This window comes from Mesocricetus auratus, unplaced genomic scaffold (genome assembly GCF_017639785.1).
Source record: "Mesocricetus auratus isolate SY011 unplaced genomic scaffold, BCM_Maur_2.0 Super-Scaffold_100007, whole genome shotgun sequence".
In the NCBI taxonomy this organism is placed as follows: domain Eukaryota; kingdom Metazoa; phylum Chordata; class Mammalia; order Rodentia; family Cricetidae; genus Mesocricetus; species Mesocricetus auratus.
The window spans coordinates 12,777,156-13,063,827 of NW_024429191.1; the positions used below are offsets into that span (position 1 = coordinate 12,777,156).

At 45.6% G+C, this 286,672-nt stretch overlaps 4 protein-coding genes and 1 long non-coding RNA gene across 15 annotated transcripts in view; 4 read left to right on the top strand and 1 right to left on the bottom strand.

Annotated features, from left to right (window-relative positions):
- The first annotated feature begins 19,223 nt into the window (after window positions 1-19,223).
- Ubtd2 (ubiquitin domain containing 2) lies at window positions 19,224-67,430 on the top strand. 6 transcript variants are annotated; one of them, XM_040748423.1, is made up of 4 exons: window positions 19,235-19,411; window positions 20,879-21,153; window positions 52,385-52,621; window positions 64,767-67,430. In XM_040748423.1, exons 2-4 carry the CDS (start codon window positions 21,030-21,032, stop codon window positions 65,162-65,164), a joined length of 759 nt encoding a protein of 252 aa, XP_040604357.1. In that variant the 5' UTR covers window positions 19,235-19,411; window positions 20,879-21,029; the 3' UTR covers window positions 65,165-67,430. The 6 variants fall into 6 exon arrangements, with proteins under 6 accessions (XP_005087054.1, XP_040604357.1, XP_040604359.1 ...); XM_040748425.1 differs by lacking the exon at window positions 20,879-21,153 and adding an exon at window positions 39,848-39,893 and having other exon boundaries at window positions 19,244-19,411; XM_040748424.1 differs by lacking the exon at window positions 19,235-19,411 and adding an exon at window positions 19,716-19,732.
- A 5,422-nt stretch (window positions 67,431-72,852) lies between these two features.
- On the bottom strand, window positions 72,853-79,646 carry Efcab9 (EF-hand calcium binding domain 9). The gene is made up of 4 exons (XM_040748427.1): window positions 79,458-79,646; window positions 74,884-75,032; window positions 73,580-73,756; window positions 72,853-73,086 (listed from the first exon to the last, which is right to left on the bottom strand). Exons 1-4 carry the CDS (start codon window positions 79,591-79,593, stop codon window positions 72,898-72,900), a joined length of 651 nt encoding a protein of 216 aa, XP_040604361.1. The 5' UTR covers window positions 79,594-79,646; the 3' UTR covers window positions 72,853-72,897.
- A 4,086-nt stretch (window positions 79,647-83,732) lies between these two features.
- Stk10 (serine/threonine kinase 10) lies at window positions 83,733-177,018 on the top strand. The gene is made up of 19 exons (XM_040748428.1): window positions 83,733-83,980; window positions 105,420-105,584; window positions 126,554-126,602; window positions 129,353-129,502; window positions 142,240-142,312; window positions 143,405-143,599; window positions 144,057-144,138; window positions 151,451-151,597; window positions 152,973-153,518; window positions 155,073-155,203; window positions 157,385-157,508; window positions 157,790-157,969; window positions 164,919-165,011; window positions 166,750-166,879; window positions 167,678-167,802; window positions 168,727-168,915; window positions 169,366-169,491; window positions 171,105-171,218; window positions 174,619-177,018. Exons 1-19 carry the CDS (start codon window positions 83,825-83,827, stop codon window positions 174,754-174,756), a joined length of 2,913 nt encoding a protein of 970 aa, XP_040604362.1. The 5' UTR covers window positions 83,733-83,824; the 3' UTR covers window positions 174,757-177,018.
- Window positions 177,019-180,098: 3,080 nt separating this feature from the next.
- On the top strand, window positions 180,099-180,689 carry LOC121141118. The gene is made up of 2 exons (XR_005878026.1): window positions 180,099-180,251; window positions 180,393-180,689. It is a non-coding gene; the product is annotated as an uncharacterized LOC121141118 (long non-coding RNA).
- A 15,113-nt stretch (window positions 180,690-195,802) lies between these two features.
- Window positions 195,803-286,672, top strand: part of Fbxw11 (F-box and WD repeat domain containing 11) — a 100,353-nt gene continuing 9,483 nt past the window's right edge. Inside the window, exons 1-9 of one of the 6 annotated variants that reach the window (XM_013114791.3) lie at window positions 195,803-196,236; window positions 229,692-229,793; window positions 259,175-259,237; window positions 262,923-263,148; window positions 271,710-271,896; window positions 273,289-273,379; window positions 280,363-280,500; window positions 282,999-283,117; window positions 284,659-284,908. In XM_013114791.3, the coding sequence (XP_012970245.1) occupies window positions 196,192-196,236; window positions 229,692-229,793; window positions 259,175-259,237; window positions 262,923-263,148; window positions 271,710-271,896; window positions 273,289-273,379; window positions 280,363-280,500; window positions 282,999-283,117; window positions 284,659-284,908 (1,221 nt within the window). In that variant the 5' untranslated portion in view covers window positions 195,803-196,191. Of the gene's footprint in view, window positions 196,237-207,407; window positions 207,552-229,691; window positions 229,794-259,174; window positions 259,238-262,922; window positions 263,149-271,709; window positions 271,897-273,288; window positions 273,380-280,362; window positions 280,501-282,998; window positions 283,118-284,658; window positions 284,909-286,672 lie in introns of all 6 variants that reach the window. The other 5 variants (XM_013114794.3, XM_005071960.4, XM_013114793.3 and 2 more) reach the window with 5 other exon arrangements.

The following is a 286,672-nucleotide window of genomic DNA, read 5'->3' on the forward strand; positions in this document are numbered from 1 at the left end:
TATGTCCTTGAGGAGGATATTGGTTGTCCTGTTCTATCCCTCTCCGCCTCATTTCTTTGAGATAGGGTCTTTCTTAGTTTAATTTCCTGTTGCTGCAGTAAAACACCCTGACAAAGCAGCTTAGGGGAAAGGGCATTATTTGACTCACAATTCAGGTACAGCCCATCACTGCAGGGAGGTCAAGATAGCAGGAACTTGAAGCAGCTGGTCATCCACAGTGCATCCATAGTCAAGAACGGTGAATTAATCAATGCATAGTACTCAGCCCCTTCTCCACACTCACACAGCTCGGGATCCCCAACATTCTAATTTCATTCTTAGAGTGATAAAAAACACTCTAACAGAAACTTGAGGTGGAAAGGGTTTATTTGGCTCAGACATCTAAGTCACACTAGCCATCACTGAGGAAAGTCAGGGCAAGAACCATGGAGGAACACTGCTTGCTGGCTGTCTTAGCTATGGTTTCAGTTGCTGTGAAGAGACACCATTGCCACAGCAACTCTTTTAAAGGAAAACGTTTATCTGAGATGGCAGCTTACAGTTTCAGAGGTTTAGTCCGTTATATCAGGGTGGAGAGTATGGCATTAGGAGGATGGCTTATGCAGGGAGACATGGTGCTGGAGAATTCTATATCTTGATCCAAAGGCAACAGGAAGTGAACTGAGACGTTGGGGAGTATCTTGAGCATGTATGAGACCTCAAAGCCTGACTCCACACTGACACATTTCCTCCAACAAGACTATATACTCCAACAAGGCCACGCCTCCTAATAGTGCCAATTCTTTTGGGGGGCCGTTTTCTTTCAAACCACCCTACTGACCGGCTGTCTGGTTCACTCATAGGTTTATGCTTAGGAAGCTTTCTTAGACAACTCAGGACCACCTGCCTAGGGATAGTGCCTCCCACAATGGACTGGGCCCTCTTGGGTCAACTAATAATCAAGACATTTCCCCACAGGCCAATCTGATCTAGGCAATTCCTCAGAGGCTTTCCTTTCAGGTGATTATAGGCTGTATCAAGTCGACAAAGCTAAGTAAATAGAACACCCAAGCCCACAGAATGGTATGGGTGGTTCTTCCCACATGAATTAATGTAGTTAAGATAATCTCTCATGGACATTCTCAGAGGCCCTTCTCCCAGGTGGCACTAGACTGTGTTGAGTCAACAATTTAAACTGTCACAGGGTTTCTCACTGAACTTGGAGTGAGGCTGGTGGCCAGCAAATCCCAGTGATCAGCATGTTTCCACCACCATCAGCCCTACCCCCGACACACACCCAGCTTTTTAAGTGGGTGCTCGGGACTTGAACTCAGAACCTCATGCTTGTACAGCAATTGTTCTTACCCACTAAGCCATCTCCCCACCTGCCTCCTAGTAAGAGGAAATGGTGTTGAATTTCCCAGCTGGGGCATCGTGTCAGTGCTGAAGAAGTTTCTGACTTTATAGTATTTGAGGTTTCAGACTTTAGGGCAAGAATGTCAAGCTGCTCTATCTGTGCATGTGTGCACACGCATGATGAGTGAGCTGTTGTTTGTGTGTAGCAGACACTTGTGAGTTTTCCCTTCAGTCATTTAGATAGAACCAGTTTTACTCACCAAATGACATGGGCATGTTACCTAGATCTAGCCAATCAGTATAGCCTCATCTAACCACAGAACTCAAGCCATGCTGGTAGGACTTGATCCTAGGACTTTTGCTACAGAGTTTGATGGGAGGAATTTTTATTTTCTCTTTTTTAAATGGAGTCTCACTATGTATGTAGCCCAGGCTGGACTCAAATTGATCGTCATATCTCCCCACACCCCAACAGCACGTACATGCCTCAACTTCTCACTTGTTATCATGGTGGTTAAGAGGTTTTTGCTTCAAGGTTTATTAAGCTGGCAGGATTTAGTCTACATGCTGTCACATTATCATTATCATTTCAAGGACAGAGCTTGCCTGAGAAAAGCTGAACCCAAGCGTAGCATCTGAGCGACGCTGTATAAAACTCTGGTCCAGCTGCCCTGAAGGTCAATCGATGCATCCATGAGAGATTGCTTTTTCTTTAGTCAGTTTGAGTTGAGTTTCAGTCACCAGTCACCAAAGAACCACGATAAACACAGAGATTTCAATTATCTTCAATCTTTTGGGTTTTGGACCAGACCCATTTGGAGATTACAAGTTGTACCAATTCAGTCCAACAATTGAGCAATAAGGGTGCAGAGGGAGTGCGTGGAGGGAACAGGGACCATGAGATGAAAAGGACAGTATCTGCTCTCGGGTTCTCTTCTAGAAGGGAATATACACAAAGCACCTCTGCTTTGTAGTCATGCCATAAGGCTCATGGGTAGTCTGGACACGGTGGAAGAGCACAAGGCTGGAGATGTAGCTCAGAGGAGGAGTGCTTGCCTTGCGCACACAAGGCCTGCCAGTCTCAACACTGCCAAAAACCACAAACAACAAAAATCAACCCCAATAAACAACAGGTGCAGTGGCTTGCGTTTATAGTTCCAGCACATGGGAGGCAGAGGCAAGAGTTCAAGACCTGCCTCACTGCATAGCATGAATTTGAAGGTGGTGTAGGCTATATGAGACCCCATCTCAACAAAACAAAAACAAACAAGCAAACAAACCAAGAAAGCCAGAAGGTAGGAAGAACACATCTGCCATGGTGCTATCTAGATGTATGTTAGTGAGTGCAAGGATTTGCTTTTAGTAGTGTTCCCTGGCCTGGGTTCTGAAAGCCATTCTCAGGATTCCTACTTTAATCAGACTGTAATCACACTCAGCTAGTGTATGCCAGTGTTGCCTGTGCAGAATGAGATGGCTTTCCTGCCAGCTCAGTGTGTGTGCAGGCCTGCCATGCGGATACCTTAGCAGCCCTCCTCCAGGAGCAGGGCACACGGTGGGTGCAGGCAGAACCTGTCCCTTGTGTACCTATGGAGACCATGGCTTTGGCTCTGCCCTATCATCAGAGGGTATGTGATTCCAGATGGGCAAGCTCTGAGGTTCCAGAGGGTGTATGTAGTCCATGCTGACAGAGAAGGGCTGGCAGCACATGGCTCAGGATAGCGTGAGTGTGAGGAAGCTGCTTACTACATGGCATGGACCAGGAAACAGGGAAATTGGCTAGAGGTGGGAGGCAACATAAGGTCTGCCTCAGCAATTCTTTCCCTCCAGCAAGACCTTACCCTGAAAGTCTCATAGCCTTCTAAAACAGGGGCACTCTCCTGATCAAGGAAAATCAGTTTTATGGAGATATTTCTATTCAATTAACTTACATTTAAAGTTTACAGCTCTGGGCATAGAGGATATAGTTCCATTTGGCATGTGCCTTAGCTAGCATGTATGAGACTCCAAATTCCATATCCAGTTGCAACAACAACAACAAAACTTAACAAGGAAAGTGTACGATCTGAAGTTGTTGGTAGCTTTTCTGTGTTATGTAGAGTGATGACTGATCCTGGTTGTCAACTTGACACACCTAGGAAGAAGGAACCGCAACTGAAAAGTTGCCTCCATCAGATGGGCATGTAGGCAGGCCTGTGAGTCTTTTTCTTTTTCTTTTTATCATTTTTGTTTTGCTTTTTTGAGACAGGGTTTCTCAGTAGCTATGGAGCCAGTCCTGGAACTAACTCTGTAGACCAGGCTGGCCTCAAACTCACAGAGATCCACTTGTCTCTGCCTCCGAGTCCTGAGATTAAAGGAGTGAGCCACCACTGCCCATTGAGGCATTTTCTTTCTTTCTTTCTTTCTTTCTTTCTTTCTTTCTTTCTTTCTTTTCTTTTTTTTTTTTTTTTTTTTTTTTTTGGTTTTTCGAGACAGGGTTTCTCTGTGGCTTTGGAGGCTGTCCTGGAACTCACTTTGTAGACCAGGCTGGCCTCGAAACTCACAGAGATCCGCCTGCCTCTGCCTCCTGAGTGCTGGGATTAAAGGTGTGCACCACCAACGCCCCAGTGAGGCATTTTCCTGATGGCTGATTGACATGAGGGGGCCCAGCCCACTGTGGGTGGTAACATCCCCTGGCAAGTGGGCCTGAGCAAACATATACAAAAGGGCAACCCCATCAGTATAAGAACTGTAGCTTGCGTGCCGGGCGTTGGTGGCGCACGCCTTTAATCCCAGCACTCGGGCGGCAGAGGCAGGCGGATCTCTGTGAGTTCGAGGCCAGGCTGGACCGACAGCCTCCAAAACAGAGAAACCCTGTCTCGTAAAACCAAAAAAAAAAAAAAAAAAAAAAAACTGTAGCTTGCTGGGCAGTGGTGGCGCACGCCTTTAATCCCAGCACTCGGGCGGCAGAGGCAGGCGGATCTCTGTGAGTTCAAGGCCAGGCTTGACCGACAGCCTCCAAAACAATACAGAGAAACCCTGTCTCGTAAAACCAAAAAAAAAAGAAAGAAAGAAAAAAAAAAAAAGAACTGTAGCTTGAGCATGAGCCTGAAAGCAAGTCAACAAGCAGTGTTTCTCCAGGGTCTCTGCTTCAGTTCCTGCTTCAATTTCCCTCAATGATGGGCTGTAATCTCTCAGCCAAATAAGCCTCTACCTCCCCCAAACTGTGGGTATTATTACAGCCACAAAAGGCAATAGATATATTTTCTTTCTTTCTTTCTTTCTTTCTTTCTTTCTTTCTTTCTTTCTTTCTTCTTTCAAGACAGTTTCTCTGTATAATCCCAGCTGTCCTGGAACTCACTCTATAGATCAGGGTAGCCTCAAACTCAAGAGATCTGCCTGCCTCTGCCACCAAATGCTGGGGTTTAAGGCATGTGTCACACCACTATCATTTTACATTGTTTTAACATTCAACAAACAAACAAACAACTCACATCCATTAGCAGCAGCCATAGGCACACACTGATCTGCTTTTTATTTGTTTAGACTTGAATGCTTTTGAAAAGTGCTCATCACTGGAGTGAGTCACGTGGGAAGTAGTCTTAGATGTGTATAATGGTGATCTGTAAAACCAGTAAACTGAATGAAGCAGGAGGGTCACAAGTCCAAGACTAGTCTGAACTACAAAGCAAGACCCTGTCTCAAAAAAGTCAAAAGGTAAATAAATAAACAAAACACCGGGTGACCTTTTGCGACTTGCTTCTTTCCCACAACATGGTATTTCAAGGCTCGTTCAAGTTGTGGTATTACTGGCAAGACCATGGTTGGTTATCTCTCCTCATCATTCAAAGGGCATTCCAGTGATTTCCACCTTTTGGTTACCCTGAGTATAGCTGCTATGCATATTCATGTGTAAGTTTTTATGTGAACTCATCCCTTTCAGTTGTCTTGGATATAATCACAGGAATGGAACTGCCACTTCACATGGCAACTATAAATTTAACTTTGAGGAACTGCCAAACTCTTTTGCAAAGAAGTCGTTCCATTTTTATTAATGCCAAGGATGTTTGGGGATTTCAATTTCGCCAGATCCTTACTGACAGTTGTGTTGTCCATTTATCTCTTTAATTTTAGCCATCATAATGTGTTTAAAATGGTATCTCATTGTGGTTTTGATAAGCTTTTTCTTTAAAAAAAAGATTTATTATATATAGTGTTCTATATGACTACAGGCCAGAAGAAGGCACCAAATGTCATTACAGATGGTTTTGAGTCACCATGTGGGTACTGGGAATTGAACTCAGGACCTCTGGAAGAGCAGCCAGTGCTCTTAACCTCTGAGCCATCTCTCCAGCCCTAGCTTTTCCTTTTTAAAAGAAGATGTAGGCCCCAATCTCCGGTGACCCCCAGCTTCAGGTGAGCGTGGGTCTTCCTGGGGCCACTTCCCATCCCCTGCCCATCACCCATCCCCTCAATCTTCTGAGGGCCTACTCTTGGCATCCAGAGCACCCAGCCATACAGGAAAGGCATCAGTTCTTCCAGACCCTAACCTCCGGTGACACCAGCTTCAGCTTCTGCATCCCCAGCTTCAGCTTCAGGAAAGAAGGAGACCAGTGGAGACAGAAAGACCCCACCAACACCCACTGGAAGAAGAGATGTGAAGAAGGCAGAATAAGAGCTCACTCAGCAATAACATGACTCCACCAGAATCTAGAGACCCAATGCCAGCAAGACCTGAAAAGCACTACATAGATGAAGCAGAAGAGACAGACCTTAAAAATTATTTTATGAAGATGATAGAGGCCCTCAAAGAGGAAATGAGGAAATCCCTTAAAGAAATAGAAGAAAAAACAAACAAAAAATCCATGGAATAAACAAATCTCTCAAAGAATCTAAAGAGTACCAAGAAAAAACAACAAAGCAAATGAAGGAAACAACTCAAAGAGTTGAAGGATTGAAAGCTGAAATAGAAACAATAAAGAAAACACAGAATGAGGGAATGCTGGAAATAGAAAAGCTGGGTAAACGATCAGGAACTACAAATGCAGGTATCACCAATAGAATACAAGAGACAGAAGAGAGAATCTCAGGTGTTGAAAACTCATTAGAAGATATACAGTCATCAACCAAAGAAAATCTCAAAACTAACAAATCCCTAACACAAAATATCCAGGAAATATGGGACACCGTGAAGAAGCCAAACCTGAGAATAATGGGTATAGAAGAAGGTGAAGAAATACAGCTCAAAGGTACAGAAAACATATTCAACAAAATCATAGACGAAAACTTCCCTAACCTAAAGAAGGATATGCCTATGAAAATACAAGAATCTTACAGAACACCAAATAGGCTAGACCAGAAAAATAAGTCACCTTACCACATAATAATCAAAACATCAAACCTACAGAATAAAGAGAAAATTTTAAGAGCAGCTAAAGAAAAAGGCCAAGTAACATATAAAGGCAGACCTATCCGAATTACACCTGACTTCTCAATGAAACTATGAAAGCTAGAAGATCCTGGACAGATGTCCTACAAACGCTAAGGGAACAAAGATGCCAGCCCAAACTACTATAGCCAGCAAAGCTTTCAATTACCATAGATGGAGAAAACAAAATATTCCATGACAAAGCCAGATTTAAACAATACGTATCCATGAATCCAGCTCTGCAGAAAGTGCTGGAAGGAAAACCTAGACCGAACCTACACTCACAAAGACACAGGCAATAGATAATCCCACCTTACCAAACACCAAAAGAAAAAGGGAGGAGAACCTACAATAACTCCACTACCAATAAATCAGGCACAAACAAGAATCATCAATCAATGATCATTAATATCCCTCAATGTTAATGGTCTCAACTTGCCTATAAAAAGACACAGAGTAGCAGAATGGATACGAAGACAGAACCCATCCTTCTGCTGCATACAAGAAACACATCTCAACATCAAAGACAGACGGTATCTCAGGGTAAAGGGTTGGGAAAGATTTTCCAATCGAACAGACCCAAGAAACAAAAGGGTGTAGCAATCCTAATATCTAACAAACTAGACTTCAAGTTAAAATCAATCAAAAGAGATGAAGAAGGACATTTCATATTCATCAAAGGAAAAGTTCATCAAGATGAAGTCTCAATTTTGAACATCTATGCCCCAAATACAAAGGCACCCACATCCCACATTCATGAAAGAAACATTACTAAAGCTCAAATTGCACATAAAATCTCACACACTAGTAGTAGGAGACTTCAACACTCCACTCTCACCACTAGACAGGACCTCCAGACAGAAACTTAACAAAGAAACAAAAGAACTAATAGAAGTTATGACCCAACTGGGTTTAACAGACATCTATAGAACATTCCACCCAAACACAAAGGGATATACCTTCTTCTTGCCACCACATGGAACCTTCTCTAAAATTGACCACATAATAGGAAACATAGCAAACCTCCACAGATACAAAAAATTGGAATAACCCCCTGTATCTTATCAGACCACCATGCATTAAAATTAGAATTGAACAATAACACAAATCGCAGAAACTCTACAAACTCATGGAAACTGAACAATGCACAATTGCACCATCTCTGGGTAAAGGAAGAAATAAAAGAAGAAATTAAAGACTTCCTGGAATTCAATGAGAATAAAGACACAACATACCCAAACTTATGGGACACTCTGAAAGTAGTGCTGAGAGGAAAGTTCATAGCATTAAGTGCCCACATGAAGAAACTGGAGAACAGTCACACTAGAGAATTAATAGCACAACTGAATGCTCTAGAACAAAAAGAAGCAATATCACCCAGGAGGAGCAGACGCCAGGAAATAATCAAATTGAGGGCTGAAATCAATCAAGTAGAAACCAGGAAAACATTGAGAAGAATCAATGAAACAAAGAGTTGGTTCTTTGAGAAAATCAACAAAATAAACAAACCTCTGTCCAAACTAACCAAAAGACAGAGAGAGAGAGAGCATGTTAATTAACAAAATTAGAAATGAAAAGGGGGACATAACAACGGACACTGAGGAAATCCAGAGAATCATCAGGGCATACTTTGAAAATCTGTACTGCACAAAATTCGAAAATTTAAAGGAAATGGACAATTTCCTGGATAGATATCACTTGCCAAAACTAAATCAAGAACAGATAAACAATCTAAATAGACCTATAACCCTTAATGAAATAGAAGCAGTCATCAAAAGTCTCCCAACCAAAAAAAGCCCAGGCCCAGATGGCTTCAGTGCAGAATTCTACCAGAAATTCAAAGAAGAGCTAATTCCAATACTCCTCAAAGTATTCCACACAATAAAAGTGGGAGGCTCACTGCCAAACTCTTTTTTACAAGGCTACAATTACCTTGGTATCCAAGCCACACAAAGACACAACTAAGATAGAGAACGATAGGCCAATTACCCTCATGAACATCAATGCAAAAATACTCAATAAAATACTAGCAAATCGGACTCAAGAATACATCCCGAAAAATCATCCACCATGATCAAGTAGGCTTCATTCCAGGAATGCAGGGATGGTTCAACATTAGAAAATCTATCAATGTAATCCACTATATAAACAAACTGCGAAAGAAAAACCACATGATCATCTCACCAGATGTTGAAAAAGCCTTTGACAAAATCCAGCACCCCTTCATGATAAAGGTCCTAGAGAGATCAGGGATAACAGGAACATACCTGAACATAATAAAAGCAATATACACTAAACCAACAGCTAACATCAAACTAAATGGAGAGAAACTCAACACAGTTCCTATAAAATCAGGAACAATACAAGGCTGTCCACTCTCTCCATAGCTCTTCAATATTGTACTTGAAGTTCTAGCTAGAGCAATAAGACAAAAAAAAAGAGATCAAGGGGATACAAATAAGAAAAGAAGAAGCCAAGCTTTCACTATTCGCAGATGATATGATAGTTTACATAAGTGACCCGAAAAACTCTGCAAGGGAACTCCTAGAGCTTATAAACACCTTCAGCAAAGTGGCAGGATACAAGGTTAACTCAAAAAAATCAGTGGCCCTATTATATACAGATGATAAAGGGGCTGAGAAAGAAATCAGAGAAACATCACCCTTTACAATAGCCATAAACAGCATCAAATATCTGGGGATACTGTTAACCAAAGAAGCGAAAGACCTGTATATCAAGAACTTTGAGTCTCTAAAGAAAGAAGTCAAAGAGAATACCAGAAAATGGAAAGATCTCCCATACTCTTGGATTGGTAGGATCAACATAATAAAAATGGCACAATTCTTCACAGATCTTGAAAGAACAATAATCAACTTTATATGGAAAAATAAAAGGCCCAGGATAGCCAAAACAGCCCTATACAATAAAGGAACTTCAGGAGGTATCACCATACCTGACTTCAATCTCTATTATAGAGCTATAGTCCTGAAAACAGCTTGGTATTGGCACAAAAATAGACAGGTAGACCAATGGAACCGAATTGAAAACCCTGATTTTAACCCACACACCTATGAACACTTGTTTTTTGACAAAGAAGCTAAAATTATACAATGGAAAAAAGAAAGCATCTTCAACAAATGGTGCTGGCATAACTGGGTATTGGCATGCAGAAGACTGCAAACAGATCCATGTCTATCGCCTTGAACAAAACATAAGTCCAAATGGATCAAAGACCTCAACATAAATCCAACCACACTGAAACTCTTAGAAGAGAAAGTGGGAGATACTCTCCAACGAGTTGGTACAGGAGACCACTTCCTGAACATAACACCAGTAGCACAGACACTGAGATCGACAATTAACAAATGGGACCTCCTGAAACTAAGAAGCTTCTGTAAGGCAAAGGACACAGTCAACAAGACAAAAAGGCAGTCCACAGAATGGGAAAAGATACTCACTAACCCCACATTTGACAGAGGGCTGATATCCAAAATTTGCAAAGAACTCAAGAAGCAAGTCTCCAAAACATCAAATGATCCAATTAAAACGTGGGGTACAGAACTAAATAGAGAATTCTCAATAGAGGAGGATAAAATGGCCAAGAGACACTTAAGAAAGTGCTCAACATCCTTAGACATCCGGGAAATGCAAATCAAAACAACTCTGAGATACCATCTTACTCCTCTCAGAATGGCTAAAATCAAAAACACCAAAGACAATTTATGCTGGAGAGGATGTGAAGAGAGGGGGAACACTCCTCCACTGCTGGTGGGAGTGCCGACTCGTACACCCACTTTGGAAATCAGTATGGAGATTCCTCAGGAAAATGGGAATCAACCTACCACAAGACCCAGCAATTCCACTCTTAGGCATATATCCAAAAGCTGCAAATTCATACAATAAGGACATCTGCTCCACTATGTTCATAGCAGCATTATTTGTAATAGCCAGAACCTGGAAGCAACGTAGATGCCCCTCAACTGAAGAGTGGATAGAGAAAATGTGGTACATTTACACAATGGAGTACTACTCAGCAGAAAAAAAATGGAATCTTGAAATTCGCAGGTAAATGGATGGCACTAGAAGAAACCATCCTGAGTGAGGTAACATAGTCACAAAAAGACAAACATGGTATGTACTCACTCATATATGGATTTTAGACATGGATCAGGATAGTGCCAGTCTGCACTTCTACTGACAGAATCTGGGAAACAGGAAAGAACCTAAGAGAGATCTATGCATGGCACCCCAGAGAAGAGGAATGAGGCAAGATCTTCTGAACAGATTGGGAACACGGTGAGGGGTTGGGGGGAGTGGGAGCTAGGAAGAAGAGAGGGAGAGAAGAGGAAAAGAGAGTAGGTTATGGGGGAACAGGAAGGTTGAGTGGGGGGGTAGAATAGGGAGTCATAGGTTAGAAGACAGATCTGGCACCAGTGAGACCTCTATTGATCTAAAGGGATGACACCAACTGGCAAGCCAAGCAATAGTGAAGAGACCACCTTAAATGCCCATTCCTGATAATGAACTTGATGTCTATAACCATCCTGGAGCCTTCAACCAGTGACTGATGGAAGCAGAGGCAAACACCCACAGTTAAACACTGAACTGAACCCATGGAACCCAGTGACAGAGAGAGAGGAGCAATGAGCAAATTGGCAAAGAATGGGCTGGCAAAACCAGCAGAGACAGCTGATCTGAACAAGGGGGAGCTCTTGGACCCCAGACCGACAGCTGGGAGGCCAGCATGGGACTGATCCAGACCCCCTGAGTGTGAGAGTCAGTGAGGAGGCCTGGGCAACCTATGGGGCCCTGGGCAGTAGATCAGTGTTTATCCCTGACATACAATGGACTTCGTGTGTCCGTAACACAAGAGGGATGCTCTCTCAGCCTGGACTCTTAGGGGAGTGCCTGAACCCTGCCCTGAGTGAAATGACAGACTCTAGATATCCCCTGTGTGGAAGGAAGTGGGGATAGGGTGGGAGGCTGGGGGGAATGATGAGGGGTGCGGGAGGAGGAGAGAGAAAGGGAACTGGGATTGATATGTGAAGCAAGCTATTTAAAATTAAAGTAATAAAAAAAAAAGATGTATTTTCCTCGGGAGGCAGAGGCAGGCTGATCTCTGTGAGTTCGAGGCCAGCCTGGTCTACCAAGCAAGTTCCAGGACAGCCTCCAAAACAATACAGAGAATCCCTGTCTCAAAAAAAAAAAAGATGTATTTTTATTCTGTATATTTTACCTGTATGTCTGTGTACCACATGCATGACTGTGGCATCAGAGGCCAGAAGTGAATATCTGATCTCCACTGGAGTTACAGATGTTTGCGAGCTACTATGTAGGTGCTGGGAATCAAACCAGGATCCCCAGGAAGAGCAGCCACTCTTTTTTTTTTTTTTAAAGGCATGGTATGGTTTCTCTGTGTAACCCTGGATGTCCTGGAACTAACTCTATACACCAGGCTAGCTTTGAACTCAGAAAGCAGGCAGCAGGCTGGCCTTGAGCTCGGAGAACCCACTGCCTCCCAGTGCCAGGATTAAAGGCATGCGCCGCCACTGTCCAGCTTTTTCCTTAATCTCCACATTAATTTTCGAGACAAGCTTGTGTGGTGGCCTATTGTCCCTTTTTGATGGTGCCAATGCATCTGTTTTGTGTTGTTGTTGTTTGTTGTCAATCTTTTCTGCTTCCCCTCCCTTCTTTGCACTATGGGTCCCCTTGCTGTTTATGTGGCATCTAAGAAACCATCACCCAGCCCTGGGTCATAGGGAGTGACCCCTCTGATTTCATCTAAGACTCCTATGGTTTTAGCTTTTCTTTTTACATCTTTGATTCGTTTTGGATTAGTTTTTATCTATGATGTGATACGGGAATTCAACTTCATTCTTTCGAACAAGGAAATCCAATTATCCTTCTGTTGTTTGTTGAAAAGGCTATTCATCCCCCACTGGATTGTCTTGGCTCCTTTGTGGCTGCTCGATTGACCACAAACAACAGGGCTTTCTTCTTGGCATTCAGTACTTAGTGTAGTTTTAATTAACTTGTATTTCTTTCATTTTGAGTTGCATGTTTAAAGCTTATTTTAGTTTTGTTGTGCATGTGAGTTGTCTGATTGTTGCTTTTGCCAAACTTTTAGCAGGATGTCTTTGGATCTTTTTTTCTTCTGAGTTTTTTGAAGGTTTTCAAGTATTAGAAAAATCTATCCTTTGTTGGTGACTCAAAGTCCAAGTAGTTTCTCCCTGTGGGTCACGTATCTTTTGATTTGGCTTGTGATGTGTTTTAGTCATGTGAGAAATTTTTGTTTTTTGTAGTCAAGTGAATCAATTGTTTTTGCTATACCTGGTTTTGAGGTACATTTTAATAACATTTCCCTGCACCAAGTTGCAAAATAATTCAGCCATCATTTCATATAGTCCTTGCCAGACATTTAGTTTTATATTTTGTTTTGTGACTAAAACTGTAATCCAATTGGAACTTATCCTTGTTTATGAGGTTATGAGTGAATCTAATTTTAGAATTTTTTTCAAATGGTTTTCCACTTATCCCAATATTATTAAAAATTTCACCTTTGGCCTGGCGGTGGTACCACACAACTTTAATCCCAGCACTCAAGAGGCAGAGGCAAGCAGATCTCTGAGTTTGAGGCCAGCCTGGTCTACAGAGCGAGTTCCAGGACAGCCAGGGCTACAGAGAGAAACCCCATCTTGAAAAGACAAAGTAGTTGGTCTCCTTTCTTTATGGCTTTCTCACACATCCCTCACCTTCCTCCCTCTCCCTGTGTGTGTGTATGCGTGTGTCACACAGTTTTCTTAGTTTTTATGCTTAGCTTAACTTTCTAAAAATTTTTTACTTTATTTTATGTATGTGGATGTTTTGCCTACATGTATGTTTGTGCACTGTGGGCATACTTGGTGCCCACAAAGGCCAGAAGAAGGTGTTGGATCCCCTGGAACTGAAGTTACAGTTGTGAGCCACCATGTGGGTGCTGGGAATCATATTCAGTCTCCTGGAAGAGCAGCCAGTAGTCTTCAAAGCCAAGCCATCTCTCCAGTTCCCTGGCTTAACTTCTCTTGTTAAATGACATTGATTTATATCTCCAGAACAATGCTAAATAGGAATAGAGTTGAGTATGTCCTTGCTTTACTCCTCAACTGTAATGTTTTCTGTTAAGTAAGACACTGATTTGGGGACTATAATTTATGTTAAGGAATCGTCTTTCCATTTGTTACCTTAAAGAGGTTTTCTTGGTTTGGTTTTTGTTTGTTTGTTTGTTTGTTTGTTTGTTTGTTTGTTTTGTGCTGGGCATTGGTGGCGCACGCCTTTAATCCCAACACTTGGAAGGCAGAGGCAGAAGGATCTCTCTGAGTTTGAGGCCAGCCTGGTCTACAAGAGCTAGTTTCAGGACAGCCTCTAAAGTTGCAGAGAAACCCTGTCTCAAAAAACCAAAAAAAAAAAAAAAAAGTTGAATCGTCCAGTAGATTGTCTATTTTATGACATTCAAAGAACCACAATTTTATTTGATCTGCTGGGATTTTTTTCAGTTCTCTACTTTTTACCTTTCCTCTTTGTCTTTTTTGTTTGTTCTTTCTTTTGTTTTCTTTATAGCTTGAGAATTCAATTAAAATTCAACTCATTTTTAGATTGCTGCATGTTTAGGGGACCATACATTTTTCCTTGGGAGTACAAATGTTCTTGGGCTAGCTCATGGATTCCAACATGCAGCAATCCTGTGGTTTCCGAAATTCTCAATACACAGGGATTGCGAGATATAGTTTAAAATTTTTCTGGTTGAAAAATATACGTTATCAAATTATTTCATCTCAGGTCTGAATTCATGCTTATCTGCTCTGTGGAAATGGATGTGTTTAGCTTTGACAGTAGAGGGCACTAAAGAGACACTGCAGGAGGCTGTCCCCTTTGCTCAATTTCTAAAACCCTGCTTTAGAAGCATGGGTAGCATCTCAGTGGCCAAGTTCCTGGATGTGGGCAGCCTCTCCAGAGTCTGCCTCGTGGTTGAGAGAGCTTCCTTGGTAAGCAGTCAATGCAGCTTCTCCAGTCCTGGCTCTTCAGTGATGACAGCTTCTCCCTGGCTCCTCAGTGCTCAGAAGCAATATCATGGATCAGCCAGCTGCATGGGGTCATCTCATCACCAAGAGATTCATTCCCGTGAGGCCTTGCCTATCAACAGCTGCTCCATAGTTACAAGGTAGATCTCCATCCAATCCCAAGGGATGGATTTCCAGCAATTTCCACCAATGTAACACAGCAGGAACTTCTCTGCTACTCACCAAACCATGTTCTAAGGTCTGGCTCTCCTCACAGGGGCCTCCTTGTCATGCTGGCTTAGACCTACAGAGTGACTGCTTATTCTCTGCCATTCCTGTTATTTGGGGGGCCCTTTTGTCTTCCATAAAGCCAACCATTGAGGAAGAGGCAGGAGAGGGTGTAGGAGCTAGCCAGAACAAGTGGAGATTCAGCATGTGTTCAACAAATAGAAGAAAGGAGTTTGACCATGGCTTGAGTGTGTGTGGGAAAGGACAGGGATGGAGAAAGGGCCTGCAACTTGTAGATTTAGGGCTTATGGAAATGAATGAGTGAATGAATGGAGAAGAGAAAAATGTCTCAAGAAAACAGTTTGGTATAGAGGGCAAGGACTAAAGTTTGTTCTGGACAAAAAAGTTTATCTGTGAACTAAACTTCAATAGGAGATGCTTGGTGTGTGAGTTAAAAACAGTGGTTCCTGGAATCTACTCCAGACCAACTGAATCAGAACCCCTGGGAAAAAGGATTGTCACAAGCTGCCCATGAAACTGACTCCATTCCAAGGCTTGCCACAGTGGGACCTCATCATCTCTTCCCTTCTTCCCTCCCCCACCCTGTGCTGGTTCTCCCTGGAAATGGCTGGGTAAAGATGGCAATGGGGACATAGCAATCTTAAACATACCACAACACAGATGCCCGAAATAAACAAAGCAATGATGATTAGAATAATCGTGAGTTCTGCCACATTGCAATATCCATGACCAAAATGCAAACTCAATTGTATTTCTATACGTTTGCTACCACGGATGATCTGTACAAGATGACAACAGATCCATTTACAGCAGCATGGCAAAGGAAATTTGGAAATAAATTTAACAAAAATTCAATAGTTGACACTGAAAACTACAGCTATGGAAAGGAATTTAAGACACAAGGAAGTGGAAAATATCCACATTCCAAACTGAAGGCTTAACTCCGTCAAAATGGCAGTACTCGGGCACTCGCCATCTACAGACAGACTCAGCACATTTCTCATCAAAATCCCAGCTGCTGTTTTTCCAGAAATGGGCAAGCTGATCCTAAAATTCATACAGAAATCCAAGGCATCTAGAATAAGCAAACCAATCTTGGAAAAGAACAACAAGGCATGTGCGGTGACAAATATAAGTAGTTGCAGCTCCTCTGGAGGCTGGTGGGAGGGGCATGATTTGAGCCTGGGAATTTGAGGTTAGCCTGAGAAACATAATGAGACTGAGAGACCCCCATCTACAAAAACAAAACAAAAAATAAAAAACCAAAGAAAAGGAAAACAATGAAAAGGAACAAAGTCAAAAGTACAGTAAAGCTACTGTAGTCAACTTCATTGTACTTGAATAATTATGGCATTAAGTTCATTGTACTTGAATAATTATGGCATAAAGATCAATGACTTCAAACTGAGAGTTCAGGGCTAGTTGTGGGCAAAATGGTAAGACAGTGTCTCAAAGCAGCAACAATACAGAGTCCAGAAATAAACTTTAACACATATGGCCATGGACTTATTTTTTACTATTTTATTACTTTAAAAATTGTAGGGGGAGTGAGTATGTGTTGCATATATAGTTATTAGTGTGGGTGTATGCCTGTATGCATTGTTTGTGTGTCCATGTGAAGGACAGAGGTTGACACTGGCCATCTTCCTGCGGTTGCTCTTCATTTTTGTGTTTTTGAGATTGGGCTGGAAGGTGGAGAGATCAAGGAAGGCACACTATCAGCCTCTGGCCCTTATAGGCACTCACACATGTACCCACACAAACAAAACCCAAGCTGGACAATCCTTAAGGAATGACAACCAGTTTTTTTCTAGTCTCCACAGGCATTCACATATACATGTGCACATACACACACAGTTGGGCATGATTGTCCATGCCATTTAATCCTAGCACTCAAGAGACAGAGGTAGGTACATCTCTGTGTGAGGTCAGCCAAGGCTACACAGTGAGACCTGTCTCAAAAACAAGAGTATATGTGCCAGTTATTTATGTACAGAGAATCGTGTACTCATAGAGATATAAATGTATATACATGTTTCTTAGGTGTTAGATGGATCGAACCAGGCAATGAATTCAGATAGGTGTTATTAGATATGAAGTAAATGGAAGAGTTAATAAAGCGCCCCTCCAGAGCCTGGAACATTGTTATTGGCCCAGTTTTATAGACAAGAAATCTGGGCTCTACAGAAAATTAAAGTCATACAGGGAGTACAAGATGGAAGCCAGATTCCAACCCAGGAAGTTAATAGCAGAGCTGGGCCATGTTACAGCTACATGACTCTGCTCCTGGGAACATGTGTCTGAGATGCAGGCAGGATGGCAACCAAGCATTGCTAAGACTCTTTCCACAAGATTGCTCTCTCTTGCTGGCACCAGCGCACCGCTCAGCAGAAAGCCCTGAGCATTTGGGTGCCTACCATCTGTTTAATAGGCATCGTAGAAGACTTGGTTGCTGTAATTTCTGGAGTGAAATTCAGGACAAAGCCATCTCTTTGTAAATACTCAGGCAGCCTCTCTCCTTCAGGGAAGAGATAAAGTGACAAGTGTCTGGCAATTCTAGCATTCAGCAGGGAATGATCAGATAGATGGTTTTGTGACACAGACCCTGATGGAAAAGAAATCTTTGAAAATCCATAGCAACGTTTAACTATATACAGTTCTGTGTGTGTGTGTGTGTGTGTGTGTGTGTGTGTGTGCGCGCGCGCGCGCGCGCGCGCACGCGCACTCAGGACTACAATGAGGGTAAAGTTAATTCTTCAGCGTTAAGTCCAAAATAGTGGATCTCTATTTCTGAGACATTTCTGTGCTTTCATATAAATTCAGTTTTGTTTTTTAACCTCCATTTTTGCCTACCTATCAAATGAATACCAGGCCCAAAATCTTATTTTGGATTGTTTCTGTGAGCTAGTTTCCCAGATGTGGAAAAAACCCCAATCAAACGGTACGAACATTTTTAAAGCTGTTGATTGGCATTGCCAAACCTTTGCAAAAAAAGATTGAGCCAATTTACACTCCCATCAGCAGTGAACGAGAATATATTTAAATGCAAATCCTAAGAAGCAGAGTGTCTCTTTCTTAGGTATTTCACTTTAAAACATTTTTTTTAATGCTAAGCAAAAGCTGACCCAGGGTTTTATAAAAGGAAAGTCTGGCATAAAAGTGGAACATAGTTAAAACAGCTTAGGGGGAAAAAGAAAAAGCTTTCAAAGACCCAAGCAGGCCGATAAAAATGTCAAGGCGCCATAGCAAGAAACACAACTCCAAAGGGACCATTAACAGTTTGGCTTAGGTTGGGATGGTAACCGCCAAGAAACTTGGGCGTGGTCGATGTAGCAAATTCTAGTTTATAAAAAGCAAAATATTAATACTTCACTTTATTTTAAAGACGACTTAAGATGTCTAGCGCCAGGATCTAGAGAAGTAGTATTGTCTGTAAAATGAAGCTTGTGGAAACGACACACATCCGTGCCCCTTCGCTCTGCGCACGGGACAGCAGGCCTGCGCAAATCTGAGAACACCGCTATCAATCTGGCACAGTGATGGCAGAGGCTGCGGACGCAGAGGCAAGAGAAGCCCACACTCGGTGGCCAGCCCGCTGCCTCCACAAATTCAATGACTTGCTGTCAGGCCGACCCCTCTAATCAGGCCCCGCCGGTCCACAACCCAAGCGCCGCAAGACTCCTCTTTGGTAGCCTCTCCCATCCGCCGCACCAGAAGGAGCCCCACCTCCGCGTGGGCCACTTTGTCCTCACTTGGGTTCCTCCCCTTCTTTTCGGCCCTCCTCCGCGCGCCCCCTACCCTCCGGGCCTCGGGCACTCGGCTACACTCGGCTCTGCTCGGAACTCCCCGCCCCCGAGGCGCCTACAGCCAATCAGCGCTCTGCCCCGCCCCTCGCGGCCGTTCTAGGCGGGCCGGCTGAGCGCAGGCCGAGCTGGGCTGAGGGCGGCGCCGCGGGCGGGGGCGATGGGGCCTGGCTGCCGGGAGGCGGTGGCGGCGGTGGCGGGGCTCGCCTAGACGCGAGGGCGCGGGGAGGCGAGAAGCGAGTGGGTGCTGCGGCCCACCCGGGATGGGCCAAGCCCGGTCTGGCGGGGCCGAGCGGGAGCCGAAGGCGGCACGCGGGCCGGGCCTGCGGGCCGGGCGGCCCGGGGGCTGAGGTAGAGGTGGGCGCGGAGGAAGGGGCCGGGCGAGGCGGTGGGAGGAGCGGCGAGGGGGCGGAGGCTGGGCGGCGAGAAAGCGGCGCCTGGCCCGAGGCGGCGGCGCCGGAGCAGGCTGAGGCAGCGGTCGGGACGAGCGCCCTGAGGTGGCGGCCGCGGCCCCATGGGCGGGTGCGTGGGCGCCCAGCACGACTCCTCGGGCAGCCTCAACGAGAACTCGGACGGCACTGGAGGTAGGTGGCGCCAGGGGGCGGCCGCGGCACCCCATTGTTCGCGGCTGCGGCCACCTGTCCCGACCCCGCGCCCCTTTGTCGTTCGTGCTCCGCGTCGGCTCCGCCACGCGCTCCGGGCCCCACGCGGGGCCGCAGGCCTAGGCCTGACTAGAGGGACTCCAACCCGGAGAAATACTCGGCGGCAGGATGGCGGCTCTTCGGGCCGGGGAGGGGCGGCCGCCCCGAGTGCCCCCGACGGGCCCCACCGCACCCCTGGTCCTTTCCGCGTCTGCAGAGTTGGCTGGGCTCAGCTTTCCCGGGTTTCGGGTGACAGCTGTCCCGGTTGGTTCCAGTTTCTGGAGCTAGGCTGGGGAAGTCTCAAGTGGCCATGGGCAGTGTTTTAAGGAGGAGGGGGGAGACGATCGGCCCGAGGAAAACGTGGCTTGTTGCTGCTGCCAGGGGCGTTAGCCCAGTGTGCAGTCGGGACGCACTAGTCAAATTCCAATGTCTCTTACGTAAAAGGAAAACGTGCAGGATAAAAGTATCCAGTATAAGATTAGTGCTTTGACTAAAAGTTTTCCAACGCGGATCGCACTTCTCGGGTATAGTAATCATGATGAGAAGTCTCTTGATTCCATTCTTAGTAGCTGTAGAGGGTTAGAACAGTAAGATTGGTTCCACTTTTAAGTGACGTTAAAAGTGCCGAGCCCTTTCATTACTTAGAATGTGTGGAAGTTCGAACGTTGAAGAAAAGAGCCACCGGGGAATGGCAACGAGAACTTGATTTGATACAGATCTGATATTGGGTGCCTTCAAATCGGGTGTTTATGTTTAAGTTGTTGAGTTGCTTGGGAATAGGCGAGGTCACACTTTTCGCACCTTGAGACCAGGTGCCTGTCCCGTCGCTTAAACTCTGCCTTTGATCTGTACACCCATCTTTGTATTGGAGATTTCCTGGTTTACATGATGCTTAGACATGCCACTTCACTAAGATCTATCGGTATTCCCTGTCACTAAACGTTGGACAAATACTTTGAGAATTAAGTGGAAGTGATCTTGGAAAACCTAGTCCATGGAAATGCTCCTTTGTAGTGCATTTCATGTCACAGTCTATTTACTTGGTGAGATCCTCGGTGACAACAAAGCCAAAGTATAGAAAGGGAGTGATTAAAAACACTGGGTTAAGGGCAGATTGGTGGTCAGATGGTACTAGTTAAGTATGCTAGTACTTAACTAGCATTCAGTTTAATTAACTTATACTTATGTTAAAATTACCATACACATTCCTCTTTTCTGTACTCAGATTGAACCAGCTTAACCCATTTGGCAGTGCAATTTAGGATCGACTCACATTACTAGCATGGGCTTTTAGAAGCATGAAATCCTAGCTTTAGATAATTACTACCAGTGGCATCCAATTAGATAGCTATAGTATCAGTTACTTTCAGGACTTAAGTTTTCTGGACCATTAACTGCTGTTTTTTACAGAAGAGTCTTTAAAAAGAGGAGTACCTCCTTTTTTCTTCGGGGGAGAAGGCTTGGGATAGCTCTGATGTAGCTGGAAGAAGAAAGAGTCTGTGGGGGACAAAAGAATTCTTCTGGAATTTAATTTTGGAAGCCTTTGTTCTCCATTACTGTCATGAGAGGTGAGAGCTCATTGTGGAGCCGGCATCTTGGGAGGCTGGAGGCTCTTAAGGAAGTTCCAGGCCTGTCCGGGCTACAGAGCAAAACCTCGTCTCCAAAAACAACAAAAAGTTATTGTGGTATGTGTTTCAGGTTTACATGTTAACAGTTCTTTTTTGTTGTTTGTTGGAAAGGGAATGCCTTTCTGAAGGGTATTGGCAAAGATCCTTAGCTTTTCAAACATTAATAGTTTTAATCTGGTTATACTGAATTTTAACATTTTCATCAGCCTGAAGTATATAATGCAGCCTTCAATATGTTTCATGACAGTTTATATTCACAGTGCTATGTGAGCATTACCATTGTAGAACAACTCTAGCCTTTCCAAAAGTCGGCCAGGTTCGTAATAAATATGATTTAAAATACTTGGATATTGTACTTTCCCTTTCCTTCTGTATCCAGTTTTGTTTGTTTGTTTGTTTGTTTTTTTACGAGACAGGGTTTCTCTGTATTGTTTTGGAGGCTATCGGTCCAGCCCGGCCTCGAACTCACAGAGATCCGCCTGCCTCTGCCTCCCGAGTGCTGGGATTAAAGGCGTGCGCTGCCAACGCCCGGCTCCAGTTTTTTTTTATATTAATTTATTTTTTTGGTTTTTTGAGACTGGGTTTCTCTGTATAGCTCTGACTGTCCTGGAACTCTCTATGTAGACCAGGCCGGTCTTGAACTGGAGATCTGCCTGCCTCTGCTTCCCAAGTGCTGGGATTATAGGTGTGTGCCATCACCGCCCAGCTGAATCCAAATGTTTTTACTATGAGCATATCAAAAAATCCTTGTTAGTTAGATTACTTCTGTGAAGGAATTTGGAGAATTCTTACAAAACATAAAACTAAGGGAGGTGGCTTAATTTTCATTCTAAGATTTGCATTATTGTTTGAGTATTGATATTTATAGTTATTTCTGTGGTTTACCTTGTTAGAATTCATGTTTGAGTTTTAGGTTACTTAGACCTTTTTTTAATGGTTTATTTTAAATAAAATAGTTCTATTATAGATTCAAGATTATCCAATAGTATTTTCTCTCAACTTTTCATTCTCATTGAGCCTGCCGTTGTAGCCTTTTGTTTTGTTTTGTTTGTTTGTTTGTTTGTTTGACGAGACAGGGTTTCTCTGTATTGTTTTGGAGGCTGTCGGTCCAGCCCGGCCTCGAATTTACAGAGATCCGCCTGCCTCTGCCTCCCGAGTGCTGGGATTAAAGGCATGCGCCGCCAACGCCCTGCCAGCCTTTTTTTTTTTTTAATAGCATATTCTCTATGGTTCTCTGCTTTTTTTATGGTGACATTGGGAAGCTGGACTTGATACTTAGGAACCTTAGACACAAAGGTGTGTGTGTGCATGTTGCACACACATATGATGGACATCAAGACAACTTTTGGTTCTCTCCTTCCACCATGTTGGTCCCAGGGATAGAACTCAGGAGTCTTTATTCTAGCCCCGTTGTGATTTTTTTAAATAAATATTTATGGAGACCATCAATACAATTAATTGAAGACAGCAAGTGTGCTTATTTTCTTAGTTCATCTCTTTAGTGAGCTCTTCAGTGACACCCAAGAGAACCTGTCCTGGTGTCTGCAGGTTCCTTGGTTCATAAGAAGCCAACCTGTGTTGCTTTAATCATTACTTCAGAATGTCTCAGCAGCATCATGGGATTCTTTCAGATACCCATTTACAGCAGCCTTACAGACACCTACTCAGTAAGTAACAAAGACTTTGGATTAATAAAATCTACCATTTATCTGGTAATTATTATGTAACAAGTCCTGTGCTAAGAAATTAATAGATGCATTGAGTCCACAGTTCTTTGAGTTGGATGTCAGTCAACTCTATATTATAGGTGAAGATTGAAGCCCAACGAAAATAGTGTCCTTGACATCATATAGCTTTTAATGGCAGTGAGAACATTTTATCCGTGGCTAAAATTAAAGAGCCTCCCTTTCTCTTTTCTTATTTTATTTAAGAAATTTTCATATACCAGATAAGAAATGTTACTTGCTTTTACTTGTTTGTTGTTTTGGCTTTTCAAGACAAGGTCTTTTTGTGTAGACCAGACTGGCTTCAAACTCACAGAGGACCTCCTGCCTCTGCTTCCTGATCACTGGGATTAAAGGCGTGCACCAACACACCTGGCTAGCCATTTTGAGTGCAGTTTGCCATGTTATATAACTGTTATCACTATCCACATCCAAAGTTTTTTTTCAGGTAGTATCTTTTCAATCTCTGATAACCATTAATATTGTAAATAATGTACACTATTTTTATGGGTTTACCTCTTTGGGATATTTCATATAAATGGAATCTCATAATAGTCTTTCCTTTGTGACTTATTTCATTTAGCATATTTCCTGGGCTCAACTTGTGGCAGGTGCCAGTATGTAATCTCTTTTATTATTAGATAATATTCTATTGTATGTATGTACACATTTTATTTACCTAGCCATCTATTGGTTTGTATTTGAGTTGTTTCTACATTTTGTTGCAAATAATGCATTTGTAAACTTCAGTTGCATAGATATCTATTTTCATTTCCTTTTTAAAGATACCTAGAAGTGGAATTGTTGGTGGATTATGGAAATTCTATTTATCTTTCTGAGGGCCTGCCAGACTTTTTCATGAAGGCCGTACTGTTTTTCATTCCTACCTAAAATCTTTTTGCAATTTCTCTCCCTTTTCACTAGCACTTGTTATTTTCCATTTAAAAAAAAAAAAACACAACTCTCAAGTTTGTGAAGTGCAATGACCTTGAAGTTTGGTTTGTATTCCCTGATTAGTTCTGTTATTTAGTATCTTTTTATGTACTTGATGGCCATTTATATACTTTTGGACAAAATGTCTAAGTCCTTTGCCTCTGTGATGCTGGGCTCTTTATGTCAGATACATCTGTGCAAATATTTTTCCCATTCTGTGGATAAATCTTCATTTTCTGGATAGTGTTCTTTTTGTGCAAATATCTGTAACTTTAACAAAGCCTGATTTATTTTCTTTCATTGCTGATGCTTCTACTTTGAGTTTTAAATATATTTACATATCTGTCCCATGATTATAAATAAATACATAGATCTGTAAGCAGTCATTCGTTAGTCTATCAATCTTCTCAGTTAGGAGAAGAAAACCCTCAGGCTTACTCCTCTTGATCTGGGAAAGACTATTAGCAGTGTGGTCCTTTCTGTAACTCACTTCAGCTTTTTTCTCAGTGCACTGGAGCCTTGCTCATGCTAAGTAATCTCTATCACTGAGCTACATCTCCAGCACTGGCTGTTTGAAACAGAATTTTTTTTTATGTAGCCCAGGTTGGCCTTGAACTAAGGAGCCTCCTGCTATAACCTGATTGTATGGATGAGAAGAGTATGCCACCCTCTCCTGGCTCTACTTCATCTTCCTTAAAAAAAAAATGCACGCACACACAAGCATGCATGTGTATGTGGTTCTGGCAAAGGCCAAAAGGGCTAAATCCCTGGAACTGGAGTTAACAGGCAGATATCAGCCACCACATAGCTTAAGTACTGAGCCATCTCTCCAGCTCCACTTCAGCTTCTTGATCAATAGATGAGATGGTGGTTGTATTTCTGGGGTCAGCAAAAGCATTGGTCCAAAAGGAAATCGTGATCTTTTTCTTGAATATTTCAAAAGCCCTTTTTAGGAAAGTATAATATATATACACATATGAAACAATTGCAATGCAATATAGATATATTATAGCTGTCTAACCACAAGTGCTGAGGGAATAGCAGGAAAACCAAGTGATCTCATCAGCAAGGGGCTGGGAAGAGAAGCTGTTTCAGTGGTCAGAAGCTGGGTGTGGTAGCACACACCTGTAATTCCAGCACTTGGGGAGTGGGAAAAAAAATGATGGTGAGACTGAACTGGTTGTGTGTAGGATGCTACCCTGGGTTTCTGGATTGGGCTCACTGTCATCCTACTGCTGTGCAGTTACCATTAAGTATTAACTGAACCACTTACTGAGATCACAGCATGGAAGTCTATTGGGAAGAATTTATGTTCTAATACTTAGTTGCTAAAAAAGTTTGGTCTCTGGACCAATAGCATTGACATTCCCTGGGAGCATGTTAGACATGCTCACATTCCAGGCTACTAGAGGCTGAGGCAAGGTTACAAGTTTGAGGCCACCTTGGACAATTTAACAAAGTCAGGTTCAGGTGTTATTTTTGTTTTTTAATTTATTTTTTTTCACCTTGAAAGGGATTAAATGGAAGGCCTAGCAAGTGTCCTACCACTGAGCCACCCCAGCCCAACTGGTTCCCACATCTAGTTTTAAATTTAGGAACCTCTTTTTTTGTTTGTTTTGTTTTTCAAGACAGGGTTTTTCTGTATTGTTTTGGAGGCTGTCCTGGAACTCCCTCTGTAGACACAGTCTGGCCTCGAACTCACAGAGATCTGTCTGTCTCTGCCTCCTGAGTGCTGGGATTAAAGGTGTGTGCCACTAATGACCGGCCAAGAATGATTATTGAGTACTAATTACTAGTAAAAAACTTTTGCATTAATGAATTAGCTATCTCTTGGTTTTAGGTAACATGGATTCTTGCTGAAGAAACAGTTGGGTTGATTTAGGTTAAAGAATACAGTCAAATTAGTTAGACATGATCAGTTTAGTGATTCTTTTTTTTCTTTTCTTATCACAGACCATCTGGTGGGTCTTAATTTGGTGGGTACTATACCTGATCTTCGTGCTATCCCCTCACTATCCTTGCCATGTTTCTTCTTATTGGGTAGTACTAGGCTACCACCAAGTCCTTATGATTGACTGGTAGTTCAGGGACAGTAGGTTGAGAATTTCTAATGCAGTTGTACTTAAAGATGCATGTGTGTTGGCCAGGAGTAGTCAGCATGTGTTCTCCTTGCATTAACTACTTGACAAGAATTATGTTATTCATTCACTCATTTATTTATTGCTGTGGGGGGTGAGGTATGTGGAGGTCAGAGGACAACTTTTGTAGGGTCAGCTTTCTCCTGTCTTTGTGGTTCTGTAAAATGAACTCATGTCTTAGACTTGTGTGGTCAGATGGTAAATAGCCCGTCTCACTGAGCTAATCTTTTTTTTTTTTTTTTTTTTTTTTTTTTTTGCAAGACAGGGTTTCTCTGTATTGTTTTGGAGGCTGTCGGTCCAGCCTGGCCTCGAACTCACAGAGATCTGCCTGCCTCTGCCTCCCGAGTGCTGGGATTAAAGGCATGCACCACTACCACCCAGCTTGAGCTAATCTTGCTAGCCCCAAAGTTTAGTTTTTTTTAAATATATTGACATTGAGCAGAGAGAGGTTAAATATTGCTGAATATGCATTGGATGTTGTAATACAAAATACCGTATTTTTTTTGTGTGTACAACAAAATTTTACCATAGCTCCCATATCAGTTACTTTTACATTGCTGTGACAAAGCTTGAGGGAGGAAGAATTCATTTTTGATGATTGGCTGCTCCATTACTTTGGGCCTGAGGTGAGAGTAAACATCTTCACTAATGAGATGGTGTAAAGGAAACTGTTTGCCTCATGACAGACAGGAAGCAGAGAGGGGAGGGGAAGAGGTGACCTGCTGCCTCCTCCCTCTTAGCTCCATCTCCTGAAGTTCCACCATCTCCCAAAATAGCACCACCAGCTGGGACCAAGCATTTACCATAAGCCTATAGGGGGCGTTTCATATTCAAGCCATAACAGCTGCTTGGAGAAATGGAATTTCTGTAGACATGTAAGAAGATATTGAAGTATTTAACTGCATGAACTTAACATGAGTGTGGAATCTTATTGATAATACTTCCTCAAGACTTGGCCCTGGGATATTTTTGTTGTGGTGTTGGAGATTCATGACAGGGTCTTGTGCATATGAAGTAAGCTGAAGTATAACTCTAGCCTATGATGGAACCATGATGGAATGATTTGGGTCTTTTCTGATTGAGTGCTTACCATCCCAGGAAAATGGTTAGATGACCATGTGTTTATTGTAAACTGAACTTGAGATCTACCCAGGCATACTGCACTGATTGACTCACATAGCATCCATGTTTATGGGTTATGTCTAGTTTATTTAGTTGTGAGTATACCTTTCACCTAGGATAGATATTTTATTTCCTAGGAGAGTTTTGAAGCTTCTTTCAGAATCTCCTTATTTCAGAAAGGGTCATTGTACACTGCCCAGGCTGGCATCTAACTCTACAGGCATGTGCCACCATTCCTTGCTTTTCCTGAAAGTTTTAAATTAAAATAGCATTTTTTTTCTGTGTACATGGAGCTATGTGTGTAACCATCTCTGTGATAATCAAGTAGCTTATGGTTACTGGAGGAGGCATACATTTAAATAATTAAGGTTTTTAAAGTCTCCACAGCAATAAAAACAGTGTCAGGAAAGTTCAAAGAATAGCAGAGATCAGGCTCAGAAGGCTTCAAAACAGAGGTGGTATAAGAGGTTGTTTTTTAATGCCAGGCTTGGTGGCACATATCTTTGATCCTAGCATTCAAGAGGCAGAGGCTAGTGGATCTCTGAGAATTTGAGGCCAACCAGGACTACATAGTTAAGACCCTGTCTTTAAAAATGGAAGAAAGAAAAAGGAAAGATGGTTTTTAAAGGGGTTTCCATGAAGCAATGGCAGAATGTTGGAGAAGACTAATCTAAGGAAAGAATAAGGGGTTTTAGAAGTATTCAAAGCTTGTGAGGGGGAGAGGAAAAATAGAGTTCTTATTTTTTGAAACAAGGTCTGCTGCTGAATTTGGAGCTAGCTGGTTTGCCTAGGCTAGCTGGCCAGCAAGCCTGAGGGATCCCCTGTCTCCACCTGCCCAAGGCTGGGTTTATATACATGTGCTGCTGCCTTTGGTTTCCTTTACTACCTTTTTCTGAGTCTAACTCAGGACGTCATGCTTGACCATCATGTGTTTTACTCACTGAAACATGTCTCCGGTCAGATTTTTATAAAAGACTGTATCTAGTTCAACAAATACTTGGTGCCTGCAACCTAAATTAAACAAATTATTAATTGTATTTCTTTTTGAGTGGGGGTATAGGAGTCTTGTTGCCCAGTCTGGTTGTGACTTGATGTATCATTGAGGATAACCTTGAACTTCTAATCCTCCTGTCTCTTATTTCCCTACTGTTGGTGTACCCCTATATTCAGTCTCATACAGTACTAGGGATCAAACCCAGGGCTATGAGCATGCTAGGCAAGTACTCTACCAACTGAGTACATCTGTTTTCTAAGATCTAGTCCATAATTATATTCTCCAGTTTCTCTCCAAATACTTTTATATAACTTATGTCACATTTAACATATTAGTGGTAACTTTCATACCAGGCTCAGCATTTAATTTCCTTTTACTCTAGTTTTATAGTCAGTAAATTCTTCATTCACAAAAAGGTAAAAAATGATTTCGTCTCAAAGTTTAAATCACCCACACTATGAGATGTGTTCAACAGTTGAAGTGTATATGACAAATCATACAGCATCTTCTTTTCCCTGAGCTCTGTTTGTTTTCTTACAGTGTTGGTGCGAGCATAGACTGAGCAGATGCATCTGAACTTTTGGAGGCATTTGATGGAACCTACATGCTAAGTGCTATGTTAATGTACTCACTTGTACCTCGTTATCAAAGGGCACCACAATCAGCAGGATGTTTGCAGAGTTCCCTACATTTCACATATGCATAGAGGCAAGAGAAGCTCCAGGCTAACATCTGCACAGTATGAGTCTGCTGCAGAAGCTACCCCACCTCATGATGGCTTTATGTTTGAAATTTGACTTTGTGGTGCTTTGTACTGCAGCACTGGAGAGACAGAGGCAGGTAGATCTCTGAGTTCCAGGACAGCCAGGTCTACATAGAAGGACCCTGTCTCAAAAAGGGGGGTGGAAGGATAGTAGCAATAGAAAGTCTTTCAGGTCATGTTGAGGAGACTCCAGGGAGGCTTTTGCTGCTGCTGTTCCCTTGAGTTCTTTGGAGCCAGTTTTAAAAATCAATATGACAGATCTTAGGAAAATTTTTCACATAATTTCCATTTTTCTTTACTATGAGGTTGGTATAATATGTGGATGTTTTATTGTATATTCAGAGGGTTTTTTGTTTTTTTTTGTTTTCCGAGACAGGGTTTCTCTGTGAAGCTTTGGAGGCTGTCCTGGAACTCACTCTGTAGACCAGGCTGGTCTTGAACTCACAGAGATCCGCCTGCCTCTGCCTCCCGAGTGCTGGGATTAAAGGCCTGTGCCACCAATGCCTGGCTCAGAGTTTCTTAAATTACTGAATATAGTGGTGAGTTAAGAGGTTTATTTAACTTAAAGAAACTTGCTACCAGATTTATTTGAATTCTAAGAAGACTGATGATGAACAAACAAAGGAAAGATTAACCCATCATTAGCCATGGGTGTCTGTACCATTATACACAGTCTTCTTACAGATTCTGGAAGCTTCTTTACTCCTTTCCACCCCTGCCCTCAGTTTACTTTCCCCAGTACTTTTGTCAATAAATAAGGAACAAGCCTTCAGACAGTCTTTCTCTTCCAGATTAACTTTGGCTTCCTAATGTATTTTATAAAGTGGAGTTGCTTCATTATTTATGGTGTGAACTGGAATGCAACTTGACACTGGGAGGCTTGCTCTCTCTACCTCTTCCCTGTCTTCATCTTCTAGATGTAACTACTTTAGTTCTTTGCCTCTCTCTAATTGAGGCAAGCCTGTGTTAATGTTTACCCTCAGGAAGTTCAGACAACTTGTACTTCATGGAAAGTCCCTGATGGATTAGAGGCCTATGACTGATTTGTCTGTACTAGAAAGGAGGAACCAGAGCTAGAAATGTAGCTCAGACATAGAGTGCTTATTTAGCATGCTCAATACCCTGGGTTCAATATCTAGCACTAAGGACAGAATCAGATGAGATTCCAGAGGTTTTATGTCTACTAAGTTTGTTAAAGCCCAACCATGACTTCTGAAGAGTGGATAAGACTTCAGTGAAACGAAGAGATGTTAGCAGTGTGTCAGTGAGATTTCTACCTTCCAGTGAGGTATGGCCTTTTCCTCTCAAGACAGTTGTAGTTTTACTTGGATGTGGTGCTGCTTTTTTTTTTCATTTATTATTTTCTTTTTCTTTTTCTCCTCTTCCTCCTCCTCCTTCTCCTTCTTTTTTATTAAAGCAGGGCTCACTGTGTAGCCCTTGTCTTGGAACTCAGACCAGGCCCAAATTCATAGAGATCTACCTGCCTCTGCCTCAAGAGTACTGGGACTAACGAGATGCATACCACCACACCTGGTTTGGTGCTCTGATTTTGTTTGTTTTGGAGAGGGGTTGAGACAGGGTCTTACTTTACTGGTCTAGAACTCAGAGAGATCTGCCTGCCTATGCCACCAACCATACCCAGCACATTGTCCTTATTACATTTATTACACTAGTCAATTGTAATAGTAGCATTCAGAAGGCAGAGGCAGAAAAATTAAAAATGTAAGGCTTACATGGTTTATATAGTTAATTTTAGGTCAGTTATGTCAATATAGGAAGACTGCCCCCAAACAGCAAAAAGCATGCCTATGTGATGTAATTTAAAATTTTTAAAAATATGTTTTTTGTGTAAGGGGGTGTGTGTTTGTGTTTGCATAATTGAACTCAGGTCATCAGGCTTGGCAACAAGCACCTTTACACACTGAACCATCTTGCTGTTCTCTCCCAATATATTTCAGCTGATTTTTTAAAGTACTCATTTCAGGGATGTAGTTCAGTTAATAGAGTGCTTACCTAACATGCACAGAGTCTGAGATTGATCCTCAGCAATGTACAAACCTGGGTTTGGTGGTGCTGCCTGTAATCTCAGTACTCAGGAGGTGAAGACAAGAGGAAACAATCATCCTGAACTACAAGTTGAATTTGAGCAGCCTGAGCTACATGAGACTTTGTCTTAAAAAATTATTTTCCCCAAGAATCCTAGAGTCTCTGTAAGATAGCACTTTGCCCTATTGATCGTTGCCCTCAAGTTTGTGTAGGTTCTAGTATAGCGGTACTGAATATATAGGTAATGTAGCAGGTGGGCAGTTGTGACTTAATTATTATTTGGAAAATGAAAAGCTTTCTACTTAGCTTTATTTCATTTCAGTTTTGAAATTATTTTCCTAATTGGTTCCTTAGTTACTTAGATACTCTCCTCACAGTAATTAAGTCTGGGATAAGTTTGCTCATTTGACAAAGGAAGCACAGTGATCTAATTTGCTTGTTAAGGTCTCCCTGCTTATTTTATATTCTGTTCTATATTATTCTGTCATCCTTAACAAACCTAGTGATTATTTGACTTGCTTTAGCTATGAACAGAAAGGTAGTCTTGTAGCCCACATAGTTCAGTGGAGAAGTGGACTCTTGGTTTTTACGAGACAGGGTTTCTCTGTATTGTTTTCGAGACTCTCGGTCCAGCTCAGCCTCGAACTCACAGAGATCTGCCTGTCTCTGTCTCCCAAGTGCTGGGATTAAAGGCGTGTGCCACCACTGCCTGGCGAGAAGTGGACTCTTGTTAGCTGTTTTTCAGCGAACTTTGTGCTTAGTTAAATGGAGTAGAAGTCCAGGCTTCATATGTATCCTGTGCTGAGTATTGTGTAAACAACAGTATAAAAGCACTTGATCAGTAGTTCTGAGGCTAGGGATATACTTCAGGTGGTGGAGTGTTCAGTTACCTTGCACAAAACTCTGGGTTTGATTCCTGGGACCCAAGGATTGCATAAAATTGGGTGAGGTTGCACACACTGATAATCCCAGCACTGAGGAGATAGGCAGGAGGCCCAGAAGTTCAAAGTCATCCTCAGTTATATCAGGAGTTGGAGGCCAGCCCAGGAGACATGAGACTGTATCTTTAAAGATAATATAATTAACAAATATGTGAAATGTACATTTTGATTTCTCACATGCATTCTGTTGATTTTTTTTTTTTTGCAAGGACCCTTTGACTCTAAGAAAGATTTAATTTCTTTTTTTGGTGGGGATGGGAGATTCAAGGTTTTCTCAGTAGCTATGATGTCAATCATGGAACTCTCTCTGTGGACCAGGCTGGCCTCAAACTCACGGAGATCCGCCTGCCTGTGCCTCCCGAGTGCTGGGATTAAAGGTGGTGTCAGCCACCACTGCCCGGCTGAAAGATTGATTTCTATTGCCATCTTGTAAGGGAGGAAACTAAAGCACAGAGACGTTTGGATCTGAACAAAGAATAAAAACATGATTAGCCCAAATTGTCATATAAAAATACTGTAAGCTGCCTGATCCATCCGCTGGAGCCCCATGTAGCCCAGCTATAAATTCTGCTTTCTCTTGTCTAAGTCGGTGTTCTCTTCATAGATGCTGGGGGCTGGGAGCTGTCTTTGTTTTTTACAACAGAAGTATGTGCGCCTTTTCCTTTGTCACAGTTTATAGTTGAGTTGAAGTTAATAGGATATAAACTTTAATGATTCTTCTGCTTACTCTCAGTAATGGGCAATTGTTTTTAATCTTAAAAAAAAAACAACTATCTCTTCATTAGGTAGAAACTTTGAACTGGGGCTGGTGAGATGGCTCAGCAGGTAAAGACACTAAGCACTTGCCAAGCCTTATGACCTGTGTTCAGTCCTGAAGACCCACATGGTGGAAGGAGACGACTGAGTCTCTTAAGTTGTCCCATGACCTTCACACGCAAATTGTGGAATGCCCCTCTCTTTTAAAAATTAATTGAATAATTAATTAATACAATTTTCAAGATAAAATTTGAACTGAGCAAGTGAAATGGTGCATGCCTAGTATCACAGTGTTACAGGAGCAGAAAAATCAAGAGTTTGAGGTCAGCTTTGTATACATAGTTGGAAACTAACCTGGGCTACAGAGACCCCATTAAAAAAAAAGATTAATTTTGAACCAAGATCCTAAGTATATAACTAGATCATATTTGTAGCTGTAATCTTCATCTGCTTTATTCAGGTATTTTTCTTACCATATCTGCCTCCTACTGGTACATATGGAATGTTTCCAACTTAAAACTAAGTTGATTCAAATTTGTTTTGAACTGTTGAGGGAGTGTAAATTTACTTGAGATCTTTAAGGTATTGTTTAGTCCTTAAGGCTTGTTTAATCTGAAGAAAATCTTCAAGGCAGTCTTAAAGTCTCTTTTCATATAGCAGTGGGATCTCAGGGAGTGTTGTGTCCTAAGGGAGAAATTGGAGGAGATGTACTGGAAGCTCCTGCACCATCACTTGAACATGTAAATGTTAGGAACTGCCTTCTGATGTCACAGCTGACAAAGAGCAAGCTTATCCAAGAAAGAAATGATAGTGACATAATTTGTACTTCGATGGTGAAGGTAGACTTTAAGGCTTGAGACAAGAATAAATACTAGGGGCTAGAGAGATGGCTCAAAGGTTAAGATCACTAACTGCTCTTCCAGAGGTCCTGAGTTCAATTCCCAGCAATCACATGGTGGGCTCACAATCATCTGTTATGAAATGTGGCACCTTCTTCTTGCCAGCATGTATAACTGCAGGCAGAGCACTCTGTGTAATAAATAAATAAATCTTAAAAAAAAAAAAAAGAATGAGTACTAGAAGTGTTAGCTGTAGGACATTTCACCATTTATCAGCCAGCATACAGGGGAAGATAAATTTTCAGGTAAAATATTTAGCAGATAAAATTGGGATGAGAACAGAATCCAGTTTCTACAGACAGTTCTGATTTAGTAATAAGTAAGAAATATAAAGTATTTAGTAGGTTATTTTTGTAGGAAATTTCAGAATGCTATATATTAGAAATTTTTATTTTGTTCCTTTGTGTATATAATATGTGTGGATGGGCATATATGTGCTGCAGTGCTCATGTGGAGGTCAGAGGACAACTTCATGGAGTCAGTTCTCTTTCTGCCTTTGTGGCTTCTAGAGATTGAATTTAGGTTGTTAGGCTTGCATGGTAAGCACTTTACTGACTGAACCATCTTGCCAGCCTGAATGTTATAAATTTTTAATAGGAAAATATTGATTAATGCTTCTTGATACAGCCTAAAAGCTTATTGTAATGTTGCTAAATTAAATCAATACTTGGTAAGATATTCGTACTGAACCACTTGTAAGATCATTTTCCTTTTAGATAAAGAACAGTTGAAACTTTGATTCCATATGTAACTATAACATGCTGTTTATACACATATATAAAATGCATGTAGTATGTAGTATATGAATAAATTACCTGTAACCTCTTTGCCTGCTTTATATAGGAACTTAAGGCTAATGCTTTATTGTCATCTTAGGGATTTATTTTACAGCGTGGGGGATCTGACATAAGGCTTTCTATTTGCTGAGCAAGCATTCTACTACCGCACTCAGAAACCCATTTCAGAAGGACTGACAAGTGAATACAATATCAAGTAAATGTATTACCTGTGTTTTTGTTAGGACTCTAATGGACACTGGAATTCTTCAAACATAGGAAAAATTTCAGATTCAAGAGCTTTGTAAACTTGGAATGTTTATCTTAGGAAACAGAATTTTCTTCCTTAGTGGGCTCAGTACAAGCCATTAACATGTTCTTGGTAATTGGCATAAAATGTTTGGGCAGCAGTTTGTGGTTATGTCATTTCTAGTTTCCTGTCCCATCTTTAGCATCAGTTGCTACCTTTAAAACTTGATAGAGCTCTGAGACCCTGCAGATGAATTGATAATGCAGGTTTACTTGAGGAGGGTGAATAGAAGTTACTTGAGTCTGTGGAACATTCATTCTTGTAGTAACTGTAACTATGAAACAGAATATAACAAACTAGACCTTTGAAACTCAGTTCGATTAAGTCAATCTTATTTAGCTGTATGGTTTGAAAATTCTTAAAATTTGGGCTGGAGAGGTGACTCAGTGACTAAAAGCACTGGCTGTTCCTCCAGAGGTCCTGAGTTCAATTCCCAGCAGCCATATGGTGGCTCACAATGATGTATAGTGGGATTTGATACCCTCTCCTCACATAAAGTTGTGCATGCAGATAGAGCACTCATACATACAATAACTAAATCTTTTTTTAAATCTTAAAATTTAATGGGGCTGTTGGGAGTGTGGCTCAGTCAGTAATGTGCTTTCCTTGTAAGCATAAGGATCTAGATTCAATTCCAAAATGTATCAAAATACTGTCCATGTGGTGCTGTCTTACAATCCTAGCTGGAGAGATGGAACTGGGAGGACCCCGGGGGCTTGATGTGCTACCCAGTTTAACCTAGTTGGTCAGCTCCAGAGTAAGAGATGAAGTCAGAGAAGAGGAACATGTTCCTGAGGAAGACAACTAAGGTTGTCCTCCAGCCCGTACACAAATGTGCACATGCATAGTCTAAAAAGTTTGATGGGCATTTATGTGTTGGGCACTATTGTAATAGTTTGAAAGCACTACTTCATGCTTATCTGTAATCTGTAATCTAGCACTCAAAAGGCTGAGCAGGAGGATTGCCAGCTTGAAATCAACAAAGATAGTATTGTGATTGAAGCTGTAATGTCCCTAGAGGTTCAAGTATTTGATTACCTGCTACCCATGTGGCGGTGTTGTTTTGAGGGTTTGTGGAGTCGTTTCTTGTGCTTGCTGTTTCTCTTCTGCTTCCTCCACCTTTTTCTTCTCTGAGACAGGGTTTCCACACTTCCTCAGGGTGACCTGGAACTCACTATGTAGCCCAGACTAGTCTCTGATTCACGGCAGTCCTCCTGCCTCAGTCTCCCAAGTGTTGGGTTTACAGGCATGAGCCACCAAAGCCAGACTGGTCTCTTGCACCTTCTTTTCTATGTTGTTATAAGCACTCTGCAAGCTCCAGCCTCCTGAACAGCCATATGTTCCTTCTCATGATGGATTGAGCAAACAAATCTCTTCTCTTTTAAGATGCTCTGTCAGGTATTTTGTCATAGTCACAAGAATAGTAACAATTATATTAAATACTTGTAATAATCCTATGAAATATGTCTTTATTTTTCTCACCCAGACCCAAGTACTTTATATCTTTAAATTTGTTCCCAAAGTTAATTATCCCTCAATAAGTTTTCTTTTTTTTTTCTCAGTTTTTTGTTGTTGCTGTTGTTGTTGTTGTTTTTGTTTTGATTTTGATTTTCAAAACAGGGTTTCTCTTTGTAGATCAGGCTGGCCTTGGACTCACAGAGATCTGCCTGCCTCTGCTTCCCAAGTGCTGGGCTTAAAGGTATGCGCCGCCACCACCTGGCATGTTCACTCTTTGTGTTTGTTTTTTTTGTTTTTTGTTTTTTTCAAGACATGGTTTCTCTGTGTAAGTGTCCTTTCATTTTTAAATGGAAGTTACAGTAATCATGGGATTTAGTAAGATGGTAATAACATTCTGCTTGGTAAGTATTCTCTGTTGGCTGTTACTTTTTCGAGAAAACCAAAAATTTGTGCCAAGCAACTACTTACTTGCCTATGATATAACAGCTAGAAAACTAAGGGGTATTCCTTTTGGAGCACCCTGCTTTATTCCTGAAGAGCTTAGGGTGGTTCAGAGAAGGTAGGCTCAGCACTTTTCAGGGTAAAACATGAGTTCTCATATCACTCTCTGTATTTCAGTCTACAACTAAGGGATTATTGGAAGGTCACTGGTCATCTTTTACAAAAGATTTATCTATTTATGTGTGTATGTGTGAGCCTGTATGAGTTTATGTGCAGGACTCTGTTAAGCCCAGAAAAGGGTGTTGGTTTTCTCCTTCTATCATGTGATTAATGGGAATCAAAGTCAGGTTGTTAGTCTTGGCAGCAAGTGACTTGCTGAACCATCTTAGAGCTCCTTATAACTGACTGTCCACTCATTTCCATGTATTTTCTCATTTTCCCCATGGCTTATTTTACCTATTGTTGTTGCTGTAGTTTAGAGTACTGTTTCAGTGTTAGTCCACAAGGACTCCTGTGTTAGGAGTTCGGTCCCAAGTTTGGTGGGACTTTTAAAAGGTAGGCTTTACTAGGAGGTCATTGTTAGGGGTTCTGTCCTAGACAGGCAATGTGATTTCCCAAACAAATTCTCTAAGTGAATTGTTAGGATTGCTGGCCCTGACTTGTTCTCTAACTTGTTTCCGGTGTGATCTCCTCTTTTATGTGCTCCTGTTTTTGACACTTAAACTGTGATACCAATGCTATGTTTTTTAATCTCCCAAATTGAGCTAAATAAACTTTTTTTTTTCTCTTGAGGCAGGATGTTATATATCCCAGGCTATCCTGAAACTCACTATGTAAACTAGACTTGCCTTGAACTTGTGGTGATCCTCTTGGCTCTGCCTCCTTAATTTACAGGCATTAGTTACCATTCCCTGGTAAATAAACATTTTATAAAGTTCATTTGCCCCAGGTGTTTTATTATGGTGACAATGGATTCATGTGATTTTGTTTTGAAAAGATTTTATCTATTTGTATGTGTATAGGTGTTTTTCTTCATGAATGTAAGTACCACATCTGTGCAGTGCCCTCAGAGGCCAGAAGAGAGCGTTGAATTCCCTGGAACGAGAGTTGCTGTGATTGTGGGCTGCCGTGTGAGTGCTGGGAGCTGAATCTCGGTCCTCTTGCAAGAACTTCAAGTGCTCTTAACTGCTGAGTTGTTGCTCTAGCCTCTGTATGTTTAATTTTTGTGTATACAAGTTCTCCAGTTTTCTTTCTGTTTTTGATTTCTTTTTTTCTTAAATGAGAGGTTTTTTTTTAATTTAAATTAGAAACAAGCTTGCTTCACACGTCAATCCCAGCTCCTTCACCCTCGCCTCCTCCCCTGCCCCTCACCAACCCCCCACCAGCCAATCCCCACTCCACTTAATAAAACACCTATCTTATTGTGATAGAATGTGCTAATATGTTTTTTTAGGTCTTGTCAGTTTATAGTATTTAGATTCTATTTTCTTATTGGTAAATACTGTTTCGATGTTTTATTAAAACATTATTAAGCTGGGTGCAGGTGGTGCACACCTTTAATCCCAGAACTCAGGAGCAGAGACAGGTAGGTAGATCTCTGTGAATTGGAGGCCAGCATGGTCTACAGAGTGAGTTCCAGTACAGTCAGAGCTACAGAGACTCTCCCCCACTACCCCCACCCCCACCCAAAAAAAAGAATTGAAACCTCCAGTCCTGTTGCAAAACTGTTTCTCCAGTAAGCAGATGCACTGGACTCATATCTGTAATCCTAAAAACTAGAGGTAGAGCAGAAGGATCATCACAAGTTTGAGGCCAGCCTGAGCTACCTAGGGAGACCATGTCTCAAAAAGCAAAGGAAAACAACATGAAACTATTTTTCCTTTCAAATGGATCAATATTTTTTACTTACCTCTTTTTTTTTTTTTTTTTTTTTTTTGGTTTTTACGAGACAGGGTTTCTCTGTATTGTTTTGGAGGCTGTCCTGGAACTCGCTCTGTAGACCAGGCTGGCCTCGAACTCACAGAGATCCACCTGCCTCTGCCTCCCGAGTGCTGGGGTTAAAGGCGTGCGCCACCAACGCCTGGCCCTTTACTTATCTTTAGTAAAATTTTGTCTTAAAGTCTTTTTATCTGCTATAAATGTAGGTGTTGTTTCTTTCATTTGACTACTTCGTGTTTTATATAGTTTCCATCTTCTGTTTTCATGTTTAAAGTATGCCTCTTGTGTCCACATTATAGGAAGGTTATGGCTATCTTGTATGTATAATTTGAATATTTTGTTTTTTGAAACAGAGTTTCTCTGTGTAGTCCTGGCTATCCTGGAACTTGCTCTGTATACCAGGCTGGCTTAGAACAGAGATCTGCCTGCCTCTGCCTCCTGAGTGCTGGGTTTAGAGGTGTGCCCTACCACCACCTGGTGGTATGATTTGAAATTTTTAATACTTGTATTTCTTGTAATTACAGTTCCTCGTGTTGTGGTAATCCCCAACCATAAAATTATTTTGTTGCTACTTCATAATTAATTTTGCTATTTTTATGAATAACAATATAAATATCCAATATACAGAATAATCTGATATTTGACCCCCACAAGGGATCAAGACACAGGTTGAGAACCACAGATTTATTTTGTCTTCTAGCCCCCTGATATTTTGTCCTTTCCTTGATCTGTTTTGTTGATGAAGCTTTCTACTGTTTCAAATTTGTTAGTTTTTCATTTCTCAAGTTTCAGTTTGTTTTTAAGCAGTAGTTTTTGAACTCAAGGTTTTTCAGTTCTCTGACCTTGGGACCCAATAGATAAATCCTCAGTTTATATGACCAGGGAGCAGGGCATACCTCCACCACCATTCTGAGAGTAGAAAATTAATTACAAGTGGATTTGGGCCTACTGAGCAAATATTGTGACATTTTAAAAGTTACCTTATCTGCAGTAACTGATGAAACCTGCGTATTAGATCCTAATCCTACTAAGGTCAGGGATGGAAGGGACAGAGTCTGAATGAGGGCAGGTAGTACTATATCATCCAAGCAGAAAACATCACAGAGGGAGGTAGATGGAGGTGAAATAGTGAGTGGTATTGTTAGGATTTACAGATCTTAAAGATAAAACTATGGAGTGTTACAGTTAAAAGTCCAAAGTGGAGGGAAAGGGGGTGGGGCAGGTAGAGAGGAAGTGAGGTAGAAATGAAGGGGAAGGACGGGTTGTGGAGAGCAAGAATAGTAGAGTACATAGTAGTATGGGCACAGAAACAAAATACTCATAAAACTTAAGCAATATAAAATGAAGCCAAAACCACTTAGAGACATTTATAAAGGGTTGCAGGTTTTAAAACATTTCAGGAGGTGAAATAATAGTATATAAAAGTGTATCATAGCATTTGCCACTAGTTCTTCCATGGTGGGATGGATGATTTTAATCTCTTTTCTCCCTCCCTGTTAATGCTCCATTCAGGGAACTGTGCTGATGGAGGAAGCGCGATTTGCAGTCCCAGTTCAAGGTCAGACTCCTTTTGTGGATTTCCAGTGTCCCAGTGGAGTTCAAGTACCTTTTGGTTTGAGTTTGTGCTAGGTCGCCAGTAGGTGTCAGCCCTTCCTTGCGTTTTCCCCAGCCTCAGCATGACTTGTTTTTTTTGGGGGGAGGGGTATTTCCCACCCTCTTATTATTCAATACATGCTAGATGGTCACACTTCTCTTGCCTGGGATCTGAGACTAAGGTGCTGATGCAGATACACCAGTGGTGCCTTCTGGGCTGAACGTGTTCATCTTGTTAGGGATGTCTGTTGGCATCTGTCTCCATACAGTTAAAGATCAGGCCAGTTCATGTGTGGTAATTGGGTGGTTCTGGGACACCAGAAACCAGTAAGTCTTCCATTCTTTTTCTCTCATTTAATAAAAGGCTCTGGGTTACTATTGAGCTATAACCTTTAAAATTCTGGTAATTTAGAACTACCTTATACTTTAATTCCTACTTTCTTTGAGCCTTAATACCAGTCAGAGATAGGAGCTTACAACTTTGATCTTTGCTGAGTGTCTGTACAGTTCGGGTGTGCACTGTGTTTGGCCTTTTAGAGTCCCACATAGAGGTTTAGTTTTGCTGGATAGTTAATTTGGTTTTGTTGTTGCTGTGTTTTGTTTTTATTGTTTGAAGACAGTCTGGTTTGTGCAAGCCTCAAACTCAGTGCCATCCTGCCTCACACAGTTGAATGCAGAGATTACAGGTGTACACCACCATACCATGCCTGGCAACAGACTTCTTATTTGACCTAAATGCTTCACTGTCTCCAACAGGTGCAGTGTTAAACAACTTGCATTTTTATTTCTAAACCTAAGACTTCACACGTGTGAGGCAAGTGTTCTATCACTGAGTTGTACTTTTAGCTTCTGCTTATTTTTGACAAATGTCTCTAGAGAAAAAGCTGCTCACATAGGAGAGATCTCAGGAAAGACACAAAAGAAACTTCATGGGTGGCATTTTCCAAAGAACTTCCAGATAGGTTAAATAATGCCAATTCTGCAAGTAGTACCTATAGAGGAGTCCAGTCTGTTTCACACCTATTACCACAGTCTCTATGCAGTGAGTGAGAAAAGGCAGTCAAGGGCATGAGCCAAGTGCCACTATGCCCACTGACCCAGCTGCTCTGATAAGAAAGAAGAAATGTGGTGGTGCAAGCCTCTCTGACTGATCTGCTAGTACTGAAGTTTGTTTTTACAGTTTTGCCAGTGTCTTCATTGCATTTATGGAGCAGGAGATTTCTGGAAGTCCTTTTGTTTTCCTGATATCATTTATTGTGCTCTAAGGAGATTTAGATGCGGATTTATTTTTATTTTATGATGATGAGTGTTTGTCTGCATGTATGTTAGGTGTGGTCCAGTGCCCAGGGAGAACAGAAGAGGGAGTCAGATCCTCTGGAACTGGAGTTACAGGTGACTCAGCAGTTGTAAGCTGCCGAAGTAACTGCCAAACTGGAGTCCTTCTCGAGACTAGTCAGTGCTCTTGCCTGTGCCTCACCGCCTCTGTAGTCTCTAAATGATGATTTAAAACACCTTGTATATGTGCTTACATCATTAACTACTTACTATGCTCTGCACTCATTTGTGGAGCCGTGCATCTGTTGTTTTCCTTCAGTTAGTGTTTGTAGTGGTGTAGTAAGTCATCTCAGCTTCCGTATGTCTGGCATGGTTATTTTCTCTGTGAATCTGTGTTTATGAGGTATTATCTATGGTTGTAACATTTGTCTTGTTGATATAATGCTACTCTTAGAAATTGAGTTGGGAAGGTTTCTTGCTTGTTTTCTGAAAGTGACTGTGGGGAATTGGCATAATTTTTTTCTTACAAAGAGATAAAGTCTACATAGAAATATCTATAATTGTATATCTGTATGCCTACAAATACTTATTTGTTTATTTTATTTTAAATGTATGAGTGTTCTGCATGCATGTCAGAGAGAGAGCTTCAGATCCCACTATAGATGGTTGTAAGCCACCATATGGTTGCTGGGAATTGAACTAAGTACCACTGGAAGAGCAGCCAGTACTCTTAATCACTGAACTACTTCTCCAGCTCATCCATAAATATTTAGTATTAAGAATTTAATCTGGATGTGGTAGCTCATTCAGGCCTGTAATCCAAGCACTTGAGAGACTGAGGCAGAAGAATTGCCTTGATCAAGGATAGCCTAAGCTTTGTAGTGAGTTCTAGACCAGCCCAAACTACAATTTGATACCTCTCTCAAAGAAGAAAATTTGAGAAAGGACTAGCAAGGTAGTTTAGTTCGTAAAGTGCTTCTGTGTAAGCATGAGGGCCTGCATTCACAGTCCCAGCACTCATGTAAAAAGGCAGGCATTCAGTACACATCTGTAATCCCATTGCTGGGGAGGCAGAGAGAGAGAGAGAGATGTCAAACTCACTAAACAGCTAACTTAGCTGTGTCATTGAACTCCAGATTTAGTGTGAGATCCTATCTCAAAAAAAAAAAATAACCTAAGAAAGTCATACAGTGTCCACCTCTGGCTTACACACACACACACACACACACACACACACACACACACACACACACACACACACACACACACACACACACACACGGGAATGTAGGGCCTGCTAGGAAGTAAACCAAGGGCCGCTTGCATAGTGCTGAGGACAGGACTGAAGGCTTTGGTGCTAATGCCAGGGAAGTACTTTAGCACTAAATTAAACCTACCTAAGTAAAGATGATTCCTTGTTATTGATACTTCCATTTCTGTCGGGTCTGTACTGGCAGTTTTTGTCTTGGTCAGCCCAGCAGTATGTTGACTCTATAAATATTTTCATGAAGGCAAATGTTCTACCTCTGAGTTATATACCTAGCCTTTGGCTCTATTACTAATTTGACAATGTTTGGGGAGACACACCTACAGTTTTGGTCTATTGTATTTTCCTTTAACCTGTGGTTTATAATGTATTTGGAGCTTTTCCAGGTAACTTTTTTTTTTTGGAGACAGGATCTCATGTAGACAAGACTGGCCTTGAACTTGATATGTACCCAAGGCTGGCCTTGAACTCCTGATTGTTCTGCCTTTGCTTCCCAAATGCTGGGGCTGTAGGTGTATGCCCAGTTCCAGATATTGTCATTACCAACGTCTAACAATTCTGTTTTGACTGTAGAACATGTATGTTGGGTGGCTTAGTGTTTGACTTAGGGAGGGACCTGTGTTGGTGAGTCTTTGCCCATGTGATAGGAACTTAGGTTCTGTTGAACATGGTGGTACACATGCTTATAATCCCAGCACTTGGGAAGTAGAGACAGGAGGAGGATCTGGAATTCAAGGTCATCCTCTCCTGCACAGTGAATTTGAAGCCAGCATGGGCTGCATGAGACCTTGCCTGTCTCAATAAACAAAAATCCCCAAGACTCATAACCAAAAAGAACTCTTGTTTTTTTTGTTTTGTTTTGTTTTGTTTTTGTTTTTTTCGAGACAGGGTTTCTCTGTATTGTTTTGGAGGCTGGCCTCGAACTCACAGAGATTCGCCTGCCTCTGCCTCCCGAGTACTGGGATTAAAGATGTGTGCCACCAACGCCCGGCTGAACTCTTGTAGTTGTGTGGACTGCTCCATCATGTTGGTTGCTAATGTCCCTATGTGACTGATTGAGAATGCTAAGGTCTCTAAGTGTGACTGTGGAATGATCTGCTCCTACTTTAGGTCTGCTGGCTTTTCCATGCTAGGTAGTGTGTTTATGACTGCTTGTGTTCTTGATGAGTAGACTCAGCATTTATCTCTGGAGTTCTCCCTTGCTTAGGATCCACTTCAGCTATTAATATAACCACTTACACCCTTTTTACCCTAGTGTTTGCATTCTGTCCTTTTACTTTTAGCCTTTGTGTCAGCATATTTACAGGAGATTCTTATAGACAGTGTGCAGTATCACAGATTATTTCATTCTTACTGGTTTCTTTAAGCTATAAACATTTCTTGCATTGATTCCTCTTCCCTTCTCCAGTTTTTAAAAAATGTACAGTTAATCATCATTTAGTGGGGGGGGTGCACGCACACACGCGCCACCATGGTGCACTTGTAGAGGTCAGAGGACTTCTTGCATGTCAATAGGCAAGTTCTGAGCATAAAATTCTACATGTCTTAGAAGCAGTAAGTTTACCTTGCCTACATGGCAGTACCAAGTTCTCTCATAGTGGGCCTAGATTCTGCAGCTGTCGGCTTCTGTAAATTGTGGGTAAGCAGAGGCATTTCCCTTTGAATAGGACTGCTCCAGACAGTGTCTTGAGGAATTTATTGATGTCAGTGTGGCCATCCTTGTTGGAACTGATGTTTTGGACAAGGTCACAGATGCAGTGATACGTAATGCCAGTGTTCACATGAGAGCTGAGTATCTCCCAAGACTCCCCAAATTCATCCAGTGAGATGAACCCTGGATGATTGCTGTCTTTGATTCAAAAAGTAACCCAGATTAATTGGTTTTTATAGTATGTCATCCCCTAACTTGGTTGTATATTCTCCTGAGTCAGTGGTTCTGTGGTCGAGTTCTTCAGCCAGGACTTATGTTGTTGCGTGTCTGTCGAGTTGTTCACTAGCTGTAACCTTAGCATCCACCGTAGCAGTTTCAAAGGCAGTAGACTCCACAGTGGCTGCCTGCTCAAACATGGTGTGATCAAATTAGTTTTCTCCTCTTAAATACCAAAAGGTCTGAGCAATGAGCAGATAACTTCCCTTGAAGCTCTCAGCTAATTACTCTTCCTTGCTAATCCTTTGCCACAGTGTGGAGATTGCCTTGCTAGTTTGATGCTACTTCATGATCTATGCTGACCCCAGTTTGATGTAGGTTCTTCTGTTACTGACAACAGTAACTGGAGGCAGAAAAGATGGCTAATACCTTGTGGTTGTGGCAGAATGCGTAACTTGGTTCAGGGGTTGCAGCTTGTATTGACTAGCAACTGTTCCATCACCTTAGGCCTAAAGCAACAGCCTTCTCAAATAGTGTTGGCCTGAACAATTTCTATGGCCATGAGATCATTCCACAGGATGTCTATACCTGTCTGCACTCCTCCGAGTGTTCAGTAGCTCTCTACCATCAATGTCTGTTTTTGAGGCCAAGGGCAAAGGCTTCCTGATCACTAAGAAACTGGCTTACTGCTGACAGTGCACTTGCTGTAGTTCCAGGGAACATCACATCTGCCAGGACAGCACCTCCAGTCAAAGGAGTACTGTAGTGGATACTGAAGGCTGCTACTTTCTGGACTTGTCATGGGTGAGATGAAAAGGCAAAAGGGACAGAGTGGTGTTGGGGAAGAGGACTAGGAGAGTGTCCAGCAGGTTGTCAGGTGGACATTTCCCTCACCTGTTTTTCCATCTCATTTTACACCTCCTAGTACAGTGTTATGCTGGTCTAGTTTACCAAAAGCTTTCAGGTCAGTTCTAGCAGATACTCCTTCAGGAAACAGGACTTTCTTATTAGCCAGCGGAAACCAACAAAGTAATCTTGAAGAGTTCTTTATGTTTATCTGATATTTATATATCTCTCCCCATATGCCATCATGGTGTCATTAAGATGGAACTCTGAAGTATAAAGGCAAAAAGAACCCCCCCCCGACTTTTTTTGTGTGTTTACTCAGTTTTTAATTAATTAATTAGGATTTTCAAGACAGGGTTTTTCTGTGGCTTTGGAGGCTGTCTTGGAACTAGTTCTTGTAGACCAGGCTGGTCAGAGATTTGCCTGCCTCGGCCTCCTGAGTGCTGGGATTAAAGGTGTGCACCACCACCACCTGGCTTGTTTGTTTGTTTGTTTGTTTGTTTGTTATGTATATATTGTTCTGTCTGCATGTATCCCTGCAGGCCAGAAGAGGGCACCAGATCTCATTACAGATGGTAATGAACCATCTGGGAATTGAACTCAGGACCTCTGGAAGAGCAGCCAGTGCCATCTCTCCAGCTCTTTGTTTGCTTGCTTGTTTGTTTTTCAAGACTTTCTCTGAGTAGCTCTGGCTGTCCTGGAACTTGGTCAGTAGACCAGACTAACCTCAAAGTCAAAGATGAACCTCAAAAATTTCTGTGTAAGCCTTGCCTTGAGCTATGAAGTCATCGTTGAATACATATGACTGCTCTGACTACTGGAGACCATTCTTATAGAATATAAAATTAAGTAATCCAGCTGACCATGTAGATATTCAAACATTGATGTCTATGCTTAAGAGGTCAAGACCTGGTTGGCAGCTATCCCAAGTGTTTCTCTGATCTCATAGCAAATGCTTGAAGTTATAGCCATCATGGAGCTGTGGTTTCAGCCTGCAGGCTTCACTCTGGCATTAAGTGGTCAGGAAGGAATGGAATGGGGCATTGTAACCCTGCATAATTGTCCTCTAAGGGTTCTTTCAACTGCACTTCTTCATTCAGTTAAGTCCTCCTCTGCTTTCTATGGGTGATCTTAAGTCTTAGGTACTATATTTTCCATTTCCAGGTTGTTTGTTTGTTTACTAAAACGGTCTCACCAGGTGGCCCCAAGCTTGTAGATTTGCCTGCCTCTGCCTCCTGAGTGCTATGATTTAAGGTGAGCACCACCACATCTGGACACATCTCTAGAATTTACATTTGTTTATTGATGATTGTTTGTTTCTCTTCTAAGAACTTCTCTTGTACTAGGCATGATGACATGTGCCTGTATTCCTACTACTTAGGAAGTTGATTCAGGAGGGTGGTGAGTTCAAGATGGTCTGACCTGTGTAGTGAGACCTTTCTCAACCAAAAGAAAGGAGGTAAAAAGGGAAAGGCTTTTTTATTTCAGCTTGTCTTTAATCTCATGAAACATGATTGTAACTTTTAAAGTCTTTGACTATTTCAACATCTGGGCCATCTCAACTTTTTATTTGTTTATCGTCTTTTCTCTTGAAAATTGGTCACATACTTTTGTGTTGAGTAATCCTTGATTGTTTCTGAACATCTTGAACATTTGAGAGTCTAGGTCTTTATTAAATTTCCTGAAGAATATTAGTTTGCTTTGCTTTGTTTCATAGTTTTATCCCTCAACCTGGTTTCTTCAGACTGAGTTGTTTCTGTTAGTGGTGCTGATGTTGATTTGCTTTTCAGTTTGTTAGGCTTAATGGTGGCACATCCTGGTGACTGCTAGTTTGTTTATATCAGAGCCATTACTGTGCTGTTTTATAGCCAGTGCACAAGCAGGTCATTATAGGTGAAGTGGAGATTTGGCTTATCTCAAATGCAGAATTTTAGGTTATTCTCCAGTTGTTTGTACTGTGGAGTACTGTTGTCTATCTGTCCATCTATTCCTCTGCCCTCTCCTAAAGGCCATTGTTCTCTACCTTTTAACTGGAAAGAGATTCCTCTCAGCTGTTTTACAACATTACCCCATACTTCCATGTTACCTTTTAAGATAACAGGACAAAAGAAGGTACAAAAAGGATAGAGAAGAAATAACTTCACTTTCTTCATGTTGTATTACTTTTCCTGGTTGCTTTGTCTCAAAACCAGGTTTTCTCACTTAAGTTTTTGGTAACCATCCTTCCACTGCTCCCTGCCCAGTGTAGGTGTGATATGTGTACTTGCCTGAGTCAGGGTGCAGTGTATATGAGGCCAGAGGTTGACATCAGAATGTTTTCCTCAGCCACTTCATCTTATTTTAAGATAAGGTCTCTGGCTGGGGATGTGGTTCATTTGGAAGAGCACTTAACTATCATTCACAAAACCCTGGGTTTAATTCCCAGCACTTTCTAAACCATTCATAGTGGTGGACACTTGTAATCCCAGCATTCAGGAGATATGGCGGGAAAATCAGAAGTTATGGTTGTCTTTAACTACATATCAAGTTAGAGGCCTGCCTGGGCTACATGAGACCATGTCTTGAAAATAGAAAAGATGGACTCTCACTGAGTCTGGAGCACTCTGTTACTGCCAAGCTGGCTTTCAGGGAGCCCCTGGATTCTATTTTAGCCCTCCAAGAATTAGGATTACAGAGGCATGCCCCAGACTCTTAATATGGGTGCTGGGGATCCAAATTTAGGCCTCACTCTTGCTCTAAGCCTTCTTGCCAGCCCCTCATTTCTGTTTCTGAGAATTCCTTTTCCAACTACCCTACCAGAAGCTAGATCCCTTTATAGTTTAGTACATCTCACTGCATTTCCATACTAAAGCTGCCATACGTCAAATCTGAGAGAGAAAAAAATATTTTAAAATGGAAGAATAACTACCTCAGTGAGGGTGCTTCTTTAGGTTTGTCTCCAGTCTGCCACTATGATCAGCTTTTCGGAACCCTCAGTTAATTGTGTTTTGCATTTTGTCCCATATTTATGTTACATTCAGTGAGAAAGATGGACTTCAGTGCTCTTACATTTTGGCCTATACCAGATGTCCAAGAATATTTTAAGAGTAAGAACTGGAAGAAAGAAAAAGTAATCATGCAGTTTACTAAGTGAAATTAAGCACCCTTTGAAGTAGCTCTTTGTTCTAAATAAACTCCATCCCACAAGAGTGTTTCCTACAGGTCCCTTCTGTTGCTGGTCTTTTACTCTTGGGCCTGTTAGTTTTACTGCTCATTGGACAAGAGAATATGTAGGAGATTATACATGAACCTTAAAGCCATATGTAAATAGAAACTTGAAACTGCATAGAGGCTAAGCTGCCTGGCCTGTTGAAAGTTGAGCTATTATTATCTGTGTTGTCCATCCGTCATCTCTTCCCTCCCCTTGTTTTTGTAGTATGAATTCTGATACCTTTTTGCTGAACAGTTGTGTTTTCGTTCTCTCTCCCTACATATTGCATGCAGTCAGAGGAGACGAAGCTGCTCCTTCAGCACTGGACTTACAAGTTGCTTTAGCTCACAGATCTGTCAAGTCACCTTAGCTAAAGAACCAGTTCACTGCTCCCGCAGAGCACCGAAATGGGAACACATTTCAGCTCAGGCTTTTGCCACTTTATAACCAGGGTCACCCTTGTTCCAATCCAATAACAGACTCTTTGTTTTTATCTGAGCTGTAATTTCAGTGGCTTTTACTTTCTGTCACCATCCTTTTATGAGACTAGTCATATATTCTCTAGAATATAGAGGATTTCAAATTTTCCTTTTACATTTTTATCACTTTATTCTCTCTCTCTCTCTCTCTCTCTCTGTGTGTGTGTGTGTGTGTGTGTGTGTGTGTGTGTGTATTTTTGTCACTTTTGTCAATGTAGTGTCTGTTCTTGCGCTTAGTACAAATATGAGGAGCAAAAATAATGATACCTCACATAGGTAAGGAAAGTAATTCACATATGTAGAGGCTGTTTTTATTTTTCTATTGGCTTTCTGAATTTGAGAGCTTTTTTTGTTTTGTTTTGATTGAGACAGGGTTTCTCAATGTCACCCTGGCTGTTCTGGAACTTGCTCTGTAGGATAGGGTGGCCTCACCTGCCTCATCTTCCCAAGTGCTGGGATTAAAGGTGTGAATGACCACACCCCATGCCTGGATAGAATTTCCTTTTTGGAATGGGGTCTTGCTGTGTTGCTTAGGCTAAACTCAAATTTGCCATCCTCCTACCTCATCCTCCTGAGTGACTGGAATTGTTTGTGGGTGCCACCATACCCAGTTGGAGATCCTTTTTGAGTTGTTCATATTATATAGTGAGAGTGTAGAAGTTTTGTTAATTATCTCACAATGGTAAGAAACTACACCAAGTTACATGTTTAGAATATTTAAAATATACAAGAGCCTAGAACTGTTCAAGTCAACCTGAAGCATTATTCAACTAGATGGCCCAGAATCTACTTCCTTGTGCCCTGCTTGTCACTTCCTGCTCAATGACTGAGTGTTGAGCATAGATTTCCTACACATGTAGAGGATAACATAGCTGAAAATGCAGTCTACCTTTGCATTTCGCCTTGGTGGAACCAGTGGTCAGTCATGGTTATTGGACATGTTTCAGGCATCTTTTTGAGAATGGAGGTTTAGCTTTACTTGTCAGTATTATTTGGAATATGTTGTGGAAAGCCATCACTACAAATTGAAGTGTTCACATTTGAATCAAACCTTATAGACACAGGTATAGTGTTACCCTGAGTAGGCAGTACCTATTTGTTGATTACATAAGGAGACTTGGATTCTGTTTCCAGTTATGCTACTAAATGGATGTGTTCCCTGCTCTGTTATTCCCATGCTTTTAGAAGTTGCCTGCTTTACGTTTCATTTAGACAATTAAGGGGGCCAAAACATCATCACATGTCAGTACTGAAGGTTTTATGTGATAAAAGACTAAAGAGACCTAAGATGTTTGACCTTGAGATCAATGGTCAGACCTAGTAAAAAGAATTTATTTCAATTCAGATGTCAAACCAAGTGCACTTTACCATATTAGTTAGCCCTATCATATAAGAATGCAGCCTGGGAAAAAAGAGAGATTTCCCAGGGGTTAAGAGTCATTTTATCTTGTATTATGCATAGCCCAGGCCAGTAAGGGGGTCATTAACTTCATGCATTCTCTAGAACCATTTTAGATTCTTTTAAATTGATATTCTTCCTGAAATTAAGTATGGAACAGTGAAATTTGATTCATGCCTTCTCTGCTTCCCACCTGCACTGTCATTTATTACCCACCCACTCTTTCCCAACATTCTTTATCTTTTCATCATGGTTTAATTTCCTTTTTACTTCTGTCTATTAAGCTTTTTTATGCCTGTCATTATATAACGTACAGACAGACCCATAGGTGAGAAGGCAGTATAGGTCCATATGACCCATAGAAAATAGTCAGTAATCTTGTATGCTGTGGAAGTGTCTGGATACAGAGGTGCCTGAGACTTATGAAGCATTCTCTAAGGAAGTGCATGGCAAAGGGTGTGTACTCTTGTCCTTTTCCTCTTCTCGGGGCTGGCACTAGAATATGGCATTGCTGCTCTTTTTTGTTCTTTGTGGTTGAGAACTTATCCATTGACCCAGTATTACCTGTTTGATTCTTGGTTCCTCAAAAAAAAAAAAAGAAAGAAAAAAAGAAAAGATAAGGGGTTTCATCCCTCTGCACCACTTTTTTCCAAACTAGCTCTTGCTTGAGTTTCAGAGAAAGGCATTCTGAAGGGAGCCAGAGGAAGCATTCCTCCACTTAGTTTCTTTCTGGGTCAAGTGGTCTGGTTTGCCTTCCTTGGACACTGAAAAGTAAGTAGCCTTTTGACGTTTTGGATTTGCTCAGTTCTAACTTCCTGGCTTCCTATGTCCAAAGATCCTAAGATTCAAACTATTTCACACAATTTACTTTCCCTTGTGTCTCTGCTGCAGCATCTGCCACTCATATTCTGCCCTTGTTAGTTTGATGAAACACTGTGCTTCTTAGCTTCTGGTATGTGTGTGCCTGGGTACATATTTTAATGAACAAAATGGAACTTTTATTCAGAAAATTCCCATATTTTTCTGAAGTTGTTTGTAGACCCATTGTAAACACCTCTTACCAGAATGGCGCATTTGTTACAGTTACATTTTGTTGTTGTTGTTTAGGAGGTTTTTGTTTGTTTTTTGAGACATGATATCTCTTTGTAGTCTTGGCTATTCTGTAGACCAGGCTGGCCTCAAACAGAGATTTACCAGTGTTTGCCTCCCAAGTGCTGAGATTACAGACATGTACTACCACTCTCAGTTTGCAGTTATAGCCCTGCTTGTAGGGGTTGGGGGTTTCAATATGCTTGTGTGTATGCATGTTTATGGAGGTGGTAGTACGCATGTGTGCTTGTGGAGGCCAAAGGTCAGTCTCTGGAACCATCCATCTTGTTTTTCTGGGCTAGGTATCTGGTTATTTTAGAACTCACCAAGTAGGCTAGGATAACTGGCCAGTAAACCCCAAGGATTTGCTTGTCTCTGTGGAATTACAAATGTGTGCCCACATCCGCTGAGATATGTTCCTAACCCACAGTTTAATTCTTTGTCTTTGTGTATGTGAAGGCAGAGGTCACTGTTGGTGTCTTACTCAGTTACTCTTCACTTGATTTTTTTTGATAAGGGATCTCATATGGAGTGAACTGCTTTGTCTAGACTAGCTAGCCAAATGTGCTCCAGGAATCTGCCTGTCTCTGTCTTCTTCTTGAACCACAGGTAGTTTACTGACTAAACCACCTCCCTAGCTCCCTATAATTATTTTTAATCATCCTTTGGAAATATACTGAATGGAAAAGAGCTATTATTGACTTACTGAAATTATGCAGTATGGAATGGTGGCTCATGCCTGTAATCCTAGCATTTGGAAGACCGAAGCAGGAAGATTGCTATGAGTTAGAAGCTAGCCAAGGTTACATTGTACAACCAGTCTCAAGAAAAAAAATGCAGAAAAAAATTTTTGCATCTAGCTATCTCCATTTGCTCTAGATTTTTGATTGGTTAATAGAATTTCAACCAGAAATCAGCAAATAGGCAGACATCTAGCTGTACTTGTTGCAAAAGAATCTAAAACAGGAATATAGCCTCGTAACTTTTCTTACAGAAAATAGGGATTTTTTTATGAGTATTGATGTCAGCCTTTTCTCTTTACAGTTGCTCTAGGTCGTAACCAGCCTTTGAAAAAGGAAAAACCAAAATGGAAAAGCGATTATCCCATGACAGATGGACAACTGCGCAGCAAGAGGGATGAATTTTGGGACACTGCACCAGCTTTTGAAGGCCGGAAAGAGATCTGGGATGCCTTGAAAGCTGCTGCCCACGCTTTTGAAAGCAATGATCATGAACTGGCGCAGGCAATCATTGACGGTGCAAACATAACACTACCACATGGTAGGTTTGGCATCCTGATGCAAAGGGGCACGGTCACTTTGTCTTCAGTAGCAGGGAACCACCTAGGCGGAAGCTTGTTTTCTTCTGCACATTATTTTAATTCTTTTTCATTATAGTAAAAAATAATGGTCCTTTTTTCTTCCTTTTATATTTTTCAGCTGGTGGTAGTTTGTGTCTTGATTCATTTTTATGTTTCTTATTCTCAGAAAAGAGAATATTTAACAAACTTTTTTGGTTTCTGTGTTGACTTAGTTTTCTGTAGACATAAGCCCTCTGTCTGTACAGTACATCCCTGCCCATCAGTAGTTGTTGCTGCTGCCTTAACTACTTTCCTGCTAGAGCTGGAGTTCTCAATTTAGGTTTTATAAGGTGCAGAGGCTTAATGGATGTCCCTTTGTCATCATGCTTTCCCATCATTTACTGTGAGCAGACCTAAACTTTGAAGTTCATTTTTTTTTTAAAGTTATTGTTTAAGGGAGAGGGGAGACCACAGGAGAGATATCTCAGTGGTTGCTTCTCTTGCAGAGAAACTGTGTTCCATTCCCAATCAACCATTTGGTGACTCACAAGTGTCTGTAACTCAAGCCCCAGGGAAATCTGATGCCTTCTGGCTTCTGCAGACACTGAATGTATGTGGTGCATATGCATACATTCATCCATGATAACATATGTTTAGGCAAACTCTCATTCATATAAAAATAAAATAAAAATCTCTTTTAAAACAGTTATTTATTTTTATTATCTGTGTATGGGTATTTTTGTCACATGGGTGCTGGGAAACAAACCTGTGTCCTCTGGAAGAACAGCAACAGCTCTTAACTGCTGAGCCACCTTTTCTGCCCCAACTTCAAATTTTTAAGGGTAGTTTTCCATGATTGTAGCCATGGGTCTTATAAGAAACCTTTCTTGCTTTAAGAAAGTGACTTAAGAACCATCATAATGTATATGTATCCAGGGACACATAGATGCTAGTCTTGCGCACATATCCTTGTATGGTCTCCTTGATTGAAATACTAAATATTTCATGCTGAGGTTTAGGTATTAGTTTTACATCTATACTATTTGTTCTCTTGCTTTATGTATTTGTGTTTTTCTCTTTAGCTTTATAAGATAGTATCTTTCTGGGTTGTGTCTTCTGGCCTGTGTAAGGGATAACCACCTACATTTACTGTTTTCTGTTCATTATGATGCCACTGTTGTTTTCCCCAATGTCTTTCTTACTTGTGTTCATTTATAGAGGAGCAATGCTTTAGTAATTTAATCATCTGCGGTGTGTCCTTTGACTTCTTGTCCAATGCAGAATGTTTTGCTCATGGACCTTGCCAACTTTCCAGATCCCCATTATACTCTAATTAGCTGTGCTTCTAAGAAACATTCTTGTTTTATGACTATCTGTTTTTATGTTCATAAATAAATTTGTGTTCAATAAATGTTAGTGATTTATTGAACACCCACTTTTCCCACACATGTAAAAATGATCACTCCTATATTTGAAGTATCTGAATAGAGTGCTATTTCAACGTGCCCACTTAGTGCCAGTTTGATGGCTAGTGCTTAAATTCTTTACTTCTTTCTCCATGGTTGTAGATTAGAAGATGGTGATGTGGTCTTCCATCTGCCCCTTCAGCTACACCATTATTGTGACAGAGAGTGAAGGTTCATTCTGCTTCCACAAACTTGTGTGACCTATTTCTGATGCTTACATTTATTTCCCAAGCAGAATCTGTTGTGTAGGCCTGCAGGTGTCTGTAAGGAGAGTCTTGTTTATATGGTTGTCTTAATTTAGAACCCCAGAACTTTGACTTCCTCATTTTATACTTAACATAGCTACCTATATTGAATTATGTTCTCCAAATTTTGGCTTAATTTAAAAGCTCATAGAGGCAGGAATCAACGAGAGGCTTAGCAGGTGAAGGTGTTTACCATCAAGCCTGATGACATGTGATTTCAATCCCAGGAACCAGCACAGTGGGAGGAAAGAGAACCAACTCTCTCAGGTTGTCTTCTGACATCCATATGTGCGTTGTGGCATGCACATACACAATAAATGTCATAAAGGCAAAGTATCTCTGTTTTCTTTACAGACACAGTCTATGCATATCCTATTGAGTGTAGACTCAAATCTCTATAAAGATTTAAATCTTATTTCTGCTAATCTATGCGAACGGTCAAGAAAAATAATGTTGCTATACCAGGTGTGGTGCTGCATGCCTTTAATCCCAGCACTCAAGAAGCAGAGGAAACCAGCAGACATCTAAAAGGCAAAAGGAGATTTCTGAGTTTGAGGCCAGCCTAGTCTACAGAGTTAGTTCCAGGAAATCCAGGGCTACACAGAGAAACCCTGTCTCAAAAAAAAACAGAAGAAAGGAAGTAAGGAAAAGAAAAGAAAGAAATGTTCTGCTTAAGCATGGAAGAACCACGCTGATGTCTGAGCATTCCTCTCTCAAATGAATTGTAATTACTTGTAGGTAATAATGTTTTGTCATTGGTACCTGAGTGTTTCCTTGTTTTTCTCTGAAACTTATCAGTGATATTTCTTGGTGTGCCTGTCAATTATGCTGTCATATAACCCTAATTTGCCATCAGTTATAATTCAGCTACTTAATTGGATGTTTTTAGACCTGCTCAGTGGTAGGTTTTGACATCAATGTGCTTCTTCTGTAGTAATTAAAGCTGTGTGACTTTAAACAAATCATTTCTAAAACCTTCAGTTCTCTGTCATATGTGGTAGACCGTGGTAACCATCTGCTGGCTGGGTTGTTGTATTGGCTCAGTGTGATGATATTTGTGAAGCATTTATTATAATGTCTGGTCTAACAAAGGCACTTAATAAACACTGAGGCTGGTAAGTTAATTTTTTTCATGATGTACTCTGGCACTGACATGTAAATTTCCTGTACCAGCCTTGACTTGCAGATCCTGACTCAGCTATATCCACTGTGGCCTGTTTGCTTTAGAGGACTCTGCTTTTGGCCAAATCCCTTCTTATAACCTCCCAGCCTTATAAGAACCCTTTCCCTATAATTTTTACAGCATTTTAAAAAATTAATTGCCTTAAATTCCTTTTTTTCTCTCATTTGCTGGGGTCCAGCCAGTATCAGTCGTAGGCTTCAAGAGCCTTCTATTCTAGCCTGATGTCTTTAAGGCTGTGTTCGGAACCAGCCTAACAGCCCTGGGTCTGACCCTGAGTGGGGGACCCAGGGCTGTTCTACATTAAGGAGACAGAGACATCTTGTCATTTCAGGAGAGCTCTCAGTCGACACTGGAGACCACATTTATTCAAGTATCCTCTTAAATACCTTTCCAAAAGCGGAAGTACTGGCAGAAGACATCTATTATCACTTCCTTTAACCCTGGAGATGGTCCTAGAATGCATGTACACAAGCCCTCAGACTTCTGCAATGGCTCATCTCTCCAATCTTCAGACACATCCCACTAGTTCCCAGGCCCATCCTACTAGCCCTCATGATGGGTTTGGGGCCTAGGTCTATTGTTACACAAACTAGAAACCATTCTCCACTGTGGCCAGAAGATCCAGAGGAAACCAGCAGACATCTAAAAGACAAAAGGAGATTAGAGCTCCTGGAATTGAGCTGAGACCTATATCCAAAATATCATATTTGGGCCCCCGACACTCATGGTTTGCTATTCTACGATTATATAAAAGTAATAAAAAACATGCTTTTTTTTAAAAGATAGTTGTAAGAAAAGTGGGTGGGTGTGTATATTGAACTTGGAAAAAAATCAGTAGCAATCTCCATTTTACTCATGAGAAAACTGAAGCAAGGAGAGTTTATGTCTTTACAGGTATAAATCACGGAACTGAGATTTGAATTAAGAGTAACAAAAGCATCTTTGATTTACACTCCGTGTGCAGTTTCAAATCTGTAAATTTGTTAAAGCTGTTACACAAGTCCTTTTCATGGATATTTTTACAATATTACATGTGTCTGGTAGATTCAGTATCTTGCATATCTCCTAAAACACTTTAAAACAATAGACTTATTAATGCTAAAGGGAAACGGTACATTTTCTTAATACACAAATGGGCAGGAAATCATATGCATAGGCCTTTCTGTTTCTCTGAGGTATCTCTGAAGGCCAATAAAAACAGGCCAGGATGCTGACCATAGTGGCACACATTTTTTAATCCCAGCACTCAGGAGGCAGAAGCAGGTGAATCTCTGTGAGTTCAAGGTCGGCTTAGTCTACATAGTTAGATCCAGGCCAGTCAAGGCTACATAGAAAGACCCTGTCTCAAAAAGAAAGGCGGTTAACAGCACTGGGTGTTCTTCCAGAGGACTGTGGTTCAATTTCTCAGCACCCACATGGTGTCTCACCATGTTTGTAATTTCAGATCAGGAGATTCCACACTCTTTTGACCTCTGTGGACACTGTATCCAAGTGGTACGCCAATATATGTATAGACAAAACACTCATACACATAAAATAAGAATGAATGATTTTTTCAAAGATTTATTTATTATATATACAGTGTTCTGCCTGCATGTTGTCTGCAGGCCAGAGGACAGCACCAGATCTTATTATAGATGATTGTGAGCCACCATGTAGTTGCTGGGAATTGAACTCGGGACCTTTGGAATAACAGGCAGTGCCCTTAGCCATTGAGCCATCTCTCCAGCCTCCTAGAATGAATAATTTTTTAAGGCAATCCAGAAGGACCAAGGAGATGTCTCAGTGAGCATGCCAGGCAAGCCTGATGGCCTGAGTGTGACCCTGGCACCCATGTAAAAGCTGGATATAGTGGCTCACATCTAGCCTGGAGTATATTTTGAAACAGCAGGAACAGGAGACCCTGCCTTCAACAAGGCAAGAACTGACTGCTGAAAGTTGTCCCCTGGCCCAGACACACACTCACAATTTTTTTTTATTAAAAATCGGGAAAAAAATTGAAGAAATGGGCAAGGGCCAGACATGACACATGCCTCTGTATTCCTGGGAGGCTGAAGCAAGAGGATCACTTGTTGAAGTCCAGCCTGAGCTCCATAGCAAGAACCTACCTTAAAAACATTTTTTTTGAGGAAACTTGGTTGCTTTAAAGGTTCTAAGGAATGGATGAATAACTATAGTACAGATAGTTATTTTTTTACACAGATGATTTTTGCTTGGCTGCTGTAATGTTTAGAAATGAAACAGGACCTTAATTAGGAGTCTTGATGCCTGATTAATCACAAATGTTACATCACTCTTCTTTCTATCCTCAAGGATACAAAGATGGCTTAGAGTTATAAAACATGAATGTGTCTGCTCCTACTCTTCTGCTGCTGTCACTCTTTTTCTTGAATTAGAGTGATAAAGTCTGAAAATAGCTGTGTGGGAGGTTGTTCCTAAGCCAGGAGGCTTGTCTCTGAAGAAAACCTCCCTTCCGTGTTGCTCTGGGCATGGGGCTGGGGGAATTGGGGTTTCTCACATCCCAAGGCGCAGCTCAACTGCCACTTGTCTAAGGCCTGCTAGGGTGTCAGTGGACACCAGACCCAAGTGCTTCTACCCTGCTCCTCTGCCCCCTTGAGGAAATGACATCCTGGAACTAAAAAGTGTCCTCTGCAGCAATTCAGCAGAGTGTTTGTTACACGGTGTTTAGCGCCGTTTGACTATCACATGACTCCAACGGCAGGTGTTTAACTAAGCCACTTTCACTTGCTGGCTAGGAAAGATGCTAAACCTGGTTCCTGTAGTTGCCACTGGCTGAGTCAGTGGATGACGGAGCTGCTAGGTCTTCTATAGCCAGGCTCCACGGATTCCCAGCAGTGTTTCCGGAGAGAAAACCCATCGTTTGTTAGCAGCCTTATGGTCCTAAAGACTGCTCCTAAGGGCTGCAGGTGGCCTTTTGACATTGTGATCCAGGTTAGTAGAGAAGCCCATGGAGTAAGAGGCAGAAGGCTGAAACTTTATAAAACTGATCCATTTGTTACATTGTTGTTTGTGAAGTACTCTTCCTGGTGTATAATTTTGAACTTTAAAATCTGTAGAAGAGAAACAACATTATTGAGCATTTCCAGCATTTTCCATGAACTTTTATATGTATTAGACAACCTCACATATGTTTAGTTATTTAATCCTTACAGAAACCTTGTAAAAGTAGGTACTGTAATCCTTGTGGAAATAATCAGCATGTCCCAAATTAGGCTCTACATCCAGACTTAGGTGTGAGCAGAGACCCTGTCCTTCATATCAGATTTCACTACTTTTTCAGTCCTTTGTACCCATTGGGCTCCTGTGTGTGATATCTGAACCTCTGGTTCTTTTCCTTACATGAATTCTTTGATTTTTGGTGTTCTCATCTTTTTTAGCTATGTCCACTTTACTTAATCATTGAGGCCTTTCTTTGACATAGGAAGTCATGGTTATTGAAAAGTAGAATTTCAGTCTCCTGGGTCCATTAGAACAGAGAAGTTAATAGTGAGGATATGGTTCACCCTTGGTAGTAGGGGAAAAAAAAGCTTTTGTAGTTCTAAAATGTTGCCCCCCTTGTTTCCTTAGGGGAGGATAGTGTTTCATATTATGTTATGGGTGTGATCTTGTGATCTAAGTATTTACATTTTCAAATAGTATCAAGAACTTATATTGAGCAGGGATGTAAAGTGTATACTTTGATTCACTGTCATGTAAATACTGTGAAACCGTCACCACAATCAAGATGCTTGTTGTCAGCCGGGCGTTGGTGGCGCACGCCTTTAATCCCAGCACTCGGGAGGCAGAGGCAGGCGGATCTCTGTGAGTTCGAGGCCAGGCTGGACCGACAGCCTCCAAAACAGAGAAACCCTGTCTCGTAAAAACCAAAAAAAAAAAGATGCTTGTCCTTACACATTGCTTTTTTAATTATTATTATTATCTGGGGGATCGTGTGTGTGTGTGTGTGTGTGTGTGTGTGTGTGTGTGTGTGTGTGTGTGTGTGTGTGTGTGTTTGTGTTTGTGACACAGTGCATGTGGAAGTCAAAGGACTTTCAGGAGTTCATTATTTCCTTCAGCTATGGGACCTGGTGATCAGGTTTGGGTTATCAGGCTAGCATGTGCCTAGAGCTATCTTGTTCACAGACTCGGATTTTTCACTTTTGAGTGTAGCCATGTAAGTCTCAGGTAATGAAAGTCTTAACACTGAGCCGCACTCTTACAGAAGTTAGAGCTTAAAGGCACCCATCAAGGCCTTTGCAAGGTTGTTTATCAGCTTCAAGGACTGCTCAAAACAGTAAAGTGTTAGACTTAATAGCTTGTAAAAGCTACTTTTATTATTTCGCAACCAGGTTAGTTCATCTTTACAAATTTCCAGAGGGCTGTTTGTTTGCTTGCTTGTTTTTTTTTTTTTTTTTTTTGGTCTTTTTGAGATAGTCTCGTGTAATTCAGGCAGGCCTTAAACTCAACATGTAAAGGGCTGGCTAGCCTCCACTCCTGCCACTGCTTCTTGAGAGCTAGGATTACAGCCTGGCTGGAGTGAAATACATTGAAGCCGAATTGAAAGCAGCCAGAGAAAACAGTTGACTAGGGAAAATGGAACACCTGAACTAATCTAGATAAAATATAAATAAAAAATTCTCAGCAAATTGTGTAAGGGATCACAACAGAAGTGATTACTTGGCAGCCCTCTTCCTACCATGGGGAACCTTCAGGGCTTCCTGGCTTGTCTAGATGATACCCGCCCCAGCAGGTATTTCTCTTGATGGCATCTGTCTCTGCCAGGTCCTACAGTGGGTTTGTAAGAGAAAAAAGAAAGGTCTGCAGTAGTTATTAGATAGTAATTTGAGTGAGACTGGCTAGAACTTTGCAAATAGTAAGGAATTGCTAAGTGAACTGAGCTTCAATGCCAGAGGGTAGTGATTAAAACCTTCTGTAAATTTCTAGCCGGGTGTTGTGGCGCACGCCTTTAATCCCAGTACTCGGGAGGCAGAGGCAGGTGGATCTCTGTGAGTTTGAGGCCAGCCTGGTCTACGGAGCCAATTCCAGGACAGCCTCCAAAGCCACAGAGAAACCCTGTCTCAAAAGAAAAAAAAAAACCTTCTGTAAGTTTCGAATGTAGCAAGGCTAAGTGTGATTTTGCCAAGGGGATAAATGTCCACAACTGTCAGCTTTTGGAAAAGTGTTGTCCTCTCGTGCATAAACACATTGACCTTCTGTTGGAACGTACGTGTGTGTGTGTGTGTGTGTGTGTGTGTGTGTGTGTGTGTGTGTGTGTGTGTGTGTGTGCGCGTGCTGGAGTAAGCATATATACATGGAGACCCAAGGTATATCTGTTCGATGCCTGGCAGTGGCCCCTTCGAGTTTCCTGTATTCTACAGGTGCTCCAAGTCAAACATGGCAGCTAAAGGTTGACACTAGGGTCCACATAGGAGGGAAAACATGTAATTTTTGTCTTTCTGAGTGTGGGCCTAGTATTTTCAGTTACATATATTTACCTATATATTTCATGATTTAACTTTGCAGCTTTATAGGTACCATGTTTTCATTATTCATTCATCAACTGATGGACATCTACGCTGATTCCATGTCCCAGCTCTTGAAAATAGAGCAGTGATAAAAATGAATGGGCATGTATATCTCTGAGTAGGCAATGGACTCCTTTGGGATATATGCCAAGGAATGGTCTAGCTGGGCCATACAGTAGGTCTGTTTCTAGTTTTCTGAGGACCTGAGATGATTTACATAGTCAACCTAGCATTTTACATGGTTCTAGGGATCAAAACTCAGGTCGTTGCGCTTGTGAAACAGGTACTTCACCAACTGGGCCATCTCCCCAGCCCCACACTGGGTTTCTTTAAGCAAACCTTTCCATCTTTCTTTGCTCCATTTTTCATACTTGCCTTCCAGTTTTTGTCTAGTGTGTTTGCAGCACTAAAGCTTCTCTCCGTGAACACACTTCCTTTGGAGTGCTGTGGGGCTACATCTGTCACTGCTTTGGGGCGTCTGACTCGCTGGTAAAGACTGTCATGTTATGCTTATTTGTCATGCCTTTCATTTTCCTCTCAGTTCATTTATTTCTTCCATTTAACCATTAACAATAATAAGCTGTGTGTTCTTTATGTTGCAAGTTTATTTCTTCAGGAATCTTATTACTGATTATGTCATTGTTACTAGCTATGCAATCATAAGCAAAAAATAATTCATTATCAATTTCCCCATCTCTAAAATATGTATAGTAGACTTACTTTCTGCTATAGTTGTGAGGATTAAGTGTGTTCGTGTGTGTGTGTGTGTGTGTGTGTGTGTGTGTGTGTGTGTGTGTGTGTGTTTACATACATAATGTACTTAGGACTAGGACTGGTACGTATTTTGAAGTGTTTGCTTTTGTGTTTAGTACATAGATTGAATTTGGCTGCCATACTAAGCTAAGCAAATGACAGCATAATTGAACATGTTTATGTGAAAGGGAGCAATCTCAGGGTGCCCCATTCCATTCAGGCATCTGTTAATTGCTGAGGGAAGAAGACTTAGAGAATTAGAGCTTCCCTTAGGGAGGTTCTCCCAATTGGTAATCTAATAAAATGTGATCAGCCCTGAAATCTATATATACAACACTAGGACTCAGTAGGTTGAATTTTTATATTTTTATATAACAGTAATTAAAGAAAAGGGGTCATAATTTGAGGGGGAATATGGAAGGGGTGGGAAACAGAAAATGAAGTCTGGAATTAAAGGCAGGTGTTACCACCCCCATAGAGAGTTCCATGTGTGCTTGCTAACAACCCTTTGTCGGATATGACTTGAAATTTTTCTTGCAGTTTGTATCTTTTTATTCTCTTGACACTGTCTTTAGCCAAGTCTAACTTTTCTAATCCCGATGATTGTACATTTGGTGAAATAACTCACAGGTCATTGCCAAGGCAACAGCATTTAAATTTTCTTCTTTTGTCTTCTAGGAGTATATAGTTTTGTGTTTTTATATTTAAGTCTGCTGTGTATACTTTTTTTTCTGATGGTGTTGGAGTGGGCACATGTGTGCCATGGCATGCATAAGGGTGTCACAGAACAACTTGCAGGATCAGTTCTCTTTTTACCAGGTGGGTCCCAGGGATTGAACTCAGGCTGTCAGGCTTGGTGGCAAGGGCCTTTAGTCACTGAGTTGTCTTGTCCATCTGTGGTATATTTTGAGTTAATTTTTGTGTCAAGGGTAAGTTCTGTATTCAGATTAATTTTTTGATGGTGCATTAACCCATCACCTCTTGTTGGAAAGCCTGTCTTTTCTATCCTCTGTGTATTTTGTTTCTTTTACACCAAACACAGTGGTGTTTATGTGAGTCTTATTTCTGGACTTTGAGCTGTTTCATTCATCATGTTTATGTTTGAGCATTGGTTTTTTAGGTTTTTGAGATAGCCTGGACTATGTATGTATAGGCTAGCTTTAAATTACAGCATTCTTCTTGCTTCACCCTTCCAAGTGCTGGGATTACAGTACAAGCTACCCTGCCCAACTCTACGCCATCCTGGTTAGTATAAAATTACCATAAACTGGCTGGGTGGTGGTGGAGCATGCCTAATCCCAACACTTGGGAAGCAGAGACAGGCAGATCTCTGAGTTCAAGGCCAGCCTGGTCTACTGAGCCAGTTCTAGGACAGCCTCCAAAGATACAGAGAAACCCTGTCTTGGAAAAGAAATTACCCCAAACCAGTCCTTGTAAATTAATTTTTGTTTGTTTTGGTTTTACGAGACAGGGTTTCTCTGTATTGTTTTGGAGGCTGTCGTTCCAGCCTGGCCTCGAACTCACAGAGATCCGCCTGCCTCTGCCTCCCAAGTGCTGGGATTAAAGGCGTGCACCACCACCGCCCGGCTGTAAATTAATTTTTTTACCTCTTGTACAATTTAGAGAAGTTTGTCTAGTATCTATAAGAAATTCACTAAGATTTTGATTGGAGTTACATTAAAATTGTAGATTAAGGAAGAACTGACTGACATTCCAACAATATCATCTTCTCAATGCCTAGACTGTCCAGTTTAGTTCTTCTTTGGTTTAACATTTTGTCATTTTCTTGTAGGTCTTATACATTTGTGTGCTAGTGTACATGGTAATTTCAGATACCACCTGTTGACCTGTTGTCTGCCACATATGGAATAGTTGGTTTTTATGTGTTAACCTTAATGTGGATGCTCATTGGATCATTTTTCTTTATTCTTCAGCTTTTCTGCACAGATAGTTGTATTAGTTACGAGACAGGACACTTCTGTTCTTTCCTTCCCAATCTGTAGATATTTTCTTCATGCACTGGCTGTGGTAAGAGGTGCCTTCTTGCCTGTTTCCTAATCTTAATGGGAAACTCCAAATTTGTTACCTTTAAATTTAGTGTTTTAGGGCTTTTTTTTTTTTAACTATTCTGTATGAAGCTAAGGAATCATCCCCCCAGTAGTATTAATGAGAGTTTTTTCAGGAAGAAGTACTACTAGACTTTGCCAAATGGTTTTTCCTCATCTGATATGATTATATGACTTTTTTTGCCTACCTTGATGGTATAAATTAGTTAATATCTGAAGATTGAACCAGTTTTGGATACCTAGAATAAATTTTGCTTCGGGGTGGTATATAATTCTTTTTCTAAAGTGTTATATTTTATTTACCTAATTTTTTTCTTTAGCATTAAGGTAATGTTTGCTTCAAAGAATGCATTAGAAAGTTTCTCTTTAGTCTTGTGAAAACAGAAGGTTGTTATTTCTTAAATGTTCAGCAGAATTTGCTATTGAACCCATCTGGAGTTGATGCTTTCTGTTTTAAAGGGTTAGTATTGATTCAATTTCTGTAGATAAGGCCTATTCGTATTATATCTGTTCTTAAGCTTTTGTACATAATGTTTCAGACAATTGGTCTGTTTTCATCTAGTGGATGAAATTACAGGCATTTGGGGTATTCATAGTACTCTTATTATTCTTTAATGTCGAAACAAGTGCAGCTACACCTGATGCAGTCCCTCAGGTATGGTTTCTTTTGCTCCCACTGCCAGAAGGGCAGGGAGTTTTCCTCTAATGTTTGCCCTGAAGAAATGGAGATCTGAAATGATAAATCCCACCTCTGACTGGGTCCTCTTAGAGCTTCCTCTCCACTTACCTACTCCAGTTCTCTCATACACAATTTGAGATGTGAGATTGTTGGTGCATGTGAATAGCAGCTTACTCACTGACACTGTTCCTATCGCCCCTTCTCTGCAGGTGCACTGACAGAGTGCTACGATGAGCTGGGGAACCGGTACCAGCTGCCAGTCTATTGCTTGGCACCACCAATCAACATGATAGAGGAGAAGAGTGACATTGAGACTCTGGATATCCCTGAGCCACCTCCCAATTCTGGACATGAATCGCAGCTCCGTCTGCGCCTCTCCACAGGCAAAGACCTCAAGCTTGTGGTGCGTAGCACAGACACGGTGTTCCACATGAAGAGGCGCTTGCACGCCACAGAGGGGGTGGAGCCGAGCAGCCAGCGGTGGTTCTTCTCTGGCAGGCCTCTCACTGATAAAATGAAGCTGGAAGAGCTAAAGATCCCAAAGGACTATGTGGTGCAGGTTATCGTAAGCCAGCCTGTGCAAAACCCAACACCAGTGGAGAATTGAGCTGGGCTTGCCTGCTTCCCAGATCCTCAGCTCCTTATCATTATCATTTCCTACTCTATGGCGTGAAATGTATTTTCACTGCTCTGAATTCCCTATGAATGGATTTAGTTCTGAGGAATTACCAGTGAAAAATTCCATCTGTGATGGAGACCAACAAAAATAATAAAACACACAGAGCCAGACTCTGGGACTCCTGTAATTACAATTTCTAATTTGAGAGGCAGTTAAGAAATAGATAACCATTTATTTTAAAACATTTATCAACTATGTAATGGCTGTATTTAAATGATTTGGAGTGTAAACAGACACCAGACCCTTCAAGAACAGCACCAAGCACCTTTTGGATACAGAATTTTATAGAATGTTTATGTTAAAATTGTATTTCCAGAACCATCAATAACAGTTACAAGCTGAACGGTGGTGGTGCACACCTTTGATCCCAGCACTTGGGAAGCAGAGGCAGGTGGATCTCTGTGAGTTTGAGGCCAGTCTGGTCTACAGAACTACACAGAGAAATCCTGTCTCAGAAAACCAAAATAATAATAATAATGATAACAGTTACAAAACTTAAACTTTTTTTTTTGGAACCAAAAAGAGCAGAGGGGCGTGTTTCTCTTCTGGGATCGTATTCATGTTCCACCAGAAAGCCGTGGAGTTGTCAGTGTTGCCTCCCCAAGCCACACTCCTCATTCACCTTCACTCAATTCTGCTGCCATCCAACACACTGGCAGCAGGCACCCTCTGGAACACTAGACAATAAGTAGTAAGTAGTCAGAGTTCTCTTTCTCAGTTGAGAGCTTGTCTTGCTGCATAGTAGTTCTAAAATGGCTGTAATACCCAGGCTTGAGATGACTAGCTACTATGTAATGCCCTCCCTCATCCTGCTGCTCTATATGACCATTTTCTGGAGCTGACTGACCCTGTGTTTCTGGGCCAGGTACCATGGAAATGGAGTATAGCTGCTCCCACTCCAGAATAAAAGCAACCCTCTCTTCCCCACTTTGCAGGAGATGTAAGTTAAACCTCTCTGCCTGTTCCTGGGAAAACTGCCTATTCTCAACCTTGGAGAAAACTCCAACTCAAAATTTTCAAATGTGAAGGTTTGCAGTGTCTCTTTCTTAAACAACACTGGTGAGAACAAATGGTGGCACCTGGCCCTAGACCTGAGCGTTCTTCACTTCACTCTGACTCTAGTCATTGTGGGTGGCAGTGTTCCTCCGCACATTCCCCACCATCTGTACATGAAGGACTGGAACACAGTGAGCCAGTCTTACCTCCTCTGGAGAAGGCTAGAGAGAGCTGCCAAGGGTTGTATTTAATCTGGAGCCTTTTTAAAGCCAATTCTGCCAGGCATGGTGGTGCATGCATTTAATCCCAGGCCTTGGGAGCAGAAGTAGGCAGATCTCAGAATTTGAGATCAGTCTGGAATACAAAGATAATTCTAGGCCAACTGGAGCTGCATAGTGAGACCCTATCTCAAAAAAAGTAGTTGATTCTGTGAGAAGGGGGCTAATGTGAACACACTGTATCTTTGAGAATCTGTGAGCTGGGAACAGCAGACGAAATAGGTCTCTGTGTTCTTCTCAGTAGGGAAACACCAAACCTTCAACACCTATTTGGATGATAAAACACTATAATTTAGTGGTGAAATGAAACTAAGTAGTTTAAAATGTAATGTTTAAAGTGGTGTTAAATTTCCTATAGCCTGTTTAAATAAATCTATAATTGTAACTCATGTTTCTGAGAACTTTTAACCACTTCCCTAACTCTGTTCACTTTAAAGCTTGTGACTATACCTAATTTAGACTTGATGGTGATTGAGTCTAAATTCAGGAGAAGCATACAGCTTTAACAACCAAGAAGGTGCTCACATTCCTGTGTGGAGGCTCCAGGGCAGCTCAGTGCTTTGGCCTACCATCCAGAGGGTTGATTCATTTGCCACATTGAGTAACAATATCTCAAGGTCCATCAACTGGAATAGAGTGTTTAAACCAATTATTTTTCTAAAGGAAATTTGATGCTGTCACCAATAACCTGTCTGGTAAAAGGTCTTGTTTGTTTTTGAGGGTTGACCTCTCTTAAGAGTTTTTTATTTTAAAGGAACATATACTTTGAATAACGATCCTTCAGGCGTGTTTAACCTAGGTGAGAAAAAAATGGTGCTGGTAATTGTCAATAGACTGATGTAAGATTGGATCAATACTTGATGTGTATAATTTTAGTATGTAGGAGTTTTGTGCTTTTCTAAAAAACAAAGTTCAACTTTTCTCTTTGTCTTTGCCTTTATTCTTTATTTGTTGTTGGTTTCTGGGAGGGGGTTGGGGGGAATGCGTTTCAGGACAAGATTTTTCTGTGTAGCCCTTGCTGTCCTGAAACTAACTGTAGACCAGGCTGGCCTCGAACTCACAGAGATCCACTTCCTTCTGCCCTTCCCGAGGGCTGGGATTAAGGCATGCACCACCACTGGCCAGCTATTGTGGGTTTCTGACTGTTCTTCTGTACAGTGGCAGACTCTCACGTCCTAGGGGAAGTGTGCAATCATGACTGAAGCTCTGCTACAGCACACACTGCAGGTCACCTAGAGCTGTGCCTAGAGCAGCTTGGTCTACCTAGTGAGTTCCCATGCCAGGTCTTCTTGTTAACAACAAAGTCTGTTCACCTTTTATGGCTACTGGGTTTCTTCAAAGGCTCTTCCCCATTTGGCAGGATACCAGCCTCTCGTTTAGTTTTCTCTCACTACTTCATTGTTATCTGGAACATCTGTGTGTGAAAATAACAGAACAGACAGTGGCCCCTTTTCCTGAAGATTCTTGGTAATTTTTATCCCTCTTTCTCCATGGTGGAGGTAGGTAGCCTGCCTAGCAAATGGGCATCACTAAGCTGTTTGGATCCTGTGATACATTTTACATAGAAAAGGAATTCAGCTGATAGCGTCTTCCCAGACAGCTTGTGTCCTATAACTATTCTTGGGGTCTCTTATAATGTGGCCTATTAACTTGTCATCTCTAGTTCTGTGGCAAGATCTCTAGTTCTGTGGCAAGAGCTTGGGTGACTTCATCAGAGGTTGGACAGTTGACTTGGCCTTGCCTAGTCAGAGGCTCGAGGCCTAGGAGACATGAGATCCAAGCCCTAGGGGGAAGAGATGACCACTTTGCTTACTTATTGCCCCCTCAAAGTTCCTTCCTGCTGACAGCAGTGTGGAAGAATCTGCCTGTGGCTCTGGTCTGGAACCTTCACCAAGCCAGTATCCCTCCCCATTGTCTGTGCCCTAAACTAGGAACATGCAGAGCAGTATGAAAAAGCTGCAGTCTGGAAAGCATTGACACACACAGAATGGAACCCAGGACCTCACGTATGTCGGCATACTCTTACTACTGGTGGGGAGAGGGAGTAGGGGCTGGAGAGATGGGCCCACGTTCGATCCCCAGCACCAGCATGGCTGCTCACAGCTCTCCATGTTTCCACATGGTGAATAGACATACACATAAGCAAAATGCTCAAGTATGTGAATCTAAAAACGTCCTAAAGCAAAGCAGTCTTGGGTTGGTTTCTTGTATGCCTAGTCCCAACACAGTATCAGTTTACTGATGTGTTTGAATTTAAATTTTTGCACAGAATCTAGTTTGATCAAATAAATCCAGATACTCTTCTAGAACTGCCAAGAGTTTCACTTGCAAATACATGTGCTGCTGAACCCACAGGGCCTCCAGTTGATGAACATACTTTGAAAAGGAATTTTAAAGTCTGATGGGATGTCAGGTGGTGGTGGTACACATCTTTAACTCCAGCACTTAGGAGGCAGAGGCAGGAGGATCTCTGAGTTCAAGGCCAGCCTGGTCTACTGATCCAGTTCCAGGACAGCCAGGGCTACACAGAGAAACCCTGTCTCAAAAAACTAAATAAATCCGATGTCCTGTTCATTATACCTTTACAGTGTCCTTGGACCCCCGTGGAGAAAAGGATGGATTAATTACCTAATCTCTGCCTTTCCACCCCCACTCCTGTCCTGAGTAAAGAACTTAGTACTGCATTTGCTCCAGTAGCTGTTGTCCTTAGAGCTCAAGACCATCTCTGGGAACAGAAACCTCTGGAGTGTCTTCCCAGAGAATCACACCTATTCCCTGAAGTTGCTGCCTGACAAAAGCTACCCAGGCTGCCTCAAAAGAGACCAGTCCCTATAAAAAATGAGTTCAGTGGTGAGGAACTTTAGCTTGGCCTTTCTCTAGATGCCATTTTTTTTCACTTTGTAGTGCCTGTCTGCACATTCTGCAGTGTCCCTGTCTCCCTGGCACAAACACTAATGATCAGAGTCCTAATGTTGGAAGGACATAGGGAGTGATGGAAGATGCTTGCAATTCCATCAAAGCAGTGCCTTTGTTTCTACGGAAAGGATTGAAGGGGCTGGACATCTCAGTGGTTAAAAGCACTAGCTGCTCTTCCAGAGGACCCAGGTTCAATTCCCAGCGCCCACATGACAGCTCACAACTGTCTGTAACTCCAGGTCCAGGGAACCCGACATCCATGGTAAAACAAGTGACGGTTCTATCTGGGGTTTGGTTTGGTTTTTGCTGGTCTCATATGGCACCATGGGGAAAAGTGTTTACGGTCAGTTGCATTAATTGTGCTCAAAAGCTTGTTAGCCAAATCTCTCATTTGTTAATGATGTTTCACAATAAGGGATTTCATAATTCCCAGTCTGACTTGCAGATAAGGATCTTAGGTAGCAGTACTCTTGTACATTTGTAGAAGGGATTCTCACCAGCCTGAGCATGACTCTAGCAGGCCTTGCCCTTCCCCCATTCCCTCTGCCTTGCAGAAAACGCTTAGATTACATTCCTAAAGCTAGGGACCAAGGTATGTTCCCTTAGTTGGTCACTTCTTCCTGAGGCTGACTACCAAGGTCCAGCTATCGAAGTATTAAATAATAAAAGTCCAGAGATCCACTTTGACTGTCCTAATTAACATGCCCAATCAAAATGAAACACCTCATCCTAACATGGGGTTTCCCCTCGTACCTTGATAAACCAGCCATTTGCTATTGTGCCATGTCTGTCTCCTCTCTAGAGGTAGCCATGTCCCCTGGAACAAATACGCCTTACCTCTCTCCCTTGTTCCCTTCCCCTTCTCCCTCATCCTCTGTCTCCCGTCTTTGTCTCTTTTGCCCTTTGTTCCTCTGGGGCAAATAAATCTTTGTGCTGAGAACTTTGTCTTGGGGTGTCTTAAACAGATATCAGTCCATTGGTGTCATAATCAGGTTTGATTATGGTATTGAGTATCATATTAGTTGTTTTGGGGACCCTCAAGCTCACTGGTTGCCTTGAGGTCAGAATCCTTAAGTCATGGGTGTATGTCATAAATGATCTATGTTTTTTTCAGTCTTCAGCCATGTTCCTCAGAAACTTACAGTGAGAGGTATAGTAATAAACATTAAACAGGAGCGATTTCTGAGCCAATTGAATTTGTTAGCTTAAAATTTAAAAAGAGGTCTGGCACGGTGAAACACGCCTGATCCCAGCATCCAGCACATAGGTACAGAAGCGGGAGCATCACAGGTTAGAGGCTAGCCTGGGCTACATAGAGGGATCTGTCACAACAAAACTTCTCCAAACACACAAAAACCATCTGTCTGGTCTAGAGAGATAGCTCAGCAGATATGAGAACTGACTGTTCTTCCAGGGGACCGAGGTTCAATTCCCAGCACCCATATAGCAGCTCACATCTGTAACTCCAGGATTCAACACCCTCACACAGACATACATACAGGTGAAATACTAATAAAATAAAAATAAGTACAATCTGCCAAAGGTCCAGCAAACTTAGACCCCAGGCATCCTGGTTCTACCACCTGTGAGACGTGTTTGATTAAGTTTCTTAATTTCTCTGGGACTCAGAGAAATAGCCCCACCTTGATGGCAGGGCTAAAGGCATAACCTGTGTGTCTTTAACCACTGCCTCACCTGCACCAAGCACATGACTGTGATGAAGAATGCCAGGACATGATTTAAACCAATAGAAAGTATTAGCCATCCAGCGACTACACTGGGTGGGTGTTCAGGAGCCCAGGGTACTGAGCCTTTCTCAGTGAGAGCTTTAAAAAAAATGTTCTGGGTTGACATACTTGAACAGCCAGAAACAGAACTACAAAAACCAATAAGGGTTAGTACATTTAGAGACTTTGCCAGAACTATGGGCTTTTATGGATTAGGTCTTTGTTTTCATTTTCTGGCTGGTGGTGCTGTCTGCATTCAGATTTTTACAGCCCAAATAGTACTTCCATCATGAAGTCAGTTGTACAAATGTCTGGGGCCCTGTCACAGTTGTTTTAACGATGATATAGTCCCTTGGTGGCAGAGAGTTCACAGATCTTATGCCAAAGAATTTTTAAGTCATTCAAGGTATCTCTACATAGTCTCTACATAACCCTGACTGTCCTGGAACTCGCTGTGTACATGAGACTGCCTTCATATTCACAGAGATCTTCCTGCCTTGCCTCCCAAACACTGGGATTAAAGGTGTGCACCACTTTACCAGGTTCATGGAAAGTTAAAATGGAACAGGGACACATACTAATATTTTGCCCTAGTAAGTTTTATTCCTTTTTCTAAGCACTTCACATGTTGGAGTAATTCAGGCTCTAAGGAACACACAACCTTGAACTGGAACAGTGACATATTCCTGCAGTCCCAGTTAACCCAAGGCTGAGGCAGGAGGATCATTTCATACTACAAGTTGGAGATCAGCCTGGGCAACAGTGAGTCTCAATGAAACAGTCTCAAAGGAAAAAAGCCAGCTTCCATATCCTTTAAAATCAGCCTGCCTTGGGGGCTGGAGCAATGGCTGGGCAATTATTAAGAGCACTGGCTATTCTTGGAGAGGTCCTTAGTTCAATTCCCAGCAACCACATGATGGCTCACAACCATCTATAGTGAAATCTGGTGCCCTCTTCTGGCCTGCAGGTATACATGCAGACGGAATATTGTATCCATAATAAATAAATCTTTAAAAAAAAAAATCAGCCTGCCTTGTCATCACTGGCCCACTGGAGTCTGGCATCTAAGGGGGCTTAGCCTAGAAAGGATCCCAAGAGCATTGGACCATTGACAAAGAGTGGGAATGGGTCACTTCCTTCAACTGCTGGGCCCTGTAAGTCATCAGGTATCTGTGAGCGTGGCCTGCTGAAAAGCAGAAGCGAAACTGGACCATATGGACAGAATGGCTGTGTGGGGACAGAAGTGCAGCTCAGGTATAGAAACCTGCTTTGACAGCCGGGCATAGAAGTACACACCTTGTAATCACAGCACTTGGGAGATTGAGGTAGGAGGAGCAGGAACTCGAAGTTATCTTCAACTATATATAGTAAGTTTGAGGGCAGCCTGGGCTACATGAGACCCTGTCTCAAAATTAAAAGACACTGGGTATAAATGGCACAAACCTTTAATCCTGGCCCTTGGGGACAGATCTCTGTGAGGCCAACCTGGTCTACATAGCCAGCTCCAGGCCAGCCAGGACTACACTGTGAGACCCTGTCTCAATGAATAAGTAAAGATGAACAATGCATGCATGCATACATATATACATACACAATAAGTAAATGAACAAAGCATGTATGTATGCACACATACATACACATATGTACATACACACACATACACACATACATAAAATAAAGATGTACTTTGGTGCTTTACTTCATGTGGCCATGTTAATTTTAATTAGTCATGCTCACTTCCGTATCAAAGGAGACTCCGACTCCTACGGCTTATCCCCATCAAAAACATCTTCCTTAGATGATGATACTTCTCTTTATCTTTCCATTTCTCTCTCTCTCTCTCTTCCGCTCTTTCTTTCCTCCTTTTTTTCCTGTCTGTGGATTTGTCAGTGCAGAAGATTGTATACAGCTTAAATTCCTTGTAATTAAGCAGCTTTTATTGGGGGAGGGGAGGAGAAGGAACATAACAAAGTTCAGTAAGGTGGTAATCGTGTGTTACTCTGAACCCTTGAGAACTTAGAGGTTAGGGTTAGAACAGCTACCAGCTGACTGGGGGGGGCTGGTACCCAGGAACGGTGAAGTCTGTTGCAAACCGTCATGGGAACAGTGTCACCTTGTCATCATCCTCCCACTGTGGTCCCTGCTTTCCTTTACACAGGCAGAAGTTCCCATCCCCCACTTGGCTCTGTCATAGAGTTTCTTCCCTTCTGCTTATTCAAGTCTCTAAACGCTACCCTGACCACCATGTCATCACCACCTTAGTCTGCCTCCTGGAAACCTCTATAATTGCATGTCTGATTGGCCAATCCTTTCTCTGCCAGGGCCTATTTGTCTCAGTTCTTTCCCAGTCTATTGCCAGCCTCCACCATCCCACCACTGGTGCAGGACATGGCCCTCCGCCCCACAATTCACAAATCTGCACTTACTCGATCACCTGTGATGTCAAAGTCATGGAAAAGCTCTCGGAGTTCCTGCTTTTTAATATTGAAGAGAAATCTATACAGTTCGAAATTGGATGCGCCTATTTTCAACTCCCCATCCAAGTCGAGCAGGTCAAAAACCGGCCGGGAATGGCGGTACATAAATTGATCTTTCAGACGGTTCTATTTAGAGAGAAATGTGTGAGAATATTGGTGCTACCTGTAAGGGTGTTACACCAAGATTTATGTAGTTAGGGGCTGGAGAAATGGCTCAGAGGTTAAGAGCACTGCTGTTCTTCCAGAGGTCCTGAGTTCAAATCCCAGCACCCACATAGTGGCTCACAGCCATCCATAATGAGATCTTGTGACCTCCTCTGACCTGCAGGCATGCATGTAGACAGAACACTGTATAGAAAATAAATAAATCTTTTTTAAAAAGTATATAGTTACCAGCCATTCCCTAGAGAGCCCAGAGCAAAAAGCAAACTCCCAAACTTTGGGAAGAGCTATGTGAAGTGGGACAAGGCCCACATGAGTCCCTGAGTTCAAGGGACCCTCCTGTGGGGATCAGTTCTGCTTAAAGAACCGTTCTCTCTACCGCCATGTACTGATGATCTCAGGAAGCTCTGACCTTGGTACTCGAACAGATCCCTTCCCTCAAGAAACAGAAACTAGCAAACACACAGCTAGTGTCTCATGGTAAGGGTGGAATCCAGGGAATAACACCCCCCTTCCCTTTGTGTTGGCCTCAGCAGAAAATCCTCTGAACCCAAGGACTAGCCAGGGCAGGAGTGAGGGAGATACTTGGGATGGGTGGTGGCACTTTGAAACTCATCAGCCCAGTTGGACAGTGGCTATGCACACCTTTAATCCCAGCACTCGGGAGGCAGAGGCAGGCGGATCTCTGTGAGTCTGATGCCAGCCTGGACTACAGAGTGAGTTCCAGGACAGCCAGAACTGTGATACAGAGGAAACCCTGTCTCAAAAAACAAACAAACTCATCAGCCTGGAGGACAGGCAGGCCAAGAAAGGTGGGCAGTTGTGTATGGGCAACATTTTTCTGACATGGAAAGGCAGTGTGGGATGGTTGGAGATGAGTGGCAGCTACAGAGAGAAGCTGGGAAGGTGCTAGAATGTCCAGGTTGATTCAGGAACCAATAATGAATTTCCCATTCTATTTTCCATCCACCCATTTGTAGTGATGGAAAAGCATTCCCCTGCCTCACTTCAGTGTCAGCTTTATCAAAATGGGGCACAGTCCAGCCCTCTCTCCCCTGCCCCGTTCCTGCTCTGCCAACCCTGGTACTCACCTGATGTGACAGCACTATGCAAACCAACACATAGAACTGGTCAAAACCAATCTCTCCTACAGCAGTCCAGTCCAGCATTTCAAATATCATCTTGATCTGTGGGACTTTCAGGTTAGTCACATGGTGGAGGAAATGGAAAAACAGCACATCTAGGGGAGAGAGGACCAGATGGATTTTTCTAAAACAGTCCCAAAATGCTAAATCAGGAGCCACATAAAAATGCAGAAGTGTTGGAAGCTTACTGTGCTAAGAAGAATGACAGTATTTGGTTTCTGGCTTCACACTGAACCTTCCACAGTTCCTCAAGCTTTTACTTGCCTTTGCTGTGGAGAAGCAGCGTGTGAAGTTATGGAAACTGCGTGACCAGTTGACATACTTGCCCAGAAAACATGGTGGTGGTTGGTGCTTGCCTCCTGATCCCGGTAAAAGACTATTTTACACATATCACCAATGACAGACAGACAAACTGCTGATGAATGAGGGGCTCTTTTCAAGGAAAGAGAGTTTCCTTCTAACTTTGTTAAAGATGTTAACATTTGGGTGGAAGAGATGGCTCTGCCAGTAAAAACACCTATCCTGTCGTGCAAGCCTGGAGAACTACGTTTGATTCCCCAGAACCTATGCAAAAGCATAAGGAGAGACTGAACTCCCCAGAGTTGCCCTTTGACCTTCCCATGAACACATGTGGACACATACATCTTGCACATACAGATACTCACATAAAATATTTTTTCAAAGATCCTGATGTTTTCCTCAGCCTTTCCCATGAGTCCTTTCATCAGAATGGGATGTTAAAAATCATTCCTCTCCTATGAGAGACTCCCTAGAGTTTTCCATGCTTACTCAGAGCAAAGGCTTCTGGCTGTGGAGGGGGAGGGAGGCTTCCCTATGTTAGGAACCTTTGCAAACCCTGAGAACCCAAACAGGGAGGTGGTGGCACACCCCATTGCCAGCACATCAGCTGTTTATGGATCTTGTCAAGTATAGTTCCTGCTTCAGGGAATGTGGCCTGGGACAGACTCTACCTTGTTCCCCAGCTCCAATGTGATATGGCTGCTGCTGGTCTGTGGGTCCGGGAACTTGCTTTGTAGACCAGGCTGGCCTTGAACTCACTGAAATCCCTCTGCCTCCGCCTCCCAAGTGCTGGGATTAAAGGTGTGCGCTCCTGGCGGTCTCACTTTTGAGTGGCAGAGTTGGGGCTCATATGTGGGTCACCCTGGTGGCAGCTGTGCACTCACTACTATGAAGCCACATCCTTTGTGCATTAGTTAGCACATTCAACCAGAAACATGTAGGGAAAGCACTGTCATTTAAAGGACAGGAAGGTTCTTGTCATCCCACTTACCAACCATTGCAGCCAGAATGAGATGAGAGCAGCACAGTGGGACTGTGACCTGGAAGTCAAGTCAAGTAAGTCTTTTTCTCTTTCCAGTGGAGAAATAGTCTATTGGCACCAGGAATGGCAGACACAGGAGCACACACCTGTATCCACATTTATTTCCGTTTCCTCTTTTATAATGTGTCTGCTGTTGCATATTTGTTATTTCAGTTGTTCCAGAAGCAAAATTGAAATTTTAAATGAAAATTGAGCAGGATAACAGTGGTGCACACCTTTAATCACAACACTTGGGAGGCAGATCTCAGTGATTCAAGGTCAGCCTGGTCTACCAATTCAGTTCCAGGACAGCCAGGGTACACAGAGAAACCCTGTCTCAAAAACAAAACAAACAAACAAAAAAATGGGACTGGAGAAACGGCTCAGTGATTAAGAGCTCTAGCTCCTTTTCCAGAACTCTCAAGTTCAATATCCAGCACCCACATGTTAACTCACAACCATCTGTAACAGGATCTGATTCTCTCTTCCAGCGTGCATGAAAACATGTCACTTACATACGTAAACAAATATTTTTTTAAAAAGACCAAAAAGAATCTAGCTATGGGATTCTCAAGTGTGATTTTATATGTGTAGCTTCCCCTCTGTTGTTTTGTTTGTTTGGTTGGCTTTGTTTTGTTTTGCTGTTCATATGGGATCTTACCGATGGCTGGCCTGGAACTCTATGTAGAGTGTAGGAGACCACACCGGACCCAGTTTAGCAGCCATCATGCCCAGCTTCCCCTTTGCCTCTGGATTCCCAAAGCTATCTCCAGACCTGGAGTGGTGGCCCATGCCAATAATCTCAGCACTCAGAAGGCTGAGGCAGAAGGATTGCTACCAGTGCAAGCCCACTTGGTCTACAGAGTCAAAACACAAACAGGCTAGAGAGATGACTTAGCAGCTAAGAGTACTGGCTGCTCTTTCAGAGGATCCAAGTTCAAGTCCCAACACCTACACAATTCCCAACACAGTGGCTCACAATTGTTTATAGCTCCAGTTCTAGGGGGTCTGATGTCCTTTTTCTGGCCTTCACAGGTACGGGGCACAAAAGTGGTTAGTATACAGACATACAGGCAGCCAAACACACATAAAACATTTTTGAATTTTTTTTTGTTTTGTTTTTGTTTTTTCAAGACAGTGTTCCTCTGTGTAGTCCTGGCTGTCCTTGAACTTGCTTAGTAGACCAGGCTGGTCTCAAACTCACTGAGATCCTCCTGTCTCTGCCTCCCAAGTGAAGGGATTAAAGGCTTGCACCACTACCACCTGGCTTGAAAATGGTTTAAAGAAAGGAAAAGAAAAAAAAAAAAAACTATCTCCGGGCCCTGCTGAGTATATAAAACTCTTGGTCACTGTCATTTGGAATCCCAATTGGAAGCAACCAAGGACCACAATAAACCTATGGTCACAATGTCAGCTTTGGCCTGGTGGCCACTTGGAGGATCCTTCTGTGTGCTCTATCAGGCGTGAACACTAAGAGCAACATACTGTATCCACACAAGGATGGCAGGGTGCTCCTGGAGGTGTGTCCTGTGGGACCTTGTAGCTGTAAAATCAATACTGTTTTGCAGCAAGATGACTCTGGTCGGTCACCCAAGTCCCCAAGGCCTGAAGTTGTTCTCCCAGGAAGCAAACCATGAAGCTGTACTGTCCCTCTTTCAGGTCACTGTCCGTACCCTAGGTGATCAGATAGCAGCCTTGGACTCCTGAGTACTGTGTCATTGGGGGATTATTTGGTTACTAGGGAGATGAGACTCTGCTCCACAAATGTCTCAGGGAGACAGTATGGCTTAGCTTTCTGAGGGACAGCGTGGTGCCCTGCAGCTGTCTTATCTGGATCAGGGAGGACTGGTATTGCATTTCATGCCAATCTGTATGTACAGAGGAAAGCACGGCCTGACAGTGTGAGGAAAAGGAGATATTTTCAGTTTGCTGTTTTTGTTTCATTGTTCGGTGCCGGGGCCTGAGATCATGCTACATATGTCTACTAACGAGCTACAACCCCTCCCTCATTACTGTTTGTTTGTCTTTTAAGACAACAATCCAAGTGCACACAGCTAACCTCAGCATTTAGGAGGCAGAGGTAGAAGGTCTTTGCGAGTGCCAAGCTAGGGAAGAACACAGTGAGACCTTTCTCAAAAAAATAAAAATTAAGAAATCTTTATGAGTGTTCTTTCTTCACAGTGACATTTTCTTTTGTGAGGTGAGAGTGATGGTTGGATTGGTCCAAAATCTTATTTATACTGAGGTTTAAAAAGAATCCAGGCGCCGGGCGTTGGTGGCGCACACCTTTAATCCCAGCACTCGGGAGGCAGAGGCAGGCGGATCTCTATGAGTTCGAGGCCAGCCTGGTCTACAGAGTGAGTTCCAGGACAGTCTCCAAAACAATACAGAGAAACCCTGTCTCCAAAAACCAAAAAAAAAAAAAAAAAAAAAAAGAATCCAGGCTGTTTCACTTGGCCTTCTGTTATCGTGTGGTCTCGGTGACACAGCTAAAAAGGCCTAGTGGAACTTCCTGAGCCTGGCTAGAGTTTGGCGACTTGTCTCAGCAAAACTGCCTCTGCCCAGCTAACATGGTGGAATATTATTGGCCCTTACACCTCACCCCATCTTCAGGTCCCCATCTTCTTTCTCAACCCTATATAAGCATATGCCTCTTACAATAAAGCGAGACTCTACTTCGATAAGTCTCCCGACTCAGTGTGGTTCTCTCCGGTAGCTAGGAGGCCGGTGGTGGGGGTGGGGGATGGGGAGAGGGAGTGCCTGGTTCACCCACACTCATCATCCCGATCAGCCCGGGGAAGAGACCGTCTGTACTGGCTCTCCCACAGCCCTACCTGCCAGAGGACCCGGCAGATGGACATTTTTGGTAACTCACAAACACCATTAGACACAGACAACCCTGGTTGAAATCAGTGAGTCCCAAAGCAAAACAAAATGACACGAATGTGGGAAAGGACCCTGGGTTGGGGGAGAGGACACAGGTGGGAGACAAATGAGAGGGTAGAAGAAGAACTTGAACCCCTAGGAGGAGATGACATGCTCATCAAATCACCAAGGAATTGTGGGTAGAGCGCAGTCTGACCCTGGAGCCTGTGGTTTCATCCTTTGCTCTGAACCGCCATCAGTCTCAGGGCTTCCGTGACAAGATGAAACAAACGTTAAGGAGATAGTTTGGGGCTCCGTGTGGGAAAGAACTGACCATTCAAGGTGTTCCTTCGGTGCGCGTCCAGAAGGTGAAAATACTCCATCAAGGCCTTCACATTTCTCAAAGACAACAAGCAGTAGATTTTGTCCAGGTAAAGGAACCACAGAAAAGACCCTTGCTTCAGTTTCATCTCAGCAGCTTTAGGCTGGAGGTCCTGGCAACCTGACAACGGAATGGAGAATTCCGCTCCAGAACTAGAATGTTGGACAGGTCCCTAAGATAACCCGGCTGATCTATCTAGTGAGGACAGTAAGAGAGAATGAAATGGCTTCTCACTGTTCTCTGGCTTCGATGTGGGTATTTCCTATTTGACTTCTAGACCAGGAGGGCCTATTTGAGCCCAGTGCCAAAGCAGCTCTCCAGGCCACCTAGACAATATGTGCTTATTAGGAAGGGAAATGAAAACACAAGAGAACTAAGAGAAGCTGGCGGTTGTGGTGGTGCTGCATGCCTTTCATTCGGTACTTGAGAGGCTGAGGCAAGCGGATCTCCATGAGTTTGAGCCCAGTCTGGTCTACAGAGTGAGTTCCAGGACAGGCTCCAAAAGCTATAGAGAAATCCTGTCTCGAAAACCATTGGATGAAGGTCGACAGAGTTGAGGTCATATGTCCTGAGCTCCATCATTTCCATGCTCTGACACCATGTGTTTGTTTCAGCTTTATTCATAATAACCAGATGGATAGAACCCAACACCAACTGCCCCTGGGCAGTTGAATGTATTAATGGTGATGGTATATCCGCACAGTAGAATACTACCTGACAATAAAGATGAATGAGTCATGAATACATTCAACACAATGAATCTATGAAATATGCTGGGCTAAAAGACATTAAACCCTGGCATGCATAAGGGCCTGGGTTTAATCTCCATCATGGAGGGGGGATGGTAAAGTTTGCAAAGGAGTAGGAGTAAGAATTGCCTGAAGAGGTAATGGAGATGTTCTCTACCCTGACTGGTGACAGCCTTGTCTTGGCAAAACTCACCAACAGTGAGCCTTAAGGGGTGCATTTCTATTTAATGTAGATTAAATGTCAATGAACTTGATTGTTGTTCTTTTAAGATGGGGTTTCTCTGTTTAGCCCTGGTTTGGAACTCACTCAGTAGACCAGGTTGGCCTTGAACTCAGAGATCTACCTGCTCTGTATTGCTGGGATTAAGGGTGTGCACCACCATGCTTGGCCTACATTGACTTTTTTTTTTTAATGTTTATGGGTGTTTTTCCTACATGCACGTCTGTGCACCACCAGAATGCAGTGCCTGGGAAGGCCAGAAGAGGGAGCATGTGAGATCACATGGGGCTGGCCTAACAGATGACTGCACTGCTGTGTAGGTGCTAGGAATGGACTCTTCCTCTGGAAGGGTAGTCATTGCTCTTAACCACTGAGCCATCTCTCCACCTGGGTGTGTAGTTCTGTCACAGAGCATGTTCCCTGTGTACAAGGTCCAGGGTTCAATCCTCAGTAGCAGGGGAATACCCATACTCACATGAAGATAAAAGCAGATTTGATTATATCAATAGTTCACACTTGTTCATAGAAGACACCATGAACAAAGTTAACATATGGATGAAAGGTTGAGAGGAAACATTTTCAATATCTAACCCTAGCAAGATAGTATTTTTAAAAATTCAAGTCCTGTGAGATGGCTCAGTGTATGTGTGTGTGTGGGGGGGGGGTGGCTTGAGGACTGGAGTTAATCCTCAGGACCCACATAGGGAGAGGAGATGGTTTTTTTTTTTTTTTTTTTTTTTGGTTTTGGTTTTTTGAGACAGGGTATCTCTGGGTAGCTTGGGAGCATGTCCTGGAACTTGCTCTGTAGACCATGCTGACCATGAACAAGCACTAACTCTTAAAAGTATCCTCTGACCTCCACATATGTATGCATGCCCTTGCACAAACACACACACACACACATACACAAGTGCACGCACACACACACACACCATGAATGCACACACAAATAAATAGTAAAATTCCTAGTATCAAAAAAGACAGGAGGGCTGGAGAGATGGCTCAGAGGTTAAGAGCACTGACTGCTCTTCCAAAGGTCATGAGTTCAATTCCCAGCAACCACATGGTGGCTCACAACCATCTGTAATGAGATCTAGTGCCCTCTTATGTGTACATGGAGGCAGGGTGTTGTATTCATAATAAATTAAAAAAAAAAGACAGGAAACCTGATTTTTTTAATATGCACATTTTTCACTGTGTATTTCAGTGAGTTCGAGGCCAGCCTGGGCTACACAGAGAAACCCTGTCTTGAAAATCAAAATAAACAAACCCAACAAAAATGGCAAAGGACACTGACCAGCAATTCAAAGAAAATGAAAAGCTTCTAATAAAACTATGCAAACTCACTGGGTATTGGAGGCACAGGCAAGTAGATCTTGATGAGGCCAGCCTAATTTACAAAGTGAATTCCAGGACAGTCAGGGTTGTTACACAGAAAAACCATTATGCAAACTCATTCTCAGTAATTGAGATCTACACATCAAATGCACTATTTATCGAATGTAACAGAATTGATAATTTCTCTTTTAAGCTGTTCCAGAAGGTAGGATGGGGAAGGCCACAACCCTCCGACCTTCTTCATTCATCACTGTGAGGCCCTGTAGCCAGAAATAGAGGATTTAACCTAAGTTTCAAAGTAGCTTTGACTCTGTTGAACCTCCTTTTATTGCTATTTTTTTTAAATATGTAATTTACATACCCCGCCCAACATCTTACAAAAACAAAAGTCACTCTAGTGATGTGGGACAAGTTTCCCGTTGCGGAACTGTCACTGTAGTTTCCGGGCATTTTCAACACCCCAGTGAGATTCCGCATCGCTCTTTCCAGCCAGTCCCCTTGTCTGGAAGCCAATCCTTAACAGGCTCTTCACAGCTTTGCCTTTTCTGGACCGGTAGTATAAATGCAGTCTTACCTCATGCCGTCTTTGGGTCTGGTTTCCTTCACGTAGCATGACATTTTTGAGGGGATCTTTCTATTTTTATTCTCACTTTGTTTTCTTCTGCAGCTCCCGGCACTGGTCAGCGCATTCTGACCCTCTGCCTACCCGGTATAGCTGCACAAACTTCAGCGGGTCCCGCAGAACCGAATCAGTGACAGATCTACCCTTTGGCACGCTCACAGGCTGACTCAACGAGAGCAGTTTTGCGTGACATTTCTTTCTCTTAATGATACAATTTCTCCACACTCATTCAGTGGCTGGAACAGTCGAAACTGGGGCAGTCTTTATTCGGGGTGCCCTTTGCATCCCCGGGGCATCGCATTCACTCTCCAGCTGGCTTTCCTAGTGGGAAGCCGCACTTGGCGCTTGCGCGCAGCTCCAGGGTTATTTGCGAACAGAGTCCCGTGGAAGGGGAGCAGCCGTCTAAATGCTCTCTCGAGGGGAGGGTGCCTCACTTGTTCAGGGGGAGGGTCACCATCACAGGCCCTGCAGCTGCTCAGCCCACAGCACTGTGCACTAGAACCCACGTCCTGATACCAAGAAAAGGGCGCCAGCAGTTAAGGTAGAGAGACCAGGGTCCCGCCGCCAGGATGGACAAGTACGGTTTCCGAGATGTCTGCGGTTTTATCTCTAAAGAGGCTTTTTATTATTATCATTATGGTTGGTAAAAGAACTAGAAAGTTTTATTTAATAAGGAATATATCTGCTATCCTAACCCGAAGCCTAATAGGTCCCAAAGAGACTCTGTTTCTTGTCCTGAGTCCTGGCCCTCTGTGGCTGGCTGGGACGGGGAAAGGCCCAGATTGGGGGACGCGCCGCCGCCGGGCTCTGCCTTCTGCGCACTTGGAGGCAACAACCGTGCTTGGGACCCGCGTAGGAAGCGGGGTGAAGACAGCCTGGGACTCGCGTGAACCCTGGGGCGAGGAGCACCGAGGACCTGCGTGAACCACGGGGCGAGGGACGCAGGCGTCCCGCACGGGAAAAGAGGGAGCCAGGCCGCTGTAGGCACATTTTTTGCGCTGATGCACCGGCTTGGCACCGACGACGATAGCAGGGCGCCAGCCGTACCCCGAAGACTTGGGGTTCCGGGAGGCGCAGCAGGGCCGCTGGCAGGCCATCCGGTGGACTACAGTCTCCAGAGTGCCCCGCGGCGCGGGCGGAGCCGGGACCTCCCGCAGCCAATTGAGGGGTCTCGGGGCGCCGCGGAGCAGGTGGAGCCGGCGGAGACCGACGCGCGCGCGGTTGCCGGGCATCCTGCGGGCGGGTCCAGGAGGGGGCGGGGCGAGGCGGAGCGGGGCGGGCCACGGTTCCGGCAGCTCCCGGCAGCCGCGGACGCATTCGACCGGCGCTGCGCTGCGGGGAGGGCGGCTCTGTGAAGCCGCGAGTCCTCCCGCCGCACTCCGGACCCAGCATGGCTTTCGCCAATTTCCGCCGCATCTTGCGCTTATCCAACTTCGAGAAGAGAAAGTCCCGTGAATATGAGCATGTCCGCCGGGACCTGGACCCCAACGACGTGTGGGAGATTGTGGGCGAGCTGGGCGATGGCGCCTTCGGAAAAGTCTACAAGGTGAGGGTCCCGATGACTGCTCCTGCCTGGCCCTGCGAGCCTCTGATACCCGCGCAGCTGCTTCTGAGCACTTCCTGTGTGCCCGCACTGGACACAAAGGGATGTTTGTAGGACCTCAACATCCCAGGGGGTTACCCGAGGCACCCTCGGGAACACGGTGATAGTGGCACATCTTTTAAAGCGGGGCTACACCGATGTTGCGGGAATGTTAAGGCTCAGGGCTGAACCTCGGAGGGGTGGGACACTCCTGAAGATGAGCCTAAGACAGGGACTCAGGGATGACAGAGTGGCTCTGGAGTGAACGAGGACAGGCTGGGGCTGGAGGGCTCAACGGAAGGCGGGGACAGGGTCCTGTGACTGCAGCTGCAGGGCACAGATTTAGCTTCTGGACTCCTGAGTCACCAGAGGCTCCCTGTCTGCAGTTACCTCTCCCCTGGAGGAAGACCTGGCAGAGGCTGTGCGGAGGAGTGGGTGGGGCAGACATGATTCCATTTAGACACGTGTGCAGAAGGACAGCTCCTAGGATTTGGTTCTCTGAGCAAGTTCTGAGTGCCTGGGTTGTTGTTTAAGCACCTAACTCGTACATTTTGACTCCACCCTTTCTCATTTCCTCCAGGAAAAAGTCCCCCCACCCCATGTTGGAGTCTTGTTTTGTTGTTCAGGCTGGTCTTCCAACTTGAGATCAGCTTACCTCAATCTCTGGAGTAGTTTGGACTGTAGGCTTGGCCACTGCAGTCTGATATCCCCTATTTTTATTGGGAGAGTTCCATAGTTCAACTGCTCTTAACTGCCCACCTAAGCTGTAAGTCTCTGTCTTTGGGACTTCAGTAGTTAGAGGGCTCACTCACCCTAGGATTGCCGTTTTAGGTTGCTGGACCCCAGAAAGGGTTTTTCCAGCTCCCAAGTCTGGGCTTGTTCACTTTGACTTGAAATCGGTGTGCTAGAGCCTCATTACAGAAGTTTTTGCCGCTGTAGAGGCACATTAGCATCATTGGGAAGCTTGTCAGAAACTAAGACTCTCAGCTGGGTGTGGTGGCGCACACCTTTGATCCCAGCAGAGACAAGCAGATCCCTGACTGAGTTCGAGGCCAACCTGATCTACAGAGTGAGTTCCAGGACAGCCAGGGCTACACAGAAATCCTGTCTCGAGAAAACAAAAAAGAAAGTCCCACTCAGCACTTCAGAGTGTCCCAGAGGCTTGGAGCAGTGGCAGTTTGGAAGCCAGTCAGACCCGTGGTGACGACCTTGCTGAGCTGCACTTCCTGTCAGAGCTGAGGAACCCCCACTAGAGCAAAGTTCCCTGGTGGAGAGTCAGGCAGAGGCCATCTGGCATTCCAGCTGAGTGGATTTGCTGCCCCTTGACTGAGGGGTTTGCCTGTGTTTGAGGGCTACCAGTCTGGCCCATCCTTTCCTCATGTCCTCTGTTCTGCTGCGTGCTCCCAGTGACATTAGGAAGTGGTCCCCAGCCTCTCGGGTCTGTCTGTTGTCAGCTCCTTCAGAGGTGTCCTGAGCATTGTCAGGCTGCTGGCTTAGGTCAGCCCTCCACCTGACTCAGTGTTTCTAATGTCCAGCTGGTTTCTAGTGCATGCCCTGGGTTCTCCATATTTTTTCTCTTTCAGTTACCTTGTGATGCTTTCTGTTGTTACCTTAAAGCATACTTGAAGTTTTTAAAAGTTTCTCTTAAAGTGTCCTGCTATGCTGGTGGAACTTCATCTGTCTCTAGTTGGCCTTTCGTCCCCAGGTGTCCTGTTCTGGCTTTATATGGTTCATTTTTACTTAAACTCAAATGCAGAACTTTGCTTTCCAGAGACTGAGGGTCTCCCTTGTCATTTCTGCTTTCTGGGTAAAACCCCACTGCTCTCAGACAGTTCCCACTAAGGGACTTCTCAATGTTTTGTTGCTTCTTTGTTCTCCAAGGCATGTAAACCCAAATGGAGAGTTACCGTAGACCCCAAGGCTGGGAGATGGCTCCATGTTAAGATACGGGGAAGGGAGGCCACGAGCGTCCTGCGGCAGCTGGTACCCCTGGACAGAGTCAGTGATGGGCTGCATGGACAAAGATGGCCCCGTGAGACTAAAGGAACTAAAGCCCAGTGCCATACCTTGCATGAGACACATTCCTCACGAGCTTGTGGAGATGCTGGCATAAGCAAACCTGCGCCTCATGCATATAGAAATGTGGCATGTAGGGTGGCTTACAGCGCAGAAGTCTGGTGAGGATGACAAGTGACTGCCACTGTTGTGTGCCTGCCATGCGATGCTCCCTGTTACTTCAGAGCGTACTCCGACTTTTTAAAGTTTCCTCTAAAGTATCCTGCTAGACTGGCGGCACCTCTTCTGTCTCTGGTTTGCCCTGTCTCTTGATTAAGTATCGTTTCATGTTGTGTTTAAGGTGTGTGTGTGTGTGTGCAGGTGTGTGTGCAGGTGCCCGTATGTGGAGGTTAGAGATCAACACTGGGTTTCTTCCTGAATCGCCTTCCACAGGGTCTTTTTTAGACAGGGATCTTCATGCCTCTGCCTCCCCAGCTTTGGGATTACAGGCTTTGACCTCCCTTACCCAACTTTTTCATGTGGGTGTTGGGATATGAACTCAAGGCTCTTTGTGCATCAAGTCCTTATTGACAGAGTCCTTAATTTTTGTGCTGTTTCGTTCAACATGGCCCTGGATACAGTAGACTATCCTAGTGCCATGTGTATGTGATATAGACACACTATGGAGGCCAGGTGAAGGAAGCCATGCCACTGTGTATGCGTGTGGGGATTGTGTAGGTACAGGCTGTACCTCCTGCAATGATGAAATCACCTGATGATGCATTCGTCAGAACATGTCCCCATTATTGAGTGACACACGTCTGTGTCGCCTCCATGACCTTAGTGTATGACATGCCATTCTAACTAAAGTTTGTGTATGTGTGATTATTAGATTCCAGAGGCTGGAAAGGACTAGAACCCACAATGCTAGGCTTTACTTGAATACTTTTTCCTTAGTGTCCTGTTCAGACTGCCCTGTCACCTGCCTGCCTGTCCTGCAGAGCCTCTGCTTCCTTGGTCCTGCCCAGAGCGCTTACGTAGGTCTTTTTTTTTTTTTTTAAACTAAGACCCTCTAATCAATGGTCATGACCTCTATCCACTTCCTGGTTCTTTGGTCCGGTCACTTAGGCAGTCTGAGACAGAAACTCCATCTTGGTTAAATGGCTGGGACCAGCTATTGCCGGTTGGCATGGCACTGGGAAAGCAGTTGGCCATGGGTGGGAAAAGATACTCATTCCCATCCCCATCTGGGTGTCATGTTTTGAGTTCTTATGGAACAGTCATCTTCTCTAAGGTGAGGTAGGGAGGAGAGGAAGTGTTTAGTCTCTGAAGCGGAAAGTGCTGCTCTCAGCAGTCTGTTGCCAAGTGCTGGCTAATTCTGTGCCCCGTGCTTTGAAGGGCCACAGAGTAGCCTGAAAGGGCCAGGCTATTGGTTGAGGTGACTTCTTTGCTTTCTGGAGATTGTTTAGCTTCAAGTGTTTGTCTTTAAGCTTCAAAAAGGTCAATTTGTAGCCAGGCGGTACTGGCCTATGCCTTTAATCCCAACACTTGGGAGGCAGAGGCAGGCAGATCTCTGTGTTTCAGGCCAGCCTGGTCTACACAGAGAGTTCCAGGATAGCCAAGGATGCACAAAGAAACCCTGTCTAGAAAAACCAAACCAAACAAATAAAAAGGTTAATTTGTAAAATCAAGATGGTGGGAGGGGGAGTAAATAACAAAAGGAAAAAGAAAGTCACCCTGAGTCTCATAGATTACATATACCTCGGTGCTGGATTCTGGGTCTTGTGCACACTGGGCAAGCTCCACTGATTGGTATCTCGGCCTGGAGTTTCATGTCTGGCTTTGGTTTTTTGAAAGAGGCCTTGCTGTGCTTCCCAGGAGGGCCTCAGACTCCTTCGTGGTCTCAAGCGTCTTCCTTCCTCAGCCCCTTATGTGACTGGGAGAGCAGGCATGGGCCCTTGTGCCTGGCTGTCTTCTCACGTTTCATTTATGTGTTTGTTTTTATTTATATTGAGACAGGGTTTCTTGGGTAGCCTTGGCTGTCCTGGAACTTACACTGTAGACCAGGCTGGCCTTGAACACAGAGATCTGCCTGTTTCTTCCTCCCAAGTGCTAGGATTAAAGGCATGATCCACCACCACCCCGCGTCATTTTATTTTCAAACTAACAAATTGAAATTGATCAGTTCTTGTTCTGTCAGTCAGGTGTGTAGTGGGAACTTTACATATTCTGTAACATAAGACACATGTCCTCAGAAGCACAGATCTGTGCAGGCTGACCTGGTATGGAGAGCAAATCCATAATGTGACAGTAAGCAGGGGATGCACGAAAGTCAGAGCTTGGGGATAGTTTAGGGTCTGTTGCATGGCCCGCAGTGTGTTTGGAGGTGTCCTCATGCATTTTGCACTCCTTGGATTTGCTCCAGTCGGCTGTCATCTGCCTTTTTTTTTTTTTTTTTTTTTTTTGGCCTGGCACTTAAACCAGGTTAACTTTAACATTAGGATAGAATTACTCCCTGGCATGTCAATGGCCCTGCAACAAAATGGCACTTTCAAACTTAGCATCATATCAGAGCTGACTTGGTTGGTGAGCAGCTTGTTTGGAGAATTCTTTCTGTGGTTTAAATGCATTTTAGGCACTTTAGACTCCCAGATAAGAATGACTGGGCCAGAGGGTATGTGCCTGGCTTGAGGGTGATTTTGAAAACCCAATGAGAGAAATCTATGGCAGGCCCTTTGCTGCCTTCTCTTGCCAACAGCCAACCCCAGAGTCTTTGTGGATCTCCAGAGAGTGAGGGGACTTTGGCAGCTGCGCCCAGACCTCAGGTGCCCTCAGCCCTGCTGGCTTTGGGAGCTGTTTGTGCCTGGCTAGGCGGAGCCAGGACAGCAGACTGGAGGCCTCCGCCCCTCCAGGCTAGGCCCTCCCTTCTTTCACCTCCTACCACTGCTCCTCAGGGTTGGAAAGCCTAGGTTTCCGCCTCTCTCCCTTGGGGCTGTCCAGGGCCTCCTGTATCCTCCTCTTCCCCTTCCTCCTCCTACTCCTCCCCTACAGTCCCCTTCTACTCCTACTCCGGAAAGAGATCTGCCCCTAGGCAATAACCTTATTTCCTCTCAGCCTAGTATTTTTAAACTCAAGTCCAAGCTATTGTGAGCCATTCCTCACTAGTCATAGAACCCTGTCTCTCGGGGGCGCTTGGCAAGGGTCTGTTACCGCCAATCCATCTGCACTGCAGCTGGCCTTGGTCAGCTCCCACCACACTGGACATTTTCTGACAACCTCAGAATAGGCCAGGGTAGGTGTGAGTATGGCTAGATGGAAGAAACACTAATACTCACAAAATCCCTATCTCTTGAGGTTACTAGATGAGGAAGAAAGCCCCAGAGCCATCCTCTGGGGGGTACCTTAGGGCAGCAGCTGTGGAAGGCGTAGAATCTATGTTCCATACTGGCCCTATTTGTTCCCACAGCCAATGACTTCCCCTGTGCCTCAGCTGTCTGTGAGGAGAGGAATAGCTTTCCTCCTGGTCCCCTTGGGGCAGTGCCAGGATTGTTTATGATTGTTGACTCTCTGGGTGCTGCTTCTGAGAAGGTCTTGACCAGCCACTGCCGCTTAACTGGGAACAAGGCAATAAGACTATGGGGCCCGCAGCTCAGCTGTGGAACCTGGGCTTCCTGCCTGGGCACCGTTGACGTTGGTATCAGGGTCAGTCTTCACTGTGTCAACACAAAAGCACTGTTGTCACATCAGAGGGAATAAGTTAGTCCTGGCGCCAAATATGAGTGCCAGTGCCCAGAACACAGACCCCATACTCTACTGTGGAAGAGGTCACGTGAGATTTTTATTAGTTGCAGAACAAAGCAAGTCATAATCAATGTGTAGGTGGGGCCACAGGTAGGAGGGTCTCAACAAAGCTGTGGGCTTCAGGTGCTATCTGAGGACATCCTTGGCTTTGGTAGTTGCAGGGATGTTAGGTTTGAACAGGGATGGGCAGTGGATAGTTCCTGAAGGGACTCAAAATAGCCCACGATAATTCCTCTTTTGTCTGCAACATTTTAATTCTCCCTAATCTTCAAGTTTAGTCATTTGGCCTTGCAGAATCATTAACGCAGGCAGAGCCTCTCCCTCCCTCTCTCCTACTCCCTCCACCCGCTCCTTCCTGGGAACTTCAGTTCACAATCATGGGCTTGCCCTATGCCTTGTAGATGTTCTTAGCATCCCCAGCTGTGTCCACTCTCCTCAGATGCCAGGAAACCCCCACCTAAGTTGTGGCCGCCAAGACTGTCCTCAATTCTGGCACATGCTCTGGGTTATTAGAGGGGAGGCAGAGGCCTCCAGCTAATCAGATGGTCATGGCCATATACAGCTCAGCTGGCAGTAAAGTTGCCTCCACTGTCCAGGGGAATTGGTCCCAGAACCCCCCTCAAACACTTGCACCCGAGCAAGCTCAATTTTGTCATATGAAGTGGGAATAGTATTAAGACAGCCTCCCATCCACTCTCCATCATCTCTGAATAACTTCTAACGCCTACGGCACTGGAGTTGCTGTGTGAGTGGCCACACTGTATCACTGGGGACACGTGCTCAGTACAGATGCAGTTACCCCCAAAAAGAAGTTTTTAACCCAGGGTTGGATGTGGAAGCCACAGATGTGGAGGGCTTGCTGCATCTGTCACTTCCCCGTGTTACATAAGAAAAGGAACTGAACCTTGACATCAGAGAGATGATCATTCAAATCTTGGCCACCCCACTTAGCAACTGTGTGTTGAGAGATATGAGTGGCTTGCCTCTGAGCCTGTTTCCCCATGTGTGAGTAGAGCTGATAAGATAGCCACACTCAGAGCTGTCTGGAGAGTTTGCTTGCACCAAAGGGCAGCAGGAGGTCTGAGTAGCCTCCAGCAGTCACTGTGGGCTGGGAGCTGCCCATCAAGAGAGCTTGCACAGGGACCAACAGAGAGCTGTGGTAAGCAGGAAACTGCCTATGGGCAGGGCAGCCAGATGGTAATCAGAAGGCAGAGAGAAGGAAGCTGGGCAGGTAAGTGGGTAGGCATGGAGACCCAGGTTGCCCACTGTTGAGTTTGGTTGCCTGAGAGTGGGTTTGTGTGACTTGTGCCAGGCTAAACCCAGTACCACGTCGTGACCTTGGTGTATGAAACCAGGAAATTGCTCCTAGAAGACCAGTGGTTGGTCTCCTCTGGGAGCATCTCATTGGCTGATAGCTTCTAGTTTGTGTTCTTGCAGGGCCAAATCTGTAGGAGCAGGGGAACCTGACTGTTGTCCCCAGAAATGTCCCACAGACCACAGGAGCCGTGCAGGGCTACTAGAAAATGTGACAGTGTAGTACAGTGGTCATTTTAGCATCTGACAAACATCATCAGAGAGACATTTAGTTTTCTTGTGGAGTCCCTGTCTGTACTCAAGTGTGCATCTGGGCCTGATTTCTGGTGCCCAGTTGTACTCTTCATGTTGGGCACCACAGAGTTGGCCTGGCCCTGTGCTCCTACATCTTTGGTCCACTCTGCCCATGTCTCCTCCTCTTTTCCCAGTGGTTGGTGGGTTTGATTGTTTGACAGGCATACCTGGGTACTGTCAGGACAAGGTTGTGTCTTCTAGTTCCTTAGTCTGCATAGTCATATACGGTGGCTGTATACAATGCAGACAATGATGATCACAGTGCTGGAGACTGGAAAGGCCAGGACCAAGGCTCTCATAGATTTGGTGTTTGGTAAGGACCTGCCCAATGCCCTAGAGTCTACTCCCATCAAGACTCATCCTGTCCACAAAGGCCTGTCCTTATAACCTAATCACCATGTCAAAGCCCCCCACCCATCTTTTAATGCTGTCATCTTGGCGTTAGGATTTCCACATATGGATCTTTGAGGGGAACATAGACATTCATAGTGGGAACTGAATCAAGAGGGCCTGAGTCCCAAACTGAGGAAATTAAATATGACAGTTTTAATCTGAAAGAATATCCTTTCTGTCATCAGCCTTCGAATCAGCTTCTGTAATGTCAGAAAGGACCCCTCTGTGGATGAGAGGAAGGGGACAGGACCATGACCAGAGAGGAGCAATAATTTGCCTGAGTATACAGCCAGGCCCTTTGGGTCCCAACTATGGTTTCCCCTGAAGAATGAAGCATGGGTCAGATTGGCCACTGTATGGAGACTGGTGGGGTGGAGGAATTCCCACTGGAGGTGTGGTTGGACCCTAGATCAGAGCTGAGTGCAGGGCCACCCGTCTGCAAAGGAGAGGTGTGCTGAGGGAGAGGAGGGAGGATGAGATGGGGATTTGGGGTGTGGGTGGGACTTTTGCTAGGGATTGAAGATAGTGCAGGAGTTGGGTTGAATACCGGGCTCTGCTAGTCCTGGGTGGTGTGGGCTGAAAAAATGACTCACCTCTACCTGCTTTTTACTTACTAGGAAGGCAACAGGAACGATGTAACTAGACAGGGTCCTTGAAGGATGGTATGTGTCTGGGACACTATAAGAGCTCAAGCCAGTGTTCAGTCGTAGAATAGTTTCTTTTTTTTAATTTATTTACTTTAATTACTTTATTTAAATTTATTTACTTTAATTACTTTATTGTTTTATGTACATTGGTGTTTGATCTGTGTGAAGGTGTCAGATCGCCTGGAACTGGAGTTACAGTCAGTTGTGAGCTTAATGTGGGTGTTGGGAATTGAGCCCAGGTCCTTTAGAAGTACAACCAGTACTCTTAACCACTGAGCCATCTCTTCAGTCCATGTAGAATAGTTTCCTGATTACCAGTGCCTGTGTGTATCAAGCTTGCCAGTCTCCTGGGGAGGATTGGCTATTACTTAGTTGTTAGTGTCCACCATTTTTCTTCTCTTATCCTTCAGAAAGGCAGGGGATTGCCCCCTCATTTTATACATGCTAGGACAGAGGCTCAGAGATGTTCAGAGACTTTTTCAGTGTCACACAGCCTTTTCATAGCAGGACTGGGACTTAATCCTTTGTCTTTCTGGCCAGGGGCCTGTACCTTTCTCCTGCAGAGAACAGAAGGAAGGCCAAAGGTTATCTTAGAGAAGGTTGCTTCCCTGTGAGGTCTCCTCATGGCCTTGTGGGTTCCATGTCTAGAAACATGAGCTTCTTTCCGAGCCTGCTTCAAGTGGATGGTGGCCTCCTCTGCAGAGGAAGTGGTGATGAGCAGGACGGCAGAGGAAGTGGCTGGGGCCTCTGAGGGCAGAAGATGAGGAAGGTTCTCCTGGGCCCTGGGGGTGGGTGGGGTGGCTGGGAGGCAGGACCTGTCTTGGGGAGATACACCCCAAGGGGCCTCCTGCCCGCCCTCCACAGGCTCCTCCCACATCTGCTCTCCCTTCCCTTTTCGCTTCTGCTTCTCCTTGTTGCATTTCTTCTTCTTCTCCCTTCCTCCATAGCTTCTTATCATAGCCAGAATAGGGGGAGGTGGAGAGATGGGCCTTTGAGCTACGGGCTGGCAACTAGAGGGTTAACTCAGTGGGGCCTGACAGAGGAGATGTCTGGTGGAGGGGGTGGGGGGCCCTCTGGCCTCCAAGAAGTGCTGAAGGAAGGCAGTGCTTTGTGACACGGGGACCCTTGCTAAGGGTTCCCCCTGTTATTACAGCAGTCATGGATGCCCTGGCAGCCAGCTCCTCCCATTCCGGGTTTACCCATCTCACCTCAGTCAGGGCTCTCCCCTTCAGAATTCAGAACCACGTGGGTCTCCCTTGTACGTTTCCTGCGTCCTTTCAGCCTCCCCAGTAGGTGTAAAGTCACTGGGGCAGAGCAGGTTGGGTGGAGAGAGGGTGGTTAACTGGACAGGATGCAGTTGGATACAAGGAGTGACTTCTCCGCCTGGAGCTCAGCAGACTGGCCATGGTGGCTGATGTCACTAGTGTATTTCAGAGCCATTAGTAGAGAGGCTTTAAATGTTTCCAACACACACACACACACACACACACACACACACACACACACACACACACACACACGCGAGTGATGCTCAGATAACAGCTGGAGTGATTGAAAGAGCAAATGGCACACAGTGTGGACTCAGGGTTCAGCTCTGGGCTTCCCTCTACCTCACTGTGTTTGTGACATTATATAAGCCACTCACCCTCAGCCTCTGTTTGTTTGTATAAGATTGATTTAAATATTTTTAGTCTTATTTATTCTACTTTATGTGTATGAGTGTTTTGCCTGCGTGCATGTACATGTATCACCTGCGTGCCTGTTGGACCCCCTGGAAGTGGGGTTACAGGTGGTTGTGAACCAAGTGGGTGCTGGGACCTGAATCTGAGTCCTCTGCAAGAGCAGCAAATGCTCTTAATCACTGAACAATCTCTATCCTCTGTATCTTTATTATTTTTTATTTGTGTGTGCGTGTGTGTGTATGCTCACGTACACATGAGTGCATGTGCCAGAAGAGGACATTGCATCCCCTGGGGCTGGACTTACAGGTAGTTGTGAGCCTGGGAACTGAACTTGTGTGTGGTCCTGCAAGAGCAGTATGTGTGCTTAACTGCTGAGTCATTTTCACTGCCCTTCGGCTGTGAACTCTAAGTTAGAGGAGGACTTGCCTCTTGGAGCTATGGGGCCAGCCTGGCAGCTGCCGTCAGCACAGAGAAAGCCAGGTTGGCAACTGTTGTTGCCCACTCTTGGTCTTTTAACGTGGGTGCTGCTGTCCAAGCTGGTGTGTGACATGGTGACCCCTCTGCACCCGCGTGCCACCCTGTTTGTCCTCGGGAGTCTTCCCACCTTTGCTCTGAGTCTCGGGCTATTCCTGAAGGCTTTCTCCTGAGTCTGGGCTTCGACTTCAGATGATTGTGGGTTCCTGGGGAGTGACAGGCACATTCTCTGAAGGCCCCTCATGGCCTGTCCTCACTTGTGCTAAGGCTGCTCTGGCTAGATGCCATGAAGGTTCCTGGGGTCGGCGTATGTTTACTGCTCTCTTTGGTATGAAGATAAACAGGATTCAGTGGAGATAAAGAAGGCCACCCTGGAGCTGGGATGTGCATGAGGCCTACGTTTCCGTCCCCAGCGTAGCAAACCATCCAAATCAGAAGGCCACCAGAGCCTTTCTTTCATGAGTGGGTACTTATTTTAGAATAACAACACCCAGCATTTTGAGACAGAGTGTCACTATGTTGTCTAGGCTAGCCTCAGAACTCACCACAGTCTTGCTGTCTCTGCTTGCCCAGTGCCAATACAGGCAGCATCACATTCGCTGTACATTTTTGTTGCTGTTTTTTTCCTTTCCCTTTCTTTCTCTCTTTCTTCCCTCCTCCCTCCCTCCCTTCCTCTCTCTATTTCTTTTTTGGTTTTTCGAGACAGGGTTTATCTGTGTAGCTTTGGAGCCTGTCCTGGCACTTGCTCTATAGACCAGGCTAGCCTTGAACTCACAGAGATTCACCTGCTTCTGCCCCCCAAGTGCCGGGATTGAAGGTATGCGCCACCACACCTGTTGAGTGGTTTCCTTTGTTTTGGCAGGGTCTAACTTTATAATCCTTGGCTGTCCTGGAACTCTCTATGTAGACCTGGCTGGCCTTGAACTCACCAAGATCCACCTGCCTCTGCCTCCTGGGTGCTGCATTTCAAGACAAGTGCTGCTACCTGGCTCCGTGGAGGGCTTTTGAATGTTTCTAACACACAGCAGTGGTCAGTGGCTGAAATGACTTACATGCAGACAGTTGGGTTGTCACATACTGCACATGTACTGAGAGGTCTCACTAAATCCTATAAATACACTAATCAAAACGTAAAGAAGTTAAGATGTAGGGAAGTTAGAGTGCACCATTGAGTCCTTTTTTTATGAATTGGGCTGGGCCTGTTCTAAGCTCTATTCTTAGGTTAGCTCAGTGGACGCTCTCAGGCAGGTGCTCTTCATGTCCTCAGTATAGAAACGTAGAGAGTGAGGAACACAGGGGTCACTCTAATTACCGCAGTCACATAGCTGAGCGTGTCAGCCTGGGACAGTGGTGCTATGAAGGGATACGTAGAGCGATCATACAAGATGCAGAGATCAGCGTCTCTGAGATGCTGCTATTTTGATTTTCTTTTATATGCTATTCTATTTTTAAGAATCTTTTATCGTGTACTTGTGTTGTTTTTAGAGTAATGGAAAGTAACATGGAAAGTACTGTTGATTACAAAACAGCAGTGATGCATTGACTGTACCTCCTGGAGGTCTGGGACAGGAAGGTAAGGTGAGTCAAAGCATCCCTGAGTTATTGGGGTTAAATGAGATGTTGTTATAAAGTACAGCACACTCTCCCTCACATTCTTCCTTCAGGCAGGAGGCAGCCTGGCAAAGATGGGTGCTCTTCCCCTCCATTATCAATGTTATCTTGGGACTGGACTCCTCGCCATGTTTGAAAAGCTGGCATCCAAAGGTTCCCACATGCCTGGCCAAGTTGGACGGGTTGCCCGGCTTCTCCGCCAAGGCCATGGCTTGGTATCTTTGAGGCTGATCCTGTTTGGGTTTGGTCCCAAGCCAAAAAGGCCCAGAGGCTTAGCATTTCCTGGCTGTGCCAGGATGGCCCACCAGGCCTCTCCTCCAAGGGAGTGTTGAATATACTTGTCTGTGGGGCTGCCACGCCTCTGCTTTTATGCTGCATAATCTTTGCTGTCCTCAAGTGTCACTTCTGAAACTTGGCTGGCTCATTTGTCACTGAGTTAAAGCTTGGCAGGGCACTTACTGATCGGGAAGTGATTCTCTACTTGGCAGGACTGGTTAACTGTGTATGTCCTGGCACACCCAGGGGCTTTGGCTTCTCTCAGGCAAGTGGGTACCATCTTCCAAAACTAGAACAGGATGAATGGAGAGCCAGGAGGACATGAACTCTTGTCACTTTCTGGTCGTCTCTTAAGCGGACTATCTCATTTCTCTGTAGGGAGTGCAGACATACCCTTCCTCCCTCCTTTCCAGCTACTCACCCACCTGTCTGCTTAACTAACCCCCTAGCCACCTGTCTTGGCTACTTTTCTATTGCTATGAAAAGACACATTGACCAAGGCAACTTATGAAAGAATCTATCGGAGAATTACAGTCCCAGGGGGGTTAGAGTCAGTGGCCATCATGGTGGGGGGCATGGCCACAGGCAGGCATGGCACTGGAGCAATAGCTGAGACCTTACATCTGATCTTCAAGCGAAGGCAGAACTAGAAGGAGCTAACTGGGAACGGCATGGGCTTTTGAAACCTCGCAGCCCACCCCTAGTGACACACCTCCTCCAATAAGGCCACACCTCCTAATCCTTCCCAAGTAGTTCTGCCCACTGGGATCCAGGCATTCAAACATATGAGCCTGTAGGGGCCATTCCCATCCAGACCACCGCACTGCTCAATTGCATCCATCCTCCCGCCCCATCTATCCATACTCCCTCTGTCCATCTTCCAGGCTCCCTCCCTGTTCTCCCCACCCAATTCCTTGGCTGTTCTGTGCCAGGCTCTGTGGGGTGTAGGCTGAGAGGAATCAGACATGGGCTTGGCCTTTCATAGCTCGCTGGCAGCTCAGGTCTGAGTTGCACATGGCCGTAGCACCAGCAGCCTGTAGTGGAAGCTCTAACGAGGGCTCCGGGGCTGGAGTGCTGGCCAGGGAGCTCAGGCTGTGTCTGATGAGCTTCAGGGAGCCACTGACTTCACCCTCAGTGTTTGTGCTTGTAGGCAGTAGAGCAAGACATGGTGAAGGGGGGTTGGGGCTCAGTGCTGTTGGATGGAGACACTGGAGGTGGTAGCCTGCTAAGGTAATGACCTGGGCAGAGAGCCAGACCTGAGTTCAAGCCCTGACAGCCGCTTTCTAGCTGTGTGATCTGTCACGGGTCTCTTCCTCTTTCTGGGCTTTCCTTGTCTTCCCTACATAAGGAAATGATCCACATCTCTATTCCTCTTGGGCCTGTGCGGGGCCAAGGCCAGTGCTCAGTGTCCTGCCTCTAAAGACCTGCTGTAGGACTTTCTCAGCTTGAGGCTACAGGTTGCCACTCCCAGATGGCAGACCCTGCCTGCTCCTGGCTGCTGGGCTTGTAGCCTTTATCCTGGCTCCCCTCTGCTGCACACTAGCATCAAGGCTACTGTCCCTGGTCCCCTTCTTGAATAGATACTGGTCTTTTCCTTGCATGTAGTCATTTCTTCTGTGACCTGGTCCTTCCAGAGCCGGACCCCTCTCCCCACTTCATAAACCATAGCCCTTCCATGATTGGCAGCACTCAACTCCGTCCCCTACATGCTTGTGTGTGACACAAACCAAGACCCGCTGGTGCCAGTGACCAGAACCTCATTTGACACATGCCCAGCACAACCCTCAGTGTCCAGAGACAGGAATGTAGAAACCGTTAGCCTTGCCTGCTCCAGATTTAACTGTTACCCACACAAAGACTTTCATGGACAGGTCGGCTGGGATTCGTTGCTTACACCCTGAGGCCTAGCCAGGTTGCTTAGGAGAGCTCAGCAACAGCAGTATGTCTACGGGTGGGAGTGTCTGTACCACACCCATCCCCTTTTCTTCTCTTTCTGGAAAAGAAACCTTTTCTGGAGCCTGGGATATTGAAGAGATTCTCTAACCTCTGAGTGGACATTTTCTACTACAGAGGGAAGGCTGGGAGTCAAAGCCTGAGTGTCGTATCCACTGGAACTTTCCGCAGACGTGAGACTGCCTGGCATGTCTGCTGTGTTCAGTATGGCAGTCACCTCTTCTTAGTCAGGAAGCGTTTGGCACCTGGCAGATGCCACCGAGGAACTCAAGTTTCATTTCATCTTATTCCTATTCATTTATACCTCTCTAGGTAGCTAGCGTAGCCGTCTGGGCAGCAGTGCTCCAGCTGTCTGCTTCCGCCAGCCTGTGAGACCCCGTACGCCTCCTCTCCACCCCCTGACCCTCCCCGGGACTCCTGTACATATTTACCAGCTGGCATGGGCTGGAAACCACTTGTTCCCCGTGGCCTGCCCTCAGCTCATCTCTGTCTGCAGGCATGCACGCCTCCCAAGGGCAATTTCATTATCCAGTTTTGTTGCTCTGATGGCCTCGCTGATTTTCCTCATTGCTAGATTGTTCACTTACTGTGTTAAAGGGTTGCTAATGTCCCATTAAAGCAATTTAATAGTTTTCTCACCACTGAGCATTTAGGCCGCTCCTACCTCATTTCCGTTGTTATGGGCTACCAGTGTGATCCTGTACGGTGCTTTTGTTGTCTTTATTTCTTGCCTCTAAATTCCCAGAAATGAGGGATAATAGGCTTAAACGGTATTTCAAGCCTGTTTCAAACAAAACAGAGCAGCTGTGGCTGGTTATTGCCTCAAAGACCGAAGCTGTTTATATCCTCATCTGTAGTGAGGACTTCTATAGGACATACTCACCGACATCCAATCATTACTGCTTGTTTTTGCTAATTTAATAAGTGTACAGCAATCCGTTTCACTTTTTTAGAGGATTCTTTTGGCAGGATAGTCCTGTGGTTTCGGTTTGCCTGTGGTCTTAGTCATACTTGCCATGGTGGTCCCCAGATCTCAGGTTATCTCTCCTGGTCATCTTGTGACTGTCCCTCTCTGGTCATGGTGGCAGTGGAGATGGACCTCATTACACATGTGGTTGGTGCTCTCTGTGGGAACATCCACAGATGGGAGACTCATTTCCTTTTTGACATGAGTCCCCAGAGGAGTTTATTGTCTTACATAACCCAGAAACCTAAGAGCAGCACCATTGGGGACAGCTGGCCCCAGTGCTGTATAGTCCTCAGCACTCTGGCTCCTCCCTCTGTGGGCCCTGCTTCTGTCTTGTCTTTACACCCCCCCAGACTCTGAAGAAGTGACAAGGTGGGCTGTCCTAGAAGAGGATATAGCTCAATAGTAGGATGCTTGCCTACAATGTGTAAGGCCTTGGGTTCAATTCCCAGCACCACTGAACAATACCAAAAACAAACCTAGGGCTGAATGGCTCAGGGTAAGCTCTTGCTCTTGGTCTGCACTACCTATATAAAAGCCTCTGATCCCAGCCTGTGGGAGTTGGAGCCAGGCAGCCCCATCAGGCAAACTGGCTAGATTAGCCAAAGCCATAAGCTCTGAGTGATGTAGAAAAACACCCAGCGTCGACCTGAGGCCTTTGTATGCATGCATAAACACATGTGTCCACACACGCACGCACACCATTCTCACCTTAGGCTGCTAAAATTGAAGGACTAGGGACATAATTCAGTGGTAGAGCCCTTGTCTATCATGCATGAGCCTTATGTTCAAGCCCTAGCACAGAAGCCAGGAAGGTGAAGGCGGTGTCCACAGGTCCCCCACCCTTCCACTCTGCCTGTTTAACCACCCTAGAGAAAGAGAAAGCTGCTTTTCTGGTATCCTTAAGAAAACACACACACACACACACACACACACACACACACACACACACACAATCCAAAACCAGACAAGAAACCACTCAGAGACAGTTTGCCTACCTTGGGTCACATGCCCAACCCTGAACCAGTCACTGTGACAAAGCTTGGCTCTGACTGGTTGGTCCTGGATGGGCAGCTGGACCAGGGAGAGGGGTCAGCCCTTCTGGATCCTTGCACTGAGTGAGGCAGTTCCCAAAGACAGTAGAGTTTTGCATGAACAATGGGAATGGGATGCCCCAGACTCTTCCAGGCAACTGCAGAGGCTCCAAGGCCCTTGTCTTCTCCACCCCATTCTCCTTCAGCCACTATGCTAGGCTTGGGTCTCTGCATTCTTTTTTTTTTTTTTTTTTTTTTTTGGTAATCAGGGACTTAGACTTCAAAGCTGTGGCCGAAGGCCTGGCTGCATTCTGGGATATCAGCCTTTTCCTGGGACGGGAGGGGACCAAGTGAAGGGAAGGGTCTGTCCTCTGCTGGCTTCCATGTTACCAGGTCTCAGTAATCCCCCAGCTCCCGAAACGACTTGCTGCACCTCTGGGATAGGGCAGGGTTCCGCGCTAGACGGGGAGGATGGCCCCACCTCCTCTAGGCTGGGCCACAGGCTGTCACAACGGGGAGGATTGTTCCTACTGAGTGTCTGGGCCAGAAAACACAAGTGGCCACTGTGTCCGCTTTCAAGGGTGTGGGCTCCAAGGTCAGAGACCGTCAGCCACTGACGGGGCTGCGGATCCCCCTCATCCCTGGCCTGGCCTCAGTACTGGTGGAGTTGGGCTTCTGAAGCCTCGATGCTAAATGCCTACTCACCTCCGAGTGCACCTCATTGTTCAGACTCTCACCCCCTCTGTCCAGGCTCTCCCTATAGCACAGAGAGAGCACAGAGTCATGCCGACCCACGTGGGCAACTCTGGAAAGCAGTTAGGTTCAAGGACTTTGAAACACCAGGGGCCCAAGGCTGTTAGTTGCAGCTATCTGACCTTGGACTTGGCTTCGCCCCTCTGAACATATAGTTTGTCTTTTATGGTTCTCATCCTGTTGGCCAGGATGGGCTTGTAGTACCAAGTACCTGATTGTCCATTTTCTTATACATAAAACAGAGACAGACAGACAGACAGACAAGCAAACGAGCAGTCTCCAGGAAGCACAGCATTCTCTTTGAACTCAAGGTCCAAGTCAAGACCACAGTCCTGAACTCGATCCTCTCCTTTCCAGGCCTCAGTCTGCCATCTGGGAAGTAGGCATGTAGCCAGTGCCTGCCTCGATCAATGCCTACACCTGTCAAGGCTCCCCTTGCTGTGGGTGCCTGGTGCTGGCTGTGCTTGTCATTGGTCTTTAGCTCATGGTGAGCAGACAGGCTTGTGACAGATGTGGCCTTCAAAAGTCACAGGCCTGTGAATCACAGCTTCCTCCTCCCTTGCCTGGGAACGGTATTTGCCTTCCAGGTCTGAGTGGCAATGGTCAGCACCCGCTGTTGTTTTTTTTTTTTTTCTTCTTTTTTTTTAATCATCGCTGTTGCGACATTCTCTGCTGCCCTTGGGCAATGGGTTGTTTTAGCCAGACTTTTAAGGAATCTGGTTTTGGCACAGTGACTGCACGGGCCCCTCCCTGGTGGGCTCTGGCTTCTGAAGTCTGCGTGAGGCACAGGGCACAACTGAGCAGTCTGGGTGTTGACACTGGCTCCTTGCTGAAGGCCCAGCCCTTTGGTCAATGCTTCTTTTATTGTACAGTGTGGGCAAAGCAGGCCCTGTGCAATCCTGGAAGACAGTCCCCTCCCCTGCATTAATAAAAAAACATCTTTTTTTCAAGAAACTCGGGAAAATGTGACATTCAACCTTCTTCACCAGAACTCTCGGCAACAAAAGGCGGTTGTAAACGGGTGGCTTTTGCCTAACTCATTGTGGTTGAGGTGCTGTGGTCACCTGACCCTCCATCTGCCAACCCCAAAAACCCCACCCTTCCTCTCTGCCTCTCCAAGGTTCAACTTTCAACTTCTCTTCTAGGAGAGGAGACTCTAGTTGCTCATCTAATAGGTTTTTTAAGGTGTTCTGAAAAAAACATTCAAAGTTGAGTTGAGAGAAAAAGGACACTCCAACACACACACACACACACACACACACACACACACACCCTGCTGATCTGGGCTCTTGGGCTGGGTGATGGAGGTCTCATGACCTCTGCTCTGAAGCAAAAAAAAAAATCTTTGGTGGAGGAAGACTTGGGAGCAGGCTTCCAGGGGTCCAGACCCACCCTGCTACTTTGCTCTTGGGGCTTTGCCTCTTAACTACACTGCCCTGGAGGATGGCTGAAATAGTAACTGAGTTAGCACACTTCCAAGTGTAAGCCAAGAGTGAGCAAACCCTGTACCCCCCATAAACGAACTGTCCTGATCACTGTATGGGACCTGGGGCTCTCGGCAGCTTAGACAGAACCCAAGCTGAGAATAGACAGGAAAATGCCCGTTTGCATCCTCCCTACCACTTCCTTTGCAAAGGTTCCCTCTCAGGTTGATGCCTTCTGGGCCATGCCCATCATAAGCAGCCACCTGATCCCTTTCAGCAGGATCGGTGGCACCTCTCCATCTAGACCTTGATTTCTGAGACCAAGGTGACTGTCTGAATGTCACCCTACATGGGCCTTGCTCCAGGCATAGCAAAGGCCATCAGGGTACAGAGGCTTCTCAGTGCCGGAGATTGTATGGACTTGTATAGTCCAGAGCAGTGGTTCTCAGCCTGTGGGTTGTGACCTTTTTGAGAGGGGTCTGGTGACCCTTTTGCAAGGATCACCTAAGACCATCAGAAAATACAGATTCATTATGATTCATAGCAGTAGCAAAATTACAGTTAGGAAGTAACAACAAAATAATTTTATGGTTGGGGGTCACCACAACATGAGGAACTGTATTAAAGGGTCACAGCTCTAGAAAGGCTGAGAACCACTGCCCTAGAGAATGTAAAGAATCTGTGATGATAAATGACTCAGGTGCAAATTCCAGGCATGTGTGTCCCCTCTCTGAACTTGGCCTTGCTTCTCAAAACCTTGCAGTGGGAGTCTGAGCTGCAGGCTGCTGTGTCCTGACCCTGTGGGTGAATGTGCATTGTCACTTAGAACTGCAGGTCGCTGTGCCCTGACCTGGTGGGTGAATGTGTATTGTCACCCAGGGCCTGAAGATACACAGGAAGAACTGTCCTGAATGTGCAGAGTTGTCAGCTAAGGTCAGAGGTCAGAGTGGGTGTGAGGCACAGCACCTTCAAGGAGGCATGGGTGGAGCACTAGTGTTCATGGCCCTGGGGTACCCGCTGCCCCTGTGCATCTGGGGCCTTTTCATCATAGCGTGTCCTCTGTCAACACTGGGGACAGGCCCTTGTGAGCATGGGGGTAGAGAGGGTAAAGGTTGTCATAGCATCCTTTGCATCTTGAAGGACACAGAGGGCGTTGTGTGTGGGTCTTGTGTCTTGATTTGGGGCCCACTTATAAGGTGGCGTGGTGGCACTGCCTCTACCATTCTGTTTACTTCACGCTTTCTTTTTGGAATTTTGGCAAAATAAAGTTAATATTCTGTTGATCACATTAGCTTGTCCAAGGCCTGCAGCTCCTAAATAAGTCCGATAACCTTCACCACTGTCTATGTTCCAAGGTTTTGTTTTATTATTTTATTTTTGAGACATTGTCTAATATAACTTGGAACTCACAATGTATACCAGGCTGGCTTCAAACTTACAGAGATCCCCCTGCCTCTGCATCCTGAATTCATGGCCTGTGTCAACAAGTCTGACCCAAGGTGTTTTTGTTTTTAAATCATCTCCAACAAATTCTGGATCTGATAAGTGGCCACCCCACCCCCATACAGTCCCTGGTAACCTCTATTTGAGTTTCTGTCTCTGTTGATGACTAACTCTAGGTCAGTTGGATGGAATCATAAAGTATTTAGCTTTTGTGCCTGGCTTGTTTCACTTAGACTAGAGACCATTATTTTCCTTCCTGCTTGCCTTCATCTATGTCTGTGCACTATACGCATGCAGTGTCCGAGGAGGCCAGAAGAGGGAGTTGAGTCTCCCTCCCATGGATTCTGGACGGCTGTGAGCCACCTTTTGGATGCTGGGAATCTAGCCCAGGTCCTTTGCAAGAACAGCCAGTGCTTCTTATCCTCTGAGCCATCATCTCTCCAGCCCTAGAGAACAGCATTTTCAAGCCTCATTTGTTACTGTTGTGGCATTTCATGGTGGAGCACCAGCCCATGGCGTGTATGTGCTGGTTTCTTTGGTGGCCCTTGGGTGGTCCCACCCTTGGCTGTGGTGGATGCCCACCCACCCTTGGCTGTGGTGGATGCAGCGCGGTGTACTGACACGCTGTAATCCCTACTTGAGGCTCCGTTGACTCTGAACCTGTAGTGGGAGTGCAGCGTCTGCGTTGGTCCCTGGAGTGGGGAACTCCAAGCCAGTTGCTCGCCGCTGTCCTGCGTCGCTCCGTTCTCCTGTTCCACATCCTCAGCAGTTCCTGTTGAGTTTCTGTTTCCTGACTGTCATCCTAGCTGGAGAAAGTGCTCACTCTCTTTCTCGTCAGAGAAGCAGCGGTGTTCTGCCCAGGTGACATGTAGCCAGGAAGCAATTGTGCCGTGATGCATGCAGATGCACGCACCTGAAGCTTAAATAGCGCTCAGTGACAATGCTCGTGAGTCTCCGTTTCAGGCTTTCCATGGCCGCCGGCTGTCAGGAGTGGTTTTCCTCAGTGTTTTTGTTCTTTTTCTTTCTTTTCGTTTTTGTATCGTTAAGAGTTTGTGTGTGTGTGTGTGTGTGTGTGTGTGTGTGTGTGTGTGTGCGCACTAAAGTATTGTATTTTTTCCATAGTATGGTTTTATCTTACTTCCTTACTGAACACATAGAATGGTCTTTCTGGTCAGAGCTCCCCTGTGTTGACACCTCCTGTGCCCTGGCCACGTGTCAGGTCAGTGTCACAGACCCTTGGATGTCCACCTCTGTTTTCACACTTGTATGAGGTGCTCAGAAGCCTTCCAGGGACGTCTCCTGCCCAGCCTGTCTTGTAACCTTCTGTGTCCCCACATTGCAGGCCAAAAACAAGGAGACCGGTGCCTTGGCAGCTGCCAAAGTCATCGAGACCAAGAGCGAGGAGGAGCTGGAAGACTACATTGTGGAGATTGAGATCCTGGCCACCTGCGATCACCCGTACATCGTGAAGCTCCTGGGGGCCTATTACTATGACGGGAAGCTATGGGTAAGAGTGTGCCAGCTGGGCCCCGATGCCCACCATGCTTTCTCAGCGTCTGCTGTGTGGGTCAGGGCCGCGGCAGGGACAAGGTGAAGTCTTCTGCTGAGTCCTTGGCCTCCTTTCTCACCCCACTTCCCACACTCAGGCCAAGGTCACAGAAACAAGTGTCCCAAAAGTCTGTCCTGTCCTTAAGTTCTGTGCTGTAGCATATGAACCAGAGAAGGCTGGACTGTCACTAACCCTCTGTGAATGGAGAGATGACCATCCTTCATCTAGAAATCCGACACAATCCAAAGGCTACTACTGCTCAGGGCATTTTCTATTTCATACCGTCAGCTGGGAAGGCTTGGGGCTGCTCCCCTGCCTTTGTGTGTTAGGTCTGAAGGCCTCTCGAGCCTGAACATGGCACCCCATAAGGAATTCTTGCCTCACGTCATGGTGCCTTTGACATGGATCACTCCAGGGTTAAGTGGGTGAATTCTGGATGAATGCCCAGAGGCCTGGTGTGGACGGGGCGTCTGAGTGCTGATTGTGGTGTCATTTGTAAGACTCATAGCTCTCCCAGTTCTATGTTCTTAGACTCCCCCCACCCCAGCATCACCCTTGGCTCCTGCAAGGGTTCTGGGACCTCTGTGTGTGTGTGTGTGTGTGTGTGTGTGTGTGTGTGTGTGTGTGTGTGTTTTCAATGGTGGGAACTGAGCCCAGGGCCTTGTGTGTGCTAGGCAAGTGCTCTACCACTCAGCAACATCTCCAGCCTAATAATGTGTGTGTGTGTGTGTATTGTGTCCCATACACATGCATACATATATGTGTGCACACACACAAACATATGTAAATAATCCCCCTCTAAACTCTGGACACCATGGAAATGAAGTGATGTGTGTGCAAGAAACATTTCAAGTAGATTCTGGGTGTGACTGGCAGTGTCAGAATCTTGCAGATATTTGGAGACATGGTTGAAGGGCCTCAGGCTGAGGGTCCAGGCAACTCAGCCATCATCGGAGCTGTAAGAACACAGGTCTTGCCACTATGGCTGGCAGGGGTATTTCAGAGACGTGCATTGATAAGAAAGGGATGCTGTAGGTGTAGTGCACACCGCTGTGGTGGTTGGTGGGTTTGCAGGGTTTTCCATGTCTAGTCAGGTCTCAGAACACTGGGACTTGCTGTTGGCCAGGGATGCTTTGTCAGTAGAGTCTTGGCTTTATATTGACAGAGTGCCTGACTTACTCCTGCTAAATGGGGAAGCCTGGCTCCCTGGAGAAAAAGGTCCATCTGGCTGCTTAGGAAAACGGGGAGTTCACAAGGCCCTGTGCTCTCTCACCTCACAGGCAGGAAGGGAAGCCAGCAGGAGGAAGTCAGTGGCGTAGGGACAGGGACTTAGCCTTCCCAGCTTGTGTTAGTCTGGTGCCCATTGCTGTGGATGCCAGAGGAGGGGCTTCTTGAACAAGAGATACTTGGTTGGCACACAGCTCTGGAGGTGTGGAGCTGTGGTGCCAAGGACGACAGGCTCAGGTCAGTGGGAATCATAGAGGGTTTTGTTGAAGAAAATCTCATGGCAATATTGGGAGCCAGAGAGCGTCCAAGGTCCCAGAAAGGACCTCCTTCCTCCTCCTTAGAAGCCTGTCTCTGTGACTTCACTCTTAAAGGTGATGTCACCTCCCATTCATATCACCACATTGGGGACAAGGCTTCCAGTGCCTGAACTCTTGGGGGGACACACACAAGCCACAGCATAGCTCCCCCTACCCAGCGCTCTGTCCCCTGTACTTGCTGTCCCACTCCAAGGCTCTGACCCTGTCACTTGCTGCACCCCCAAGTCTCTGCTCCCTTCTACCCTGGGCTCTGTCCCCTGTCACTCCCCCACCCCTGGACTCTGCCCTGTCGCTTGTTGTGTCTCCTTTTACTGCTTATAGCATCTCTTAGGGGAGCTGCTTGGGCAGGAGTGGTGAAATAAAGCCCACGCAGCCAACTTAAGATTCTAAAGCCCTGTTTGTCCTCTGTCACCTGGGACTCTGGAGGTGGAGCAGGACAGGGAGAGTCACTAGGTAGTCCTGCTTTTCCAGAGGAAGAAACAGAGGCATGGAGAGGTGAGCCTCTTGCTCAGAACCAAGGGGCCAGGGTGGATGAAGCCAGTCATAGTAGTGGAAGTAATTGTTTTTAAGCAATTAGAGAAAGGAGAAATGACTGCTGTCACTTGGGTAGTTACTGAAGAAAAATGGGAACATGGAAAAGCATAGAATGAAAACTGCTTGAATTTTTTTTGTCAGAAGACCCACTGGTAACATTCAAAATAATTTTCTAGATGTTTTCATACAGAGCTCTAAGTAAGTTAGCGTGCCATGCCTGCTACTGTGTCTTTGCCATTTTAGCTGAGACACCCTACACACAGTCACATCACCCACTCTCTCACCGACACTCCATCCATCTCCCCATCCCCATCACTCCATCATCTCCCCATCCCCATCACTCCATCATCTCCCATCCCCATCACTCCATCATCTCCCATCCCCATCACTCCATCATCTCCCATCCCCATCACTCCATCCATCTCTCCCCATCCCCATCACTCCATCCATCTGTCCCCACCCCCATCACTCCATCCATCTCTCCCTATCCACCATCGATCCATCCACCACTTCCCTACCCACTGTCCACACGTTGGTGGACATCAAGTAGGCAATTACAGCAAATTGGGGAAATCTCTCCTACAGGCCTCAGATGCTATCTTACAGTTCTTAGCTTTTGGGTTGATGAAAGCTAGGGACCTGTTCATGAATTCCAAAAGAATTTGCATAGTAACCGTGGGATATTAGGTCATACACAGAGCTGGGCAGTGAATGGCAAAGATGACCTAAGATAATTTGGCTCTGGAGCTGCAACATTCAAACCTCCCCATTCACCGCAGTTCCAGTCTGTTGAGTGTTCAGCTGTTATAGAGTGTTCAGTGTAGGTGTGACTTCTTTTGGGGGGTTCATAGGATTATTGCTGCTCTTGGATGGGGCGACCCCTGGGAGAGGTGCAGCTGGTACAGTAATTAGAGACCATATTGTTCAAGGCCTGGATACCAAGATGAAGATTTTACAGCTGACCTTACAGAGGTCAGCCTTCAGACCAGCAGGCTCAGCACCTCCTGGAACTACCAGTCACGTCGTGATGGAACCCCACCTGGCCCTCCCCATTCATGAGCAGGGTGCTGCCCAGCGCCTGTAGTTTGAGAGCCTTCTAGGTGAGTCATGCTGGCTTAAGTCTGAAAACATCTATTTTAGGCCTTGGCAACCCGGTTGCAGTTTTGCTCAGGGCAAGTACATTATGTGTTTTAGAAAAACATCAGCTTTGGGGGCAAGAGGTAAAAGCCTTGACTCTGGCTAGGAAGCAGTTGAGAGTGGTTTGGGCCAGAAGTCTAAGGCTGTGATGTGGAACGTGGACCACATCAGGGGAAGGGGCATTTGGACTGTGTCTTGCAGGATGCATAGGGCTTAGAAAGGAGCAAGGTGAGAAGCTGTGTGGTTCTGAGATTGAAGGTTGGAGGCCACACTGGCTGTGGTGTCACTTCTGTGGGGTGACTTGGGGCCCAGCTTCCTGTGTGGTCTCAGCAGCCAGCTTTCCCATGTAGGTGTGTAACAGAACCAGTCAGGGCTGCTGCTGGGGATGGGCCTTGAAGAGCTGGCAGTTAGCCAACTCCTGCATCCCGCACAGCCAGAATGGACCTTTCCTGCTGCAGTGTGAGTCTTCTACCCACATCCTAAAAAGTGAGTTTCTTCCACAATTTACAGATTAGCAAAATCCCTCTAGATGCTCCTCATTTTCACTTCTACTTTTAAATATTTAATGGTGGACACCACACACACATACCACACACACATATACCACACACACACACACCCCTACACCATACCACATAGACTATACCCACCATACACATACTAGACTACACACACCACACACATACTACACACATCACACATACAGACTACATACACCACACATACTACACCACACACACACAATACACACAACACACACATACACATACCACACACACACCCCTCCACCACACCACGTACACTACACACACCACACACATACCCCACACACACTACACACACCACAACACAGACTACACATACCACACACACACCCTACACACCATACATATACCCCACACACTACACACACCACACACACACAGACTACACACACCACACTATACACACACACACACCACAGGCACCCCCCCAAACCACACCACATACGCCACACAATACCCCACACACCACACGTGCGTGCACACACACACACACACACACACACACATACACACACACCTGGCTCTATATGCCTTGGAGGGTGGGTTGCAGACCCATGAGACCTGTGAACACTGCGCCTCTGGCGTTCTGTTTCTGGTGGCTTCACCTGTTCTGATAGCTGTGTTTGATGGGGCGAGTGGGGGAGTCTTCCCTAAATAAGAATTTATTTAACACCTGAATGTAGTGGTGCACACCTTTAATCCCTGCACTCTGGAGGCAGAGGCAGGCAGATCTCTGCGTTTGAGGCCAGCCTAATCTATAGAGTAAGTTCCAGGATAGCCAGGGCTACACAGAAACCCTATCTCAAAAAGCAAAAACTAAAACAAAATATTTAACCTGGTGAAAGACGCCATTTTGACATATGATCAATATAGAAGTTTCTGCTTTTTTATTGTCTTCAAGTCCTGCATGCACTTTGTCCTTGCAGCACATTTTTAAAAGTTAAGATTTTAAACTTTCATCAGAAACCCTTTATCTACACGTATGTTACAAAATCCCCATAAGATTCACATCCCCAAGTGTCCTTGTATCTTTGGTGTGCCCAAGAGCTGAACTGAGTGGATTAGAACATTTAACTTAGCTGGGGTACATGTGAGTACAGTGCCGATGGTCAGGTTCCTCCCTTAGTGGCTACTGTATCGCCCCTGGCTTCCCAGTTCATCCACCACGGGCTGACCCCATGTAGCCTTGGCCATGATTGTTCCAACCCGCCCCACCCCTAAACCACATGGCAGTCTCAGGGGCTCTCCCAGCATGCACTGGTGGGGGGGCTCTCTCCCAGCATGCTCTGGTTAGAACATTGGGAGGGAAGCTGTGCTGTCTGGGTGTGCACAGAGGCTTTTTGGGTATAACACTCTGGATTCTAGCTAATGCCCTTTTCTTTTTCTTTCTTTCTTTCTTTCTTTCTTTTTTTTTTTTTTTTTTTTTGAGATAGGTTTTCTCTGTATTGTTTTGGAGGCTGGAACTCGCTCTGTAGACCAGGCTGGCTTCAAACTCACAGAAATCCGCCTGCCTCTGCCTCCAGAGTGCTGGGATTAAAGGTGTGCTCCACCAATGCCCATTTCTGTTGTGTAAATGTTCCTACCACAGTCAGTTCCGGGGCCATGCAGTGTATTAACAAAGTCTGGTCTCTCTAGGCCCAGAATCTGTGAGTAGAAACATATTTACAACACAGACGTGTGTGTGTGTGTGTGTGTGTGTGTGTGTGTGTGTGTGTGTGTGAGGACTTGTGCAAGTGAGGTAGAGCAAATCCAGTGGGGAAGTGCCCTAGACATAGGTTTCTGGGGTGTGGTCAGGAGCCAGGACTTACAATAGAACAGGGGAAAACGGACCTCCACGGAAGGGGCAGGGACATTTAAACTGATCCCAGAAAGCTAGATGGAGGAAGACCTCTGCAAATTTGGTAGCAAAACCCAAGTAGCAACAGTAGGAAGTTCAAAGGCCCTGAGGCAGGTGCCATAGAGGACCAGACAGTCACTACCTTGACTGGAGTCTGGCCAAGAATGAAATGAAATTGGACTGAATTGTCCAGAGGGCCTGTCCTAGGGGCTGGGAATTCAACAGTGAGCCAGGAGCCTCATGGCAGGGAGAACGCATTTATTCCATGACGTGCACATGGGTGTGTAGAGGTCAGAGGTCAGTGTTGTGTACCTTCCTCAACCACTTTCCACCTAAATTTTGAGGCAACATTTTTCACAAAACCTGGGTTCCATTGATTCAGTTGGCCTGGCTGGCCTCTGAGCTGCAGTGGTCCTCCTGACTCCACCCACCCTGTGCTGGGATTGCAGTATGTGAGTGCTAGCGTGTCCTCATGCTTGCTTGGCGGACCAACTGAACCCTCTTCCCAGCCCTGCAACTTAAAAGACCAACGGAACCCTCTTCCCAGCCCTGCAACTTAAAAGACCAACGGAACCCTCTTCCCAGCCCTGCAACTTAAAAGACCAACGGAACCCTCTTCCCAGCCCTGCAACTTAAAGACCAACGGAACCCTCTTCCCAGCCCTGCAACTTAAAAGACCAACGGAACCCTCTTCCCAGCCCTGCAACTTAAAAGACCAACTGAACCCTCTTCCCAGCCCTGCAACTTAAAAGACCAACGGAACCCTCTTCCCAGCCCTGCAACTTAAAAGACCAACGGAACCCTCTTCCCAGCCCTGCAACTTAAAAGACCAACTGAACCCTCTTCCCAGCCCTGCAACTTAAAAGACCAACGGAACCCTCTTCCCAGCCCTGCAACTTAAAAAAACAAAAAAGATATCTTGCTGGGCGTTGGTGACACATGCCTTTGATCCCAGCACTTAGAAGGCAGAGGCAGGAGGATCTTTTTGAGTTCCAGGCCAGCCTGGTCTACAGAGCAAGTTCCAGGACAGGCTCCAAATCTACACAGAGAAACCCTGTCTCAAAAAGAAAAAAACCTCACTTTTTAGACATTAAATACAGTTAATTAAAAAGAATCTTTCATATCACCACCTAAAGTGGAAAACTGAGTCTGTTGCATAGGAATAAAACAAAGATGTTCTGTTGTGGCTGAGCCCTCGGCCCCTTATGAAGCCTTGCTCTGGGTCCTCCACCAGCTAAGGTCCCCTGGGAATGCCAGCAAAGACTGAGGAAGGACAGTGTGCAGCCTCAGTGCTAGGTGACACTTCCGCCCCCTGCCAGGAGCCCATGGGGGGTGGTCTTGTGGTTAGGACATCTGGCTAGACCAAGCCACGCCAGTTCAGGAGGGCTTGGGGTGGGATAGTGAAGTACCAGAGTGATCTGTCAGTGTCACTGGGGTGGACAGGCAGAGCCTAGGCATGGTACTGTCTCTCCCACCTTGAAGCCCCCTTCTCATTGCTCATCGTGAACCCATGTTTTTAGCTGTGAAGTCCTCTCTTTTTTTTTTTAATAATTTATTTAGCTTTATTTTATGTGCATTGGTGTGACGGTATCAGATCCCCTGGAACTGGAGTCACAGACAGTTGTGAGCTGCCATGTGGGTGCTGGGAATTGAACCCCGATCCTCTGGATGAGCAGCCAGTGCTCTTAACCACTGAGCCTTCTCGCCAGCCCCCAGAAGTCCTCTCTCTTTTTTTTTTTTTTTTTTTTTTTTTTTTTTTTGGTTTTTACGAGACAGGGTTTCTCTGTATTGTTTTGGAGGCTATCGGTCCAGCCTGGCCTCGAATGCACAAAGATCCGCCTGCCTCTGCCTCCCGAGTGCTGGGATTAAAGGCGTGCGCCACCACCGCCCGGCCAGAAGTCCTCTCTTGATGAAGCCACCACAGGCATTGTGTGGGAAGAGGGGCACTGACTGCTGGAAGCCACCCACCTACTCCTTCCCGTGTGGCCCCAGAACAGGACCTGAGTTTTTGAGGCTGTTTAGTCTGCACCAGCGTTTCTTGCTCTCAGCATTGGGACTATGGGCAATTTGGAGCAGATGAGCCTTGCTGGGCTGTCCTAGGTATCACAGGCTTGGCACTAAGCCTCGCCTCTATCCAGTAGAGCTGGGACACCTTCCTTTCAAGATAACAGCATCCCAGGTTGTCTCCAGATGTTGCCAAGTGTCCCTGGACAGATGGCCTGGGTGAGAGCCAACAGCCCCTCCCTCCCATAGCCTTTTGCCACTGGGATGGGGTGACACCTGCAGAGCAAGGACACAAGACTGGTAGCCCCAGGCCACATGTGCCCACAGATGCACTTAGGTACGCGCCTCAGCCTGGGATGTGCCCCTCAGCCAGCCGCAGACCTCAGTATCCTCTCCTGTTGGCCTGCACTGATTCTCTTAGGGTGGAACGAGAGGAAATGAAATATTTTTCATTCCACATTTTCACCAAAGCTGAGGTGAATAAAGATGACTAAGAGGACGTATTTCCAGAAGAGAGAGGAGTTATTTCCTCCCACAGGGCTTGCTCCTCAGGCCCGGATGCATAGAAGCCAGGAGGCCTGCCTGGGGAGTTCCCACAAAGGGATGTGTATGCATGTTGAGTGTGTGTGTGTGTGTGTGTGTGTGTGTGTGTGTGTGTGTGTGTGTCTGCACGTGGTTTAGAATCACTAGTAGAGGACTTTGAATATCTGTCTGAGGTGACCAACATACACACCTAGTATAGTCCCTAATATGAATGAAGTAAAATAAGTCAACTAAAGAGAAAGGTGCTCCATGTAGCCCAATTAGAGTTAGGAGCCTGGGTGACTTCCAGGCCCATTGGTAAGCACCTCTCTGCCCCCACCCCCATCCTCGAGGTCTCTACTTCCTTCTCCTGACTAAATAACCTGCCAAGCAGTTCCCCTCTCCCCCAGCAGCAGGGTCTGTGCCTTTGAGGCCACCCTTCTGTTGCTGAATGAGCCTGCCCCTTCTGTTATTGTAATTCTAAATCTGGATTCCTACCCATCTGAATGGCCAGGGCAGTCCTTCTCAGGGTGTGTGGCCCCTGGGCCCTGAGAGCCTGCCTGATAGGCACAGATTTCTGTGCCTCTGTCTGTCTCTGTCTGTCTGTCTCTGTCTCTCTCTGTCTCTGTCTCTGTCCCTCTCTCTCTCTCTGTCTCTGTCTCTCTCTGTCTCTGTCTCTGTCTCTCTCTCTCCCTCTCTCTGTGGTCACACAGGCCCCTCTGTCCTCTGAGGCAGGTGTATTTTCCTCTGCCGTCCCCATTCTATACATGGGCTTCTGGAGGCTCAGGCGGGGTGCTGTGGTTCGGATGAAATTTGTCTCCTGAGGATTCAAGTACTGGGACGTAGTCCCAAGGGTGACATTGTGAAACCTGGGAGAATCTATAAGAGGTAGGGCCTAGCTAAAGGTGAATAGGTCCTCATGGGCCTTGATTTCTAGAAGGATTGATTATGTTGGCCTCGGAGTGTGTAGCTTCCTGCCGGAAGGGTGAGCCTAGTTGTCCCAGCCTCTGAATTAGCACAAACTTTCCCAAGACAGCAGGAGCAGGACCCAGACGTCTGACTTGCCTCAGAGAATGGTGGTTCTAGCTCTAAGCGTCCCGGTGCAGCAACTGAGCCTACCTGTCCTCACTCTACCAGGGCCCCTGCTGGCCCCGGCAAGGACTCATAGTTACAGTCCAAAGCAGGAAGCCAGGCCAGTGTTACTGCCTCTGTTCTGTATTTCGGGGTGTCCCCTTTTTGCTGGCCACTCCCTTGCTGCCCTCTCAAGAGGCCTCAACAGGGTTGTCCCTGAGAGAACCTTTACCCTGTGGCTCTTGTGACCTCTGCCCTATTGTGAAACTGCTTGCGTGGGTGCAGCATTCCACAGGCCAGTCTCATGGGATTGACACCCACCCCCCTGGAGCAGGCGGGGCTGTTCTTCATCTAGCTGTCATTGGTTCATACACAGAATCAGTCATAGTGCTTCAGGAAGTTTTAGGTGCTGGAGACACATGTTTGGAGCTGAGCTGGTCACTGCAAGCATCCAGGGAGGATGAGGCTTGGGTGTTACTAGCTGTAGTTGTATTCGGGGTACTTACTAAGCACTAGGCATCCGGAGAGAGTGATCCCTTATGTCACAAGTGATTCCTTGTGTCACCATTTGACTGTGACCTAGAGGTCAGTTCTGCACTTACCCAAACTTGACAGATGAGGTTGCAGTTTCTGAGATGAGCTGGGGCAGAGCAGCACACTCCAAATGGTGACCCAGGCACATCCTGGCCACATAGACGCTTTGACTCCGTGAAGTCTGTGCACCCTGGGAAGGTGTGGGAAGACCGCACATCCCCTTGTTATTCAGTGGTAGGACACAGGACCCTGGCACTGCATACTTCCCTGGCTCTGTGAGCTGGCAGGTGGTACCAGCTTATTGTACCTACTGCCCCATGTCACCACCCTCTGGTGACAATCCTGCCTGCCTCTCAGGGACTCAGTGCTATGACAACTTCAGTAAATTATGTAGTTGGTTGTGCCAGCTCTGAAGAGGAACCTGCTACGGCATTGATACAGCTTTTGCCCTGTGTGCCCTGTCGAGAGGGTTCCAAGTCCTGAGTCCTTGGTGGCCATGCCTGGGAATAGCCCTGGTTTATTCCTTTCTGGGCCCAGTACTGTTTCTGGCTAGCCTTATGAAATGGTGGCTGTCCAGCCAGCCAGCTAAATCAAATCCTCCCTGCAGGACAGGGACTCCCTTGTCCCTCCCTAGAGACTTTGAGCCCAGCTCTGACTTCACATTTCCTGCACAGTGGCCAGGACTCCAGCTCAGGGGACTCTGAGCCTGAAGCCAGGATTCCTAGCCTCTGGGACAGACAATCTAGGGGTGAGGCATGCCTGCAGTTGAGTTACCCCAGTTCCATCTGAGCGATGCCTTGAGGCTGAGCAGGCGTCTTTGGGTGTGCACGTGGAGTGGGGGTGACTGAGGGCACAGTGGCATCACAGAACTGCCACCTCCACCCCTGCAGGCATTCAAGAACCCGGGTTGCTGCCTCTGACTCAGGCCTCATTCCAAGGCTGCCAGGACCAGGGACAGCTGGATTCCTAACCCAGGCTTGCTGCAAGGTGGTGGGTGGAGCTGGCATGGAGGAACAAGGCTGGTCCTAGGAAGCCCAGTGGGTGTAGGCGCCCTATTCAATGGCCGCATTGTTTGGCAATGCTTGGAGGTGAGAAGGTTCTGGGACTCCACCTACAGGGACAGGCAGCTGACGGACTAGGCTGAGTTTATGTTGACTCTTGCTTTTTTTTTTTTTTTTTTTTTTGACTTCCTCCTTCAGGCTTTGGTTGACTAACCCAGAGCTTCTGTCTTCTGCTCTGTGTCAGAGAGCCTGGAGGCCCCCAGCCCTTGACCTAGGGGACTGGCTGCAGTCACTAGCCCTGCTTCCTCAGGGAGAAATGAGCCCAGAGAGGAAAGGTAGCTTGTTCATGGCTGGCTGCAGGGTTCAGCTGTCCCCTGTGTCCCCAGAGTAACTCCAACAACTTGAGTTTATTCCTGATTCTTCACTTATGTGCAAAGTGGATTTGGGGCAGCCCCTTACCCTGCCAAACCTTGGTATCCTCGTCTATAGCAGGGGTCAGAATGGCTGCTCATGGCTTAGGAATGTTTATAGTGCTTCACACAGTTGAGGTCAGTGATTCTGCCGTAATTTCTGGACATCTTAAAGCCATCCTACAAACACTTGTTAATCATATACAGCCTAGCCCTCTGTGCCTATGGATTCAACGTTGTCTGTACATCTTTCCTTGTCAGTGTTGTCTAAATGATACAGAGAAGAACCATTCACCAGCATTTCCATTGAATTAGGTGCTGGCACTCAGAGTCTTTCAAGCGTGTGGGACGATGTGTAGACACGGCACCATTCAGTAAGGGACTTGGGCATTGGTAGGTTTCTAGCCATTGGATCCTGGCCAGATTCCCACAGACTGATGGACAATTGTATGAGGCCCAGGCTCTGGAAGTGAGTAACACCAACCAACTTTCACAAATAAAACTGCTTGTTCTGCGATAAAGTGACTACAGTCACATGGAGACCTAAACTGTTAATGCTGCAAAGGGTCCTTTTTCCAGATAGGGAAACAGAGAAAGGGTTAAGATGGCTTGCGGAATGTCGGTGGCCCTTTGTGGGGCCATGACCAGAACCCCTCATTGTGTTTAGGAGTTTCACATGTACTGGTTAGCTGAGATCCTATTTCTGACCAGTATACGGTAGTGGCCTTGGGAAAGGCCAGGGGTGGAGTATTGAGGCCAGAGTCCGGTAGGTCAGCAGGGTGGTGGCTCACCTCTGGACTGTGTGTGACTCAGTTGTCTCTGCAGGAATAGTTAGGGCAGTAGCAGTGCCTGGTGTGCTGTAAAAGTTAATGTCTAAGCCCTGGGGTGGCCAGGCCACTCTTATCTGGGCTGGGACATCCTGGCCCCTTATCTCTGAGTGAGCAGCCTGCTCCTTCTGTGTGTAGCATGGAAAAGCCCAAGGGTTAGAGCCAAGAGGCCGAGGGGCTGGTCTCTCACTGACCCAAGGCTTGTGACTCAAGCTTCCTGTGGCTTCCTCCTTGAGGCGGAGGAGGGGATGGACGCTCACTGGATCTCTCTCTCACAGAGCCCACCTCACCCCCATCTGCAGCTCACTGTTTGCATGACCTGACTCTGAGATTCAGGTCCCCGTATCTAAAATTGGCATAAAATATCACCTGATTCTGATCTAGCACGTATCAGGCAGGTGTGCTGGGTCCCTGCTACAGTGAGCACCACCACCCCCTCCCCAGATGAGATGCCAGCCTCCAACAGGGAGCCTGCTGAAGAGCAGCTCTTGATGCAGAGCCTTTGTTTAGGGGATGACGTCAGAGAAGCATTCCTGCTATGTTACGCATCAGAAGGGGAAACTGAGGTTGGCTGCATTAGCCCACCTGGAAGCTGGGATGGAGTGACACAGCGTGTGGAAGGCCCACACACTTGGAACTTACTGTGACTTAGCTGGCCAGCCGCTTGGGGTCAGCATTGAGTGGGAGAAGGGGAGTGGTGGAGACTTGAGAACTCGAATTTCTGGATCCCCTGGCCCTGTGCAGTCCCTGCTGCTTCACATGCACGGCTCGGGGCAGTAGAGAGGGTACTGTCTGGGAAGACAGGGTGTCTTTTAGAGTGACCCCTGGGTGAGAGGGTGTTCTGCCAGTGATTAGATTGTCCAAGAATGTGCATCCCTGCAGTGAGGCAGGGATGGCCTCTCAGTGCTCTGTCCCTGTTCTGTTATTGTCACTGAAATGGTGCCTGGTGCAAGGTCTGAGTCCCATGAATCTCCATTCCATTCACAAATGGCCAGAACAGTAGAGCCCAGAGGCCTCAGAGGCTGGGTCCAAGACAGCTGCTTAGCCTAACCAAGGGCAGTGAGGTTCACAGTGGTCTCCGGTTTCCTTGGCCTTCAGCCACACAAGGAAGCCAGTGACTCCAGGCTGCTGTCACATCTCCCATCAGGTGCCTGCCTGCTAGCAGAGGTCGCCAAGGAAACAGGGATCTCCTAGGTACTGAGGAAGGAGACCAGCTGTGCTGGGGACAAGCCTCTGGCACAAAAGGACCAGGGACAGCAAGGGCCTCCCTTGCTAGAATTATCACCTGCATCCCTGTGTGGAGAGGCCCGCCTTTGCTTGTTTTTGTTTTGTTTTACTTTCTTGGCATATGTGTGCATGCGTGTTTGCATTTTTGTGTGCACGCTTATGAAGGCCAGAGGTCAACTTCAGCTATCTTCCTCCACCACGCCCCCAACTCACACACCTTAATTTTTAAGATAAGTTCTCTCCCGAACCTGGAGCTCACTGATTGTTCTAGACTGGCTAGGCAGCAAGCCCCAAGGATCCCTCTGTCTCCATCTCCCCAGTGCTGGGATTATAGGCATTTGTTACTACACCCAGTTTTTTATATGGGCACTGGGGATCTGAACTTCTGTCCCTGTGTTTGTGCAGCATGCACCTTACCGACTGAGCCGTCTCCATGCCTCCTTGCTTCCTTTTAGAACTTTATTTATTTGAGGAAGAGACATTCACGTGAGAATTGCCCTCCTAACAAACTTTTAGTTGTGGATTGCTTTGTTGTTGATCAGCTACAGGGTGGACAACAGGCTCCAGAGCCACTCAGCTTGAGTAAGTGGGGCTTTGTGCCCACTTATTAGTAGCCCCCTGTCCTCAGCAGGGCAGCTGGTTCTACTTTGGGACCTGTGTTTGTTAGTACTGGGTCCCTGGCATGAATGAGCCTACGGTGTCCGTCTGTCTGCTGCTGGCTTCTCTCCCTTGGCGTAACGCCCTCAGGGCTCATGTTTGTCCTCTGCCATACTGCAGACTTTTCTGGTTTGGAAACCAGCAGTTCTGGTGTGTGACATGCTCCATGTGTCACCCATCTGTCACAGACACATAGCTTGCTTCCACACCTTGCCTTTTTATGAATGGTGCTTCTGTGATCGTGGATGCATTCACAGCTCTTTGGGACCCTGGTTCCAATCCTTTTCGATAAATGCCCAGATGTTGGGTGGCTGGATCCTGTGTTCCATTCTGGATTTCTTGAGAAACTCCAGGATGTCCTTGAACCCAATCTTCCTGCCTCTGCTTCTTGAATTCTGGTTGCCACACGACTCCACACTGTTCTGAAGCAGCTGTTTTGCTCTGTGTCCCCTCTGGCAGTGGGCCAGAGCTCCCTTTGTGTTCCCTAGATTGATAGCATTGTCTGTGATAACAGCAGTCTGACAGGCAGGCTTTCCTGGTGTTTATACACTTGGCTTTGGAGACATGTCCTAGCCAGTCTTGGTTGGGATGCTGGAGTTTCTTTGGCTGCTTGCTTCTAGGAACACATTGTATCGTCTGGAGATGAGCCTGTTAGGAAGCAGTGTGGTTGGCAGGTGTCTCCCTGGGCTGCAGGCCACCGTTCACCCTGTGTCCTCTGCTCTACAGAAGTGTTTTCATTGGACAGGCCCAGCTGCTCATTTCTGGTCTCAGCATCTATATGTCTGGTATCATGTCTATGAAGTCACTGCCAAGACCAGGGTCATGAAACTTCTGTTGCTTTCTCTCAGGATCCTTACAGTTTCTATTATATCCAACTTTTCATCCACTTTCCATTAATGTTTGTGTAAAGTAAGAGTCGGCTTCTTTTTCTTCCTGTGGGTGTCCAACTTTAAAAACCCCATTTGTTGAGGAGACTGTACACCCCGACTCTGACATCCTAAAGTCGTTGGACCATATATAGGAGGGATTATTTCTGGGCTCATTGTTTTGTTCCTCTTTATATTTATTTTGTGCCATTGCCAGATTGTATCAATTTTTGTAGCTTTGTAGTATGTTTTAAAAGTGTAAGACTTCTAGATTCTTGACCTTTTAGCTGTGATCAATTTCAGAAAGTGTGAGACTTCCAGTTGTAGTCTCTTTTTTCAAGGTTGTTATGACTGCTGGGGGCTCCTTAAAAACCCCTGTGAACTTGAGGCTGAGCTTTTCCATTTGCATAAAAGATTTGTTAGGACTTGGTAGAGACTTCCAAGCCTGTGAGGACAGGGGGTGGTGAGCCCGTGACAGCAGTGGGTAGTGAGCCTATAGATGGCAATGGGTGGTGAGCCTATAGATGGCAGTGGGTGGTAAATCTATAGACTGTAGTGGGCGGTGAGTCTATAGACAGCTGTGGGTGGTGAGTCTATAGGCAGCTGTGGTGGTGAGTCTATAGGCAGCTGTGGTGGTGAGTCTATGGACAGCTGTGGTGGTGAGTCTATAGACTGTAGTGGGTGGTGAGTCTATAGACTGTAGTGGGCGGTGAGTCTATAGACAGCTGTGGGTGGTGAGTCTATGGACAGCTGTGGTGGTGAGTCTATGGACAGCTGTGGTGGTGAGTCTATAGACAGCTGTGGGTGGTGAGTCTATGGACAGCTGTGGTGGTGAGTCTATAGACTGTAGTGGGTGGTGAATCTATAGACAGCTGTGGGTGGTGAGTCTATAGACAGCTGTGGTGGTGAGTCTATAGACTGTAGTGGGTGGTGAGCCTATAGATGGCAATTAGTAGTGAGCCTATAGACAACAATGGGTGATGAGCCTGTAGGTGGCAATGGGTGATGAGCCTGTAGATGGTAGTGGGTGGTGAGTCTATAGACAGCTATGGGTGTTTAGCCTGTGACGGCAGTGGGTGGTATCACATTTTTAACAAGATCAGGTTACAATCAGTGAACCTGGATGCCTTTCCATTTCTCTTATGTCATCTTTCCTTTCTTTCAGGAACATCCTGTGGTTTTCACATGATTTTTATACCGTGAAACTTTGATTTTTTTAGCTGTGAGCTTTGCTGTGTTCCTAGGTGCTATGTTTCCATCTTACAGCTAGGGTCGTGTGAGGTCCTCCAGCACAGGGTTACTCTAGGTTGACCTCTGTGAGGAAGCCATGTTCTACACCATTCACGTTGAATGCCTCTCACAGAGCTGTCTGGTTTGACTAGAGCTTTGGTGCATTGTTGAATCAAACATGTGTTATTTCTCCCTGCATTCCATTAATATGATATAGCATATTAATAGATTATTGTCTGTTGAACCATCCTTGCATTCATAGATTAAATCCTGCTTGGCTGATGTCTAATCCCACTTGTACTTGATAATTTGCTCAATCTTGAGTGTTTCGCATCAATATTCACCAAAGACTTTGTTCTGTAGTAATGTATTTTTATATAACCTAGTCTCTAGACAACTCACAGAACCCAATACTGGGCAACCTCTGGGTAAATAGTTGTTAAACTCTCTTGTTTAGGGAACCATGATAAGAAAAATGACCATTACAGACTTGTTTGTTCCTCATTTTCAATCCAAAGGCTGATCAATTCCATGAATGCCAGCCAGTAGATTAGAGGGCAAATTTTGTTGGTTTTTGTTTTTTTTTTCCTAGTTAAACCCCACGTAGCAGTGTGAAAGTCTCAGGAGTTGATAATCCAAAGCCCTCTCCAGCCCTGTGCTGCTGAAAAGCCCTGAATTCCTAAAGGCTAAAAAATAAGTAAGGTATGAAACACAAGTCAGAGCTAAGGAGACTAACCAACACTCTGAGCTTCCCAGTGCCAAGGCCAACTACAGATAAAAGGGAAGCACAGGAGTCTTGAACTCTTGAGCTACATACAGAGGAGGAAGAAAGCCAGACTCTCAGAGTGCACAGCTTTCCCAGGGATGGCCTTAGAAGACCGGGTGTGTCAGGAACCATGTGTACGGGTGTTGTGCAAGGGATATCGAAGTAGAAGGCACAGGGCCCGTCTAGGCCTGGCCCCTTCTCTTAGTGGCTTGTGATAACCCTGAGGGTGTGCCAATAGCTTGTGGTTCTGGTTTATAGGCAGCCATGGCCCCCGAGGGACACTTGCTGATTGCATTTGTTCAAGGTACCATAGAAGAGTAACAGCAGTGTGGTGTTCCTGCTGGACCTTTCAGTGAGGGATTGCTTAGTGTTCCAGGTTATGTTGGAGGCAAAGCTCAGTGCCATGTGACAGATGAGGACACTGAGACTTGGGGAGGTTCCCAATATCACAATCCCTTAGTAGAAAAACAGAAGGGACTGTTACCTTTTCCTTTTTGAGAATTGGGGTGTCTGGCTCTGGTACTCTGCCCAGTATGGCAGAGCTGGACCTGTTAGTTTCCAGGTAGCACCCCTTCAGTCCTTGCAATAGATCTAGAAGCCAGTAGCCGCCTGTGTTACAGACAGACAGTGGTTTGGGGCTGTTCCACAAGTGACTTGAGTGGTGAGGAAACCCTGCAGAAGCTTCTGGGGACGTGGGGAGTCAGTCTGGCTGCTGGCAGACATTGCCCTGCTTTGCATTTTTTTCTGGGTAAGAAGAGGATGGTGTCCTGGTTTTGTTTCCTGTTGCTGCTGTGAAAACATCCTGACAAAGCAACTTAGAGGAGAAAGGGTTTACTCCAGCTCACCATTCCAGACTATGCTTGGTCACTGTGGAGAAGTTAAAGTAGCAGGAACTTAAAGCAGCTGGTCACAGCCATAGAGAGAGAGTGAGAACATGCACGCTTTGTTCACTCTCTGCAGTGCAGGGACCAAACCCAGGGATGGACCAAACCCAGGGATGGTGCTGCCCACAGTAGTTAACGCAATCAAGACAACTCCACAGACATGTCCACAGGCCACCAGAATCCCCACACTGAGACTCTCTTCCCATGTGATTTCCAATGCCATTGTGTCAGGTGGTAACTTGACATATCATGACGTAGCTTTCATGGAGTCTCAAAAACAAACACAGCTGGGCTTGGTTGCGCACACCTTTAATTCCAGCCCTTGGGAGGCAGAGGCAGATGGATCTTGGTGAGTTCAGGGCTAGCCTCATCTACAGAGTGAGTTCCAGGTCAGCCAGAGGTACATAGTGAGACCATGTCGGAACACAAATAGAATAAAACAAACCCCAAGCTCCACAGAGGAGACATGGTAGCAGCTTTTGACTGAACCCCAACCAGGGACGTCAACTTGGTGTTCCTGAGAGGGTAGGGTGTTCCAGCCACCTACCGTCCCTGCATGGTGACTAGGATTTGTGTCTCTCCCACCACTGCTCATGGTTGATTTTCCCAGTGGTTGATAGGAGCCCCTGGGTCTCGTGTGGAGCTGGGAAGGGTTGCAAGCAGGGTGCTATGCAGTGCTGAGAAGTCCACCTGCAGTTTTCTGATGCCTCGGCTGAGAGTGAGTGAGCAGGTGGGTGGGTGACTGACTGAGTGAGTGAGTGAGTGCATGCGTGTGTGTGTGTGTGTATGTGCCCACGTGTGTGTGTGCGCGTGTGGGTGGGTGACTGACTGGGTAGGTGAGTGAGTGAGTGAATGTGAGTGCATGCGTGCGTGTGTGTGTGTGTGTGTGTGTGTGTGTGTGTGAGTACGTGTGTGCGCGTGTGGGTGGGTGACTGACTGGGTAGGTGAGTGAGTGAGTGAGTGAGTGAGTGAATGAGTGAGTGTATTACTTGAGGCATTGTTGTCAGATTAGAGAGACATCTTGGGGAAACTGAGGTCTCAGATTAGAGAGACATCTTGGGGAAGCTGAGGTCACTGCTGGTGATGGACAGGCAGAGTGACCTAGCTGTCTCAGAGCCACATCCTCCCTTCCTGTGGTCAGTGGTGTGCAAGCAGGCACGTGGTGGGCTGACAGGGTCAGGACTGTCTGCTGCTCCTAAAACCCTGTACCTCTCGTGTTGTGGTCTAGCTGGGGGAAGAGCCGCAGCAGCCCCCTTTAGAGCTAAGTTGAGTTCAGATACTTGAAGGCACCCTAAGGAGACGGGGATAGGAGGGTGTGGGGGCATGGGCCCAGCATCCTCATCTTCACATCACGCAGACGCCTCTAGAACAGTGATTCTCTACCTGTGGGTCACAACCCTTTGAGGGTCAAATGACCCTTCCACAGGGGTTGCCTAAGGCCATGGAAAGGCGCAGAAATTTAAGAATCATATCAGTAGCAAAATTACAGTTATGAAGTATCAGTGAAAATAATTTTATGGTGGAACATGAGGGACTGAATAAAAGTGTCACAGCCTTAGGAAGGTTGAGAACCACTGCTCTAGAGAGTCAGACTGGGGCCCATCATAGTCCTGCAGTGCCTTCTCCCTCGGTGTTGGCGAACTGGTGGGGGCCACCTGGGTCACGGCGGGATGTAGCTCTCCTGTTTAGGAGACCCAGCTTCCCTGTCAGCCCATGGTCCTGGCTCTGCCCCTGCTGAGTCTTGTCACTGGGACTGGAGCTGGAAGCTAGAAAGTATCCATAGAGTATCCATGACGGTGGTGTCGCCACTCAGGGAGGATGACAAAGATCTGTTTAGAGTGCTTCAGGAAGAGCAGGGATGAGAGTGAGAGATCGCCTGTGCACTGTCCCTCAGTGCCTTGCAATAGCTGCTGCTGGTTTTCCCCCAGCCTGCCACCTGTTAGGTGTGCAGTTAGATCTGTGTGCTGGACGGACAGATGGACGGATGGACAGACAGATGGACAAATGGATGGGCAAATGTCCCGGGAGTTAGCAAACCTGCTGTCCAGTCTAAGATCTGCCACCAGTCTTTATGGCCTTGATGGGACACACTTCTTTCTTGGCCTCAGGCTGTACAACTGAGCTGAACACACACACCCCCATGATGTTCTGATGGTCTGAGTCAGCTAGGGCAGGACTCTGGCAGGTGACTTTGGCTTAGGGTTCTGTGAGGCAATGGCCACCCAGAATATGGTGAGGAGGTTCTCTGAGGCTCTTGGCCTCAGAGCATAGGAAGGGAGGTAGTGTGAGCACAGGAAGGGGATGGTGTGAGCACAGGAAGTGGATGGTGTGAGCACAGGGAGTGGGATGATGTGAGCACAGGAAGTGGATGGTGTGAGCACAGGAAGGGCATGGTGTCAGCACAGGAAGGGGATGGTGTCAGCACAGCAAATGGATGGTGTGAGCACAGGAAGGGCATGGTGTCAGCACAGGAAGTGGATGGTGTCAGCACAGGAAGTGGATGGTGTGAGCACAGGAAGTGGATGGTGTGAGCACAGGAAGGGGATGGTGTCAGCACAGCAAATGGATGGTGTGAGCACAGGAAGTGGATGGTGTGAGCACAGGAAGTGGATGGTGTGAACACAGGAAGGGGTGAGCACAGGAAGGGGATGGTGTGAACACAGGAAGTGGATGGTGTGAACACAGGAAGGGGTGAGCACAGGAAGGGGATGGTGTGAGCACAGGAAGGGGATGGTGTGAGCACAGGAAGGGGATGGTGTCAGCACAGCAAGTGGATGGTGTGAACACAGGAAGGGATGAGCACAGGAAGGGGTGAGCACAGGAAGGGGATGGTGTGAGCACAGGAAATGGATGGTGTGAGCACAGGAAGGGCATGGTGTGAACACAGGAAGTGAATGATGTGAGCACAGGAAGGTGTGAGCACAGGAAGGGCATGGTGTGAGCACAGGAAGGGCATGGTGTGAGCACAGGAAGGGGATGGTGTGAGCACAGGAAGGGGCATGGTGTCAGCACAGGAAGGGGGATGGTGGGAGCACAGGAAGGGGGATGGCACAGGAAGTAGGATTGACTCTGGGTGGGCTGGAAGGACATGTGGGACATTAGGCCTGGCTGCTGAAGCTGTTGCTGAAGCTTTGGGTTTTGTGGTAACTTAGTTTTTTGTTTTTGGAAAGATAAAGTGCCCATGGCATCCTCACTGGGTATCAGAGGCTCCTGTGAGGATGGGAATGGTAGGGAGGACATAGGCAGATGATTGCAGCCCTGGCAGGGAAGGGGGGAGCAGGCACTGAGGCACAGGACCCCTGCTCATTGCTCCGCTTTGTGTTTCCTACAGATCATGATTGAGTTCTGTCCTGGGGGAGCTGTGGATGCCATCATGCTGGGTAAGTCATGCATTAGCCCCTAGGGATGCAGGACTTGCCCTGAGCCCTGTGTGTACCCCTGGCCAGCTCTGACTAGTCCCTGTCTCCCTTCTAGCTCCCTGTCCTTTTTTGGGATATGAAGAGGATGCTGGCCTTTCACTGGAGAATTAGCGTTTCATGTTCAAGAGTCTGTGTGTCTTTATAGCTGCTTACCCTTTGGAGCCTTCTTGATGGCCTTCCCAAATGTAGGACAAGGAATGTCTTAATCTGTTACTACCACTATCACAGAGCACCCGCAGCTGGATGAGTTATAAAGAACAGGTATTGAGCCAGGTGCTGGTGGCGCACACCTTTAATCTCAGTACTTGGAAGGCAGAGGCAGGCGGATCACTGCGAGTTCGAGACCAGTCTGATCTACAGAGTTCTAGGACAGCCATGCTACACAGACAAATCCAGTCTCAAAAAACAAACAAATAAGCAAAAAAGAAAGGATAATGGTTTGGTTCATGCTTTTGAGGCTGGGAAGTCCAAAAGCAAGGCCCCAGTATCTGGCAAACATCCCAGGTTGAAAGCAGGAGGAAGAGTGTGAGAGAAACAGAAAAGGGGCGTCGTCGGGAACCCACTTCTGTGAGAACAAGCCGACCTCACAACAGCATTAGCCCATTTGTCAGGGGAGAGACAGTGATCTCCCCGCAGCCCTAAGCTCAGCCTTTCAGGGACCCGTTCATTACAGCACGCACCCTTTTTGAAGGTGCTCAGGAGGAGGATTACCAGGTCTCGATGTCCTTGGTTGATATCAATGCTAGTAAAATATTGTATCTTAGTTTTTTCCTTCTGCTCCAACAAAACACCTGAGTCTGGATTCTGTAAAGAAGAGAGGTTTGTGAGGCTCTGTTTTGGAAGATGAAAGTTAACCACGGTGGGGGGGGGTAGAGGGGTGAGCTTCTAAAGGCCTTATGATGGAGTCCCAATGTGGAGAGAACATGCAAGAGATAATATGGTAAGACAGAGGTCAGGGAGCTTAAGGGGAAGGCCTTGCTTGTTTTGTCTGTCTATTTGTTTATTGAGACAGGGTCTCGCTATGTAGCCCTGGCTGTCCTGGAAATCACTATGTATTCCAGGTTGGCTTTGAACTCACAGAGATCCTCCTGCCTTTGCTTCAGGAGTGCTGGGATTAAAGTGTGTGCCACCATGGCCAGCCCCTTGCTCTTTTTATAATATCTGACTCCTGCAAGTTTTATCTAACATCAGGCTTATTCCTTCTGATATCAGGGCTCCCTTGGCATAATTACCTTGATTTAGGCCCCGCCTCTTAAAGTATCTACCACCTGCACATCCCACACTAGAAACCAGCACATAAGCCTTTGGGGGATAGCATCAAGCCTTATCCCACACCAGAGCACTTTGCACACCTAAGATGTATCTCATTGATCTTTGGTTATAAATCCGGAAACAGTACCTCTCTGTGTGTGTGTGTGTGTGTGTGTGTGTGTGTGTGTGTGTGTGTGTGTGTGCGCGCGCGCGCGTGCACATGTATGTGGATTTTGTGTGTGGTGTGTGCTGGCCTCTTAACTAATTCTGATGCTCCTACTTCCACCTCTCAAGCTGGAATTACATTTGTGTGCCATTTCTCCAGCCCCTAAAAGGACACTTTTAAGTGCAAACCCAGTTGCATGCCTGGCTACCCAGAGCCACCTGTGGATTTCATGTTGAATCCCCAGTTGCATGCAGCCACCACAGAAAGGGCACACAGTCCTATTCTATAGGACCCTGCCATCTTCCCATATAGCCTGATTCGGTAGTCATACCATACCATGTCTTCGGCACAGCCATTCCCTTTTCTAGAATGTTCTTTTTCCTCACCACCTTCTCAGGTCTGTTAATCCTTGAACCTCGGAGGAGGGCTCTGTCTCCGAGCAAACATTGTATGGTGGGAAGAGTCCCCAGCCAGCATGCAGAAGGGCTGACCTGCTGGCCCTGGCCCCTCCTACATTCCTGATGCTCCCACCAGCTGTAGCAGCCTCCAAGCCTTTGCTCCTTCTGGCTCCTTGACCTGGGCCATCTGCAGTCCACGGTCAGACACTCCTGCCTCTGGGCCTCCCGTTCGTTCAGATGGGATTGCTGCATATCCTGGCCTGTCTGTGCCCATCCCCACCCTGTCCTAAGCATCACTCTGCATCTACACCAAGCCCTGACCCTGAGAATCACCCACTCTGAGCTGTGGCTTGAACATGTCCCCCAAAGCCCATGTGCTGCAAACTCAACCCTCATATTCACCCACAAATGGAGTTTGGAGGTGGGCCTCTGGGAGGGAGTTAGGGTCATGGTGGCATGAGTGGCATGCTGGTACTCTTGCTATCTTGCCATGTGGTACAGCACATGATGTCTTATGATGTCATGCTGTTGGGACTTCTAGCCTACAAAACCATGAGCCTTTTCTGTATCAGCAAAGTAAACCAAGGCTTCTCCAATCCTGCCACATGTGCCCTGCATCTCGGTGTGCTGTTTGTAAGCCTGAATTCTGAAGCCTTGGGTCTCTAAAGGACCTTCATCAAGTAGCCCCTCTGATCCTTGATGGCCACTTCTGTGCACTAGGGAGAACAGTGGTGTTGTCCCCATGCACATGTCCTGGGGACTGGATTGGTCTATATGTCACAGACTCTGATGATGCTCCCAACTGCTGGCCTGGTATAAGGTCTGGTGGCAACCTAGGAAGGGCCTGGTGCTGGTCTGGCAAGTGCTACTCAGTGACAAGTATTCCTCTTTTCCAGAGCTAGACCGAGGCCTCACCGAGCCCCAGATTCAGGTCGTATGCCGCCAGATGCTGGAGGCACTCGATTTCCTGCATGGCAAGAGGATCATCCACCGTGACCTGAAAGCCGGCAACGTGCTTATGACCCTTGAGGGTGACATCAGGCTGGGTAAGAAGGGTTTCTGGGTGAGGACCTGAGGGGTAAGAGGTGTCAAACTGCAGGTGTCCTGGCTGCTGGTACCACACGGCCTTCGCAGCAGTAGGTGGCCTAGGCCTGGTGATGGTGTGGGATCCTCACTCCCGCAGTCACCCCTATAGCTTCCAAGGCCCCAACCGTCCTCCCCTGCATCCTTGGACCACAGGCTAGTCTAGTGCTTTTCAGTGAGGGGCAGGGATCATTTGACAGCATGGAAACAACTGGGGCTGAAGGTGTTGCTTGACCCTTGAGGGCCGAGACCAGGGATGCTGGCCAGTACCGTGTGGTATATACAGTAGCCAGGATGCCAGAGCCTGACCCTAGCTTCCAGTTTGACAAACTCAAATGGGAAAGACCCTTTATCTAGGCACTTTTACCCACTGGGCCATCTTGCTGTTTTCCCCCGAATATTTTCAGTACACTATTGACCGTATCCACAAATACACCCTTGAGTGTGATGGAATGTAAACCAGGTATCAAAATTGATTTTTTTCTTGTTTGGTCTCTTCTTTCCTTGTATTCTTCGTAAGTTTGTTTTCGTTTGGTTTTGGCTTTTCCAGGCAGGGTTTCTCTGTGTATCCCTGGCTGTCCTGGAACGCAGTTTGTAGACTAAGCTGGCCTTGAACTCAGAGGTTCGCTTGCCTCTGCATCCCGGGTACCGGGACTAAAGGTGTGCGCGTCCAGCTTCTTTGTGAGTTTTCAGCCAGACATCACTTGTGCTCCTTTTGCTCCCACTGCTTCCTGTTGTCCTTCCCCAGAGGTGTGGCTCTGAGCGCCACTCACACTTCCTTCAGCACCGTTAAGTAATGTGCCTGCTGCCTGTGAGGGTGCCATTTAATGGACAGCTCATCACAGTCCCCAAGCACAGGAGGGTTAGGTGACAGAGCCCGGAAGTACCTCCAGCTGCTTTATCTGGCCACGCCCTCCACTGGGCCAAGGCGTCTGCTGGCGCTTGTGTATGTATCCTAGTAACTGCTGGATTTGGGGTGTAAGTGGAGAGTAGGGGGTGGCACCCCGGTTCTGACTCATTTGGTAGCATTCCGCTCCGTTGCCTAGTGATGGCTGATGCTAGTTCACTGCTCCATTCCCCACTCTCAGCCTTGTCCTTCCAACATAGAAGTGTTGGCCTTTGTACTTCCTCTGCTGGGTGCCTCAGTGTTTTAGGGACATGGAAGAAACAGTGCCAGCCGGGCGTTGGTGGCACACGCCTTTAATCCCAGCACTCGGGAGGCTGAGGCAGGGGGATCTCTGTGACTTCGAGGCCAGCCTGGTCTACAGAGCGAGTTCCTGGACAGCCTCCAAAACAATACAGAGAAACCCTGTCTCGAAAAAACAAAACAAACAACAACAACAAAAACCCAGTGCTTTGGAGCCCCCATGAGAACTGCAGGGGTAATATGAGGGTGGGTGCAGAATGGGCACAGTCAGTCAGAGGGTGCTCTGAAGTGTTTGGCGGAAGGCTCAGAGAGGGCAGGGGCCAACCGTAGGACACACAGCTGGCAAGAACAGAGCCAGGGGCCACTCAGACTTGGAATTCTTCGGGGTCCCTCTCACTCTCCTCATATCTTTGTGTACCTCAGGGTGTCCTGGAGAATTGCTTGGCTATTCTTTCTCCCAGGGAAGGGTGTAGGAGATGACATCTGTGCCACATGCCACGTGCAAGAAATATAGGTGAGCTGCAAGATGGGGGAGCCAGACTCCGACGGGTCTGGTTCAGATCCTGGCTCTGCCACTTCTGCTGTGTGGCCCAGCTTGTATTAGTAGCATGGTAGAATCCTCCTTTGAGGGTTATGGTGATGGAAACGGCAAAGTGACAGTACTGTCACATTGGCAGGTGCTGGGCACCAGCTTCTGCCTTGTGACGAGTATTTGCCGATGCCTCGGGTTTCCTTCTTCTGAGGCGCTTTCTGTTGTCAAGCCCGGCACGGCTCCAGCTGCCCCATTCTGGACTGACAGGTGGATTGTGTTTGTATAGAGAGAAAATCTGCAGCCTTAGGACATTGGGATGTTGGCAGGGTGTGGCCTCTGTAACTAAAGGATCTGCATTGTTCCCAAAGAGACAGGTCACCTCTTCCTTTTGAGCCTGGTTTTCCTCACTCTGAGTGCTGCCTGTGGACTGGGGGGGGGTGCATTATTATGCTTATGCAGCTTAATGCAGCATTCCGCCCTGTCAGCCCCCGCACAGCTGAGAGGACCAGCAAGCATGTGATCCCTGTCCCGCTAACCGCTATGAAATGAGGGTCTCCACTCTCCAAGCCCCTGCATGCCTCACCCAGGTGCTCCTTGGAGAAGATGCGGCGAGTCCTTCAGCTTCCAAAGTCTTTCGGGTGCCAGGCAGAAGTGCTGACTGTCCAACAGTGCAGAAGCCCAGCCCGAGCCTAGAGCAGTTGGAAGTTGGTAACAGTGGTGTCCATCGTTGCCATTGCTCCTTTAGTCTGGTTACAGAGGGTCCTGACCCAGAAAGGCCCTGTGCTGTGCCAGAGGCCTACCTAATAGCCCAGCTGGGAGCCAGGCACCCGCCTCTCACCCACCTCTTTACCTCAGCCCAGCATCCCTGACTCCTGCTCCAGCAGACTGGGATCCTGAGTCTACCATCCCCTTCCCCACTTTTCTATAAGAATACACCCAAAAGCCAGGCAGTGACACACGCCTTTAATCCCAGCACTTGGGAGGCAGAGGCAGCCTGGTCTACAAAGCTACACAGAGAAACCCTTTCTCAGAAAAAAAAATACACCCAAGGTTGTGAGGGGATGCCCAAAACCCCAGATAGCACCAAATCTTCTGTGTGTACCTCAGGGAGTCCTGGAGAATTGCTTGACTATTCTGTAGACTAGGTTTCTCCTGTACACACACACACACACACCTACAGCAAAGTTTCATTCATGAATTAGACAGTGGACATCAGCAACAAGAAATGACACAGCAGGGGTTGTCACAGGGTTATTGTCACAAAGGTTACATGAATGTAGTCTGTCCTAGCCAGGGTTACTGTGGCTTCATGAATTAAACAGTGGTCATCAGCAACAAGAAATGACACAGCAGGGGTTGTCACAGGGTTGTTGTCACAAAGGTTACATGAATGTAGTCTGTCCTAGCCAGGGTTACTGTGACTGTACCAAAGCAACTTGGGGAGGAAAGGGTTTATTTCGTTTACACTTCCACAGTACTGTTCATCATGGAAGGAAGTCAGGACAGGAACTCAAGCAGGGTAGGAACCTGGACGCAGGGGCTGATGGGAGAGACCATGGAGGGATGCTGCTTACTAGCTTGTTCCTCATGGCTCGCTCAGACTTATTTCTTATAGAGCCCAAGACCCCCAGCCTAGGAATGACACTACCCACAATGGACTGGACCCTCCCCTACCAATCACTAACTCAGGAAATATGACCAGGCTAGCCTTGAACTCAGAGACCCACCTGCCTCTGCCTCCCAAGTGCTGGGGTTAAAGGTGTGTACCACCACCACTCAGCCCTACAGCTGGGTCTTTTTGGGGGGGGGGTTCGAGGCAGGGTTTCTCTGTGTAGCTTTGGAGGCTGTCCTAGAACTAGCTCTTGTAGACCAGGCTGGTCTTGAACTCACAGAGATCCAGCCAGATCTTATGGAGGCATTTTCTCAATTGATGATCCTTTTCAGATAACCCTAGCTTATGCCAAGATGACATAAACCCTAGCCAGCCGATCGTGTGTGTGCTCCCCCCCCCAGCAAGGCTGATAATGTTTCCCGCTGACCATGAGTAACAAACTGCAAAAAGCTGAATTGCAGTTAAGGGACACAGTAGCTGCTGCACTGTGGGCCAGTGTTGAAGACCAGGTAAACTTCATCCTCAAAGGGCCCTGACTGCATTTTGTGAGGGGTACTTTGTAGCCTAGAGAGTTTAATTCTCTTACCCAGTGTCGCACAGATAGCAAGAGGGTTCCAATCAAAACATCTGGCTGCAGAGCTGACATGGCAAGCCACACCCCTCTTGTAGATTCTTTTAGGAGCACGTGGTAAACATGCCCATCTCCTGTCAGCCAGCCAGTGCTTGTCTGTTAGGACCAGATTGGGAAAAAGAGACCGCTCAGGAGATATGGTTGGATACAGCCTCCCTGGCCTCTCCCTTCCTAGGGAACCCCAACCTTGGAAGATTCTAACAAGATCTCGTTCCACATTTCCCACCATCCCCTGCGAGATAAACTAGAAACCATTGGAGGCTGCGGTGTCAGTAATGCTAGTGAAGGGCTCTGATTGGCTCAGCTTCTATGTCAGTAATATGCTAGTGAAGGTCTCTGATTGGCTCAGCTTATAGTCAGTCTCTGGCTGGAAGGAGAGGTCAGGGGGCCACTGTGGAAGTCCTTCCTTTCAGAGTTATGGTGGGCAAGATGGGCTTTCAGAGGAAGAGAGGCTTTGGCCAGAGAAACGAGTATTGTTCTGGGCCTGTGAGAATCTTGTAGGAGTGAGGGCGCTGAGCAGGAAGCTCAGAAGACTGCATTTGCAGTTGAGGTTTGGGGTGATGGAGGGAGAAGAGAGGCAAAGAAGGCCCCAGTAGTCAGCTGAGGATAATGGGGAGCCTGTTAGCAAGCAGGCTTTGTTAAGAGGCTTCAGAAAATAAAGTGGAAAATTTGTCACAGTAGACTAGTCCTTCCGGTTTGGTGACTAGATAACAAAGGCCAGCTTTAACAGAGGAATGAAGCTCTGTGACCACATTAGCGTCTTGTCACCTTCCTCCATGGCACCTCCGGGAGAGCAAACCATCCTGTACGTAAACACCTCCTGCTAATGAGCCCAGCCTGGCTGGCCACTGGCTGCTGCAACCCTGCTGCTCCAGAGGAAGATGGCCTTTGGGAGCACTGGGCAGGGCAGGAGCCTCCCTCCTCCCTTCCTCACCCCTGCTCCAGCAGGTCACAGCCTTGCTTCTCCAGGCTTGCTTCCTGTTGGCCCCACAAAGGTCCTGGCTACTGTCATGTGGTGTTTGGTGTTTTCACCCTGCAGTGTGGTGGGAGCCCTGGGGCTCCAGGTGACGGAGTGGAGGTGCCACCCCCACCCAGCACCTAATTCTGTCTACGCTTTCTGGCTTCCGGTGGGAAGCTGTTGTGTCCTGTGCTGCCTGCGTTGGTCACCTGGGGTCAAAGCAACAAAGCTTCTCACGTATCGTCAAACATTTCGACTGTTTTCATGTGTGTGCATCTGACATGTTTTTATCCTCAAGAGAAGATTCAAGCCGGGCATTGGTGGTGCACCCATTTAATCCCAGCACTCGGGAGGCAGAGGCAGGCAGATCTGTGTGAGTTCGAGGCCAGCCTGGTCTACAGAACAAGTTCTAGGACAGGCTCCAAAGCCACAGAGAAACCCTGCCTCCAAAAACAAAAACAGAAACAAAGCAAAAAAGTACTTCAAGTGTTTGGGAGTAGTGGAACTTGCCTTTAATCCCAGCACTCAGGAGGTAGAGGCAGGCAATGTTAGAAGCTAGCCTGGGCTATATAGCTAGTTACAGGCCAGCCAGGGCTGCATAGAAAGAGATGGGGCAGAGCCAGCGGGAGGGGAGAGCTCCTGGGCCTCAAGGTATTCTTTTTTTTTTTTTTTTTTTTTTTGGTTTTTCGAGGCAGGGTTTCTCTGTGGCTTTGGAGGCTGTCCTGGAACTCGCTCTGTAGACCAGGCTGGTCTCGAACTCACAGAGATCTGCCTGCCTCTGCCTCCCGAGTGCTGGGATTAAAGGCGTGAGCCACCAACTCCCGGCTCAAGGTATTCTTCATGACACCATTGGTAGTGAGAAGTCAGAAGTGCCCACGTGTGACTCCAGCAGAAACTAATGTCTGTGTGCTTTTGTTCAGTTTTCTCTGTGTGTGGCGCTGGGGCTCAAGCGTGCTAAGCTTAGCATGTTGGGTAGAGAGAGGGAAGCACTTTCAGTGTATCCTCGCCCTAGACTGTCCTTTTAAATATATATTTTTATTTTCAGCTGAAACACACACTTACATGGTTCTGGGTGACATGGTCAGACAGTGATTGCCATGGTCATCGCCTCAGCTGCACGGTGTTTCTTAGAAGAAAGTTTAAGATTGATCTGATTTTGTGGCAGTCAGTTATTGTCAACCTGAATCCCTGTCTTAGAGCATTGGTGGGTCCACTGCGTACCCATCTTCACCCCTCCTCCCTCCCGACTCCCCCTACCCCACCCCACTCACCCCTCCTCCCTCCCGACTCCCCCTACCCCACCCTACTCACCCCTCCTCCCTCCTGACTCCCCCTACCTCCTCCCTCCTGACTCCCCCCACCCCACACCACTCACCCCTCCTCCCTCTCAGCTCCCCCCACCCCACCCTACTCACCCCTCCTCCCTCCTGACTCCCCCACCCCACACCACTCACCCCTCCTCCCTCTCAACTCCCCCCACCCCACCCTACTCACCCCTCCTCCCTCTCAGCTCTCTCCACCCCACCCTACTTCTGGGAGAGCCTCGTGTAAGTGGGACCACCGTGCAGATTTTGTCTTTGTGTGCTTGACAGGATGTTCTTGCTGGCTTTTTAAAGTTAGGCAGTATCCTCCTGTTTCGCCATATCCTCAAGAATTGTCCACAGGCATCATCATTTCATACACATGCAAATCAGGTTACCTGTGATAGCTCTGGGCTGGATTTTAAATGTGTCACCTTGTGTTTCCAGCCAGCCAGTCACTCCAGGAGGAGCTTGCCAGCTCCTGGCTGCTGGAGCCTCCTCCTGTGGGAGTTGCTGTGCTGTGAGGTCTCGTTTAGCTAACACACGCCTCAGCTCCTTCCCTCCCGCTCGCACCGTGCCCACCCCCCAGCAGAGTGCAAAGTCCTGCTCCACCACATCCTGTGCTTTACATAAGAGAAAACCCCCCAATAGTGTCGCTAGATGTGTTTCTGTTTTCTGAACTGCGAAAACAGCGCACTCCATCAAAGATGTTTTAAAGAATAAAATTGTGTAAAGAAAAAGAATAAATAGATCAAGGACCTCTGTGCTCTGCCCCCACCTAAACCCCACATCCGGGGAGGTGACCACTGTGAGCTTGAGTGCCCACTGAGTTTGAGGAGGCTGGTACATGTAGTGTACAAACGTTCTTTAAATGCAGCCGGAATCACGTTGCATGTGCTGTGTGTCTCAAGAGTGTTACAGGTAAGCTGCTGGTCTGGTACATCCAGGTGCAGCCCTGCTCCTTTTTAGGGCTATATGCTATCTCACAGCATAGCTTAACCAAAGCTTGCCTCCAAAGTCCAGCAATGAGTTCAGGTGCTTCCAGTTTGGGATGCTTCTGGAAACATCTGTCTGTATTCTAAAGCTGTTTGTAGACATCTGTAGCCAGAACCAGGATTGCTGCCAAAGACATACAGTGGGGCCTCCAAGATGGCTTGATGGCACAGGGCTGCTGCCTAGCCTGGTGACCTACATGATCTCCACACACACACACGCCGTGACACTTAACTCCCTTCACAGCCTCACGTAAAGATAAAAATATTAAAATCTAACAAGGAATTTGGGGCAGGAGAGATGACTCAATGGTTAAGAATGCTTACTACTCTTGCAGAGGACCTGGGTTCAGTTCCCAGCACCCACATGGCTGCTCACAAGCATCTGTAACTCCAGTTCCAGGGGATCCTCCTTTCATTCCAGAGACATCAGGCATGCAGGGATGCAGATACATGCAGACAAACTCTCATACACAAAAAATAAAATGAAAAAGCAGACCGTCTAGCTGTGTGTCAGGGGTTGGGGAGGTGGGCGGGGCTTCGTGAGCACAGATTTTCCAGCAAAGTTTATGTGTTCCCTTAGCTGTGATTGTGCTCCCCTAGCTGTGACTGTGCTCCCTTGGCTGTGCTCCCATTTTAAAAAATGTTATTTACATTCATTTAAAAAATTATGTGCATTGGTGTGAAGGTGTCAGATCTCCTAGAACTGGAGTTACAGTCAGTTGTGAGCTGCCTTGTGGGTGCTGAGAATTGAACCCATGTCCTCTGGGAGAGCAGCCAGTGCTCTTAACTGTTGAGCCATCTCTCCAGCCCAATGACTGTGCTCCCTTAGCTGTGACTGTGAGAATGTTCCCTCAGTAAACTTGTTGGCTTTCTTGCGCCTGATAGGGAGAGTCCCTGTCTATCAGGGACAGTCTGTGACCTTGCTGCCCCATTTTTAACTTATTCAAAAATGGAGCATCATGCTTTTGTGAGAAGAGGTTAGTCAAAACACCAGGAGAAGCATGAGGTCCTGGGTTCCAGGAGGAGCCACAACACCTCCTCACTGGCCCCTTTTGTAAAAAGGAAGACGTAACAGCCACCCTAAAGTGACTTGGTGCCCGCTTCCGGGAGGGCTCTGGGCCAGCTTGTCATTGTGGAAGTGTGTGGTTTCCCTTTTTCTCTTCTCTCTTGAAGAAGGTGTGGCAAGGCCCAGGCGGATGGGGTGGGAAATGGATGGCCAGTTTCTGGAAACTTCACCCCAAGGAGTGTTTATAGGGAAACAGGTTCACAGGTTCCAGGCTGACCCAGCAGGAAGGAAAGCCCAACTCCTATTCTACCAAGAACCCTTGAGGGCCGCTCTCCAAGCAGACTGGGGTCTCACCTGTGCCTGCACCTCACTCTTAGGAGCCCTGGTCCTGCCCAACCTGCAGGCCCCCCTCTCAGGTCAACACAGGAAAAGAGAGCAGTGCCGTCCAGTCTGCACTGCCCAGGCAGAGAGAGCTGCCTCATGGCCACTCCTAGGAGGGGCTTGTTCCTCTTGGCCTTTGGAGGCCTCAGGTCCTCAGCGGGCCTTTCCTTGGGCTCCTGCATGGAGCAGCCATGATGACCTGCTGTGGGAACAGAGTCATTTTGCAAATGTGTCAGTTTAATCCCCAGGACAGCCCCCAAATGAGCTCTAACAGATGAAGGGTTAGCATCTGTGTCATAGGGGTGGACCCTATCCTGTCCCTTCACCTAGCTCCTCCAGCCTCCATCCCAGCCAGCTTCTGCTCGTTTCTTGTGCGAGGTCAGAGGACAGACAGACCCACGCCAACACCCTCTCTATATGTAGCCCAGAGAATCCCCAGGACCTTTAGGGACCTTGACTCAGGACAAACTGGGGTTTGTGGATTCCGCAATTAAAAGAATGTCAGGACTAGCCCATTTAAACAGTGCAGCTTGTGACTTTGTAAAGATTGCTTGGGGTGGCATTGGCATGAGAGACAGGAGCCGCACTGAAGAGGAATGGCTTTGGTGGGCGAAGGCACTTGCTGTCAACCCTGATGACCTGAGTTCCATCCCTGGAATTCTCATGGTGGAAGAAGAGAACTGACCCTCCCCTCAATCTGGGAGCATTCGAGAGCCCACACAGACTCGCGGACACACACAAATGTTTAAGAAGAAAGTACGGCACACCCCGGGGTATGGGTGTCGGCCACACTCCTCAAGTAAGCACAACCAAGTGTAGGCATGACTCCTCAAGGGAGAATGAGAAATCAGCTGTCTTAGAATCGCCAGTATTTACCCATTGGAGACTGACGTTACACCTCCAAAGGTTGCTGAGGAAAAAAAAATCTTCCTTCTCTCTCTTGATTGGAGAGATCTGTGTGGTGTTTCTTAGTCAGGGTTTCTATTGCTGTGACGAAACACCATGATCACAAGCAACTTGGGGAGGAAAGGGTTTATTTCATCTTACAGCTTGCAGTCCATCATCGAGAAGTCAGGGCGGGATCCTGGAGGCAGGAGCTGATGCATAGGCCATGGAGGGTGCTGCTCACTGGCTTGTTCCTCATGGCTTGCTCAGCCTGCTTTTTTATAGCACCCAGGACCACCAGCCCAGGGGTGACAACCCTCCTTTCTCTATGGGCCACGCCCACCCACATCAATCATTAATATTAATTTTAAAATGCCCTACAGACTTCCCTACAGGCAGTCTGGATAGAAGCGTCCCTCTTTCCAAGATGACTCTAGCTGTGCACGTGGTAGCTCTGTAGATCCCTTGGATGGGACTAGAACCGGATAAGGTGAAACAAGGCGCCACCGGGGCTGCACCAGGGTTTTGGTGCGTGTCTTCTCCCTATAAATGTGCCTTCTGGTGAGATCCCTAGAAAACTGCCTGTTTACATTGCAAAGGGAAGCAGACCTTGGACAGTTAGTTAGCTGTGCCGGAATGTTCTTGTTCAGCCACTGGTGAGGGATTCCCACCAGGTGGTTCAGAAGGACTCTTCTCCCTCTCCTCCTGTCCCTGGGATCTCCCCTGCCTTTTGGTCCTGACTCAGAAATGTCTTCCTCAGATCTTGGCCAACTGTCCTCAGCGGCCCCAGTGCCTAGTACCTGGCCCTTTCCCTTCTCAAATCAGCCCTGATATCCTACATCCCAGTCCTGGCCCTCAAGAATCCTGCCGCCAACCGTTGCCCCAGTAGTCCTACCCCAGGAATTCTGCCTTCAATCGTGTCATCTCTAATCCTGCTCCACACATACTGTCCTCCAGTTGTGCTCCCAGGAATCCCGCCAGATTGGTAGAACGCCACACTAGGGTGACAGGCTACACTGGGGCGGCAACTACATTAGGATGCTTTTATGTGTTGGTCTTAAGTGAACGGGCGCCTCGGGCCCTCACCTGTGCCTCCCCCAGAGCTCCATTCCTTCCGTCACCCCCTGACTGCTTCACACCCCTGCTATCTCTCCTGTCCCCCACCCCCCTCCTCCTCCCTCCCCTCAGCTGATTGGTTGCTCCATTTCCCTGACTGAGCCTGGATTTGAAGACCAGGCAGGGCTGGGTTTGCTTCTGTGTCCCCTTTGGCTCTGTGTCCTCTGCTTCATCCGGCCTGGCTCCTGATGGTACCCAGGGAGTCTTGAATGAGCCCAGCCAAGAGGAGCCGGCATCCGGCCCTGTGCCCAGGCTCCCCTCTGGTTTGAGGTTGTGTGTCTGGTGGAGGTTCTTGGGATAAATGACCATCATCGTCCACCAGGAAATGTGGTCCCCAAGGCAGGTGCCTGGAAGACATTTCCCCTCATAGAGTCCTCTCTTCATCCTAGGTGTGGGAAGGCATGCTGATGTATTGGGTGTGTTTAAAGATAAATCTTACCGATTTATTTTTCTTAGTTCAGAAAATCGTATGTATTTATCATAGCAAAGTTGCACAATGCAGAAAGTGGAAGGCGCCACATCCGGTCTAACCAGCCAACACCAGTGAGGCAGTTTGCTGTGTTTCCTCTAGGGCATCTCAGTGCGTGTCTGCCCTTCTGAGGAGAGCGTGGTGTGACCACGCAGCACAGACAGCTATGCAGCCTCCTTTTCTCCATTAACCTGATAACATTAAACACGTATTGATAAGTATATAAATGAAGTTCTTTATATGACGAGTTCTTCGTGATATTTAAAACCTCTGTGCCGGGGATCAGATCCACAGTGCTGCATGTGCTAGGCAACAAGAGGGATAGAGTTGTTTTCTTTTGTTTCTTATAGAGTATAACTCTCAGTCCTCCTGTTTGTCTCCCAAGTGCTGGGATTATAAGCATTAAGCACCTCTGGACTGTTTTATCTCTTTTAACTACCTACCTTATCTCGTGTGTGTGTGTGTGTGTGTGTGTGTGTGTGTGTGTGTGTGTGTGTGTAAATCCTTCTTGAAAAAGCTAAGAAAAATACAAAAAGTCAAGTGGTGGAGGCCAAGGCAGGCGGGTCTCTGAGTCTGAGCTTGGTCTACAGAGTGAGTTCCAGGACAGCCAGGGCTATGCAGAGAAACCCTGTCTTGGAAAACCAAAAAGAGGGCTTGAAGAGATGGCTCAGCTGAAGCGATGGCTCAGTGATTAAGAGCACTGGCTGCTTTTCCCGAGTTCAGTTCCCAGCAACCACATGGTGGTTCACAACCATCAGTAATGAGACCTGGTGCCCTCTTCTGATCTGTGTGCATACATGCAGACAGAACACTGTTTAAAGAGCAAACAGATCTTTAAAAAAAAGAAAAAGAAAAACCAAAAAGAAAGAAAAGAATGGAAAAAGGAAAGGCTAAGACTTTACAGACAATATCTTTAAAATGTTGATTTTTTTAATGATAGCTTGTAATTCTGGTTACAAATGTGTGAGTATTTGAAGGGCACACTGATGAATATTGTTTGTTTGCATTTAGTGGTATTTCATTTGTTTGTTTGTTTGTTTGTTTTGTCTTCTTCGAGACAGGGTTTCTCTGTGACTGTCCTGGAACTAGCTCTTGTAGATCAGGCTGGTCTCGAACTCACAGAGATCTGCCTGCCTCTGCCTCTTCCTGAGTGCTGGGATTAAAGGCATGATCTGGCCTTTAGTGTTATTTCATTGGATTCATAGATTACTGGAGGAGAGAGAGAGAGAGAGAGAGAGAGAGAGAGAGAGAGAGAGAGAGAGAGAGAGAGAGAGAGAGAGAGAGAGAGAGAGTGAGAGAGTGTCACTGTGTAGCTCTAGCAGTCCTGGAAGTCACTCTGTAGACCAGGCTGTCCTTGAGTTCACAGAGATCCGCCTGCCTCTGTCTCCAGGGTGCTGGGATTAAAGGCGTGCGCCACCACTGCCCCACTGAGTCTGGCTTTTTAAAAGACTCTTGTGATTTATTGTCAAATGCTCTCCTGGAAGGGTCCAGCAGTTCCTACTCGCAGCGGTGGCAAAGTGTCCACCTCAGCAGCAGGCTCACTTAAATGTTAACACTCTTGTTGGCTGGATAGGAAGCGTCCTGCAGGCTGCACCCCTGAGCCCACACCTCCCACCGGGGTGGAGAGGAGTCCCTCGGCTATTTCATCTGAGGTTTTTGTCTTGCAGCTGATTTTGGTGTGTCTGCCAAGAACCTGAAAACTCTGCAAAAGCGAGATTCCTTCATAGGAACGCCTTACTGGTGAGTTGTGGGGCCTCCGAGGAAATGATTGACAGGCTAAATATCAAGCCTAACCCCGTGGCTGCCTCTGGGTGGATTGTATGTGGGTGGCAGGATGCCAGCCCAGGGCCCCGAGTCAGCTCTCCCAGTGTGGGCCCAGCCTCCACTTCTCTGCCTGGGACCCGCTGCTTAGCTTCTTCATACCTCATCCGTAAACTGGGTTACAGTGGAAAGCACCCTACTAAGCTGGGTCCCTAAAAAGGGCTTCAGTTCTGATTAACACATGTGCTGGGTTCTGGGTGCTGGACTACGGGTGGGGACAGAAGAGCAATGTAAATTCACTTCCTGTCCTCATGAGAAATCTCCCTGGGCCTCTCTTGCCTGTTGTGTTTGCTTTTTCAAAGCTGTAACTTAAAAACATTTATGAAAAGAAAGTTCTCTGGTAGAGGAAGACACCTGAAGTCTTGCTTGGGCCGCAGTCTGCAGACGGTGGGCTCTGAGCACCCACGCTCTCACACGGCACCCACGCTCTCACACGGCACCCACGCTCTCACACGGCACCCATGCTCTCACACGTGCAGTGCGCGCCTGTGGTCATCACCCCAAGCCCACAGCTCTCTTACTCAATTTCACACCTGATTACTTTGTGTCCTGTTTGTACAACCCGCCATGGTACTCCGCCCTTCCTTGCCTGCTTATTACTCTTAACTCTTTCTCTCCCACCCCACCCATTATTCCTTTCTCTTCTTTCCCATCCTCCCCCTTCTCTCTGTGCGGTACTATTTGGTCTACCCCAATGTCCCACCTTGTTTTGTTTTGTTTTTTTGTTTTGCTGGAACCTTCCCCTCTGCCCTTACCCACCTGCCCCTTCCCCAGGACTCTGTTTTTGGAGTGCTGCTGCCACCTTGTGGTAGGTTCCGGGAACTGCAGCAGGCCATGGCAGGGGCTCATGAAGACCCTTGAGGAAGACAAATGGATGCCAGTAATTCAAATCATGCCTTCAAAATGCTGCCAACCTCCTGTGTGGAACTGGTGGTATTCCAGACCCTGAGGCTACAAGCGGCACTTACAGGGGCCCAATTCTTAGCCCTTATTGTTCCTTGATTGGCTCAGGATGGCCCCTGAGGTGGTGCTCTGTGAGACCATGAAGGACGCCCCCTATGACTACAAGGCTGACATCTGGTCCTTGGGCATCACACTGATCGAGATGGCACAGATCGAGCCCCCACACCACGAGCTCAACCCCATGCGAGTCCTGCTCAAGATTGCCAAGTCGGACCCTCCCACACTTCTCACGCCCTCCAAGTGGTAAGGAGAGGACTGTGGGTGCTTACAGAGGTCTGATGTCACTCCAAGGGGACATGAGACCTGTGACACTGCGGTGTGTGCGTGCACCACCTGGCTCTTGATCCAGCAGACTTCAAAGTCAGGGAGCTGGGCTGAGGGGCAGAGCACCTCCAGGCCTTTCTGAACTACCTGCCTGAACGAGGCATGAGAGTAAGGCCACGTAGCCGTATGAGATCCCACTTTGCCACGGAGAACCTAAACAGCCCCTGCAACCACATGGCTCAGTCTCTGTTCCTCTTGGACTTCTGACCCAATCTGGACAGTGATGTCCACGATAAGAAGGGGTGTCACATAGACCCTGCCTCCACTTTCAGACAATGGAGGCCCCTTTGTTCTTGGAGTGTTGTTTTGGGGAAGCACCCCATCCTGGGCACATGGTGACTGTGTTACAGCCCACTCCTTAAACCTGTCCTTCCAGGTCCGTGGAGTTCCGAGACTTTCTGAAGATAGCGTTGGATAAGAACCCAGAAACCCGGCCCAGTGCCGCGCAGCTGCTGGAGGTGAGTGAGGTTGACAGCAGTGAGCCCTTGAAGGTGAGGACAGAATGACACATAATCAAGTGTTAACTCAGCTGAGGGGCACTGTGTTCACAGAGTGCTTGATGTGCCCAATGTGCTATTAAAACACGAAAGGAGACGAGATGTGGCGGCTCACAGCTCTGGTCGAGCACTTGGGAGGGAGGCAGAGGCAGGAAGATTGACTGCAAGTTCAAGGTCAGCCTGGTCTACATAGCAAGTTTCAGACCGGCCAGGGCTACCCAGCAAGACCATCTCAAAGAAAAACAAAAGAAAGAAGTGGGCCTATGTGCTGGGGGGGGGGGGGGTGTGATTCAAAATCAAATGCGTGGTCTCCCCCCAGGCCCGTTTTCTGTGAGTTGTGTTTATTTGGGGCTACTGTTACTGTCACATGCAGAGACTCAGCCACGTGGGGCCAGTTGCTTCCTGTACACACACCTCCTGTGCTGGGGCATCCGGCCGGCCTGACACTGTCACGGCAGGGACCAGCTGTCCCACCCCACATGACAGCCGGGAGCCTTAGCTGGAGCCAGGAATTTCCACTTCCTAGCTAAAGCAGTGTCTGCCCGGGGATTCCCGGTGTGCAGAGGGGGAGGAAGGCAGAGGGAGGAGCTCTACCTCAGTTTACCCAGCACCTGTTTTAGCATAGGCTTGGAAGAACACACTCATCTCCCAGACCCGAGGACGCTGGGCTCACAGGAGCAGCCCCCGCCTGAGGTCACCTGGCTCTTGGCTGTGGGCACCTCAGCCCGGTGTCTGTTGCTTTCTGCAGGGCTGTTACGCTGTGCCCTCTTGTGTCCCGCATGGTTAAGCCACTCCTGCTCCCAGGGACCGATGGTTCAGTCACTTCATGTGCACAAATGTCGCTGGGCCAGTGTCCTGCTGCTGTTGGTGGCCCCGCTCTGAAATTAGGCACCTCTAAACCAGTGTGTGAGGGTTTCCTCTCTGTGCCTCAGTTTCTCCCTTTGTCAGGTGGCTAGGCAGGGAGTTTTAAACATGGAAAACCATTCCCCTCCTTCATTTGTTCTAACGCTCACCCACAGCCAGTTGGCAGTGACTTCCATGGGTTCAGAAGTGAGCTCCTGTCATCCCACCCTGGCTGGCTCCTGCCCTCCCTGTCCCTCCCCTCCCGCTGCTCACTCCCTGTCTGCCTCCTCCGCTTACCCGCCTCGCACAGGCACAGCTGATGACCCAGGTAAGCAACTGTGCTTTCTGCTCCCTCGACTTGCTGTGATCAGAGCCAGCCCGTGGGGGCCCCTGGCTTTGAGCCTCTGGCACATCGACCCCTGACCCCAGACCTTTGTCCCTGTGTCTCCTTGGATGCCCAGAGCCACTTCAGCCTTGCCACAGCCGTACAGAGCACACTGATCCCTGCTCAGGCACACGCCACAGCGGCTGCCCATCTCCAGCCTGGCCCTCTCTCGTTCTCCACATGTCTCCCATCGTGGATACTGTTCCCTCTGCCTTCGGAGCAGGCCCAGAGCCCACCAGCTCCGTGAGGCCGCTGCCTTGCCCTCACTCAGTCGATGGCTTTGATACTGGCTGTTGTGCCTTCTCTGAGTCTGTGCTCAGAGGGGCCTTGTAAGCCGGGTTTGTGCCCTTCCCGCTAAACAGAACCCTGCGGTTAGCATGGCTGGTATTTGTCCTTCTCATTGCAAAGACAACTTACCAGGTAAAGGCAGCATAGAGGAAGGATTTATTTTGCTTCCTGGTTGGTGGAGGTGGAGGAGTCCACAAGAGGGGGTAAGGCCTGAAAGCTGGAGGGAACTCTGGTCTTGGCCTCGGTAGCACGTGGGGAGCTGTTTGCCAGGCGGTAGGAGTGAGTGTTCCACTATGAACGGGTGGGTGTGACCTTTCAAGGGGTACGTCTGATGACCTTCTGCACCCCTAAAGGTCCCACAGCTTTCATAATAACACCACAAAGCTGGGGGCCAAGTATTCAGAACATGAGCCTGTGAGGAACCTTCTAGATTCAAACCCTGACAAGAGTGTTGACTCTGAGGGTAACAGCCAGGCTCACAGACATATCCCCAGAGCAGAGCCTCATATGCACAGAGAGGCGTCAGCAAGTATTTGCTATGGAAGCCGACATCATGTTTACTGGATTAACGTTCTCAAACGCTTTCTCCATGTCACCCGCTATTCCAGATGCTTAGCAGATGTTAACTAAGGCAGTGCCCACAACAGCTTCCAGTAGTAGGAGCTGAGCACTCCCTATTGGGCAGATAAGGAGCCTGCGCAAGGTCACGCTGCTGTGACAGCTGGTGTCCTCATTCTGGGGACTTGACTCTGAAGTCCGTGCTCTTGGCCACTCTGGGAGCTGCTTCTAGTGAGTAGAGGAAAGAAGAAAGGCCCGGAGAAGGCCTGAAGAGATGACTGTGATCCACTGGTCCACAGGATCCAGGTTCAATTCCCAGCACCCACATGGCAGTTCACAACTGTCTGTCACTCCAGTTTCATAGGACCTGTCACTCTTCTGGCCTCCACAGTCACTGCACGCACATGGTATACACACGTGCATGGATGATGATAACCTGTACGCATAGCATGAGCATACAGATAATGATAACCTGTACGCATAGCATGAGCATAAAGGTTAAAAAAGAAACAGAGAAAAGGCTCTCTCTCTCTCTCTCTCTCTCTCTCTCTCTCTCTCTCTCTCTCTCTCTCTCTCTCTCTTCTCTGTCTCTCTGTCTCTCTGTCTCTCTCTCTCTCTCTCTCTCTCTCTCTCGCACGCACACACTAGTGGTTTCTAAGTGCATGGAGAGAAAGTAGGCTCACTTAGAAAGGGCATCTGTCTCAGTGGCAGCAGAAATCCTGGCCAAAGAGAGGTGCCAGTTGGCAAGCTGTGTGCTGCCACCTCCATGCTGGCAGCTTGAAGCCCTCAGCAGAGCTGGCTCTGAGCAGCCACCCCTCTTCCTGGAGGGGCAGACAATGAGGCCAGCTCTGATCTGGCTTTCTGTGGTGGTTGGGGGGTCATGAATGCCTGGACCAACCTGCTTGGTGCAGCACATGGAATGTTTGCCCAATGTTTGGCCGCCCTGGGGGGGGGGGTGTCTCAGGTCCAGCTCTCTGAGGGCCTCAGCATTTTGAGTTAGACAGAAAGGCTTCTCTACACCCATGTCTAGAGGTGGTGGACTGATGCAGCGCCGGCCATACTGCCCGTTCCTTGTGTCTCAGAGCTTTGACAGGCATCAAGATCTAGTCAGCCTTGGCAGAGCTGCCCACACACCAGTCGCCTGCCCTGGGCCCCCTGCAGGGAGCTGCCCTGTTTCACCGGCCCCCCTCCTCCTCCTAGGGACCTGGAGCTCCGGGCAGGCAGAACAAATGGTTCTCCTCAAGAGCTGCTGATTTGGTCGATGTGTGGGGTGCCCTGTTGAAAGCCCCGTGCCCTCAGAAGCCTGGGCCTGCGCTGGTTTCTACCACGTCTGCTCTAGCTGCTGTGGTGCAGTGCCCTGTGGTGTCCCTGCCCAGGTTGTGTGTTACAGAGCTCAGAAGCTGTGGGGATCTTGGAGGTTCTCCTCTTTCCCAGAGAACTTTGCTCTGGTAGAGGAATGGCTGGGAGAGGGAAGAGACTACATGGACTGTTCTCCTGCTGTGACGCTGGTGGCTGGGGTGGCGGCGATGGCAGTGGAGGTGGTGATGGCAGTGGCGATAGTGTTGATGATGATGCTGGTGCTGATGGTAGTGATGACGATGAGGATAGTGATGATGGGGGTGATGGGGTGATGGCAGTAATAGTGATGATGGTGACGGGGTTATAGTGATGGTGATGGTTGTAGTAATGGCAACGGTGGTAGTGATGGTGATAATGGTGATGATTGTGGCGGTGGTAGTACTGGTGATAGCAAGATCTGTGCTGTCTTGAACACTTACTGTAGTACATAGAACAGCCATACAGTTATTCCCACTCCACAGATGAGCAAACGGAGGCACAAAGAGGATCTCCTGACCTGTCTGTGTTGACAGCGGGAGCTGGATTTTACCCAAGTGGCTTGGCTCTGTCACCCAGTCAGCATACGTAACCCTGTACATCCTGGTGACCTGCTGGTTAGTTCTATGACTAGCCCACTCAGGACCTCTGGAAGCACACAGCAGCCAAAGTAACATACTACTGGGTAGCAGAGCTTCTGAGAATAAACAGGGAGCGGCTCTCACTGGCCCGTACTGTCTGTGCTGCTTTCACTGTCCCAGGCCGTGTGACGCCCTGGCTCCCTCTCAGCATCCCGTCTGTCTCCCGGGCACAGCTGGAGGTCCTCTTGCTCTTCCTCCACCCTCTAAGCCCAGGCCTACCCCAGGGTCTTTGAAGGCCATACCTTTGCCCAACACTCTGTACCTGGAGTTTTCCCTAACTCTCCCCCTCCCTTCTCAGAAAGGCCCCCAAAAGACATAGGAAGTTCCACCAGGCTCCTGACCATTGTTCTGCCATGGGCCTGATGACTCCTTTGGTGTCCTCGCAGTCGCTGCGTAGCTGTGCAGAGAAGCAGGGGTGAATGGGAAATTTCACAGCTCTACTGGATTAGATGAACCGAGGTCAGACTGGCCTAAGAAAATGTGGCGGACACAGCTCACTAAAGCAGTGACGTTTGTAGCTTTCAGTCAAGCTGAGGAGGGAGCGGCCTGCTGGCTGTCCACCAGTGAACTGCCTTGCTGACTGATTTTTATGGTGCTGGGGTTCGACCCCAGGGCCTCACACATGCTAGGCAAGCGCTCTGTTCCTGCTCTATACCTTTTGTTCATTTTGACTTCATGTGTGTATTGGGCCAGACATGCTGCTTCACGGCGTAGTATGGAGGTGAGAAGACAGCTTGTGTGAGTCAGTGTTTCCCTCCCATCATCTGGGACATGGGGATCAACTCGGGTCATCAGGCACTGAGCCATCTCACCAGACCAGGGACACTTTAAATGTCCCAACAGATAGGAATGGCTTCTCATAGCTTTGCCAGTTCTAAATATGTATTTTTAAACATTTTATTTATTTTCATTTACGTGCATGGATCTTTTGCCTGCATGTATGTCTGTGTTCTACATGTGTGCAGTGCTCATGGAGGCCAGAAGAAGAAGTCAGATCCCCAGGAACTGGCATTAGAGATGGTTTTGAACCGTCATTTGGATGCTTGGGAATTGAACCTGGGTCCTCTGGAAGACTGCTGAGCCTTCTCCAGTCCCCTGCATATATTTTTGAGGTGTGAGAAATGTAGTCCTTCCCCAACAATTTTGTTGACACCATTCTTCCACAAATAAGATTTCTGACAATAGCAGCGGGTTTCAGTAGAGCCTTCCCACACACCTCAGATGAGCAAATTCCAACCCAACGATTCCCTAGACCCCTGGCATTCCTTTCCCTCTGCCCGCCATGACGAAGGGGCTGAGGAATTCCACCCTGGCCGCTCCCTGTGCCAGAGAGGAGATATCTGCAGACGGTGTCTCCACGGTGCTTTTCCAGGGTGCTTCAGGCTGACCAAACATCCTCAGATCTTTTGCTTGGAGCTTTATAAGATTTATAAAAGAGCAGTCACTCCTGAGAAGTACCATTTGTGGAAAAGCCTAGAATAGAGTACAGCTCACTGCCAGGAGTCTCTGACTGCCCTTCTGAAACCAAATATATAAATTTCTGCCTAAAGACAACAGATGCAAGACTGTCCCTAGTTGCTTACTTCATTGTCACCCAGAGCAGGAAACACCTCCATTTGCCCAACAGCGGCTGCATGGTTAACAGAAGGTGACATGTTCCTCCAGTGGGACAGTGCCCTGGAAACAGAGTAGCGTAGTGTGGAACTCAGTGGTAGAAAGCACTGCTTAGCGTCCAGTGCCGAAGTGTGTGGCCTGGCAGTGAGCTGAGCCTCGGGACCTCGGGCGGTGGATGGAGCCTCGCATCTTCCACAGAATAGAATCTTGGGGACTGGGGGTATAGGTCAGTGGGTAGAAGACTAGCCTAGTGTACACAAGCCCTGGATTCAGCCCCTGGCATTGCACAAACTGGGTATACTGGTGTGTACCTGTGATTCTGGCACTACGGAAGTGGAGGTAGAAGGATCAGACATTCAAGGTCATGTTTGGCTACATAGGGAGTTGGAGACCAGCCTGGGCTACATAAAAATCTATTTTGAAAGAGAAAAAATTAAGACAAGTCAAAGTGAAACACAGTTAGCAAACTTACTGATTAAGTAGGAAGATACTATCTGCTTAGATGGAGTCATGTGACTTGAGAGACACGTCTGAGACTCTACAACAGTGGCACATACAATATGAAGTAACTTAAATTAGCAACTAGTTCAGGGTCAGGATGTACTGGAAAAGTCCTTATTTACAGAATTTGTAGGTAATTGGGTGTGGGAGGATATCTTAGTTGTTTATTTTATAGCTGTAATAAGACACCATGACCAAGGCAACTTATAGAAGAATGAGTTTGTTGGGGCATTCAGTTTCAGGGAGGTGGAGCTCATGACCATCATTTGGGGGAGCATGGCACTTGGCTGGTGGGCATGATGCTGGAGTAGTAGCTGAGAGTTCATATTTTCATCCTCAAGCATGGAACAGAGAAAATAACACTGGGAATGGCACAAATCATTTGAAACTCCAAAGCCCCAGTGACACACCTCCTCCAACAAGACCACACCTCCTAATCCTTCCCAAACAGTTCCACCAACTGGGGGCCAAGTATTTAAACATAAGAGCCTATGGGGGCCATTCTCAAACTGCCACATTCTACTCCCTAGCCCCCCAAAGGCTCGTGGCCATATCAGAATGCAAACCGTATTTAGTCTGTATTATTCAGGGTTCTCTAAAGGAACGGAACTGTACAGAATGAAGTAGCTAAATGGGTGAGGGCAGCAGAGTGGAAACATGGCTCAAAACACACACATACACACACACATACACATAAATGGTACCATCATCACCCCCCAAAAAAACACAACAACAAAACATGAACTGACCTCGGTTTTATAAGGCACCACTTTTAAGTGAATTGTCTCATTTCATCTTCATGACTCCCCATGGTTTCAGCATGGCTGTCCGTCCTTTGGAAATGAAGAGACTGTGGCTCAGAGAGGAGGAGTGGCATGCTTAGGGTCACACCGCTTGAGTCACAGACGTGGGGGTGACTCTCTCCCCTCTACATGCAGGGCTCTCTGACCTGCTGCAGGGTTTTTGAGTTCCTCTTACCAACTTCAAAGTTCATGCATTGCCTTGGCACCACAGCTGGCCCTCTTTGCCCCAGGATCAAATCCCGCATCTACTCCTACCCCACAGCAGCCCCCCAGATGGCTCTAACACAGGTGTGTCTTCTCCTCAGCATCCCTTTGTCAGCAGTGTCACCAGTAACAAGGCTCTTCGGGAGCTGGTGGCCGAGGCAAAGGCTGAGGTGATGGAGGAGATCGAGGATGCCAGGGATGATGGCAGGGATGACGGAGAAGAGGAGGATGCTGTGGATGTCACCTCGGTAAGTCTGGGGGAGGAGGAGAGTGGGCCCCAGTGCCTCTGGGAGGGAGGCTGGGGAAGGATTCCTTTCTGCCTCTTGGGGCCAACTGGCTGGGAGTCCCAAACACCCATGGCCAGGGTAGACTGAGCAGTTGTTGGCCATATCCAGGTTCTCGAGTTGTAGGACCTAGAGCTGTCCTAGGTCCTGGTCTCACAGTTCAATCCAGGAGCTTCTCCTGGGAAACTGCTCATCTTATGGGGCCCTCAGTAAGTCAGGTGAGTTATCATGGAGCTAAACCTGCAGATCCTTCACATTTGTTGTCTTTTTATTATTTAGTTTTAGATTTTCAGACAGGGTCTTACTATGTAGTCCTGGCTGTCCTGGAACTCACTCTATAGACCAGACTGGCCTTGAACTCACACAGACCTGACTCCCTCTGTCTCCTGAGTGCTGAGATTAAAGGTGTGCACCATTGTGCCTGGCTCTTTTGATTTTGAATTTTTAAAATGTTTTAATTAGAATTAGGCTTCTGTTTTTGGTTCTCCTCCAGATAGAAGACGTTCCTGGCCCCCTTCCACTCCCAGTTGTAACCCCCCACGGCCTTTCCACCTTCATGCCACATGTAGATACTTAGGTCCTGCTCACAGAAATGAGTATTTGGTTTCATCATGACGATGTTTCCAGTACCTTCCACCCCACAAAAACTAAAATACAAGGTGTGGGTGGACTGAATCCAGCCCCTGGGTAGGATTCATTGACACTTTATATAATTTTATAAAGTGAATTAGTTGCCACCTAGAAACCAACAGACAGCCCTGTGAAAATTCATTGGCTGAGATGGGCGCATGGCTCGCTGGTAGAGTGCTGGACTAATTTGCCTGAAACCCTGGGGTCGTTCTCAGTGTCACATAAAACTGGCATGTGGTGCAGGCCTGATATCCCAGCGCTGGGGGATGGAGACAGGAGGATCAGAAGTTCATGGTCTTCTTGGTCTACACAGCAAGTCTGAGGCCAGCCTGAACTACTTGAGACCCCATCACCAAAACAAACAAACAAAACAAAAAACCCCAGAAAATTCGGATTGCCAGTGTGTGTTGAGAAACTGGGAGGCCTGGCCTCAGGTGAGACAGGGGTATTCCCCATGATGTGTCAATTGGCTGGGCCTGGCTACAGCCAGCCACAGCCTGTTTTTCTCACAGGACCGGAGCAGTGATTAGGTAAAGTAGCAATTAGAGAGAGGAGGTGAGTCCTCACCCCATGGTAGCCTGTTGAGGAGAGGCTATGGGATGTGATGGGGACTAGGCTCAGGGTCCTGGCTCTGCTCTGCTGGCCGGCCACCTGTGGGCCTGACTCCTGCCCTGGACTCCTGACATCTCAGCCCCTGACTCTTTTCTAGCCCCTGGTCAACCATACTCAGGACTCTGCTGGTGCAACTGAGCCAAGCCTGAACTCTGACAAGCCTCCCCAGGATTCCTGTGTCACCCTACCTCCCATCCAGCCTCAGGAGCCTGTGAACAGACCCTGCAGCCAATCCTCAGAGGATGGATCCCTCCAAACCACCAGCCCCGAAGATGTGGTCCCCAAGAATGACGGTGACTTAAAGGTACCCGTTTCTCTCCGGAAGTCCCGACCATTGTCCATGGATGCCAGAATTCAGGTAGCCGAAGAGAAAGAAGTCACTGGCCAGGCTGAGGACTCCAGTCCTGTGGCCAGCAAGTCCCAAAAGGCAAACCAGAGCCGCCCTAACAGCGTCGCCCTCGAGACCTTAGGAGGAGAGAAGCTGGCCAATGGTGGCCTGGGGCTCCCCAGCTCTGCAGTTCCAGGCCATGCTAAGCGGGCTTCAGACTGCAGCAGCCTGTCTACCTCGGAGAGCATGGACTACGGCTCCTCCCTTTCTGCCGACCTGTCACTGAACAAAGAAACGGGCTCACTGTCTCTCAAGGTAATTTCACCTGCCACCTTGGGGGCCAGAGCAGGCATGCTGGCCATTGTGCCATGCTGTCCATGCACGCACGCACACACACACACACACACACACACACACACACACATCCTCAGACTCTTCTTACTTTAAATGGCTCGTGAGTGTGGCTCTTCCTTAAAGATTTTCATTTGCCTCATGACTTAATACCCCACATATTTGGGTCAGTATAAGAGGGTAATGTTACATGTTTAAATTGAAAAGTTTGGTTAAAGAGTCTGAAATTGGGGAAAGAGCATTCCAGAAGTGGAAGTTCTCTTGCCTGGGGGTCAGCTGTGTGGCCAGTGGCTGAGAGGTAGATCCAGCGAGGGAATCTAGGCTCATTTCTCCTCTCTGGCCTTCTGTCTGGCAGTGAGTGACACTAAGTGACTGTAGCCATTCTGTGCAAAGTGCTTTAATCAGAACTGAAGGACTGCTTCCTCCCACGGTTTCCAGATGGGCAGTGGAGACTGAAAGAGGTTGTCAGCTGGCGCAGGGCTGTGTGGGAGGAAGCAGGGAGGTGGTCAGGCCTCGGGCTGGGCTCCTGGCCTCCTGCACCTTTAGCCCTGTCCTCTTCAGCAGCTGGGAGGGGTGACCCCCTTCCTTGTCTGCCGCCAGCAGTTTCACTGTTGGCCACTGGGTTCAATCCCCAGCACCATGAAAAAACAGGGGCACTGAGTGCCTAGAGCCCGGGTGAGGTGTCCTGGGCAGCAGCCCACAGAGCGAGGAGGAGCCAACTCTTAGCCACCCTAGTGTGCCCGCTCCTCTTGAAGGGGCCGGAAGGCCCGTGGGCCGTGTTGCAGAGGGAGGCAGGGCTACATTCTAGGAGGAAGGGCTTTGGGGGTGGGCAGGAATTCTGAGACAGTGGGCAGGACAGAGACCATCAGATAACCACGGTTGGCCCCTAAGCCGTCATCTGAGTCGGAATGGAACCATGACACCTCCCAGGGCCAGGTCCTCTGTAAGCGGCCTTTGTGGAGAGTGCGGCTCGTCACAGGAGACAATTTGAGAGGAATGGCCCCATGAGACCCCGGACAAGAACAGTTGTCTGTGAGCTTCAGCTAGCTAGCTGAGGCCACCAAATCTAAATGAATCGTGTCTGTGATCATGACTGGCAGAGGTAAATTGCGTGCCATGTGTGCCCCAAGTGCTTCTCATCAAACCTTTGTGGCCACCCAGGGAGGCAAGTTCTGTTTGATACTCCATGGACAATGGTCAAAGTTGAGATTCAGGCAAGACAAGGGTCTTGTCCAGAGTCACAAAGCCGCCAGTGGCCAGTGAGGATGAACACAGTCCTTTTTGATGTTGAGACTGTGTTTTGCAAGAATGCTTCAGTGAGGTAAGAGCCTTGAGTAGTGTCTGAAGTCGAGACCAGCAGAAGGAAGGAGGTACGAAGGCCAGACGCTTAGGCCCTGTTTGGGAAGCTTGAGGGAGCAGGACAGCGGACTGCCACATCCTCCCTGGGCCCAGGCTGTGGACCTCACCCTGTCTCCACCGTGGATTTCTAGCTGAGCTTGGGCATGTTCTCCTTGCCAGGGCTCAAAACTGCACAACAAGACCCTGAAGCGGACCCGCAGGTTTGTGGTGGACGGTGTGGAGGTGAGCATCACCACCTCCAAGATCATCAGCGAAGATGAGAAGAAAGACGAGGAGATGAGATTTCTCAGGCAAGTCCGGGAAGCACCAGTGTGGGAACTAGTGGGGGGACCCTGAGTGCTAGGCCTTGAACTTTGAGTGGGACAGCTGCCTGTCTGCAGTGTGGAGTCGGGGGCCGAGGCAAAAGGAAAGTGGTTTTACTTGAGGCCTCCGTCTCCTGCATTCATCCACCCACACAGCTGCCTATCAGCCACCCCTCTCTTCGTCCATCTATACTCATCCATCCTCATGCCAATGACCCATCTGCCCAACCTCTATCTACATATCCTACTCCTCTGTTTAGTTACCTGATCCCTACCCATCCGCCCATCCATCTGCCTACTCTTCTATCCACTCATTCATCCAGCTGTCTGCCTACCCACCCATCTACAGACCACCCAGCTGTTCATGTTTTTCCTTCCACTTACCTATTTGTCTGTCCATCCGTCCATCCATCCATCCATCTACCCACCCATGCATCACCCACCTGTCCACCCGGTCTTCCATCTGTTCATCTACCCTTGTCTGTACTCGTCTGCTCTTGTCTATCCATCCACTTAACCCACCCACCCACCCCCTATTCACCTGTCAGTTATCTATCCATACATCCACCCAGCTATTGACCCGGGCATTGTCTACCAAGAGAATCAGAATGGAAATCAGAAAGCTATCCCCCGTGTTGAATTTATGCCTATAGTAAACACAATTCACAAGCTAATTCTTGATTGTGCTGCACGCTGTGAAGGAAGGGATGGGTGATGTAACAGTGAGTGCCTGGGCTGAGCACAGATTGCTGGTAGGGACCTCGCCATCACTACCCTGGGCTGAGCACAGATTGCTGGTAGGGACCTCACCATCACTACCCTGGGCTGAGCACAGATTGCTGGTAGGGACCTCACCATCACCACCCTGGGCTGAGCACAGATTGCTGGTAGGGACCTCGCCATCACCACCCTGGGCTGAGCACAGATTGCTGGTAGGGACCTCGCCATCACTACCCTGGGCTGAGCTTGAAAGATGAGGTGAATCCCAGAGCTAGAGGGGTGCTGAGGGAATCTGCAGTTGCTGAGGCCCTGGCGGGTGACCTCTTGGCTTGTATCAGGATCTTAGAGAACAGGACTTCAGTATGGAATGCTGGGACAGAGGAGGGTCGGACTGTGGTCTGTGTGGTGGTTGGACCCAGGCTATCGAGGGTAAAACTGACTTGGGAGGTGGGAAGAAATATCCAGGACCATGAGACTCTGGCTGAGGCTGGGGCAGTGGCCGCAGGGAAAAGGCATAGAACTCAGTGAGAATGAGAGAGGGGGAGGGCAGAGAAGGGAGGTGTAAGGCAAAGCCTCTTGCCTGTGACAGCCGCACACACTCCGGTTGTCTCCAGCAGCTCTTCCCCAGGACCCTAGTCCTCGTGCGCGTGCAAGGAAACCGTGTTTCTTGGCAGATAAGCTGCTAGTGCTTATCTCTAGTTGACAAGGAGCAGAGCGGGGATTCCACCTGAGAATTAATTCTTCCAGTTTTCACTGTGCACTGTGGCTTCTTGGGATCGCTGGTGATGAGTGGGTTGCTAGGCACTGAGGTGGCTCAGAGCACCCCAAAGACCAGGGCTTTGCAGACGTCTCCATTGCTTTAAAGGAAGCTTCTTGCATTCTAGAATAGAAATAGTTTGCGGTGTTCTAGGGACGTTTCTTCCATCTTGGACCAGTGGGGTAAAATTTTATCATAAATGACATTGTTACAAGCATCCTCATCCAATCCAGAAGTGAAACTAGGGTGCCAAATGTGTAAAGGTATTGCTGGTATCATTCAAATGTTCTATTAATTTGTCAGTAACACATGGAGTCTGAATTCCCCTATATGCTTGTCTATTTAATGAAATGTTTCTCTTTTATGTTTGTATTTCATATCATATAGACAATTGTAAGGTTTCTTGTTATTTTTGCACTTGTATGCTTTATGTCTTGTCATGTTATGTACAATTTTGGGGTTGGTGGTTAGTTCCTTCCTCCTAACTGATTTGTAAATGCTCTTTATATATGGAGGATACTCACCTTTTTGTCTGTCAGAATATCAAATGAAGCCTGAATCCTCATCATGTCTCTGCTTAAGTCAGTGAGATTCTACTCCACAGCCCACCCCTCTATGGCCCCGGGCTGTGAATACTGTGGTCTCAGAGGCCCCCGTCTCACTAGGAAGTGCTTGTGTCTGTTAATCTTCAGGCGCCAGGAACTCCGAGAGCTTCGACTTCTGCAGAAAGAAGAACATCGGAACCAGACCCAACTGAGCAGCAAGCATGAGCTGCAGCTGGAGCAAATGCACAAACGTTTTGAACAAGAAATCAACGTGAGTGAGAGGAGACAGCCCCAGGGACTTCTGGCCTCCGAGTTTTCTTCAGGCGGAGGTGTTGCAGAAGGGGGTGGTTAGGTCACAGTGACCCTGAGTCACACAGGAACACCTCTAGAGGTGGAACGCTGTGCCACTGTCCTGCCAGGTCAGACAAGGAAACAACTCAGAGAGGTTAAATAACTTGCCCTGGGTCACACAGCAAAGGGTGTCAGGGCTGGGGCTCAAGTCTGGGTCTGCTACAGACCCTGAGGTATGACGTGGCTCTGTGCACCTTCCAGGCCAAGAAGAAGTTCTATGACGTGGAGCTGGAGAACCTGGAGCGGCAGCAGAAGCAGCAGGTGGAGAAGATGGAGCAGGACCACGGTGTGCGCCGCAAAGAGGAGGCCAAGAGGATCCGCCTGGAGCAGGATCGAGACTACGCCAAGTTCCAAGAGCAGCTCAAGCAGATGAAGAAGGAGGTGGTGGCGTGCTGGGGGAGTGTGTGTGTGTGGAGGGGGCGGGGCAGGGCCTCTCCGCTCTAAGTTAGGTTTCTATTGCTGCGATGAAACACCATGGCCACAAGGAGAGGGTTTATTTCAGCTTCCACTGCACAGCCCATCGCTGGGGGAAAGGCAGGCCAGGAACCTGGAGGCAGGAGCTGATGCAGAGGCCATGGAGGGTGCTGCTTACTGGCCTGCTCCCCGTGACTTGCTCAGCCTGCTCTCTTATAGGACTTAGGCTCACTACCCAGGGATAGCACCACCCACAATGGTCTGGACCCTCCCCCATCAATCATCTCGTGGGGGCATCTTCTCAATTGAGGCTGCTGCTCCTTCTCAAATAACCCTAGCTTGTGTCAAGGTGATATAAAAATTGCCAGCACAGCCTCCCTTTCTAATAGAGGGGCTGCATGGAGCCAGTTAACCCAAGACTTTGGGGGCAGCCACACTGGGGCCTTAGTGCCCCAGCCACAAAGCCATGATACTTTAGCTCTTTCTCTGTCTTTTGGGTGCCTCTTTCCTGTGTTTGCTGTCCCCCCAGCTGGGTCCTTCCTGGTGGCTTCTGTTAGTGTCTTTTTTTTTTTTTTTTTTTTGGTTTTTCGAGACAGGGTTTCTCTGTATTGTTTTGGAGGCTGTCCTGGAACTTGCTCTGTAGACCAGGCTGGCCCCAAACTCACAGAGATCCGCCTGCCTCTGCCTCCCGAGTGCTGGGATTAAAGGCGTGCGCCACCAACGCCCAGCCTGTTAGTGTCTTTTACATCCTCTTAGACGAAAGAGAGCAGTGAAGATGGAAGAGAGGTGACCTTTAACATTGGAGATGCTCTTCCCACACGGGAGGCAATGCAGGGGAGGCCGGGGACAGTTCTGCCCGCTCTGCTCTGCCCTCGTTCGGTTGTCTTCCTCCCCTCAGTTGGAAGGGGAGGTAAGGAGATGCACGGCCCTCAGAAGACGACAGGACGACAGGACGGGGTTCCCAGACTCAGGCCGTGCTCTGTTGTAGACTGAGGCTCCCACACCCGGGGCTGCCACCTGCTTATTCCCCTCCTCTCTCCTGGGAGTCTAAGGATGTTCCAGCCCTTAGTTCTCCACCACTGGGAGGTGTGGGCAGCTCTGAGACCCAGATGCCCTGTGCACAGTCAGGCTGAGACGTCTCCCTCCCTCCCCTGGGATGAAGCCCCTTGTACATGCTGAACCTCTGAGTTACACCCAAGTTCTTAGTTTAGTTTGACATGTTTTTTGCTGTTGTTGTTTTATTTGAAAGTTTCCATGGGAAGAAGAGGCTGTGGCCTTTCCGCCTTCTCAGGAGAACACTGCCATTTAGCAGCTTGTGTCCCTGGTACTAATCTTCCGGGCAGCAAGCTTAATGGCTGTGGTCAGAGCCATTTTCAGTGGCTGGCTGTAGCCTCATATTTACTCTCTCTTTCCAGAGCTCACTGGCGTTCCAGCTCTGAGTTCAGTGAGCCACATAGATGTTCTTCGGGACCCTCTCAGGGACTGACTCACTAGGGGCACCTGCAGGTTCAAGGCTGCTGCATCCACACATCGGGATAGTCTGCATATAACCCGCACTCACCTCCCTGAGTGTCTTTAGTCGTCACCTCTAGGTCATTCATAATTCCCAGTGCAATGTATCTGCTATGCAAGTGGTTGCTGTACTGAGCCAGGAGCTACAGCGAGGGGAAAGTCGGTTCGTTAGATTTTCCCAAGGTCTTTACTCAGTGTGCATGTTGATGAAATTGTGTAATGACTTGTTTCTCAGAGTGTCCCTGCCGTGAAACTAAGTTTGTTAAATGATTCAGCGTTCCCTAGCCCTGCACACTATATCCCTGGAAAGAACCCCGAGGACTTCTTAGTTAAAAACTAGGTTGTTTTTCTGGTTGGGAAAATGGGACTCTAATACCTTCAGTAATTCGAGGACGTCACTGCCCTGGAATGCAGCTTATCTGCCGCCTGGTGGAACTTGATCCCACCTGCCATGCCTGCCATTGCACAGCTCTGCCAGAGAGCAGTACTGGCATATAAAGGTTCCCATGAGTCATTGGGTCTGCCTCTGCCTCCTCTCTCCATCATCAGAGTGTTACCTGTGTCTTCCATGCCTTTAACAGGAAACTCAGAACCTGAGCTCTATCCCTATTGCTGCCTTTAATCCCCTGTCCCCCAGTCCACAACATTCAGCTTGTAAAAACATGGTTCCAAGTCTGTAGCCCTTAAGTTGAGTGATAGCTCTCACGGTCACTGAGCTGGGACAGGAAGCCACACCTGATACAGAGGCCGAGGTTCACGAATGAACTGTTCCTTTAGGAATTTTATGTACACCTGTGCCTATCAGCCAGGAGTCTTCTGTCCCCTGCTCTCTGAGACACTGACCATGTCTACAAACATTTGGGATGTGTCACAGCTCGGGGATGGAGAGGAGCAGGCTGTTGATCTTATAGCCAGGGACACTGCTGACACCTTGTAAATGTATAGGACAGCCTCCTGTCTCTCAGGTCCCCAGAGTTGGTCAGAATGCAGATGGGAAACCCATCTAAAGCAGAAAGGCTGAAAACATGAGACCAGACTCAGCCTGCAAAACCCAAGACCATTTTATAAAAAATGTGGGAATTGAATGAAGCAGGCTAAGTTGGTGGGTTTCGGGCTTCAGATGGTAAGTGTGTCACACTCCTCCAGATGCTCTGAATCCATTCTGTCTCCACAGCAACGCAGGAGTGGTCCAGTTGCTCCTTTTCCCCAACACTTGGTCTTGTCAACTTTACTGTTTTATTTTAGCCACCCTGATGGGTGTAAAGTGGCATCTCATTGTGACTTTGAGTTTGCATTTCACTAATGACTAGTGACATGAGTCTCTTCATTTGCTTCTTTGTCACCATATGTCACTTTTGGTGACATGTCTGTTCAGAAATCTTTTGCTCCTTTATTTAGCTGGGAGATTCGTTTCTTTTTGCTGAAGTCTGACAGCTCTCTTTATATTTGGACAGCCAGTACTTTGTGAGATATTACTTTGCATGTATTTATTCTCCACCCATGACTTGTCTTGTAGTCCTCATAATAGTGTCTTGTGTTCTTTCAGGGGTAATTCTTTTAGCAGCTTATCTAAGAAACCAAGGAATACTTCCCCAGCCCTGTGGGATGTAGTCTTTTAGCAGTTTGTCATGTTGGGTTTTCTATTTCCACATGAGAACATTTTGAGTTGAGTGTCTGTAATAGATGAGGTGTGAACAGGTTTGCTTAGGAATATCTGGATTAGGGGTGAATGGGTTTGGCTAGGGATGTCTGCCTCAGCATTGTATGTTGGGGAAAAAATGCTCACCTTCCTCTGCTAAGTTGTCTTTTTGGAAAACTGGGTCTGGTGTGGTGCATTTTGGACTTGCATGTCATACAGGTTCATCTGTCTGTCCCTCACCAGTACTCCAGTGTCCGGGAACCCAGACTCATATAAACCTGACTTCAAGTGGTGTGAGTCCTGTAGCTGGCATCTCCGAGTCCCCTCCCTTTGCCTTTTCTTTCCTTTTCTTTTCTTTTTTTTTTCTTTTCTTTTTTGAGGCTGACCCCAGGTCCTCTAGAAGATTAGCAATTGCTCGGAACTGCTGAGCCATATCCCTAGCCCCCTAAATTGATAATGTTAAAGTACCTTATGAAAGTGCCCTCCAAATGACATAAGTATAGTTCTAACAAAGCATACGATGGACTTGTATACTAAAAATGAAAAATCCCTAACAAATTATACCGGAAGACCCAAGAAAATGCACGTGTATAAAATGCCAGTGGATAGAAGGCTCAGAGTTGTTCAGATGGCCACGCCACCCAAACTGAGCCAATCAAAGTCCTGCCAGGCTCCCTCACAGGATCAGCAAGGTGATGCTGCAATGTGTATGAAAAGGCAAAGGGAGCCGGGCGTTGGTGGCGCACACCTTTAATCCCAGCACTCGGGAGGCAGAGGCAGGCGGATCTCTGTGAGTTCGAGGCCAGGCTGGACCGAAAGCCTCCAAAACAATACAGAGAAACCCTGTCTCAAACCCCCCCCCCAGAATAAAATAAAATAAGAGTATGGAGACATACTGCTGTTTGTGTAGTGGTCTTGTATCTAGCCTTACTGTCTTAGTCTAGTATTTTGTCTTTGGTACGTACATCCTTGAGGTTTATTTCTGTATAGACAGGAACAGTTTCATTTCTTCTTTTCAATTGATATGCCTCTTATTGCCCTATTGTGCTGGCTCAGGTTCCAGCAGGAAGTTGATTAGAAATAGTAGAGTGGACCTCCTTCCTCCTTGTTCCCGGTCTCAAAAGGAACACATTCAATATTTCCTAAGTCTGGTATGAGCACAGATTGATTTGATTCGGATTTTTTTTTCATAAAATAGGGTCTTACAAAGTAACTCTTCCAGCTTAGAACAGGCTATGAAGAGCAGCCCGTGAGCTCAGAGCTCTTGTTGGCCCTACCCTGCCCCCGCTCCTACCTCCTGAGTGCCGCATTAAAGACTTTTGGCCCCATCCCTGGCTTTGTTTTGTTTTTGTAGATCCCTTCAGACCAACTTAATGAAATTCTCTTTTTTTGAATAGAGTTTATCATGAAGGAATGTTGAATATTTTAATTTTTTTGGAACAATTTACATAATTATATGATTTTTTCTTTTGTAGTTGTTACGAATTGTTTGGTTTTCAGATATTAAACTAGCTTTGCATTCTTTGTATAAAACCCATTTGGCTATACCCAGGTGTGTTCCCAGCATTCAGGAGGCATAGAAAGGTAAATCTCTTGTGAGCTGGAGGCCAGCCTGGTCTACATTCCAGGCCAGACAAAGTTACATGGTGAGACCTTGTCTTAAAGAACTAAACAAGCTAGACATGGTGGTGCACGCCTTTAATCCCAGGACTCAGGAGGCAGGAGCAGGCAGATAGATCTCTGAGAATTCAAGGGCAGTCTGGTGTACAGTGAATTCCAGGACAACTAAGGCTACATAGAGAGAAACCCTGTCTCTGGAAACCCTGGTTTTGGAAAACCCAAACAACAAAACACAACAGAGGGCTGGAGAGATACCTCAGCGGTTAAGAGCACTGGCTGTTCTTTCAGAGATGTGGACTCAATTCCCAGCACCCACTCGGCAGCTCACAACAATTCATAACTCCAGCCCCAAGGAATCCACCACCATCTTCTGGCTAGTCATGTACAAATATACATGTAGACAAAACATCCATACACATAAAACAAATAAATAATTTAAAAACTACAAAACAAACAAAAACCCTCATTTGGTCATTATTATATATTACAAGATTCATTTGCCAGTGTTTTATAAAAGAATTTTGAATCTTTGTGAATAAGGGCATTGGTCTGTGGTTTTCCTACGCCTGAGTGGCATAAGCTAGCGCTCTTTCTGAATTAGCTTTGGTGCGATCTGTCTTTCCAGGCGTTTGTCTGTTGTCTACAGGATCTGTTTGCTGTTGGTAATACTCTGAGCATCTCTTTGGTCTGTAGGACCAACTCCTGATGTCTCTCTTCTCCCGTTCTCTCTTTCCTTCTCTCACCTTCTTCTTCCCCTACCGTTCGATCCTCTTCTTCCACTGTTCCTCTCCACTGACCAGACAAAAGACCTAACTAATTCTACCAACCGCTTCAAAGAACAGCTCTTTGTTCATTGATATTCATGCCTTCTTCTTTTTTTATTTTGTGATTCTGAAGGGTGGGATCCAAGACCCATGTGCATACAGGAAAAACACCCTACCACTGCTCAGCCCTAATTTTCACTGTTGTTTTCTGTGGTATTGATTTCTGCCTTTATATTTGAGTTAGATTTCAATTGCTTTTATTGTTCTTTTTGTTTGGTTGGCTTTGGCTTTTGTTTTTTTGTTTTTTGTTTTTTGTTTTTTTTGAGACAGGGTTTCTCTGTGTAGCTTTGGAGCCTGTCCTGGAACTTGCTCTGTAGACCAGGCTGGCCTAGAACTCATAGAGATCCACCTGCCTCTGCCCCTCCCATCCCCACCCCCCCGCCAGTGCTGGTATTAAAGGCGTGCAAGACTTTCTTCTTTTTTCTGAGGGTTAATGCTCAAAATTTCCCTCTATGCACTGCCTTTATCTCAGGAACTTGGATGGGCTATATTTTCATTTTTATTCAGTTCAAATTCTTTTTTGTTTTGTTTTGTTTTGTTTTTTGAGACAGGGTTTCTTTATATAGCCCAGGATATCCTGGAACCCTCTCTGTAGATGAGGCTGACCTCAAACTCACAGAGATCCACCTGCCTTTGCCTCCTGAGTGCTGGGATGTAAAAAAGTGTGCTGCCATAGCCTGACTCAGATTGTTTTCTAATATACTCTGCAACTTCCTCTTTGATCCATGGACTACTTACAGTTTTGCTATAAAGTTTTTAAATGTTTAAGATTCAGCCGTGCGTTCGTGGCGCATGCCTTTAATCCCAGCACTGGGGAGGCAGAGTCAGGAGGATCTCTGTGAGCTTGAGGCCAGCCTGGTCCAGGACAGCCTTCAAAACAATACAGAGAAACCCTGTCTCGGAAAAAAAAGTTTAAGATTCTTTTTATGGTTTAGAACTGTTAGCTAATGTTCCATGCATACTTGAAAAGGTTGCCATTCTGTGTGCTGGGTGGAATTTTGTGTAAACATCAGAGTGACAGTGTTGTGTCAGATAGACAGTACTGTTCAGTTAGACAGTGCTGTTCAGATTGATGGTGCTGTTCAGATTGAGGTGCCAACCTCGAGTCCCCATTAGGCTGGACAGAGTCCACCACCTGCACCTTAGGGACTATAGTGTCTCAGCAGAGGGACAGGACTCCCACAGAAGCGGAAACAGGCCTTAGATGTGGATAGCCTATCTGTGCGATAGATATTTCCTGGGTCAAGCGTGAGCAGAGCTCATAGTGCATCCAGAATGGGAGGGGCCCTGGTGAAAGCTGTCCCTGCCATGTCTGCTGCAGGTGAAGAGTGAGGTTGAGAAGCTGCCCCGGCAGCAGCGGAAGGAGAACATGAGGCTGAAGATGGAAGAGCACTCCCAGAAGAAGCAGCTGCTTGTGAGTCCCCAGCCTCCGTCACTCAGCTGCCCAAATGGTCCCCCTTACCTGCCCGGGCCTGCTGCTTGAATATCTGCTTCCTGTTTTGAATGCCTAAATCTAGCCCATCATTTGTTGACCTCTGCCGTCATCTTCCCTGATTGCCCTCCAGCCCCAAGAGTGAGCCCTGTCGTCTCTGGTCACTGCAGCCTGCACCTTAGACCTGCCTACCTTACTGGAAATTGTTCATATGTCACATCTCCTGTCAACCAAGAGCAGTCATCTGTCCTGACCCAGCCTTTCCCTCCACTTCACCATCACCTCCTGATGCTTGGTGCACACGCACACATGCACACACACAATGCTCCCCCACGTATAACACACTATATAAACACAATACACACATGCAACACAAAACATACAACATACATACATGCATACATACTAAGCACACTACAGATATACAACACACACACACACACACACACACACACACGTTTCCATCCGTCCGCCCATCCATCCATCCATCCATCCGTCCATCCATCCATATTTCACCAATCTTTTGACGCATGAATCTGCCAATGTTGCTGGATTCCCCACTGATTTTGCAGCTCTCTCCCAGCTTCCCAGCCATTCTTCCTGCTTCCTCTTGCTTTCCTGTACTTCTTTCTCTCAGACCAGCAGGTATTGTCAATATGAAATCCAAATCTGGCCCTGTGACCCTTTCTTCCCCCATCTCTGGGCCCTGAGATCCTTCAGCAATCTCCCTTTGCCCATGAGCTGAGGCCCCCCTCACTGTGCCTGCTGCTACCCGGCCCTCCTGGCCCCTCCCGGCTTGACCCTACCGGCCTCTCACCCCTTGCTGGAATGCTTCTCTTTTCTCCACTGTGGGGGGGGAAGGGAGGGTGGGGGGCGTCCTTTGCACATTCTACCTCCTCCATCCTGGGTGCAGGCAGTTGTAGCCCATAGTTACAGATCTGGTCAAGCGTTTATGGTACCTTGGGGTAGGAGATATTTGGTTTTCCATTTGCACAAATAATCAGAGCTCAGAAAGGTAACATTGCAGAGTTGAGGTCAGTAGAGCAAGGCCTGGTACTTGGCCTGACTCTAGACTTCCCTGACTTTTGAGTGGACCTCACGACCTGCCTCTTTCTAGCCAAGTGAGTTTGGTTACTAGTAAAAGAAACAGGTTTTTGAGTTCAGTAGCACAGAAGGGTGACCAGGCCCAATAATAACAATGTACATGTTCAACACAGCAAGAGAGGGTCTTAAATGTGTTATATAAATGATCAATATCTGAGGTGTTGGACATGAATTCCCCCAAAGTCTCTGAAACAGCACACTGCAGCCATGCACCCACACAATTATGAGTAGATAACTTTGAAAACACAGGCTGGAGAGATGGCTCAGCAGTTTAGAATGTTTTCTGCTCTTGCAGGAGATCTGGGTTTGGTTCCCAGCACACAAACTGTGCAGCTTATAACCATCCTGAAATTCCAGGAGATATAGTGCCCTCTTCTGGACTCTCTGCAGGCAGGCACATGTACATACACATACATGCCAGTCAGCACCACTTACACATATAAAATAACAATTAAACAAACCAACCAACCAAGCTGGTGAGAGAGAGGCAGACAGGCTATCACTGAGAGAGAGAGAGAGAGAGAGAGAGAGAGAGAGAGAGAGAGAGAGAGAGAGAGAGAGAGAGAGAGGTCTCCTAAGCCATCTCAGTATAAAACCTCATCATCTCTCCCTGTAGGACCGAGACTTTGTGGCCAAGCAGAAGGAGGACCTGGAGCTGGCCATGAAGAAGCTCACCACAGAAAACAGGCGTGAGATCTGTGACAAGGAGCGAGAGTGCCTCAGCAAGAAGCAGGAGCTCCTCCGAGGTGGGGCCCAGAGTCACTCTGAATGGTGGAAGTAGAGGCAACCCTCCCACTCCTGCCCCCCGGGGAAGTCAGGAATGAGGCAAAGATACCAGTTCCCACAGCACACAGAAGTGGCAGCTTGCGTGACCACCGCTTGCCACACTGTGTGCTAGTCAGTTTTCACACCTGACCCCATGCCACCCTCACCTGTAAGACAGCTCCTACTACAGTCCTGATGTATAGTGAGGAAACCGCACTGGGGAGAGTTACTGTGTTTCTTGGTCTGTTGCTACTACTCTGTGTGGGTTCTACAGTCCAAACGGCTAAGAAGCAACAGAAAGGCAGTGGAGCCCAGTTGCGGGCTGAGGACCCGCTTCCCCATGGGATTTCTCACCCTTGTCACGTCCATAGGTTCTCCATTCTCATCTGCCCAACAGAAAGGAAGGGGGCTAGTGCCGATTTTTCTTAGTAGTGTCTTCGCAGAACATTCCCTCTTTGGGGTGTGCTTGTGCCATTTGCTGGAGGAGGAAGCTGGGGCCTCTGGCCCCATCCCAGCTGCAGCTCACTCCCTGCCTACTACAGCGCCTTGCCTCCTCCGCTCCCATGTTGCTGGGGCTTGTGTCTCTTAGCCTTAGTCTCCAGGGCTCCGCTCAGATCAGCCAACGTGGTCTAGCGAGGAAACCCGGGTGCCCGTTCCTCTGAGCCTGGCGGGTTGGTTATCAGTCCTGGCAGGAGTCCTGGCGGAGGGGAGGGCTGGGAGACCCGCTCTGTCTCAGACCTTGTCCACTCTTCACTGTGCGGGTGGCGTGTCCCCCGCAGACCGTGAGGCAGCCCTGTGGGAGATGGAGGAACACCAGTTGCAGGAGCGGCACCAGCTGGTGAAGCAGCAACTTAAGGACCAGTATTTCCTGCAGCGGCATGAACTGCTGCGCAAGCATGAGAAGGTGAGGCGCGACAGTCTGGGGCCGGCACCCAGCAGGGGCTGCCGGAGCCGAGACCTTCTCCCGGGTGCCCTGCTTGAGGGACAGGAATCAAGGAAACTAAGGGGCGCAGATGGTGCCGGCAGCTCCCATGCTCACCTCCAACACCTCTGTGCTAGTGCTTGGCTTTCTGTTCAAAAGCCAGTCCTGGGCTACTTGAATTCACCCCCCCCCTGGCCACCGCCGTACCACCCCAGGGGAAAAAGGAAGAAAAGAGAAAGAAGGTGATGCTTCTTGATTCGTTGGGGGTTTCGATCCCCAACATCCATCCTAAATTGAAAATAACAGTACAAATGCCCCTCAGCTGCCTGCCCTCCGGGCCTCCTACTTAGTTGCACAGCTCTGAGGCAGCCCACTATAGGGTATTTCCCCTCAGGAGCATGTGGCCAGCCAGAGCTGTAGCTCACCGCCATTGCCCAGTATCCAGAATATTGGAGTAGATTTTGTTCACCCAGGAATTTTGTTTCAAATTCGAAGTATGGGCTCAGCTGAGTCACATTGTTTTTCACACCACTGGGAAGTCAGAAAGCTGTGAGTCAGACCATCAGAAGTTGGAGACACTGTAATGTTCAAAGAAAACGCAGGGCCGGTGAAATGACTTTGTGGATAAGGGAGCTTGCCACCAAGCCTGATGACCTGAGTTCAATTCCCAGAACCCTCCTAGTGGAAAAAAGAAACCTGTCTTCTGAGTGTCATGCTCGTGATTAACCCTCTCCCTCCCAACGAAACAAGCCAATGTAAAAAGAAAGAACTTTAAAGAGCTGATAATGTTGAGCTGACAGCTCTGCTGTATTGGCACCCCGGGCCTCCTGTGTTGATGAGGTCTTTGGCTCCTAAGCACCCTCCATGCCCAGAGCTCCCCTGACTGCTGCCTGGTTGTCCTGTCAGGAACGGGAGCAGATGCAGCGCTACAACCAGCGTATGATGGAGCAGCTGAAGGTCAGACAGCAGCAGGAGAAGGCGCGGCTACCCAAGATCCAGAGGAGTGAGGGCAAGACACGCATGGCCATGTACAAGAAAAGCCTGCACATCAATGGCGGGGGCAGCGCCTCGGAGCAGCGTGAGAAGATCAAGCAGGTGCGGGGCCGGGCCTGGCAGTCGGTGGGGTATGGTCAGAGAGGGACCTGGTGAGGCCCGGACCTCCCACAGCTTGGGAGAATGTCAAATACTAGATATGGCATAAGGTCCTGGGGGCGGGGGATAAGTCAGTCATGGCCTGGAAGTTTGGATAGCCCAGGAGAACCCTCCCCTGGTGGACAGATCCTTGTTTGGCAGTCTGCCATGCACTGGTCCCTTTCATGATCCCACGGTTTTACGTGCATCACGCTCTCTGTTCTCACCCACCAAGAGCCTCCTTTCACGTCACCTCACCTTGTCAGGTCCCTGCTGGTGTGGGGACAGAGGCTGGGTCTCCGCTCAGGATGAAGCGGACTGGGCTCTGAGCATTGCTGCCCGGTTCCCGGGATGGGCCTCAGTGGCTCAGCCTGAGGCAGGCGAGCCCCCCACAATGGCATCCTGTCTCTGCAGTTCTCCCAGCAGGAGGAGAAGAGGCAGAAGGCGGAGAGGCTGCAGCAGCAGCAGAAACATGAGAATCAGATGCGAGACATGGTGTCCCAGTGCGAGAGCAACATGAGCGAGCTGCAGCAGCTGCAGGTACTCGGGGCCTTGCCTCGGTTTCCCCAAGGCGCTCAGAGGCCAAGGGCTCCACAGCAGGGTGGCATCCTCGTCAGGCAGGCCCGGCTGAGCCGACTCCAGCCTGCCATGCTGCACTCAGGCTATGTTACACGTGGATTAACTGTACGACCCCCTTAGCATGCTTCCTCTAAAATAGCCGTAGGGTGGAGGTGATGACTGTTTGGCGGGACTGGTGTGTGGATTTGTGAAGTGCCTTGCACTCCAGGTCCTGAGCTGCCGCGCGGCACGGTTCCTTGGCATGTGTGGGAACCCTGACTTTGGGCGTCCCTGCTCCCATGCGTTAGGGATATCAGCAAGCAGGAGGTGTTTGTCCCTCAGAACATGACAGAGCTAGCACCCCTGTCTAGACTTCAGCAGCAAAATTCCCCAAGGCCCAGTCCACGAACTCGTACATCGGGCCCCCTTGTGGCAGAGCGAGGCATTGTTGTACCTGACCGATGAGGCCCCCACTCCAGCCTCTGTGAACTTCAGGAAGTTGCTCGGTCCATTGGGCCCGTGTGGAAAAATATGTAGAGAGGCAGGAGGTTCCTGAGAATGCCCAACATCAGGCAGGAACTCAGTCCTGTTCCAGGACCATCTCAGGAAGGACAAGGCCTTTATTCCGACACAAGGGCCCTTCAGGCTGGGATAGGCGATCTCTCCTGAGGAAATGGCACAGGCAAGAGCTGTTGCATATGAGTTACATGTGTCATATGATATGTAACTAGACACAGTGCACAATTATACATACAGTTTCTGTAGGTAAATAATTGTGCACACAGGTTTAGACTGGAGCCAGATGTGGTGGTCCACACCTCTAGTCCTGCCATTGAAAGGTGTCAACAGGAGGGTACTTCAGACCAGGAGTTGCAGGCTGTAGTTTATGTATTTACTTATTATACGTTGTATATACAGGTAAGTTTGGGCAAGTGCATACCCTGGCACACATGTGCAGTTCGGAGAACAACTTCTGGGAGCCAGTTCTGTTGTCCTTCTAGAGCGAGTTCTGGGGATCGAACCCAGGTTGTCAGGCTCATGGTGCTTTGCACACTGAACCATCTCACTAGCCCAAAACTTTTTTTAAAAACCCAGACAACTTAGACAATGCCAGGAGTCCACAGAAAGGGTAGGCAGGATGGCTCGGTGACCACAGTGCTTGCTGCACAGACCTAACAGTCTTAGTTTGACCCCCAGAAGCCATGCAATGGAGAAAAGTGAGAACTGACTCCACACAGTTGTCCTTTGGCTCCACATGGACACCATGGCATGCATGCCCACACATGCACACTGCACGCACGCGCGCATGTGCACACACACACACACACACAATCTTAAAAACACACACAGAATTTGCAAAATTGCTGTGATTTACCCATTTAGAACTATTACCACTAGTGTTCTGGAATAGTTCTCTAGGTATTGCTTGGTGCAAGTGTATTACCATATGCAGAGCTGTGGATAATGGTGAAGGCATAACAAGCCCATGGTGACTGACTGCAGGGCCCTCCAGGGTTCAGTGCCCTCAAGGGTGCAGGGGGTCTGGTTCTCCAGGCTCCTGCCTCCTCACTTCACCCCTTCTCTGCCTATTCCAGAACGAAAAGTGTCACTTGTTGGTAGAACATGAAACCCAGAAGCTGAAGGCCCTCGATGAGAGCCATAACCAGAGCCTGAAGGAGTGGCGGGACAAGCTGCGGCCACGCAAGAAGGTACTGCACGGGGCTGGTGGGTGCCATTCCACAGGTACCTGCCTAGTACGTCGGAAGCCTTCCTGTTTCTGGACCCTTGCTTCGTGGCATCCCTAAAATGGGTCTGTCCCTGAGAGACAGGACCCATCTCCCTGTTGCGTTGAACACTGGCAGCCCTGCGCTCCCAGGGACAGCAGCGTCCTTCTGCCCTGGCCCATATGCACCTGAGGCAGAGGCCCCTGTCAGTCATGCTGGCAGCCCAGTTTGTGGGGAGTTTCTTCTCCCAGGAAGTCGCTCTGTGAGGTCAAAGGCCAGCACCCGCTAGTTTACTTTCTGAATTGGTTTCCTAATCAGTGTGCAGCTGGGGGGGGGCACCTACCCTAGCACGTGCGGTTCTCTGCCCTCCGTCCCCAGCATCAAAGCAATATATTTAGCAGCTTAAGCCACACTCTTTATCAAAATCTATAGTAATAGGGTTCAAAAGCTGGGGTCTCCCCAGAGCATCTCCAGGGTCTCGAGGCTGGAGTCAGGCTGGGCTGGGTCACTGAAGCTTTGGCAGAATCCTCACCGCACATGCAGTGGGACCAGGTGCTTCATGCTCCTGCCATCTTGCCTTCCCATGATGGGCTGTGCCCTCAAACCGTGAGCCAGAGCACACCCTTTCCTCTTTCAATTGCTCTTGTCAGCTATAAAAGTAAGTACCCAGTTAGTCATCATCACAGGCCTCGGTTGTGGTCGGGGTAGAGATAAGATTGTAGGGCCATTTACAGTCATTAGCCCACAGCATATATCAAAGGCATGGGAATTCTTAAGCTCTGAGGAGCTGCCCTTGTTACCCTTGACCTTGCGCCAAGGCCTGATGTCCTGAAGGGCTTTTTAGGCACTGTGTACCTGGACAGGAGGCAGGCTGTGGCCTGCTGGGACTTCTCACACTAACCCCACAGGTAGCCAGTGTTCCCACTGGCTCTGCATCAGGGAGAGAGCATGCCTCTTCCTGTCCAGCTCTGGGCATCCGCTTCGGGGCACATCCTGAAAATGAGCAGTTGTCTTACCCAGCAGCTGCCCGTGACCTTAGATGGTCTCATGGGCTCCTGGAAGCACTGCAGGTGTGTGCCTGTGGGACTGCCTTGGGGCAGGATTCTGTCACAGACGCCCAAGTGGCCTGGAGGTAATGGTCCTTTGTGTCCTTGCATTACGTTCAGCAGCCTTGAGCACTGTCCTCCCCTTATATCATGCCCTGGGGAGTATTTTTAGAAGAATACAGATGACTTCCTTTTAAGTGACTTACTGAATTGCTGTGGTCACTGAGAGGATAGGGTGGGGCCTGGAAGTAGTTGGCTCTCCCTCCTCAGCTTGCCTTTTTAGACTGTGGCATGCAGGCATATCTGCATTTTAAAGTGTGTCTATAGACCCACTGCTGCCTGTGGGCTAGGCCTGCCTGACTACCCACTTGTAAATAAGTTTGACTAGAAAGCAACTCACTCATTTGTCTTCTGCGTGGCTGGTTTTGCATTACAGCGGAAACACTGATCTGGGAAGCATAGTGTCTCCCATATAGGACAGGGAAACTGCTCCCGTGACATCTCAACAACATCACTTAAACAAGGCCTGCACAATGACAACACTGGTTGATGGTCCAACATGGGTAGGGAAAATCTCTAATGGCCTCACTCTAGATGAAGAGTTAGAGGTAATGAAATGGCTGCTGAGAGAAGAGTCAGTCTTCTCCGGTGATGAGCCCCCTGAAAAGTTAGCCAACCCCAAGCAATGGTCTCTAACACTATACAAATAGCCGACCGAAAGTGAACTCAGCAGGCTGTATTCATACATGCATCTGTATACATGTAACAACGATAACCAAACAAGAGGGGGGTCATGGATTTGAGAGGAAGTGGAGAAGGACACATGGGGAAGATGGAAGAAATGAGGTAAATACAGTACTCACGTATGACGTTCTCAAATTGTTTAAATGCTTACCATCTGGCACGCAGCAGGAGCCAGGCTGCTGCCTGTGGCCTTCTCCGGCTTTGCGGAGGAATGCTGCGGTGGGTAGGAGGCTGAGCAGCCCTTCAGCAGATGTATAGTTTGAGGTTTCAGATCCTTCTCCAAGTTTGGGGTATTTGCATATGTCTAATGAGATGTCTGGGGACAAGACCACGTTAGTTACTTCTCTTGGCTTGTGTAGAGCACCAGACAGAAGGTTTATTTTGGCCACACTGGAATTTGAGGCACTGGTCACATCAGAGGCAGATGGTGGAAATCAGGGCTGAAATGTACCCCCGTAACACCTCCCTCATAACCCTCCCTTCACCAGCCATTCCTCCCACCCCACCAGCTTGGGGGCTAAGTGTTCAGGCACATGAGCCTCTGCGGACATTTTACACTCAAACCATAGCAAGACCCCGGTCCGGGTAGACTTAGCCCTGTCTCCCAGGTCCTTCCTTGTACACAGTCAGAAGGTATTTTGGTGTACCTACCTTTTGATCGCCACCCATCCTATGAGTGGGATTTTTTCACTGTGGCATCAAACTAGCACTTCAGATCTTGGAACATCTTAGCCTTGCGGGTGGAGAATATTCAGCTATTCCTGGCTGTAAAATTGGGTGATGTACTAAGCCATCCTGTGCCCACACAACAGTAGAACTGTTAGGGACCCCTCCAGTGGGGGTCACACACTGGACCCCTGAGCTACATGGTTTACAAACGCATTACATTACATTGGGCCAATTTAGTGATTTTTTTCTGTTTTTTTTCAATTGCGAGCCTTTAAGTGAAGATTTGTATAAATCCAGTTTTCTTCTCCGACAAGTTATCTCATGACCCATGCTCTCCCCCACCTCTTCTGCTCCCTTTCTGGAAGTCTTTTCTGGTGGGATCTGGTGGATCTGGATAAACGAGCATGTGCCCAAAGGAAGCTCCTGTGTGCCCTGCCAGGTGGAAAACAGCCTCCAGCTGCCTGAGGAGCTTAGCGCCCCACATATCTCTGGGATCAGACCCTCAGAGGGGCAGAGGTGCCTGTCTTCCCAGCAGGCAGTGTCCTGACAAGGAGCATGGAGTCACTCTGCCATCTCTGACTTAGTTGTCATTAGATCCTCTCCCCTGGTTTTTCTTCATTCATCTGGTTCTCTTCTCTCAGGAGAGGCTTGTCTGTGCTGCAGCCCTTCTTTTCCTCAGGATTTACCCTGGGCCTGTGAGCAGTTCACAAGGTGCCTGGCAAGAGGCATGGTGTGTGTGTGTGTGTGTGTGTGTGTGTGTGTGTGTGTGTGTGTGTGTGTGTGTGCGCGCGCTCACCTCAGGGAGAGGAAGGAGAGACCTTCCACCTGTTCCCTGGAGCCTGGGTGGGAGCTGTGCAGAGAGGCCATGCTGTTCCTATCGAAATGATTGGCATCTCACTGAGTACCATCTGCCCTCCCTTCCCCAGGCCCTGGAAGAGGATTTGAACCAGAAGAAGCGGGAACAGGAAATGTTCTTCAAACTAAGCGAAGAGGCAGAACCCAGACCCACTACACCCAACAGAGCCAGCAAGTTCTTCCCCTACAGCTCTGGGGATGCTTCCTAACACCCCTGTCCCTGGGCTGTGGTGGGTGCTGTGGCAGCATGGCCACTGGGGCCTCCAAGCCTCTGAGAACAAGTGACTCAGGACCTCTTTCTCTTGCTTCTGTGCCAGCTTAAACCAGCCCCTCAGCCCGCAATGCCCCAGCTGGCCACAGTGCCACCCTGGCGCTTCTGATGGATGACTTCGTCAAGACTCACATTCCCATCACCTGGAAGTGATTACAGCTATTGGGGTCAGGGGGCAGGCGTAATGGGTGTACCCCTCCTGTTTACCAAAACATCAGCTCTACTGTCTGTGGGCACAAGCGCTACCAATGTCATCACGGTGAACTCATCCTCATTGTAATCCTTGTGGGTTTTTTTGTTTGTTTTAGCAGTTCCCCACAGCGTCGGAAAACATCCCGAACAGCCATTTCAGTTCTCAGCAGCCAGCGCTCAGGGGTATCCTCAGTCCCTGAGTCACCTGTTTGGTGGGGGTGGGAGGGGGAAGGGAGGGCAGAAATGTTTATCCTGGTTTCTGGCATTGTATCCTATCTCATTTCTCTCTCCCTGTGTGCACGTGCACACACACTCACACACACACACACACTCACACACACACACACACACACACACACACACACACACACCTTGGCCTCCTGACACTGCCTGCTGCCTCCTGAGCCTGATCCTGGGCCAATGAGCATGTCATGTGGAGCAGCAGGTGGGGACATGCTGAGTGCTGGCACCAGGGCCCAGAGAAGGCACAGGCTGTACTGCCAGCCTGCAACTCATTTGGCTGCACACAGGATCCCGTGTCCAGGGGTAAACTCCCCTCCACAGCCAACTTCTGCTGCCCAGCACCTGCCAACCTCACCCTTGTCCACTTGTCTGCAGGTGTCCTGGGAAGGCTCTTGTCCTGTCCTGGTCCCCCTGTACATAATAAGCCCGGTGGTCCCTTGGACTTCATTCCCCCTGAAGAAATGCTTCCTGCCCTCAGGAACATGCAGAAGCAGAGACACTGAACACCCATGGTTCTGGGCCTTTGGGTTGCTCAGGTGGCCTCCTGAGGTGCTGAACCCCCAGGCTACCATGTGTCACAACCCAGAAAAGCAGCTGTTCCACACAGCCTGTGTTCACTGATAAAACAAACCTTTTTTGACTCTGATGCCCAAGTGCTCCATAAAAGTAGATGTAAATGGCTGGCTGCCTTCGAAAGATACTTTTTTTTTTTTAAAGCCACATCCTGATGATGCTGATGCTGCTGCTGCTGCTGCTGCTGCTGCCTGGGGCTTGGGCAGCTGAGTCTGGTGAGTGGCTGAGACCTCAGCAGAATGTCTCCATCAGCTGTCTGATGCTGAGGTGATTCCCTGGAAAGTTTCCCCAGATGATAACTGGGTGCTCAGGGGGAGTGAGCTAGAAAAACAACAGGTCTTAGGACTCCCAGATCGTGTGTGCAGTAAAGAAGCTCACACAGAGCCGGGCGTTGGTGGCGCACGCCTTTAATCCCAGCACTCGGGAGGCAGAGGCAGGTGGATCTCTGTGAGTTCGAGGCCAGCCTGGTCTACAGAGCGAGTTCCAGGACAGCCTCCAAAGCCACAGAGAAACCCTGTCTTGAAAAACCAAAAAAGAAGAAGCTCACACAGCCCAGGAGGGTGATAGATCTCAGGGTAGTGAGCCTCAGCTTGCCTTCAGGTCTCTCTGGTGCATGGTGGCTGAGAAACAGGAAAGCTGGCAGAGGGGACCTGCAGGGCCCAGAGATGCCAAGTGGGCAGGGCTGCTTCTGCCATTGTTTACAATCTGCTTTTTTTTTTTTTTTTTTTTTTTTTTTTTTGCATCCAGGGGACTTGACAGTGGCTGTTAGGCAAAATGCCACTTTTGTGGTTCAGGTAGTGTCTGATCATTCCCTGACTTACCATTCATACTGTTCTGGTGCTTTGTGTGATTGTCACCTCCACACTTAGTGCCACCTGAGCCCTGGTGGCTCTACTGTGCCTTTTTGAGTGGGGTCTAGTCTAGTCTCCCAGCCTCATCACTTAGTATATGTGCAATGCCTGCTGCCGACAAGGCCCACGCAGTATTCCTCGTACCCTGTGCTAATGTTTTCTGTATAGGGACAGGCAGAAATGTTTTCGGTTGAGTAAATATATCTAACTTATATTTCCCTTCATGAAGGATAGATGTAATGTGTATGTCATTTCCAACCATCATGTAAATTTTTTGTAAACTGTCCTCTGCAAACAAAAAATGTAAATATGCTTCTAATAAAATAACAAGGTAATTTGCATGCACTGTTGTTCTTTCTGGCTGGAGTGGGGCAGCAGGCATGCTTCCCATGTGTTTATCCTCTGAGTAGGTAAGAGCCTCCTCCATCAGGCAAGTCACACTTGACAGTTTCTGTTTTAAGAGAGGAAAGAGGTCATAGTCTCTCTGATCATTCAATATTATTTATTTATTTATTCTGGTTGTTGTTGTTTTTTTTTTTTCCAAGACAGTTTCTCTGTGTAGCCCTGACTGTCCTGGAATTCTCTCTGTAGACCAGGCTGCCCTCAAACTCAGAGATCTGCCTGCCTCTGCCTCCCGAGTGCTGGGATTAAAGGTGAAAACCATGGACATTCCACACTGCACCCTTTTCCTCATTTTTAAACAAAGAGCCCACTTCTTAGCCCTGAGCTGCTGTTACCTCTGGACTCCTGCTGATGGTGTAGGCACATCATCGATTGCTTCTGTCTGGGGAATGCAAATGAGCCGGCACCTGGTATGGTTGCCATTAAAGCCTAGAAAAGTGAGGTTCCAAGAATTCAGGAGACTGGCAAAAACCCCTAGTGCATTAAGGGATGTGGAGGACTGGGAAAATGAGATTGTCCTATGTTAACTGTCCCCTGTTTACATGCCCAGTGCTGGAGATACAGTCATGAGTAATGCCTGGACACTGTCTTCAACATACTCTCCCTCGTGGAGACAGGGCTGGGAAAGCAGAACACTGGTTCAGGCTGACACTGCCCAGAAGATTCAGGGAACACCCCCTAAAAGAGCTACACTGTCTTGGAGGATAAACTGGTATATTCTAGAATGGCTTAAAAGCATGAAGCAGTGAGAGAGAGATTAGGTCAAACAAGAATGCAGGACTAAAACAGCTTTTGCTGGGGGCGATGGTGGTGCATGCCTTTAATCCCAGCACTCGGGAGGCAGAAGCAGGTGGATCTCTGTGAGTTTGAGACCAGGCTGCTCTACAAGAGCTAGTTCCAGGACAGCCTCCAAAGCCACAGAGGAACTCTGTCTCGAAAAAAAAAAATAGACGAGAGAGAGACAGAGAAAGAGAGAGAGAGAGAGAGAGAGAGAGAGAGAGAGAGAGAGAGGGAGGGAGGGAGGGAGGGAGGGAGGGAGGGAGGGAGGGAGGGAGGGAGGGAGGGGGAGAAAGGAAGGAAGGAAGGAAGGAAGGAAGGAAGGAAGGAAGGAAGGAAGGAAGGAAGGAAGGAAGGAAAGCATGGCTGCTCAATTTTCAACTAAACATACCACTTGGGTCCCCCTCTAGGCACTGGGCAGAGCAAGTTGTCAGTCTACCCAATGGCATGTGACTGCCCCACCTGTGTGGAAGCATACAGCAAAGCAAACATATGGTTCCCCATTTTCCAGTTAGCAACCTCAGAAGAGGCTGTGTTGCAAGACAACGAAGAACGAGACAGTAGCTCGTCCAACAAGGTCAGCTCCTCCTGACCTCAAAGAACATCACCCCTGAGAGCACAGGACACAAGGCCTGATCAGGGACGCCTTCAAACTGTGGAGGTCTCCAGGCTTCTGGCTACCTCAGCAGACCCAGCAAATCAGGATAACAGTCCACATCTGTCCATCTGTCCTCTCCGTCCTCCTTGTCCTTGTCGCTGTCTTGCTCCCTCCACCCCCTCACTGATGCATCTGGCTCCCCTGCAAAAGGAAGAAAGCAACATGGTGGATGCGGGGGGTTCTCCTCCAGGCTGCCCCACTCGGTCCAAGAGACTGAGCCCAGGGCCTTCTGCACGTCCTGTCGTGAGCCCCAACCCCCTCCACTGCAGCCTGGTCCCCTTTTGTGGTTTGCCCAACCCCCTCCACTGCAGCCTAGGCCCCCTTTTGTGGTTTGCCCAACCCCCTCCACTGCAGCCTGGTCTCCTTTTGTGGTTTGCCCAACCCCCTCCACTGCAGCCTGGTCTCCTTTTGTGGTTTGCCCAACCCCCTCCACTGCAGCCTGGTCTCCTTTTGTGGTTTACCCAACCCCCTCCACTGCAGCCTAGGCCCCCTTTTGTGGTTTGCCCAACCCCCTCCACTGCAGCCTAGGCCCCCTTTTGTGGTTTACCCAACCCATCTTTGTGGCCTTTGTCTCCGCAGTCCACACCAGAGATTCCCTTCAAAGCTGTGCTTTGGGATTACCAAGGCTTTGCCCACAGGCACCAAGAGGTAAAAGTGCCTGGGAACTAACACCCACCCATCCTGAGACGGGTCTCAGCCAGAGACCCAGTGGAGTGGGAGTATGAAAGTCCAGCTCCCTTGCAGCAACAAGTCAGGACAGACCTCAAGGTGTGGTTGACACTCCAAAGCTCCCTGTGGGATCAGGCTGCAGCTCTGATCCCCTTGCTCTGCCTTCCCCTCTCTCTCTGATTTCTGTTCAGTTTCCAGTCTCTCCTGGGAGAGTTTCCTTAACACACCACCTGCACACAGCTTCTCTCTCTTCACAGCCTGCTCTCGAAGGACTACTTAAGACATGTGGGGCTGGTATGTCTAAGAAACAGACTTTGGGTGAGTGAGATTTTGGAATTGGAGCATGCTGGCCAAAAGGCATCAGGACTCTGTCACTGAGGGTAAGTAGTTGTCATCACACCTAAGTGCTGTAGCAAGGATGCCAAAATGTCTTATGGGAAATTAGAACTGGCTGTAGCTGGAAGGAGTTGCTCTGCTTGTGACAGGAAGCGATGATTTAAAGGACTACAGAGTTAATTTGTTGCTGATGGATAGAATTGATTTTATTTTGTGGAGGGGGAAAAACAGGCTCAGGTCATACAGTCACTAATTTAGGGCAAAAATGTGGAATCCAGAAGGTCTCCTCAGCAGCTTCAAAAAGACTGTCATCAATCTAGTAATCCCACCTTGGTGTTTTCCCAAAAGAGTTGACCTCAGTTTGTCAGAGATGCCTAGGACAGTATCCTATTGTTGAGCAATGTCCCCAGCCCATACTTTCCTCTGACCTTCAGATATGCACTGTGGTGTACACACACACACACACACACACACACACACACACACACACACACACACACACGCTTTGTTTTGGTTTTGTTGTTTGTTTTAATTGAGACAGGGTTTCTCTGTAACTGTCTTAGCTGCCCTGGAACTCAATTTGTAGACCGGGCTGGCCTTGAACTCACAGAGATCTGACGCCTCTGCCTCCTGAGTGCTGGGATTAATGGTGTGAGCCACCGCTGCCCAACTGAGATGCCCACATTCATGTTCATCACAACACTTTCACAATAGTGAAGAAATGGAGCCAACGTAAGTGTCCATCAACAGATGGTTGGGGAAGAAAAGGTGGTCTAGATTCATAACGGAATATTATTCAGCCCTGAAAAAGGAGGGGTTCCCTCAACATAGGCAGGATTGCCGAGACGGGAATCTTATGTATGGAATCTACAGCAGACCCGGGGTTACAGAGGGAGAGGAAGAGGAAATCGTAGACATGATGGCTGAAGAGCACAAAATCCTCCGGAGGAAGAAACATGACCTCTTCTCTCAAGTCCTTTTGCACAGCCTGCTGAGCAGGGTCACGGCTAGAGCTCCAGCCAGAGCTGGAGCATGTGTCAGCTAGCAGCTTTTTGGGGTACCCTGAATCTGGGTTCTGAGATCATGATCACTCACCATCCGGACACAGAGATCCGTCTGTCTCCGGAGTGCTGGGATTAAAGGCTTTTGCCACCACATCTGAAAACACAATGCAGATTTTTGGAGTCTGTCTCTTTTATACCAAATCATGGCTCCCATGTCTGCCACTCAAGGTGGGAACTCCTCTAGCCAAGTCGAATCTCCCAGAATGGAACTGGGCATTGTCTCCTGCTTTGTAGAGGTCGATTTGCTATTGAAGCTAGATATGCTTGGGTGTCACTCAGCTCTTCTGATAGCTGCTGCCCACATTTTCCCAATTTAGTCCCTGGATATTCTTTTTTTATTATTTATTTATTACGTATACAGTGTTCTGTCTGCATGTGTGTCCCTGCAGGCCAGAAGAGGACACAAGATCTCATTACAGATGATTGTGAGCCATCATGTGGTTGCTGGGAATTGAACTCAGGACCTCTAGAAGACCAGCCAGTGTTCTTAGCCGCTGGGCTATCTCTTTAGCCCTGGATATTCTCTAGAATGTTTAAAAATAACTTATTTAAATGTATCTTATATGCATTGATGTGAAGGTATCAGGTCTCCTGGAACTAGAGTTACAGACAGTTGTGAGCTGCCATGTGGGTGCTGAGAATTGAACTCAGGTCCTCTGGGAGAGCAGCCAGTGCTCTTAACTGCTGAGCCATCTCTCCAGCCCCATAGTCCCTGGATATTCTAGAAGACTGTGTCTGTGATTACTTGATATCTTCCAGGATCTGGTCTTCTTTTTTGTTTTGTTATCTGTAGTATATTTGTGTGTATGTGTATGTGTGTGTGTGTGTGTGTGTGTGTCTGTGTCTGTCTGTCTGTCTGCGTGCACGGCACATGTGTGGAGGTCAGAGGACAACTTTTGGGAGCTGGTTCTCTCCCTCTGCCATGGGGGTTGTGGGGATCAAACTTGGAGAAGCAGGCTTGGTAGCAGGCATCTTTACCAAATTAGCCGTGTCCTGGAGACAGGGTCATTTGCTGAGTGGGAGGGCTTACTGGAAAAACCAGCTGGGCCATTGCCAGCGTTCCTCCTACCTAGCATGGAGATTCAGGAGTGTGCCAGGCACCTGGCTTCTTACATGAGTGTTGTGGATCCAAACTCTCAACTTCTCTCTTTTTCAGTAAACATTTTGCCAACTGAAGCATCTTCCTAGGCCTTGAAGGGTCTTTTTTAACAATTTTTTTTTTGAGGCAGGGTTTCTCTGTATTGTTTTGGAGGCTGTCCTGGAACTAGCTCTTGTAGACCAGACTGGCCTCGAACTCACAAAGATCTGCCTGCCTCTGCCTCCCAAGTGCTGGGATTGAAGACGTGTGCCACCACCTCCCGGCTGTGCCCCCAATGCCAGGCTGAAGGGTCTTTTAAAAAAGACACTTCACCACTGCTCTGGGAGCTAAACAGAAAGGGGTTTCCCAGCATCTCCTCTCCCTCCATCACCACTGGGTAAGTTTTCTCCCCTCTCCCACCTTTCCCTCTCTCTCTTAAAAATATGTCACCAAGTGCAAAGCGTCAATTTTCTGACGTTTTAAGCTATGGGTCCAGTCGCTGGGAAAGGGGAGCTCCCAGAACATTCCAGTCCCTCCAGGGTAGACTGGAGCCTTTCCTGTTGCTTTGTATTTTGCAGTGTAAGTGCAGATTCTCATGGTACTTCCCTTTTCTTTAAGCGATTTCTGTCTGGGTTACCTGCTGCAGTCTAGCACACCGTGTCCGCCATCGTCCTTCCCTCTGTGAGATATCCCCTCCTGTATCTCTTCTGACTGATTTGGCTTGAAGACTACATTATCAGAGACAACCTAAAAGCCCTGCTTACTTTGTCTCCCATGTGTATATGAATTTCAAAATTACATTTATTTATTTATGTGTGTGTGCACACTATAGTGTGTCTCTGTTGTGATAAAGCATTTGGACCGAAAGCAATTTGTGGAGGAAAGTTTGTTTCATTTACAGATTACAGTACACCATCTAAGAAAGCCAAGGCAGGAACTCAGAGCAGGAACCTGGAGGCAGGAACTGAGGAAGAAACCATGGAAGAACACTGCTTGCAGGCTTGCTCTCCATGGTTTGTTTAGCCCACTTTCTTAAACAGTCCAGGGCCACCTACCCAGAGATGGCACTGCCCACAGTGGGCTGCACCCTCCCACATCAATTATTAATCAAGAAAATGCCCCCACAGACTTGTCTAATCTGATGGAGGCAATTCTTCCATGGAGCTTCCCTTTCCCTGGGTGACTCTCACGGTGTGACAGTGCATGTGCGTGCACGTGTGTGTGTGTGTGTGTGTGTGTGTGTGTGTGTGTGTGTGTGTGTACTACAGCGGAGATGTAGAGGTCAGAGGACAATGTGCAGGAGTCGGATCTTTCCTTCCACTGTATGGATTACAGACACTGAACTCAGGTCGTCAGTCTTGGTGGCAAGTGCCTTTGCACACTGAGTCATCTCACCAGCCCCAGACTGATGATTTGCTTTTAGGCCATCGATGACTTGTAGAGGTAGGTTTGTGAGTCTTTGTTGGGACTGTGATCATTTCAGTATTCCTGGAGTCAGTGACTGAGAAGTTGCCATCGCTTGGAGCCACTGCACTGCCTCTTCCTCGCGTTTCTGTGCCGTATTCTGTGCTTTTGTGTTTTGGAAACCTCCCTCAGTTTTACCTGGTGACCTCGGTGAACAGCCTTCTTCTGGGGGCCCAATCTCCAGTGGCACCCAGAAAAGGGGAAACAAGTTACTCTAGCAGCAATAACACCCAAACCAACCAGGTATAGAAATGCATACAATTGTAGTCAATTAAAGCAGCAAATGGTCATAGATCAGAGAATGTCACAAAGAGTGGAGGGTGTGTTACACACACAACTAGTTAACAAAGAATAAAATATAGAAAAATACCATGGAAGAATAGAAGGGAAGAGAAAAAATCTAGGTAGAGATTATTAAATCAGATGAGAAAGAAGAAAAGGGGTGTGGGGCGCGGAGGCTGGAGGGTCAGCTTAGCTGTGGGAGCCCTGGCTGCTCTTGTTAAGGACCTGGCTTAGTTTCCAGCACTCACATAGTGGCTCACTGCCCTTGTAGTGCCAGTTCCTGAGGATCTGGTGCCCTCTTCTGGCCTCCGTGGGCACCTTACACACCATACACACATGCAGGGAAACACATAAAATAAAAATAAATCTTTAAAAAAAAGCTTAGAAAATTCCAGGCATTGTGGCACACACCTTTAATCCCAGCACTCAGGAGGCAGAGACTGGTGGATCTCTGTGAGTTCGAGGCCAGCCTGGTCTACAAAGCGAGTTCCAGGACAGGCTCCAAAACAATACTGAGAAACCCTGTCTAGAAAACAAAACAAAGCAAAAAAAGCTTAGAAAATGAATGGAGAAAGATGGTTCAGTCAAAGATTTTAAAAAGAGAATTAAAAAATTAAACATTAAAAGGAGAGGAAATGAAGTGTGATGTAAAAGAAAAATGTGTAATTATTCAAACATGTATGACATTTTAAAAATTTGCTAAAATGAACACACCAGTTTCCTTTCCATCAGAGGTCAGTTGTGTCAGTAGAGGTGAAAGTTACCAGCCGACTGAGTGAGCACTTATTGTTCCTGTGACCTGGCAGTTCCCTTTGGAGAGGTCACAGATCATGCACTGTTTACCTTTTCCTCCTTCTTTGTGTCACTAGGCTAGCAACCAGGGGGAGTGACTTGTAGGCACAGCCTTTCACTCTTGGCTCCTTGCTCCAGGATGGGCTGGGCTGGAACACAAGTTCTACGGCACCGGTTTATCGGGGGCTTAGTTCGTCTGCACACTCCCCAGGCAGCGTTGGTACTGGCGGTTCTGCCTTAGATCCAGATCTCTGGTGCCTTCTGAGATGCCTGTCAGGGGAACACTATGGGGCTAGGCTCAAAGGGGAAACATGGGGATCCTAGGTACTGCCTCCTCGTCTGAAACTCCCATATAAGCGCCCGCTTGCAGTGTCTGTCTATATTAGCTCTAGAGTCCCCTTTGTATCTCAGGACAGCTTCCCACTACATGAACGCTCAGAATTTTGGACTCATCATTTTAAGATCATCATTTGGTGGGTCAGCTATGACCTTGGTTACCGTTCCAGGAGACAGGGAAATGTGAACTTTGACTTCCAAAGCAGTAAGCTGAGGCAAGACCCTTTCTTCCCCCTTCTTTTCTCCAAGATAGGGTTTCTCTGAGTAGCCCGGGCTGTGTAGACCAGGTGTCCTCGGACTCAGAGATCTGCCTGCCCCTGCCTCCCGAGCACCGTGCTGAGATTAAAGGTGTGCGCCACCACTGCCCAGCCTGGGGCAAGACCTTCTAAAAGATGGCTCCTGGACGCTGCACTTGGGTTATATGCTGGGAAGAACAAACTTCCCGAGCGCCACAACCGTGCAGATGTGCAGATTCCGGGCCTTGTCGCTTTAGGCTGCGCTTCAGTTCGGTGCCGAGACTTGTGCTGTTTTCTGTTTCTCCCCCTTTCCTTTGCCTCACCCCTGAACTGGGCTGCCCACAGCTGTCTTTGGCCCTGGGTCACGCTCTTACCCTCTGTTCCTTCGCCAAAGTCTCTTGAGTTTTTCTCCGATCTGTTTTTACGTCTAAATTTCCATACCTCACTTTCACATCAACACCCCTTCTGGAAGGGCAGAAGCTGGCCACCAGGATGGGCTTCTTACCTGCCTCCTCATCCCTTCTGAATCTGTGGGGGGGTGCGCGTGAGAGAGAAAGGGAGGGTCTCTCTTTGTAGCCCTAGCTGTCCTGGAACTTGTTAAGTATACGGGACTGGCTTGGCACTCACAGAGATCTACCTGCCTCTGCTTCCTAAGTACTATGATTAAAGGTATGCCCCACCACACCTGGCTAAATCATTCCCCCGCCCCCAACTCCATATTTTTCTGGAAAGAGTTTCATCTTATTTTTTTTTCTTACGTCAATCACATGGAGACAAAGCTATCACATATTTCTTTTGTTTGAAAGTCTTGTTACCACCCTATAATATTTCTTTCCTAGTGTTGTTATAATTTTTACTTTGTATGGTCACGGGATCTAAGAGAACCTCCTGGATTAAAGTGTGATTACAATTAATTAACACAATTGGTAAAACAATCACTGGTTAAAATCATCCACATAACATTTCTGTGCATGAACATCACTTGCTGCTGCTGCTGACAGAATTTGCATTGCTTTTATTTTTGTTTGTACCACACACGAGTGAACCTGTGTCTCAATGAGGCCTCTTAGAATTCTAAGTTACGTCAAAACTTACACAGTGGGAACCGTCCTAGGCTCGTCATGTTGGTGTTGGTCACCTTGTGGTTCCTAGAGGAGTGTTTGAGTGTCACTCTGCCGTGGATGAATTACTGGCCTCCTTCTATATAAGGTGCTGCTCAGGGTGCTGGAATCTGGCCACTATCTCCTCTTGGCACCCTCCCCTTCAGCTCATTCTTCTTTGGCCTCATCCTGTGTGGGCAACTTCGTCCTGGCCATTTGCTGGAGAATATACATCAGCCCACAGAACGAGGCGAGTTTCCAGCCTTTGCTGGTTTTCTCTTTGCCTGCATTATCTTACAGCTTCTCATGAACTTCGTTAGCTGACCTGCTCCCAGTCTGTTAGTTGTCGAGTAGGAGACTGGTGAATGTTCACTCTTTGACATTCCCTAGATAAGAATTCTTGAGATGGTAACTTGTTAGACATGTAGATTGTTCAGATCTGTGTTTAACGATGACTGATTGGGCACAAAGTGAGGAGTCCAGAGAACTCCCTTTACCTTGTCAGACCAGCCTTGCAATGTACATCCGTTAACATAAATCTGTTTGCTCTAAGTGTAGCCGTTCACTTTCCAAATTAAATTTTTTTCTACCACTCCTCAAAAAAATTACATAGTGACATATTGTCTTTTAAAAAATTGTTATGTGTGTAGGTGATTTGGCTGCATGTAAGTCTGTGCACCAGGAGAGGGCGTCAGGTCCCTGGAACTGGAGTTCCAGGCAATTATAACAGGTTATCTGGGTGCTGGGAATTGAACTGGGTCCTCTGGAAGAACAGTCAGCGCTCTTAACCGGGGAGCCCTCTCTCCAGCTCCTGGTATCAATTCTTTGGGATTAGGGTCTTGCTGTGGTGCCTTGGCTGGTGTCAAGCTCCTTGGCCCAGGCAGTCTTTATTTCTCAGTTTCCAGGCAGTTAGAACTCTTGGTGTGTACCACCATGTCTGTCATCCTTAAGTCTCATTATTATGTGATTATTAATTAATTGGTTTTTCAAGACAGGGTTTCTGGGCCGGGAGTTGGTGGCACAGCCTTTAATCCCAGCACTCAGGAGGCAGAGGCAGGTAGATCTCTGTGAGTTCGAGGCCAGCCTGGTCTGCAGAGTGAGTTCCAGGACAACCTCCAAAACAATACAGAGAAACCCTGTCTTGAAAACAACAACAAAAACAAAACAATAAAAAAAGACAAGGTTTCTCTATGTAGCCCTGGCTGTCCTGGAATTCACTCTGTAGACCAGGCTGGCCTGGAACCCAGAGATCTGCCTGCCTCTACCTCCTAGTTCTGGGATTAAAGGCGTGCACCACCACCCAGCTAATCTTAAATTTTATTCAATCCCAGTTCAGTCCTCCTTTGATGTTGCTGACAATAAAGCATTAGAAATCATTTGACTGGTGGGTCTTCTTCTTCTCTCTCTCTCTCTCTCTCTCTCTCTCTCTCTCTCTCTCTCTCTCTCTCTCTCTGCCTCTCTCTGTGTCTCTCTCTCCTTCCTTCTTTCTTCTTCCTTCCTTTCTCTCTTTCTAAGATAGGGAGGGTCTTACTATGTTGCTTCTGCTGGCATGGAAGTCTCAAGTGATCCTCCTGCCTCAGCCTCCAAGATAACTGTAGATGTGTGCTATTATATCCACCTAAAGGACTTTTTAAATGTAGGTATTAGGGAAATCCACCTCATTTTTTTGTGAAGCATGCAAAAATGCCTTTTCCAACACTTTTTTTTTTTTTGGTTTTTCGAGACAGTGTTTCTCTATATTGCTTTAGAGCCTGTCCTGGAACTCACTCTGTAGACCAGGCTGGCCTCGAACTCACAGAGATCTGCCTGCCTCTGCCTCCCGAGTGCTGGGATTAAAGGCGTGCACCACCAACGCCCAGTTTTTTCGAACACTTTTTCTTTGCTTTCTTGGTGGTGAGAATTAAGCCAAGAGGGGCTGGGGAGATGGCTCAGAGGTTAAGAGCATTGACTGTTCTTCCAGAGGTCCTGAGTTCAATTCCCAGCAACCACATGGTGGCTCACAACCCTCTACAATTCAATCTGGTGCCCTATTCTGGCATGTAGGTAGAATATTACATTACTATGCAATAAGTAAATAAATCTTAAAGAAAAGAGAGAATTAAGCCAACAATCTCATACCTCATTTACTTAGCTTTTAAGTAACTGTATATTGCATAGTAGAGACAATCATGTATGGCTTACCAATTCCTTCCTTATTCTCTTTTGTTTTTCAGCCTTTTGGTTTTTTTTTTTTTTGTTTTTTGTTTTTTGTTTTTTTTTGAGACAGGGTTTCTCTGTAGCTTTGGAGCCTGTCCTGGAACTTTGCTCTGTAGACCAGGCTAGCCTCAAACTCACAGAGATCCGCTTGCCTCTACCTCCCAAGTGCTGGGATTGAAGATGTGCACCACCACCACCCAGCCCTACCCTCTTTTGTAGTTAGACATGAAACCCAAGGTTTATATTTTCTGTTTTCTATTGTACTCAATGACTGAGTACGAACAGCCAGGCAGTGGTGGCACACGCTTTTAATCCCAGCATTCGGGAGGCAGAGGCAGGCGGATCTCTGTAAATTTGAGGCCAGCCAGGGCTACCCTGAGAAATGCTGTCTATGCACAGGCTACCTATCAGCTTGGATCCACGTGACTGAGTACTGGCCAATGAAGGATGAGCAAGACTGGTGGGCTTCTGAGATGTGGTAATTATTGGCTAGTGAGGCACCTCTGCACATGTCTCCTCCCTGTAAGACTAGAGATGTGTTTTCCAGATCGTGCACCACTCAGATAAAGGTTAGCTTACCTACAGGATGGCACGTGAAGAACAGGGTTTGTTTATAGTGAGGATACTTCAGCTACGAAAACTTTATATCATGTCAGCTTGCCTAGGCTGTTAAGCCATTTCTCTGCATTCTGTTCCTCTATGTTTCCGCATAGGATGGCACGCAAAAGAGATATGTGTACAGGATGTGGGGCATGGGAGGTTGCGTAGTTAGGGTTTCTATTAACTGCATAGAGACACCTTCGAAAGGAAAATATTTAATTGGGGCTGGCTTACAGTTTCAGAGGTTTAGTCCATTATTGTCATGACGAGAAGCATAGCAGTGTGAAAAGCAGACATGACGCTGGAGAAGGAGCTGAGAGTTCTACATCTTGATCTGCAGGCAGTAGAAGGAGTGTCAAACTGGGCATACCTCGAGCATATGAGACCTCAAAGCCCACCTCCACAGTGACACACTTTCTCTAACAAGGCCACACCTCCTCATAGCGCCACCCCTAAGGGCCAAGCATTCAAACACACGTGTCTATGTGTGGTGGGGGTATTCCTATTCAAACCACCACAGGAGGGAAGCAAGCGCTGGTCTCCTGTCGCCCATGCACCACAGTATCAGTGATCTGCTGAGGCTGCCCCTGCAACCCCACAGCCTTCCTGTTAGCCCCCTTCTGCTTTTTATCCCTGGGCCTGAATGTATGGCTGACTCTTTGACAAAGGCTCATCCTCTGAAAAGAACACATGTCCACAAAGGGAGACGCAATACACAATGCCACAGTGTGCCACTGCACATCCATCCCCCTTCCTGATGGCCCCACCCTGAGACCAGCACATATTGTGAAGCAACAGCTTTACTAAGAGCGCCGGTCAAGCCAGACAATGACACAATGCAGCTCCTTGTTGGAAAAGTCCCTTACCATACTCTGGTTGCTTCTGATTTTTTTTATTTCTTTCCTTTCTTTTTCTTTTTTTTCCACTTAAAATGCCATTGCGGCCAGGCAGTAGCAGCACACACCTTTAATTTCAGCACCTGGGAAGCAGAGGCAGCCAGATTTCTAAGTTTGAGGAGAGCCTGATCTACAGAGTGAGTTTCAGGACAGCTAGGGCTACATGGAGAAACCCTGTCTCAAACAAACAAACAAACAAACAAACAAAAAACCCAAACCAACTAACCAAACAGACAAAAAAAAGTTATCGGGGCAGAAGAGGTGTCTTAGCAGTTAAGAACCTGGGTTTAGTTCTCAGCACCTGTGTGGTGGCTTACAACCATAGGTAACTCCAGATCTAGGGCACCTGATGCCTCTCCTGGCCTCCTGGGGACCAGGCATAAATGGAGTGTGCATGCATACTTACAGATACTCATACACATGAAAATGCACATATGAATGTTGGAGGATAATTCGCAGGAGTCAGTTTTTTCTTTACCATGTGGGTCCTGGGGACTGAAATCAGCTTGTCAGTGGGTACACTGAGGCCATCTTAATGACCCACCCCCCCCCCTTTTTTTTAAAGGCAGAGTCTTATGTAGTTCTAGCTGACCTTCCTTGAAGTCACAGTGTAGCTGAGGATGTCGATGATGGCTCTGAATTGCTAGCCCTCTTGCTTCTGTCTCCCTGGTGCCGAGGTTATGGGAATGAACCACTTTACCCAGTTCTGACTAAGGCACAGGGTTAGTTTGCAATTATGGCACAGTAAATTCTACAACTGACCTTATGCTTTCATTGGAATGTGTCTTATTAAACACCATACGCTTAAAAGGAGTTTGAAAAATACAAATATTAATTTCAGTACATTTGCCAGTAAATTGACAGAAATAATGTTTTCACCTATGCATCTTTCTGGCACAGGAGAGATGGCTTTGTAGTTAAGAGTGGCTATTGCTCTTACAGGGGACCTGAGTTCTGTTCCCAGCACCTATGTCAGGCGAGCCTCTGGCCTCCACAGGCACCTGCATTCATGTGCACAGAGACACACACTCAAACACATAATTCATTAGTCAGTCAGATTAGGCAGTCTTTCTCACAGTTATCTTTCTTTTTTTCTGGATTCTATAGCTAGAGGGATAAAGATACACAATCTTATCATATGGGTAAAGTAAGAGTGTACTGTTGGCCGGCTTAGATGGTGCACGCCTTTAATACCAGCACTTGGGAGGCAGAGGCAGGTGGATCTCTGTGAGTTCAAAGCCAGCCTGGTCTACAGAGTAAGCTCTAGTACAGGCTCCAAAAGCAATACAGAGAAGCCCTGTCTCAATCCCCCTTCCCCCCAAAAAAAGATGTTACTTGGGGCCAGTGGTGTTGGTAGCACATGCCTTTAATCCCAGCACTCAGGAGGCAGAGGCAGGTTAATCTCTGTGAGTTTGAGACCATCCTGGTTTACAAAAGTTAAGTTTCAGGACAGCCAGGTCTGTTACACAGAGAAACCCTGTCTTGAAAAACAAAAACAACACCCCACCCCCAAAAAGGAGAAAGGAAAACATCTAATATTTTCCTCTCTCTCTCCCTCTCTCTCTCTCTCTCTCTCTCTCTCTCTCTGTGTGTGCACCTGTACACATGTGGATAGAACACAATAAATAAATATAAAAAGAGAGACATAAATTCTATCAGGAGTTTGTGTTACTCTGGATTCAAAGTGATCTCATGGAGTCCACTGTTTTAGATGAGGATTAAAGCTCCCTGCCGCCTCCCACCCCACCCTAGCTATTTGTAGTCATGTAACATCTACTTCAGAACAGCTTGAAGAAAACAAACATGATGTCACCAGTCTCTGAGGGTCAGGAACCCAGGAGTGGCAAGTTCTGTTCAAGTCTGTTGAAGGAATACAAGTTGGGGTTGAGAAGCTGGTACCCTACTGAGGTGCCAGTGGGCAGATCATCTCAGCTAGGAGTGGTGGTGCTGATACTGAGGAAGAGGTTGGGGGAGAAGGAGGGAGAGGGGAAGGGAGGGATGGGGAAGAGAGAATAAGCATGCATGAGACAGTGAGAGAGAGAGACAGAGAGAGAGAACATATGAGACAGACACAGAGACACACATGGGGTAGCGGAGCATGTGGGAGATGGTCTGTAGGCCATTTGCTGCTTGGGTCATCAAAGCAATAAGGAAAGAAGGTACACTGCAGGCAAGACCAGGACCCCCTCATTTCTGCTCTGAGTACTCTCTGCTGATGAAGTAAAGTACAGTCTCACATATTCCAGCCTCTCAAAGTATGGCTAGGAAGGGTGGCTTTGGAGCTGACTGCCAACAGGTACTCATGCAGGCTATTGCAGACATATGAACACATTTGACTATGGAATGTGACACTAGATCCCTTGGCTATTACCTTACACTGTGTGATATACGCACCTTCTGCTGTAGTAATATGACATCTACTGGGGCTCCAGTGTCACATAGAGGGTCATAGACCTGACCTGCATCAACATCTTCACTGTGAGCATGCCTTGTGAACCTTGGTTCAGAGCTGTCTGAAGCCCTGGGGAGAAACTGCCTTAACACTTTCTGCCTTTGTCTATGATCAGATCTGATCACCAAGTGGCATCAAGCCTGAAGCAACAAGAATACCTGTGCACCCAGGTTCTTGTCTAAGAGGCCAGAGCAAGGAGGTGAGCCTTGGCTCAGCTTACCTAAGACTTCTGTCATAAGTATGAATTTTTAATCCCTTTGAGCTTTTGGAATTCAAGCCAACAATGATAGTTTTCTTTTTTTCAGGAGGCATATGATTTAATTAACGGACTGAAACTTTGAGGCTTTCTGATGCCAGGGGTTACAAACTCAGGTATCTAGCATTCAAATGAGAAGCATGCAAATTGCTGTCACATGAATGTCCCACCCAAGCTCCAGGTGAAATGGAATTCCCAAGAGGTGTTTGTGTCATGAGGGCTTTTTTGTTTGTTTGTTTCTGTGGCTTTGGAGGCTGTCTTGGAACTCTGTAGCTTTGTAGACCAGGTTGGCTTCCAACTCACAGAGATCCACCTGTCTCTGCCTCCTGAGTGCTGGGATTAAAGTGAGTGCCACCGCCCAGCTGATTTCTGAGTCTTTACTGGTGAAATCATGCGGTTGGGTTCAGTTTACAAACAACTGTATACTGTTGTCATACATCTAAAAGCCAGATACTCTAATTTTTTCAAGAGAAATCAAAACACAGATTTTAAATGTAAAAGTGCTTAAGAATTTTTTTAAACTGTGTGTGTCGAGGTATATGCACCAGAGTGTAGGTGCTGCAGGGGCGATGGTGCCAGTTCTTCTAGAACTGGAGTTACAGGCAGTTGTGAGCCGCTGAGTGTGAGTGCTGGGAGCTGAACTTAGGTCTTCCGGAAGAGCAGAAAGCACTCTTAGCCATTAAGTCCACCTCTCTAGTCGCCCTGAAATGTGAAACTTTTTTTTTTTTTTTTTGGTTTTTAGAGACAGGGAGGGTTTCTCTGTGGCTTTGGAGGCTGTCCTGGAACTAGCTCTTGTACACCAAGCTGGCCTCGAACTCACAAAGATCTACCTGCCTCTGCCTCCCGAGTGCTGGGACTAAAGGGGTGTGCCACCACCACCTGGCTGTTTTTGTTTTTATTTTTTTGAGACAGTGTTTCTCTGTATTGTTTTGAAGTCTGTCCTGGAACTGGCTTGGTAGACCAGGCTGGTCTGGAACTCACAGAGATCTGCCTGCCTCTGCCTCCCGAATGCTGGTATTAGAGGCATGTGCCACCAGGCCTAGATCTAACATGCCAATTTTAAAAACAATGAAGATGGTGGTGTAGGCTAAACATACACATGGAAGGTTCATACTCATATGATCCCTATATGCTACACTGTAAGATAGGTGCTGGATCCTTCAATGTCTTTTTTTTTTTTTTTTTTTTTTTTTGGTTTTTTTGAGACAGGGTTTCTCTGTATTGTTTTGGAGGCTGTCGGTCCAGCCTGGCCTCAAACTCACAGAGATCCGCCTGCCTCTGCCTCCCGAGTGCTGGGATTAAAGGTGTGCGCCACCAGCGCCCGGCCCTTCAATGTCTTTGACTGGCTGCTACATAGAACTTCCCACACTCACAATGAACATATGACTTGATTTGGTCAATGGGGCAATCAGAGCTTGATAAGCATTTGTTGACTGGTCTTATCCTTTTTTGAGCCACCTTCCAGAGGCTTGAATGGTAAGAAGCCAGTGGAAAAGAGAGGCCCCAGAGGATGAGAAATCATTTTGAATGTGTTCCCAGATGATTACAGACCCATGTGTAATCTCAGCTTATATCCCATTGGTCCAAAAGAGCTTGGTTAACCTACACAATCATAAAAAATAATAAACCATTGTTATTCTAAGCTACCAAGCCTTGGCACAGTTTGTTATGTTGCAATAGGTAACTGAAACAGAGGTCATTTAACCTACCCTTCTGTCTGGTGAAATCCAGACAGCAAGGTAATGGTAGTAACTCTAATTCTGGGCTTTTTTCAGTTGCCTTTCTTTCAATCTCTTGGTGAAAGCCACCAGATAAAGAGTGGAAAATTTCAAGTTCTAACTGCAGGGACTATATACAGTGATTTGGATGTATACCGATTAACTGTAATACCTTGATCTTTGGAAATGGGAAGAGTTGAAAAGTCATCCACTGCACTGGGATAGAGAACTGAAAAACACTTGAGAAACAGGAAAGCAGTCTCTGCCATTGAGAAGTGGGCTGGGTACAATCATCCAGACTACCAACATCACACAAGGTCATTCTGTGACCTTCCCCCCCCCCCCAGACAGGGTTTCTCTGTGGCTTTGGAGGCTGTCCTGGAACTAGATTTTGTAGACCAGGGTGGTCTCGAACTCACAGAGATCTACCTCCCAAATGCTGGGATTAAAGGCGTGTGCTGTCACTGGGCTCTGGTGACCTTATCTTATGGATGAAGACAAAACCAAGGCCACCCACTCCATAATTTGTGAATCCAGATAAGACATGAGCATTATCCAAGCCACATACAGCTACCAAGATTAAACACTTGAATCTGGCTAATGTGAGGGGCTGTCACCAATTACTGAATTTGCTTCAATCCAACTTCCCCCAGATAAGACTGAAGTGTCCACTTCCTGACAGTACTAGCTCTAAAGTCTCTCTCTCTCTCTCTCTTTTTTTTTCTTTTTTGGTTTTTCGAGACAGGGTTTCTCTGTATTGTTTTGGAGGCTGTCCTGGAACTCGCTTTGTAGACCAGGCTGGCCTCGAACTCACAGAGATCCGCCTGCTTCTGCCTCCCGAGTGCTGGGATTAAAGGCGTGCGCCACCAACGCCCGGCTAGAGTCTCTTCAAATCCTCTTCTACATTATTTCAGGTCTTTTACTGAGTCTTCCACGATTCATCACGATGCATGGTCTCTTCTGCTTCAGTTGGAAATTAACCCACCCTGTTAAACTATCAGTGTGTTCCTGGGGAATTTTGGTTCGCGGGTACCGACAGACGTGGAGAAGGTCACACAGAGTTGGAGGCAGAGTTCCCTGGAAGTCTCCAGTTGTGTTTCGTCATAGCATCTCTAACTCTTAGTTAATGTCTGCTGTCTTTCTATTAGAATTAAGCTTCATGAGTACAGGGGTCTTTACTGTTACGTTCGAAGTTGATTCTCAGTGCTTAGGACAGTACTAGGTAGACACTGAATGCTTAAAAATAAATGTTTCAGAACAGCTTCCTTCTCATGACTTAGCTCTTCCTAGTCACGGCAGCAGATTTTTTTGTTTGTTTTTCGAGACAGGATTTCTCTGTGGCTTTGGAGGCTGTCCTGGTAATAACTCTTGTAGACCAGGCTGGTTTCGAACTCACAGAGATCCGCCTGCCTCTGCCTCCCGAGTGTTGGGATTAAAGGCGTGCGCCACCAACGCCCGGCAGTGCAGCAGATCTTAATACACCTGTTTCCCAACTCAGTCTCCAAACTCCTCCTCTTGAGATGTCCATCTTCCCTTGGCTGTGACCTCGGGCTCTCGGGCCCCCTCCCACCATTCCTAGTGCACCTGGGACTCACCAGTCTCCACTACCTGTCCCTACCAGATGCAACACATATATAGCGGCGACTCAACCACCTAGACGACGAGTAGGCACTGCAGACACCCACAGCGCATGTGCGGAAATCGGTCGCACCGCAAAGAACGCAGACAAGTGAGGAGTTGCCTCCGAGTTTCCGTCCGGGTCTGGGCAGCCCTGGGCTGCCAGGAAGTCAGGAACGACCAGCCGGAAGGAGACCTCCTGCGCGGGGATTTCTGGGACAAGTAGTTGCGGCACTCACGAGGCCCTGCCCTAAGGAAGCCCTTGAGTCTCCAGGTCTGCACGTGCCGCACTCCAGCCCTGCGGTCCTCGAAGAGCAACATCCAGTGGCGAGCCCCTGGCAGAGTGGAACCGGCGGCTTCTTGCTCCCACAAGGCCGTGCGAGCCGCGGTGGTTGCCGGGAGTTGTAGTCTCCGCTGCGCGTCTTGCGTCCGCGGAGTGGGAGGGCGGAGCTGCCGGCGGCCCGGGCGGGCTGGCAGCTATAGTGGGTGCGAGAGCCACCTCCACCGCCGCCGCTGCCGCCGCCTCCTCCGCCCGGGCCGTTCGCTGCTGAGCGGGGAGAGCGAGGCGGGGCCGCCGGGGCCGCCATGGAGCCCGACTCGGTGATTGAGGACAAGACCATCGAGCTCATGGTGAGTGCGGCCCACTGGCCCTCCGTTCTTCCGGCCGTCCGGCGGCCCGGGGGCCTGCCCACCTCGGCGTCCGTGCCAGGCCAGCCTTCGTTCCCCGCCGCCCGGGCCCGGCCAGTCCCCTGCTGTGGCTCGTTGCTAACGCCTCGCGCTCCCGGGCCGGCCCGGACTCCGCTCCCCGCGCCCCCTCCCCCCTTGCCGGGCTCCGACCAGTCTCGGGCGCCCCTGCCTCGCTCCTCCGGGAGCCTCCGCTCACTCTCGCCTTGCCATTGCACTCTCTTTTTAGAAGGGGATTTCTTTTCCCTTCCCATTCCTCCGGGCAGGCCCGCATCGGTTCCCGGCTGCGCTCTCAAGCCGAGGGTGATGGTGGTTGGAGGGAGTCCGAGACCAGTTGGGGCCGCTTCGGCCTCCGTAACCTAGGCGCAAGGGGGGGAGGGAAGTTTAGGGGGGCTCTCAAGACCTTCTCCCCAAGTTATAGCTGTGTGTATGCCAAGATAGGCCTCGTAGGGCTGGGATGTTGGGGGTTCCCTGGAGTCTGAGGCTTACAGGATAAGGGGCCTCTTTTCTGGGCCCCTGTGGTGTCAGGCTTCTTGGACAAAGGGTTTCCTACCCTGCCGTGAAGGATGTTTGTATAGCAAGGCACCAGGTACTCTGGATTCCATCCCCCAGGAAAGGGAAACCATAACTTAACCATGTGGGAAATGAGAGGGGTGGGTGAAGGGGTAGCCCTCATTACCGCCACCCGCTCTTGAAAAGGAAAGAAAAAAATAGAGGTGAATTCTTGACCCACGGAGAAGTAACGATCCCTTTTACTGTTAGAAACCATTGGTAGTCAGACTGTACTGATCTCCCCGGACACCCCTAACCTCTCTCTCTGACTTCAGAGTTGGTGCCAGAGGGGGTTTTGGAAACAGGACTATGAGTGAGTGTCTGGGAGAAGTGAAGACTTTGCTTATTGGTGGAAGAAATAAAGTATGGCTGGTATTACCTACCAATTTAAACGTGAGGGAAATCAAGCTGGGCTCAGGAGAGTTGGGAGGAAATCAGCTTTTGCAAATGGACATACAAAGGGCTTCTTCCTGTGAAACCGTTGTTAGTTTCTTTGTATCTCTTCTAATATAGTAACAACTAGTATCAGCCCCGTGGTAGCAAGGAAAGGTGAAAGATGTACTGAACGTTTTCCTCGTCGATTTTCTCCAGTGTGAACATGGTTATTGAGTCAGTGATTCCACTGGGTAGGGTTGGTGACATCAGAGCCACTTCCCCCATTTAATGCTATAAATAATAAATGGTGATTCTGAAAGTCTGTCGGATAGCCTCATGGTTTCTGTGGATGAGGTTATCCAGGGAGTTGAGGTATACATTTTAAAATGGAAGTATAGTAGCATAAAATAAATACAGAGGTAGTGTCATGTCTGCTGGCCTCTGCACAACGAGCAGAACTGGACTTGTTGAAAATTAGGAGGAAAAGAAACCTCTGGTAGATTTGGGGTGTATGTGTGTTTGAAGGGATTCTGTCATTTGTGAGATGTTGATTTTTAGGTACTGAGGAATGTTTCATTTTCAGCATCAGGAGTCTAGGCAACTTGTGAAGTGGGTTATTTTGACAAAATAGCTTTTAAACGTTGTTATTTATGTATTGTTGTGAATGATCGAATATACCACAGTGGGCATTTGGTGGTCCGAGGACAACTTTGCAGCCAGTTCTCTCCTGTCTTTATGTGGGTACAGGGAATTGAACTCATGTTGTCAGGCTTGTATGATCAAATAAATACCTTTGGCTGAGCCATCTTGCTGACCTCTGTTTTGGCAAAGTAATTTCAGACATGTTCCATCTTTTTTTTTTTCCTTTTGGGTTCAGTGAACTTTAATAATGGTGTTCAAGAGAGTAGGGCTCCCTAAACCCCTCCTTATTCTGGGGGTCTGGGATGGAAACTTAGGGAGATGATGAGTATGGGAGCTGTTGGACAGGGACTTCTCAGCAGCCAGGGCATTTCTTGCTCGAGTCCTTGCTGGGGGTGGATGGTCCAGGGTGGGCTCTTTACTCCTTGGAGGCCTTGGAGGCCATGAGGTCCACCACCCTTTTGCTGTAGTGGAATTCATTGTCATACCAGCCCTAGCATCAAAGGTGAAAGAGTGGGAGTCACTGTTGAAGTCTCTGGAGACAACCTAGTCCACCGTGTAGCCCAGGATACTCTTATGTTCCATCTTGTTAAACAGTGTATCAACTTTCACTCTTATGTTCCATCTTGTTAAACAGTGTATCAACTTTCAGTGTGGCTAGTGCTTCATACTAAAACACATTCAATTCAAACAACCAAAATGTCTTCTTCAAAAGAGTTAGAAGAAATACAGTGTAATCCAAGGAAGACATGGCTTTTCGTATGTGACTAAAGAAAGCCTCTGCCCCACATTTCCTTCCTTGTTTTCTGTGCTTATCACCAAAAAGGTTTGTTTTGGGTGCTGGCTGGGGTAACCTCAGTGCTGGAGCACAAGCTTAGAACCCTGAATCCTGATTGGTGGTTTAGACCTTGTGTGGATTGAGATGTCAGCCTGAGGATGTAGAAAGTTAGATTCCCCCCCCCCCCAAGACAGGGTTTCTCTGTAGCTTTGGAGCCCATCCTAGAACTCAATATACGTAGACCAGGCTGGCCTTGAACTCACACACATCTGCCTTCCTCTGCCTCCCACAGTGCTGGGATTAAAGGTGTGGTTTTAAAGATTTTTTTTTTCCCCTTCAAAGGTGATATCTGTTAGCACCCCTAGGCAACCTTTTCCATGAACCGTAGGTGCTTATTTTAGTGCAATAGATAGTCAAGTGCTTAGTTACTGTTCAAGAAGTCTAGCATTAATGGGCAGGTCAGAATGCCTTTAAAACCTAGGTGCATCTGGCTTGTTGTATTAGCCACATTTCAAATACGGTTTCCAGAAACTGGCTGAAAATTCATTTAATAATGATGTCAGTGATTGAAGGAGGAGAACTGGTTAAATTGATGATGGTATTTTGAAAGCCTAGGGCATAAAATATTTCAAATTTTTGTGAATCTTCTGGACTTGGATATTTGTGATTATGGTGCCTGTGTGAGTTTGGTACTTGATGGTTGACAAGATAACTTGTGTGTTCTTCTAGATTGTACTGCCATATAAAGCATACAAAGAGGAAACTGGCTTTGTGTCATCTTCAGTTCTTTTTTTGTTTTTGCTTTTGTTTTGTGTTTTTCAAGACAGGGTTTCTCTATATTTTTTTTGGAGGCTAGCCTGGAACTCGCTTGGTGGACCAGGCTGGCCTCGAACTCACGGAGATCCACCTGCCCCTGCCTCCTGAGTGCTGTGATTAAAGGCATGCCACCAACGCCTGGCTCATCTTCAGTTCTTAACTGTCAACCTTCTACTTTGATTTTGGTGCATCTTTTCCTCTTACACTTGGTAAGACTCATGGCAGTACTCATGTTGGCAACCTCTTGAGTACTGGGGTTACAGGTGTGAGCCACTAGATACCTTTTTCTATTTCTTTTTACAGTGCTCAGAGCCACTGTGAGTTCGAGATCAGCCTGGTCTACCGAGCGGAGCGAGTTCCAGGACAGGCTCCAAAACAATACAGAGAAACCCTGCCTCGAAAAACAAAAACAAAACAAAACAAAACAAAAAAAAAACCAAAAAACAGCCGGGCGTTGGTGGCGCACGCCTTTAATCCCAGCACTCGGGAGGCAGAGGCAGGCGGATCTCTGTGAGTTCGAGACCAGCCTGGACTACTGAGCGAGTTCCAGGACAGCCTCCAAAGCCACAGAGAAACCCTGTCTCGAAAAACAAAAAAAAAAAAACAAAAAACAAAAAACAAAAACAAATACAGTGCTCAGAGCCAAGCTTGGCTCATTCTGGGCAACTGCTCTGCGATTAAACTACTTCCCTCCAGTCCATTTTTTTGTCTTATTTTATACATTTGGGAGAAATTAAAGCTAGTTATAGTGGAGACTACACCTATAGTTTACTCTAATACACACTATCCCTAGCAATGAGATGGTCGGAGGAGAAGGAAGTTTCAAAATTCAATTCCCCACTTTGTGGCTTTTATCCCTACTTGAGGCCTGGGTCTGCCAAAGGTGCTTGCAAGTCTCTGGCATTCTAACTTTAATAAAGACCTTAAGAGTGCTCTCGCCCTCCCTCCATTTTCTTCTTTTCTGCTCTTTCCTCTCTTACCTGCCTCACCCCTCTTTTTAACTCCCTTTACCAACGCCCTGCCCTCTTCTAGGGTCATTGCATTTAGCCCAGACTGGCCTGGAACTTTCTGGCTAAAACCGGCCCTGAATTCCCAGTACTTTTGTTTCTGCCCTCCACATGCTGGGATTGTGTCTGTGCCACTGTCCTCAGCAAAGGTGATAAATGAACTTTTTGTTTTTGCTTTTTTGAAGCAGGGTTTCTCTGTGTCACAGCCCTGACTGTCCTGGCTGTCCTGGAATCCACTCTGTAGACCAGGCTGGCCTTGAACTCACTGAGATTGGCCTGCCTCTGCCTCCCTAGTGCTGGGGTAGTCACCAACCCCTGGATATAAATGAACTCTTTGATAGAGACGGTGGATTCATAGTTGCTGATAGTGAATAATTTAATTGCCATGTGACTTTCATGGCTTTTACTGACCCAGTGCTGGGCCAGCTTTATGAACCTGTTTGTTAAACTTCTTTGTAACAATGCTTTATTATGGGTAAGTTAGAACAGCAGTGATCCATTTTGGAAATAGTCAGAGTTCACCAGGCTGTGTGTCTGGTTTTCAGATTTCACTGGAAAGAATGCAAACTGCACCACAATTCAGTGCATCACATGGAATTGGGAGCATGAGCTGATGTATAGGCACTCCTTAGGAAGCATTCATAAGAGCTGCAGATTGACAGAGAGATGGCTAGTTTCTCCCATGAAAAGATAGCAAAATGCTGCTAACAGTTTAAGAACACAGCCAGTGGGGTAAGGGTGGCAGCCAACAAGCCCAACTACCTACCTAAGTTTCATTCCGTAGGACTCATAGAGGAAGGAGAGAACAAAACTCCAGAAAGCATCTCCCACACCAACACATGCATTCAGCATATAAATAAGGGTAATTTTAAAGAAGTTTAAGGATTAGCTAGATGGTGGCCCACACTTTTAGTCCCAGCAAAGGGAGGCATATCTCTGAGTTTGTGGCTAGTGTGGTCTACAAAGTGAGTTCTAGGACAACTAGGGCTACATAGAGAAACTCTGTCTTGAAAAAACAAACAAAAAAAGTTTAAGGCTGATAATTCTGCCTCATGGATTTGAGTGAAACTTGACTGGTTCTGCTGCTGTGTTACTAGCTGTTGAAAGAGTTCTCTCTGCGAGGGACATTACATGAGTCATTTCCTTTTGTTTTTATCTCTTTTTTAAATTTTATTTTCTATGCATTGGTATTTTGTCTGCATTCATGTTTTTGTGAGGGTGTTGGATCCCTTGGAACTGTAGTTACAGACAGTTGTGAGCTTCCATGTGGGTGCTGGGAATTGAACCCAGGACCTTTGGAAGAACAGCCATTGCTCTTAACCGCTGAGTCATCTTTCCAGCCCTTGTTTTACATTTCTTAAGTGAATGAAGTAGACAGATTAAAATATAGTGGTCCTTATTAAGAAGTATAGGCAGAGCCGGGCGTTGGTGGCGCACGACTTTAATCCCAGCAGAGGCAGGCGGATCTCTGTGAGTTCGAGGCCAGCCTGTTCTACAAAGTGAGTTCCAGGACAGCCCCCAAAGCCAGAGAAACCCTGTCTCGAAAAACCAAAAAAAAAAAAAAAAAAAAAAAAAAAAAAAAAGTATAGGCAGGCTGAAAAACTGATAGGTAAATTGTTTCTCTGTTTTTTGGTTCAGTTCTTTTCCTTAGTGAGGCAAATCAGATTTTTTAGTGAATCTATCAAGAAATTACCTGTCTGCAGCTATCCCCTCATTGCTCTCTGGTGGCTGCTAACTCACCAAATGAGCATAAATAGATGTGGGTTTCAGGCCCAAATGATATAAACCACATGTGTTTGTTTATGGGATCTTTGACCTGTCTAAAGAAGCCTTGGCTCTAATATATAATCTGTCTAAGGATTTGCAGTAGGCTAAATGTCCTTCAGATTTGACAAGGATGGCCCGGACTGCTGTAGTCTGTCCTTTAAGTAGAGATCTAGCTCAGAATACTCACCAGGTCATTGACACTTAAGTTCCTAGACCCAAACACATGTGGCCATTGGGCAGTGCTTTTGGGTCTGTGGCCTGCTTTTCTAGGCCTGCTGACTCTGCTTCCATCCCACTTCCAATCCGCTTGCCTCCTCCACTTCCTTTCTCTTTGAATCTGTCTCCCTTCAGCCTTTCTTCCTGCTTTCTTCCTCTGCTATACTCAGCCAGAGTCAAGGGATCCTGGTTCTGCATACTCTGCTCACACTCTTCTGTTGTCAGACTCATAGAAACCGCCTTGAGTACATCTTTTGAAGGCAGCTGCTGTTTACTGAAGGAACTCCATCCTTGAGCAGCCTCTGGCCAAATTGGCTTAGGTCACATCTCAGCAATCTTCCCTTCTGCTTATGCTGATAAACCTCTGTCAGCCCAGGAGACATAATGGAGGCCACCTCTTTGATGTCAGTTTGTATGGTGCTGGCAGATACTATCTTGTTTGGCTGCTTAGCACAATGTTTGTAGACCAATCCTTAAATGAGTAGTCTATGCTTATACGGTAGTTACGTGTTTGTGTCCCCATTGAATGATAAGGTCTTCTTGTGGCCCTTCCTCTGGCCACAGCTTCTTCACGTACACAGTGCGCTTTTGTAATAGCTGTTGGTTCAATGGTGACCTCTTCTCTGTATCTTAGCCATCTTCATGTCTGGGAAACTGCACCTGTTACAAATTCTCCTAACAACCTTAACTTTATGGAGCCTATACATTATTCTGAATGTTACGCAGAATTGCAATTGTGTCGAAACACTCATGCCAGAAGTTAACAGCTATGATCCTTTTACTCCTTCACTGGGTGCTAAGTGTGTGGTGCTGGTGGCTGTTTATTAATTTAAATTAATGTTAGGGGTTTTTAGTACTATGATACCTTTTAAGATTTTCCTCTAATAGCTGTAACACAAAGATGTACATAAAAGAAGAGGACTGGTGAGGGAAAATGGAAGTTGGTGTGTGGCTCACATGACTTGGATAGACATTTAACCATTATGTACAGACCTACATATATACAGATTGACTTAAAAGCATCCTAGACTGGTGATTAGTCAAGAAATGAGGAAGCCACGATATTTTTCTGTCTGTTGGTGAGAACAGTTGATAAGCTGCAAGGGTTTCCTGACCTTAAAAAAATTGTGATTTAACTAGGAGAAAGGGCATAGGCTGCAGGGTGAAAGCCCTGATTTTCTATCACAGCTGTGCACTTGCCATGTGACCTTAGAGGAAGCTTTGTTGTGGCTAACTGTACACACAGAAACCCGGCTATCTTTCTCAACTATTTGGAAGACTTGTATATGAATTGACTTTGCAGAGAGGACAGCATTACTAACTACCTGCAAGTGTAGGGTCCCTTTTTAATTTTAATATTTGAGAGTGTTATTAAGTTGTCCAGACCATAGTCAAACTCATAGTCTTCCTGTGTCTGTCTCCCTAGTGCTAGGATTATGGGTGTATACCACAACACCTGGATGGATGCTTCTTTTTAAAAAACATTTTATTGCTGTGTATGCATATGCATGAAGTATATTTGTGTGTGCCAGTGTGTATGTGACTTACTGTGTGTGACTGTGTGTATGAGAGCAAGTGTTGTGAATGCCATGGTGTTTGTGTGGAGGTCAGAGAACAACTTTGTGGAGTCATTTCTGCCCACATTTTGTGGCTCCCAGGGATTGACCTTGAATTGCTAAGCTTACATGGCAATGTGGTTTACCAGTGGAACCATCTTTCACACCCTGATTTTTTTTTATTTATAAATTTTTTTTATTTGCTTTAAAAACTTTGAGACAGGCTTTCACTTCATAACTCAGATTAGCCTTGAATTTACTATATAGCCCAGGCTGGCTCAAACTCTATGTCCTCCTGTTGAGTCTTCCCAAGTGCTAGGATTTTAAGTGTGTGCCACCATGGCAAGCCTTCAGGAACCTACATCTTATAAAGCAAAATCAGAACAGATGGTGTGAGAAAAATTAGCTTTTTTTCCCTCATGATTTGTGCATGCGTTTATTCGTAAAGCTATATACATGTATGTACATTTATTTTTAGATGCCTAATGTTCAGTTGCTTTTAGCCCATAGATGGGATGAATCATTCTTTGATGGAAATAATAACATTTTACACTGTCCACAATGGTTTGGAAAATATGGGAGAGGTACCATGATGTGTAGTGGGAACGTGTAGCTGGTCCAATCAGACCTTTGCCGCAGCTACAGAGACAATCCCTACCTCCATCCCAGCCCTGTGTTGGGTATCCCAGTAGAAAGAGACTGGTGGTTAGTGTATGTGAGCATTGAATATTCTGAATAATGTTTCATTGGTTTATGGGGTTCTTTGAAATGAAGAGTTTTGATTCTTGGCAAAGCACCAGGTGATTTTGACCATTAACTGAATAGCAAGCTTTCCTTCCGGGTTGAATTATTAATTGAATTAGTTGACAATGGGGGAAAACCTGTTGGTCAAGAATGAGCTTGTTACCTTCTGTTAAGTTTCTGCTTGATCACAATTGCTTAACAGGAAGTTTGTCTTTGTAGGCAAATGAGAGACAGACTAGGAGGACCTGACAATCCAGGTGGTGTCTCTAACCTTGGCTTTACTGTTTTAACAAATGTTAAGTTTTGTGTAGAGTTCTGTGTCAGCAGGAAGATTGTTTAGGAAATTCCCTCTCATGGTTAGGCAACATAAAGGCCTTCTTCACAGGCCAGAGTGCAGTGAGGTAGAATTTGGGACTTTAGCAGAAAAATGTAGGGAAAAAGGGGAAACTTGCTAGCTTGTGAGTGGAGAAGTGTGCAGATACTGTGGATGTGGGAGAAGCCTCTCGACAGAAGGAAGAGCCTAATTGTGGCCTCTACATAACACCTGTGGACTTTTTAAGGAGCCAAGGTGAGAGAGCCTTTAGCTGCTTTTAAGAACTGACAAAAAGTTATACTTTGGTTGTCTGAGAAGAGACAGGGAGAAGTCAGTCCTCACTTTCTTAGCCTTCACCTGTTAATCTTCCTCAAAGCTTGCTGCCCGCTAGGCATTTGAGAGGTTCTTCTTTTGAAGGGAAGGGTGAAAAATTAACTCACCAGTATAAGGAAAGGCCAGAGGGTTGAATACTGTGAGAAACTTTGAGTTGGCTGGGCAAGTGCTTGTTTGCTGTGTCCTGTCCTGCAGCGTGGATGGAAGTTGCATTTTGAAGAAGGAGAGTATTTTGTTTTAGCAACTAGCTACCAGCATAGTTCACTGGATACTTTTGTCACACCGGGATTTCCAGTTTAATTAATTAAGACAAGGTTTCATGTATTGCAGGCTGGCCTTGAATTTGCTATGTAGCCACAGATGCCCTTGAACTCCTGATACTCTAGCTTCTACATCTGGAATCCTGGCCTTACAAGGATGTGCACCAGGTTAATGAAGTGACATGGACAGACCCTAGGACAGCAGCTCTCAACCTGTGGGTCAAGAACCCTTTGGGGATTGAATGACCCTTTCATGGGAGTTGCCTTAACCCATCAGAAAACACAGATATTTACATTACAATTCATAGCAGTAGCAAAATTAGTTATGAAGTAGCAATGAAAATAATCTTATGGTTGGGGATCAGCACAACATTAGGAGCTGTATTAAAAGGTCACAGCATTGAGAAGGTTGGGGACCACTTCCCGAGGACTTTGAATGCTAGGCAAGCCCTTTGCCAAGTGAGTCACCTCCTCAGCCTTCAATTCATTCTTGACTCAGTAACATCAACTAGTGAGGAACAACTTGAACTTTTTTTTTGGCATGGAGCTTCACTTTCGTGCTTTCTTTAAGTTGTGAGAACTGCAGTGTTTGCATCTGATCACTGTGGTGCAGTCCCTCAGATAGGCATTCAGTTCCTTCAGTGTCCAGAGTGCTATAGTCAGCATGACTGTCTTCATCCCCTGTGGACTGTTGCTGCATCTTAGAAGTCAGAGTTCAGAAGGGTTAGAAATTCTTTATCAGGAACTTGCTTGCTGCTAAAAGGGAACTAAGGCACCTTTATGATGTGTTTTGCTATGACATTAATGCTTGGAACCTTGCAATTGCATGCCTCTTTTTGGTAATGGGCCTTTGAATGTGGAATAATCTGGAGTTTTCTCGTTGCCTTAAAGCCTTGTGAGAGTATTTGTGTCTTCTGTCCTGAAAATCATGGGTTTTCTGACCCTTATCCTCAGTGGCAGTTGTTCTTTATAAAAATGGCATGGCTTCACCTCCCATAGAAGGGACTTGGGAGACATTCTTGAATTAAATATGCCCATCAGCTGCCCATAGGTATTTAATACTGCAGAGGCATATTGAGTCTTCATGTTCTCTCTGTCCATCCTGTTTAGTGTCTGTTCTCTTTTTGTTATAGTTTGTTAGGATCTGCAGTCTAGCGGGAAAACTCATGGTAGAAAAAGAATGTTAATAGAATTTGGATGGGCTGTAATGTTTATGGATATCATCTTGTAAATTATTAATGTTCTTTATTGTCTCTTTGGTTTACCTGATGATCAGCGTTGTGGGGTATTGCCTCTAGTGAACCTGTCATGGTTAAGAATGATCTGTATTCTGGTTGGATATCAAGGATTTGAGTAATATATGTAGGTTTGATGCCTTTTCAGCAGCAAACCAGATTTCTTTGATAGGTGTGTCAGTAAATATTGGGAGATTTTTGAACCCTCACTTATTTTCATTTTGATCGGGGGCAGTTTATGTTGGATGGTTAAGTGAGTTTTTAGTTGCTCTCATTTGTAGATTGTATGCTATTTATCATGAGTAAATATTAACATTAGCTGTATTTCATTATTTGTCATGTAGAATCCTTCTCTCAATGCTGGGTTGAGGGTTACTGCCCCAGGCCCTTCATGTCCAAGGTCTGTGCCTCAGATCCACCATTCCATCCATCCATCCATCCATCCATCCGCCTTTCTTCCATTCTTGGTGGCTGTTTGCTGCTGGTGCCATGGTGGGTGTATGGATTGCTCTCTGTCTTTCAACAGTTACCGAAGTGCATGTTTGGGATTTTGTTGAAGAAAGCTGGATACAGTCTTGGAAGATGCTTGACCGCTGTCTTTTCTCAGACTAGTCTGAAAGGGGATGTCCCGTTCAGTCAGTGGTGGATCTGAAGTGCAGAGTACTTCCAGGTAAGCCTCGACTCACCCTGTGTTGTGTTGTTTTGTGGGACTCACTGAAAGAAACTTTAAAAAAGTCTTGTTAGAGTTAGGTATTGTGACTCACCTTTTCTTTTTCCTTTGCTGGGGAACGGAAGATAAGTTGGATATTTGTGCTTAGTATAGTGTGTATGTGGGTCAGTGAAGGGGCTGTAAAAACTGTATAAGTGGTCGGGGGCGGTGTGGTGACACGCCTTTAATCCCAACACCTGGGAGACAGAGGCCATTGGATCTCTGTGAATTCAAGGTCAGCCTGTCTACAGACTGAGTTCCAGGACAGCTAGGACTATACAGAGAAACCCTGTCTCGAAAAAGCAAAAGAAACAAAATAAAACAAAAAACACCACCACCAAAAAAAAAAACCAACAACAACAACAAAAAAACCCAAAAACTGTAAATGTAAGCAGTACAGCTATAGCTTAACTATTTAGCCTGAACCTCAATAGAGAGTAACAGGGATTTGAGGGGTTCTGGGGAGTTAGTTCATAAAACCATTTTGAGACATTTTCTTCTGTGCTTTATTGTTGCTGCCAGGCCAGGTTATTTTTTGCAGATCCCATGTAAAGCAGCAGTCTGTCTTGAGGACTCTAGAGGCTCTTCCCAGGAAGATGAGCTCCATAGCTGCTGTTGGAGCATTGCTAACATCTTGGCACTGTCAGTAGGCACTGGGCGTGGGTTTTTATTGGTACGGGCTTCACTTGGATTTTAGATAGTGGAATGAGGCTCAGAAAGAAGTACTGAGGAGTACAACTAATAAATGGTAGAGCTGAATTCAGGCTTGGACCTTTATGTCCAGAGAAGCTTGAACTTAAGCCTTTGGATTTTCACTTTTTTTTTTAAGAGAGACAGAGAGAGAGAGAGAGAGAGAGAGAGAGACAGAGAGACAGAGAGAGAGAGACAGAGACAGAGAGACAGAGACAGAGAGAGAGAGACAGAGACAGAGACAGAGAGACAGAGAGTGTGTGTGGGTGTATGTGGATGCTCATTGTATATGTTGCATGGGTGAGGGTTATGTGGAGGCCAGGTTGATGGCCAGTGTCTTTCTCAGTAGCTCTTCCTTCCTGTTTTTAAGACAGAGTCTCCTGATGAACTCTAGCTTACTGATTCTGCTACACAGGGCAGCAGACAAATGATCAGATATGTGTGCCACTTCAGGCTTTGAGGGGACTTTTATTTATTTTCGGTGTTTTAAAAAATAATTAACTTTCATTTTAGGTAAATTGGTGTATTGGCTGCATGTATGTCTGTGTGAGGGAACTGGAGTTACACAGTTGCGAGCTGCCATGTGGGTACTGGGAATTGAACCAGGGTTCTCTGGAAGAGCAACCAATGCTCTTAACTACTGAGCCATCTCTTCAGCCCTTTGATGTTGTTTTAGTTTATATGATTCAACTCAGGTCCTCATGATTGTGCAGCAGGCACTTCATTGACTGAGCTGTCTCTCCTCAGCTCCTCACAGTGGATCTTCACTTGAAGAATACATGCTGTTCGTGGTTTGGCTTGGTATTTTTTCCTAGTCAGGGTTACTATTTCTGTGATGAAATATCAAGATCAAAAGTTGGAGAGGAAAGGGTTTATTTGCTTTACATCTCCATCACTGTTCCTCATTGAAGGAAGTCAGGGCAGAGCCTGGAGGCAGGAGTTGATGCAGAGGCCATGGAGGGATGCTGCTCACTGGCTTGTTCCTCATGGCTTTCTCAGCTCCCTCCCTCCCATCTCTCCCTCCCTCCCATCCCTCCATCCCTCCCATCCCTTCATTCCTCCCATCCCTCCCTCCCTCCCATCCCTTCATTCCTCCCATCCCTCCCTCCCTCCCATCCCTTCATTCCTCCCATCCCTTCATTCCTCCCATCCCTCCCTCCCTCCCATCCCTTCATTCCTCCCATCCCTCCCATCCCTTCATTCCTCCCATCCCTCCCTCCCTCCCATCCCTTCATTCCTCCCATCCCTTCATTCCTCCCATCCCTCCATCCCTCCATATTTTGGTTTTTCGAGACAGGGTTTCTGTGTGTAATAGTCCTGGCTGTCCTGGAACTTGCTTTGTAGACCAGGCTGGCTTCTAACTCAGTAAGATCTGCCTGCATCTGCTTACTGAGTGCTGGGATTAACCAATCCCCAGCCTTTATTATTATTATTATGTGTCCAGCCTGCTTTCCTATAGAACCCAGGACTACCAGTGTGAAGTAGCCCCACTCTCAATGGTCTGGGCCTTCCCTCATCAATCACTAATTAAGAAAAAGTCACCGGTTCATGCTGTTGAATGGCTCTTTTTAAATTACTATTAAAAATAGGCCCTGAAAGCTGGGCGTTGGTGGCACACGCCTTTAATCCCAGCACTCAGGAGGCAGAGGCAGGCGGATCTCTGTGAGTTTGAGGCCAGCCTGGTCTACAGAGTGAGTCCAGGACAGTCTCCAAAGCAATACAGAGAAACCCTGTCTCAAAAAACCAAAAAAAAAAAAAAAAAAAAGGAAAAGCCAGACAGACTTGCCAACAGTCCTATTTTATCTGAGGTATTTTTCTCAGTGGAAGCTCCTTCCTGTCCAGTGATTTTGACTTGTAACAGGTTGACATAAACTAGTAGCATACTATTTTAGTCATTTCTGGTGCTCTGCTTGCTTTCTGAAAATTCAGCAGATCTTTATTCAGTTCTTGGGTTGAGTATAAAAGTAATTAAGGAGCATAAGAGAGGCACAGTACATTAAGATGCAGTGTGCTGTGTACAAGGAACTCTAGTGAAGTCAACCCTGTATCTTTCTCATTCCTCCTTAGTGTTTATTGCTTTAGTCAAGTAGCACATAGTGCAAATGCATACACTTCTTTTGACCTGTAATCTGTCAGCCTGACAGGTAGACATTGTTTGAAAACACAACTTTTTCATTATTTAACATTTCTTTTAGATTGCCTACACCCTATACTGTTTGAAAGTTTTCTGTTATAGACTGATATTGTGAATTGTTTGGATTTCTTTGCATTTGATAATATTCTAGGTAAGCATTTTCCAAACCACCTTTAGAGTTGTGGTGGGCTGCAGTAGCAGAAAGAAGAGCAGGTGATAGTGGGCACTTGCTCTCTATGATGATAAATTGAGTTACTTTTTAGATATGAACTCATTGTTACAATAACCTGATGAGGTGCTGGGCGGTGGTAGCGCACACCTTTAATCCCAGCACTTGGGAGATAGAGGCAGGTGGATCTCTGTTAGTTCCGAGGCTAGCTTGGTCTACAAGAGTGAGTTCCAGGATAGGCTCCAAAGCTACACAGAGAAACCCTGCTTCAAAAGCCAAAAACAAACAGCAAGAAAAAACTGTTGATAAGAACTCTTAGTGCTTCATTGCTGAGGGCGTCAATGCAGAGTAGTTAAGTAATGTGCTCAAGAGAGAGATTAGAGAAATCCAGGTTTCTGAGGATGTGCCTCTATCCTTTGTGCTCTTGTTTAGAGCAACATCTGGTCACAGGTACACAGGCAGAAATCTCTGACGCTGTATCCAATTTTCCTACTTTTAGAAATCATTGAAGCTGGATGTGGCAGCCCGTGAGCCTACAACCCCAGTTTTGGGAGACTGGCTGTGAGTTCCAGGCCAGCCAGGACTGTAGAGTGTGATACTGTTTCAATAAAAAATCAAAAGGACCATGCGATGGTGGTAGTGCAAGCCTTTAATCCCAGCACTCCAGAGGTAGAGTCAGGCGGATCTCTTGAGTTCGAGGCCAGCCTGGTCTATAGGGCTATTCCAGGACAGCCTCTAAAACAATACAGAGAAACCCTGTCTTGAAAAACCAAAAGCAAGCAAGCAAACAAACAAACAAAAAAAGGAAGCAATTGTTGAATGTCTGTTTCTACCTGTCTGTTAAAGTCTAGCCTTCAGGTTCCATTAGCCATCCAGACTCTCCCTTTCCCAAGCAAACCCCAGTAGTGAGTTTGATCATCTTTCAGAATAGCGCTGTGTGGTAAACTCTGACATGGCCAAGATGTTTGAAATCTGTTCTCTTCAGTATAGCAGTCAGTAATCGTCAAAGTGTTTGCTTCCTGCTTTTTGTGTTTGAGATTGGGTTTTGACCCATAATCATGGTTTCATTGAGTTTGTGATCTTCCTGTGTAGTCCTCTGGATTGCTGGAGTTACAAGTGTGTGCCAGTGTACTGGTGTATGTGACACTTTGGAAATTTATATTTATATTTAAATAGGGACATGTAATTTTAGAATTTGTTATCATCCAAGGTGATGTCTTTACCATGCTCAGAAATCTGACCCATTCAGTGTGTTCAAAGTGCATCTTTATCCTAGGGATGGGGTAACATCAGTAGCTTTACCATGCCATTGTGTTAGACCAGAAACTAATTTATAATTTTACAGTGATAATACATATGTTTGCATGTTTAGTATATTATTTTCTTCTCTCTTTTGAGACAGGGTGCATGTAGCTCAGGCTGGCCTTGAACCCTCTAGCTAGCTGAGGATGGCCTCAAACTAGTGATCTTTCTGTATCTACTTTGGGTATGCTGAGGATTACAGGCATGTACAACTACACTGTTTTTGTTGTTGTTGTTGTTGTTAGTGGGGATCAAACTCAAGGCTTTTGTGCATGCTACACAAGTACTCCACTGAGCTATATCCCAGCCTTAGTATACTCTTTAAAATAAAAAGACAGGATTTCTCTGTATAACTTTGGGTGTCCTGGAACTCACTCTGTTGTAAGCTGACCTCCAGCTCACAGGCCAAGAGAGTGTTGGGATTAAAGGCTGGTCTGGAGCGCACATAGATCCACCTGCCTCTGCCTTTCAAGTACCCGGATTATAAGGTGTGGGCCACCACTGCTGCCCTGACATTTGTTATATTTGTTAGGTACTAATTTTATATACTAGTTTAATTCAGAAGGGCCTGCAGATTCCAGCCAAAATGACTATAACATTCTCTTGCTGTAGGTAAAGTGCCTAGAAGGTCACCTCATAGACCCAATTTGTTAAGATGTCTGCTGGATGGGTAGAGAGAACTTTTCTTGGTTTGCTGTAGAGTGGATTTCTTGATGGCAAAACCTCACTTTCCAAACCCTTTTCTAGTTAAGGCATTTGGGGTTTCTTGGACTTTACTCTTCCTTTTACCCCCTTTCTTTGTTTTTGGTTTGAGATGGGCTTTTGTATGTAGCCCAGGCTGGGTAGGAACTGTGTGCCTCCATCATTCACACTCAGTGCTGGGGTTATGGCTGTGTGCCACCACAACCTGCTTCAGAGCATTAGCTTTTAGGTTACTTAGCATAGTCAGCTTGAATGTACTTTTGACTTAGAAGTCTGCGAGGTTTTAGTTTTTTTTTTTTCTTTCTTTCTTCCTTTTTTTTTGGTATGTGTATTATTGTGTAGTCATGTGTATATGCATGCTCATATGTACGTCTATGTGTTCATGCAGAGGCTGGAAGCTGACGTCAGATGTCTTTATTCGTTGCTCTCCACTTTACTTACATGAGTTCTTATTACAGTGTACTTCATTGAATCCAGAACTCATGTATTGGCTAGTCTTAGTTTTAGTTAGCCAGCTTGCTCCAAGGATCTGGTTTCCACCTCCCTAGTCTTGGAAGGCCACACCCACTTGTGCTGGGAATCTGATGCCCCTCCTCCAGCTTGTAGGACAAGAATTTTTCCTCTGGGCCATTTATTTCCCCAGCCCTGGCTCCTGGTTTTGCATGAGTTCCTTTGTCATTGCTGTGACCCGTTTTCTGTCCATTTTCTACTCTTAAGGAGATAGTTGACTTACTAAGTTTATGTAACTTGACCATGGAGTTTGCTGTAAATAGGAGCATACTCGTAGGACCACATACCCTATAGTACATTCTCCTTGCATTACAACATGTTCAGTGGAGCTTGTTTTTAGTCTACTGCGTCATTACTTTCATTTTATTTTCTTTCTGTTCTTGAAGTAGAAAAGATAGCACAAGTGAATTGGTATTTTGGGAAGTTAGCTTGGCAAGTGGATGCACAGTGAAGAAAGAGACTGAAGACAGAGATCTGTTTGGATCTTAGTGGACAGGGATAAAAGTGAGCCAAAGTGATTGGGGGGGTGCTATTGTAACAGTTATACAGAGTTTAAGGATTGGTTTTAGTAGCGTGGAAATTGAGAAATAATTATTAGTTATAGATTTTTCTCTTGTCTTGGGTAGATAGATGCTTGCTTTCTTCCTCAGGATGGGTGATACTGTAGTAGAGCTCAAGATGAGGAGAGAAAGAATAAACTATGCTGCCTGAGAGTAACAATGAATTTGATTTGCCTAGAGATGAGAAAATCTAAGGGTAGAGGAATCTATATGTAATATTATTGTGAGCTCACCAAATAGAGAAATTTGGGAGACTTTGCCTTGGTATAGCTGACTTTTATTAATAGAATTATGAGATTAGTCAAACACAGAGTGTGTCTGGGAATGTACAGGGATGGGCTGTGATGTAGGCCAGGAGGTATGGTTACACCTCTCTCACCCTGATTTCCTAACAGCCTCCTGGTTCCTGTTCCCAGTTCCAGATGACACCATCATATTCAGTTGCCATCTTCTCTCTTACTCTAACTGGCTGATAATAGAGGCACAGTTTTTTGTACTTTTAAAAAAAGATGTATCTATTTGTTATGTATACAGTGTTCTGCCTGCATGTAACCCTACAGGCTAGAAGAGGATACCAACCATATTACAGATGGTTGTGAGCCACCATGTGGAAGAATGGGTAGTGCTCTTAACCCCTGAACCATCTCTCCAGCCCAAGGCACAGTTTTTAAAGTATTTGCAAAAAGTCACTGCACATCCTTGATTCATTCGTACAATTTCAGTTCTACACCTGGTTATTAAACCAAGAGAAAAGTCACTTGAGCAGAGACAGAAAAGAGATGCTGCCCTCCTCACCAGCCTCAGTTCTGAGTGCCTCTTCCTTTTCCTAGCTCTGGTATTTTTAAAGACTTTTAACATCACAACATGAAGCCTAAATACAAGCCAGCTATTTTACCTACTTGTCAGTTACAGAAACAGCTGTCCCAGTGCTGGAGTCAAAATTAGCTGTGTTAGAATAATTGAGATGCTGTATTGGTCTCTAGTGCAGCACTTCCTTCAGGAAGTTAATTTTGAGTTTCCCTGTGTAGTTTATGCTGGCCTCAATTTCACCATTCTTTAGGGGACTTAAAAAAGATTTATTTTGCCTTTAATCCCAGCACTCGGGAGGCAGAAGCAGGCGGATCTCTGTGAGTTCGAGGCCAGCCTGGTCTACGGAGCGAGTTCCAGGACAGCCTCCAAAGCCACAGAGAAACCCTGTCTCGAAAAACCAAAAAAAAAAAAAAAAAGATTTATTTTTAATTTTATGTATTTGGGTGTTTTGCCTATATGTATATGTATTGCATGTGTGTAGTGCCTGTGGAGGCCAGAAGAGGAGTTAGAGATGGTTATGAGCTGCCACATGGGTTCTGGAACTAACTGAACATGGGTCCTCTGCAAAGAGTATCAAGTGTTTCTAGCTGCTTATTTATTTCTTCATACTTTCTTGAGGGATTTTTTAAATGAAGTGAGTTAATATACATTTTTAAAAGATTTATTTATTTATTATACATATAGTATTCTGCCTGCACCACGTCTTATTATAGATGGTTGTGAGCCACCATGTGGTTGCTGGGAATTGAACTCAGGACCTTTGGAAGAGCAGTCAGTGCTCTTAACCTCTGAGCCATCTCTCCAGCCCCCTCTTGAGGGATTTTTAACTTAACTTTTTAATTACATGCTACTTTAACTTTAATTACTTAAGACTGAAGGAGAGGCCATCAGTACTTGACACATTTTAAAGTAGATTATATGTATGTGTGGTATGAACCATAAAGTGCATAGTGCAAAATAAAATGCAAGGCTCTTGTTCTACAGTTGTGCATTCTCTTTCTTTCTATGTTCACATAATTTCTTATTACTAATGTTTTTGTTATTATTGTAGTTGTTTTGAGATGAGGGTCTCACTGTGGAGTCCTTGCTAGCTTGGAACTTGCTATATAGCTTGGCTTTGAACAAACTCTCAGAGATCTGCCTGCCTCTGCCTCATGAGTGCCAGTATTAAAGGCATGCTCTATCATGCATAGTTTGAACCTTTAAAAATTATGTGTATTTTTTTTTTTCTTCCATGGGGAAGCCAGAAAAGTGCATTGGATCCCCTGGAACTGTGGTTATAGACAGTTGTGAGTCACCATATGGGTGCTAGGAATTAAATCCAGGTCTCTGTGTTTTAACTGCTGAGCCATCTGTCTAGTCCCTGAATCTTACCTATTTTAATGTAAAATATAATGTGATCATTTTGCATTATCAGTTCCCAAAGGGCTCCCATTACTTTGAGGAGTATGCTGTAGTTTGTGTAACTAGTTTGGGATGATGGGTGGTATGTGGGTCATTTCCATTCTTTTTGTTATAACATAATGCTACAAAAGTAATTTTGTGAATATGCTACTTCACATATGAAGTAGTGTATGCATCTTTAAGGGAGATTCTGAGGAGGAGGTGAGCTATGTAGGTACTATGAAAGATCTGGCCCTGGGTGGAGGATTAGTTCAGTGGCTTGCCCAGCATGTGCAAAGACTTGAATGTTGTCTACAGCATTGCACCTAAAGCAGGCTTTGCCTTGGGCTGCATTTATAGGTTCCTGAGTCTCTATGGTGGTAAGTGGCCTTTAAACGGGAAGTTTTAAAAATTGTTGTCTTCCTCCTCCCTGTCCAGCCCCCAAACCAGGGTTTTCTGCTAGCTCGGTAGTTGCTCTAGCATTGAGGTAAGCCTCTTTTTTTTTTTTTTTTTTGGTTTTTCGAGACAGGGTTTCTCTGTGGCTTTGGAGGCTGTCCTGGAACTCGCTCTGTAGACCAGGCTGGCCTCGAACTCACAGAGATCCGCCTGCCTCTGCCTCCCGAGTGCTGGGATTAAAGGCGTGCGCCACCAACACCCGGCGAGGTAAGCCTCTTCTTGACTTTGCATGAGAAATAGCATATGCACATAGAGTTGGGAGTCAAACAAGGGAAGCAATCACCTGGGGTCAGCAATCATCTTGGACCACGTTGGCATCTTTTTCTCCCTTATTTTCCTCCCCCATCTCCTCCTTTCTTACCCTGGTACAAATCTTTCCTATGTTGCAAAAATATGTGAAAGTAGGTTGTAAGCATTTAGTATTGTTGCCTCCAAATTTGTACTTGGTTGTCTCTTTTCTTACTGTCTTCATTTAGAACAGGCTATTATTTATTTTTCCCTTTTTCCCCTCTGACTTCTCGGGAGAGCTTTACACTTATTTGTGCAGCGATGTGCAGCATTCTGCATTCATTTGAATATTTCCTCATGGTGTCATTTAACTTGCTTCTTTAGCTTTTGCACTTCCTATAAACTGGAGCTGTGGTGAGTTGCATCCAAGCTAAGCTTTTGGTAGGAATACTTTATCATAGGAGAAATGTATCTCATATCAAATCACATCACGAGGCATTACATTGTCCCTTGGTTAAGGTGGTAGCATCCAGATCTCTGTAATAATTGCAGTTTTCTCCTCTGCTCTTGGTGAGTTTGTCTGCAGGACATTGTTTGGTACCTTGTAACAGTCTTACTCCTCACCTAGAGACTGCAGTATCCCAACCAAGAAGTCTCTCATTATAGTAGAATTACAAAATTGTGGTCTCGTTGTCATTCTTTTTCTGTTTATTAGCTAATGTTCACAGAACTAGCCTGATTTTTCTACCTCTCTATGTGTGCCACGGTACTCTCGTGGGCTTTTGTTTATTCAGTGTGTTAATAGTCAATTACCATCTTTACTCATTCTCAGTGTCCCAGATTTGGCTAATGAGAGCCCTTTCTAGGTAGATCCCACTTTTCTTTTGATGGCGTCCCTATCCCCACCCCCACTCCCATCTTTATGTATTTCCTGGCATTTTTGGATCAGATTATCCCAGGTCGACACTGGCTTTTTTTTGGGGGGGCGTGTATTTCTAGAAACTATTTGTTGTCACTGTTTGTAGACTCTTATGGTAGACAGGGCTAAGAAACCATGAGTTCATGTTCTCATTCAAATTTAATATTACAGTTTCCTCCCTGTGATCTTGCTAGTTTCCATACTGAAAAACCTAAGGGATTTTGTTAACATAATGACCATCAAATTGAGGTGCACATTGTTACATAAGTAGGTAAGTAGTTTCATTCATTCATTATTGAGCATGTCCTTTTGGTGATAGGGAACTACAGAATGGAATCAGATATGTATATTGCTTCTAGTACTTTGGAGTCTTCAATGGGGAAACAAATTTATTTGGTGTTGTGGGAGTTAGAAGGAAGACAGAAGGGGCATTTTAGTTGCTTATTTTGTGTGTGAGTATTGTTTATATGTGTGGTGTATGCATACATATGTATGTGCACAGGAGGCCTGAGGAATGTGTTGGGTGTCTTTCTCTTCACTCAGGGGGCCATGCCCTTAGTCTGGGTCTCTCAATGAGCCTGGAGTTTGTGCCTTTTGGGCTAGATTATGCTTTGGTTAAAAGCACATATAGGACACACCCAGTCTTTACATGACTGCTGGGATCTGAACTTCCAGACTTACGCTTACACAAGAATGGGTCATCTCTCCAGCAACATTCTAAAAACTACTCTTGGCAGAAATTAGTCATGGGCATAAGATGTACTGGGACAGGGGGCTGTCACAGCAAAGGTAGCCAGAGGACAATGGCTAGAAGGCCATCTTATCTTGTTTTCTTTTAAGTATTAAGTTTTAGATTATGTTGTATTTTATGCATGTGAGTGTTTTGTCTTCATATATGTATGTGCACCACGTGTGTGCCTGGTGCCCATGAAGGTCAGAAAAGGGCTTCAAATTCCCTGGAACTTGAGTTACAGATGGTGGCAAACCACCATCTGGGTCCTAGGAACTGAACCCTGGTCCTCTGCAAGAGTAAGTGCTCTTAACCAAGTGCTCTCAACCCCCCCCCCCCCATTAGTTTTTAATTATGTGCATGTGAGTACAGGTACCTGCTGTCCCTCACGTTTTTTTTTTTTTTTAATGAGACAGAGTGTAGCTATGCAGTCTGGGCTGGCCTTGAACTTACGACAGTCTTCTGCTTTGGATTGGAGTTACAGGTATGTGTCACCCATGCCTGGCAAGGGTGTGTGATTTCTATGAGGAAGGATGAGTAAGTAGGTAGTCCTATGGATTGCTTAGTGTAGCTTGAGTGAAGCAACTGAGGTAGATGATATAATACCTTGCAAAGGTAGATTATAGCGAAATCTTGGACTTCTTTTAGGTCACAAGTTACAGACTAGTCTACACACAGGCAGGAGTCTGCGGATAATTTTATTTGATCTGCACAGATTTTGAGGATTGGGACTTTGCATGCCAAAACACCCGTTTCTGGTTTTGTGTGGAAACTGGAGCTTAGTAGTTATTGGCCTTTTGAACCAGAACTTGTGCTTTCCTGTCGTTGTCCTGTTGTGCTCTCTCTCACTGTCATCTGCTGGTGCATCTGAGTTGTGACCCCTACATGGATCAGAAGACCAATGCTGTGGATGTGTACATTGGAAGTTTGACACTGCAGTATCTGTGCTTTACAGGATTATATTGCAGTCAGTTTGGAGGCTGCATTGAAACAAGAAGAACTGGAGCAGTTAATAAACTGTTGCATTATTCGAGGGAAGAAACGACAAGCTAGTAACAGATGGTGGAAGAGGAGGCAATGAGTCATTTTAGATATAGACTGGATAGAGTGTACTGGTAGATGTGAGCATGATGTGCCTATGGACTGACAAAAGAATGTAACCTCACGTTTGTGTGTGAGAGTATGAAGTACATATAGCACAGTGTGCTTGGAGGCCAGAGCAATTTCTGGGGGCTGGTTCTCTCCTTCCACTGATTCTCCTGTCTCCATCTCACCATAGGAGTGATGGAATTACTGTTGTAGTTGTGAGTCATCATGGCCAGCTCTTTTACATGAGTTCAAGGATTGAATTTAGGTCCTCAGCAAATGCAAGTGCTGTTTTACCCACTGAGCCATTGCCCAGTCTAGCCGACTGGTTCATACTTGAGAAGAGGAGCACGGGTTGAAGAAAGAAATAGGCTAGAGACAGAAGATAGATAGATGCGGGAGGGCATCCAGTAAATACTGGGATCTGCCCTAAGTTTATTGCTCAAAGTTCTTAACAACCTCAACCAAAAAGGTGGGGAAAGCAAAAGGACTTCCTTACCAATGATACAAAGAACAGACATAGTTACTTCCTTAAATCTCAAAGGATCCAGTAACTACACTTTAGATCAAATCCTCTGTTTTCTGGCCTTAGATATCTAGTAACACCTTAGATCAAGTATTCTGTTATCTAGGTAAGACATCCAGTGACCACACCTTAGGCCAAATATCCTTCAGTAGCTACTCCTTAGACCTTTAGATCTTAGGCCTTTAACCTTGAAAGAGCAAGAATAGGTTTGAACTCTCTGACCTTAACTCAGTATGGATTGGAGCCACTGCTATGGGCCCCAACAGCCATCTTGCTAGACCCGTGAATTCTTAAAAAAGTCCTGGGGTTGAAGATTTCGCCCAGTAGTAATGCTAGATCTTGCCTAAATGGGCAAGGCTCTGAGTCCAGTTCAGTCAGAACACTTCTAATCAGACAGAATCCCATGTTTCTATTGGGTATATTAGGGAACTTAGATAAGACAGCTGAGATAGATGAGTTGTGCTGTGGGTGAGCATAGGTGGGCCGAGGCGGTTTAGTTTAAGCTTCCATCCCTAAGGTAGAGTTCCATTATCATCTGTCACTTGATGGTTTGCCAGTGCCTGTCAGTCCTTGTGTGCTGGTATCGTTATTGTAGCTTTTGTTTGCTTCTTAATTAAGTTATTAGAGTTGGTGTTTAGTTAAATGTACTACTTATTTTAAGTGTAGTATTTGAGTTTTCAGAAATACCTATGTTCATGTAACCACCACCATAATCAACATATGGTTCATTTCCATGCTTTCTAAAACCTCCCTTAATTGCTTCCTTCTCCTACCGCAACCCCCAGGGTCCTGCTTTCTGTAACTGTTGGTTAATTCAGTCTGTTCTGGAGTTTCACATGGATAGAGTCATATAACATTGTATACACTGTGTACTCAGTTTTGTTCAGCATGGTTTTAAGACTAATTCATCCTTACTTCAAAAAAGCGTCTGTGTGTGCTGTTTTGTGTGAAAGTATATGCAGGTGCACAAACTGGAGGCCAGAAGAGGGAGTTTGAGCCTCTTGGCAGTGGAGTTACAGATGCCTAGCTTATTATATGGGTGCTGTAATTGAAACTGTGTTCCGCAAGATTATGCAGCAAACGTTTGTTCCCCTGCTGAGAACCATCTCCAGCTCCAAGAATTGTTTTTGTTCTAGTCCTTTTTACTGTTAGATGGTTTGCATTGCTTGATTTTGGGAATAAAGTGAATGGACATTTATTTAGACTTCTTTTGGGGATGTTTGTTTCCAGGTGGAGATGTACTTATGAGTGGAATTGTCACAGTGTGAATTCAAAGAGGAAAAATCGCCTTTTTTCTGTGATGTTGCTCTCTTTCTCTCCCCTTCCTTCCCTTCCTCTCTCCCTCCTTCACTCCCCCTCCCTCTCTCCCTACCCCCCCAGGGGCTTTTGACCTTCTTACACCATTGGAATTTATTTCCATGACCTCTTCCTCAAGTTCTGTAATGTGCTACAATGACTCAAGGAATTCAGGGAACACTTTACTTAGGGTTACTTATTTTATGAAATGATATTATAAGATTTGTTTATCTTTATTTTACAAGTATTGAGTGTGTGTGTAGTGCCTGAGGTGTCCAGAGGGGGCAGCAGATCCTATGCAACTGGAGTTACAGTTAGCTGCCATGTAGGTTCTGGGAATTGAACCCAGGTCCTCTGGAAGAACAACAGTCAGTGCCCTTAACCACTGAGGCACAGCTTTAGCCCATGAAAGGATTTCATAAAGGATGCAAATGAATGATCAGATGAAGAGGTGCAAGAGGTGGCTATTCTGACAACTCCCCTACCCCTTCCAAGAGTTCCTTACTTACATAAGCTCAGGTCTTTTTGAAAGGGCTGATCGTGGGCAGTAAGTGGTCTCTGTTCACCCCTTGTGCTTGGGATTGTAAGTTTTAGAAGCTGTTGTTTCTGGAAGGGGACAGAGGGTATAGCAGAGAATCAGGGATGAAATGTATATTTATTATACCACAAGGTGTACAGGTAGTTAGAAAAAACAAACCTTAGATCTTCCCCAAAGCGGAAACTTTTTACTTCCTCTGGCAACATATGAAAATGTCATTTGCTTTACTTCTTGTGAACATTTGCTGTTGTCCTTTAGTTTCTGTTTAACCTTGTAGTTTAACCTACGGAGTGACTAATAATGTTAATCAGCTTTCATGTGCTTATTGGCTGCTTAAATATCCTGTAAGAGTTGTGCTCTTGGGAGGCAGAGGCAGGCGGAGGCTGGTCTGGTCTACAAAGTGAGTTCCAGGACAGCCAGGGCTACACAGAGAAACCCTGTCTCGAAAAACACAAAACAAAACAAAAACTTGAGCTTGTGAAAGAACAGAAGTCTTCTAAATTAACTAAAAAAAAATCTTGATTGGTTTTATTTTGTGTTTCTAGGCTAAGGCAACACTTCATTGTATACAGTTGGTAGTACTAAGTGAGTGAGTGAGGGGAAGTTTGTTTTATGGTGAGAAGGCTGATCATGTCAGAGTTGCTTCCTTGTGGGCAGGGAGATGGATAATAGAAAAACAGCTGGTGTGTTAATACCAGGTCACTTCAGGCAACATTAGGGATAGAGGATTAAAGATTGGAGCTGAGGGACCTTTGTCATGCCAGCTGGCCTATTTGGGAAGCTTGTCTGTTGCTTTTCCCCAAACCTAGGGGAGGTAAGATAAGTTAATTTGACAATATAGGTGACTCCATGTTGAATTTTAGTCTGATCTGGTGTGGTCCAGGGCAAGAGTTTAGTTCCAAACAGAAGCCTCCTATAATTTTTACTTAAACTTAATTTATATTTTCTTTTACAGAAATATCCACGTATTTTACAAAAATTAAAAATAATATGAAGCAAGAAATACTCCCCCCCCCCAAAGCTCCCTTGATGACGCCTATATGCTTTCAGTGTGCTATGGTGCTTTCTGAATTGTTTACCCTGTGTTATTTCTAAGTAAGTGGTCATTGATACAACATAGAACTTCTTAGTGAAAATCTGTAAGTTCACCCATAGCTTTTGGCTAAGTCAGTCATGACACACTTGTGTTAATGACAATAAGTAATAATTAGTCCTATAATTTTTTAAATCTTTAAAGAATTATTTAAGCCTGGCTTTGGTGGCACATGCCTTTAATCCCAGCACTCAGGAGGCAGAGGCAGAGGCAGGCAGATCTCTGTGAGTTTGAGGCCAGCCTGGTCTACAGAGTGAGTTCCAGGATAGCCTCCAAAGCAATACAGAGAAATCCTGTCCCAAAAAACAAAACAAAACAAAATATTTAATGTATATGTGCCCCATGAGCATGCAGTGCCTGAGGAGGCCAGAAGGGATCATGAACTCCTGGATCTAAGATTACAAGGTGGTTCTGAGCCACCTGGTGTGGGTTCTGGGAACTGAACCTGGTTCCTTTGCAAGAGCAACAAGCTCACTTACTGTTTAGTGTCTCTCCAGCCCCAGTCATATAGTTTGCTTTTAAATATTTTCCTTTTTCTCAATTCACAAATGTAAGGACTACATTAGGAGCACTTAAACTGTAGTGTATGCTAAAAGGATTTGCCTGATGACAGTGACATGCCGTCTAACCTGAGTGTGTAGGAGAGAGAAACTAGGGTGCTGAGGTGAATGAAGTTAGAGCCCAGACAGGATTGGTTGTTAGAGAAAGGGCCAGCTTGTGCTCTGTCAGTAGTACTTTTGTGTCTTAGGTGACAGATACCCTTCCTCTTAGGACAGGATGTAGGTCTTGTTGCTCAGTGTGTGTTCCATGGGTCTTTGGAAAGTGTGGACTTCTCTGCTGTGTTTGCTTTTGTAATCTGCTTTCAGTTTGGATTCTTCAGTCTCCTGCTGCTTTTTCCTGTACTCTGGGATTTACAGTTCTAGCGGGGTGGAGTATTTTAGACCCTTTAGTTTTACAATGTTAGCAAATTTAATGACTCCATAGGAAGGGAAATAGTGGTTTAAGGCTGCAGAATACCAGATCTTTGCAGCCTGGGTGTTTTTGTTTTAGTTAGTTTGTTTGTTTTTCCAATTTAGTTAAATTTTTGAGGCAGGGTCTCATGTAAATGAGATTGCTTTGTGGCTTTGAATTTTCCGCCTTTACCTCCTGTGTGCCTGGTTGCAGGTGCGCAAGTTCCCTCGTATGAACTAGATAGTAATTTTGTTAAAATTTTCCACTTGAAAGTCAGAGAAAACTCAACTATTTGAAGCTCCAAAAAGGAGTTTATAATCTGGGAAGAAAGGTATATGGAGATCCAGGTTAGGGCAAGATGGCTTCAGCAACCCTGTTTCCGCCTCTATTGCCCAGCTCAGTGGGGAAGAAATTTCTCTTCTGTCTCCAACACAAGTCTTCTGATTCGACTTTGGAGTGCGTGAACAGTCATTGTGACTGGGTGATGTGGCAAAAAAAAAAAAAAAAAAAAAAAGGACTGTTCACCAAGCCTCATGGTTAGCTTTTTACTTTACCTGTAGACTTTTTTTTTAATGTTCACTGGTGTTTTGCCTGCGTGTATGCCTATCTTTTGGATCCCTTGGAACTGGAGTTATAAGCAGTTGTGGCTGCCACATGTTTGCTGGGAATTAAACATTATTCCTCTGGAAGAGTGTCTCTCTTGGAAGAACCATCTCTCTCCAGCTTGTCCTGTAGATGTCAGAGGGTTGTGCACATGAGTGCCAGTGCCCACAGAAGCCAGAAGTATTGGATCCTCTGGAGCTAACTGGAGGTTGTGAGCCAATGTGGGTGCTGGGAATGGAACTGGAAGAGCTTAACCTTCTGAGCCTTCTCTGTGTCCCCTCCCTCATTTAATATCCAACTTGCAGAAGCTGTACCATTTCTTAGTTATTAATCTTTATTGTGTTTGAAATTCATCTTTATTTTCCCTTGGCTGCTCCCTACTCAACATTTTAGGCTTAGTTGCCTCCTCCTTCGGATAGGTTGTTTTTTTGTAGTGTGTGTGTGTGTTATTATACATTGTCTGGATATCTTCCTGTGTCTAGAGGAAAGTGTGTGAAAGGTTCAGGCATTACGATGGCCTGCCCTGTTACCTGGCAGGATGCGCTCAGGCAACACTCTGGCCAGCCCAGAGTTCCGTGAGAACCAGGCAGGTGCAAAGGACCCTTTTAAAGGACTGACCCCTGCCCGTTTACGCTCTCTTGCTGTCTTGCTCTTACTCTGTCTCTCTCTCTTATCTCTCTCTCTCTGCTCTGCACGGGTTGGTTACTTCTCACTCCCCCCTTTTCCCTCCCCGTCCACCAATAAACTCCACGTGGGATCGTTGAGTCGCGGTCTGTGTCTCCTTACTGGATAAACCTAAACATTTTAACAGTGTGTATGTGTGTGTGTGTGTGTGTGTGTGTGTAGATATAAGTTCAGAGACATTTTTATTGAATAAGGTTGGGGTTGAAGACATTCAGCTTGGTCATCTCAGGAATAATGGTAGGAGTTAGATGAAGGTAATGATTTGACTTGGCGGGAAGTGGTTTAAAGAAAAATACTTGAGGAGATTATAGGAAACTAAATCTCTAAATTAAGAAATATTAGTGTGTACACAGCTTTGAAAGAATTGTCTCTTTGAGAAGGAATCAGGGCAGCAGATTGGAAACAGTGCCATCTATAACTAGACCAGTGGTATAGCCTTTGTGAGCATTTACTTGTTCAAGCTGGCCAATGAGAAGACAAGGTTGCAGCAACGACTTTGTCATTCAGTTGATTTGTGGTTCCTATGGTAATAGAGAGAGCCTAGGACATGTCTCTCCTACCTCCTTTAATAAACTTTCAGCTTTTGAAAAATACCAAAAAGCTATTATTCTTGTCTTTTATCGACTTCAAATGTTTTCCAGCTAGTGATGAATGTGGCAGAATCAATAAGCACCGTTGCTATTATGAGCAGAGTTTTATTTGAGTTTAGAGTGTACAATCTCCTGATTGTATATTTGCTGATAATATCAGAACCTAATATGGATAATTTCATGTTTTATTTGAGTATGAATGATGATAAATTAGAATCCTGGATAATGTAAGCAGCTAAATAAGAAATTGTAACAAATGTATGTTGGATATTTTATGGCCTCTGGGATGTCCTTGTGAGAGTTTCTGGAGCTTGATGGTGGTTTGGTGACTAAGTAGGTCAAGATTGGTAAATATGCCATTTGGGGGTAAATTCCTCAGGTCTACTATGACACCATTTCAATCCTTACACACAGTCCTTTTCTCAATATTCAGAATAGGAAAATGGGTTTAAAGAGATGCGATTTTCTTGTCTAAAAACCACACAGTGCTAGCTAGAACTGAGCTGGGGCTGATCCTAGTAACCCTAAATTAGAACACCAGCTCCACATTAGAAGGGAAGGAATAGTCACATTGTGAACATAGTTAATGAGAAGACATTTTTCATTATTAAAAAAAACGAGAATGAGTTTTCATCTAAGTCCTAATATTTAAATTTAAATTAGAAGTGTCACAAATCAATTACTGTTAAGTCCTGGTTGCATTTTATTTGTTGTTAGGTTAGTAAGTGCAGAACTTTTGTTTTTGCCCGTTTTCAAGTTGAGCCCCCTATCTTCCTGGTTCTTAGGGCAGCATATGTGGCCTTCATTTTTACAGGGTGCATGGGTTTCCTTTTCTGTTGAGTAAAGACTTTCCGGCAGTATGTCGGCCATCTCCAGGATAACTGGGTGTGGGGAGAGAGCACTTCTAATGCCTTCTAAGTGCTGCTTGCTTGCTGTCTTAGCCCTCCTCATGACCTGGAAGAGTTGATTTCTGACTGATAGGTTGGGCACTTGCTTTACAGCCTCAGGTAGGCGGTGCCTGGGAGCCAGCCTGCTGTCTCTGCAGCTCCTGTTCTCCAGCAGATGGACAGCTGTGGAGCTGGTGTTCTAATTTAGGGTTACTAGGATCAGCCCCAGCTCAGTTCTAGCACTGTGTGGTTTTTAGACAAGAAAATCATCTCTTTAAACCCATTTTTCTGTTCTGAATATTGAGAAAAGGACTGTACAGTGTAAGGATTGAAATGGTGTTGTGTTTAGTATGGTGAGACACTGCCACCTCTCAGGGAACACTTCCACCATTCCTCTATAGTGTCAACTGGGGATAATAGGAAGATGAGCTCTTGAACTAGATGAACAGCCAGTTAAAGCCCACGGGGTGGGGGTGGGGGCATAGAGTTGGACATGCTGGCAAAAAACCTGTAGTTCTAGTGCTGAGCGGCTTGGGTTGGAGGATCATGCGGTTGAGGCCAATCTAGGCTGCATACTGAGATTCTGTCTCAACGAAACAAAAAAACGGGACAAGCAAGATGGTTTAGGTGCTTGCTACTGGGCCCAATGACCTGAATTCTGTCCTGGGAACCCTTTCAACCTCACGGAAGGTAAAAGGAGAGAATAGACTGTTCTAAGCCCCAGTTAAAAATTATAAAAGAAGCCAAAGCAAGCAAACGAAAGTCTTTTCTGGAGTACTTTTAAAAAGTTGTGAAGCAGGTTTTGGGGTGTAGCTCAGGATGCTTTCCTGAAACTCCTGAGACTGAGTTCAGTCCTTGCTGCAGGTCATAGAGGAAGCTTTAGAGAGGAAGGAACTGCTTACTGAAGAAGTGAAAATTGATCACAAGCGAGCTTTGTTAATTTGGTGTCAGAGAATGCTGATATGATCCTTACTCTCTTGCCTAGGATCTCAGTGACTCTTATTCAGCAAACTAAACAGTCCAAAAAGAAACCTAGCGTTGGTGGCACACGCCTTTGATCCCAGCACTCGGGAGGCAGAGGCAGGCGGATCTCTGTGAGTTCGAGACCAGCCTGGTCTACAAAGTGAGTTCCAAGACAGCCTCCAAAGCTACAGAGAAACCCTAACTCAAAAAACAAAAACAAAAAAACAAAACAAAACAAAAGAAATCTAAATTTGTGGCTAGGGATCTTACTCAGTTGTAGAAAACTTGCCTAGCGTGTACAAAGGTCTTAGGTTCAATCCCCAGGACTGCCAATAAGGAAAAATCAACAACAAAAATTCCAAGAGAATCCAAAATTGAATTATTGAATGGGAGTTTTAAACTTAAATAATCCATGTAATGAACTTGTGGTATGGGTCTTTTCTCTGACCATATACTGTGACACATTCTGTTTGAACAAGTGTATATAATAACTCCTTCAGGTAGAGAACTTGTTGTGGTAGAACCGGCCTGCATTCCTGAGAACCTTAGACAGGACAGTGTTTAACAGATTATCTGTAGACTGAGATAGTATCTGCCCTTCAGGAGTGACCATGAGAGTTTACTGTGGCAGTTGTCATAATATGAACCAGTGGGTCAGTGGAGGTCAATAAATGGCAGCTACTTTGACTGTGTCTTATAAAAATGTGCTCAGGCCTTTCTGTGGTTGCTTCTCTATGTTATGCAACTTTTGGGCAATAGAGTCTGCCATTTGCCACTGTATTGAGCATGCTAAGCCTTTAATAAACACTCAGGTTGGAAATGTGTGGTGTTTTCATTGCTTAGAGAATTGTACTATTTCTTACTCGATTTGCTTTCTCTCATTTTGTGTCCTGATTCATGTGCCTTTCTAAGTAAACTCAGTACTCTCTACATTACAAGTGAGCTGTAACTAGTAAGCAGGAAGTGCTGGAACCCAGGTCTGTCTGCTGTTAAGCAAAGTTCTTTTTGTTTATATTACACCTGTACTGATCGTAGAGTGTTTCCCAGTGTAAGCCAAGGAGCCAGGAGGAATAGACACATGGCTTGTGTCTAAGATTTGTGGAGTGTTGTAGTAGTAGAACTCGAGCACCCATCTTTAGGGTTTATTTTTATTTTGTATGTGGCCTTGAACTTATTTACAATATTTATTAGTGCTGGGTGTTGGTGACACAGGCCTTTTATCCCAGCACTTGGGTGACAGAGACAGGTGGATCACTGAGTTTGATGCAGTGGTCTGGTCTACAGGGTTAGTTCCAGGACACATAGGGCTACACAGAGAAATCCTGCCTCACCCCCACCACCCAAATATATATTTTGCTATAGTCTGGTCTGATGGTTACTGTATATTATAGCTATAATATATGTTCATTTTCTTAGTTCCTTTGAAAGCAACAAGTTTTTTGTTTTGTTTTAAGGGTGAAATGGAATCAATAAATTAAGCTTTTAATTCTTAGTCTTGTCACTAAATTTGTAAAGTCCAGAATGAAAAGTTACAGGTCACAGAACTCTTGAGTTTTTTCTCTGAGAATGCAGAGATGGTGATGACACCGAAAACGACATGTTTCAAGCAGTATTAATTGCATGTATCTGTCACTTACCTGTCCTGTTCCTTTACCTCACTCTCTTAGGTCTCCTGCAGTTTTACTTTAGAGAAGTGTAAAACTGAATTTACATAATGAATGTTGGGCTCAATGTTTTCAATAGAGGCATCCTGGTCTTATGGAAAGAATGTGGGATTTGGTAGCCAACAAACTGAACCTTAAAATCCTGGCTCTTCCCCCTATGCTGTGTGTCCTTGTGCAAATTATTCAACAACTGAGCCTCAGTTGTTTTTACAGTGTAGTGTTGGGGTAGATGATACATTCAGAAGGCTGCTATGTAGTTTCTTAAGCAATTGAGACTGTATGAGATAGACCAGAGTCCCTTACTCTTATGGAATTGTCACTCTCTTGAGTGGTCTTGCTTTACACTCAGACTCAGTTCCCTCTAGTGGGTTTTCATTTAAGCATCCTCTCCCTCTTGATTCTGTTTACTGTATCCTGTGAAATGAATGATTGGCAGCACAAAATCCCTGTCCCTAAGTCAGAAAGGGGCCCTGCTCCCTCGAGTTCAGGAAACTTAGGACATCCCTGCCCTCTAAACTGCATGGGTGCACCCCTGCCCTGACTAACACTCGAGTTGCCTGTGTGAAGGAGTGACTTGTTGCGGCCTCTAACTGCTTCTTCTCTTCCTTCCTTTTTGTCATCCTGCAGTGTTCTGTGCCAAGGTCTTTGTGGCTAGGCTGCGCCAACCTGGTAGAGAGCATGTGCGCACTGAGTTGCCTGCAGAGCATGCCCAGTGTCAGATGTCTCCAGGTGCCTCTCTTCTTTCTTGTTGTAAATGTGTTTTTACGTATGCCATGAACATTTGTTGAAACTTGCAGTAGTGTGTTTAATCCAATGTTAAGTCTGCTAAATGTTCTGTGTAACCCTCTGCTTTCCTCCAGCCTGGACACCCCACGAGGAGTACTAAGAGGGCCCTTCTGAGCTAACAGGCCTCGGAGGACTCTTTCTTGCTCCCCTCTTCTGCTCCTGCCTTTTAATTCTTTCCCCCCTCACTTCAAAGTTGTGATTCTCATGTTTAATAGTTAAACCTTTGAACAAAAAACAAAACACTCTGGTATCTCCCATTTGGCACTTTTAACAGTTTTGAGTTGGGAGGGTTTCATAATTAAAATGATGATTTTTCTATTGAAACATCCTTTGGTTTGCCTTTCTCCTCCATTCCAAAAACAAACCATCACAGCTTTATGCTGCGGGGAATCAACAGTTTCAGCCAATTAAAAAAAATGGCTAGATCTGATACCTGTCCTCAGGGTCCACCTAGTTTTCCAGGCCAAGGCCGGCAGAGAATTCCACAGATAAAAGTAATGTTGGGTGGGGCTGTTGGGGTGTGGGGGTGGGGGTTGCTCAGGATAACACTGTTAGCAGGGATGTAGTTGGTGACCTCTCTTGATGGCTTCTGATAAAACCATCATGGCTTTACCTGGAAGTTCTGTTTAGAGAGTGTGTTTAATTAAATGTCAGTAGCAATATCAGCTTTTGTTACTCATAGTTCAAAAGTTTGGTATAGCGTTCTTTTAAAAGCAGTATTAAATTCCTGGTGTCCTGCTGATACTGCTCAGATTTTAGGAAAAGAGTTAGAGGGATTTTGATGCCATGGATGATTTCACTGTTCTTTCTTAAAGATTTCAATTCATGTGTACAGTCTTTAAATGGTATTAGGGGTTTGGAAGGAAGAAGCTTCTTTTATATTCACTGATGTTGGACTCTTTGCTTATTGCAAAGAGTAGCACTGGTGTGGTAATTGATTGAAATTGCTATCTTTAGAAAATTGTGCTGGCATTTGATTAACAGCTAGCTGGGGTTTAGACTCAGCGCCCCGTTCTTAGGTTCTCTGGAAGGTAGTTCTCAAGTCTAGGATGCAGGATTGTTTCACTCAGGCTCTTAGCCTTGAAAGGGCAGACAGATTGCAGTGCTCTCTCTTCTTAGCACCACAGAAAGGGCATTTGCATTATAAAAGTCTGTCTCTTCAATGGGCCCTTGAGAGTTGCCCTTGGTTTGTAGTGGGCTGACCCAGTTTTAGCCAGAGCTGGCAGTACAAGTAGGGGAGGAATTGTACTTAGGAAGTCCAAGTTATTAGTCAGAGGTTTTCTTGACTGGATTCAGTTAAAATAATTGGGCAGCATAAGGCACCAGTCGGTGCTGGTGCTTGGAGTTCTCTGGAGGTGCTAGAGAGTGGGAGGAAGTATGGGCTCCTGAAAATGGGGAAATGCCTTCACAGTTCTTCAAAATCACCTTCCTCGGAGGAAAAAGATGAAATGTTGCCTTTATTGGGCCTTGCATCAACGATTGGGAGCAATATTGCTATTAGATGCACAAAGGGAGTTTTGATTATTAAGCTTTTACTTTGACTAGCCTGTAAGTGAGGGCATGCAGCTTAGTGAAATGAACCAGGACCTCGCCGATTAGCAAATGAGTTTTTGCTCTGTGTAAAAATGAACCTGGATGATTTCCTTCCTTTTCACTTACTGTTTTACATATTGTTGGTTAGTATTTTAAACAGAAAAATATGTACGTAGGGTTTTAATTTTGACTTTTTAAAATTTAAATTATTGTTTTAATTTTTGGTGCTGGAGATTGAACCTAGGCCTCGTGTATGCTAGGTAAGCGCTGTGTCACTGAGCTGCAGGTTGACCCTTGTTCTTGTTTTGTTCTCTGTAGCAGAGCACAAGTGCTTTGCTGCTGTCTCCAGACTGAAGCACCTGCTGATGTGCTCCATGTTTGTTCTGGTACAAAGATGGCTTTCCTTGGCGCTGGATGCCTCCAGTCATTTAAAAAGACTCTAGAAGAGGGAGAGTCTTGGTTGACTTTGTTTGGGCTATAGAGGTCTGAAGTTGGCAGACTGGACCCAGTAATAACCACAGCCTTTTGCCCTGTGTGGCTGTCTTTCTGAAAAAGCAAGGTGAACATAGTAATTGTATTTAGGCCTAACAGCGTTTGCAGATTTTGCCAGGGAGAAGAGGGTTAGCAGAATTTGTTTTTTAAACCAATGATACATTAGGTTTATGACAACCTTGTGAGGTGCAAGAGTTACTGTCCCCCTTTCCTCATGTAGCAACTGAGGTAGATGATGCAGCCACCAGGCTGAGATGTGCACTGACCGGCTTAGGTTTGTAAGGCCGTGGAGTTGGAGCAGGTGTTTGAGGTCCTGTTGCATCGGTGCAAGACTCTCTTCCCTCTTTACTGTGTTGTCCCCCCCTTCTAGTTATTCAGCAAAGTTTCATTTGTGGAAATTGTACTAATGATATATAATGTGGAGTTTGTTTAGTTGTTATTTATTTTACCATAAAAGAATCAGGCATTCCCTTTTTTCCAAAAGGAATACTCCTGAATTTTAGAGCTAGGAAGCCTGAGTGGATTTCTGAGAATTTAATGCCATGGGTATGTTCCTGGTATGCTATGCATGGGCTGTTCCCTGGTGTGTAGATGAGAGGCACAGGGTTGTTTCCTGTTGTCAGGGAACTTACTTTGGTAAGCTGAACCACACATGAAAATCCAGACTAAACTGCAAATGGGTGGGGGAGCTCTGAAGTTAGCTCAAGCACTCTTAGAATCATGTTAACCAGTTGAAACAGTTGGGTTGGAATGCCTGACCATCTCAGAACCTAGTAGAGCTGAGTCAGTATCCTGTGTTGGTTCTTAGGTCAGATAATCCAAGAGCACTGATTTGCTGAGACTCTGGCATGATTAAAAGTGATGAGCATACTTTTTATATGTGTTGTGACCTAGGCTTCTTATTTGATTTTTTTGGTGCTGAGAATTGAACCCCAGACCTTACATGTGCTAGGCCAGCATTCTATTCTCTCAGTGAGTCATACTCCTTCCTTTCATTGGATCCTCTTGAGGAGAAATGACCCAGGGTGGGGGGGTGGGGTGGGGTGGGGGGTGAAGAACACGTGCTGCTTCTTTGTGTATTGGATTGACTTGCTTGAGGTTATATATTTATTTAACAGAACTGGGTTATGAACCTAGATCTGCACTAAGCCTCAGACTTCAGTGATAACTGCCTTCTTTAACTTGTCAACAATCATTTTAGAAGGTAAACAAAGTCCCCTATCTCCTTCCATCCCCCAGGAATTCTCTGTAGCTTTGGAGCCTGTCCTAGAACTCAGACCAGGATGACCTCAAACTCACAGAGATCCACCTATCTCTGCCTCCTGCTCTACCACTGCCTGGCAAGTCCCCTTATTTTTAATGTAAAAAAATGAAAAGCTAAGAATGGAGTAGAGGCTCAGTGCAGTAGACTGATAAGTGACAGTGTTCCTTAGGGTTAGGGATGCTTGTTGGAAACAACCATGAGGATCAGAGGATCTTGTGCCTCCTTCCTAGCTGTCTTTGTGTAAAGAACTCTCAGCCTGGGAGCCTGAGGGCTGGGAATGCTACATTCCAACCTGATTCTTTGCAGCTTCTGACCATAGGGAATGAGGTGGCTTGGTAGCCACCGTTGTTCTCTAAGCTGGTAAACCCACATTCATCTTCTGTCTGCGTGAGCCTGGAATGTGTTCTCCTTTTTCAGGAAGGAAGGATTGTACCAACTAGGACAACACCAAAGGCCTCATGCTGAAGTCCTGCTTCTGAGGGAATGGAAATCCATTTCTTTCTTTGCATGCAGTGAGTTCTCTATTGAAGAGGCCATTTTATTTGTAGTTAAACAGAAGCTAGAAGACCAGGCAGATGATGTGGCCTTTGTTTTCTTCTCTTGTTCAGGTCCTGTACCTCTGGTCCAACAGTGGACTCCCCTGACTTTTTTCTGTCTTTTTTTTCCTGCTAGACATTGAAGATTTGTTATTTCTTATGATTATTCATTGCACTTTAGGTCTAAAAATATGAAGGCCCGGGATAACCTTTGACATTTTTCAGTGTTTTATGAGCATTAAAAACCACACTTTTCAGCTAAGCATTGTGGCCCACGCCTTTAATCCCAGCCCTCAGGAGGGGGAGGCAGGCAGATCTCTGAGTTTGAGGACAGCCTGGTCTACAGAGTGAGTTCCAGGACAGTCAGAACTACACATAGAGATTCTGTCTTTAAAAATTAAAACAGACAAACAAGCAAACAAACCCTAAACCCCAAACCTCTAGGAAACAAAGCAAACAGCAACAACAAATCACTTTTCCTTTCTATAGGAAAATTTGCAGAGGTTAGAGATTAGCTGAATGATAGACACTGACCTAGCAAGCCTACCATGCACAAAGCCTTGGGCTAATTCCCAGTAGGTCAAAACAAAACAGATACCCCCCAAATACATTGGTGGCTTAACTACTCCAGTCACCACCCAGGGGCTTTATTTCACCTGCAGCTTGGCAGTTCTAATGATGATGGCTGGGTTCCAAGGCCCCATGGAACCCAAGTTTGACTTGGGGATCAGCAGAAGCATAGACGAGGCTGGGCATTGTGTTTCTTGAACTCTTCCTTACACAGTACCTCTGGATCTATCTTTTCTCTGGAGGATTTTATTTGAAAACTTTCTTGCTCTGTTGTGGGAACAAAAGACCTGTGAATAAAATGGGTGAATCAAAAAAAAAATTGGTAACAGTAAATGAGGTACTGGTATTAAGTAAAGAAAAAGGAAAAGACAAAGGTATATGGAATGGAAAAAGTTTGTTTGCATTTAAGGTCAATTTTTTTGTGAGTTATCTCTAAAAACTTTTGGTCAAAAGCCTGGCCTCTCCACCTTGCATCTACAGAATTGTAACTGGGGGAAAAAAGTTTGACAAATAATAACTGATTTCTGTCAGCATTTAAACATCTAAAAATATAGTTAAGAATAAAAAGGAGCTGGGCGTTGGTGGCGCATGCCTTTAATCCCAGCACTTGGGGAGGCAGAGGCAGGAGGATCTCTGTGAGTTCGAGACCAGCCTGGTCTACAAGAGCTAGTTCCAGGACAGCCTCCAAAGCCACAGAGAAACCTTGTCTCGAAAAACCAAAAAACCAAAAACCAAAAAAAAAATACACACACACACACACACACACACACACACACACACACACACACACACACACACACACACACATAAAGGAACAATTGGTTCTGAAGGTATTAAAAAGGCCCATATTATTGTGGTGTGTTTTTATAATCTCAGTACTTGGGAGGCCAAGAAGTGTTGGGAGGTGTGGAAAATCAATTTTCCTTTCTTTTACCCATTGGTGCAAGGATTCAAAGAAGGGCCTGGCCTGTCAGTGCTAAGCATGAGTGGTGTCCCTGACTCTGCTCAGGGAAGCTGGGGCTGGTTCTCTGAGAGTAAAGCAAGCCTCAACCTGAGTTCTACCCCTGGGACCTACTTCATTTTGCAGAGAAGACTGACTTCCACAGTTGTCACTTGTCACATGCTGGTTCTCATACTTTCAGCTTAAATGCATATGGCCACACTAGTACACACTTCCACTAGCTCAGTGCTGCCTTTTCATGTCCGAATGTGAGACAGGAACACTGAATCTTGCTTTTCTTTAGTTACAGCTGATGGATTCCAGAGCAGCATTCATGGTGGATAAAGCTTTACAGTGTCATTTAGGGCAAGGAAATAGGTAAATGGGTCTTAAGACTACATTAAATTTTTTCCTTTTTTTAAAAAAAATTGCATCAAACCTCACACTATAGCTATTTGTTGTGCTTGTAAAATTGCTATAGTTCTCCTTTTAGTTTATAATTGCTTATTTTGTTTATGAAGTACCATCTTTTCTCTGTTGAAATGATAGGTAAAGAAAATGATTTAGCTATAATATCACTTTATTGTTCTGTGATATTTTTGTCATGACATTTATGTTACATATATTTTGTTTTTATAAATTCTCAGGTTTTATATTGCATTCTCAATTATAAACTACTTTTAAATATGGTTAGCTGAGCAACATGGTACATATGGTTTTTGCTTTTTGAGACAGGGTTTTAATGAGTATGTCACTCAGGCTGTATTTGAACTCCTGTTCTTTTTGCCTCAACATCCTGAGTGCTGGGATTACAGACATGACCCACCAGGCCCATATTTTATTTATTTTTAATTAATTAATTAATTAATTGGTTTTTTTTGAGACAGGGTTTCTCTGTGGCTTTGGAGGCTGTCCTGGAACTCACTTGGTAGTCCAGGCTGGTCTTGAACTCACAGAGATCGCCTGCCTCTGCCTCCCGAGTGTTGGGATTAAAGGCGTGCGCCACCAACGCCCGGCCAGGCCCATATTTTAAATGATTGTTTGGTTATCTAGGTTATGATAAGTTAATCAGTCTCAGTCTCCCTCCCTCCCTCCCCCTCCCCCTCCCCTCCTCCCCCTCCCTCCTCTGCTCCCCTCCCCCCTTTGTTTTTTTTTTCAAGACAAGGTTTCTCTTTATAACAGCCCTGGCTGTCCTGGAACTCACTCTGTAAGGGGTTAGAGGGGTGTGCCACTGCCTTAGCCACCACCGCCCCCCCTCCAGATTTATTTATTTATTTGTTTGTTTGTTTGTATGTTATGTATGCAGTGCTCTGTCTGCATGTATGCCTGCAGGCTAGAAGAGGGCACAGGAACTCATTACAGATGGTTGTGAGCCATCCTCTGGAAAGATTAGCTAGTATTTTTAACTACTGGACCATTTCTCCAGCCCTGTTACTCAGTCTCTTATCAGTGAACATTGAGGTCATTACACTTTTTTTTTTTTTTTTTTGTTTTTATGACACAGGGTTTCTCTGTATTGTTTTGGAAGCTGTTGGGCCTTGAACTCACAGAGATCCGCCTGCCTCTGCCTCCCGGAATACGAGGCCATTACACTTTAATGTGTATTCATGATTAATTCCTAAAGATACTTGGAAAATTTGAATTTTCCTAAAGTTCCTATCAGCAAATTTAAAGTTCAATAAAAAGGTTGTTTGATTAGGATTGTGCCGAAATAATACCCAGTGCAACTATTAGAAAACCTTGGAACTCATTAAGAATAAATTTTGTTGGAGATTGGAAAAATAGATGACTTAGTGGCTAAGAGCACTTGTTTCTTCTAGTGAATCTGAGTTTGGTTCCCAGCACCCAGAGGAAGTGCCTCACACCTGCCTGTAGCTCCAGCTTTAGGGGATCCTATGTACTCTTTTGGTTCCTGTGGGCAGACACACGTGCACACATAAACCCTAAGCTCTTAATTACTTAAAACAAAACCCACAAACACCCACCCTTTGTTTTCCCCCAGCAGCAAATTCTTATGAATCCTACTTGTGCAACTTTTCCTAGGGTCTGAGGAAACAGGAATGTGTGAAACACACCAAAGGCTGCTTGTTTAGAACTTCCTTTCTGCTAGCATGCTTCTCCCACTGCGCGGATCTAGTGTTCCCAGGTAGTGAGTGCTTAGAAGAGGGTTAGGGTAGCGCAAGCAAGCTTTGGATCTGACTTGAGTTTTACATGGACCGAGGAAAAGCTCCCTGAGAAGAAGGCATTTGAGTGAATACTGGAGGAAATAAGTGAGCAGGCTGACATCACGACACAGGCAAGAGAATCCCAGAGGCTGGAGCAGCACGTGTATGGGTCTGAGCGGGAGCATGTGTGTTGGGAGAGCAGCAGAGGCTAATGTCTGTTTGCTGGGGTGTGGAGTGAGGGGGAGACTAAGTCAGGGCAGTCCTGTAAGCTTTCAGGTCTGGCTGCACCAGTCATTAGATAAGGAATCATTGGAGTGTGGTTTTGTTTTGTTTTGTTTTGCTTGTGGAAAGTCATCTAACATTCCAACAAGCTCCCCCTGGGTACTGTGTCACAATGAGACCAGTTCTAAACTGACCAGCATACACATCAGCATTTCTTCAGAACCATAAGCATCAAAGGGAGACAGGAAAGAAGGCATAAAGAACCAGCTCACTTTATTGTGGGTACTGACAAGTTTGAGCTTTGGAAAGCAGGCAGGATTTCTCTGTCTTCTCCGAAAACATTAGCCTTTACTCCAAGTCTTTGCATTGATTGGATGAAGCTGCCTATGTTGTGGGGTAACACAATCAGCTTTACTTCGAGTTTATTGGTTGTCTGTGCAAATCATATCTGAGAAAGTGTTTTCCCAGCAGCAGCGGGCTTAGTGTTTGAGTAGACAAGTGGCCACCATGGCCTAGGCAAGAGGATACATAAAACTAGTGATCCCAAAACCAGACCTTGGGGAGGGGTGCTGGGTGGGTTAGGTTAAGATTAAATAGATACTGAGACAGTTGTGATACCGTGAAGAGAGAAAAGGGTTGTGTCAAACCAGTGTCACATTTATAGCTCCAGTACTTGATGAGAATTTAGAGCTGATTGAGACTGTGGATGGAGTCTGGTTGGCTCTAGAAGTAAAACTATGTCTGCTCATGACAGTGGAACAGTACTTCATGAAATCATTCAGAGTATAGTCTAGTTCATTGGTGGAAAATCCGTTCAGTGTGTGGGGAACTCAGCAACCAATGAACATGTATGTACTTGCACACACAAGTTGCTGAGCTATCTATCTCCTTAAACCCTCTGCACAACTTTGTAAAACTAGGCATCATCAGGCCTAAATCTTTATCATCCATCCACCCATCCACCCACCCACCCACCTACCTGAGGTAGGGTTTCTCTGTGTGTATTCCTGGTTGTCCTGGAACTCACTCAGTAGACCAGGCTGGCCTTGAACTCACAGAGATCCGCCTCCTCTGCTTCCTGAGTGCTGGGACTAGAGGCGACCACCAACCACCCAGCATTTTAAAAAATAATTTATTTTATGTGCATTAATGTTTTGCCTGCTTGTGTGAGGGTACTTAATCTCCTGGAGCTGAGTTACAAACTGTTGTGTGCTGCCACGTGGGTACTGGGAATTGAATCTGGGTTCTCTGAAAGAGCAGCCAGTGCTCTTAACCACTGAGCCATGTCTTCAGCCCCATTATATCTATTTTATATGTGAGAAAATTGAAACAGAGAAGAGGAACAGAGGTGCCAGGATTGCAGGGAGGCTAATTTCTTAGGAAACTTGCTGGTTGTTAAAGTACAGTCGTTGCACTCTTGTCTGTATTTTAGGTTCTAAACAGGCTTTTCAAAGTCTTAGGTTGGTCATGGGTGAGAAGTGCTATTTATTATGTCACTTGTTGGTAGCCCGGAGGACCAAGTGTCTGCTCTGAGGCCCTTTTGAGGTCTTTGCAATGGCATCCTGCTGGCCACTGCTCCTTCACTATTTGATTTTTTTTCTTTGTAGCACTTAGCACTGGCTGAAATTAGATTGTTGGTTTTTTTTTCTTTCTGTCTCTTGCCACACCCACTCCATTTCAGGTTCTGAGAAAAAACAGGTCATATTTTCCTGCTCATTGCTTGGTAAACAGGCTTGTTTCTGGATTAGTTCCTGGCAGGTAGTAGTTAGGTACTTAGCAATTACTCACTGACTGAGGAGTGGGCACAATCAGCTGAATGAGAGGAAAAGGTTCTGACTCTGGTCTGGCTTTCACTGGATTATTGCACAAGCAGGACCACTTTGGACTTGGTTTTCTGAATTCTGTGAATTTAAGTATTTCCATGAGTTGGAAAATAGCCTTGGAAGAAAATTGATTTTGCTTTTAAGCTAGATATTTGTAGTTTTGTGAGATTTCATATTTTCGCCTCTTTTGGTTTTGAATCTATACACCTGTTTTACACACAGTTGAGACTGTTTTATTAGTGTTACTGTACAGTCTTCCTTTTTCTTCATGTCATGCACACTATTTAGGTGTTTTGTTGTTTATTTCGAGACAGAGTCTATGTAGCCCTGGCTGTCCTGGAACTCACTATGTAGTAGACCAGGTGGGCTTTGAACTTACAGAAATCCACCTGTCCCTGCCTCCAGAATGTTGCAATTAAAGGCATGCACCATCACTTCTGGGCTACTTAGGATGTTTATTCTAGCCTTTTCCTATAGTTTCTCATAACATAATTTAAAGGCATCCCACAATTAGTTACTTACCAAGACGCTCAGAATCTTCATCTTAGGTATTGCAGAATGTGTCATCATCTCTTCCTTTCCTTCATTGGGACTGCTCAGGGGCTAGGTGCACAGAGCTTGCCATGTGGTTCTCTTGAGAGCGTATTTCACCAAACCCTCACCAAGGTGGCACATTATTATTTTGAGAAGTTTGGGAAGGGAAGCCTGTTGCCCTGTGGCATCAAAGTTGACAGATTTCATGACACATGGCAGATCTTCACCCCTAGAAACTTGAGTATATGTTGAGTCAGCTGAAGTCATGGCCTATGAAAGAAGATCTTTTGGATATACTTGGCCCAGAGAAAGAGCCCCAGAGACATTTTCAAGCATGCAGCTGTGCCAGCGGGAGCCCAGGCCTTCTGACTGAGTTACCTGGGTACTGTGTTGACAGTTCAATTAGAATGGCATCATTCACAAATACTTAAGACGTTATACTCTCTTACATTTTCTACCAGCCTGGTGACCCCTATAATCTATCAAGCTGGCAGTCCCAGACAGGGTACATGTAAATATGCACTCACTGCTTTATATAAGGAAGCTTCCTACCCCTGAGAAAACTAGGTATCCTTTACTGGAGTCAGTAAAATTACTTTTATCCTCAGATACTTGTTAGTTACTTAATTTGAAATAAAGAGCAAAACAAAAATTGAAATCTCTAATCTTTACAACAGCGGGAACAAAAAATTAGGTTACAGTAGTAGTATTTGTACTGACAGGTAGGAAGGAATTTTGTAGTTTCAGAGAAAAAAATATTTTGTCAAAAGAAACATTGCTCTAGGGAATCTTAAGAGGGATCAGGGATGCACTCCTTACTATCATGGATGACCTGGGGGAACACATAAACCGGTGTCCCCAGTCAACACTGGCTCAAGGTGCTTCGTGTGTGTGTGTGTGTGTGTGTGTGTGTGTGTGTGTGTGTGTGTGTGTGTGTGTGTGCGCGCGCGTACGTACGAGTGTGAAGTTCTTGCACCTTAACAGACAGGGCTTTTGGGGATTGGACCCTACAGAGCTGGTGACCTTACCTGCAGAACCACCTTGGTGGCCTCAGATGCTGCTTAATATCATCTGGCAGTAATAGTTTAAGGGGGCAGGGTGTTCAGGGATAACCCATTATTGTGTGATTGGGTTTGAGGCTGGCACTTGAGGGAGTTCGCACGCACGCACACTCACCCTCCCTCTCTCCCCCCCCTCCCGCCTCTTAGTGGGAGAAGCCACTATTGTGGTTTTTATAATGGGCATGATTCACCTTTGATACAGTTTTTGTTTTGCCCATGGATCAGGTCTGTCAACAGCTTTAGTCACAGGTATATTTTTTCAGTGGACAATAGTAATTACAGAGGCTCATAATTGGTCAAAATGCTGAAAATAACTGATCCTTGAAAAGCTGAACTCCAAATGAGATATCTTCATCACCCCTTCCTGGGCTCAGGGAACATTATAGAAGAGGGGACTGAAAGAAACTAAGAGATGGGAGAAAGGGTGGAGTTTGTGGAACATTTTCTTTTGGGCATGACATAGCCATCGCTTTCTTGAACTCCAGCAGGGCTGATTACCAGCGTAAGACCCATGAAACTTTGTGCCTTTAGCCCAATTCTGTCAGAGGGAGCAAGAGGGGAGGGGTCAGATACAAGTGCAGTTAATGGTTAATGGAGAGAGACATTTTCTTCAGTGGGGTAGCTACTGGTAAAGTACCCGTTTGCATTTAATCAGCCCTAATCAATCTTAGTAGGTACCAAAAACAAAATGAAAGAAAAACGTGATGGGATGGGGGAACTAGTTGAGAAGAGGAAGAGGATGGGTGGGGCAAAGAAGGACTCGGGTGAAAAAATGAAAAAAGATCATTTGCAGAAAGGATTTAAGAGTGTGTGCACACGTGTCTGTATACGTGTTTGCATATGTATGGCTATGCTGTGGAAGACCAGAGCTTATGTTGGGTGTCCTTCCACTCTTGAGGCCGGGTCTCTTGCAGAATCAGATGCTCTCTGCCTGATTCTAGCAGGACTAGTTAGCTGTCTGGCCGCAGGGATATTCTGTCTCTACTTCCCAGTGCTGGAATTTGGCTGCTCTGGCTGGGTTCCAGTAAGGCCCTTTATCTACTTAGCTATCTCCCTAGTCCCAGGGTTTAATTAATTTCTCTGTGGCTTTGGAGGCTGTCCTGGAACTAGGTTTTGTAGACCAGGCTGGTCCCGAACTCATAGAAATCCACTTGCCTCTGCCTCCCGAGTGCTGCACCACCACTGCCTGGCTAGGATTTAAGTTTTTAAAAACAAAAACAAAACTTTTTAGTACCAATAGTTAAAAGAAAAAAATTTGGGGCTGAGAGTGTAGTGATAGCTTGCTGACCATGTACAAGACCCTAGCACTGCTTTAAAAGGAAAACAAAACAAAAACCTAAGTACATTGACAAACAAACCTGATTCTATTTACATTGAAAGGAGGATGTTTTAAACATTTCATCATATCCATTCTTAGTGGTGTGACACCATAATTTGAAGTGCTGGATATTAATGTGAACACACCATTGCAAGGTTGTTTTTTCTGCATTTGAGCTGGTTCTAGGCTTCCTGAAAAGCTGCAGGCTCTTTACAAAAAAGTGGAAAATTCGCAGGTGTTACAAAAAAGTGTTTCCAAAGATTGGGAAGCAAAGTGGACTGCTGTCTTGCTCCACTGTTTTAGTGCAGTGAGAGCGTCCTGCAGTTTGATGGACATTGAGTACTTAGGCCCTAAAGCTCTCCATAATGCCCTATGTGGATTTTAATTTACTTCATTTAAGTAGAGCCTGGCAAGCTCACTTCGTTGTAAAGTCTTTATCCCTTTGTAACAGTGTTTTATAGAGAGGTCCTTTGAAAATATATAAGTGTATGGTTTCACTGGCATTTCATTTTCATTTATCAGGATAGGTGGTTTTCCCGTTTTGTTCTGTAGGCTATAGTCTGCTAGTCATTATTTGATGGTCAGATTGCTCAGTTTGGCCAGTGGGCTTCAAGGGCAGCTCATGTATCTGCTTCATTTGCCTTCATTGTTCTAAGTGCTTTGCCCATCATTTACAATCTGTTGCAGGCTCTTGGGTTTTCCCATACTCCAGTACAAGTTTTTATGCTTTGTGTTGTTGGGGTGCCATTGCTTGTGGGCCCAGTCAGTGTGCTAGGAATGTAGTTTGTTTCTCTCTGAAACCTCTATCTTTTAATGGCTGGAATTCCCATGAGTTCAAACCCCCAGCTACAGCACAGCACCATTCCTCCATTTCAGTAAGATCTGCCTGCCTCAGCCTCCCACACTAGCTTTACAGTTGCTTGAGTATTATTATTTTCTAGATGCATGTGAGCACGGGGTTCTAGCAAGTCTTTTGGTTTTCCCCGCCTCCAGAGTATTGGTGGTAATAACCCAGCAAGAAAGATTGGCACGCCTTTAATCCCAGCACTGGGGAGGCAGAGGCGGGCGGGTCTCTGTGAGTTCTAGGCCAGCCTGGTCTACGGAGGGAGTTCCAGGACTGTTTCACAGAGAAATCTTGTCTCAAAAAAACCAAAAAAGAAAAGAAAAAGTGGTGTCTTAATTTACATTTTAAGGGAATTGAATGTTTGTTTTTCTTAAAAAATTTTTTGAGCCAAGTAAGTGATGGTGGTATACACACCCTTAATCCCAAGTGATGGTGTACACATCCTTAATCCCAACACTGGGGAGGCACAAGCAGACAGACCTCTGAGGCGTAGGAGCAAGTTCCAGGACAGCCAGGGCTACACAAAGAAACCCAGTCTCAAAAACTAAAAGTACAGATCTCTCTCTCTCTCTCTCTCTCTCTCTCTCTCTCTCTCTCTCTCTCTCTCTCTCTCTCTCTCTCTCTCTCTCTCTCTCTCTCTCTCTCTCTCTTTCTCTCCCTCCCCCCCTCTCCTCCCTCCCCCCCTCTCCCCTCCCCCCATCTTGTGAGGGTTGGTGATGGGATTGATCCCAGAGCTTCTTGCATGCTAAGTGTGTGCTGTACTGCTGATCTGTATCCACTGCTCCAGATTGTCCATATTTTTCTTTGAACTCATTGTGTAGTCCAGGTTAACCTCAAACTTAGAGCATTCTTCCTTACTTTTTCCAGCCTCGCTGTGAGACACCACATCCAACTAGTTGACCCTTTCTATAACTTGCTTTTGATTGTCCATCCATATCCATCCATCCATCCATCCATCCATCCATCCATCCATCCATCCATCCATCCATCCATCCATGACTTTTCAAGACAGGACTTCTCAGTGTAGCTCTGACTGTCTTAGAACTGTCTTTGTAGACCAAACTTGTAGATCCACCTGCCTCTGCCTCCCCAGTGCTAGGATTTAAGAGTGAACCACCTTGCCTAGTTTGTAATTCACTTTCTAACACTGAGAAATATAACTTGTAATTTCCAATTTTTCACTTGCTTATTAGTATTAGGACCTAGGGAATAGCTTTAGAATGATTTATATTGCTGAAAAGTAAATGTACTAAATAAACTTTTTTACTGGTTAAAAATAAACTTGAGCTGATGAGATAGTTGCCAGCCTTGTAACCCTGATGCCCAGAAGTGGTGTGCACAAATATCTTTATATTATGATTGAATTTTAGCATTTCTTCAGTGAAAATTCCTAGTGGCAGCATTGCTAGATGAAGAGGTATGTATTGCCAGATTTTCCTCCCAAAGGGTTGTATATACTACACTAGGCTGTAACAGTTTGTTTCTCCCCTAGTATTTACATGTTCATTCTTCAGGCTTGTAGTCTTTGTGAAGTTTGTTGGTGTAGGTGCTGTGAAGTTTATGTTGCCAGGTTGCTGATGAGTTGTCCTCACACTAATTGTTCATAGTAGTCATTGAGATGCCATTGTTATCTTGAGTTAAGTGTTCGTGTGTATTGGGGCCTATTTCTGGGCTTTCTTTTCTGTTAGACCAGAATTTGGCATACTGACCCAGGATATGTAAACACTGCTGTTTGATGCCTGTCCTCCTTTCATACTGTACAGAAATTTAGTTGCAACAGAGACTGAGGCTTGCAAGGGTTGAAGGTTTACTTCTGCCTTGGTGTTCTATAAGCTCTGTTAGAGAGGCGGGGTGATTCCCCAGAAGCTCCCCTTCCTCTCCCTCTCTTTTCCCCTCCTCCCCCTTTCTTGAGTACTCATCCAGGCTCATATTTCCATATGAGCTTGAGTATTTACATGTTTTACACCAGAAGGAGTTGGGTGGTGTGTGTGTGTGTGTGTGTGTGTGTGTGTGTGTGTGTGTGTGTGTGTGTGTGTGTGTGTGTGTCTTTCTTTTGGAGGTGTGCTGACTTATAAATTGGTGAAAATATTTGTATAATGTTGAGCTATCTTTTCCAACAGCAGGTTACAAAAGTTTAGTAGAGAAGTCCAGAACAACCAGTTCACAGACTGTATGAACACTGTGCAGCTCTATGACTTGCTTTTATGGGAATTATTCCAAGTTTTAAGATGTTCTTTAAATCACAAGCTATCATTTTCTGATCTTTCTTGTTTATGGAGTTTATTTTCTTGTGATTTAGCATATGATCAGCTTTTGTCAATTTTAGGCACAGCTGAAAAGCAGATTTCTTTAAATCTCTTTTTAGTAGGCAGTGTAAAGTTTGATGCCTACTTCTAAGATGCCCACCTCATCAGTTATGCTTTATTTTGTCCCCTTGAGCTGTCTTGTATTGAGAACAGTGTGTGTAGAGTCATTTCAGTCGTTGGGATTGAATTTAGTCCTTACTGCATGCTAGGCAAGCATTCTGCACCTGAGCCATGACCCAGATACTTTTCCTTCTAGAACTCTCTGTGTTTCATCTTAGTTTCTACTCGTGATGTATTGGGTTTACTCCTCGAGTGTTTTAGGGTGATGGATGGACACTTTTTTTTTTGGAGACAGGGTTTCTCTGTGTACTCCTGGCTGTCCTGGAACTGGAGATTCTGTAGACCACGCTGGCCTTGAACTCCAGAGATTTGTCTTTGTCTCCTGAGTGTGTTTAAAGGTGTGTGCTACCACTGCCTGTTTGGGGGCAGGGGAGGCTTTAAAGTTAGAAAGGTTTGTTTGTATTTCTTATAATATTGAAATACTTGTAGCTCTTGGTTTGTTATCTGTTTATTAAGTCCTGACTGGAACTTGCTTTGTAGATTGGACTGGCCTTGAACTTAGATTACCACATCTGCCACTGTAAAAGTCTTAAAAGTTACATTGATTATTATGTGTCTATGTGATAAATGTGGAAGTCAGAGGACAACTTGAGGACTCAATTTTCTTTTATCACGTGGGTCCTAGGCACTGAACTGAGGTCCTAGAGCTTGATGGCAAGTACCTTTACTCACTGCCCTCTGGCTTTGTTAACATCTTATTAACAAGTTTTTTGTTTGTTTGGGATAAGTGATGGTGTGTGTGTGTGGTCGTCAGTGGTTTACCTCTCTGGTTGTTCTAGCATTATTTGTTGAAGAGACTTTGTTTTTGTCAATATCGGTTGGCCTTAGGTTGGCCTCTGTATCCTTGCTGTAATTGTTTATTCATTATAGGATGCTCCCTTGAGACAGAGTTTCTCTGTGTAGCACTGGAACTTACTCTGTAGACCAGGTTGGCCTCAAACTCATACAGATCCATGTGGCTTCTTCTTCTTCTTTTTTCTTTTTTAAAATGTGTGCGTGCGTGCGTGCGTGCGTGCGTGTGTGTGTGTGTGTGTGCGCGCGCGCGTGTGTATGTTCGCCTGCATGTATGTCTGTGTATGCCTGGAATGTATGTCTGGATGTTTGCCTGCATGTGTGTGTGTGTGTGCCTGGTGCCTTGGAAGCATCAGATGCCCTGGAATCTGATTGCTCTGGGAAACCTAAGTTGATTCCTGTTTTTTCACAATTTCCCTCCCTTATTTGTGGTCTTGTTAGAGATTCATGAAAGTTTTAGGATGGATTTTTCTTTCTTCACAAAGTTTTTGGGATCTGACAGAGATTGCCTTGTGTTTCTGACTGAGGTGAGATTGACAGCTTAAGTCTGGTGATCTGTGGAAGCTGGGTGTCTTTAATTTCTTTTAGCAACATCCAGTGGTTGTCAGTTAAAATTAGTAATAGTTACAGATGTTTGTGAACCACCATGTGAGTGCTAGGAACTGAACTCAGTTCTCTGGAATAGTAGACTGCACCCTCTCCCCGGCCCCACCCAACTCTACCCCCTTTCATTTTTTTTTCTTCAGTCATATCATATGTGAACAAAATTTTACCACCTTCCCACCTTAATATCTGCACCAGCTCACATTTCTAATATGCTATTGAAAGTATTGATGTTTCTGACTTTAGCTGGAAAGTTGACTTTTTTCAGTAAGTGCGGTATTAGCCATAGAGTTTTTGTAGATATTCTTTTAAGTTGAGGAATTTCTCTCACAGAGTGCTTTTCATATTTATGTTTTGTCCTTAAGAATTATCTTTCAAAGGCTACATCGTACCGTGCACCCTTCACCCCTGTTAGTTGCGACACTTTGACATCAAACTTTGTGATCTCATGTCTGTTCTGTGTATTCCAAGCTTCATTTTATTTTCTGCCTCTGTGTGTGCCTTCTGGTTTTGCTGATGCCTGGGTGTTGTGTTACTATCACACAGTTGTATTCTTTGTGTCCTGTGGCTTTGCTAACGTCATGCATTACTTTTTGTATATGCTTCCTCTTCTCCCCCTCTTCCTGTAAAAGCATGCTGTCAGTGATAATGTTGGTGTTTTATTTGTGTTTTCTTGCTCTGCTACACTGACTATGACTTAATTTGTTTTGGTACATGAATGGACATTCTAGCTTTCTTCTTGAGTATTCATCTTGGAATGATGGTGTTAGATAGATGTTTATTTTTTACTTTTTTAAAATATTGTTTTGAGATAGGGTTTTATTACATACCTTGGCTGACTTGAAACTCACTGTAGACCAGGCAGGCCAGAGTTCAGCTTGCCTCTGTCTCCAGGGTGCTAGGACTGCATAGATGTTTTAAAGTCTTACTTCATCGTCCATCCCTCATCTGTTATGAAGTATAGGTTCCCAAGCATCTTCTGGGGCTCTGGGAATCAAATCAGAGGCATCCATGTTAAAGGTCGACTGACAGTTTTTAACTAGTGGGTGGGTTTTGAGTGTTAGGTATCTGAGTGTGTCTGTTGTGACCAACTTCTTCTGGGGTCTTTACAAGGGGCCTCGTTTTCATCACTACTGCTTTAGTTTCAACATGGTTGGAAACCCAACTCTGTTCCTGTTTCTCATCCCCATTTGTGGTTTCCTGGGAGATTCATGAAACATACCGGGATTCTGACAGGGATTGTATTGTGTTTCTGACTCTGGTACTACTGACCGCTTAAGCCTTCCATCTAAATGTTTGTGTTTTTAATATGTATTAGTTAAAATTAATATGCATATAGTTTGATTTTTATTATTTTTCTTTTTTATTCTTTGCATTTATTCCTTCATTGCTTCTTCAGATTCAGAAGTTTCCTTCTGGTGTCATTACCCTGTTTGAAGAACCTTAAGGCTGGCTTTGTGACTATTCCTAGAGGTTGAATGACTGTCAGGAAGAAGGTCCTCTCTGTTCACAGGGCAGGAAATGTGAAGAGCGGGAAGTGATTGTTGATAAAGGAAAATGCTTGAGAAGTTTTGGTCTAATCATCCATTTATGAAATATAGGTTCCTAAGCATTTGCCGGGATTCTGGGAACCCAAATTAGAGACAATTGTAGGCACAAAAGGTGGTTATCATGTTATATTTAATAGAGCCAAAAACAGTGTCTTTACTTCCTGCTGATCTCACAAATTAAGGGATGAAGTAAACTGTAGCCACTAAAATACAAATGTAGCTACACAGTGGCACATGTTTTGAACAGTTTTCATGTGAGTACAGATGTGCTTTGTGATTTTTGCATCAACACAGTGCAGTAGTTTTATCTCTAAGAGGCAGTATTTTGGTTATTTGGACTTTAAAAATAAATTTATTTATATATGTGTGTGCAATGCCTGTGTAAATTGTTTTTGTTTTTCGAGTCAGGGTTTCTTTGTATTGCTTTGGAGGTTGTCCTGGAACTCAGTCTGTAGACCAGGCTGGCCTCTGCCTGGGATTAAAGGCGGGAGCCATCACTGCCCACCTGTGTAATTATTTTAAAGATGTGTTTTGTGTCATTGTTGTGTGTGCGGTGCAGCAGTCAAGCACCAGCACAGTCACTTGTAATATGTTTTACTGTCGCCATAAGCAGACTACTCTTGCTCATTTAATAATGCTGTCAGAGGCTGGGAAAGATGGCTTACCTTCTGCCCCTTCTGCACAAGCATGAGGATCCCAACAGCCATAAAAATCAGGGGCAGTGGTGCCCATCTGTAACTGCAGCTCTGGGGAGGCAGAGACTGGAGGATCCTTGGAGCACACTGGGCAGCCTTACTGAATCTAGGAGCTTCAGATTTAGAGAATGTCTCAAAAATAAATTAGACAGGGATCACAGAAGACATTGACCTCTGGTCTCCATCCATGTCCACACACATGAGCACATCCATACATGCAATACTTTCAGTGGATGGAGTTATTTAACTATAGTACAAATGATCACATTTATCTTAACAATAGATAATGCATCTGTTTAAGAAAATTTGCCTATCCCAAGATCAAAAGAATGTGTTGTGGATGAACAATAATAGCTTTATTATTTATTGTTTATGTTTAGATCTCTGGTATAGAATAGATTGTGTGCAAGAAGGCTTAAGATGTCTTTAAAGCAACAGTTGCTATGATGTTTTAGCTTAAAAGTCCATTTTATTCCTACTGCACTAAGCCAGTGTTTAGTTGGGTAAATTTAATATGTGGATTTGTGTTTGGATCTGTGTCCTTCCTCATTTGTCTACATGTCTGCCTGCAGAGCTGTCCTTTATTATAGTTGTATTCTAGTACTTGGTATTGTAAGGTGTGGATCCCCTAGCTTAGTTTGTTAGATTGCTTTGATTCTTCTTGGGCCCTTTATATTTTTCTATGAACTTTTAAAATCAGCTGTGCTGTGACAGGTGGATGGGCAGCCAGGGACACTGGAGGGAGGGCAGGGGGAAAGGCTTACCTACCCAGAGATGACTAATGGCACTTGGACTGCCATTGTGTTGAATCTGTTATCTCTCTGTTCTTACTTGTTTTTGTTTTGAGACAGGGTTTCTCTGTGTAGCCCTGGCTGCTCTAGAACTTGTTTTGTAGATCAGGCTGACCTTGAACTCACATGGATCCACCTGCCTCTACCTCTTAAGTAAGTGCTGGAATTAAAGGTTTGTGATGCTACTACCACCTGGACTATCTCTTTATTCTTTAAGGCAAGTTTTTGGTTGACTTTTTTTTTTTTTCTTCCCCAATTTTTATTACTTAGAAAGTGGTAGCCATCATATAATCTGTAATTTCTTTGGTGTTATGTTGGACAAGCTATAGCTGGCCAATAATATAAGCAGTGTGATGTGACATGGTATTTCTAGCTTTGACAGATGTCACTGGTAAGGTGCTTTTATTTTCTTTTACAATGCCTTCTAGTAGGAAAACCAAGGTAAAGAAACATTTTTCAAGCTTTGCATTATTGACTCATGAGCAGTGTTATATTGTAGGTGTTTTCATGCTTTTTTTTTTTTTTTTTCTTTCGAGACAGGGTTTCTCTGTATTGTTTTGGAGGCTGTCGGTCCAGCCTGGCCTCGAACTCATAGAGATCCGCCTGCCTCTGCCTCCCGAGTGCTGGGATTAAAGGTGTGCGCCACCACTGCCCGGCTTTCATGTTATTTCTATGCCAGCAGCGCAGACAGGATTTTTCCCTGTTTTATAAAAAGAAACTCTACCCAAGAGAGGGGTCCAGTGACTTGCCAGAGTCAAGCTTATAACTTGACAGTTTTGAGTTGGGGCTCAGGCTTTGCACTGGGGTTCCCAGCTCTCTGGGCCAGTCTTTATACTTGTAGATGACATGCCTCATGACCAAGTGATGTCCTGTCCCGTGTTCTGCCCCACACCCCCCAATCTGTAGCTTTGGAGTTTGTCCTAGAACTCATTCTGTAGACCAGGCTGCCTGCCTCTGCGTCTTGAGTGCTGGGATTCAAGGTCTGTATCACCACTGCCTGGCCAACCAAGTGTTGTTGAGCCATTTTTGGTGCTGTTTCTAAAGAAATCCTCTCATCCCTGGCTTCTTTTAGTGAATTAAAAAGTTTTGCTTTTAAAGGCATTCTTAATGAATAAGTGTACATTTCTAGACTTGTCTGTTGTCTCGGGGAATTGTCAGAATTCTCTCCCTCCTCCCATGCTGAAGACAAACTCAGGATCTGTATAGAGCCAAGAGCTCTACCATTGAACTATGTTCACTCCAGCCACTCTCTGCCCCTTAACACTTACCATTCAAGCTATGAATTAGGGTCCTACCTAGAAAACCAGTGCTTGGGACAAAAGGGTGACTGTCTCTGAATTGACTTTGTTTCTAGCAGTTGAGGGTCAGAAATGGTGTGCCATGTTTTTCTTCCTGTGTGTCTTATAAAAGACACGGGGAATAGGGAAAAGGAGCAAAGACAATGAAGTTGCCACTTCCGTCTGTGTGGTTTCTAAAAGATGGGACAGTAGCCAATATTTGTTATGCACATATATCTTACTTCTCCGTCTTCAAATGCCAAGAGGTATAAGTGCTGAGCTGGTGGAAGGAGCAGACCCAGCCACCTCCATTCTGTGCCAGTTATAGATGAAAGGAACCCTTCCAAGTGCTTGACAATTTTCTCCCAATTAAGTCCTTTGCGAGGTCCTTGTCACCTGTTTGTGAAGGAGTATGCAGGCACAGAGGTGCCAGGTCATTTAACAGGACTGAACAGTGCTGGAAAGTTGAATAATTGGCTTCTGTTTCCTGAGACTAGAGCATGTGTGTCAGTGGTCTTGGTGTGGATCTCCTGCTTTCCCTGGCTGTCTGTTTTAAGGTAGACATGCTTCTAAGTAAATATTTAAGTGCATTTTATTTATTTATCCTTAAAAGTTTATTTGCATGATGAGCTCTCCATTCAGTGTAGCTCAGACTTTTCATTGTTAAATGAAAAGTATTTCTAGGGACTGGAGAGTTGGTGCAGTGCTTAAGTATACTTGCTACTCTTGCAAAGGACCCAGATTTAGTTCCCAGTACCCACATGGAAGCTCACAGCTGTCTCTAGCAGTTCCAGGGCTTCCAGTGTTTTCTTCTGGCCTCTGTAGGTATCAAGTATGCACATGGTACACGTGCCTCATGGAGGCAAACACTTATACAGTAAATCTTAAAAAAAAAAAAAGTCTCACCAACTGTAATAGTTAGACTTGTCTTCACAATTTGTGGTATACAGGTGGCTGTCAGACCTGCACCAAGAGATTTGAAGATCCTCAGATTAAAACTACTAGAAGCAAACAAGAGGAAAAAAACCATTTATGTCTGTAACAGTTGTGTGGGTACTTTATCCACTGAACAGTACAATGTTATGGCTGCTTGTTCACACAGCATTTCAATGGTGAATTGTGAGGAGTCCACAGGTGACTTATGTAGCTTAAGTGCAAACACTGCAGTTGCTCTTCCACTTTGGTGTTTGAGAAGGTTCCTGAGATCAGGCTGAGAGATACTGAGAGACAACTGTGTTTCCACATACTGTAATTTGTTCTTTTACATATTTTAAAATTACACTTTTACGTCAGAAAGGGAACTGTCTAACTTATGGCTGAACTATCATCTTATGGCTGGAATAGGGCAGGTAAGAAAAGAAACACGAAACAAACAAGACCCCTATGAAGCAGTAGCTAGGCCCACACTTTGGGGAAATGACAGTGCCTACTGCAAGGACCCCGGTGCACTTGTACATAGACCTGATAGATAGTATTGCACATGTGCACATCAGAATATACAGCAGCTATTTTTAAATGCTGAAAGTGGGCTGGGTGTGGCCCAGAAGGGTTTGGCTCGATGGCCGTACCCTAAGCACCAAGGAGGGCAAAAGAAAAGGCTGGGGTGGAAGTGCCGTGTGCACTCATGGCTAGCTTCCTTTTGGAGTTTTTCCGACTGAACCCAGGGCCTCATGCAGTCTAGCACTCTGCTTTTGAGCTGCATCCTCAGTGGTCAGTGTTTCTTGGACTAGTATGTACAAATGAACAAACTGCTGTTGGTGTTTAAGAATTTCAACGATACAGTGTCAAACAGGAAGCGGGTGCAGGAAAGTGGGATTCTGGATGGAAATCACACTGCTAATCACTAGGGAGGGCCAAGGAAAGCCATAGGTGATGTGCAGCACTTGTTCCTTGTCCTCCCTCAGGGACTAAGACCTCTCTCAGAAACACACAGAACTTGGCCAATAACTGAAACCCATTTCCCACAGAGAAGGTAGAGAAATATCTTAGACCACATTAATAGCTTTTTGGTGTCCTTTTAAACTTTTGCTCAATGGATAAAAGCACATTTTATCATCTTTTTGACCTCTGCTTTCCAGAGACTTAGAAAGTGTTGTCATTCAGGGATTTGATGGTGCTGCTTGCAGCGATGGCTTTGCTTTCTGTTTAATGTGTATTTTCCCACACACCGTACCCACCCACTGTGCCCTGATCCCTTTCTGTGAGTTTGTGCTTCACTCTGTGGGTCGGAGAATGCCTAACGTTGCTGTTGTCTCCCTTTCCTCCTCCTCCTCCTCCTCCTCCTCCTCCTCCTCCTCCTCCTCCTCCTCCTCCTCCTCCTCCTCCTCCTCCCCCCCCATTAAATTGGTTCATGGGCTACAACCTGCAGTTGGGAAAACACAAGAGAGACATATTTTTGTATGGAAAGTTTATTGTTAGGGTAGAATGACTTAGTGATTGTTAACCTCTTACTACAGAATTTGCAGTTTTCCAAAGTAATAAATGTTCCTTTTAGATGATTCTCAAAGTAGATATTTGAAGTGAAAAATACTTTGTGTTGGTTACTATCAGTGCTCTTCTGCTGAAAGAAGATGGAGACACGGGGTGTTTGGAACCAGACTGGTGGTAATGTTTGAGGTGACTATGAGAAGACAGAAAACACTCCTGTTCAGCATATGCATATATATATATATATATATATATATACACATACATACATACATAATACATACATACATACACACACACACACACACACACACACACACACACACACACACACACACACACACACACACACACATGCATGCTGTGGTTTTCTCCATTCCAGCCTGGGAAAAGTGTCAACAAAGTCATGGTGGAGAAGGTGGCTACTTCTGCTGAGCCTTTTGTTACAGCCTTCTGCATGTATCTTGGCTTTTGTTTGTTTGTTTGTTTGTTTGCTTGTTTTCGAGACAGGGTTTCTCTGTGTGATAGCCTTGGCTGTCCTGGAATTCACTCTGTAGACCAGGTTGGCTTCGAACCCAACAGTGATCTACCTGCCTCCACCTCCTGGGTGCTGGGATTAAAGGTGTGCACCATCACCAACCAGCTAGCCTTTTTTTTTTTCTTTAGCTGAACTTAAAAATTTTTTTTCTTTAGCCTTTCGGTGGTGGTGCACTTCTTTAATCCCAGCACTTGGACAAGAGCAAGTTCCAGGACAGCCTCCAAAGCCACAGAGAAACCCTGTCTCAAACCCCCCACCCAAATTCTTTAATCTTTGGTTGTATACATTTAATGGAGATCATATTAATTGATCCAACTAATCAAGCCAATGTTTCTTCCTCAGGATGAAAATTTATGCTGCTTAATGCTTGGAATGCTGGGTGGGTTTGCTTGAGAATTGAGCCCAGGACAGGTGCCTGTCAGGCAAGCGCTCTACCACCCTCGTGTGCCAGCCCTCTTCTTACTGTGTGGAGACATGTGGTCTGACTAAATTGTCTCTGGTGGCTTGGAACTCACCTTGTAGTCTTAAGGTGGCTTTGGATCTCCCTAGCTCAACTTCCCTGGAACTTGAAATTTCAGCCCTTCCACTGGGGGTGATGTTCAGAATGGTGTTTCTGAAGGCCATAGCCTCAGGGCCTGTAGTTTCCTTGTGATAGTAGAAAAGTGTCTTCAAAACAAGACTGGGATCTTCAGAGGGAGTCAGTCAGCTGCTGTGTGTGCTCTGTTGCTGAGGAGGCACTCTTCATGAAGGAAGAGGCTGACTTTGCAGCCTGACACTGATGTGTAATGTCAGGCACATTGCCCAATATTTTTGAGTCATGGTTCTCTCCATTGGTAGAATAGAATTTATGTAGTATCATGTAGGGTTGTTGTAAGGAATAGAGGTAATTCATAAAAAGTTTTAAAAGTTTCAAAGTCTGAGACTGCTGTGTGCAATCATTAAATGGTATATTTTTGGCCGGAGCAATAGTTTAGTGGGTAAGGAAGGGATGAGCTGGAGAGCTGAGTTGACCCTGGGACTCACATGGTAGATGGAAGGCAAGAACCAACTGCAAATTGCATTCTGCCTTCTACATGTGGGCCATGGTGCTTGCTCAGGTGTAATTTTTTGAAATGACAACTATTGTTATTTCTACCCTTGGAAGAACTGTTGGGTAAGGTATGTAGTGCTGTTTTTAATGTAATGGATACTACTTGCAGAAAACCCCAGCAGCGCATTAGATTCTAGTGGCATTTGACAGTTCTGGGGCCTTGCATTTTGGCTTGGGTACATTGTGGTGGGATCAGTGGGGCTTCCTTCCTTAAGTTCCTTTTGCCACATAGCTACACCATTTTGCCATAGCAATGACGTTTAAACAGAGACATAAATCAAAATTATTCAAAGAACTTACAAAAGTGTTGTGAAAGCCCATAGACCGCCAGTAAGAACTCTTGTTATTAAAGATTCTCAAATAGCTAATTTGATGGTAAGCAGTACTTAGCCTAGAGGTATATGTATAATGTCCTCACACTTCACACACAAGGTGCTACATGGCCGTGCTACAGTCACACTGTATGTGAAGAGTCTCATATTTCGTCCCTGAGGCCAAGCAGAGGGACTGCAGTGTTTTCTGAAGGCCAGTGCACAGTACACAGTCCTAGAACCCTGACTTTGAAGTGGGCAGGGTGACTTTTGTCCTCCCCTTTTCTGGACAAGTAGCAATCTGGAGACAGTTTTGATGATCACATTGCCATGTGTCAGACATAGGTAGAGGCCTGGAATGCCTTTTATGTCTTAGAATGCAACTGCCATAACAAATTTTCAGTCCCTAAATACCTTTAGTGCCCAGGCCAAACCTGCTTCCTGGATTGTTTGGTGGTGGGTTCAGAACAGAAGGGTAGAAATGTTTACTGTTTTGCAATGTTGTGTTCCTGGCAGATAGGTGCATAAAACAAGTAGTGATTACAAGCAGGCAGGAGTGAGGGAGTCATGTTCAGCCTCTCAGATTGGCTGATTCCACTTGAACCCTGGATTTGGGGCCTGTTTTGTTTGCCTGTTGCCTTTAAGAAGTAAAACTCAGTGGTATAAAGGTGTGTGTGGATATGGGTGTGTGGGTATGGTGTGCCTGTAAGGCACAAACAGCTCTCTTAAGAGAAGATTCTATTGTTACCATCATCACTCACCCCACAACCCCATATAGCAGATTGAGAAGTGGATTCTGCTTGTGATGCTCACAGTGTCCCTTTCCTTTGTGCTGCTAGAGCTGTTTATTGAGGTGGGAGGATTAAGACTATCCCATAGTCCAGTCCACATGCCTGGCTATCATTAGCACATGGTACTCAACTAGCTGGAGAGAGGAGTGCTAAACCTACCTGGTCTTATTCAGAGTTCTAGTGCCTTACAAAATGTATGGCAGTCTGGAACATGTGACAGCTTATGTGCGTAGACAGCCTTTTTCAAACTTACTTAAACCCAGGTCCTTTCCACCTGTCATACCATGTAGGATTAAATACCATGTGGAAGTTGATTCACCGGGACTGTGTGGTCCAGGGGTCAGGGCTTCCTAGCAAATGAGGGCCCGAGTTTGAGCTGTAGAGATGGGGTAAGTCATGAAAACCAGCCTCATCGGTGTAGCTTGAGGGCTGTTCTCTGTTGGTAGTTTTTCTCAAGCATCTGTAAGAGAAGCTGGGAAAATAAGTAAGAGGGGGAACTAGTCAGGCCCTCAGAGGGTTTCATTGACCTGTAATCAGTTAGCTTCTGTAGTCCAGCCTGAAGAGAATACTTGGCATTTCTCCCTCTCAGCTGTGCAAATAATGCTTCTGCTATTTTAAACAGATGAATGTAAACTTTTTTCCACTGTAATGATGGCTGTTACTGATGTTGTCTGCAAGATTCCTGATGGTTTTGCTTCTTCCTTGAGTGAAGAAAAACATCATGGTGTGTCTTAGTTGGGTTTCTATTGCTGTGAAGAGATACCTTGACCATGGCTTAAGGTTCGGAGGTTTAGTTCATTATTATCATGGTGGCATGCAGGCAAACTTGATTTTGGAGAGGAGCTGAGAGGTCTACATCTTGATCCTCAGGCAGCAGGAGACACTAGGCCTGGCTTGAGCTTTTGAAACCTCAAAGCCCATTCATCATCCCCTGTGACACACTTCCTCCACCAAGGTCATACCTCCTAATAGTGCCACACTCTATGGGCCCATGGGAGCCAATTCATTCAAAAAGAGGTCAGAATCACTCTTTCTGACTGCCATACCAAGACACTGAATTCCAGAAAGTTTAAGCTTAAAATATAATACAGGTCTTGAACTCTGAGAGATCCCCGCCTCCTGAGTGCTGGGATTAAAGGTGTACCGCACTGCCCTCATCCCCTTGCCATTCTTGACTGCTGCTGACATGAGAAAGCACTTTGTAACGCCATACTCAGGGATGAGGTACTGAGTCACATTGTCGTTTGTCTATCTAAGGAAGACTGTTGGCTTTGTTTCTCTCTAAGCTGTTCCAGGTAACTGTAAAGGATGGTGACATGGGGAGACCTTCTTAAGAATAGCGTTTGTTTGTTTCTTGGAAGGCTTCAGGGTTGTCCACTGCTGCCACTGGTTTTGAACACCAGGACACACTGCCTGCCCCTTCCCTTCCCTAGCCCCTTTCATCTGCACGGTCACTTGCCTTGACATTCTGGGACTTTTAGATTTTATTGAGAGTGTCCCTCTAGAGCCATTCTGCTGGGCCCAGGTCACTGAAGTTGTAAACCAGTGTGAAGGTGACCTCAGGAAAGCAGAGCCCCCCTTCCCTCCTCAATGCAGGGGAGGAGGGCATCTCTCACCCTGTGGCTCTCTGTTTGATGAGTGACTTCCCTTTCCCAAGGTCTCACACTGAGTTAGCAAGTCAATATTCTAGCTTCTTGCTTTGGCTCTCCTACTGTGTGCCACTGAGATAGACAGCAGTGACTCATACCCAGTGGTGATTCCTGTTGACTGCTGGGGATTTCCCATTGGTCTATTGGGAAGTACTCTGTGGGCAGGGCCTAAACAATCAGGACTAAAAGATAGAAAAGATAGAGGAAAAAGGAGGAGGGTTTGAGAAAGCAGCTTACAAGATGTAAACAGATCCTGTAATGTTGACAACTTTAATAGATCTATAATGAACTTTCTGGAAAGCACTGCAGGACTGATGCTGGAGTTGTTTTGTGCTCCACCCTAGATTTGGGAAGGAACCTTAGAGAGCTAGCCCCTGGCCGCCAAGCCCTCGCACTTCCTCTTCTCATTAGGGCTCCACTTAGCTGTTAGGTAGGAGCTTCAAAGGGAAAGCCCAGTCATGTATAATCTCCAGTTAATGGTCATCTGTTGAGCCACTGGGTCACCAGAGGGGATAATTACACAGTGCTTCTTTGTGTAATTAAAAATGGGAAGAAAATGTGTTTCCAAGGCAAGCCAGATTGTTAGTGACTAACGGCATCCTTCTGTTGAGGGAAAATGTTGGGGTACCCCTCCATGCTTGTTGGGGGAGATGGCAAGGCTGTTTACCAAAACAGAGCTATGGCGGGAGAGGAGAGAGGAGGTGGGGCACTTGGAAGGCCTTGTCACTTGTAATTGTTGGTGGGTGGGATGTGTTCCTGAACAGTAGCATTCTAGGAGTCATTGTGTGCAACCATGAGTTTTCTGACATAGAACAATGATGATGGTGTGCTTCAACCCCACCCCATAAGTTAGGTGGTTTCCAGTCATGCCCAGCTTCCATGAGTGAAGACTGTATGCTTACTGTGGGTTCATGAAAGCTGATTATAGCTTTCTGACCCAGAATGGCATACGTTAGCCACAAGCCAGAGTTCTTGGGTTTGCACCCATCACTCTAGTTTGAGATCTCAAAGTGTATGTCTTGTAGTCATCTAGGTTTTGCAGAACTTGGCATAATTCAAATTACCTGTTTTTCCCCCTTCAGAACACTTCAGTTATGGAAGATCAAAATGAAGATGAGTCCCCAAAGAAAAGTGGTCTTTGGCAGGTAGGCACTATAAGCTAGCAGATTATTGTAGATAAGCTCTGCCCTTGCTAGTGTCTTCACTGAGAGCAGGGCCCAGCCTCCGCTTTGCGTAGGGTTGCTAGATCAAGAAGCCACCCTACTTGCCCATCATTTCCTCAGAGAAGTGTCCCTATTAGTAGTAAATAACTTTGGAGTTTTCAGAAAGATTCCCAAAGGGCAGTATCCTAAAATACTGACATTGTGGCCCAAGATAGACCATATGGAAATCCTCCATCCAGGGAACCTAGAGCTTTTAGCTTAGGGCTGAGGGCAAACCTTATGCTAGTCCTGTCCCATGTTCAGAAAGGCTGTTTTTCTCTGTTTGCACTGCTCCCCCGTCCATGCTGTTCGGTCTCTCTTCCCTTTCCTTCCAACTTCCCAGGATTTGTGGTGGGGATTTGGGGAACATGCAGACCTTCATAGTTTAGTGTTTTTATTGTTTTATTTGGGTAATCATTTTTCTCCTTTGTGAGGACATGAGTAAAGGCACAACATATACAGAGCAAAGCAAAAAAGGTAGTTAGTTAGCTAGCTAGAATAATATACACACGAATTTAAAATAAGACAAAGTGAAACAAGGTAAAGTAATGTCAGCGGGCTTTGTCTGGGCCCATCAGGGAGTTGGAGGTGGAAGCGCCTAGATGTGCGTGTGCTCCGGTTTGCCTTTCATAGCATCCTTCATGTGTAAAAGGACCACGAGCGACCTTCTTCCACATCTGCATGGCCATGGTTCTCTGCACTGTTGACCTTTAGCATCCAGTTTTCTTCATCTGTGCGCCTCCCAGTCAATTACTTGGTGGGAAACTCAATGGTGAACGGATAGCCCTTTTTTTTGCCTATCAAATGAGAAAGTAGATGTGAAAATACTGTGTGAGTTAGGAAGCAACACAGATGCAGACCTTTGCCACAAACCTGTTGTAAAAGTAGATGTTCTGCGAAATTGTCGCCCAGATGTTGAGTAAAGGAGGAGAGCACAATGAAGTCTATTATAGGACTACTTCACGGTTGGTGTTCTACGCCTTATTTTGCCTAGGTGTGCTCCCCTTTCCACAGACGTTTGTGTTCATGGCACCGTAAGATGATGTTATTTGCCTTTGTTCCTTCCCATCCTGTCAAAAGCTGCCTCTCCTTAGTGCAGCCTTTCTTAAAGCTGGACTGTCGAGCCACACTGTAGCCCTTGTGTGCAGATGGTGTTGTAATTTGCATTACTAGTTGTTTGCAATTAGGCAGTTACTTCTATCTTTTCCTGCTATAACCTTAGGATACTGTTTTGCTTAAAATAACAGGCATCTCCTTTGATGTCTGTTGATATTTATCACAGCAAAGAATTTTTACTTTGCCCCAAGTTCTTCTGTTGAGTCAGTTAAATGGGAATGTCTTTGCAAAAGCAGAACTTTTAAATGCCTGTTCAATGCTGCCCTCTGGTGGTAACTGGTGCCAATTCAATTATCACTTGCTCCAGGAATTGGGTGGGGGTGGACTGGAGGATTGGATATGATTGGTTAAAGTAAATTAAGTAGAAGGTAAATGTTTTCTGACCTTGCCTCTAAATGTAAATACTGACTTGAGATATGATACTGGGAAAAAAAAGCTTTTTGTCAAGGAAGGCCAGAAACTTCCATGGAATATTTAGAGATCCTTTTCTTTCTTTGAGTTTAGTCTAGTTTAATTAGGGAATATACCATTAATAAAAACTCTTCATTCTGGCTGGGAAGTGGTGGCCCATGCCTTTAATCCCAGCACTTGAGAGGCAAAAGCAGGCAGATCTCTCTGAGTTCTGAGGCTAGTCTGGTCTACAGAATGAGTTCCAGGATAGACAGGTCTATACAGAGAAACCCTATCTGGTCTGGAAAAACAAAACAAAACACTAGTGTGATTCTGCTTTTAAGTAGAAGGTGTTGCTCTTGCCAGCATTAGTGGGTTTGTGGCTTTGAGTCTAGTGATGTAGACTGTATCGTTATGGTGGTATGGGAGGGTGTGTATGGTTGCATATATGTGAGTATGCAGATGTGTCTGGACAGAAGAGTCTCTTGTTCTCAGCCTTTCTACCTTGTGCTAGGGTCTCCTTCTGAACTGGGAGCTTGCATTTTCAGCTCTTCTGGCCAGCCAGTGCTCTCTTGGCACCTGCCTGTTTACATCTTCATGCTAGTGTTACTGGCATGTGCAGCCATGCCTGGATTTTTAATGAGTGCTGGGGTTTTGAACTCAGAGCCTCAAGCTTGCACAGCAAGTGCTTTTACCTGTTAAGCCGTCCGTCTACCCAGCCTCTAGATTGTTGGATACTGTCATCCATATAGCTTTTTTCTTTTCCCCTTTTTCTAGGGGAGTAGTGCTAGAATTGAGCCCTCCCTGGGACTTTACCCAGAGACCTTTGGTTTTAGTTAAAAGCTTTAAATTAATTAATTAGCACATCTTATAGTACAAGTATGGAAGCCACAGGACAACTTTCTGGAGTCAATGATCTCTTTCCACACTATGGGTTCCTGAGATCAAACTCAGACTGACCGATCTCATTGACTATTGGATTAGATGATGATGCTATGCAGGGAAAGGTAGATGGAATTGATGAGAAAGGCATTGCTGTAGGTAGTGCACTGATCATATAGAAACCATCCAGGATGACTATATACAAGAGTTAACTTTGGACTGTTGTCTGAGAAGTAGGACAAAGGAAGGGATGGAAGTCTAAACTGTTTGGCCAACATTTATTAGACATGGGAGCTAATATGGATGGGGTCAACTATTAGTAGAAAATGGAGCGTTACAGATTGACTGACTTTCAGGCCCTTCTTGTATTGAGCTAGACTGGGGTTCTCAATGTGTCCCTCAAATGCAATCTGGTCTAGTGGATTCCGAAACACTCAGGAACTTGTTAGAAATACAGACTCTCAGGCTCTCATCCAGACAGACAGAATTAGAGTCTATATTAATAGGCATCAGATACTCTTAATACTTGCTCAGGCGGGAGAACCATTTGTATTAGTGTACAGTAGCCAGCCCTGCTCCAGTTATACCTGGTACTTTTGGTTAGCTGCAGTCTAAAAATATTAAATGAAAAAAATTGGTAGTGTGGAGAATGTATGTGCATATTCACATAGTATTATAGTACATTGTTGTAGATATAATATTATCACTAATATCTTACTATGCATAAATTATAAGCTCAGCTTCATCATAAGTATGTATATATGTATAGGCAGAAACATGTAGCATTTAGTATTATCCATGGGTCTAGGCGTCTAGCTGAGGTCTTAGAACATATCTTGAGAATATAAGAAAGACATTAGCTTTTAATTTTGAGGAAGTGAGACAGACTGCTATGAGCCAACCAGATGCCAGCTTGTCAAGTTGGGCACTTAGTTACTGTGAGATGACCATCTCCAAAATGAGTTACCTATTGATGGGGTGGTGTTGTAGTAAGCATTGGGGAATGGTGAGCTCAGACACCAGTCAGCTTTGGTAACAGCTGCAACTTGAGGAATGAATGTGGTCATTAATTTGAGGATATACACAGGCCCTGAATGTAATGAATGAATGAACAAAGAAATGAATTTGGTTTAAGCTAACACCGGCATTTTAAGGTTAAATCCATAGGACAAAGGATATTCCTAATGAAATAGATTAAATGCCTTTCTAGCTAATTGTTGTTTTTGTTTTTCTAAAACAGATAAGTAACGGAACATCATCTGTGATTGTCTCCAGAAAGAGGCCATCAGAGGGGAACTACCAGAAAGAAAAGGACTTGTGCATTAAGTACTTTGACCAGTGGTCTGAGTCAGATCAGGTGGAATTTGTGGAGCACCTTATCTCACGGATGTGTCATTATCAGCATGGACATATTAACTCTTACCTGAAGCCCATGTTGCAGCGGGACTTTATCACCGCCTTACCAGGTAATCATGCTTGTCCTCACAGTTGCTGGCCAGTGCAAGATGCCAGGCCTCAAGCCTGTGAGAGCTGAGTGGATGTCTGTGAAGTGAATGGTGAATGAATGACTATACTGTGAGCCATCACTTCTGGGGGTCATTCATTGTATTTGTATTTGTAGTTAGTTTTTAATCCTTCTTCAAGTGCCGTATATTAAAATCTAGTAGAGATCCTGGCCAGGCGGTGGTGGCACACGTCTTTAATCCCAGCACTTGGGAGGCAGAGGCAGGTGAGTTCGCGACTAGCCTGGTCTACAAGATCTAGCTTGGACAGCCTCCAAAGCCACAGAGAAACCCTGTCTAGAAAAACAAAAAACAAAAAGATCCAATAGATGTATTTATTTCTAAGAAATGCAGGCTATTCCTGTGATTGACCATGTGGCATATTAGTCAGTGCTGTTGCTTCTGTTTCTTTTAGTTGCTTTTTGTTCTTACACTTTTATTTTGATATGTGTACATTTTGTACTTTACATGTAATTTTTTAAAATGTACAGAGCTGGACATGATAGCTCATACCTACTTTCCTAACACCCAGTAGGCTAAGATGGGAGGATTATTTCAAGGCCAGCGAGGGAGAGGCATAGGAAAGACACACAGGTGCACGTGCACACATCCATATACTTTTTCTTAAGTCTATGTTTTGCAAGCCTCACAGTTGAGGCTACTCACTTGTATCTGGAGGATTAACTTAGGCAGTGGCTACGAAACTGAGAAAATGGTAGTGTGTCTTTGTTTTTTGTTTTTGTTTTTGTTTGTTTTTTGTTTTTCTTTCTTTCCTTCTTGGTTTTTCAAGACAGGGTTTCTCTGTAGCTTTGGAGCCTATCCTGGCACTTGCTCTGTAGATCAGGATGGCTTCAAACTCAGAGATCTACCTGTCTTTTCCTTCCAAGTGCTGGGATTTTAGGTGTGTGCCACCAATGCCAATTTCTTTCTCATTTCTCTCTCTCTCTCTTTTTAAATTTAGATTTATTTTATTTTGTGTGTATGAGTGTATATCTGTATATCTTGTGCCATGGTGGTCAACAGAATGTTGGGTACCCTGGAACTGGAGTTAGAGGTGGTTGTGACCCGCTGTGTGGGTGCTGGGAACTGAACCTGAGTCCTCTTAGAGAGAAACAAGTGCTCTTAGCCACTCTGTCTCTGTTGCATTTCCTGAAACTTGCTTCTCTATCCATCCCTCATTGCTACCATGTAACCTGTTACTCATGTATGTGCACTCATGGGTACATTTTTTTTTCGGTTAAGTTTTATTTTGATATTTTTTAAAACTTTGTGTTTACCACATTTTTAGTTCTGACCAGAATCCAATGAGAAGTATAGAACTCTTGTTCTACCTATGTCTACCCCTTCCACGGCCACACCTGCCTGTGCTGTTGTCAGTGCCTGCTGCTTTTGTGTTCGTGGGTGAACTTACTGATACATCATCCTTCCCAAATCCATATCAGACATTGGAATTTGCTGTTGGAGTACATTCTGATGGGTCTGGGCAATATGTAAACCCGTACCCACCACTCTGGTTTAAACTAATTTCATTCTGCTTTGGGTTTTGACAACTTTTTCTTTCTTATTTTGAAATGTTTCGTCTCAATTTGACTAGGTAAGATGTAGAGCTTTGACTCCAAAAGTGAATGCTGGTTCTCCTGTGACACAGCATAGTGTGCTTATTGCCACCAGGCCAGTGCAGGCCTCGGAACTCCCAACATGGGGGCAAAACCTGCCGCAGGGCAGCAGACGTCAGCTGTCAGTGCTCCCGTAGCACACAGGACCTGAGCTGGGCTTCTAGGCCTGGAACCTGAACTACAAAATGATAGAGAAGCTTCTGATTTCTTTGTGCTCTTCCAGAGTTTGTGTGTTTATTTTCTACACTAGGCATGTATAGAATGTTTGAGAGTTAGCTGAGAAATGCTTGATTCTGCTGTTCTTTTGATGCCAGAATGCTGTCCTGTCTTCCATCAGTTGTTTTCCGTTAGTGTCTCTAGCAATGCAAATAGGAACCTTTTCCATCCAGAATTGTAGCATCAGTTGATTTCTCATTAGGCAGATTAGAATGACAAGAATCAGAAAAATTGCGTGAAATGCCTTTGGGTCACATGGTTCACATTCTTAACTAAGCCCTGATTATTAAATAAATGGGTCATAACCGTCTTAGTTTGCTAACTATTGCTGTGATCAAAAGCACTTGGGAAGGAAAGGGTTGATTTTAGCTTATAGTCCTCCGTTGAGGGAAGCCAGGGCAGAGTTCACGAAGGAATGCTGCTAGCTGACTCGCTCCTCTGGCACGCTGTTTGCTTTCTTATATAACTCTAGCCTGTGTCAGGTTGTCCAAAACAAAAGCAAAACCTAACCAGGACAATAACTCAATAAAATTCACTTATTCAGGGTGAGAGGAAGGGCCTTCTTTCATTATGTGAGAGAGAAAGGTAGAGGTGAATGGATTCTTGTGTGTACCTTCTCTGTACATAGTACAGCATTTTTGTCACCAGAACTCCAGAGCCTTGGCCATTGAACTGCTCCAGGAAGGGCCAGGGACGTTTTTCAAGCTGATGATTGTATTGTTCCTCATCAGTGACTGCTAACTAATGAGGCCAAGCCTTTGTTCTCTGTTTATTGTTTGTTTGCTTTCTGTTTTGGTTCTACTTTCTTCTCTCTCCTTTTTGCTTTCCGAGTGATTTAGATGCGGGTGATTGCCCCCTATGTTTACAGAATAGCCACAAGGTGGCACTGTTGAAGTACCCTTGATAGCTCCAAGCAAGCAGCTCCTTCTGGGGAGTGCACAGCTTTGGAGAAGAGGCAGAACAGATGAACATGTGTTATGTATATAAATATGGTTAGTATAATTGCATACAATTCAGTTTTCATTACAGAGAATTTTAAGGCATTGTCCATATCTCTGTTAAAGTGGAATTTTGTGGTATTGAATGTTATACGAAATGAATGGACTGTTTGCTGGGACATGGAAATATTTCTGTTAAAATGCTATTTGTCTTAACAGGATTTTATCTGAACATATATACACATGTCAGTGTGTTTCATATATGAGAATCTAATAGCTGAGGACAAGTTGGCTGGACCAGTTGATTGTGTTTGTGAGTTGGATTAAACCTGGCATTAGTTCTTATCCCAGACCTGTGCTGTAGAGCAAGCATTATGGGGAAGATAGGTCTGTGCACTTAGGTAGGTTTAATAAGATGCAGGACGACTTTTAATTATTCTACTAGTTCAGTGTTCAGTCTTTTCAGTAAGTACCTTGAGTTTGAATATTTACTGTTCAGATCGACAACCACTTTAAACTTTTGATTGTGAAAAACATTAGTTTTTTTTTTTAATGCTTACTGTGAACATTGTACCTGTCAGTATAGGAAGAATGGAAAATGTTTGTGGTTTCTGGCTCCTTTTGGTTCAGTGGAAAAAGTGATAATTATGATACGCTTTTCTAAAAATCATGGTAAATGTTTAGTCTGCAATGTCAATTTCTGCAGGCTAAGTTTGTGGTTTGTAAGAACTGTTGTTAAAGGGGAAATTTATACCATTTAGAATAGAGGCAGATTGTACTTCAAAGGGGATGATAAGTCTTGCTGATCAGTTTGCTGAGGTATCTGTGCAATTAAAGATGTTGAAACACTTAGCTTCCTGACTATGGCTTATTCATTTGTCTAGCCCCCAAGTCAGCCATTATAGACTATAAATGTGATAGACTAGATCAAAAGTCACAGGAGATGGGCAGGAATAAGCTAAGACTTGGGGCTGCATGTAGGGCCAAAGACCCAGGGTCACAGAATGGAGATCCAGTGTGAGTGTTGGAGTTAGATCCCCCTAGGCCTCAGGCCCAGACTCTGCACATAATAGCCTCATCTTCATCTGTGTGGGGAGAGGATTAAAGACAGCGTGTGTGTCATATGCTTGGCACCTGGTGGGTGCACCCGTGTAGGTGTTTCCACTGTCATTTGTGGTTTTTCTGGATAGTGTCATGGGAAGCCCTTGGATTTGTGATCTGCCATTCTTTTCCTTTATAGCCCTTAGAGCCACCTGTTCCCAGGAAATACTTTGACACAGTGGTTGTAGGTAGTTGTCTTATTTTAAGGGGTTTTTGACTTCAGATTTTGTAACCAGAGTTGTGATTAGTGAAGAAGCAGGGAGCAGCAGAGGTGGGGAGGAAAGGGAAGTTTTTTTGGTTTTTGGTTTTTTGTTTGTTTGTTTTTCGAGACAGGGTTTCTCTGTATTGTTTTGGAGGCTGTCCTGGCACTTGCTCTGTAGACCAGGCCTGCCTTGCCTCCCAAGCGCTGGGGTTAAAGGCGTGCGCCACCAACACTGGGCCAGCAAGGAAATTTTTTTTTTTTTTTTTTTTTTTTTACAGCTAGCTGTTCTTTGAAAGGTTTCTAAAGCAATGGATGTTTTTGTATGATCTAAGTAACTGTGAAACTGGCCCTCATCAAGGATTTTGAAATGACATCACACATTGGAAGTTCATTTTAATGTAGTGGTTTTTACACATTGAACTTTGAAATCAGTACCTTTTCTTTGTTTGAATTTGTTGCTGACAAACTTCCAGATTCTTACATGGTGCCTTTAGCATTAGTAGCAGCACTTCCAGAATTGTGCGTGTAGTATCAGGCTGCATTCTTAGGCCATGCTGTGTCCTCATGTTGCAGGGGGAGGCTCACTCAGCATGATAGAGTAATAAGAGCCAGACACACTGTTTAGGAAAGTACTTAGTTTAATACCCGAAGTAGCACTTCATTCAGCACTGGCTAAAAGATTGCCTTGTGTTCCATGGCCTCCTTTTCCTTAGTGGGCTTGAAACCAGAAAGTTGCAAGATTTGTGTGGCTCTTCAGGACAACTACGAAGTGTCTTTTCTTCGCAGACAAAGACTGTGATAGCCTCTTTGAGATGGGAGGGGGGCAACTAAGGACATTTATTGAGGATCTGTTTCATGTCTGGTGCATTGTGTCTCTTATGTTATTAACCTTCCCAGTGGACTTGATATTCCTTCCCTGTAAAATGTGGGTATTTAGAGTGATTATCTTGGAGCATTATTTTGCAGATTCTATGAGCTAACCCCTTTTACCACTTAAGATTGTCCCTGTGTTATGGACTAATGTTATCCAAAAAGGATAATAGATTTTCTTATGGCCATTCACATAGCACTTGACTGGGTTATGTGCTTTAGCAGCGGTTGCATTTTCCATAAGACTAAAGCTTGCTGCCTCCTGTAAGAATAATGGGAATTTAAAGTAGTCACCAAAGGAAAGGAGCCTAGCCTTAGGTTTCACCAGGATGTTGTTTAAATGAGCCGATGACATTTGAAAGAGGATATGTGTAAGGGCTTTGCTTATGCAAAAACTTACTGGTAGCTTAGTGAGGAGAAAAGATCCAAGACTACATGGGTGCTCTTGCTATAAACCAGTGGTCTCCAAGTTGTCAGAATTAGTGACACTTCTAAGAGAATGGATCCATAGGCTGCCTTCTCTAGAGGTTGATTCAGTACGAAGTCCTAGGGATCTGTTTTTGTTACTGTGCTTTTGAAAGTCAGTGACCTTAATTGATTCCAATCCTACACATGGCTTTAGCATCTCATGGTTGCAGGCTCTGGCTTGTTAACCTGAAAGTTCTGTTCTCCTGGTTCTTCACAAGTGATGAGAACCGTGCCCTTGAGGCCTGGAAAGACTCTTTCTAATACGTGCTTGCCTTGCTGTTTGTTTCATCTCTCCAAGAGCAGAACACTCAAAAGGGGAATTGGTTAGGGCATGTGTATAACCAATTAGTAGGATCTAGTTAGTGACGTGGAAGTCATGGGAGCCATGTAAAGTGAACTGTTGATATCGTGTGTAGGAGTTAGAGGAGAAAGTCCAGTGAACCCCGGAATTAGAGAAGTCCAAAGAAGAGCTTGCTTAGAGAAATGTGACTAAGCTTGGTTTTAATGTGAGTGTAGTTGGGATAAGTATAGATTCAGTTTATGATGGCTGAGAGATTCTAGAATTTAAATCACTGTGCTTGTGACTACATACACATAGAAGACATAGGAGGGGGGCATGTGGATTATATAAGGTATTTGGTCTTTGGAGAATGGAATCTAGAACACTGGAGTTCCATATCATATCAGATTTGAGAGGGAGGGAGGAAGGGAGGAGAAAAGAGTATCCAGCCATCTGGAGAAGCTGGGAAGTTACAAGGAGTGTGCTTGAAGTCCGTGTCATAATGGTAAATAGAAAAAGGCCTGTTCCTAAGAATAATGTCCTTAAGCAATAAAGGAGAGAGAATTGTGACTAAGGAAGACATGAATTGATTTAGAAATCCTGTAAGCAAATTTATGGGACAGTGATGGAGTTTGGGACTGATGTTCAGTACTGGGAAGTGAGTGCTTTGGTGCAGTTGGGCTCATAGTCTTGCCTGAAGGTGCCCAGAGGAGGTGTGGAACAGGCCTCTAGGTTTTAAGAGTGGGAGAAGTGTTTGTACTTTGGATGTTATTCTTCAGCACATCTTAATAAAAAAATTAATTGGCATCTGAAAAGATTAGCTAGGATATGTAAGCCTCAAAGGGTGAATGTAACATATAAGAACTCTTGGATATGGGTTTTAGAGCTGGCAGTTAATTTGTTTATGTGTGCTTTGTCATTTTTCTCCACTGAGAAGGGGTTGTATATGGTAAGAACCCAAAGCAGCTGGTGCCAACCTGCAAATGAAAGGTTGCAAACCTAGTAAGTACCAGCAAGAGTGTGAGAAAGTAAGTCAGATTCAGCTGGTTCCTCTTCTGCCTGCTCTTAAAGATAAAGGCCAGAAGAATGATCTAAAGATGGCAGTGTCTTCGTTAGAGCTTCTGCAGATGTCCCTGAGGACTGAATTGACAGATTTGGACTGGACATATTTAGATCACTCAGAGAACTGGTGGTTGAGTGCTAGGACCTTGAGTATTACTAAATTCATCAGTAATAGCCTTCAGGAGAAAAGCTACTGTCTTGGGTGCTGTCCTTGGTTCTGATCCATTTCATATGTTTGTTCTCAGCTGGGGGTAAAGACAATCTGTTTGCTTACTATGCTGGTTTACTGAGGAATACTCAACATTTCTGGATGCTAGAAACCAAAATTCTAGAGACTGAAGTGGTTGGTTCACATGGAACTTTTGAAGCTTAATTTTAGTGAGGATAAGCATAAAGTATTGCAGACCACATTCCACCAGTGGTCAAATACAGAATTAAGGGTATTTTAAATAGCAACTGGGGAAGGGGGTAAGTTTTTTTAACGTGCAGCAATCAGCAGGAATCTGCTGTTGTGATATGGCCATTAGGGGAAGGAGGTCAGTCTTTGATTATGTATACAGGATAAGAGTGGTGCATGTAGCCTTCATTGTCAGTGTGTGAAGCTTGGCTCTTAGATCTAGTCCAGAATAGAAATATTATATGAAGGGCCTGAAAGCTTGTCGTCAGCAGTGCAGCCATGTCATTCTCAGACTTACAGGCAACCTCAGTATAGAAAGCCTTCCCCCTCTTTCCTGCAACTAAACTATGCCCATACTCTATACAGATAAGGGAACTGAGGCAATGAAAGGCCAGTGTTCCACCTGCCCCTGACTGCTAACACTAAACTTAGTGTTGCTGAGTTTGAGCATCACCCCCAGGGAATGCGGTCTTGCTCTGAAATCTTTTCATCAGCTTGCTTTCAGGTATTGTGCTAAAGGGCCACCACCAGTACTTACTGCAAAACCAAGGCACAAGGATGTTTCAGGGTTTGGTTTGTGTCATAGCACACAGTGTACGCATAGCACACCATGTGCACATAGTGTACTTAGGACATGGAATTCATATGTTCCAGGCTTGGGGATGAGTATTACTTCCTGTAGCTATAGGGACACACTTACAAGAAGAAATATAACAGATGGAAACAGTGCTATACATGTGATCTCCCTGGTAAAGTTCAGACAGAGCTTGGGACCCTTGCAATGTGTTATCTCTCTCTCTCTCTCTCTCTCTCTCTCTCTCTCTCTCTCTCTCTCTCTCTCTCTCTCTCTCTCTCTCTCTCTCTCTCTCTCTCTGTGTGTGTGTGTGTGTATGAGAGGAGGAAGGAGGGAGGGGAGAGAGAGTGTACACGCACCACAGCACTCAGGGGACAACTTTTCTGTGGGTTGTTTAACTCAATCCAAAGTCCTAAAGTGAGTAAGCATACACCGGTTGCTTCTGGGGGTTCTTACCCATGTGTTGGAACAGAAAGTAGATCTCCATCAGAGGGACACGAACACTTAATTCTTCAAATGCCTTAAAGAATGGGCCCGCCTCACCTTTGGCCCCTCTGGCTATCAAGGACTCATGGTGGAGTGTGACAATGAAGATAAGCAACAAGCACTGGGTTTGAAGCAGGAAGTCTTGGGTTCCCATCATCCTTGTGCCTCAGCTGTAACTTTGGAGAATCATTGGCTTGTGAGGGATTAGCAAGAAAATGGGGAAGGTGGGAAAATGTCTCAAATTCCAAGAAAGACAACTGTCCAGGACAGCTTTTCTGCCCTACCCATTCTCTTCATTGCTTCTCTGTTTTGTAGAACAAGGCTTAGATCATATTGCAGAAAACATCCTTTCCTATCTGGATGCTAAGTCTCTGTGTGCAGCAGAGCTGGTGTGTAAGGAATGGCAGCGAGTGATCTCAGAAGGGATGCTGTGGAAGAAGCTGATCGAGAGGATGGTGCGCACTGACCCTCTCTGGAAGGGCCTCTCAGAAAGAAGAGGGTGGTGAGTATGGGTGCTTGTTTGGAAAAAGTTTCCCTGGTGTACGGTATAGTCAGCTTGATTACTCAAGGCAATTCTGTGCATGTGTCAGCATTAGTCAAGGCTGGTTAAAACGGTTAGAATTCCTCCTTCTGACATGTATGCAGTTGTTATTATAAAAAGTTTTAAATAACTCATGGGTGATTCATTCATCTTTTTAAAGCTATGAATTTATGCATTTTCAAAATGTAGGCAATGATCCCATCACAAAAACATAAGAAAAGAGAATATGAGAGTTGGGACTGCAGAGAAGAAGGCTCAGTGGTTGATAACCCACCCTCACTGCTCATTCAGAGGATCTTGGTTCAATTTCTAGCACCTATTTGGCAGCTCACAACTGATGCCCTCTTCTGGCCTTCAGGCACATTTGTGGTACACAAACATACATGCAGGCAAAAAACCCTATACATAAGACAATTATTAAAGGAAAATAGCAGAGTCAAATAACTATTTGCTTTGGTAATTTCTGGGGATTAAACCTGGGGGGAGTCTTATTCATGGTAGGCAACTGCATCCACCACTGAGCTGTACCACCAGCATGAGTTGTTTTATATCATGTCACTATTTATTACTGCTCATGGGGAAGAATGGAAACACAGCTATAGGGTTTTTCAGCTTGATAGTTGTGTGTGTTGTCAGTGCCCTGGCTCAGTCAGTACAGGGAAAGACCTACAGACAGGCACCGGGCTGGGAAGAGTGAGAGTGGAGTCATGTATCTTGTATGGAAGGAAATTTAAGGTGGAATAAGACTTTTCCTGGGCTTCATTAGCACTTAGTATGCGTGAGGGTGGAACATGTGGAAGAGAGAACAGGGAAAGCTGTTAGGGCATGAGACCGATGGGCATGAGTAATGAAAAAAGCTGTCAGGCTGGTTGTTTCCTCGATTCTAACTCTGTCATGAGTTTTTATTTTTTGTAGTGGATAAGAGCATAAAAATAGTGAAAGTGTAAAATCCAAGGTGAAGGCTCACAGCTTCAGAATGCCTATTTGTAAATTTTTAGAAGCTCAGTAAGATGTATGTATAGACTTTGCAACTGGTTGATTTCAGTATGTCCTGTTTTGTTTTGTTTTATTTGCAGATTTTTACTAATAAGAGTTCTAGGGGGAGGGAAAACAGCCCTAGACTGAAAGTTTAATTATTTGTGTGACGGTACTCAAAAAACAAAAGACCAGCATCATGCCAGAACTAAATTGTCTCTACCATGGAAACTGCAGTTTGTCAGGATTCCTGCTTTTGAACTGTTAACATTCAGTGCAAGGGAAGACATGAAACATGGGCTGTCCTTGTAAGCATGCTTAAATAAAGTCTGTTCTTTTATGTGCAAAAATGTAACATCTGTTTGTTTTCATTGCCAGGGATCAGTACCTGTTTAAAAACAGACCTACAGATGGCCCTCCCAATTCATTTTATAGATCATTATACCCAAAGATTATCCAGGACATAGAGGTAACTGTTTCATTTAATTGTTTTGCACTCTTTAGGGTCTTGTTCTCAACTTTTTATGTTGTTTTAAAGGTCCTTTTGTTCTAAATTCATGGTACTTGTTGAGCTTTGGAAATAAATGTCACAGTGGCTCATCTCGATCATGCCTTTTTATAGAAATACAACTTCTCAAAAACATGAAATGCTTTTGTAAGGCTGCCAGTTAATTAAAACCTTAATCCAAGATAAATTATATTTTAATTTGATAAATTTTCCACAATTCAAGGCCCAGTGTTTTAGTAAACAGGCTTTTATATTTTCAGCCATCATTGTAGAAGGCATGCTTGTAATGCCTCTCTAAGTCATGCATAGTTTTTCATAAAAACAACTCAGACCATTATTCTAAGAAGTGTTGGAGTGGGCCTTGTAAAGCAGGTGATGCTCTGGGGCCACTGTGGAGTTTGGTATAACTTCAGTGACCAGCAGAGATCTGTGGCTTTGCTGAGAAACGTTAGTTAGCAGTGTTCGATGCTGTTGGTATGTTCCAGTTCAGTTTTATTACTTAGCCCTTTTCCTTGAACCAGGAAAGACATGCACAGGTACTTCTCATTAACTCTTTCACATGTGTTCTTGCCTGTTCTTGGTTATTTCACTGTTTCCTCTTTGGCAGAAAAGTTTAGCTTTCGTTGGGCAATGCTGTATCACCCATAAAGTTACAGCTGGTCTCCAAAATGTGAAGTAATCCTCTTCCCCAGGTGATGAACATAAAAGTTCCTGTGCCAAAATTAGTTAATGGAGAAACATGTGCCTTTGTAGAGTTCATCCCTGCCCCTTTTTAGGCAGATGTGAACTAATGGACCCATCCCACTAATGGTGCATCAGCTTGTGACTGGATATCATTATTTAAAAGAGAAGAAACTCTTGTCTAGAGTATATGCTCTCTAAAATGACCTAAAAACTAACCTTTAGGGTAGACTTAATAATTTAAAACCATTGCCAGATAAAGTTTAGAAATTAATTGATCTGTTGTTTAAAACTTATACTAATGCCCTGCAGTGCTTAGAGGGCTGCCATCATAGGTTAGTTAGTGTTTGTGCATTTTAGTAGGGAAGGGGCTGCTCTAGGTAGGTGCACCAAACATCTTGGAACTGCTGTTCTGCTCTTTGGCAGGGGGGAGCTGTTGGTAGAAACTCTCTGACTTTTCTTGAGTGATCCCAAGTAGACATTCCTTTTGAGGGGGTGTTGTTTAAAACAAGTCATTAATAAACAGGGACTCTGGAGAACCTTTATCAGATTGAGGTTTGGTGATGGGGATTATTGTATTTAGTAACCATGACTACCGTTATAATTGACAGTGTTATAGCAGTTACCATAACCATTTCCGCAGACTGAAGTAATAGAGCTAGCAGAGGCAGCAGATATGATGGGAAATGGAGCCATTGGGGAAACACTGTTTGACACAAAACCTCTGCATCATGGTGGTCTTCCCAGTGGTTCTTAAAGTGTGGTTTGGGAAAACCCACTGCCTGGCCACAAGAGTCTCTTCCAGAGTTTTGTGGCTAAGTTTCTTAGTATGAAGAATGACGCTTATACTTTAGTGTATCACTAATAGTAATAGAGACAGAAGCAGTGTACCACTAATAGAGCACTTACTTGTACCAGATACTTTGTTTAGAAGTTAATAGCATATTTTCTCATTAGATAGCCTAGACAGCCTGAAAAGTAGGCTAAGTTCATATTGAAATCAAAGAAAGAAGTGCTAACAACGTAAATTCTTATCCTGGATCATGGCGAGTGGTACAGTCCACAGCCATCTACAGACTCTAATATACACAATGAGTGGGAGAGTCCACTGCCAACCACATACTTTCTGGCCCTTTATATGTGTTGTTAGCAGACATGTATATGGAAGATCTTCCCTCTTGTGACTCATAGATAATGTGAGGCTCACAGCCGAGCTTGGCTTTGTCTACATGACTGTTGTGAATTCCCACCTTCCCGGCACCATGATTGTCACCCCTGGAGTATACTATGGACTGTGCTAGGGGTTTACTAGATAATTGCAGTAATTTTACACTGCCCATGCCATATCCCTGTCTGTAATAGAAGGAAACAGAGAGTAAAAGAAGTTTTAGTTACGTAGAAGAGGTGGGCTTTTAACTGAGGTCTGTCTAGCTCTAGGCTTACAGTTAGGTGCTTTTTTGTTAGTTGTTATTTTTTTCCTTCTGTTTCCAAAGCAGAAAATTCAGGAAGGAGAAAGCCATGTTTTATTCCTGTAGATGGCCATCTTTCTCTGAGTGGGTGGATACTCAGTACTCAGTCAAGTTGAATTAGTTGAGAGCCCTTGGCCTTGCTTTAGTTCTGTTAGAGCATTACCAGAATGGCCCTTGTACGGTCTGTTCTTTCCCCTGCACTCCATAGGTGAGGCCCCTCTGGGACAGCACTGGTGTCCCCTCTCCTCTGTTTTGACAGCTTGCTGACTCCTGAAATACATCCATTCTCTGCTTGGGCACTGATGAGCACAGAGGAAAAGTGTTCCTCTCTGAACTTTGCCTTCCACATCTAGCCACCAGAAATTGGTTCTGTTTTAAGGAAAAATAGACAGCTTGGCTTTGTATGGCTAACTCCTGCTGTTCAGAAAACGGGCTAGTGAGACTCAGCGTGGAGAACAGTTCACATTACTCACTTTCCCAAAGGTTCCTCTCTCCAGGGTGTTCTTGCCACACAGAGGGTTTATGGGGCCTCTAAATTGAGAAGGAACTCCTGGCAAACCTGAGGCTTGTCCCACTAAGAGGCAGTCACACCCTCCTTCACTATCTAGAGTCCTTGTCAGTGCTGTTTTCAGGGTGGCTCACAGTGCACTGAAAGATACTTGGTTAGAATGGTTGAGCTTCATTCACTCCCAGAGCTGGGATGCTCACTCCCCAGGGCCTATCCACCCTGTGTTCCCAAGCGCTTCTGCAGGCAGACAGCCATTGCCCTTACAATTCGATATGCTAATGCCCTGAACTTGTATTTTTCTTTTCTGCCATTTCAGAGTAGTTTATCTTTATATTTACCGAGTAAGTGGATTTGAAGCACTCTCCTTGGAGCTGGCCATGGGGAAAATGACGGTGTGTTGTATCACACCTTTTAATAAACCACATTTCATTCAGGGAAAGTGGAAAGCTTTTTTGTGGTTTGCAAACTTGATATTAACATTGTCCTGACTAGAAAATGCTGAAACTTGCCCACCCACCCAGTTATGTTTAGGCTTCTAAAAATAATGTTATTCCTGCATACTCAGACATCTGTTTTCACTCTATTGCCAATTGAAATACCGCTGTATACTCTGTATATCATGGCTACTTTCCCAGTATTTTGAAATTTTGCTCAGGGTAAGGGCGTTTTACAAGTTCTGTAACACGTGAAATTCTCCTCTACGGTAGCTGTACCACGTGATGGAGAGAGCACCTGTGTGACTGACTTTATTGCTACCCCGCTCAGATAATAGCTGAGTTCCATTTGAGGGCTGAGCACCTTGCTGGGCCCACTACAAAATGCAGGCTACCACCACCAAATAGCACCTTAGACCAGCACAGTAATTCCTCCAATTGGGGTCAGCCCTCCCTTTTTTATTATAACCCACTGTTTTTGGCAGTGTTGCCAATAGGCTGTGATGAGCACATCACGTGTTTTGTTAGCTGGGGGGACAGATTCATCTGACCTGCTGTGCAGAGGTGGAAGCCAGTGCCCAGTTGGTACCACTGGCCAAGGCTGTCACTTGACTTGGGTCATTTCTGCCACCAGGGGCTGCCAGGCTTGATTGAAAAACTAGTTTTTGTGTAAACCTGGTTTAGAAGAACTAAAGAAACAGTTGAGGTTGTCAGATATGGGGGCAGTGTTCTGAGTAGGCATAATCAAGGGCAAGGGCTTTTGTGTGTGTGGGTGGCCTGGAGAACTAAAAGACAGTCTCAGATGTGCCCTTGGTGGCTGTATGACTGTCAGAGACTTCCTGTTGGGTTCCAGTAAGCTGTACTTAACTTTGGATTCAAGAGCCTAAAGATTTAAAACCTTGCCCTCACTGGGTCTTTGCAGAGTGTGACTCACCAAGGGTCTTCTGAACTTTTCCTTTCAAATGTCTTAGAAAGTTGGGAACCTTATGAGCATGGAGAGGCTTGGCCATATCCCGTTTCCTTTTGACCCAGACAGAGTATGTGGGAAGGAAGTCCTATCTACCCCAGCTGTCTGCGGGTCAGGAGTAGATAGATGGACAGCTCAGCTTTAAGGCTTCGCCCAGGTGTTTCAGGGACTGATTCAGCCTTGGGTGACTATGTGGTGTCGTCTTGACTCTTCTCCCTCATCTGTTTGTTGCGTTATATATAGTTAAACATTGTGGCCATTCTAGAAAATACCTTAAGAGCAGTGGGGGAAATGTGTAAGAAGGCCTCTCATTTCCTGTATTTGCATGACAAGCACTTTTTTTTCCTTTAAACTTTCATGTGATGTAAATGTGCTTTCACTGTTCATTAAAACACAAAGCCTACTTTAAAGCTCAAAGATAGCCATGCAGTTTTAAAGCAATACCTGGTCTACCTGGGGCCTAGAAGCTATGTATTCCATGCTTTGGTTTCAAGTGGAATCACACTGTCACCTCAACATGAGTAACTACTACCCAAGTCACTGACTAGGCTAGGAGTAGACTCTTTACTAGCATATCTGGCTTCCTAGGCCAACATTCCCTGGAATGGTTAGCATGCTGAGGTGGCCAATTACTATTTCTCTAGATGTTTCTAAGCATTAGGTTTGCTTAAATATGTTTTTATGCTCTGGACCCCTTTAAAAGGTTGCTCATAGAGACAAATTGATACCTATCTTGAGAGATGGTTGTGGGTGGTGGTGGTGGTGTGAGTTAGTTTTCCTGGCTTTGACATTTTACTAGTCACTAGGTAATGCCTGGCCTGATGGTAATAGGTGGGCTCAAGAGCTTTTCTGTTGTTGTTGTGTCCAGAGGTTGGACATGTGCTGTCCTGCTTGTTCTATACTGGCTTTTTGAAGACCCAGATATGCTCAGGACCCTTGCTAAGCACAAGGGTCACACATTTGTGACCTTTGTGGTGGTCACTTTCCCTTTTAAGTATACATGTGCTAATATATGTATTAGTAGCTCCAACTCTCCATTTCTGTGCCTATAAAAATGTGGGCAGTGGCTGGGTAGTTAGTGGTGCACACCTTTGCTCCCAGCACTCGGGAGCCAGAGGCAGGTGGACCTCTTTGAGTTAAGAGACCAGCCTGGTCTATAAAGCTAGTTTCAGGATAGCCAGGGATACATAGAGAAACCCTGTCTTGAAAACAACAACACCCCCAATCCTCCTAATATTTATATTCATTATTAAAAGTCATCTAGAAATGATTTGAAGTATACAGGAAGACATGCCTAGGTTTACGAAAATATTATTCCATTTAATTGGGTACCATCCCAATACTTGGGAGGCCGAGGCAAGAAGATTGAGAGTTTAAAGCCAGCCTTGGATACATAATGAGGAGTACCTTTCAAAAAAAAAAAAAAAAAAGGAAAAAAGCAAACATACGCAAAGAAATGATGTTTTATATAGTTATGCTGTCTTACAAAATCTACACCCATTGATTTTGGTGTCTGTGTTGGATTATAGAACTACTTCCCTATGGATGGATACCCGTATATAAAAATAGGATAGTGTTAGGAAGCTTAGTGCCTGCCCTGGAACATTGAGTGAGTGTTAGCATTTGAAAGAGTTCAGAAGAATGCAGCCTCCAGAGTAAGAGGAATGTGGCTTGGGTATCAGGAGAACCAGTAATTGGGCCTTTACTGTGAATAAAGGTGAGATTGAGCTTTTTCAACACAGCAGGCAGTTAGCTTTAGCTACTCTGAAGTCATCTTTCAAGCTGGACTTGATGTTGAGTGTCTCCTGGTTTCATAGCCTAAGAATCCAGACCGACTTATGCCCTTTTATCGTGGGTAGTCCTTTCTAGCTGCTCCCTGAGGCTAGACCTCCTGGTAGAAACCTTCTACTTCTTCATTGAATTGGGCCAGGGTCTCAAGCCAGGGTGCCTTTGTGGCCCTCAGGTCCTGCAGCCAGAGTTTGTATCATTTGTTTGACATGGATACTCCCTTCAATTGTTAGTGATATATTTGTGTTCTGTGTACTCTAAGAGCTAGGTCCATACTTTATACCAGTGAATATGTTCTTAGCAGAATCCTGGGCTGATCAGAGCTGGCTTTGATTTCTGAGTAGTTCAGTTACTGTTTTTGTGGCCTTAGGCCACATTTATAAAAGGAAAACAATGAGAAATACTACTAAGATGATTGCATAATCTTTAGTCAAATTTAGTTCAGAGTGTAGATTTTCCTCAGTGTACCTTGAGGTACATGAATGTACAAAGTTGAAAATAGTGTAAGTTGAAATGTGTCTAACATATTTAACCTGCTGAGCATCTTAATTCAGTAACACATTGCATTGTAAATTACAGGGTTTTTCTGTGTGGCACTGGCTCTCATGAAACTCTGTAGACCAGATTGTCCTCTGTAGACCAGGCTGGCCTCAAACTCAGAGATCTGCCTGCCTCTGCTTCCCAAGTGCTGGGAAGGCGTGCGCCACCACCAGGCAAAGTATTCCATTCTTTAAAGAGATTTCAGTCTGACTGGAGCTTAAAAATGACAATGCAGTCAGTTCTCTATGTAGTTGGCAGCTACTAGCACAGTGATCGGTTGTGAGGGGGGGGCTTAGTAATAAGGAAGTCTTTTGCCAAGTATTTTAATTAGCATTAGGGAGTCCATTTCAGACCTAACCCAGAACTCCCAGGAAATCTCATGACAGCTGTCAGGTAGGCAGGAAGGGTTTCAGAAGAAACACTGTTAGTTATTGTCTCACTAGGAAAGGAGCACAATTGGAGTGTCAGTGGTGTTCTGCTTCTGGAAGCAACACCAGATTGTGAAGCCTAACATAATAGTTGACTCACAAAGCCCACCTCTTGACTCGTATCTCCAGACCATAGAATCAAATTGGCGATGTGGACGACATAACTTGCAAAGGATCCAGTGCCGCTCTGAAAATAGTAAAGGTGTTTACTGTTTGCAGTACGATGATGACAAAATTATCAGTGGCCTCCGAGACAACTCTATCAAGGTGAGTTACTGATGTGTGTGTTATTTTAGAGTGATGCTCAGGACTGTTCTCAGAGTCAGCAGCTCTCATGTTGTTCACAAGAACCAGAAATGGCATTTCTTGGTCTCATCTCTCTTTTCTCTGAGCACATTCACATTTGATGCTTGCTGCTTACAATATCCCCTCAGATTTCTTTGTCCTGTCCCTGGAGATCACCCTTTCATGCCCCTATGCCCAGGAATCCAGGGGTCTTCCCATCTGCCTTCATTCGTACAAGAAAGAACCCTCCCCTCCCTCCCTCCCTCCCTCCCTCCCTCCCTCCCTCCCTCCCTCCCTCCCTCCCTCCCTCCCTCCCTCCCGCATTTACTATCAGTGCATCTATATAGCACATAACAAACTTTTGAAACTGACTTCTTATACTTACTACAAGCATATTTAATTTCTCTTGTTTTGTTTAGCAATAGTTCATTATTCTTGTTGCGAATAGCATTTCATGTTCCTGGGTGCATCACAGTGTGCTAATCCATTTAGTTCTCAGGGAAGTTCATGCTGCTTGTGGCTTCTCGGGATTGTGACTGAAGCCTCTGGAAATACACGAATGCAGGTCTTTGTGAGTGAAAACGTGTAAACTGGAAACAAAGTTATCTTTGGGGATGGATGACATTGTAGATATAATAACAGACCATGGTCTGTGAAGGAAGAATTGGTGAGCTTGGCTTCATTAGCATGACTGTTTTCTGCTCTCTGAAAATACAATCTTCAGAATGACAGGAAATGCAAACAAAGGAGTACTAGCTAAAGTGTGCAAAAACCCAACAATAAGGAAATAAAACACATTTTAAAAAGCAGGCTCAAGCTGGGAGGTGGTGGCACACACTTTAATCTTAGCACTGGGAGGCAGATGCAGGCATATCTCTGAGTTTGAGGCCAGCCTGGTCTACAGATTGAGTTCCAGGACAGTCAGGGCTACACAGAGAAACCCTGTCTCAAAAAAACAAAAACAGGCTGGGTGTGGTGGTGCACTTTAATCCCAGCATTTGGGTGGCAGAGACAAGCTTATCTCTGTGAGTTCAAGGCCAGCCTGATCTACAAAGTGATTTCTAGGAAAGGCTCCAAAGCTAGAGAAACTCTTGTCTTGAAAAACAAACAAACAAACAGACAAAAAGCCAAAAACAAAACAAAATCCCACAAACAAAAACAAAAAAGGCAGAGACCTTAATAGTGTGCCAGCAAAGCAGCATTTGCAAAGGTGGCCATGTTGTCAATCTTCAAGGAAGGGAAAAGCAACAGGGGAAAAAACATCACATTCCATTAATGTGCAACATCCACAGCACTCGCAAGACTGGGTGGGAAGTGAGGAAAGGAGCAGAGCCCTCACCCATTGCTTGTGGAAATGTGAATGAATGCTGCTTTGGAAGGCAGTTTCCTAGAAAGCCTCTTATCATCTGACCCAGTGCTTATATTACTTAGTATTTGCTCAAAGGAATTGAAAACTAATCCACCCCAACACCTGCACACATTTGTAGCAGCTTTGTTCACAACTGCCAAGCCTTGGAAATGAGCAGGTGTCCTATAGTGGTGAATGGATAACTGCAGTTCATCCAGGTAGTGGAATAATTTTCAGCTTTGGAAAGTATTTGCTTTACAAGCTATAGAAAGCCACGGAGAGCCTTAAATGTGTATTACTAAGTTAAAGATGTGATGTTGAAAAGGCGGGATGATTCAGGATTCAGTGTGGCGTTTTGGAAAAAGAGAGGCTATGAAGATAGTAAAAGAAGGAAGGAAAAACTCAGGGTGTGAAAATATTGTAAAAGTTTTACTTCCTTTTCATTTTTAGAAACTATGATCATGTCACTATAAAGCCAATTTTTGTTTTGATTCTTAAATGCTTAATTTTGTAATAAAACATTATATTTTCTAACTAAGAGCTCTTGATAGTTTGTTTGGGATTTCCAGGGAACATATACTCCATTAAAAAAAAGTTTTAAAGGTATTAGGGGTATGCATTTTTAAATGGTCCTAGTAGAGGCTGTCAGATTATTTATCAGAGAGTGAGCTGGCTCTTTCTTCCCAGATTTTTTTTATTTTCATTTATCTATTTATTTTTGTTTTTTTGTGACAGGGTTTCTCTGTATTGTTTTGGAGGCTGTCCTGGAACTCTGTAGTCCAGGCTGTCCTCAAACTCACAGAGATCCGCCTGCCTCTGCCATCTGAGTGCTGAGATTAAAGGCGTGCGCCACCAACGCCTGGCCCAGATTTTATTTAAAAACAAAAACAAAAACAAACAAACCCAAAAAACTTTATCAAGCTCAGCAGCTAAGCATTCACTTTAAGTAAAGCTTCATGTGTATTCTGGAAGCTGATTGATATTGCTCCAGTTCTGTTTCCTCGTGGTCTTCCCTACCTGTTTGGTGCTCATCTTGTTTCCTATACCCTGTGTGTATTCTTCTCTGATTCAGAGAACCTTTGTGGAAAGTATATGCACTAAATTGCTTCTCTGGTTGATCTTGTCTCAATAGATCTGGGATAAAACCAGCCTGGAATGTTTGAAAGTGCTAACGGGACACACGGGCTCTGTCCTCTGCCTCCAGTATGACGAGCGAGTCATTGTAACTGGTTCTTCAGATTCTACGGTGAGGTGCGTGGTCTGGCTTCATTCTCTGATCTGTGCCTGAGGAGACGGAGATGCATATCCTCTTTAGGAACTTTTGTATGCCTGTGCGCGCGCGCGCGCACGCACGCACGCACGCACACACACACACACACACACACACACACACACACACACACACACACACACACACACACGCTCCTCTGTACATATTTTTACTTGCTGTATATCTCAAGACTCTTTGATGGAGATGTGTTAAGCAGCTAGTCTAGAAGACTGAGGTTTTTTTTTTTATATATATAAAGGTGTTCTGTACTTCTTGCTGTGCTCTGTAGAGATGGCAGTATGTTATCCTATAAAATCACACTGCTTTTCGAGGCTGGGCTGGACCGATAGCCTCTGAAACAATACAGAGAAACCCTGTCTTGTAAAAACAAACAAGAAAAAAATCGCACTGCTTTATATTAGCTTGCCTCCTGTTCTTAGGAGCCTGCCATCCAGAGTGAGGGGAAAAAGTCAGTTGTTCTTGCAGCACAAAGGGTGCATGAACTGAAAGAATCAGGCAGTTAGTTTGCAGGCCCTCGAGAAAAAGACACTGCAGAAGGAAAGCAGTGACTGGTCGTTGGGTATCAAGACTAAAAAGGGGATATTACTGAAATCTGCTACTATACCCCTGGGAAAGCATACCTCCCTGTACCTGATTGGCAGTGGGGTGACAGAGTCCAGCAGAGCAAAAGGGCATCATGTAGTGGAGTCTGAGATGGACTGAGGTGGGGGGGCTGGAGGGACTGAGGAACAGGAGTGGAAGATTGCTTATTTGCAGGCATACTGTGGACACAGGGTAGTGCTCAGCCCATCCCTGGGTTCTGCGATGTTCCCTTTCGGTTATTTGTCTCAACCCTGCCCACAGCACAGCTACTGTCTGTGCCCAGATTTGGCCTATAGGCTGCTGCTTTGTCACAGATCACTGCTCAGCCTTCAAGGTCATCTTCTGCTCTATGTCCGTGTATCCTTTAGGATATTAGGGCTTTTTTTTTTTGCATGTCTCAAGTGTCAGATAAAAAGTGCTGTGATGAAATGCCCCAGCTTAGTTTGCAAATATAAGCAGTAGATTCCTCAAAATGCCAGTGGCCAACAAAAATCTTAAAGCTTGGGATTATCCTAGACTCCTCATCTGTCAGACCCACTGAAAGTCTACTGACTTGACGGATCATCTTTGTCACCTGTACAAACCTGAAGACATCCCTGAGTTAATTACTTTGAGTGTGAGGTAAACCTGAGCCCAGCCAGATTTATCTTCTTAACGATATCTTAGCAGTTTCAGGATTAAGGAGGCTGCTGCCCAGGTTCTGTTGCATATGTGGGTATGTGTACCCCATACCGTGCATCTGGGTACAGGGTTCTGCTGGCTGCAGCCTGGCATAATATACTTGAGGTACAGGTGGTCTGCTGTCACAATGCACTTGGATGCAGGGGTTCTGGGTTCACTTGGTACACTAACAATGGTACTGAACCCAGACATCACCTTTCCCTGGCTCTCACTATCACAGCTTTCTGTTCTCTTCTAGAGTCTGGGATGTGAACACGGGTGAAGTTCTCAACACACTCATTCATCACAATGAAGCTGTTCTGCACTTACGCTTCAGCAATGGACTGATGGTGACTTGTTCCAAGGATCGTTCTATTGCTGTGTGGGACATGGCTTCTGCCACTGATATCACTTTACGTCGTGTCCTGGTTGGCCACCGTGCTGCTGTCAATGTAGTAGACTTTGATGATAAGTACATTGTGTCTGCCTCTGGAGACAGGACCATTAAAGTGAGTGTGTCTGTGGTCTATACCCTGATTCTTTCCATCCCTAAACAGCAGAGAACAGGCAGAGATGGCTAGGACTAGGTGGCGAGGTCTATTTTTTTATGCATTCCCATGAGATCCATTTCACATGGTTCTAGAGCCACAGGCAAGAAGAAAAAAGTCATTGGCCTCAATAGTTGCCAATTTCATGAGATGACTTTGTTGATTTCTCTATGTAAGAGCCTTTGACAGTCCCGGAATTCACTTTGTAGACCAGGCTAGGCTCAAACTCACAGAGATCCACCTGTCTCTGCCTCCCAAGTGCTAGGAGTAAAGACTTGGAACAACACTGCCTGGTTTTTAGCCACTTTTTAAGGGGCTGAGACTAAGCTGAGCATGCTGTATGTGTAGGAGTTTTAACATTTGTTAACTCACACCACCACTACCATGACACTGAAGCCACTGCCCTAGGATGTGACCACCAAAGCAAGATGCTACTACAGCATGGCACTTATTTAGGGTGAGGGTCTGTTTCACAAAAATGGCTCAAACTGGTTATGGGAGTTTGATTTATTCTCTTCTGAGAGCTGGCTATTATATATGCTATTGAATATTATTAGATGCTAGGGAAAGAAGGATGAAAAAGACACGTTTGAGAAACCAGGTTGGGACAGATGAAAAGCAAAATGTGACTAGCAATTGTAGACTAAGATAACCCACAGGGTATGGGAAATTCAATTCTGCTTCCTTATCCCTTTTAACTTATTTAAAGTTTAGCTTTCATATATTCATGATTAAATTGATTCTTTGACAGTTTCACACATTGTCCATACTGACTTTGACCCAGCCTACCACTTCCCTAGTCTCCATTTCCCCACGAATCGCTTTCTATGCTCATTTCTGTTCATTTGACCGTTGTTAACCAGGAAGCATGGGTGTGGAGTCTAATGGGCTCAGAGGTGCTTATATAACAGTAGACGGTGACCTCCCTCTCTCAGAGTCCATTAGTAGCCGATCGTTCATCAGTAAGGGGTTATGTCTCGTGAGATCCTTCTAGCTTTGTTACATACTTAGTAACAGCTTTATTGATCTCTAATTTCCATACCTGAAGATCTGACTTTTCCAAATGTGCTTTTAGTGCATTTACAGCTTTGTGTAGCATTACCCCAACCTAACTGGTAAACACTTTCACTTACAACACTTAATATGTAGGAGAGTCGACCACATGTTCCTGGCATTTAGCATTCTATCCTCTATCTCTGAATTTGCCTGTTCTAGAAATTTCATGTAAATGGAATTGTGTACCCTGTGGCTTTTTGTGTCTGACTTTCTCAGAGTTCAGGGTTTAGCACAGACCAGTGCTTTGTTGCTTCTGGTGGCCAAATGGGTCTTTACTCTGAACAAATGACACTTTGTTTTCCCCTGTGCGCAGATGCGCTGTTGTTTGTTTCTCTTTGCTGGCAATTACAGATGATGTTGCTGTAAACATTTGCCCATTCACCTTTGCACATTCATTTAGTTCTCTCAACATCCCAGGGAACTGCCAAATGGTTTTCCAGTGTGGTTGACCCATGTTATGGTCTTGCTAGCATAAGGCTTCTTGCTGGCTTTAAGGATGTTCTGATGACTAGCACTGGGCAGTGCTCTATGCTCTGGTAACTTGCCCCACAAATCATGGGCCATGTTACATCAAAATGTAGGTGTCTGGAAGCTGAGCAAGTAGATATTGTGTGCATCAACTTAACCACATCAGAGTCAGGACAAGAGCAGCCCTGACAGTTAGGAGCA

Coding starts and splice junctions, on each gene's coding strand:
- Efcab9 (XM_040748427.1), bottom strand. CDS start 79,593: ATGAAACTGAAGCAAGGGTCTTTTCTGTGGTTCCTTTACCTGGACAAA. Junction 75,033..79,457: donor CCGAAGGAACACCTTGAATG/GTCAGTTCTTTC, acceptor TCTCTCCCCTAG/ATGTGCTGTTTTTCCATTTC. Junction 73,087..73,579: donor TTGACATCACAGGTGATCGA/GTAAGTGCAGAT, acceptor CCCCAATAAAAG/CTGCTTAATTACAAGGAATT.
- Stk10 (XM_040748428.1), top strand. CDS start 83,825: ATGGCTTTCGCCAATTTCCGCCGCATCTTGCGCTTATCCAACTTCGAG. Junction 143,600..144,056: donor CTTCTCACGCCCTCCAAGTG/GTAAGGAGAGGA, acceptor CTGTCCTTCCAG/GTCCGTGGAGTTCCGAGACT. Junction 171,219..174,618: donor AGCTGCGGCCACGCAAGAAG/GTACTGCACGGG, acceptor TCCCTTCCCCAG/GCCCTGGAAGAGGATTTGAA.
- Ubtd2 (XM_040748423.1), top strand. CDS start 21,030: ATGAGAGGTGAGAGCTCATTGTGGAGCCGGCATCTTGGGAGGCTGGAG. Junction 21,154..52,384: donor AACAACAAAAAGTTATTGTG/GTATGTGTTTCA, acceptor TTCTCTTTACAG/TTGCTCTAGGTCGTAACCAG. Junction 52,622..64,766: donor AAACATAACACTACCACATG/GTAGGTTTGGCA, acceptor CCTTCTCTGCAG/GTGCACTGACAGAGTGCTAC.